The sequence below is a fragment of the Cyprinodon tularosa genome, unplaced genomic scaffold (genome assembly GCF_016077235.1).
Source record: "Cyprinodon tularosa strain WSP-4 unplaced genomic scaffold, ASM1607723v1 ctg474, whole genome shotgun sequence".
Taxonomy (NCBI): Eukaryota; Metazoa; Chordata; class Actinopteri; order Cyprinodontiformes; family Cyprinodontidae; genus Cyprinodon; species Cyprinodon tularosa.
In genome coordinates, this window is record NW_024039201.1 from 4,772 (window position 1) to 253,673 (window position 248,902).

At 42.3% G+C, this 248,902-nt stretch overlaps 13 protein-coding genes and 1 non-coding gene across 22 annotated transcripts; 6 read left to right on the plus strand and 8 right to left on the minus strand.

Annotated features, from left to right (window-relative positions):
- Positions 1-179: 179 nt before the first annotated feature.
- isy1 (ISY1 splicing factor homolog) lies at positions 180-2,565 on the minus strand. Its single transcript, XM_038301787.1, has 11 exons — positions 2,468-2,565; positions 2,183-2,205; positions 1,857-1,908; positions 1,708-1,773; positions 1,555-1,597; positions 1,358-1,470; positions 1,125-1,242; positions 929-1,051; positions 740-843; positions 462-551; positions 180-374 (listed from the first exon to the last, which is right to left on the minus strand). The coding sequence occupies exons 1-11, from the start codon at positions 2,468-2,470 to the stop codon at positions 267-269; spliced, it is 843 nt and encodes a 280-aa protein (XP_038157715.1). The 5' UTR covers positions 2,471-2,565; the 3' UTR covers positions 180-266.
- A 5,882-nt stretch (positions 2,566-8,447) lies between these two features.
- On the plus strand, positions 8,448-15,296 carry LOC119794290 (pyruvate dehydrogenase [acetyl-transferring]-phosphatase 1, mitochondrial-like). Of its 2 annotated transcripts, none has more exons than XM_038301773.1 (6): positions 8,448-8,678; positions 9,581-9,801; positions 9,867-10,283; positions 13,026-13,126; positions 13,504-14,072; positions 14,689-15,296. In XM_038301773.1, exons 2-6 carry the CDS (start codon positions 9,610-9,612, stop codon positions 14,955-14,957), a joined length of 1,548 nt encoding a protein of 515 aa, XP_038157701.1. In that variant the 5' UTR covers positions 8,448-8,678; positions 9,581-9,609; the 3' UTR covers positions 14,958-15,296. The 2 variants fall into 2 exon arrangements, with proteins under 2 accessions (XP_038157701.1, XP_038157699.1); XM_038301771.1 differs by having other exon boundaries at positions 8,467-8,678; positions 9,490-9,801.
- Positions 15,297-17,433: 2,137 nt separating this feature from the next.
- LOC119794304 (RNA-binding protein 39-like) lies at positions 17,434-26,854 on the minus strand. The gene is made up of 15 exons (XM_038301792.1): positions 26,715-26,854; positions 25,530-25,587; positions 25,352-25,401; positions 24,991-25,173; positions 24,758-24,811; positions 24,572-24,689; positions 23,843-23,995; positions 22,189-22,335; positions 22,045-22,110; positions 21,771-21,975; positions 21,614-21,700; positions 20,674-20,785; positions 20,006-20,111; positions 18,203-18,281; positions 17,434-18,125 (listed from the first exon to the last, which is right to left on the minus strand). The coding sequence occupies exons 2-15, from the start codon at positions 25,581-25,583 to the stop codon at positions 18,022-18,024; spliced, it is 1,518 nt and encodes a 505-aa protein (XP_038157720.1). The 5' UTR covers positions 25,584-25,587; positions 26,715-26,854; the 3' UTR covers positions 17,434-18,021.
- Positions 26,855-27,265: 411 nt separating this feature from the next.
- tsen2 (TSEN2 tRNA splicing endonuclease subunit) lies at positions 27,266-36,829 on the minus strand. Its single transcript, XM_038301770.1, has 12 exons — positions 36,317-36,829; positions 34,182-34,248; positions 34,053-34,092; positions 31,672-31,926; positions 31,456-31,591; positions 31,300-31,374; positions 31,163-31,213; positions 30,934-31,078; positions 30,769-30,805; positions 29,345-29,456; positions 29,182-29,271; positions 27,266-27,750 (listed from the first exon to the last, which is right to left on the minus strand). Exons 1-12 carry the CDS (start codon positions 36,485-36,487, stop codon positions 27,691-27,693), a joined length of 1,239 nt encoding a protein of 412 aa, XP_038157698.1. The 5' UTR covers positions 36,488-36,829; the 3' UTR covers positions 27,266-27,690.
- Positions 36,830-36,962: 133 nt separating this feature from the next.
- Positions 36,963-40,224, minus strand: LOC119794287 (MKRN2 opposite strand protein-like). 2 transcript variants are annotated; one of them, XM_038301769.1, is made up of 4 exons: positions 39,873-40,224; positions 39,488-39,557; positions 39,239-39,384; positions 36,963-37,431 (listed from the first exon to the last, which is right to left on the minus strand). In XM_038301769.1, the coding sequence occupies exons 1-4, from the start codon at positions 40,073-40,075 to the stop codon at positions 37,209-37,211; spliced, it is 642 nt and encodes a 213-aa protein (XP_038157697.1). In that variant the 5' UTR covers positions 40,076-40,224; the 3' UTR covers positions 36,963-37,208. The 2 variants fall into 2 exon arrangements, with proteins under 2 accessions (XP_038157697.1, XP_038157696.1); XM_038301768.1 differs by having other exon boundaries at positions 39,239-39,407; positions 39,508-39,557; positions 39,873-40,199.
- Positions 40,225-42,282: 2,058 nt separating this feature from the next.
- mkrn2 (makorin, ring finger protein, 2) lies at positions 42,283-48,804 on the plus strand. Its single transcript, XM_038301798.1, has 10 exons — positions 42,283-42,531; positions 44,545-44,673; positions 44,770-44,885; positions 46,280-46,411; positions 46,491-46,654; positions 46,729-46,794; positions 46,860-47,008; positions 48,059-48,169; positions 48,244-48,388; positions 48,470-48,804. Exons 1-10 carry the CDS (start codon positions 42,506-42,508, stop codon positions 48,635-48,637), a joined length of 1,206 nt encoding a protein of 401 aa, XP_038157726.1. The 5' UTR covers positions 42,283-42,505; the 3' UTR covers positions 48,638-48,804.
- Positions 48,805-49,798: 994 nt separating this feature from the next.
- On the minus strand, positions 49,799-49,871 carry trnak-uuu. The gene has a single exon. It is a non-coding gene; the product is annotated as a tRNA-Lys (tRNA).
- A 1,572-nt stretch (positions 49,872-51,443) lies between these two features.
- si:ch211-236d3.4 (protein FAM107B) lies at positions 51,444-74,994 on the plus strand. 2 transcript variants are annotated; one of them, XM_038301788.1, is made up of 5 exons: positions 51,444-51,668; positions 60,341-60,407; positions 68,190-68,394; positions 73,366-73,525; positions 73,918-74,994. In XM_038301788.1, the coding sequence occupies exons 1-5, from the start codon at positions 51,645-51,647 to the stop codon at positions 74,029-74,031; spliced, it is 570 nt and encodes a 189-aa protein (XP_038157716.1). In that variant the 5' UTR covers positions 51,444-51,644; the 3' UTR covers positions 74,032-74,994. The 2 variants fall into 2 exon arrangements, with proteins under 2 accessions (XP_038157716.1, XP_038157717.1); XM_038301789.1 differs by lacking the exons at positions 51,444-51,668; positions 60,341-60,407 and adding an exon at positions 65,758-65,920.
- A 4,648-nt stretch (positions 74,995-79,642) lies between these two features.
- Positions 79,643-123,347, plus strand: pik3c2b (phosphatidylinositol-4-phosphate 3-kinase, catalytic subunit type 2 beta). Its single transcript, XM_038301775.1, has 33 exons — positions 79,643-79,949; positions 94,507-95,405; positions 97,399-97,499; positions 98,474-98,634; positions 101,469-101,589; positions 103,038-103,149; positions 104,425-104,504; positions 104,585-104,648; positions 104,720-104,866; positions 104,936-104,969; positions 105,057-105,252; positions 106,192-106,314; positions 107,535-107,702; positions 109,819-109,933; positions 111,793-111,935; positions 112,362-112,550; positions 112,672-112,765; positions 112,929-113,023; positions 113,272-113,452; positions 114,894-115,001; positions 115,250-115,342; positions 115,417-115,546; positions 115,627-115,763; positions 115,842-116,011; positions 116,105-116,261; positions 116,531-116,640; positions 118,056-118,251; positions 119,484-119,605; positions 119,696-119,813; positions 121,167-121,242; positions 121,440-121,546; positions 121,683-121,811; positions 122,090-123,347. The coding sequence occupies exons 2-33, from the start codon at positions 94,551-94,553 to the stop codon at positions 122,279-122,281; spliced, it is 4,824 nt and encodes a 1,607-aa protein (XP_038157703.1). The 5' UTR covers positions 79,643-79,949; positions 94,507-94,550; the 3' UTR covers positions 122,282-123,347.
- An 8,813-nt stretch (positions 123,348-132,160) lies between these two features.
- LOC119794292 (protein phosphatase 1 regulatory subunit 15B) lies at positions 132,161-140,156 on the plus strand. Its single transcript, XM_038301774.1, has 2 exons — positions 132,161-134,382; positions 138,343-140,156. Exons 1-2 carry the CDS (start codon positions 132,730-132,732, stop codon positions 138,538-138,540), a joined length of 1,851 nt encoding a protein of 616 aa, XP_038157702.1. The 5' UTR covers positions 132,161-132,729; the 3' UTR covers positions 138,541-140,156.
- A 2,240-nt stretch (positions 140,157-142,396) lies between these two features.
- LOC119794305 (achaete-scute homolog 5-like) lies at positions 142,397-147,192 on the minus strand. The gene is made up of 2 exons (XM_038301793.1): positions 146,792-147,192; positions 142,397-144,119 (listed from the first exon to the last, which is right to left on the minus strand). Exon 2 carries the CDS (start codon positions 144,050-144,052, stop codon positions 143,525-143,527), a length of 528 nt encoding a protein of 175 aa, XP_038157721.1. The 5' UTR covers positions 144,053-144,119; positions 146,792-147,192; the 3' UTR covers positions 142,397-143,524.
- An 8,463-nt stretch (positions 147,193-155,655) lies between these two features.
- Positions 155,656-168,199, minus strand: aldh4a1 (aldehyde dehydrogenase 4 family, member A1). 2 transcript variants are annotated; one of them, XM_038301783.1, is made up of 15 exons: positions 168,008-168,199; positions 163,140-163,233; positions 162,969-163,061; positions 162,845-162,892; positions 162,425-162,580; positions 162,029-162,178; positions 161,808-161,882; positions 161,431-161,618; positions 161,285-161,358; positions 158,613-158,809; positions 158,464-158,511; positions 158,232-158,384; positions 158,020-158,141; positions 156,717-156,835; positions 155,656-156,452 (listed from the first exon to the last, which is right to left on the minus strand). In XM_038301783.1, the coding sequence occupies exons 1-15, from the start codon at positions 168,046-168,048 to the stop codon at positions 156,340-156,342; spliced, it is 1,671 nt and encodes a 556-aa protein (XP_038157711.1). In that variant the 5' UTR covers positions 168,049-168,199; the 3' UTR covers positions 155,656-156,339. The 2 variants fall into 2 exon arrangements, with proteins under 2 accessions (XP_038157711.1, XP_038157712.1); XM_038301784.1 differs by lacking the exon at positions 168,008-168,199 and adding an exon at positions 164,920-165,056.
- Positions 167,966-233,780, plus strand: LOC119794296 (E3 ubiquitin-protein ligase RNF123). 4 transcript variants are annotated; one of them, XM_038301781.1, is made up of 40 exons: positions 167,966-168,144; positions 173,092-173,208; positions 174,929-175,013; positions 178,224-178,303; positions 178,419-178,516; positions 178,593-178,647; positions 178,725-178,810; positions 178,881-178,967; positions 179,051-179,118; positions 179,257-179,382; positions 180,292-180,406; positions 180,535-180,639; positions 183,231-183,356; positions 184,777-184,869; positions 184,948-185,021; positions 185,130-185,247; positions 185,661-185,760; positions 185,864-185,925; positions 186,200-186,271; positions 186,449-186,569; positions 189,085-189,186; positions 190,596-190,696; positions 190,873-191,065; positions 191,153-191,298; positions 193,496-193,579; positions 194,186-194,293; positions 194,367-194,544; positions 195,426-195,500; positions 196,624-196,711; positions 196,938-197,025; positions 197,216-197,300; positions 199,617-199,756; positions 199,963-200,019; positions 200,128-200,259; positions 200,366-200,441; positions 201,751-201,835; positions 218,386-218,591; positions 222,871-222,965; positions 230,663-230,748; positions 233,341-233,780. In XM_038301781.1, the coding sequence occupies exons 2-40, from the start codon at positions 173,127-173,129 to the stop codon at positions 233,438-233,440; spliced, it is 3,978 nt and encodes a 1,325-aa protein (XP_038157709.1). In that variant the 5' UTR covers positions 167,966-168,144; positions 173,092-173,126; the 3' UTR covers positions 233,441-233,780. The 4 variants fall into 4 exon arrangements, with proteins under 4 accessions (XP_038157709.1, XP_038157706.1, XP_038157708.1 ...); XM_038301778.1 differs by lacking the exon at positions 167,966-168,144 and adding an exon at positions 171,718-172,055; XM_038301780.1 differs by lacking the exon at positions 167,966-168,144 and adding an exon at positions 171,718-172,055 and having other exon boundaries at positions 173,095-173,208.
- On the minus strand, positions 209,569-214,202 carry amigo3 (adhesion molecule with Ig-like domain 3). 2 transcript variants are annotated; one of them, XM_038301786.1, is made up of 3 exons: positions 213,729-214,202; positions 211,947-213,634; positions 209,569-210,542 (listed from the first exon to the last, which is right to left on the minus strand). In XM_038301786.1, the coding sequence occupies exons 2-3, from the start codon at positions 213,315-213,317 to the stop codon at positions 210,522-210,524; spliced, it is 1,392 nt and encodes a 463-aa protein (XP_038157714.1). In that variant the 5' UTR covers positions 213,318-213,634; positions 213,729-214,202; the 3' UTR covers positions 209,569-210,521. The 2 variants fall into 2 exon arrangements, with proteins under 2 accessions (XP_038157714.1, XP_038157713.1); XM_038301785.1 differs by lacking the exon at positions 209,569-210,542 and having other exon boundaries at positions 211,099-213,634; positions 213,729-214,201.
- Positions 233,781-248,902: the final 15,122 nt, after the last annotated feature.

Consider the following 248,902-nt stretch of genomic DNA (forward strand, 5'->3'; position numbering starts at 1 on the left):
CAAAACTAACAGGAAGGTTTAAGCTGAGGCTGAGAGACTCAGAGGAGTTTAATCATAAAAGATGAGGAACCATCGGAGGTGGTTAATTCCATCTAGACCAGATTATCAGGAGGTTTCACCCTGATAACGTTACTAAATTTCTTCAGTACAAATAACTTAAACACATGGAGACAGAGAGCTGAGCTGGAAAAGTTTTAATGAGAAAAACATACAAAAACCTGAAATCAACAACTGCTATTTACACTGCTGGGTCAGAACCAGCCACATCAGATTCCCAGCAGAGTTCTGGCTTCTTGACTCTGGGCCTGAAGAGTTTCACTTGCGTAACGCTGCAACAACTCCATCTTCTTCCTCCTGACCAGAGCCTCTTCCACCTGAGAGACAGACAAGGAGAATTAGAAAAGGTGTTTGGGTCAGAACCTGGGAACGCATGTTGGAACAGGAAGAGAACAGAGTCTCACCTCTTTCTGAGACGGAACCGGAACATGAGAGATGAAGCCGACTCCACCCTCCTCTGCCTCCATCCCCTCCTGGCTCTCATCATCTTCCGCCTGACCGGGGGAAGAAAACAAACACAATTTTTTATTCCAAGACCAAAAGAAAGGGAGCAGAACCTCCTGTTACTTTACAGCTGGTGCTGTAAACAGAGAGCCACACAGGTGTGTTCTGTTGGCTGAGGTCAGCTGACAACTGCCCTGCAGCTGATTGGCCGAGTAAAGCAGGAGGAGGCAGAGCTTACCTCCTCTGTGGGAACGCTGTAGATGCTCTCCTCTTCCTCCTCCTCTTGCTGCTGCAGGCGAGACTCCTTCTCTGCCTTCCATTTCTGCACGGCCTCCAACACAGCTGCACACGCAAAACCCATTAATCACATCCAAAACATTACAGCCCCCCCCCCCCCCTAAATCTCCTCCTTTGGATGTAGACTCACCTTCCTTCTCATACTGAGCTTCCAGAGGAAGCAAGACACCATCATCTTCGTCTCTGTAGCCGTAGTACTCTGCATCCACGTCCTTCATTAGCTCCCCTCTTGTCTTCCTCGGTGCTGGCGTAGCTGTGGATCACACTACCAGTCAGCAGCGATCATCTGAGTTAGCATGTGACCAGAAAGTGATGGCGGTACGTACGTTCCTTCTCGAACAGCTCTCTGACTCCAGGCAGATCTCTAGCTGCTCCAAAGTACTTATAGCCTCGGTTCCCCGGAACTTCTTTCCCTTCATGGTCCAGCATCCTCGGACCAAAACGCTAAAAAAAAAAACACACAACGCCAACCAATCACTAAACACCATCCATACATTATCCCTCTATAAGATTTATTGGACAGATCTCCATGGTAACTGGCAGATTAGTTATTTGTTACCAGGTAGTCAGGTCCTCCGAGCTCTCTGATCCGATACTCCCAGTGACCTTTCTCCCTGAGCAGCTTATTGATCTCATCGTTCAGATCCCGGATCCGGAACTCCCCGAGACCGGCTGGAAAAACAGGTCAGAGATATCAGGACGGGTCAGACATGGAGAGAGCAGCAGGTCATAAAAGTTAGCCAGGTCTAAACTCACCGTTCTGGATCTGTGCAACCTTCTTTGAGATCTCACTGATGATCTGAAACAGAAAGCATTATTTTCCAGCTACTCAGCACTACAGAGCACTTTATGGTACACCGCAGAAATGTAGAGTACTACAAGGTACTACAGAGTACTTCAGGATGCTACCTGTCGTCTCCACTTTTCAGCTTTAGGAAGCTCGCTGCATTCTGAGGCCAGAAATGGTCTCCTCTCCTGTAGACAGGCGGGTCAAAGACACAGTTAGGTTCACATCAAGACTAAAGGGTGAGAAAAAAATATGAAGAAACCAAGCAGACCTTGACTTTCCCCTCCTCCAGCTGAGCCTGCCGGAATCGGGCCAGAGCGGTCCTGAAAGACAAAGCAGAGGGAGACAGTAACACATGTGAAGCAGAGTGGTTAAAACAGAACATCAGAAAGGATTTTCAGAACAGATGTTTAAACACAGAGCTGGTCCTCCAGAAGCTTATTAAATGTTCTAAACTGTTCATTTGATTGTTTCTTTGAGTTCCTCATCTGATTTAATTTAATAAAAGTCTTTGCTGTCAGAATCAGCTGCTGTTAGATCTGACAAACAACTTAAGCAGGAAGACCTGAGGTGGATCAGACTAGAACAGATACTCACATGGCCTTTTCAGCGTTTCTCGCCTGCAGACAGAAGCAGAAAACTCTGATTAACACACATCATCAATACATCAGATCGGATTAGATCAGTTTGATCGGCTGAAGTGGCAAACTGTTCAAAATTAATTCGGAACACAAGTTTTTTCATAGAGTAGTGACTCCACAGCACCGACTATGATCAAATCTCTGCTAATTTTGTACAAACCAATTCTCCGGACCCGAACCGGATCATATCTAAACGATAAATGGGCCCGTCCGGAACCAAGATAATTTCTGAGAGTCTTACCATGTTTGCAGCTCTGGTCCAACGATGTGGGAGAAGAAAAAACACCACACACTGCAACGCGGAGGACTTTTTACATGGAACACAGTCGCTACTTCCGATTCCGGTACTACTCGAAATGCAATCCCCCTAAAATAAAAGGTTCCTCTTCACATTATCTGAGCGGATGACGAAAGGGAGAGAATGGAGTATTTAAGGAAGGAATTTTAGGGACAGATGAAGATAGGGAGGAAATTGTGGTTATAAATAAAGCATTGTTTTTATTTTTACATTACACAAAAATAAAAAATATAATATAGTACGTGGAACTATAGAAATACACACTCATGTTCAGTAGGTGGCGGTATGCAGTTATAAGCTGTTTGCAATCCTCCAATCTAACAAAGAAGAAGAAGAAGAACAGACAGACATCAGTCTAGAAATGTTTTTCATTTTGTTTTGATTGATGTTTGTTCAGTTCCTGAGAAAAACAAGTAAACAAATAAGCAGATAAGGCAATACACAAGATTGCAAACAACAACAAAATTATCACTGGGGTAAAAAAAAAAACACAATTAGTAAAAAAAATGTTCTTGAATTATTCCAGTTATTTGAAGGAATTATGTGATTAAGAGGCAACCACCACAAAAATCCTAAAGATGATAATTAATAGAGGGAGCGTGGATGCTTTAATAAAGATAAGAACTAAAAGTAAGGATAAGCAGATTAGTTCAAAGTCAATAACAAACAAAAAATAGGAAAATATATATATATTGTGTATTTGTGTACAGATGGGCTAAAGCCATGTACATAGTAATGTAATTAGTGTTCAATTTTCCAAAGAAAGTCTATATTTGTTTTGAAATAGAAGTACCTAGACCTTTCTCTATAGTAGTAGAAAGGTTACCAATGGGAATAGATTATTAAAAGGCATATTAAAGGTTTTTAGGTTTAGCTTTTAGTCTTCTGAAGTTAGGGTCGTTGTCAGCAGACTTGGAAAAAGAACCCACCAGTACTGTATGGTAAGGGGAAGCAGAGTTTACTTTGCCACCTAACGGAATTATTTCCTGTTTTTTATGCAGGTTATCATAAAATACAACAAAAAATTAAATCTTTTGCACATTTTTAGAACAAATTGTATTTAAAAACAGTAATCCACAATTAAATAGAGTAGAAATAATAATAATAACAATATGAATAATAATTTCACTTTGTGATCTCACATTATCTCTGCATTTAATTCAACTCATGGAAATACCATGCGGAAGAAGATGCAAGAGAGGATGGATGGATGGATGGATGGATGGATGGATGGATGGATGGATGGATGGATGGATGGATGGATGGATGGATGGATGGATGGATGGATGGATGGATGGATGGATGGATGGATGGATGGAATCACAATGTCACTGTTCCTTATAGGGAGGGTTTCCAAGAAGACCTATCACTTCAGAGGTGGAATGAAGGCCGTCTCTTTGATCGATTACACCTTTTTCACCTTCAGACACTCCTGATTCACCTGCTGAAGCTCTGAACAGAGGACCTGGATCAGCTCCTCTTCATGTAACCTGGAAGATGCAAAGGAAAGTGGACAAATAGAAAACTCCATCTGGGAAAAGATGGAGAAGAAAAAACCTCTCCTTGGGCTGCCACCTTATCGTGGTGGAGAGGTTTGAGTGTCCCAATGATCCTGGGAGCTATGCTGTCTGGGGCTTTATGCCCCTGGTAGGGTCACCCAAGGCAGACAGGTCCTAGGTGAGGAACCAGACAAAGCGCAGCCCAAAGACCCTTATGATGAGTACAATAATTGGATCCAGCGTTCCCTCGCCCGGACGCGGGTCACCGGGGCCCCACTCTGGAGCCAGGCCTGGAGGGGGGGCACGATGGCGAGCGCCTGGTGGCCGGGCTTTTACCCATGGGGCCCGGCCGGGCTCAGCCCGAAGAGGAAACATGGGTCCCCCCTTACATGGGCCCACCACCCGTGAGAGGGGCCATAGGGGTTGGGTGCAATGTGTGTTGGGTGGCGGCCGGGGGAGGGGACCCTGGCGGTCCGATCCTCGGCTGCAGAAGCTGGCTCTTGGGATGTGGAATGTCACCTCGCTGGTGGGGAAGGAACCGGAGCTAGTGTGTGAGGCTGAGAGGTTCCGGCTAGAAATAGTCGGTCTCACCTCAACGCATGGTTCTGGTTCTGGAACCAGTCTCCTTGAGAGGGGCTGGACATACTTCCACTCTGGAGTTGCCCACGGTGAGAGGCGCCGGGCAGGAGTGGGCATACTTGTTGCCCCCCATCTCGGCGCCTGTACGTTGGGGTTTACCCCGGTGAACGAGAGGGTAGCCTCCCTCCGCCTACGGGTGGGGGGACGGGTTCTGACTGTTGTCTGTGCTTACGGGCCGAACAACAGTTCAGATTACCCACCCTTCTTGGAGTCCTTAGAGGGGGTACTGGAGGGTGCCCCTCCTGGGGACTCCCTTGTTCTGCTGGGAGACTTCAACGCTCACGTGGGCAATGACAGTGAGACCTGGAGGGGCGTGGTTGGGAGGAATGGCCGCCCTGATCTGAACTCGAGTGGTGTTCTGTTGTTGGACTTCTGTGCTCGTCATGGATTGTCCATAACGAACACCATGTTCAAGCATAAGGGTGTCCATATGTGCACATGGCACCAGGACACCCTAGGCCGCAGTTCGATGATCGACTTTGTCATCGTTTCATCGGACTTGCGGCCGTATGTCTTGGACACTCGGGTGAAGGGAGGTGCTGAGCTTTCCACTGACCACTACCTGGTGGTGAGTTGGCTCCGGTGGTGGGGGAGGATGCCGGTCAGACCTGGCAGGCCCAAACGTGTTGTGAGGGTCTGCTGGGAACGTCTGGCAGAGTCCCCTGTTAGGCGGAGCTTTAACTCCCATCTCCGGCAGAACTTCGAACACATCCCGGGGGAGGTGGGGGACATTGAGTCCAAGTGGACCATGTTCCGTTCCTCCATTGTCGAGGTGGCTTATCTGAGCTGCGGCCACAAGGTTGTCGGTGCCTGTCGTGGCGGCAACCCTCGAACCCGTTGGTGGACACCTCCGGTGAGGGATGCTGTCAGGTTGAAGAAGGAGGCCTATCGGGCCTTTTTGGCCTGTGGGACTCCGGAATCAGCTGATGGGTACCGGCGGGCGAAGCGGCATGCGGCTCGGATGGTTGCTGAGGCAAAAACTCGGGTGTGGGAGGAGTTTGGAGAGGCCATGGAGAAAGACTTCCGCACGGCTCCGAAGCGATTCTGGTCCGCCATCCGGCGTCTCAGGAGGGGGAAGCGGTGCAGCACCAACACTGTTTATAGTGGGGATGGTGTGCTGCTGACCTCGACTCGGGACGTTGTGGGTCGGTGGGCGGAATACTTCGAAGACCTCCTCAATCCCACCAACATGTCTTCCATTGAGGAAGCTGGGCCTGGGGACTCTAGGCTCTCCAATCTCTGTGGGCGAGGTCGCAGAGGTGGTTAAAAAGCTCCTCGGTGGCAGGGCCCCGGGGGTGGATGAGGTCCGCCCGGAGTTCCTCAAGGTCCTGGATGTTGTAGGGTTGTGTTGGCTGACACGACTCTTCAACATTGCATGGACATCGGGGGCAGTCCCCCTGGATTGGCAGACTGGGGTGGTGGTCCCCCTATTCAAAAAGGGGGACCGGAGGGTGTGCTCCAATTACAGGGGAGTCACACTCTTAAGCCTCCCCGGCAAGGTCTATTCGGGGGTGCTGGAGAGGAGGGTCCGTCGGATAGTCGAACCTCGGATTCAGGAAGAGCAGTGTGGTTTCCGTCCTGGTCGTGGAACGCTGGACCAGCTCTACACCCTCAGCAGGGTCCTGGAGGGTGCATGGGAGTTCGCCCAACCAGTCTACATGTGCTTTGTGGACTTGGAGAAGGCGTTCGACCGTGTCCCTCGGGGGGCCCTGTGGGGGGTTCTCCGGGAGACTTTGATACGGGCTGTCAGGTCCCTGTATGACCGGTGTCAGAGTCTGGTCCGCATTGCCGGCAGTAAGTCGGGCTCGTTTCCAGTGAGAGTTAGACTCCGCCAGGGCTGCCCTTTGTCACCGATTCTGTTCATTACCTTCATGGACAGAATTTCTAGGCGCAGCCAAGGTGTTGAGGGGATCCGTTTTGGTGGCCTTAGGATTGCGTCTCTGCTTTTTGCAGATGATGTGGTCCTGTTGGCTTCATCAAGTCGTGATCTGCAGCTCTCGCTGGATCGGTTCGCAGCCGAGTGTGAAGCGGCCGGGATGGGGATCAGTGCCTCCAAATCCGAGGCCATGGTCTTGAGCCGGAAAAGGGTAGAGTGCCTTCTCCGGGTCAGGGGGGGTGTCCTGCCCCAAGTGGAGGAGTTTAAGTATCTTGGGATCTTGTTCACGAATGAGGGAAGAAGGGAGCGGGAGATCAACAGGCGGATTGGTGCAGCGTCTGCCGTGAAGCGGGCACTGTACCGGTCCGTCGTGGTGAAGAGAGAGCTGAGTCAAAAAGCGAAGCTCTCGATTTACCGGTCGATCTACGTTCCTACCCTCATCTATGGTCATGAACTCTGGGTCATGACCGAAAGAACGAGATCGCGGATACAAGCGGCCGAAATGGGTTTCCTCCGTAGGGTGGCTGGGCTCTCCCTTAGAGATAGGGTGAGAAGCTCGGTCATCCGGGAGGGACTCGGAGTAGAGCCGCTGCTCCTCCACGTCGAGAGGAGCCAGTTGAGGTGGCTTGGGCATCTGTTTTGGATGCCTCCTGGACGCCTCCCTGGTGAGGTGTTCCGGGCACGTCCCACCGGGGGGAGGCCCCGGGGAAGACCCAGGACACGCTGGAGAGACTATGTTTCTCGGCTGGCCTGGGAACGCCTTGGGGTTCCTCCTGAAGAGCTGGAAGAAGTGGCTGGGGAGAGGGAAGTCTGGGCCTCCCTTCTTAAGCTGCTGCCCCCGCGACCCGACCTCGGATAAGCGGAGGAAGATGGATGGATGGATGGATCTGGGAAAAGAACCAGTAGCTGAACCATCATTAGAATCACAGTCTGATTAGTTAGAGCTAACATTGCTTAAAACTATTTACTGGTCATACCAAGAACCTGTGTTTTGACACAGATTAGCTTTAATTGGACCACAATGACACCGTGAGCTCAATGAGGGGTCAGAGGGTAGGAGGGGAAATTCTATATTAGACTTCGAGACTTAGAGAAATTTATTGATACATTCTTCTATTGCTAATTGGATAATAAATCTTGTGGATCTTGAAGCTTCTTCTAGAAAAACAATGGACTAGACCAGTGGTTCCCAAAGATTTTCTTCTGGGCCCCCCTTTGGATTAAAATAAAATTTCCAAGCCCCCCCCCCCCCCCCCCCCCCCCCCCCCCCCCAAAAAAAAAAAAAAAATCAACTGGGCACACACATCGTTAGATCAGATATAATAAATCTCCAAACTCCACTGAAGTTTATTTCACACTTCAGGTTGCAAAAAAACAAACTACACACCATCTTTACAATGGAACACTTTTGTGTAACTGTATTTTTTTCATAGTTCTATACTGTAGATTAGAAGAGGATTCTTTGTTGTCTGTGTTATTTTAAACATATTTCTTTTTTTTATTTGTAACAATATTTAACTTTGCTGTAATCTATACATTAAAAAAGCCTCTGTGCAAAATGGAGTGAAAACATTTAAGAGTTTTTTCTTTGCACTTTAATCCTCCCATCTCTTCAGTGGTTGTAGTGAGCCTGCTTTTTGCTGTAGATCTTCTCAAATCTGGGTTGCAGCGTCACAACTGTCCATTATGCTCAGTCAAGCAAGCGCTGTTTTTTATTTATTTTTATTTTTTCTTCATTCATCCATACCGCTTCCCGCGCCCCCCCTACAATGCCATTGCGCCCCCCAAGGGGGCGCGCCCCACACTTTGGGAACCACTGGACTAGACTGACAGATTAAAGCCGTCAGGTTCCCACCAGAGGCGACAGTATTATTACCCAGATGATGATCAGAGAGAGGCATTCTGCTTTCAGAATAAACCTTCAGATGGTTTATGGCTGACCGATTACTGAGATAAAGGCAGCCAAAGGTTAACTGCTAGTCTGTAGGAAGCAGGAAGTTAGTCAGAGGGAGTTCCTGCTCAGATCAAAACGCTAACTGACATTTCAAGCATGAAAACCATAGATTCTGTAGGAAGAAGAGGCTGGTTTTAAAATACAGATTGACTGACCAGTTCCAGGTGTTGTGCACCAGAACAACAGGTACGTGAAGAACTGTAGATAAAGCGTTATTCAAAGGTGATGGAAAAACTCTGCAGGAATTTTTGCTACTTGATATCCAATGACTTTTTGCAGGAACACCAGAGTCAGGATAAGTGCCAGGTTTTGTCCAAAAAAAGTAAAATTGACTTTGGTAAATAAAGATAAAAACAAAACAAAAACAGAACAAGAGTGAGCAAGAGTTTTATTGTCAGAGGTGGATTTAGGAAATTTGGGGCCCCAGGCGAAGACAGGCTAAGCCGGCTTGTGGTCTCTCTAGATTATAAAATATTGCATCATTGCTGCGCTGTTGCGTAGCTGACCTTGCAGCCACAGCCAGATCATGACTGCCACTCCACTCACTTAAAAAAATAAATGATGGAAGAAGATGAGGCGAAGAAAAAAAGTTGTGCAGTCCAAACTTCAGCTTTTTGGCATCAGAAGAAAACTGAAAAACTTATAATTTTAGTTGCTGCTCAATTTCACAATACAACTTTTTTTCTTTGACAATATTTGCTTTTATTCTTATAAGCTTCTTGTTTGCTTAACATTCATAACGTAAATACAGTTTTGATTTTTATGATTAGGGTTTTAATTGTTAAAAAAAAAAGTATTTAGCTTAAAATTATTATTCTATTTTATCCGTTGTTCGATCAGATTAAAAGCTTCCCCAAACCAAAGTGAGTTTCTACCCCTGGCTACTACTGACTGAAGTTCTTCCAGCAGTAAAACATGTTTTGCCAGTTCACACAACAGATATTAACTGATCCCAAATGAATTAGAGAGTCTAACTGAATGAAACAACTGTCTGCAGGTAATAACAGCATGAAACTGTTCTGAAGCTCCAAGGCAGAACCTGTGCTCCATCAGCTGATGTTCCTCCTAATTCCTCACGGTTCTTCCAGTTCTACAACTGCCGGTTATCAAGGCAATTATGCTGGGAAGAACAGGAAACCCTATCAGACGATGCTGGTTGGAGATCCAGCAATTCCGCTTATTGTCATCCCCTCCTCCTCCATCTGAACTGTCGAGACTGGATTACCCAGCAGGCAGCAGGAGCAGAAGGTACCAGGCAGGACAGGAGGCGGGGCAGCTAAGCTTAGCTCAAGTTAACAGAATATTAAAGGTGAGAAAGCTGCAACATTCAGAGACTCTCCTGCAGACTCTTTCATCTTCGTCATCTCTTACCAGGCCAACGAACACAGCCACACCCTCCCCAGAGGCCACGCCTCCCATGGAGTCATTGGTTTCCATAGCAACACACTTCCATCCAACCACCCCAGTGAGGATCATAGGAGCAGCGCCACCTGTCTGCTGGGGAGGGGCGGGGTCCTGTTTGGTGTGTTTGATGGTCACGCAGGTCCGTCATGTGCTCAGGCCATCAGCCAAAGACTCTTCTACTACATCACTGTGGCCATGCTGCCGCTGAGGATGCTGCAGGAACTGGACCGGGCAGTGGAGGAGGAAAGAGCAGTACCACCCCTACTGGAGTGGCACAAACACCCCCAGGATCACAGTTTCTACGATGGGGGCTCCCTCTCCTTCCACAGCCTCCGGAACTACTGGCAGGAGAGGCTGGATGGGGAGGAAAAGGAGGACGACAAGGAGGTAGCTTGGTAACATCAACAGCAAAGAGTTGGACCGTTTTTTTTTCTGGTTCATCTTTATGTAGCAAGAACTGGTTGTTGGTCAGGGTGAGAGATGATCCTAGAAAAGTGAAAACTGAACAAAAACAAGCTGAAATTTGACTTAGGGGATAGATAATGAAGGAATCTTTTTTTAGCATGCATTACCAATATGTAAAGACATTATCTAGACTGGCTCCCTCTCACAGCCGTGATGTTTGACCTGCCCCTACTGTATGAATGGTGAAGATTACCTTATGCTCTCAACACAGGTCTTATACAACCTATTCAATTTGTGGTTGGCAAACAATGGTTAGTCCTGACATTAACTCTACATAACGGTACCTGATCAAATATATTTATTCTCTCTACAGCTCTATGCCCAGTTGCTCCGATCTCACCCATAATGTCCGTGCCAGTTGACTGACATTTCACCTGGAGTTTTGATAAATGTAATTTTCTCCAGTTTTAAGTCTTGCTAAGATATTTTAAGAAAGTACTTGCTCCATTCCAGTTTTATATGGAGGTTAATCCATCCCTAGCACAGGGATATGTCCTATAGGTATTTAAGGTATCTGTATGAATCCTTTACCCTACATTTTCTTGATTAAGATGATAAATAAATTACAGACCTAGACCTAATCTTCATTTTTTTAGCCATCATTCTTCAGAATATAGTTGCTAATCATGTGTTCAAGCATTTCTAGAATAATGACCCATTTGAAGACATACTTTGAGGTTTTAAAACTTCTTGTTTCACTGCAACAATCCCCATCAGTCACCGATTATATTCTCACGGCATCACATGATGGACTTGTTATGTTAGGTTTCATTGCGGCAATTGATACAGTATAGTCTTAGAAAGGCTTGTGCCTGTTATGGATCTAGAGAACAGGGCTAGGCTGGTTTAATTTACAAAATGTATTCTTTATAAAACAAAGAAAATTATGGAAAACTAAGTTATCAGATGAGTCTTCATCTCTAGTGTGGTATGCAGTATCTTAGCTATTCCTAGTACTGTGGTCTTTTTGACTGAGATGTCTGATGTTTCTCCAGGTATCGGTTGGAGGCTCACTCCTGTCTGGGGGTTACCTTCACCTTTAAGGCTCTCTCTAGTTCAGGCATTTCCCAAACTCGGTCCTCAAAGCCCCCTGTCCTGCAGGTTTTAGAGGTTTCCTTGCTCCAGCACAGCTGATTTTAATTGAAAGCTGATTAACAGGCTTTTGGTCTACTGCAATCATTATAACCAGCTGTGCTGAAGCAGAGAAACCTCTAAAACCTGCAGGACAGGGGGCCTTGAGGACTGAATTTGGGGATGCCTGCTCTAGTTCTTTCCAGAGCCCTTTGTTTCTCTTGTCCTTGTTTCTATAATTTGCAGCTATTCTTGGGCTGACTTCTCAGATCTTGCCCTACTTGTTGCATGTATTTAGCTGTTGCTGCTTTCCCTGTAGCCTCTTCAGGGTTGCCATTTGCCTGAGGTATTTCAAGGTACTTATAGCTCTCTTCTATATCTGCTATTCTCCCTTCTGGGAGTGCAATCCCTTCAGTGTGGATTCGCTTTCCTCTCTTTGTCAGCGTTCGGCCACATTTCTCCAGCCCAGTTGGTATGATGATGTCCTGCTGTAGATCCTGCTGGTGTGAAGAAGCGAGACAATGTATCACTCACTCTTAGCATTTAGCTTGCAGTCATCCATTTACAGGAAGTGGCTGATAGTGGCCATGTTTCTGAGCTGGGATCCATAGCAAGTGTAATTTGGTTGAGGGGGTTCAGTCCTATGCAGAACTACAGAGGGTCAATGTGTGTGGCAATGAGCAAGAAAAAAGGCTTTTTTGTGCACAGGTTTGTTTGTCTGGTTTTGAACGCTTGAGTGACTGTTTAGTCAACCAACAGTTGGTGTTTAGATCCTACTCCCTTAGTACCTCTAGAACCAAGCTTATAGTTAGAGTGGCTCATGCATCTATAGGCTTAGACCGCTGGAGGACATAAAGACCACTTTATGTTACTCTGTTACATTTTCTTATAATTTTTAGTTATGCATTATTTGCAGTTATTTTAAACTTAACTATATGCTTTGTCCTTTATTAGCTCCATTCTGCTCAGCTCTCGCGGTAAAAGAAGGGAATCAGCTGGGCAGCCAGTTACATTCTGTTCTCCTTTTAAGTGATTTACATGGTCCTGTCTTTCAGTGGATAACTCCCCTCAAACGTAGCTACTGGCCTACCTTTTACTTTGAATAACTGAATGTGCTCTTTCATCATTTATTCCATCTTATTTATTTCCATCGGTTTAGTTGTGTTTCTCTTGTTGAAATAACAACAGGAGCTACTACTGGGATTAACCTTCTTTCTCTAACATGGAAAGTATTCCCAAATCAGGGCTTCTAGGTTCCTTTTGTGTCTCTGCTGTGTCTGCTTGAAACCCCAGAAAGTCACAGGAGATGCCTGTTTACTCTAATCCTGGTTCTGCTGGAGGTTTTACTCTCCACCCTAATACTCTAGATTAGGGATTGCTGCAAAGGCAATGACCCAATGCATGCAACATTCATTATTGCCATGTACTGATGGAGGATAATTAAATTCTGCAAGTCAAGGATTTGATGCAATTTTAACTGCATGCAATCTACTAGGTTTCCTTAGATAAAAATAAAAAAAAAAACTTTTGAACTAATCATCTGGGTTTCATGTGTGATGACATACTTTCTTTGTCTCCTCTGACTGACTGCAGGATGATGGCAAAGTGACAACAGCCCTGATAGATGCGTTCCGACGTCTAGACTATGATGTGTCGTTGGAGGCCCAAGTACACCTGTCCCTGTCCTCACCCAGGTCTGTCTTTCAGAATCATCAGACCTCAATGAACAGCTCTAAGAGTTTAGTAACTATCAATAGGAAGAGGCAGAGGGTCTGCTGCCCATGAATCCAGACCGTTGTTCCAACTCCAAACAGCAGTTGGAGTCGGTCCTTTGTCCCTGATGGTGTTCTGAGGTCAAGCTAAAGTATGTGGATCAAGGTACTGATTGGTGCTCCTCTCTGTTGCTCTGGACTGACCTGATATTAGCAACATCAATTAGATCTAGGAATATTTTGTAGTATGCAATGATTTTAGTCAGAACTGTTAAGAAATCTACACAAGTGCTGGATTTGTGTTTTAAGAAGAAACTAAAATTAGCCAAACTCAGTTTCTTTTTTCTGTCCGTCCACAGGCGAGTCTCTATCCCTGGGGAAGGCTTATCCCTGTCCTCTCCCATCCGGGTGGCCCTGTCAGGATCCACTGCTTGTGTTGTGCACATCTCCAATGGTGTCCTGCATGTGGCCAACCTAGGTGACAGTCGGGCTGTCCTTGGTGTCCAGGAAGGGGACGAGCGTTGGTCGGCACTCAGCCTCACCAACGACCACAACGCTCAGAACCCTGAAGAGCTGCAAAGAATTTATGGGGAGCACCCAGCTTCAGAGAGGAGGACATTGGTCCGACATGACCGGCTGCTGGGTCTGCTGCTGCCCTTCAGGGCGTTTGGAGATGTTCGCTTCAAATGGAGCGCCGAGATGCTGAGTCGACTCTATGACACACGTCCGGACGTCCTTTCTGCGATCAGTGAGTCAGTGCGGACGCTGCCACCTCATTACCTGACCCCGCCCTATCTGAGTGCCCAGCCTGAGGTCACTCGACACCTAATCAGACCTGAGGACAAGTTCCTGGTTCTGGCAACGGATGGATTGTGGGAACTGATGCACAGACAGACGGTTGTCCAGCTGGTTGGAGAACATCAGGCAGGTCAGGAGACATCTGGACCGGTTTATTTTAATGTTTATCAGAAACATGAAATTAAAATCAGGAATTTAATCATTGTAGATACTTTTAGAACTTATATTCTGTGTGACTACAGAAGCTGAGGGAGGACAACCAAGCAGGAGGTAACCCACAGATCTCAGAGAAGACTGTAACTAATGCATCTAGGGTTACATTTGGTTGTTATTCAGGAAGAGGATTTGCTGTGTATCAACGATGTCCTAGACTAAAGTTCCGGTTTTGCAGGGTCATAAGAACTTCCTTTCCCAGCTATTGCAATAGCGCAGGTGTGGATGTACTGGAGCTTTGGTTCAGATCAGCTGATGGAGGCAGGGACCTCATCCTGACAGGAATACCCTACCTTGGATACCTTTGTCAAAGCACTGCAAGTATAGATCTATGTCAGAGAGAGCCGTCACATGGTTATTAAACAAAGCCGTAGAGTTGGTGGTTGAAATATAGCTGCTCTTTACATCTTTGGCCAACTGAGGTCACTAAAGATGGCTGTTAAAAAGCTTTTAGTAATTAAAAAGTTGAATTAATTCTTCCGAAAGGTTCTTTTGTCAATCAGCTGATGAGATCTGATTGTGGTGTTGTTCAGGTCTTCAGCAGCAGAGGCCCATCATTCCGAGTGCTGACATGACCCTGGGCAGCCTGCAGCGGCTGCTGCTAGAGAGGAGAGGCCGTGTCCAGTCAGTCCTGGAGGACCAGAACGCTGCAACCCATCTGCTCCGCCATGCGCTGGGGGATGATGGGTATGGATCCGTGGCACAAAACCGGCTGGCTAGGATGCTGAGTCTGCCGGTGGATCTGGCCCGCAGGTACCGCGATGACATCACTATCACCGTGATCCAACTGAATGAGCTCTGAGGTCCCCTGCTATCTCCTGCTATGGTGCCAATTCAGAACAGGCTTCTTTCTGATGAACTGGACTGGTGTGGCTCTGCTACGAACGTCTACAGGATCAGAACCTGTTACTTGATGTTAAAAGAGAGGAACCAGCCCTCGGATCATGTTTAGACACTGATGGAAACCCAAGTTTTTGTATTCAAATCTTATTCTAGGCCGGAGGTGTCAACAAGTTCAACCTTCTAAAGGATGCTGGTGTTTTAATTGGACCTGTCACCAAAGGACAAATGCAGTTAAGTAACAAAGGGGTTCTAAATTTAAAATTTGTTCCACGTTCTGGAGATGAAAGAAGGAAATTCAAGAAGCTCGTTTAATATGAGACTTAAATGATGTCCTGATCGATAATAACAAGGTTTTTACACTGTTATCTGAGGCTAATTTAACGCCAGCCAGGCTAAATGACAAGCTTACTTTTCAAATACAATAACTTCAGTTAATGGGTCAGTTTCTATAGAAGTTGTAGACAAATAAAGGGTCTCATCAGAATAACAGTGGAAATGAATCCCATGCTATCAGATATTGAGGATGTAGATCAGAATGTCCAGGTTCTGAGGAGAAGCTTAATGAATGGAGAGTGTTTGGTGACAGAAGGACACTGAAATGGGAGAAATGGTCAACATAAATAACTTGGTTGACATGTTTATTTTGAATTTAAGAGCAACATCTCTTCTTTTCCCTTAAACAGATGAGAGGGATTTTCTTCCATTTCAAGAAACTAACTTCTACTTGAAGTAAAAATCTTGATTTAGTAGTTTTTAACTCTTTAGTAACATTTGAAACTGATTATATTATATTTCACTAAAGTTGATCAAAGTTTGAGTACATATTTAGTTTCCATACCTGAATAGCATCAACTACTGCACAGGAATGACCTGGTGCAACATGTCAGCCATCTTGGGGGCAATCAGATGACAAAGGTGCTATGTTACAGTCGCGTGTTTGATGTAAAATACAGCAAAGAAAAACCACTACAGGGAGATCAGAGACTCAAACCTGCTTCAATAAAAGTTGTTGGGCAGCACCTGTTTAGACTCATGTTGTCTGCATCAGGTCAGTAGATGTTTCAGAGTGAAACTGCTCATGAACTTGACCTGCTGCTCAGACAGCTCAGTAGTTGCGTTTCCATTAACCAAATTGTGAAAATTTTAAGTCTGAAAATAAATTTCTTTTTTGACAGTGCAATAAAAAAAAAAAAGAAAAATGGGGGAGGTTTCGGGTCATATCAGAATTCTTATATTTCCCAAAAGTGCAATGGGAGCTCCTTTTTCACATCAAACAATTCATGGGATTGCTGGTAGCCCGTTGGTAGTACTGGGTGGAGTGAAGCCACAGGCCGCCATATTGGTACTCCCTTGTTAGATCGGTAGCAATGTAAACAATATGTGCGCTACAGTATTGAACGACGACGACTGTTCTCATTTTGAAATAAATTTAAAATAAAGATAAAGTCATACCTTTGACACACTTCCTGTTTCATAGGATCTGTAGATGACTAATTTATGGTAAAAAAAAAAAAATAGGCACATCATTTGCATAGTCAGTATGAAGGCAATGAAGTCTATAAATCATGCTATATAACGTATGCGAATGTGTTAATGAAGGGTAATAATACAGATGTGAAAAAAGTGCTAAACTGATGTAACTGTAATATACATGTATTGATTACATTGTTATGGTGATTTTATAGTACATATAATTTCAAAATTTAACATCAGCACTAATTTACAAGGATATGTCTGTTAATGCTATAGTATTTTCCTCTTTGCAAATTATGCATCAATGATGCCGTATAATTTTATGCTGCATCTGTGCGTTAGCCTTTAAAAAATGTTTGACTTGCTTTTTTTTCCGTCAATGTAGCATACGTTTTGGCACATGACTTTTTCAAATGTGAAATACAGCAAGCACTACAAAAAGGAGTGTGTCATCCACTTAAGAATTCTTACATTGACATTTCAAAGTGATTTACTTTATTTTTACTCAATTTTTTGGTTTTCTAACTTTAGACACAATCTCAATGGCTAACTTAGTCAATATCTTCGAGTCGGTCAGAAATAGCCTGACTAATGTTACGCTACATACTTTACTATGGGATACACTGGCGTGTGTGTGTGTGTGTGTATATATATATATAAATAAATATCACTGCTTGTCTTTGCACTCAAATGCTACAAATGTAGGCATTTTTACTGAGCATCTCCGTGGGAGTGAAGAGTACCTATATGGCGGCCGATGGCTTCACTTTTTCGGGTTATCAGCAATCCATTTAATAAATAGAGATCAGTGAACTGGACCTTAATGCTTTGTAAAAAGAACAAGACCAGAAGTATTCAGAGGATAATGGCGCCAACTAGAGCCGTGGCTGAAATATAGATACATCTTGTATTCGCCGCTCCCATGTTTTTTTCCCCCCAGAGTTATCGTGTAAACAAATGTATTCGTGTGCAATTTTAATTTTTTGCATTTTAATAGAAATACTGAAATGGCAAAACTTTTCAAAATTGTTTTGCACACAATTGTAATGAAAAAACAGCTAGTGTCTCAGAAAAAAAAAAAAAAAAAAAAACACATCCCAAGTACCTACCTTCCAGCCAATCAGGAGACAGAAATCATGCTGTTACATTTCAGAGTGACATGAAAATAATTTTTAATCAATCATTTTACAAAATCAAATTAACATTAGAAAAAACACTTAAATACTAAACTGTTTGAGAGGAACTGATCAGTCGACAGCTTGCTGTTGCCACGCCCTCGCCCAGCTCACAGAGCCAATACCTGGAGGACACACTGAGGGACGGGGCCACATCAATGAAACTAAGGGATCAGGAAGTAGATGCTTTGATCATGTGAAAAGTGTTTGGAAGCGGCCAATAGGAGGAGAGTCAGTTGTTTATGTCCAGAATAAAACAAATATATAATTAGTGCCCTCTACAGGCAGTCGAATGATGAAAATGGTCCAAAAGGAGCAAAGAATTAAAAAAAGAGCATCTATGGTCCAGGGCCCATTAGAAGGCAGTACTGTTGATCACCGTCTCGGAGGTGGAACCAGCAGCTGGGTGGCAGTGACCGACTCTGGGAACAGGTTGTGGTAAGTGGGCAGGGGTACATACGCCGCCGTGATTATTTTACCTGGAAACAGGCCAAATCGAATTAGTCAGATCTGCTCTCTGATTGGTCCACAGGAGTCATGTGACAGCAGATCTTACCTCCAAAGTACCTCCCATGCAGGGCGTTAACAGCAGCCATGGCAGACGGGATGGAGGGACACTTCACATAAACGTTTCCCTAAAAGACACAACAGCTCATACTCATTTGGAAATTCATACTGTTCATCCTGCTCTCACAGGACATAAAACTGAATAGGTCCTACTTCTGGATGGTTCTGCCTTTGAGTTTTCTGACTAATAAAGAGATGATGTGATTTATATAAATATGTGACGCAAAGAGCCGCTAAAGTGTCTGGGTCAGATAAAGCTTCAGCACAATGTTGGTTCTGGTCCAGAGGAGATATTCCTTTCCATAGTTTCCATAATTGCAGTTTTTTTTAAATGCAGTTAAGTAACAAGGGGTTCTAAATAATAATAATAATAATAATAATTGAACTTTATTGATCTCACATTGGAGAAATTTACATCTGTATTTAACCCATCCCCTTTGGGAGCAGTGGGTTACTATTGAGCGGTGCCCGGGGAGCAGTGTGGGGTAAAGGGTCTTGCTTGAACTCAGAACCTCAGGATTCCAAGCTCTATTCCCTAACCACCAGGCCACCACTCCCCAAGACCAAAGGGAACAAGACAATGCGTCCAGTTTCCATAGTTACCTTATTACTATTGAACTAGGGTGAGTCAATAGGACCAGTAATAATATTATAACTATTATCTCCTGTTATTAACAGATTCTTCAAAACTACCTGTGAATAAACTTCACTAGTAATTTATTAACAAACAAGTAGATTGTTGGTGGTTTCTGTGACAGTCCTGATATCAGCAATATGGTGTCTTTTTTCCCCTTTTCTTTTCATAAAGGGGGACAGAGATAAGCTCCACTTTCTGCCCCTCGCCGTTTTGTTTTTTTGTGACACTCAAAAAGGATCACTGTTTTACTATATCTGTTCCCTGTTCTCCTGAAGTTTGTCGAATTTATTTTTTTCCTCCCCCAGGGAAAGGGATAAGCTGCGCTCTCACTACTGTCCCTCGTCGTTTTTGCAAGGCTCAAAGAGGATCACCACTTAGTCCCTCTGTTTTTTGATTGTTTATGCACAGGTCTGCCTCCCCTGCAATATGTGTGCTGTGTAACTCTAAAAAGGACTTTTTTCCCCGTGCAAATGGAAGGTTTTACTTTGCATTTCCCCCCAAGCAGATGTGTTTTACTTTGTAACTGCGACTCCCTTCCTGTCAGACCCATGAAATTGCTGCTAAATTGCTCCATAGTCTGACTAAAATAGACCTGGGGTCCATCGCAGTCAGAGCTATGCAAGCCCCCTGCAGAAATCGTGTTGGATGTGTTCATCCCCATTAACTCCCAATGAGCAAACTCCAAGACCTCGTACGACTGTCGATTTTCAGATAGAACATTGGATTCGGTGTGTTCAGGGCTTTAGCCTAGCCTTTTAATTTCACTCAAAATTTTATTGATCGTAATTTACTTATTCAATTTTATTCCATTATATTTCATTTAAGGTCACATTCTCTGAATTCCTTTATTCCATTATCTATATTATCTTGGGGGTTCCTACAGTCCTGTGTCAGGGTCCTGGTGTGAAACATCCCAAACCTATTCTTTCCTCACAGCAGCATCAAGTTAAATTATTCCATTTTTTTTAGGGTTTTTAGTTAAGATAACAATTAGGTATCAGATGTTGTGTATGAGTGCATGTGTTATCTTGTTATGCATTTGCTTTTATTACTATGTAAAACACTTTGTATTGTCCGTGGCGTGAAAAGCGATTTACAACTAAAGTTTGATCTGATAACTAAATTAAAATGTAAACCCAAAGGTCATCGGCGTACCTCAGATGAGTTCTTGTCGACGTAGATGTGGACAACCCCTCCGTGTTTGTTGCACTCTTCGATGACGTCGTGCTGGATGTCGAGCTCCCAGCCTGGAGCGTTCTCACTGAAACAAAACGCACACTCTGTCACACACAGACACACACATGCACTCAGCTGGAACACAATGTTCACAGTCCACCTTCATCACTTCCTGTTGTCTCGCTTCCCATCAGCTGTGAGCTGAAACCTTTCACAGTAAGAGTATAGGGGGCAGGGCAAACCAGTGGGTCCGGGTCAGAATGGACCCGTTCTTTAACTAAAGGTTAAAGTCTGAATGAGAGGAAGCATCTCTGTTTTAGTTCAGTTCCTGGAGAATGTCACCTCAGCAGCCTGAAGACTCCTGCTCAGTGACACAAAGTAAGACGAAGAGGTAAACCTGGGGGTTAATTCCTCAAAGACCACAAAAACAAACTGGATTGTTTCAAGGTGTAAAACCGACCAGGTGAAAAACCTCCTTCCGACTCTGAAGAACACATCCAGGCCATAGTTGGCATCAGAGAAAAGCAGCCATCGTGCTCAACCCAAGATCTACTGCCACCAGCTTTCATTCTAATGAAGAACCAGACTGACATCCCAGGGATGATCAGCAGGGATGATAAGAGATGTGAATCATGAGTGGGTCTCACCTGTTGGGGTTGAACATGTTGGACAGCTGGAAGCAGTGAGTAGCGAGTGGTTGAGATGGAAGATTCAGGGCTGGAGTGTTCATGTTCATGTTGAGGGTTGGATTCATGGCAGCTGGAAGAGACACCAGGAGAAAACTATGAGAGACCTTTACCGGTTAAACAGCAGATCACCTGCTCCAACCTTCTGCTTACAGATCACCTGTAGCACCTGCAGGAGGAATAAAAGCACATGCAGACTGTCTGACCCCGGCTCCTGCATTTCCCAGAGATTAAACCTACTGATTGACCAAGTATTTTAAAGTTTATCAATGTTATTGATCAAAAAAAAAAAAATTTAACTTAATCATATTTTATGAATTTGTTGCTGAATAAACTTAAATACATGTCTAAACTTAGATATATTTATAAGATACAACAAAACAGGAACCTATTAAATGAATTTGAAATATGTGAATTTCCAGTGAAAATAGATGTAAAATTATTAACAAACAGGGTTTGTCACTCTGACTTACTGCCCTTTGTGTTCTTTGAGACTAATTTTAAGAATGAACAGCAGCACCATTTACTGGACAAAGGCAACCTGACAACACTGAAAGAATTTCCTTCCAGAGATTATCACATAATCAGATGGGAAATAATGTTATTTAATCTATCTATCCACAATAAATCATAAATAAGTTGAATACTGGTTTACATACAGCATGTGCAAATTATCTGATAGGTCAGATCATCTGACCTGGCACTGCCCGATAAATGAGCTATTGTAGCTATGCCTATATATAATGATATGATTGCAATTACTATTAATATTCACTTCAGAATATCTACACATCCCCTTCACTGATCTGACATGATGGACAGATTGTCACAGCTCAATGTTTCATGTTTTAATTTAATGATGTCCAGCTGAAGTGATGTCCTTCAGTGATGATAGTGTTACCTGACACAGCAGCCAGAGCTCCAATAGCAATCGCTCCGCTCATCTGTAGAGCTTGCTGAGCAGCAGGAGGGATCTGCATTCCTGTACCTGTGTAAACATCGGCAGATGTCAGATTCACGCCGGCTGTCACCGGGTGAGAGAAGGGGCGTGGCCTCACCTTCAGCCAGCCGCGCCATTAGCTGCAGTCTCCCTGTGGTTCCCAGCTCCACCCCTGATCGGTCTAGCTCATCGTTGTCCAGGAATGATGAAGCCGTGGATATGTCGGTCCGCTCGCTCACGTGACCCAACTTCATGGGCCGTCCTGCCAGCTCAAAGCCGTTCAGCTGCTCCAGAGCTTTCTTAGCACACTCTGCATCTGCAAACTAACATCACAATCCACCTGTTCATCACCTGGTTCTGATGTTCTATTAATTAGGAGGAAACAAACTTACTGTTATGAAGCCGTAGCCTTTAGATCGCCCCGTTTCACTGTCCATTATCAGCTGGATGTGTTCGATCTGACCAACAGAAACCAGCCATCAGAATGAACTGTGTTAACTCCTGGATGGAGGAGGTTATCACTCTGTGTGTCTCACCCGCCCAAATGGTTCAAAGATCCCTCGCAACATCTCCTCAGTGATGTTAAAGTGCAGAGAGCCGACGTAGAGCCTCATGGGTCCAAACGTCGCCTTCTGAAGGTTGTTGGCTGCAGCCGCAGCAGCAGCAGCTCGGTTTTTCTCTGCCTGTAAACACAAACAGTCATTTACCATCTTTGAATATGTCTTTTTAATGACTTAAGTTCATGTTTAATTCATTTCTAAGGCCTGACCTAGATCACTAACCTTAACATTACCAGTATATACCTCAGCTGACTGAAAAAACCTAAACTTTGTTTGCAAGTTAGTTCTAAACGTAAGAAATTGTTAGCAGTGGGTCCTCACAAGATATTTTGCAGAAAAAATTAATTACACTGCCCACACCAAGTAAAAACAACGGCCAGAATTCAGAGCACCTACTGTTCTGCGTTTGCCTCGTGTTAACGTAAAGTGAACAGATTTCTGAAATCAAATCTGGGGACATTTCCAGCTTGTAGATAAAAAAAAATAAAAATACATAGCTCCCTCCCAAACAAAACGCATAGCTCCCTCATAAATTTTCTCCACCTTTCAGGAGGAGAAAATTTGGGAGTGAGGCTTCAAAACAAGGTAATTCAATATAACAGTGGCAGTTTTTTTTTTGTGTGTTATGTTATAAACAGGGAATACAATCCTGCAACTAGTCTTTTCCTCCAGCAGCTACTTTGTTTGCCTATTGTTTATTTTAGCAGATTTGACAGGAGTGACAGAGGCTGATGTGTCCATACAGAAAGAAAAGAATGTCCCTCTGCAGCTTCCATAGTCACTCTCACACACTTGGGACTAAAAATGCATAATGTAAACATGTCAGTCATTTTATGTAAAGATATTTCATTGTGATCCTGCCGAATAAAATTATAATCATGAGGGGTTGTTTATGCCAAACGTCAATCTGATAGTAATCCATGTGAACTTTTGTAAGAATTAAGTTATTTTGAATGAGTTTGACCGAGGGTTATTTATGTCCATATAAAAAGGTGCGATGCAATTATTTTTATCCTCTCATCCAAACATATTTCATGTGATCACATATTTTTTTAGCTATGTAGAAGCAAGCAGATTCTGTTATGATCCTGAGAGTCTTGCTTAAGGTGTGTTCCTGTTTACACTGAAAGTCTGAACTTTGAGCTTAAAACAATGTAACCCGTATTGATTAGTATTTCTCCTCCAGGTCGCTCAGTCGTGCGAGGGGCCTTTTGAGCACGTAATCATGCTTAAGGCCTAGTCTGAAAGTGATCTATGCAAGCTGATGCTTTAGGTCTGTGTTTTGGACGGACCCAGCATAAACTACATACTGCTCCTCCTTTAACACACCAAATTGTGAAGCCCATAAGAAACAGAGATGGCCAAAACTAACCCAGATATAAATGTAATACGATCGAAATGCACACACAATGAGGTGCAGTGGTCTCGTTGAGGTGGTTCTTTTCTTGGTAATGCTTTACTGAAAAACGTAATGAGGAAAATGCATAAAAAGGTCTGTTTACACTGGGCATTTTACACCATATTCTGTGAACCATCATACATTGTGGCCCGTTTAGGTTATAATACACCATGTGTGTGTGAACCCGTGAGTGTGCGCAAGTAGGAATGGATGAAGCGCATGTTTGGGTACCTGGGAGGCCTGTACGATGATGGGAACACCCAGCAGCCTTTGCCCCGTCAGGCCAATGGCCAGAGGCACTGAACTGGCCTCCACAAACTCGATGTAGGCGATGCCCTTTGACCTGCGAGAGTTCCTGTCAGAGATCATCCTTACGTCCCGCACCTGTGGGGGAGGTATATGTTTAGAGCTGCAACTAATAATTATTTTACAAAACGATTAAATCTGTTGATTATTTTTTGGGATTAATAATGGGACATTCAGAGATTCTTTAAAGAAGATTTTTTGCTAAATTAAACCAGGTGAAACTCAAACTTTTCCACCTGGGGAGTTCTGGATTAAGCATATTGAAGAATTAAATTGTTCCTTTCTTTATCTTAAATGCAAAATGTTTATGTATTATCTGACAATCTTGGTATAATTGCTGCTCTGAGTGGGTCGCTCTGCCAGCTAAAGGCATGTTTTAGAGTCACTATACTTAACAATCAATGAATTACTCTATTAGTTGACGATTATTTCAATAATCAATTATTCGTGATTAATCCGACTAACTGTTTCAGCCCTATATGTTACTATGGTAACCCAACAACTGTAGCATTGGATCAACTAAACGCAGCATGATGTCTGGTGGTGATAATGACCCAGAGTGAATCCAGCTGACACTGAGCTCGCCTGCTGCAGATGTTAACGTAAAAAGAACAAACTACTCAACACAATCAGAGAGTCAGAGACATTGGATACCTTTCCAACAGCAGAGAAGAACTCTTCCAGGTCCCGTGGGCGTATCCTGGCTGCAAGCTGCATGCAGAAAACGGTGCGAGCATCCCGCTCCTCTGGGGTCAGATTGTCTAAAGGCAGCCTGCAGAACAGCAGCAGTTTAACAGGGTGTGGACAAGGAGAAACACTCCATCTTTCCATCATTCTCACCTGGGTGGTGTCTTCTCCTTCCTGATTGGACTCTTACTCCTCGATCGTCTGCGGCTGAAACAAACAGTTTGTTAGGTTTCTGATTCGCTCAGATGCTGCCCAGCAACCAGTTCTATGATGAACCTAAAGAAAAACTATTCTTCTTGGATGAAGCTATGGGTTCTCTGCCTCATTATTACCAACAGGAGCAGGTTTGTTGTACATCATGAGACAAACTAAACCAGGCGACTTACTGCTTGTGGTGGTCTTTGTAGCGCCCACCCCGCTCTCGGCTGCGACTGCGTCTGCGCTCCCGGCTGCGACTCCTGCGTCTGTCTCGGCTACGGCTGCGTTTGCGATCTCGACTCCGGCTCCTTTTCTTTTCCCGACTGCGGCTGCGCTTCCTGTCTCTGCTGCGACTCTGGCTACGTTTCTTCCTGTCAGACAGATTGCAACCAATCAAGTCAGAGTAAAAATCTGGTACCAGAACCTCAGAGAGTTCTATTAGAGCTGTGCTCTAATAGACATTTAAAGACCTGTTTCAAATCAGCTGACAAAACTTAGTGTTGTCATTAAAGCCAATAAATGGATCAGCAGACACACAGGTGGTCCCACCTCTTGCTGTGCTCCTCCGGTCCATCAGGGCTCTGGTTCTTGCTGTCCTCCTGATAAAAGACATAACCTGTTAATCTGTGGCGGCAGAACAAGAAACAGCCTCCTTGTTCAACATCTACTAATGTTTACACCTAAGGGGCTGAAGAATTTCCTGGAAGGTGTGTCTGAGGAGTCTCACCTTTCTGTATGGAGCCTCCAGCATCGCCTCGATGTCCAAGTCATCCGCCATCATGCTGCTACACAAAGACACACACAGAGAAGCTGATACATCTGATAGGTCAGTCCAATCAACAGAACCTCTCTCAGTCAGTTAGCTGATTCTGTAGACCCACAGGTGGGTGTGGGTGGTTGTAGACACTGATAGATCCATCGGTAGCAAAAAGGAAGTGCCTCAGTTTCCTGTTTTCAGCACTAAACATCAAACAACTCAATTAAGGGAATAATTTGATCCAGATGAGCTGACTTCTGGACTAGAAGCAGCAATAATATAACTAACTAACTGAATTCAAATGAAAGAAAAAAAAACTAAACAGAACTTCTAGGATCAGGAAAAGTGTTGAGATCTGCTGTGAGCTCTGGTTGTGTGTTGGATCAACAGATGGGGATTATTAATTGAACTATGAAGATCACATTTCGCTGCTGCAGGGGTTCCCAACCCTGTTTCCAGGGACCCCTTTCCTACATGTTTTAGTTGTTTCCATGATGCATCACACCAGAAAAGAATGCATGATTCAAAGGTTTTTGAATCAGGTGTGCTGAAACAAGAGACACACCTAATACAAGAGGACAAGGGCTCCCTGAGGATCAGGGTTGGGGACCACTGCGCTACTGGCTATGGGGGGGATTTGGTTTTAATTTGGTTTACCGTTTTAAAACTTACAAAATTTCAGACAAACGTTAATGAACTGTTTATGTCCCAGCATCCTGAGCTTCCCTCGTTTACCTTTAGCTACGCAATGCAGCTTCAGTCACAAACAGAACGGTTAAATTGTCACTTTTTTCTTGTTTCTTCTACAGCCCCCTATCGGGGTTTGGGATTTCCAGATCCCAACTTTTCAAGGTTCGGGACGGGCAGCCATAGAGAGGTTATTATTAAAGACCGGGAGCATATCGGGACTTTGAATCTGGAAGTCATTCTTTGATCTGCTTCGGCTAGCAGTTAGCCGCTAACAGACCCAACCTGGTGTGCTGGTGGCTGTGCGCATGCGCAGCTAGATCAGAAGCTGCAGATCTCCGCAGCTAGCAGCAGCTAGCGGCTAACAAAAACCAATGCCAGGCCTCCAGAACGGCGTCGCTCCCGCCGGCGCTTCCACTGCTGGACCATGAGACTGGGGCTTTTATCTCCAGCAGAGTGAAGGTTTACCTGGATACAGGGCAGCTCGGTGGGCTGTGTCCGGCTGACCGTCTCTCTTCTATCCGGATAACGGATCTTCTGCCCCGGAGTTCGCGCTTCGCTACTGCTGCTTTAAATGGCAACCCCACAAGATATCGCGAGACTTCTGTATTGCGAAAACATAACATTGCGCTTGAGATATAAAGCAACGGCACTTGAAATAAAGCTCTTCACATATTCCAGAAGGTTTAAAATTAAAACCAGTTAGCATCAGTAACCCAGCATTGGGTTTGTGAGACATTTTTTTTGATAATCTGTGCAGTTCTAAAAGGAGAATCACTAAAGTTTCTTGTTTTTACTTGTGGAGTTGTAGCCATTTAGGCCTTAAGAGAAAAGACAGAAGCTGAAATTTTATTTTTTTTCAGAGGTGATGCATCATATTTAATATCTGTAGCAAAAATACATGCAAGCGTTTCACACCAATATGATATGTTTACCACTGTGACAACAGCTTCACAGCTGAGTATCCAGTGGTTTATATAGAAAAAAACAAAACAAAAAGTTTTTTTTTGTTGTTTTTTTTTTAAATACCCTTTAGGGGATAAATAAACCAATCTGAATTCCTCTCAGGTGGATTCCTGAACACATGTTCTGTTATGACAGGCTGTATAATTTCACAGTGCTGGTTTGAGTTCTCAGTTTCTATTGATTAGACAGAAGCACCTGCAGCGTTTGCTCCGGATCAGCGTCCACGGGTGACCAACAGCAGGATTTCAGAACACGATTCCTTCCTTAAATGTAGAGTCAAACACCCCAACATGAAAATCAGGATGGGTGCTCCAATGTGAACATCTGCTGGATTGTCATCATTAAGCAGCTCCTCTGCAAACTCTTGTTCTGTCCCCAGAAACAGACCTTCACCCAATAATTTAATGATCTTCTTTCTGAGTGGCTTCCTCTTATCTCCATCTGGAATCATCACTGGGCTGCCTCTGCCATCAGCCAATCAGATGTCGTCCTGCTCTGCTCGCTCCTTGGAGGAAACCCACCTGCTGACGATCACTTCCTGAAGAGAAATAAGACATTAGAAATATGATGTCCATTTATCCTCCAGTCAAACCTTTATAGTGGTTAATAACAAATGAATAACCCTGAGGTACATGGTGCCATTCGTTGGTGCTACTTTAGATATTGATGGTATGAGATGACAAATTTTTTTTTATTAGTTTTTTCAGGAATTGGTATAAACCAGCATCCAAAATGCTTCCTATAGGTCCATTCGAAGCACCTTAGTGACTTATCAGTTTGCCAACTCTCAGGTACTTAAACAGCCCAATCATCCTGGTTATCAAACTTGGACACATCATTTTGCAGTGGTAAACAAACGTAGCAGCTCATCAGTCATATTTGTTTCAACCTAAACCTTCAATAAAATCATAGCACACAGTGAACTGCTGCTTATAACGAAAAAGGAATATTAACATAAAAAAGGCAAAATCACTGAGGTTAAAACAAAGGGACAGAAAAACAGTGGCTGCTTTAATGAAAGATGGAAGAAGTGCATCAAGCAGATTATAGCAAAAAGATTTCAGCAGGTAAAAAAAATTGCAAATGAGGGAAAATTATTTGTGACCAGATTAAAAATCTGTGTTAATAACAGCATGGTTGTAAACAACATTGAGCCCGTTGGGAGGAAGGATCTTAGGAAGCGCTTATTTGTGTATCTGGATGCAAAAGCTTGTCACTGAAGGAGCTATCCAGTTCTATAACCACTTCATGCTTGGGGTCCTGAGGTGCTGCCATCCATCAGACCAACCTTTGATAGACACGTCTATGTGCTCCCAAATTCTTTCGGCGGTAATCCTGGGGTGGTTCATTCCTGACTGCCCCAGCTTATCCCTCAGAGGCCCTGGTGGGATGGTGTTAACTATGGCATCATCCCCCCACTGCCAGGCTGGTGAGCAAGCTGAAGACCAATGAAGACCTCACCAAGATGCGATTGCTGAGAACTAATAGGTGTGCAGTTCTCGGAGGAAAATAGGGGGGGGACTGCGGCATGCTAAACTGGGTTTAGGGGAGGGGCAATTGGCTGGTCATAACCTGAAGAAGTTCTGGTTCAGTTTACTGCCTACATCCTGGAAGTTCAGTTTGTGACCTGAGACAGCTTCCAGGAAGTCCAATCAGAAAGTATTAAAACACTGAGACACAGGTCCAGTCAGGTTATTTAAAATGGAGGAATCTCAAACATTATGTTACAGTGATAACTTCTAAAAACCAAGTAATAAATATAGATCACATGTAAACTCATACAATAATGTAAAACACCTCTAAAATGATAGAAACATTCTCAGTCAGATGGAATCCAAATCAGTCTTTCCTATTTTTATAGCCCCAGCTAAACAGCGCCTCTAGGGCCTTTTAGCTCACAGTGTCAATGCACTTTGTTACCTGGTGATCTGCCCAAATGGCTCATGTTTTTTTTGATAGGTAGAGTTACCTGAACTTTCAATCTGCTCAGGCACTCAGTTGAGTCCAAGTCATCCGCTGACAGGTCAGCTGGGTAGATGATGTAACACAGCATCAGCTCCTGAGAACCAATCAGGATCCGTCATCAAGAGATTAGCAGCAGACTCAGAAAGCAGCAACAGGAGAAGCGTTACCTTGGAGACATTGGCTGTGATCCTGCTGAGAGCCGCCAGAGAGCGCCAGGAAAACGGACGCAGTGCCATGCCCCCGAAAGTTTCATCAGTCCTCTCTACAACCACAGAGTAACTATGGGAAGAGGACGGGGACAAAATAAGAAGCAACACACAGCGGATGTGGAGAGAGATGAAAGTTGGAGATCCTTGCTTTACGAGAGAGGAAGATTCTCTGAGCTGGACTAACGTTACATTCAGACCGAACACGTTCCGAGCACCATGGGTGTCTGGTTTATATCCAAAGTCTGCATCTAGCGGCGTTGCTAAGTCCACAATGTGTTTTATGCATCTTGTTTTCAGTTTTCAGGCATTTAGATGCATCAAATGTATCAAAAGCAGGAGATGCTACTATAGGAAAATTAATCAATCAAGCATAGAAGCTGATCAGTGAGATGGCTGGGAGACAGTAACTGCATCCAAGCCGTGATCTCTCCTTCTGCAGTACTGCAGCATAAAACCAGACATAAATATCAATAAAGGGGTTACAACTCATAAAAGACAGAGGTTTAAAGAAAGAGCTCACATTAAAAGACGTGGGAGAAATGGCAGTGCTCTGATCGTTTTAATTCCACGATAATTTTTTCTTAATCTAAACTGTGGTGGAACAATTGACGATGAAAGCCAAAACTTTCTGAGGAGTCCATTTTATATTGTGGTTCTTGCAGTTTTCAGTTGTCAGTTGAGATTCCCAGGTTTGGTGTTCAGGAAAACAGAACAGAATATTTGAAAGTAGTAGTAGTAGTTTGGGCTGCTCAGTTGGTAGCACAGCTGCCTTGCAGCAAGAAGGTTCCGTGTTCGATTCTGGGCTCAGAGTCTTTCTGCATGGAGTTTGCATGTTCTCCCTATGCATGCTCGGGTTCTTTCCAGGTACTCCCACTTCCTCCCACAGTCCAAAAACATGACTGTAGGTTAATTGGCCTCTTAGGTGTGAGTGTTTGTGTGAATGGTTGTTTCTCTCTGTGTTGCTCTGCAATGCACTGAGGCCCTGTCCAGGGTGGACCCCGCCTCTGGCCCGCAGAGAGCTGGAGATAATAATCTCGATAAGCTGACTGCATTGATGAAGTTAAAGAAAAACATCATAGAATATAACTTTTTTTACTCATTACAACAAATTAAGGTAAGCTACTCCTGATTGCATCTGCCGTCGTACACAAGAGAATGACAAAGGATACTAAATGCTCACAACAAGCATTTGACTTCAGTGTGTCCAAGTATTTGGTTAAGGCAGACACCTTTTCAACTCTCATGACCTCTTTGGTCTGAACGCAGCAATAGTTGAAGATCAGCAATGTTTTCCTACATACATCCAAAACCGACAACCAAGTTCTCCATACTGTATTAAAAACCTGAAGACAGAAACGTGACCTGGACTCTGTGTGCGTTACCTGGCGTGGTAGAACGGTGGTCCCTTCCTGTAGAGCACTGCCAAAAGAACAAGAGGGAAAAAAAACACACCTAATAAGCTCACAGACTCATCACTGGGAGATAATTATGGTTACCAAAGACTCTGATTATATTCAAAGTCTGTAGCTCCAACTTTTAAGTCTTACTTAGATCAACACCGTACTTGGCCCCGCCTCCTCCTTTAGGGACCCACCCCCTGCTTCGGAAGTGATGATATGCAGCATATGAGCTGATAAAGTCTGGATTCAGTGATCGCAACTTCCTCCACAGGTCAACCACCGACAGGGGCTCCTGACCAATCATGGGACACGATTATTTGTCACATCCTGATGAATTAAAACGCATCAATCAGACATCCAAATGAGCGACACCCACCTGCTGCAGGTAGACAGACAGGACGCCCAGGCCGTAGACCAGGAAGAAGGCCTGTAGGTCAGACAGGTGAGCCAACAGGTGAGAAGGACAGGCAGGTGAGCAGAAACCAGAGTAACTTTCCTAAAAAGGTGCGTTACCTCCTCCAGGCTGAGCTGCAGGTACTCTGTAAGAGCCAGAGGACTCCGCCTCACCTCCCTGACTCCACCCCCTTCCTGTAAACAAACACCACAACATAAACAACAGCTGAGAAGAAAAAAAACCAGCAGGAGCAGATGTTTCAGTAGAAGACTCACCTGAGTCTCTGATTCCACCAGGACATAGCCCGGTCCTGGAATATGAAGACCAGGACCAGCATCAGAGTCAGAGGCATGATCCGGGTCGGAGTCAGAGCTGGAACCGGAGTCCAGTTCTGAGTCTAGTTGGACGGACCTGAATGTTGACATGAAAAGGGTCCGCTTACGTTTTCCATCAGAACCAGTCTGAATAGCTTCTGAATCGATCAACTCCACCTGCAGTTTTTCTTAGTCTCTGGCTCTACTTCTGGCTCCGCCCTTAGCCCCCTTATTTGAGTACAGACTCCTCCCCCTGGTTCCTCTTCTTTCACTCCATTGGCCTGCTTTACCTCCCCTCCACCCTCCTCCTCCTTCCTTTCATCCTCCAACTCCACGGCCTCAGTCAGAGCAAGCAGCGCTTGACTGACAGCCTCTTCATCCAATCCCTGAGAGGAAAGATCGGCCTCTGCCCACCTGAGCAGCTCTTCATACCTGTAGGGGTCAGACATGCCATACTGGGTTTATTCATATAGCATTTTCGGATACATCCAAACAGCCTAGAGCTTGAAAATGAAACAAAAACAATAAATAATTATACATGCCTGATCAAATCAAGAAAAAAATAAGAAATATGTACCGTAAAACATCTCAACCTCTAACAGTCAAGCTAAGCACTGCTGATGGGAAAGACCTGATTTAGGAGGTTGATTTAGGAGGTTTCCTTTAAATAGGACAACAAACAAATAAAACTGACTGATGTGAAAGGCTTGTTTCTTATACATTTTCTTTAGCTAAATCATCACAACAAACTAGAGCTCGACTGATACAGTTTAGTTTAAGGTCGATGCCCATGATTTTGACATCAGTCAAACTGATGCCAGATACGTGCTGCCGAGTTTTTGGGGGCCAATTCTTTAGATTAATATTGCTTCCTCTTTCTCCACTTAAATGTTAAAAATGACAAGATCACAACAAGATGATAAAACTATGTTTTTATTGAAAAATCCTACAACACTTTAACAACAGATGGCAAATTAAGGGAGCAAACATGCACGTGTTTCACGTGATCTGAAAGCATGGCTGCTGAAAGTATTGATGAACCAGACACTGCATGCAAGAAAATAATAAAAACACACTAATACTGGACGAAGATATCGTCAATATATCAGTCTACGTCTACAATAGACCAACCACAGTGCTGCACAGATCCATTTTTCAAAGATTTAAAAACAACAGCTTAGTGGACCTGATGGTGCAGCAGGTTGCACAGATAAGTTGTTCAAAGCCGTTAAAAAGATAGAAAGAGTTTAAAATGAACAGGCTGCTGCATTTTGAACTAGCCCAGGGTCTGACAGAGAAACCTGGATGATTCTGGTTAAAAGAAAAGATGGAAGAATGATGATTTTTCCACAGACCTGATGCAGTTAGCGATCCTGACGTCTATTTTAACACCAAGACACTCCAAAATAAGCTAAATAGAGTGACTCCTTAGTGAGGAAACAGATTCGATGGACTTCACCCTATAAACAGGAGATCCCATATTTCTGTAGAATAAAGTAACAAAAACTTCAAGGACATTTAATTTAAAATTATGCACAAGCTTCATTACTGCAAGGTGAAGTTACATAAAATGTTCCCTAATACATCCCCACTGTGTGACTAATGCCATATTGAAGAAGCCACGCTTCTTCATTCTTACTGTTTGCGTACAAAATTAACCCCATTTTGGTCTGGCATATTCAAAACCTTGTCAGATATGCTTCCAATAGAGGTGAGGCTGGAACCATTTCTGATAGTGCTCGGAGTTTCTGTTCAGTTTTCTCAACTTAATAAATACCAACGACAACTATTATCTTATGCCTTTATCATTGGGAAAAGGCTAGTGTTGATGTTCTGGAAAAAATCAGAGGTTCCATTGGTTAAATTATGGCTGGAGAACTGGTAAGAATACGGTTCTCATTAGCAAATAACTTAAAGAGATTCAACAGAACTTGGCAACCCCTTCAGCAATATATTAATAACTCTATTTGAAGAGAATTTGTTTTGATTCTCTGTGTGATAAGATGTAAGTTTGGTTTTCATTTGGTTTTGATTATGTATTGTCTTTATGTTTTTTGTTCACATAAAAAAAGAGGACAAATGTGTATTGTTGATGTTTCGATTTTCATGTATGATTCCTCAATAAAAAACTGTTTAACACAAAAACTTCAAGGACAAAAAAGTGATCCAAAATCAGAGCCTTGTGGTACCTCCTGTGGTCGGTCAGCAAAGGATGAATTACAGTCACCAACACAAAGTGAAAAACTATCAGAGAGGGAGGACTTCCTCTGCTGGAGAACTGACCCTCTGATTATTACTCCTGCTGTGAAATCAAGGATCTACTGAGGTTTACAGGGATGTGTGGTGGTCTACTGCATCCAAGGCAGCAGTGATTTCTAGCAGTACAGGGTTCTCAAACAGCTGATTCTACGATGTGGAAGGATTTCAAACATTGCTAAAACATTTATGCTCATCCAGGAAGTTTTTCAGGTGGTGGAGGACTTTTTTTTTCCTAAAAAGTCAGCTTGGAGACAGGATGTTACCTCACTATGTAGTAAACGGGATGTGATGCCACTTACCTAGACTGAGAGATGACAGGTAGAAGTAATCCTTTGTGCTCTGTGTCACAGAAACAATGGTCAGGTGAAAACAGTCAGCAGCAGGAATCAGACTTGACTGAAGATGTCATTGAGCAGGTGGAAACTCACGTTCCCATTGGTCAGAGATGCTGTGATTTGGCCTGGCTCTGGATAGAATTCCTTTACCGAAATAACCCTGAAACAGTCAATCAATGTTTACTTAGCCAGCACAAAGTGCTTCACAGGACAACAGCTGGCATCCTGCAGCAGCCTGCAGGATTACAATCTTTATTTATTTATTTATTCAGTCATATACGTTTACAGGAAGAGTTACAGTCTCATTTACAAAAGACCTCCTACATACAGTAAGTAATACTAAAATAACACTCATAAAACCAACATAAAATCAATAATCATCCACTAAGTACTTCTGAAGATCAATACTATGTCAAACCAGCAGGGGTTTTACTTAAAACAGGGAGAAATGGCTCCAAAAGGATTTACTAATAGTGTCATTAGAGATGCACTGTTAATTTTTTTCCAATCCAATCTGATACTGATATGTGGTGTTGAGGATCAAATGTCAATGATGTAAGCAGGTGCGACTCCCACCTGACACCACATCCCTGAAAACTGAGTCTACTTAAGCAGCTGACTCCATTTGACTTCCTCTTGCCTCAGGTTCTCAAGGGGAAAATCAAGCCAGTTTTCAGCTGAGGCTACGCTGTAGCCACCAAAACCCCTCAGGAGAAGAGTCTGTGTTCGCTGGACGAAAACTGCACTCTGCCAACGATTCACAAGGTGCTGAATGTAGTGTTGAAAGTGTTTTATGAATCTTTCTGCTGAAGCAGATGAGAAACCACCCAGTTCTGTTCTACCCACAGAACAGCCGGCAGCACAGCTCTGGTTGTACTGCTGCCGCAGTCTGAGCCGCTGCTACAAAGCTATCCACAGCATTAAGGTGACTCCCTCTTTTAAGGTTACTCTGAGTGACAAAATGAAACCCTGCAAAGTTTGCTTCTGTTGTTTGAATCAGAATATTTCAAGTGTCTTCGTGAGTTGCCTGTTGGATGAGCAGATCGTGTTCCTGAACCAAATTGAGACCAATTTCATCCCCAGAACCGAACCAACCAAGTAGAATCGGGCCTAATGGAACCAAACCCCTACCCCCTCCAATCCACTGAGCCAACAAGTGAACATCTTTTCCCTAATTCCATCTGATTTTTAATTAATTTTCTGCTTGGACAAGAAATAGTTAGAATAAATATTTATACATGTATTGTTTGTGGTTTATCAGGAAGAAGCTTTTTGATTCAACTGCTGATGGTTTATAAGTAAAAGTGCTGAACTGAATCCTAACACTCTTTGAGCCTGACTGAACGATCCATGCTGTGTGTTACTGTCTGCTTAATCCTTTCTATTTGTTTGAAGATTTAGGCTGCTACGGTTGGACCATGGCACCCACGCGATCCATTCTGGAGAACGACCTCCATGTCAAATTAACCTGATACTGAAGATTACGCAAAGTGAGATGTTCTAGAGTCAAACACCTTGGTCCAAACAAGGTAAGAAGAACCAGTCCAGAGCTGCCTCTGGTCATCACCTTTCTGCCAAATGAAGGAGGTCTTTAAAAAGCTACCCAGCAGACTGAGTTACATACAGCAGGATAAACGGTCCATCTTGGCCCGGGTCAAAGGAGCCAGCTCTACAGAACCTAGAATGAAGCTAAATATTGTTTTATTGGATCAGACCCTAATCAGACCTCTTTTTATCAGATTCAGATCAAATCACTCCTGTTTTTATTGGATGGGAACCAAATAAGATCAGATTTTATTGGATCAGGACCAAATAATTCCTGTTTTTATTGGATTGACATCAAATAATTCCTGGTTTTTATCGGATCAGGACCAAATTATTCCTGGTTCTCTCCAAAAACAATCTACAAATAAGTAAACATTCTTAAATTAAGTGTATTTACCAATTAAGTGTATTTACCTTTAATTTGAGAAGGTAATTAAGATGACTGCCAATGGAATGAGTACATTTACTCTCAAAATTAGATAATGTACACTTGAAATCAGATAATTCAATTGTTTCTTATTTTTAATGTAAATTTTGTTGTTCCATTGGCAGAGTGTCTCTTATTTCCTCAATTCAAGAAAAAAAAATGCATTTACTCTAGGAAAAAAATATTTACTTAGTGTTTTATTGGATCTTGAGCAAATCAGTCGTGTTTTAAGTGGACCATCATCACCAGTACCAACCTGGTTGTGGATGTTCTGGATGTCATCTGGATGGCAGACCAGGACCTCCCGGTGGACCAGTTCTCCCCGGTAATGCTTCCTCTCCTGCAGGTTCCGGATCAGCGGCAGCGGAGCCTCGTAGTCCTCATAAACCCGGGTTCTCCTCTTGGGAGGTCGGAACTCCACCTGCATTCTCTATGTCTGTCCTTGCGATGTTTGGAGTCTGATCCAGAAAGAAGTTTAGCCGACTTTGTTGTGTCTAAGCGTGCAGACACGGTGTCACATAATCTATGTCCGACTGGAAACATAACTATATCAACAGTTCCTACCCACGTCTTTTCTTTCTTTGAGAAAAAAATATATATTTCACAGAAAAATTTCTAGAAATATCAACATTGTCTGTGCCTCCATTTCATTTCCAAATCTGTGTTCTATACATAATGAACAAGATAACTGTATATCCTGACCTAGATATCATAATTAGATAAACTAGATCTTGAAAGTTCATTAGTATGTCTGAGTCTGGTACATAAAGATTCAGAATCATTTGAAGTCTAAAAGACACATTTTTTAAAATGTATAACCCGTTACATTCTGTCAAACAATGAAAACTGTGTTTATGTTGTGAGGAACAATCCACTCTAAGCTGTTTTTTTTATCCCCAACATTTTCAAAAGAAACCAATTTTAATGAAAAACAAGCCCTGCATGGGAACATTACACAGAAGTACAAAACCCAAAATAAAACCCATGAAGTAAACACTGTTCAACACTATAATAAATATCCTGAAGTAACATGTGTATCCATGAGGCTCCCTTCACATGTCTGCACATCTAGAATCATCCCAGGTGTCTGTAATTGTTCATCTTTGTTTCAGGATAAAGAAGCTGGTTAAAGGAAAGGTGGCATTGGTTTAACTGTTGGGCGTTGACTCCTCCTGTCTGTCCACCATGTAGTATTGGTGTTTCTGGAGGTGCTGGATTAGTGTTGTGTACTTGGACACCCTCCTCATCCTCGGCAGGATGAAGCTTTGGGTGAACTCTTCTCGTGTCAGAATGCCCTGACCCTCCAGCTCCAGGACACTGTTCAGAAACTGAAGACAGAAGCTGAAGCAGTTGTGCTCATCCTCATGGAACCTGAAACACACAGACAGGTGGGTTAGAGAGGAATATAGATGGTTCAAACACATGGGCGGGGTTAGATGGGGACAATCATTAGACCTTAAACAATCATTGGCCCCAACCAGGTGATTTGTTGTTCCCATTTGGATATCGCCACGATAACTAACTGTTTCCTTCTCAAACAGAAGGTGGCAGCAGTTATACTCTCACTTTTCTGTCCAAACTAATTTGACATTTCAGAATTGACCACCTGTTCTTTTTCTAAGCAACCATTAAAAACTTTTTGAAAGATTTACTTGTTTAAATAAAAGATGTCTTCATCACCGGCTTCTTTTTGAACAGATGATTAAATCTCTGTACAAAATAACAACTTGGCTGTTCAGTGGAGCAGTGGGTAGCACTACTGCCTTACATCAAGAGGGTTTTGGGTTAATTTCCCAGCCCAGGGTCTTTCTGCATGGAGTTTTTCATGTTCTCCCTGTGCATGCGTGGGTTCTCTCCAGGTACTCCGGCTTCCTCTCACAGTCCAAAAACATGAATGTTAGGTTAATTGGCTTCTCTAAGTTCTCCTTAGTAGTGTGTGTGAGAATGGTTGTTTGTTTCTGTGTTGCCCTGCGATAGACTGGCAACCTGTCCAGGGTGTACCCCCCCTCTCGCCCATAGACAGCTGGAGATAGGCACCAGCACCCCTCGTGACCACAGCTGGGATAAAGAATGATGGGGAAAAAATGATTTAGAAACTCTGTATCCCTGTCATTTTATTTTTATAGGCAAACATTTTTAATCAGAAGGACAAAGTACAGAAATGTGAACTCTCAAATTATACACTAATTCCACACACTTACCTCCATTAACTTAATTTTTCGTGTTATTTTTTGCATTGTTTTTGTTTCCTTTGTTTTATTGCCACGTTGCTTGTTCTCAAATCTGTTACACTTAAAAGTTGTAATGAGTTAGTTTATTGCTACAGTGAAGTCTGATGTAAACATGTTTATTTGATTAAAAAAACTGATTAGACATTTTAATTTTTAGTATTATAACCATAAACTGTCATCAAAAGCACAGTAGTTATTTTTTACATAATCATACTAACCTCTAAGATAAAAATAAATACAGAATTCTAGCTCTTTTCAGAATAAGCGTTTGTGTTTTATGGTGAAGAAGGCAAATATATAGGACTATGCAAGTCACCTAGATAGTGGGGACAGTGGATTGGATAGCAGGAGCTTGTTCTGAATATGGACAGTCACTTGTTTGCACCTTGGTTCTGTCCTTTTCAGTTATTTTCAAAGTATACAGTGAGATACAGCAGTGGAGCTACAATGAGGGACTAAAACCAAAGCTAACATGATACATAAACACTAGAAGTATGCTTTGGAACAAGAGCCAATGGTGTTTGGTGAGCATGTAACAAAGACTAGCATGTGTGGAAACTAATGGAAAAGATGATCCTCTCAGACATTAAACCCAGAGAGATAAAACACTGTCAATCCAACTATATCTCTAATTTAGACTTTGTAGATTTGTAAATATGTGTGTATATATTTATTAGCAAGGGTTTTTAAGAAAATCTGATTTCACTGGAGTGATTTACTTGGAAAATATGGATGTTCTGCTCATTCATTTTTTCTGTTTGTACGGCGTGGATTCACCCTGATGTGGTTCCGGTTTTATCCGTTTTGAGCCACGTCTCAATGTGATCGCTCCCTGCCTGGCCACCTCCATGAACATTGTCTGACTCTACAGCTGCTCAAAGAGGACGATAGGTGGGTCAGAGGGAGCCACAGTGCAGATGTGTTGGGAGGGTTAGGTTTAAACGTACTTGTGCCATACAGGGTCCCATGTTGGTCCCTCAGAAAATCGCTCTAGATATTGATCCCACTGAGCCAGCAGGTGGAACATGTCGGGCCGTACCAGGGGGACGCTGACACAGAGGGCCCATCCGCTCTGATCTCGCCTCACACCATCCTGTGTGAAGTTATACACCACACCTGTATATAAGTACAGGTGGACGGAATCAGGTGAGACTCACATTGGCGGCGTCACCAGGATGACATGCAGGACTCCTCACCTGGACCCAGATTTTCATACCTTTAGTGTTGGAGATGCCAGTGTGCAGATCTGAGGTCCCACTGAAGTCTCTGAGGGACAGAGAAGAACATACTGGTTAGATTGCTGTCAGACCAGCTCATACTTGATCCAAACTGCTTTTTGGACTCATCCTCAGGCAAGCCAAGGTAAAAAAAAAAAAAAAATCTCTCTGCTGTTTCATGGCAGTTAATATGAAAAGAATCACTCTCCAACACCTTGACCACCACCCCAACCCCAACCTGTTTCTACTCAGACTCAGCGGTACCAACTAGGTTCTAGCAGTAGTTAACCATAGAGATGTCTGAATAAACCCTGTGACTGTAGACTGACTCGAGGGTACCTGTGCAGGGGGGCTCTGCTGTTACCTGTCCAGGTTGTTGTGTGCAGGAGCCACCAGCAGGCAGCAGGAGGTCTTATGTCCATCTGTAAAGGGGGAGGGCAGGCTCACCGGTGCTTCCTGCAGCCTGCGGCCCTTCAGCTCCTCCCCACAGCTCGGACATACCTCAGGAACAGAGAAGCAGAAGATCTCCTTCTGACAATGGGTCAGGTGGATGACGCTCCGCTCCATCTCCTCCTCAGCTCCTCCGTCAGTCTGTCTGACTACAGTTCCTCCTCTTCTTAAGTTTCTTCTCTCTTCCTCCTATTATTGTTGCCTGGACACAGCCTATTGGAACACATCACACACCCTAGCTCCAGCCTATCAGGTGTTCTGCTGTGGTCATGTGACCCTGTTTCACCTGGAGTCAAGTCAGTCTGAGCAGCTGACCTCTGGACTGTGTGTGCAGCGTTGTTAAGGAAACAAGGGGCAGGTAGGAACTATAAAAAAAAAAAAAAAATTCCAGCTTACTTAGCTTGTTTAACCTTCGAAACAGTCTGTGGTTGAAAATTGTTTTTTTTGTGTTTGCTGTTTCTGATCCAGACAATGAGAGGAACTCTGAAATGATCCTACACCTTAGAAAGCAAAGACATGCAAGCTTTCAGGAACTGCCTCCTGATTTGCTCATTGGTGATTTTTTTTCCATCTCACTTGTCAGAGATCTGATCAGTGAGATCAAATGAGCCAGACAGAGATAGACCCTGGAGTCACATGTCACTCTTTCCTCCTCAGTCTTTCATCATCTCAGATTTTAACATTGGAGCAACAGGTAAACCAGCACACCTGAACAGGCACCCTGAAGGAACCCAGAGCAAACAGCCAGAGATCCAATTCCTGGGTGGTTCAGATTAATCTGAAACAGAAACCAAAGCTTGAACATTGAAATTCCCGTAATACGGATCGGTAACCCCGGTTACCGATCCGTATTACTGGAGTTACTAACCCCAGAACTGAATAGGTGAAAGTCAGCCAAGTGAGAAAGGAGAAAACATCTGATCTCTAACTAACATGACGACAGGAATAGCAGCCCACAGACCCAAACATGGTTCAGGCCCAAACCACAGTCCTGCTGCTAAAAGGATAGTAATAATAAGTTATTATTATTATTATTATTATTATTATTATTATTGTTGTTGTTGTTGTTATTATCATTATTATATTAGTAGTATTAATATGGTCAATTTGGGGAGTGTTGGCCTAGTGGTTAAGAACAGGTTGTGCTCTGAGAAGGTTGCAAGAACTACAATGGCAGCCCACTGCTCCCCAAGGGGATGGATGCAGAGAGTGAATTTCCCAACTGTGGGAGAATAAAGGGAATTACATTACACAGTTTTTTTTATATAATCAGACCAGTCTTCTATTATCTCACACCAGTGAACAATATGAACCTACATGACTTTAACTGAATCAGGGTCCATATTCACAAGAGTCCTGGAACTAAATAACGTTCAGTGACATAGTTTTAGGAAAATGTTGGAATTGGAGAAATTTTGAGAAAGAATGTTTGTCAGAAAGCTTTTAAAATGAACTAATGTTAGGTTATGTTAGGTTAATGTAAGGTAGACTTAGTGAGCCTAAGAGAGAATGAAGTAGACAAAGATAGGAGAACAGAGAATTTATTAAATGCTATGTCACCTTAACAGTGCAGTAAATTAGCACATAAACTTCTATAACATTATTAAACTGCTCAAAAACAAAGGGAACACTAGAATATCCTAGATCTGAATAAATTAAGTATTCTTAATGAATATGCTGACTACAAAATCACACAAAATTTACCAAAGGATATATATATAAAAAGATAAATTCAAGACAAAATAAATTACAATAATATCCACTCTATATCTTTTCTCCTCCTCCAGCAGCACCTAGGACAGACCCTGTCCCTCTGTTAATTCTGGGTTTCTCTACCTTTTTTTCCCTTCACTTTCATGGTTGATTTGCGGCTTTATACAAAAAAACCAATCCCATTAAAATACTGACAGGTTAGTCTACATTATTATCAAATAAATGATGTTGAAAAATTGCCATCATGAATAATAAAGGTTGCAATATGCACATTTAAGATAATAAAGATGGAAATTATTGGTTCAAATAGCAATTGTTTTTGTGCTTTTTGACAATTTTTAAAACCATATTTCATTTCTTAATCCAGGGTAGATTATATAAATGCTTAATTTTCATTGATTCTAGGAGAACATTCCTTTTCTTTGTTGTTTGTTTCTATAAACCAATCACAGCTTTTTTTTTTTGTCGTTTTTTCTATTTTTATTTTTTATTTTGTCAGTTTCAGTAAGACATAGACATTGTAATTCACACTCCTTACCAGTTGGTGGCGGTAAATGCAAAATATGGTTGCTTGCCATCCGCCAATAAATCTTATTAAAAAAGAAGAACAACGCCTCCTTACTGGGGCAGGAGCTGCCCTCCATTAGTCTCAACAACTATCTATTAAGCGTTTAGGCTCAGTTAAAGCGAGGAGCCTTTTTAAAGTTTCACAGAGCGGCATTGTTCTCTGCTACTGCGGGAACCTTTCTGCTCTGTCCGCTGCTTTCACTCGGAGCTCTTGGAGAGGAACACCAGTAGGACACTTCCGGCAGCTGAGCGCACTCCGCGACGAAGATGAGCACCAAACAGGTGACCTGCAGGTGAGCCCGCACTGTGGCTGTGTTTCTGTCCCCCACTTTCCTTCGCCTCTTCCTCGGCTATCTGCCCTACTTTGCGTAGTCGTGTCGCTGCGCACGCGCCTATTTAACGCTAATGTTTTTAGCCGCTAGCTGCGCTGTGTGAGCTCTTCTGTGTGAGCACGCGCTGCTAATCTGATCGGTTCATCGATCAATTGTTTACAATAGAAATCACTGCGTGCTCCGTTCGCTGTTAGCACCAGGTTGGATCTTTGGTTCTAGATGTCATCCAGGTGCTGGAGATGTCCGGACCTATTGGATCATATTGACGTCATCACCATTGATAGAGGTTGAAATTTTAACACAGGTCAGAACCAGGCAGTTCTAAACCCATTTAGCTCAAGGGGTCCATGTTAATTTAAGGTTAAGTCTGGTTTGGTACCCTGGGTACTGCTGTGATCCTGTCCTGGTGCTTTAGAGTAGGTGGAGAGCTCTGGAGAACTGGACCTGATCTGATCCTGGTGGGATTAGTGGTAACCCTAACCCATTAAAAAAGGTCTAGTAAAGATTCAGTTTACCTCCGCTTTTATTTTTTATAGTGTCCCCAAATGAAAAACACTTGTTATCTTACGGTACTTTGCAGAAATTATTATTAACCAGGTCAACCCAGTGCAATAGCTATATATATATATATATATATATATATATATATATATATATATATATATATATATATATATATATTATACCCATGTAAACACATTGTGCAATAGCCCTGTAAAATAAATCTTGCCATTTATAAAAAAAAAAAAAAAAACTGCCATATGTGGATGCACTGTATATACTGTGTGTATCCTATGCACCTTTTTCTTCCTTTGGCACCTTCTTCTTCTCTTTTTGACAATTTGAGCTGATGTAATGAGTAGAGATGTCCCGATCCAGGTTTTTGCACTTCCGATCCGATACCGATATTGTTTTTGGACTTCCGATCCGATACCGATACTGGCCGATACCAGCCTATTCAAGCATGCATTTAAGTTTAAGTTAAAGTATTTAGCCTTAGTTGTAAGACTCATGTTGAAAAGGGTTTCAGTACTCTTGATAACATATAGCCAGCTAAATTAGGTGAGATTGAATAAAACACAATGCTTGGTAACAACAAACTTACCTGTTTATTAAGAGATAAACACAAACTGGACAAAATTATGAATAGCAATCTGAAATTGCACAGTGAGCAGTAAAACCGTAAACCGTTAAAGGTGCAAGTATTACTGTAAGTTTTAATAAAAATGCAAAACAGGGGAACACTGGCGCAAAATAGTGGAATGGATCGTTTCAATCGGGGAACTGGAAAATACGGACCGGATTTTTTTTAAAAAACTGGATCGGCAGTCTGGATCGGCATTTTACATGCTTTGCCAATACGCATTTTTTTGCCAATATCGGCGTCCCGATCCGATACGTGGATCGGATCGGGACAAGCCTAGTAATGAGTACATTTCTCCACTGTGAGATTTGTAAGGTCAATCAATCCGTGATATTATGTTTAAAAGTCATTGACTTTGCAGGGTTTGCTTCTATGGGATGAGATATTGTTGATAGTGGATATTCGCTTGTGCAACTAACGATTATGTTGCAAGTCGATTAATCTGTCTATATTTTTTATTAATTGGATGGCAAGTTTTTATGAAATCAAACCAGGTGAAACTAAAACGATTCAACTTGAGGAGTTCTGAATGGAGCATATTGACAGACGAAAAAGCTTTTATGTTAAATGCAAATGTATATAAAGATTCTTTTTACAATTTAAATAACTGCTCTGGGTTTCTATGTCACCTAAAGGCATATTTTACAATCTCTAAACTCCAGTTAAGGATTAATCCATTACTAAATTAGTTGACGATTATTTGAATAATCAATTAATCACGATCAATCCAGTTAATTGTTTCAGCCTAACTTGCGTTGCTTCTAAACTCAGTGGCTTAAAGCTCAGCTGAATGCCAGATGAGTCCTACCTCCAGATGTGCTGTGTTTCAGGTATTTCCTCCACGGTGTCTGCAGAGAGGGCAGCCAGTGTATGTTCTCTCATGATGTGAACAACAGCAAACCCTCAACCATCTGCAAATACTATCAGAGAGGAACTTGTGCCTACGGAGAGCGCTGCAGGTGAGGCCCGACTCTCACTCTGATACTGTAACGACTTAACTTTACAGCTTTAACATTTTAACCTGACGGCTAATGAAAACACCTTGCTGTTTGCAGGTATGATCATGTGAAACCTTCCAGAGGAGGAGGCGGCGGAGCTTCGGAGGGCCAGGCAGGTGTAGGCAGAGGGGTCAGAGGTGAAGGGCGGAAGCCGATGGTCCTAAGAGACAGAGGTAATAAACAAAGTATGAAGGTTGCGCTGTGTTCACTGCTGTGGGAGGGGCTTGGACCCACAGGTTACTACAGGAAGCTGCTGTAACACCTGACTGATGAAGCAGCCACACCTGAAGGCTCAGTGACCTGCTCCAGCTTTACAGTCAGGACGTGTAAAGGAACTGTTATCACAAAAGTGGGACATTTCATAACATCAGAATTCAGTTTCAAAATAATAATTTAGTGTAATTTCCTAATGGCTGCAGTTTATCCAAACACTGAAAATAAGGGGTGAGCGATATATTGCATATACTCCATGTATCTCTAGTTTCCCCACGGACAACAGTTAAAATGACTCTATCGCAACCATTGAGTACAAATTTTGCCTGACAACATAAAGCCATCTGCATCTATTTCACTGAGAGTTTTATTTTTCCCACACACTTTGAATGCATCATTAAGCCTCCCTCCAAACAGGATTATTTTGTCCTGCCAAAACATGGCGACAGCAGGTGTTTCAGCTAAGCATTCTATGACAGTGGTTTGGATTTTACACCGAGGGCGTCGAACAAAAGGCGCCAATTTGTAAGACGAGCCGCCAAAAAACATTTTTGCAAAAGGAAGCAGTACAAATTTATTCCACCACCTAAAAGTCATCGGCATGTCAGCGTCTCCTTGGACACCAATTAAAACGTTAAATAAATCAGCTGTGAAGCCGATCCCGTTGTTTGAAAAAGCGATCCTATATAAGAGAAGAAGGAAGAGATGGAGGGAAATCATAGACGCTTTTTATTACGTTTATTTAAATGATTTTTTTTTCTTGTCTTTTTTTCACATTTTATTTAGTATTGTGTGTTTTTGCACTGTATTCTATTTGGTTGCTTGGATCTTGTTAACGGTCTAATACTGACACCCAAAGACATAATGTGGCAGTATTATTTGTGAAAATGTGGTTAAAATAAAATGTCTTAAATTTGAAAGCAAAGGTTTAAATGAGTATATCTGTGCAATTTTATGCACCATTTTGTTTGTGATTTAAGCCTATTTTGATATATATCGTATATTGTGCGATTATAGCACAAATATATCGTGATATTATATTTTCTTCACATCGCCCAACCTTATCAGGAAAACATTTACTCTTTTCTTCCCTGTGGCTCATTAGAGCATCAACAAATTTGATTAAATGGTTTAAGACATTTCCTGGTTACAGTTCAGTCTGCTTCATATTCGCTGAAGGTAAAACCCCAAATATAAAAATATAAAATTTGTAGCAAACTGCTCCTAAGAACTAAATGTGTCACAGGACTGCATCATGATGCAGGTGTGGTGACAGTTTGTTACACCGCTGACCCTAGTTCCCGTCAGAACCTCACAGTCCAGTTCCACTAACAGAACCATCTCTGCTCTTCAGCTCTGGGCAGTGACCGAGCGTTCGGAGGCCCGTCGGAAAGGCTACAGTCATTGGCACCAGAGGCAGCCGCTGCGCCGCATTCTTACCGGGATGCTATAAGAACCGGGTTGGATAGCTCTGTTTCAGAACCAGGTCTGCCTTCAACACAGCCGTCTGATTGGCCAAGGTTCTTACTAAGATGTGCTAACTTCCTGGTTACCTGTCCTTGCAGTGTCTAACACAATGGGCGGGGTCTACCAACTCTGTCCCTATGCCGCTGCCGGACATTGTTACTATGAAGACAGCTGCCCCTATCTCCACGGCGACCTGTGTGAGGTGTGCAGACTGCAAGTGCTCCACCCCCATGATCCCGAGCAGAGGAAAGCTCACGAGAAGGTGTGTCTACAGAGCTAAGTTCTGTTGGAGGCCAGAGCGGAACAGAACCTAACACCGTGGGTTTCTGTGTTCAGATGTGCATGCTGGCGTTCGAGGCTGACATGGAGAAGGCGTTTGCAGCTCAGCTTAGCCAGGGCAAGGTGGGTGTGGTGAGGGTCTGAGCTGGTTACCATGATGACAGACGTGCTAACTGGCTCTGCTGCAGGTGTGCTCCATCTGCATGGAGGTGGTTGTCCAGAAGGCCATACCGTCGGAGCGAAGGTTCGGGATCCTGTCCTCCTGCTGCCACACCTTCTGCCTCAACTGCATCAGGAAGTGGCGTTTAACCAGGAACTTCTCCAACAAGATCATCAAGTGAGTTGGAACCCGACATGAGACGTAGATAGGACTATGTAGACAGCTCATTGAGTGGGTTGCCCCACTGCTGAGACGTCACCACATGACTGCCATAATTAACACTTAAAGAATTACGTTGATCTCAGTTGTCAAAAGCAAAATGCTCTTTGGAAACGAGCGCTTAAAAAACATTACTGCTTTTTGGATGACTACAATAACAAAATTGATCATTAGTATTTCACAGTTTAATAATGAATAAAGAAAAACAACTAATGAACATCTCACTTTTATGGGAATTTGGAGAAAACAAAAAAATCAACAGCCGTGGAAGAAAGGTAAGGCCGAAAGTTATTACCCCCCGCACACACAAGCACACACACACAAAAAGGAAAATAAAGCACATGGAAATATATTATTTTTTAATAAACCAAGTGGTTTATTTTATTTCTTTTTTGGGACATTTGGAGGCAACAACAGTCATTCTAAACGATGCACATATTCTCTGGGCATTTACACTTTGCACTATAGATAATTAAGGAAATGCACAAAATTCCTTTAAAAATAATTAACTGCATTCTCACTAACATTTTTTATTGCTTAAAGGTGGATTTGACTCAAATAATTCACCAATTAATTAATTTAGCTTCTGAATAACAGATGAAAGAAGCATTGTTGGATTGTTCTATCATTCTGGGAACTTCAGTTTCCTTCTGATCGAGATAGTTTAATAACAGAGTTGATAAAAAAAGAAAAAAAATGTATACATATATAAGATATAATGATGGTAAACACAAGTAGTCAAAGGAGTAAAAGCATCTCCCTCTGGGGGGAATCCCAAGGTGCTCCCAGACCAGCCGAGAAACATAGTCCCTCGAGCGTGTCCTGTTGATCTGATGTTAAAGCTGGAGAACTAAAGTCCAGTTCCTTGTTTGTGAACAAAAACTTTCATTAAAATTGATTCAGAAACAGATATTACAGCTGGAAGAGAAAGTTCTGTAGAGGCTCTCCTTCGTGGGTTCTGTAGAGGTTCTGTCAGGCGGTCTCAGGGTGTCTCTCTCTCTGTCTCAGATCATGTCCAGAATGTCGGATCATCTCTGAGTTCGTCATCCCGTCGGTTTACTGGGTGGAGGACCAAGAGGAGAAGGATCACCTGATCGAACTCTTTAAGTCAGGTGTCAGGTAGGTTCCTGATGACCCCGCCCCCCTGCTTTCAGCCAATCAGAATCAGCTCTGATCTACCCCTTTGTCTGCAGTAAGAAGGCCTGTAAGTACTTCGATCAGGGTCGCGGAACGTGTCCCTTTGAAGGAAACTGTCTGTACCTTCATGCTTTCCCCGATGGAAGACTGGCAGAACCAGACCGACCTCGGAAACAGCTAAGCTCTGAGGGAAACGTCCGGGTACGAACCTGCTAGAAGTTAATAGAAGTTCTCCATGAGCTGTGATGGTTTGTGATTTCTGACCCGGTTTTCTGTATTTAGTTCATGAACAACGTCCGTCTGTGGGACTTCATCGAGGAACGAGAACAGCGTACGGTCCCGCCCATGCCAACCCTAGATGATGACATCACAGAGTTGCGAGAGCTCTTCATGCAGATGTCTGGGCCGAGCGACCAGGAAGCTGAGGCCCCACCCGACCCTGTGCAGTAAAAAAAAAAAACCTGGTGCCATCCTGCTGTCTCCATGGTAACCTGGGGCAGAGCTAGGCAGCCATGTTTGCTCCTGATTAAAGATCATGACCTCTTTGTGGGTCTGAGAACGGACAAATGTGTAACTAATGACCTATGAAGTAAAAACGGAGACCATTTAAAGATGAAGCTGCTTCGAGTTTATTTACACACCTGAGCTTCACACACACACACACTCGTGCTCATGTCTTAGCATTGAACAATTAACTTCATCTTCCATAATGAATAAAGATTTGCTACAAACACTCTAATAATGAGAGAATACCTACTGCTAATGCCATCTTGAATTCTGAAGTCTTGTTTGTTGTGTTATTCCAACTTTTGACTTGGAATTGAAACTTCAGGAGCATCTCCAGTTAAAATGTCCTACTTGGAGGAAATTCTCACCTCTTGAGCACAAATTGAATGCAGAGAGGTTAGAAGTCCATGTTTATTGTCATATAGGAAGTCCAGAAACGTTTTTCTCTGGTTTCTACAATCCAACCGTTGTATTATGCTCTGAATGCCAAACAGAAGTTATAATATAAATAAAAAGAACTGACAGAATATCAGATGGCATGCCGGCAATGTGCAGAATAGGGTGTTCAAGATAACATTCTTCTCCACAGCGATCAATGGGGTGAGTTGTACCACAGATCAATATATTAATGTAACAAGGTGTGAGAAATCCATGTGGATTACTGTAAATATTTTATTACCACTGGTGTATAATGGTGCAAGTGGAGGATTTAACTATACTGGAGACTGGAAATAGGATAATTTGGAGGACATTTTTCCTAAACCAGGATGATGTCTAGTTTATCAGCTGATCAGACTCCATAGAGCATTGCTTTTGGATCTATGTGCTGAACGAGGTTCAGTATTGGTGAGACAGACTGAAGGACCCAGGCCATTCCAGCTCATTAGGATGGAATTCTACTTTGTCATAAGTACATAGGAAGGAAAGTAGCTCTCTCTCCCCGCATTTATCCCATCCCCCTTAGGCAGCAGTGGGCTGCCGTTGTGCGGCGCCTGTGAAGCAGTATGGGGCTAAGGGCCCTTGTTCAAGGAAACAGAGTAGCAGCTTGTGGAAATGGGGCTTGCACCTGGGTTTCAAAGCAATATCCTAACTAAAAGAAGCAATCGCCCGAACAGGGACTTGAACCCTGGACCCTCAGATTAAAAGTCTGATGCTCTACCGACTGAGCTATCCGGGCTCTAGAGATCTGTGCACAGATCAGAATCTCAATCCACATGACCTATGTTGAAAAAAGTTATAGATAAAATAATGTTTAATGTGGGGGACAATGGGTAAATACATATAAGATAATGTTGCATAAACCTGTCCTTTTTGCCACCATTAAATCTAGATAGGTGCTCTGCTTGCACAGAATTTTTATTAATTACTGTCATATTAATATTAACCAGTATGGGGTTCCAGTTTACTCTTACCAGCACAGCTGTTACATATAAACAATGATTAATAGACTCTTTCTATAGCCACTTTTAGGAAGAGATAATTCTGTGAATTTATCTATAAGTCTGAGATATTACAGCCAGCGCTAAGCTCATGCTTCCGGTGTTTGTTCAGATCAGCATACCTATAGTCAATACATGCGTATTGACCATGTGCAAAATAGACTTTAAAGTACCTAGATGGGTGTGTATCCCTTTGGTCATGGACAAAAAAAAAAAAAATATATATATATATATATATATATATATATATATATATATATATATAAGGTCAGATCACCATATTGCTAAATAAAACAACAAAAAACAAAGTAATTGAATAGTTTTTTGTACATGACTAAAGAGATACACGCCCGTTGAGGTAGTTTAGTCTATTTTTCGTACAAAACTAAAGGGATACACAGGTATTCACTATGGTTATGCTGGTCTGACCCGGTATGCTCGTAAATCTGATCGCTCCACATCAGACTCTGAAGGTGTCACAATACTTACTTTATTTACTCTGGCTAAAATAAACATATTTATCAGAAGCTCCACCTCACACACCAACACCTCTGTTAAACAGAACCCTTTTTTCTGCTCTCTTGGCTGCAGTTTCATTGGTAACTATTAAATTCCATTAATCAGCTGAATCATTTAAATACATAAATACATTCACGCAGGGCTTGCATGAACCATTTATGGTAAAATGTGGTTATAAAGAGGTCTTTCAGTATGGAATACCAACCTTTGGTTCCTGAAGGTCTGATCAGGTCACAGGAACCAAAGACCTTCTCTACAGTCATGTTCTACATTCTGAGGAAAGACCCGAATTCAATTCAGTAATACTTTATTAATCCCAAAGGGAAATTCAGTTTCAATACAGCCCACCCATGGGACGGGGTGTCCAAGGCTTTGCTGCCATGAAAGGTGCTGAACTAAATATTGAAGATTGTAGAATAATGTAGGATATCAGACCAGGAAGCAGTGATGGAGAAGAAATCCAGACTTAAATGGATTCATTCTTAATGAACCCCTTCTTAGGAGAGACCAGGACTGGTTTCTACTCCCATAACAGAGAGGGGATCAGTTTCTTCCATGTAAAGGTTCTGTCCAGCGTTAACTGGAACCATGGGAGAACCATCCTGGTTGGACCAGATCAGAGAAATTGTGTTCTACCTTCAGGAACGCATTTGTGAAGAAGGTCTTTGCTCTCTGGCTTCCTGTCCTCTGTGATTACTGTAATCCAGTCAGAGAACCTTAACTCCTCACCACTGAGAGTCAGACTGGAACAGGTGGCAGCGTCTCCTCCTCCCCTTATTCCTCCTCCTCCTCCTGTTTCTCCTCACAGTCACTCTCTCCCTAATCAGTCCGGCTGCTTTTTCCTCTCCTGCTTTTTGGGATGAAGTTCAGCAAACTACCTCACTCTATGGTGGGCTAAAAGACCCAAAGCTCTGTCTGCCAGGCTACAGAGAAGAGTGGGGCTACGAGGGAAGGACTGGAGGAGGGGGCCACAAGTAGCTGCAGTGGGAATAATGGGAGCTTCTTATGGAAAGAAGGTGAGTGCGAGCTGTTCTAGGTTCTCTGAGACAGTTTTTTGTGTTGGATGTAAAACCTGTTAAACATTTTAAAGCTGGTAAGTGATTTTGGTTAAAACAAATATTTACAGCCCGCAGAACTTGAATGAAACACTGAACTTTGGCTCCGCAGGTGGAGCTTGAAACAGAGCAGGAATCTGATTAATAATCCGCCAGTTTGGGCCGTTTACAGGATCAGGAATCTGTGAGGCAGCCTGCTTGAACGGAGCTTATAATCAGGTTATTTCAGCATGAAATCCCCTCCAACCACACTGAAGGGAACAGTCCTGTCCACTTCTAGTTGAATGATATTACATTTTTTATTAAAAGCTTGATGTTTGGAGGCCTGGAGGACCCAAGCATTAACCAAGAGGGTTATCGATGAGAAAAATGGCTACATTTTCCCATTATTCTCAGTAACATAAGCTGGAGTATGAGCCTGAGTGTCTTCAGACAAATATATTCAAAGGTCTGAACATTCTTCATCAATGTGACACGTTTAACATGTCAGCATAATTCTGCTCTAGAGTTTGCCTTCTGCTGCAGAACATGCCAACTCTTCTGCTTCAGAACTCCCGATGAATCTATGTGTATTATTCAGGTTGATTATGTTCTCAATATAGAATATTTACTTTACCAAGTAAAATCCTCCCTGCAGGAAACATGGGAGACTGAGCTGAATGCTTCCTGCTCTGACATTCTGTCAGAGAACCAGGTGGTTCTGAGGTTCCACAATCACAGCAGAGTGACTTGATGTGCTCTGACATCATGCTGTGTTCAGCATCAGAATCATTAGTATAGGAAGGTGGTCCAACCTCTAGCAGTCTGAACCTGCACCAGCAAAACCAGAGAGATCACCGCTTCATCCAGCAGCTCTCTGGTATCAGAAGGAGCTCAGAACCAGACACCAGGAAGATCTGATTTCCATTGTAATGTAAACACAGGAACATCTAGTAAAGCGTGTGTCTCAGATGATTCAATTCAAAGTGAAGGTCTGAGTCCTCCTGAAAGCAAATGGTTGCAGCCATGTGGTTCTTGTTGAAATGGTTAAAGTGATAAAAAATCTGATTAAAAACAAAACTCTAGGCTTTGCTGAACTGGGTCTGGTATCTGAAGCGGAGGAAAGACTAAGTGAAATTCCTGAACAGCCTTTAGAATTTCTGCTCCCATCAGAAACCTGAGCATGACCAAATATCTGAGGTATGAGGAGTCACACACCTGTCCAACAGGGCATAGTGGTTTCCATGGGGACAAACAGCTGACAGGAGTACAGACAGAGGTAGGGCAGCTGCAGTACAGGATCACATGGACTCATCTAGATATTTTTAGGTCACTGTTCCCATCAGCTGCTGGAATGTTCCCGAGATGGGATCAACAAGCAGGAATAACAGACTGAGTGCTCTATACAGCAGCTCTTCCCTCACAGTTAGTTACTGGTGGCTGCAGGTGTATATTGATGGTGCATTCAGGTAGCATATAGCATACTGGCGGTGTACACTGATAGGAAAAGGATGGTGCATACTGATAGGTAATGGTTGTGTGTAGGCTACATGTGTTGCATACTCATATCTACAGGGGATGTTTACTGATAGCTACATGTGGTGTAAACTGATAGCTACAGATGGTGAATAGGTCACAGGTGATGTATACTGATAGCTATAGGTGATATACGTGGGTAGATACAGGTGGTGTATACTGATAGGTACCAGATGTATGTAGGCTACAGGTGTTGTATAATGATAGCTAAAGATGGTGTATACTGATAGCTACAGATGGTGTATACTGATAGCTACATGTGGTGTTTACTGATATATTCATGTGGTGTATACATATAGCTACAGGTAGTGCATACTGATAGCTACAGGTAGTGCATACTGATAGCTGCATGTGGTGCATACTGATAGCTACATGTGGTGCATACTGATAGCTACATGTGGTGCGGGTGCATACTGATAGCTACATGTGGTGCATACTGATAGCTACATGTGGTGAATACTGATAGCTACATGTGGTGCATACTGATAGCTACATGTGGTGCATACTGATAGCTACAGGTAGTGCATACTGATAGCTACAGGTAGTGCATACTGATAGCTACATGTGGTGCATACTGATAGCTACAGGTGGTGTATACTGATAGCTACAGGTAGTGCATACTGATAGCTACAGGTGGTGTATACTGATAGCTACAGGTAGTGCATACTGATAGCTACATGTGGTGCATACTAATAGCTACAGGTAGTGCATACTGATAGCTACATGTGGTGCATACTGATAGCTACATGTGGTGCATACTGATAGCTACAGGTAGTGCATACTGATAGCTACATGTGGTGCATACTGATAGCTACAGGTGGTGTAAACTGATAGCTACAGGTAGTGCATACTGATAGCTACATGTGGTGTATACTGAGAGCTACAGGTAGTGCATACTGATAGCTACAGGTAGTGCATACTGATAGCTACATGTGGTGCATACTGATAGCTACAGGTGGTGCATACTGATAGCTACAGGTGGTGCATACTGATAGCTACATGTGGTGTATACTGATAGCTACAGGTAGTGCATACTGATAGCTACAGGTGGTGTATACCTGTATATTCATGTGGTGTATACCTGTATATTAATGTGGTGTATACTGGTATATTCATGTGGTGTATACTGATAGCTATATGTGAAGCATACTGATAGCTACATGTGGTGTATACTGATAGCTGCATGTGGTGCATACTGATAGCTACATGTGGTGTATACTGATAGCTACAGGTGGTGCATACTGATAGCTACATGTGATATATACTGATAGCTACAGGTGGTGCATACTGATAGCTGCATGTGATATATACTGATAGCTACATGTGGTGCATACTGATAGCTACAGGTAGTGCATACTGATAGCTACATGTGGTGCATACTGATAGCTACAGGTAGTGCATACTGATAGCTACATGTGGTGCATACTAATAGCTACAGGTAGTGCATACTGATAGCTACATGTGGTGCATACTGATAGCTACATGTGGTGCATACTGATAGCTACAGGTAGTGCATACTGATAGCTACATGTGGTGCATACTGATAGCTACAGGTGGTGTAAACTGATAGCTACAGGTAGTGCATACTGATAGCTACATGTGGTGTATACTGAGAGCTACAGGTAGTGCATACTGATAGCTACAGGTAGTGCATACTGATAGCTACATGTGCTGCATACTGATAGCTACAGGTGGTGCATACTGATAGCTACATGTGGTGTATACTGATAGCTACAGGTAGTGCATACTGATAGCTACAGGTGGTGTATACCTGTATATTCATGTGGTGTATACCTGTATATTCATGTGTTGTATACTGATATATTCATGTGGTGTATACTGGTATATTCATGTGGTGTATACTGATAGCTATATGTGAAGCATACTGATAGCTACATGTGGTGTATACTGATAGCTGCATGTGGTGCATACTGATAGCTACATGTGGTGTATACTGATAGCTACAGGTGGTGCATACTGATAGCTACATGTGATATATACTGATAGCTACAGGTGGTGCATACTGATAGCTGCATGTGATATATACTGATAGCTACAGGTGGTGCATACTGATAGCTGCATGTGGTGCATAGTGATAGCTACATGTGGTATATACTGATAGCTATAGGTGGTGCATACTGATAGCTACAGGTGGTGTATACTGAAAGCTGCATGTGGTGCATACTGATAGCTACATATGGTGTATACTGATAGCTACAGGTGGTGCATACTGATAGCTACATGTGATATATACTGATAGCTACAGGTGGTGCATACTGATAGCTGCATGTGATATATACTGATAGCTACAGGTGGTGCATACTGATAGCTACAGGTGGTGTATACTGATAGCTACAGGTGGTGTATACTGAAAGCTACAGGTGGTGCATACTGAGAGCTACAGTTGTTGCATACTGATAGCTGCATGTGGTGCATACTGATAGCGACAGATGGTGTACACTGATAGCTACAGGTGGTGTACACTGATAGCTACAGGTGGTGTATACTGATAGCTACAGGTGTTGTATACTGATAGCTACAGGTGGTGTATACTGATAGCTACAGGTGGTGTATACTGATAGCTACAGGTGGTGTATACTGATAGCTACATGTGATGTATACTGACAGCTACAGATGGTGTACACTCATAGCTACAGATGGTGTACACTGATAATTACAGGTGGTGTATAGGTCCAAGGGGATGTATACTAGCAATATGTAATCTATAAGCTACATGTGGTGTACACCAATAGTTACTGGCAGTGTATACGGTCAGCTACACAGGATGTATACTGATAGCTGCAGGTGGTGTATACAAACACTGTTGATGTAAAAGCTACAGGTGATGGGTGGTGATACCTACATGTAGTGTTTACTGATAGCTATAGGTCGTACAGTATATACTGATAGCTACAGCCGTTGTATACTACAGGTACATACAAGAAGCTACAGATTGTGTATACAGGTATCTACAGATGATGTACAAAGGAATGGTGGCTCATTGGTTAACCCCAGGAAATGTTTTCTGAACTGCGTTACTGTGATCTTCCTGGTTCCAGTTAAGCTGGCTGTCTAATAAATGTGTAAATCACTGGACACCTGAACCAACCAACACCAGTTCAGAACGAAGAGAGGTTCCGAGAGGGGCCTCTTTGTCCACCAATCAAAGCTCAGATCCTTCTCTCTGATAGCAGTTCATTAGTGGAGCACCGGGCCAGAATATCTTCAGCTGAGCTTACATAACTTGAAGAAGAAGGGATCTGATCCAGGATCAGCAAAACATAGGTCACTGGAACACGCCTGCCTGGAAACTTCCGGTCTGTGTGACGATCAGCAGCAGATTAGAACGAGCTGAGAAAATCCTACTGCTAAAAATACAGACTTCCTTGTTCACTCTGAGAGGAGAAGAAGTCAGGTTCGGGACTAACAGAAACTGGCTCGACCCAATGAGACTGTGATCTGAGACAGTTCTGTGACAGTCTAATGTTACATCTTTCATCAGTTTTGATTGAAAACTGTTTGTCAAAGATTCATTAGGGAGGATATTTTAATGTGTTTTTTGTGATTATGAAGGAATCATTTAAATAGGTGCCAAAATTCTGGTTCTGAAGAAATAAATGCAGAGTCCAGATTGTCCCATTTAGGGATGGTACTGTCTTTGCTGCTGTGAGATGTAAAGCAGCCAAATGTCCAGCAGGGGTCAGGCTTCCTGTTTCTACAGAGATAAACACGTTTAGAAACTCTGCAGCTTCAGTTTACATTGGGTCTGAAAAGAACCATCATGTTTATAATGGATCTGAATGGATCAGACACAGAACCATCCACTTTAAAGTAGTCTGATCTTGTGGCTTCAACTGCTGAGCAGATGAGATGTTCCTGAGTTAGAAGTGGTCACCTTCCTTCTGTGCTGGAGAACATTTGTTTAACGGTTCTCATGTAAGAAAACATCTAAAAACAAAGAAGCTACAAATCAATATGTCTTACTACATAAAGTTTTGGTTAGGATCGTGGGTCAGAAGGTGTCTGAGGGTTCTGCCCCCACCCCCCCGGTCCCCATCCGTATGAATGGACCTTTGTTTGTCGCTAGGAGCATTTTCTTCAGGCTGCAGCAGCCGTTCCCCCTCCCCCTCTGTTACACTGACTTTGGTACCAAAACTTCCTCTTTATGGACCTGTTTTTGTCACAAACATCAAACTGTCACTGTCAGGAATTTCTGGTGTCAGTTTAAGCAAAACTTTCAGTTACTTTCATTTTTACAAAACCATTTAGTCTCTCTGCAGTCAAAGCTCTGATCGGTCAGAAACCTGTAAGTCCTCAAGTGGATGGAGACAGACTCGAGTGACCGGTCCAACTGGACATGTGGAGATATTTACCCAAAGGACTCAGATATTTCATAGTCAGAACCATCATCAAATCCCAAGATTATGGTGGATATTCTGAAAAAAATATTTAATGTTAACTGTCACTGCAAAAATGATAAAATGGTCAGGCTAATATTTAGAGCAATAAAAACATAGAACAACATCAGGGTAGATATTTACAAGCAGTAAAGGATACCTTGCTTTTGCAATGTCAACTTCTATTCTTAGATCAATTGTTTTTTGCAAAACTCTAAGGATAATACAGTCATTAATTGAACTGTTGTGGCACCCTGCAGATCAGGAGTTGGCCGACTAGGGCCTGCTTCCTGCCTGAAGGATGATAATGTTTGCATTTTAAATCATAATGTCACTGAACAGTTGCCTATAAGATAACATTGTTTTGGTTTACACTACATCTGATGGGGTCTGGAGGTAAAGTCCAACTTTCTGAGACTCCTTTAAGCTTTCAACACATCCAAACAGGACCAGGTTTATCACTGCTGCAACTAGAATCCCATAATGTCCCCAGATGCGTCAACTATTCTGATCAAGGTTTACTCCAGGCTTCCTTAATCTGGCCCTTGGAGTTCAATGTCCTGCACCTTTTAAATGTGTTTCTGCTTCCACACCTAAATCAAAGTGTCGAATTACCTCCTTAGTATGCAGTGAAGTTCTTCAGAGTCTTGGGAATGACCTGATTAATTGACTCAAGTGTTTTTAGCAGGGACACATCTAAAAGGTGCAGGACAGGGATTGAAGAAGTCTGGTTCTTTTCAAAATGCAAAGAAAGAAAAAAAGGTAATTCATTATTTAAATAACCCATGGAGTAATAAAGGTTCTACAGTTTTTTTGACCTCGGAGGGTACCTCAGAACCTGGGTCTAATATCTGACATCTTTGGTACTGTGGCCGGTCTAATCCAGCCCCATCAGAGCACAGACCTGACATTATCATATTACTGGGTTCTGTTTCCATTCTCACATAACAATAAGACCATTCACAGCTGATCACAGCGTGCTTGTTTTCCACTCCTGCCTGTCCCTGCTGCAGCTCTGATAAGGTAACACAGAAAAGCCTCCTGGAGGTCCCAGTGGGGCTACGTAGATCAGCTAAGGTGTGATGGCTCTCACTGCCATCACAGGGGTCTCCAGGTGGGGTTTTTCTCCTTCCATCTGGATTAAAACTAAGGCATCAGAGGGGGTGATGATGTTGCAGTAAACAATCTGGATTTCAACAGTGTTGAACATCTTAAACATCCAATATGGAGATCAGATTCCATCAAACAGAACTCACAGAGCAGCTGACCCAGTCGGCTGATGTTAGGGGATGTTAAGTAGTTTTTATTTTATAGTGACTATTTTTTTTAAATTCAGTTGTGAAATAGTTCTGAACCATCCAGATTATCTGAAATGACCCGGTTAATCTGGGCCTCAGCACATGGTTCCTGGTCCAATCTTGATTACAACAGACTCTCTGATAGATCATATGGACTTCGAGGGACAACTGGATGGTTCGTGGTTCAGTCTGGATTTGAACAGACTCAGACTCTCCAATATTTCCCATTCGCTTGGACTTTTTTCTTTTTCTTTTTTTTTTATAACAGTGTCCTGTCTGGCAATGTGGCAATAAGAATAATTGTTTTGATGCCAAAAAGAGAGCACAACAGATTTTACTTTCACAAGTGGAGCAGTACGGCTATCGCCATAGTGTTCCGCTTCATTTATGCATATAAATAGCTTTATTATAATTATGCAGGGAGTTTTACAGATATATATTTTTTTTGTGACCAATTTTTTATTGTTTTTCACATTTTGTACATTAGATGAGGAACAAGTGCACCAGCCACAAGTAGTCAAAATTTTGTAAAGTGTATATAAATTTCTGTCATCAATAATAGAACACCCTACACTCCCCAGCCCCTGCCCTCATTTTTGTTTTTACAGTTTTACAGATTATATGGACACTGCAATGTAAGTGGAACAGGAAAGGAAAAAGAAATTAGAAAAGATTAAAGAAAGAGGAGATAAAAGGGAGATAATGATAAAACATCTTCAGTCTGCTTCATTGCCTGCAGAGATGTAAAAAGAACAGAACAACCAACGGACATGGTATAAGATATACAATAAAGTAGCACCTTGATACTACTTGATACTTGATACTTTATCAGATTTTCTGACTGCTCCTGGTTCATAAAGACCTTGATAGAATCTTTAAAAGTTCCTGGTCCATCTGGACTTAAACAGACTGTCTGACAGTGTCTGGTTGTCTGTATTTCAACAGACCCCAAAATGGTCCTTTGTTCATATGAACCCTAACAGCATTACACTGAAAACACCAAACCAAAACACTGTATAATTGCTCCATATATTTAATGCTCTAAACTTTCATATCAATGTGGGTTTTTTTGCACCATGTTTTTTCTCCTATGCTGTTTGCATTTGATCCCTGCTGCACTTTAATGTCATGAAAGCTGTACAAAACGCAGTTTTGTTTTGTATACATTCTGTGCATACAAAATGACAATAAAAGTTGTCTAAGTCAATATGGACTTCAATGGTCCTCTGTTCATATGAGCCTTTACAGACTCTTGTTCTTCACTGACTCTCTGATGGTCTCTAGTTGATCTTGACATTATTAGACTCTCCGATTTTCCTGATCCATCTGGACTTCAGCAGACTCTGTAATGTTTCTTGATTCAGTTTTATTCCAAGTTTTATCTAATGTCAAATATCACTTTTTTTTTTCTTCTCTCCTCCAGAAGTCGTACAGCATCGGCCATGAGCCTCTGCCCAGACAGCAATGTATGAAGCAGCCAAATGGTAGAGGTAGGTTGTCCCTCTTAGGCTACCATCCTGCAGCTGTTTTCAGCTCTAAGATAATTTCCAGGCCCATTTTGGAATTTGTAACTGAACTTTTCTAAGAGGTTCTACTGGGAAAATAATCAGAGCTGAGGAACAATAAACCAAAAAAAGGAATTTTCCAGGTCTAAACTCGGGTGATTTTTTTTTACCCATTCAGAACAAGAACCTTGACCTGTTAATGTATTACTGTGTTAGTTGAAAATGTAGTTGTAAAGCTAAACTATTGGACAGCAATGGTTCCTACGGTGTTTGGTTCCTTTTACGTTTACATGTTGTGGCTTATGCTCTTTTTTTGTTTTTTTTGTTTAAGACACCAGTTAAGAAATATAATGAATTGATGAAAATATAAAATGTTTAGGTTTTTGTGAATGTTTTTGTAAGACATTTACATTATTTAAAAATTGTGTACCTATGAAGTATTGCTAAAAAAAATCCTGCCATATTAAGGCTACAATGGAAGCCCATATAGCCTCGATTGCCTGGTTAGCATCATAGGTCCAGTCCCAATATTCGTACTTCCACCCATTTGTACTCCAATTACATGTTCCTGTTGATGAGTACAGGTAGGTAGTTGGTCTTTCGCCCCACCACATCTGCACCCTTGATCCACACATCTGCTGAGTCTCATCACTGCTGCATTTCAGGCATTGAGCAAAATTGAGCACTGTGCTTTTGAAAAACACAATAATTACCGGTACATCAAATTATTAAACTTCAATAAACAGATCATTCTGTTTATTGAAGTTGATTAATAATAAAATAAAATTAACAAAGTTAATTTTTAATAGGGATTGGTAAACTTTGACCAGGGCTGTTTTTAACGTACTTTAAAATAAATAAAGTTAGAATAACTGGTGCAGTTAGGCAATAGTTTTTGTTAAGATTTAATAGATGCTAGTAGTGATCTTTAGAACTTGAATTTACTGAATAACCACATAAAAAAAAAGCAAAACCAGATCTTTATCCACTTAATCAAGAATACTCTGCTACATGAAATTAATCACCTTCCAAAACTAAACAAAAATTGGATCGTATACTTGATAATGAATTTATAACTTATTAGATATTCTGTTACAAAAGCCTATTCTATTGAATGATTATCTGTAGATGGAGATTCGGTATGCAAAACAATATTTAGGAACAATAATCCTCAGTAGCAACTTAGCATTTATTGAAATTTCAGGTAAAACATTTTAGTTAAACTACAAAGGAAACAATTGACAACCAGTTTTACCTGTCTCTATCTTCTAAATAAAAAATAACGGACTACTACACAATATAGTCTAGAGCTATATTTTTTCAAACTCTTTAAATTTGGTATTTACAATGGTTAAATATCTCATTCATTGATACAAATGTTTAAAAAGTCACAATTTTTTTTAAACAGTTATAAACAGTTTTAACCCTATTAAAGCATTGAATACATACAAAACTGGAGAAAAAAATCTTTGACATCTCTAAAAACTTAAAATGTATTTATCTAGATTTTCTTTTCCCTCTTTTGCTCTATCTATGCCCCTCCACATTATGTTCTTGTATATACTGGTGTATATTTTTACATCCTCTCCTCTCTCAAGATGTGTCTTAAACACTGTTACATTTATTTTTTAAGTTGTACTTTTGTTCACGTCACCTGCTGTCTGGGTTAATTTAAGAAACTCCAAGGGTATGTTTGCAGTATGCCTCTCACCAATTAGTGAAGATTTCTAGCCTGACGTAGTCCGACTCAATTCTAGTCAGAATATGAGTCTGATACTGCTCCATAGAGCTGTGATTATGGGGCGTGTTTCGAACGAACCAGGAAAAAAAATGCCTCTGCACTCAATTGGATAGACCTACAACCAATAAGAGCAACGGAGTGCGTGACGTATGTTAAGCGAGGCATAGTTGTTGTCCACAAAAATCAAAGCGTGCAGTTTCGCGTTTCTCTGTTCCTCTTTTAAAATTAATTTGCTGTCGATATCTTCTAGAACAGACCTAATAGCAGAATCTACTCACCCAAACTCTCCAGCGGCAGCCATTATTGTTGTCACCCTAGCGCGCTTTGGTCACGTGGTTGATTACGTTACTGTTGATCATCTGTCCATCATCGTATAAAGTCCGCCCTGACAATTTGATTGGATCGCCTGACAGTGGGCTTTAATACTCGCGCTACTATGGAGCAGAGCCAGACCGAACTTCCCCGAACTCAAACCTTGTGGGCGGGACTAAGTTCTGACTGGCACCCAGGCTAGAAGATTTCAGTTATAATCTAATAATCTAGTCAGATAATATCTAAAAATATATATGTACTCCAGTGTTCACCCTTTGACTATTAAAACCTTGTAAACATTAAGCATTTGTTTAAAGCCAATGAGATGTTTGAAATTTTAATATTATTTTAATTTTTTATTAGTTCATTTTAATAATTTTTAGATGCATTAGGGTGTTTATTGACTTTTTTGCAGTTGAAAAAAAAAATACTTTCATTAAGTTTTATGGCATTTATGCCTTTCATTGTTAGTACAAAACAGGACAGGGGATGGAGGGGGAATACATTCACCAAAGGTCTCCTGTTTGGAATTCAAACACAAAACATATTTTGTTTGAAATAGTAAATGTGGTCGAAAATAAATGAGGTAATTTAATTTTTTCAATCCTATGTCATGGATTATTATTTATACATGTGTTAAATAAAGGAGAGTGGCAACAGGAGTCAACGAAATTAAAATGATTTTAGAAGATACTGGAGTCAGTTTATACACAAAATGGGATAGAGATAATAAAAAAGGAAATAGGATGAAAACAAATAGTTTTAAATATGGGTCGTTCCCAATGTGTGAGGTTGGATCCCACTCCTACTGTGATTCCTACTGTGATTGGTTTGGTCAGTGTGTTGTTTCCTGCTTTTCTAGCAGGTGTAGTATTACTGTGTGGTTCTGCAGTGCCTAGATCTCCTCTCAAGAGTGATAAACTTTTTAACAAAACACTGGGAGACAATGTTCATATGAGGAAGGAGAGGCTCTGTAAATAGGAGACCAAAGCATGTGTTTGTGACCTAAATGTGGAACAAAACTAAAGCTACACATCACCCTGAACACAGGATCTCCACTCTGAAGCATGGCAGTGGTAATATTATAACAGGAAGCTTTTAAAAATTTATGTGAAGTTTAATTTAGATTAATCCTATTAGAAGACCTGAGAGTAAAGTAGAGGTTCACCTTCTAGCAGAAATTAAATAAATGGGTTAATCTTAGACTTAGACAACTCTTATTGTTATTTTGTATACTCTGAGTTTACACAAAATGAAATCTCATTTTGTACAGCTCTGTACAAAGTGTGGGAGAAACAACGCATGGTGCAAAAAATGCATTGATATGGAAGTTCAGAGCATTAGAAATATCCATTTATTTTCGGTCACGCTTATTCCAAATGGGGTCATGAGGGGTGCCGGTGCCCATCTCCAGCTGTCTACGGGTCAGAGGCGGGGTACACCCTGGACAGGTCGCCAGACCATCGCAGGGCAACAAAGAGACACACAGAGACAAACAACCATTCACACCCAAGAACAATCCAGAGAAACCAATCAACCTAACAGTCACGTTTTTGGACTGTGGGAGGAAGCCGGAGTACCCGGAGAGAACCCAAGCATGCTCAGGGAGAACATACAAACTCCATGCAGAAAGACCCTGGGCTGGGAATCGAAACCAGAACCTCCTTGCAAGGCTGAGAAGCCTGGATTAATAATATATGGTGCAAATATGGAGTGTTTTTGGTTTGGTGTTGTCAGTGTGATGCAGAGTCTGTGGCATGATTTAGTTCTTTCACAGTTCAGCTGTCAAAGTCATACACATGAGCCCAACAGAGAGCTATCTCTGCTTTTTCTCATACTAGCTTTGTGTCATCATTTCCTGTTTGGGTGTTACTCCATCCTGGAGAGAAATATCAGCTGTGCTGCTGCCATCAACACCTTTGTTTATAGATGCTGGAGATCGGCCTGTTTTCCAGTTTAGTCCTGTTTCTCTGACCGTGACTGGCTGGATGTGCTCTCTTCATCCTCTGACATGGGAGCTGGCTTGGAGCTTGTCTGCCTGGCTGTGTGTTTCCTGGACGGGGCCGCCTTTTACAGCTGCTTTTTGTATCTCTGCTTCTGTCTCCTTGAACCCCAGTCGGCCCCAGATGTTTGAAAAGACGTGGCTCAGATTGGACTAATGCAGGGTATTTAGGATTTTTTAGTTGTAGAAGATTGTTGAAAACCATTAATCATGTCCTGTCACAGTGGAGCAGAACTGGTTTTGGTTTACAGCTTGAATGGAACACACATGGGGGGAAGTGTGCAGGGTTGGAATACTTTTTGTGAAGAAATGTTCTGCTGCTTTTCTGAAGCTGGATTTTACTAAACATTGAAAGTTAGGTGTTGTTAAGAAGCTCTGTGTCTCCATGAAAACCTGCAACTGTCAGGTTTGGTGGAAGTTAGTTGAGGACCCAAAGGCAGAGATGACGAGGTAGGGATGAGTTTTGCTGATTTAGTGAAGATTCAAAAAGGCAACAGAGGCAAAAACCAAGAACTAAATACAGAAACCCAAAAACAAAGAGACACCAAGGGAAAATACACAAGAGGAGCAACGAGGAACCAGCAAACAGTAACTGAAGAGGAGGAGTATAGATGGTAGACTGAACAAAGACAAGGCTAATGAGCTGATATGGAGCAGGTGTGAACAGAAGAATGTAGAAGGGAGCTAGGGAGAAGGAGACGGGCACAAGGGGGCAATAGGGAGTAACTCATAATGCACCACAGCTTAAATATAACAGAAAATGGAAACTAAACCAAAGATCAACAAAAGAGAAGGACATAGATAACTGAAATATCAGAACTCAAAGTCCAAAAGGGGAGAACTATAACAGCAACATGTTGTTAATCCTGCTGCTGGAACATGATCCCTCAGAAGGAGAATATCTAAAATCTGCTTCAAACAAAGATTGATTTAGTGTCTGAGAGGAGGAGAGGGAATGAACTCTGACCACTGCTGCCTCCTAAATTCACCCAGTTAGATTCATGATCAGAACCTTGATCTGTTTAAACTGCAGCTTTAGTCTCGCATGGTTCAATTAGCCACAATTTACAGTTAATGAAAAAGATCTTTTATAGATCCAGTCTAACAGAAATTTGGGCGCCTCTGTCAGCCCGCAGTGGGAACCTACCTTGTTCAGTTTTACGTTTCATTCTAATGAAAGCTGCTGGAAGAAGAGGAGCAGCGTGGGAAAAGGCTGCAGCATAAGGAGGGGGGGGTCATGTGACTGCTGCTTTACTCTCAGCCCAACTGAACGAGGAGGAGCCAAGGGTTGCTGCTGATGCAGGGAGGATGGAGATGACTAGAGTCAGAAACCCAGCAGGACTAGAGCCCTTCAGAAGCAGGACAGAACCAGGTTCATGGAGTCGATGACAGCCAGCAGCCCTCTACAACCCCCCACAGGCAGGGAGGCACTGGTGAATTCTGGTAAGGCCGACTGGTCCTCCTGATCTCATGTCTCCTGTAAGACTTTTAGTCAAGGCTGAGCTCATGGTGGTCTCTCTGTGTTCAGCTGAGACCGGTTCTGAAGCTGAACTAATATTGTTTAATGGTTTGGAAACAGGGGTTGAGATTGGTTCCTTTCACCTGCAAGAACAGAACTAAACCTTTCAGCTTTGGTCCTCATAGCAAACATACGCCCCTGGATTTTGGATCCTGGATGTGAGTCAGAACCTGAAGGTGTCAGAGAACCCACAGCAGCTCAGTGGGAAACTCCTCTACAGCACAGTGTTCCCAGTGGGAGTGGGAGGTCCACTCAGGGATTCTGTGCATTCTGATAGGATTGTTCCAGTTTGGTCATTCTCTTATACTGGTCTGGTTCCAGTTTGACCCCACGCTGGTGATTGTGTTTAGTTCCTGCAGAGTCGTTTTAGGTTTGTTTAATTCTGAGTTCACTGATGTCCTAATTTATTCACATTCTGCATTAGTCAGGTGATCTGATTCAGTATTCTGTGCTAATCTGCTTCTGATTTTGTTATTTTTTTCCGCCGTGTAGACTCTGAAGGTTGATTGGATTTCCTCCAATCAGAATTGATCAATAAGAACAATCTTTGACCCAAACCAGACCTGTTTATTTGTTCAGAACGGGCCGGTCACTGTTTGACTAGTTATCAGCTGTGACTCATTAACTCGTAAGAGTTCGGGCTCAAAAAGTCTGTTCTTAAATTAAAACTCTCTGACTCAGGCCTTCAAGTTAAAATGAGTTATTTTTTTATGTTCAGAACCAGCTGAAACTCTGGGTCGTAACTCTAGTCTTTCTTCTTTGTCTAAAATATTTCTGCAGTGGAACCTTATCTTAGCAGCATTCAGAACCCTGTGGTTCTGAAGCCATAGGTGTGCTGCAGTAACACAGAAACAATGTGTAACAGACACCAGCAGGTGGCGCAATAACAGTCAAATGTTAGCTTTGCATTGGTTGCATGGAGTCAGGTGATCTTTAGCTGGATTTAGGTTGATACAAGTTCTGATTTAGATGTACTGGCTATGAAGGTCTGTCTGACTGGTTCTGATTCACTTTCGCTTCACATTGTTGAAGTTAATCACTCAGAGGTTCCTTATTCCAATCAAACCAGCAGATCATCACCAACAAGCAGAACCTCCTCAGATGGGAGTTCCTGTTAGAGCTGTGATGTCCCCAATGAGGACATGAGGCTCCATGTCACCATGCACTAGGAGCTTTCAATGTTCTGTCAAAGATCTGCAAGTTCTGATGGTTGTGATGTGGCCATGTTTCTGGTTGGTGCTTTCAGGCTCTCAGCCGGAGAAGCTGGGGTCTCTGTTTTGATCATGTTCTGGGATGTCCAGCTGTGAGTCTGTGGGTCGGGTTTTGCCCTGAGCAATGTCTGCAGGTCTCAAAGACGTTTAAATCTGCAGTTCGTCTTGGTTTGAGACCACAATGTTTCCTTCTGTGCTGCAGTCCAAGCATCCCCTCAGCCTTATGCATAAGAAGAGACAACAGTGAACTAGGGGGATCCACTTCCTGCTCAGATCAATAAAGAGCCTCTGATTTTCTGGAACTTAAAACAGACCTGAATGCCTCACAGCAGCAGGAATTATGTCAGCAGAACTTGATCAATATGTTCCTGAAAACCAAAAGCTGACCACATAATGGTGAAGAATTTCAAGTTTTATTTAATAACTTATGTTGCTTACACAGTCTATCCGAAACAGGCCAAGCCTCTGATAAAACATCAGATCTTTTCTCTTTAACCCCTCGTCAATTTTTTTGTATGGAATTAAAAATGTTTTGATTATATAGAGATCTTTGAGCTTCCTTCTGAATCCCCAAAGCTGCAGAAACACCTGAGCTTCTGTCCATCCAGTAAACTGGATCCTGATCCTTATGAAGATCAGTGTTAGCCATCTGTTCCCATCTCTGAGAGGAACTGCAAAGCGCACACGTCTGATTTGATTTTTCTGAAATATGAAGCGGGCGTTGGTCTCTGGTTGCAGCTTTGTTTCAGGATAAGTGAAGACATTTGATCTCTGTCTCCCAGAATATCTGAGGCAAGGATCATGTACCTCAGGAGATTCTGCTCATCCTCTTAAAGAGAGGGAGACACATACAGTCAGAAGAAAATTAGTGAGGCCAGAGGAAAGGATCAGACAAAAAAAAAAAACATCAACTATCCGAATTTCTCCTTTCCAGCTGTTGTCTGTAGAGTGTCTTTCTCATGTGTTCTCCATGTGTCCATAGCCTCAACGTACTCTGGCCTGCAACAGCATCGCTCAGAAGATGTCCACAGGAGGCCGTCCCCTGTGTCCAGCTATGTCCCCCTGCCCGATTACATGGATGAAGACGAGGATGAGGACCTGATCAAGCCCAAGAAGCTGGTGAATCCCGTCAAAGCTTCCAGGAGCCACCAGGAGCTTCACAGGGAGCTGTTGAGCAGCTGCAAACGGTGAGATGTCTCCACCGGGAAACATTTTGGACAGGGAGCAGGAGAAATAACCTCTTCAGGTGGACATGATGCACTGATAACTGATCAGAAACAGGTAGAGTCAGGGTTCTCCAACCCCAGCAGGGTGGAGCTGAGTAGATCTAACATTAGGTCACATCCACTAAAACTGATGGACCCTGTAGCTCAGGTGAGACCTGCAGGTAAAGATCCACATAACCATAAGTTTTACATCAAGATCTGAGTGAAAAGCCATTTTCCTACTCCCTTAAATCAAATAAATTGACATTTTACTTATAACTGTGGTTATTTTCTGAGAACCAACTAAAGGTAGATTATTCTAAGGTAAATTTTTATAATGTAAACGTATAAATGTTCTGGAAAATGCCCCCAAAATCCAGAAAGGCTGCAAATTTTGAGATGCTGAACATGTAGGAAGCCTGAGAGTCTGAATGGGACCAGAACCAACTGGATCAGATTGTTGCTGATAGATCCCTGATTGGTTTGGATTATTCTCCAGTTTCCTGCTGCTGACCAATCAGAGAGCAGCTCTGATACATGTGACAGATTCTTTGTTTTCTTTCAGTTCAGGCTGCTTGTCAGTGTTGTTGCTGAGAAACAGACTTTTGAGGCCTGTGGGAAAGTTTTTACCTCCTCACAGAAACAAAGCAGAGTGCATGATAGCGTGCACAGGGCTCCCATTCAGAGTTCCCCTGACCCAAAATGTCACACATGAATGTCATTTGGAACAGGCTGCAGCTCCAACACACCTCCTCACTAACTGTCAATAATTAGTCTGATCATCAATAATTAGTTTGATCTTCAATAATTAATTTCATCATCAATTAATGAATCAATCCTAGATCCTCATAGATCTAGGCAAAACTTCCTTTTCCATTGCTGCACCTCGGGCCTGGAATAATATTGAACATTCTCTGAAGCCTGAGGATCATATTCCCCCAAGTCTCTTAAAACGTTTCTAAATACCTGTTTGGCTGTAGAGTGTACTTTTTATTCTGAAGCTCAACTGTGAATTATTTATCTCTGTTTACATGTTTATTTATTTTTTTTTTAAAGTTATGTCTGTGACTGTTGGCTTTGTCTTCCTAAAAAAAGATTCTCTCAACGGACTTCCCAATAAAACAAAGGCTTAAGAAATATACTGCATATATATTTATGTATAATTTATATAACACCAAGTTATAACTTGAGGCAATTTCCAGAGTCAGTTCAGTCAAATCATCATTTTGCAACAAGTCATTGACTTGCAGGATTCACCTCTCCTATATGAACATGTAGCAACAGTGGACAGTTGCTTGCATTGTGATGTTGACTTTGCAGCGATCCATCATTTAGCAAAAGTTGAGTGAAAAACTCCCCATTAACAGGAAGAAACCTACTTCAGAACCAGAAACAAGCGCAGTGTAAACATATTTCTGCTGCACACAGCTAGGGGTTTGAATAGACAGAGAAGAGTCACAAAAACAACACAGGAACTGTGATCTATGAGTACTTTCTATCTGAGAAAAGTGAAAGGGTAGTTGCAGTAGTAGCTCCTGTAATGGATTCAACTAGGAGAGAAAAACAACTAAACAGATGGAGTCTGAGACAGTAATTAAGTCTAAATGTTACACAGAAACAACTGGGATGCTAAATAAATAATAACCAAGTAAATAAATGATTATTAGTGTTTGGATGAGATTGCTGCGTTTAGGGCAATAGAGGCTCTTGGGGAGAGAATGTTTATTGGTCTGTTAGTTCTTGACTTAACTGCCTTGAAATGCTTCCCTGAGGGCAGGAGTTTGAAGAGGTAATGGCAAGGGTGGTAGGGGTACCTGGTAATGGTGGCAGTTGGTCCTGTAGATTGCCTCCTAAGGTAGAAGACAACATCCAATCAGACTCTAGGCATTGTCTTCTGGACTTCTGCCCCAGCACAGCCTGAGAACCATGGATGCCATGGCTTTCGTTGTTCTCCCATGGATGCCATACCACTGACTCGTCAGAGCACCTATAGGACACCAAGAGTTCAGGTTGCACTGCTTGAGGATTCTCAGGAAGTGCACACTTTGCTGTGTCTTCTTTGCCATTGAAGTGGAGCTGAAATTTGGCATTGTGGGCACCCTGTCCCCTTTTGCAAAGATGGGCTAAATGCTTGGTTTAAACATCAGTTCCTTTGACTTGGATGTGTTCAAAAAAAGGTGGCTGGTGGTGCCCCAGACAGTCATTCTACCTCCACTCTACAGGTGCTGGTCATAAAATTAGAATATCATGAAAAAGTAGATTGATTTCAGTAATTCCATTTAAAAAGTGAAACTTGTATATTATATTCATATATTACATACAAACTCATATATTTCAGATGTTTATTTTGTTTAATTTTGATGATTACAAATGACAACAAATGAAAATCTCAAATTCATCATATCAGAAAATTAGAATATTACTGAAGACCAATAAAAACAAAGGATTTATAGAAATGTTGGCCAACTGAAAAGTATGAACATGAAAAGTATGAGCATGTACAGCACTCAGTATTTAGTTGGGCCTCCTTTGGCCTGTATTACTGCAGCAATGCGGCGTGGCATGGAGTCGATCAGTCTGTGGCACTGCTCAGGTGTTATGATAGCCCAGGTTGCTCTAATAGTGGCTTTTAGCTCTTCTGAATTGTTGGGTCTGGTGTATTGCATCTTCTTCTTCACAATACCCCATAGATTTTCTATGGGGTTAAGGTCAGGAGAGTTTGCTGGCCAATTAAGAACAGGGATACCATGGTCCTTCAACCAGGTACTGGTAGCTTTGGCACTGTGTGCAGGTGCCAAGTCCTGTTGGAAAATGAAATCTGCATCTCCAAAAAGTTGGTCAGCTGCAGGAAGCATGAAGTGCTCTAAAACTTCCTGATATGTGGCTGCGTTGACCCTGGACCTCAGAAAACACAATGGACCAACACCAGCAGATGACATGGCACCCCAAACCATCACTGACTATGGAAACTTTACACTGGACTTCAAGCAACGTGGATGAAGTGCCTCTCTTCTTTTCCTCCAGACTCTGGGACCTTGATTTCCAAAGGAAATGCAAAATTTACTTTCATCAGAGAACATGACTTTGGACCACTCACCAGCAGTCCAGTCCTGTTTCTCTTTAGCCCAGGCAAGACGCTTCTGACGCTGTCTGTGGTTCAAGAGTGGCTTGACACAAGGAATGCGACAGCAGAAACCCATGTCTTTCATACGTCTGTGTGTGGTGGTTCTTGAAGCACTCACTCCAGCTGCAGTCCACTCTTTGTGAATCTCCCCCACATTTTTGAATGGGTTTTGTTTCACAATCCTCTCCAGGGTGCGGTTATCTCTCTTGCTTGTACACTTTTTTCGACCACATCTTTTCCTTCCCTTCGCCTCTCTATTAATGTGCTTGGACACTGAGCTCTGTGAACAGCCAGCCTCTTTAGCGATGACCTTTTGTGTCTTGCCCTCCTTGTGCAAGGTGTCGATGGTCGTCTTTTGGACAACTGTCAAGTCAGCAGTCTTCCCCATGATTGTGTAGCCTATAGAACTAGACTGAAAGACCATTTAAAGGCTTTTGCAGGTGGTTTGAGTTAATTAACTGATTAGAGTGTGGCACCAGGGGCCATCAATTTTGAACCTTTTCACAATATTCTAATTTTCTGATATGATGAATTTGAGATTTTCATTTGTTGTCATTTGTAATCATCAAAATTAAACAAAATAAACATCTGAAATATATGAGTTTGTATGTAATGTATGAATATAATATACAAGTTTCACTTTTTAAATGGAATTACTGAAATCAATCAACTTTTTCATGATATTCTAATTTTATGACCAGCACCTGTATATGGGGTCTCATGTCCCCTAAAGATGAGCCCCACCCACACACGGAAACTTTATGATGGTATTGTTTAGGTGGGTGGAGGGACAGCCAGGGATATAGAGGGTGTAGAGTAGGGTTCTTATAACACAGCCTTGTTGATCACCTGTACTGGTGGTCAGTACTGTCCTCGGTACTGAGCACCCCCTCTGGAAGCAGTCTGTCAGGAAGTTCATCTCCAGCAGCAGATGTTGAGGAGACCCAGATGCCCCAGTTTGCTCATTAATCTGCTCAGAAATATGAAGTTAAAATTCAAGCTAAAGTCCAGAAAGAGCGTACCCTTGTAGCTCCCACTTAGTTTCACATGTGTCAATGTGGTGTGCTGATCGGCAGTGGGGGTATCCTCTGTAGATCGGTTTCAATAGGCAAACTGGTGGGGGTCGAGACTGGGGTGCAGTTATGAACTGATGTGACTCCCAATCAGTTTCTCGAAGCACGTCCTGATCTGACAAGCACGGCCAATGGAAATGTCTATCAGGGAGTTGGATCTTCTATTAAAGGAGAACCTGAGGTCACCAGCAGAAGCAGCCCAGTCAATGGCATCTCTGGGATGGAGACACAGCTGAGCAGTACAAGGACAGAAGGAGCTACCATGAAGTAATATAACAAAGATAACATGTAGTTAAGAGTTGTAACAGCTGCAACTTATGGAGGATTGGAAAATATTAAAAGAACGTAGCAGAGTGAGGAAAAGTGGTCCCTTTGTCTTCCACTAGCTTAAGCCTATATCACCATAACTATAGGGATAGCTCAGGATAACCTGAGCCACTCTATTTGTAGCCTTTATCAAAGAAAAAAAAATTAAGCCTCTTCTTAGCATAACATGTCTGCCTAACAATCACCTTCAGATAACTGGAAGTTGGATTCACAGGAGAAGAGCCTGATAATTGAAATATCTGCCTCCAATTGTACAGTTATCTCAAAAACCAATCCTAATTATAAATCACTGAATTACTTTTTTACTAATTCATATGATTTTCTCACAGTGACTAAAAACATCTGTTTTTTGCTCAAACCTTAATTTCACAGCAGAAACCACAACACATAAAATTTCTCTAACATGTTTCATGTGTGTGTTCTCTACAGGGGAGGTAGCAGTGTGGAGACTAAATCAGAGCTACAGAGAGTTCTTGAGTCCAGGAAGAGGGATCAGATGATCCGACAAAGGAAACAGGAAGAAGAAGCTCACAGGAAGATTTCCCCTCTGGAGGCTGAGCTGCTAAAAAGACACATGAAGCTGGAGGAGGTGAGAGTTTCCAGGGTAGCCAAACAAGAGCATCTGGGCCACGTTTAAGGCGGAACCCAAGAATGCTTCCGCAGTTTAGGTCATAAATCACAGATCGAAATTAAGAAAATTGTAATGGAGTTAAAGATGTCCATGGTCTGCAGGGGACCAAAGCAGGATCTGGAACATTTTCTAGATGGTCTGGTTTAGACCCTCTAGATCAGTTTGGACATACTGCCAGAAAACCCAAAGGGTTCAGATGAATTAGTTGGACAGAGAGAGATCAGGTTTAAAACCTCTTAAAAAGATCAGAAATTCCTTCTCATGTGACTATGTCACCTGATAGACTGTTTTTGTTAACTCAACTCTAAATGTCTTTTCTGACTCCACCTGTCTTCTGATTCTGTCCCCAGCTGGAGCGTCAGGAGGAACAGCAGCGGGAGGAGAACCTCAAAGCTCCAGAGTTCGTTAAAGTCAGAGAAAATCTGAGAAGGACTTCCTTCCAGGCAGATGAGAAGAAGGCGTAAAGAAGGAGAAAAAACGAGTCCAAATGGATACAGGAGGACAGTTTGCTCTGAGGACTGAGCCAGAGTGTCCATATGAGGACTGTGAGGACAGGGACACTGGCAGCCATGATGTATTTCAGCAAATGTAAACTTTCTCAGATTGATGAGTGGTCAATCTGATAGAAACACTCACTGAAGCTGATGTTTCCTCATTATGATGACTCCTAAGAACAGTTAGGTTTGAGTAAGCTGCTGCCACCTAGTGTACAGCATGTAGACAGCAGCTGCTGAAGATGCAGGGACAACCACCTGAAGAGGAAGAGGAGGGCGCACCTGAACACTGGTCTTCATCTTCCTGATTTTTTACAGCTCCTTATGCTTCAATCAGGTGGACAAATGATCCGCTCTCTGATTGATCAAGACGATCCTCGGGTATTTCACCCGATAGTGAGATCGTGAGACAATGTCAGCAGGTTTTTCTACTCCTCTGACCACTACGCCTCCCCTATGTGCCTTATCAGATGGGAAACTGTCCTCTATGGGGAGCCTGCTGCTGCAGAAACTGTTAAGATCATATCAGTTAATCAGATGTTAGATAATCTAAATACCTTTTTAAATCATGATGGATCTCTGTTATAGAGTTAACAACTGTTATTGGTCGATGTTCCAAACGAACTTTATCAGCTGCTCACATCTGTTGCACATGACTGTCGGTCCAGTTAGGACCCGTGGGGGTTGAGGGTTAAAAACAACTGCAGTTTTACACCTAATGAGACTTGAGTAAATTCTGAGATCTGATAACTGTGAAGGCATGAACCCACTTCCTGGTAGAGTGAGAACAGCTGCAGGACCTCGACTGAGCTTTCTTTTCTCTGAGCACCATCAGTACAACAGGGTTAATCCAGCAGATATTGTCCTCAGATTATGTGAATTAGAGGTTTGTTGACTGATTGTTGTGCCTAAATAAATCATTATTAACGCAGATGTCTGAACGTTTTTGTTTTAATTTCTCCATCAGAATTATTTGGTTTTCTGAGACCAGTGATAGAAAGAAAAAATAAATCTTCAAGCACCGAGTAGAAACAGAGTAACTGCTGTACTGATTCCAGAACACTTTCTATACACGCTGTTACTAGCATGTTAGTCAAATCCAGGACTACAGTTTTACAAAAAAGATACGAAAAAGCAAGACACACAAATGTAGGGAATGCAGAGATCCACATAAATCGGCAACAAGACATTCAACATCTGAAAGTGCAGTGGTGCTACTAACGTGTATCATGCATAGTATTGTGGGATATGTGGGATTTTTCATAGCTTTTTAGGGAATGTGGCTCCATCTGAATACTGCTGGTTTTAGCTTTTAGCTCATAATCCTTCACCTTTTGTGGTTTCAACAGTAAGAACCCGATCATGGGTAGAAAAGACTGCTGGGCTGAATCCTTCTAGCATTTAGCCTATGTCAGGAACACGTGAAGGATGTTGGTCAAACAGACTACAGCCATCTGGTGTATTAGTGAACAAATAATTTTATTCTTTCTTAAACTCAATCAGGTGGGTTGTGCTTATATGTTCTGTCACGTAATGGGTTGTAGGAACATAGCAGAGTTCCTATGCTAAAGGAACTATGGTAGGAAGCATACAAGCTCCTTTTTCTGCCTCCTTCTTTACTTCCAGCACTATTCAGACTCCACCTATCAAAGCAAATTCTGACACATATCTGCTTTGGCTAAAGGCTTATTAGAAATTAGAACATGTTGGACACAGCCAAAGACTATACAGTATATAAACAAACCATGCAGGAAATACACAAAGGCCCAATCCCAAACCACTATGCACTACCCCTTAACTATGTAATGTCACACCCAATGAAGTCATACTCGCATGGTGCTTTTATTGAATGTGTTGGCGTTTGAACATCCTCCACGGGCGAAGGAGAGTAATCGTTGCTATGGTAACATAGTAAAGCCCTATGTGCATGGCCGTAGCTTTATGGCACAGCCTAACATGAAATTAAATATTTGCTACTTACTTAAAAAAAATAATAAAATGTCCCCAGAAAAGTTAAATAAAACTACTCCAAAGAGGACCTTCCTTTTTGGAATCAATTACGTCCTTTTTTTTTTTTCCCCCCTCACTTGTGATTTTCTGACAATGTGACGAAGATGAGCTAAATCAGTGGAACTTAAATTTAAATGCAGGTGTTTCCTCTGCCATCAGACCAGCATTACACCCGCTGCTACATTCCAGCTAGTCTGCACTAATGCAGACTCTCTGTTCAAAGGCTGAACGTCACTCCCCCTACCCTCTATATAGTTTGGGACGGCCCTTAATACGGAGAGTCTCCACAGGAATGTTCAACCAGAGGGTTAGTGATTATGAGCAGTGTTTAGGAGCTGGTTTGTGACTGAGCCAAAGACTGTCTATGATGTAGACAGAACCTAAAAGAAACAGAAACAGATTTCTTAAGACTATTGCGATTCTTTACTATCAGGAAGTTGACAAAATAGTTGAAAGTCAAGAAGTAGGGAAAAGGAGACTGACACAAGAGGGCAAACATGAAATATCTAAGAACTGAAATATAATCAAAAATAACTAGAACACAAAAATCTAAATAAGACCATTGGAAACTCAAAGATAAAACTTTAAAAGAACTAAAACACTGACACTATGAAGCTAGTTTACCATTACCTTCTCTAACAAAGGGACTATTTATGGATTAGTGCCTCTATGTCCTTTTTATATGTCTTAAATCTTAAACTGGGTCTGCAGAAGGGATTTTTTCCTTTCCACTGTTAATGCATGCAAGCTCAGTGAGAGGATTGGCTGCAAATTGAGTGACACAATACAAGCAAATGTTTACCATTGCTACATGTTCCTCCATGAGAAGCTTTTACCCTGTTATTTTAGACAGAGATTCATTTGAAGATCTGAGAAGTTCGCAACGTAGAAGCAATTTTTAGTGAGCTGAAATGCTGGAACAAGCCATGCTTAAGAGAAAGAGGATATGTGTTTACCTTCATCCTGCCCAACAGGAACTGAATGGTGCTGTTCAGGCAAATAAGAGAAACTTCTACTTGCAATAACCTGGAAGAACTGGTTTTTGTTCCACTGCAGGTTCAGACACAAACCTGAAGAACTAGTTATCTCAACCTATAAACATTAATACAAATAAAAGTAATTTATGTGTGTCTTTCTAACGAGGAGAAAAAACGGGTCAGGGAACAGATACCATAAACTAGATGTTTAGTCCAGACCGTGTGACCACAACCCTCATGGAGAACTGCTGCAGCAAATGAAACCGTTTCTGCATTTTTCTTGATTACAAAACATTTTTCCCTTACGGTTTTGATCCCAAACTCTAGCATGGTCTCAGAACCTGGCCTGTCCAGTTCTGATTCACTTTACAGGATCAGAACTTTAAGGAGGGATGCACCCCTTGGCACAGCTTTCTGCAGTGGCTACATATAACCACAGGTGTCGCTGTTTCGTTCTTTTTTTCTTAACAAACCGAATTTATCACATCAGAAAAACCTAGAGGCGACATTAAAAGCTTTTATTTTGACACAGTGGGGGCATTCAGGTGTAACATGGTTAAAAGGCCATTGGAAGAAAACAGGTTCACACATAAATTTAAAAAACTACAAAAAAAAAAAAAAGAAAAATACCTGTCTAAAAACCTATACAAATCTGAATTAGTGTCCAGCAGTGGGTGGAAGACATTGAAGATCGCTGTTCTGAGACCAGTGGACAAACAGAGCAGGTCCTTCTGATGAGCTTCTTTTGCTTATATATGTATTAAGATAGTTGTTCTTTGATTTTAAAATTATCAATAAACATTGAAAGAAACATTTTTTCAGATTGCATATACTGTCATCCGTATCAGTATAACCCATATATACACATGCAATGACATATTTATATATACACAAGCATACATCCATACCTTCCATATAACTATAAAAAGTATATTCATATTACTTTGTAAACAAATAAATCAATGTCTGGCGTGTACTTTGTGTCTTTATTCAATCTACTCCACAAAGTCACTACACAGCTTGATACAGACACACATTTTCTTGCTCATTTTTAAATCCATATCTTTCCTTAGACTTGATCCATTATTTCATTTTGTGAATATTTCTTTAATTTTTTGTGAACGTCACTTTTGACTTGCTTTATTAATCTTTTTCCATAAATAAGATATGCACGGTAAAAACACAGATGAGTGAGGACTGTATGGTGGATTACAATCCAGGAATTTATTTATTCTTGCAGAGATTGCTGTGCATTTGGACAGTTTTGCTTTTACTTATCCTACAAGAGGTCTCTAGGTGATTTTTTTTCCCATGTATTCTTTAAATTTGTGGGTTTTTTTTACTTAGAAGCGTGTCCCAGAACAAAAATATTTATGCAATTAACAAACAAGACAAATTTGTAGTAATTTAGATACTTTAGAAATGTCACTGATATACACCATAAATAACTCTGTGACCCGTTTTCGACATGAAATTTCTCTGTATGAGACAAACTGTTTTCTTTTTATTAAGTATCAACCAGGCTAAACCTAAACTCCAATATCATTTTTATAGGCCTACTTGGCTACTATTATTTATGTTCTATTTCTAAGAAAATTCCAGCTAATCTTTTGTTATTCATGTAATCGTCACGTTTTACTAATTCCATTTGAGTCCAAGATGTTGCTCTGTTGGATCTAATCCATACTCAATGTGAGTTAATTGGATTTAAATCAATTAGTCTAACCTGTCTGGAAATGGATATAAATAGTAATATCAGATAATTGCAAGGGAGCTCCCTTAAGCCGTTTGCATTCTAGGTTGTGTTACCCCAACCCAGAGGGAACAATCCACCTTTCTACATCTGAGAACCCTGGTCCTGGAGTTATAAGAGTCGACTCTGGTCCCTCCTGCTTCAGTCTCAGCAGCTGATGACCTGAAGAACCTATTAGAACAACATCATCTGCAAGTTGCAGAGATGATACCCTTAAGTTCCCAAACCAGACACCCCATTTTCCCTCAAATTATGAGCAGGCAGTAATGGCTTTATTGCTTCAAACAGTAAAAACTGTGAATATGATACAAACAAAAATAAAGGCAAAAATCACAGAAAACATGCAAAGAATGTATATGTAGTTAAGAGACGTAAAAGGTTGCCTAATTCCATTATTTTCCACCAATGTGTCACTGGTCTTCTCAAACAACTCACATAATTGTCAGTGAAGCTGAGTGCTACCACATCTATTCCTTTATGGTTCCCATCTACATTAAGATCCAAAATTCTGAGATTAAATTCAGAATTCTGAGGGAAAAAAAGTAAGAATTCTGAGATAAAAGTCAGAATTTTCAGATTTAAGTCAGAATTCGGAGGGAAAAAAATCAGAATTCCGACAAAAAAAGCCAGAGTTCTGAGATTAAGGTCAGAATTTTGAGATTTAAGTCAGAATTCTGACTTTTTTCCCATATTAAACTGAAATAATATTTAAAAATCAGCAAAACTTTTTTTTTTTTTCCAGGGGCCCTTTGGCCATAGCCTCTCGTGGGTATTGCAATTCCCCCGTATACAGCTTATCTGTTTTATTCTGAAAGGTAAACCGGAAGTGGTGTGGATGTTTTGATGAGCCTGAACAAACAGCTCCGCAGCTGTCCAGCAGCCGTCGCCCCGTGGAGCTCATCTCTTTCTCCGTTTATCAGAACCCGACAGATCCCCCCTCAGTGAGCCTTTGGGGTTACCCAGAACAGGAGCTGAACCCAGCAGAGCTGGAGCTCCGTTCCCCGGTCTGGAGGAGAACAGAAGCGGCTGCACATGCGACTCCAGAACGGCTTTCTGCCTGGATTCTGCGCCTGGATCGATGTGATTCCCGGAGGAAAGTAAAGATGGCAGCCGCTAGCCCCTCCCGGACCCCGTAGTTTGAGGGACAGGTAAGACCGTACACCTGTCGGTTAGTCTTTCGGATCCTGCGATCAAAACGCTCCAGTGTGATGTATCCATCAGCGGTCTGACCTATCGGACCGGTCCGTTATATGTCAGAGATTTGAACCAAACTTACTTTACCGATTTTACATTTTAAAAACATCCCAGCCTCGCTGAGCTCAGTCTGCGGTTCCCACAAAAGTGAGTTTTAGATTATAGTCGCAGGGGTCCAGTTATAAGTTCGGCTTATAAATTATTAGCATCCAGACCCGGTTCGTGGTAAGGGGGGTCTTTTCTTTCTATTGGGGTTCTTTACCGTGCAGCTCTCCAGCCGGGGGGAAATATGGAGAAAAAAAACAACAACAAAAACAGCAAAATATAGAATTTGTTTAGTCCATACTTTGACTGTAAACCCGAGTCATGCAGAGCAATCAGCGTGTTTTAAAAAATGCTAAAAAAGTTGGAAATTAATTTAACGCTTTAGGTTTTCTGCTGTTAAATGTAGCCCAGATAAAGTGTGTGATTCTTGAATGGAGTCTGGTTGAAAGGTGTCTGACAGGCAGATGATGTGTTTTATCTCACTTTGCGGACCTGTTTGTATCTGAGTCTGCGCAGATCAGCTGTTTACCTTCAGCCACCATCACCAAGTTCAACTTTAACCAGGTAAACAAAGAGCAGCTGGTCACAGATCAGAGCCTTGCATGAGGGGAAGGACATATTAGACACAGAGACACAGTGAAACATTCAATAATTAATCCATCCATCCATCCATCCATCCATCCATCCATCCATCCATCCATCCATCCATCCATCCATCCATCCATCCATCCATCCATCCATCCATCAATCAATCAAAACACCCACCCACCCACCTACTTGAATTTGGTCTGGATGCTCTGTTCTGCAGAACTGGGTTCTGCTTTCCATCTGACTGAAACTACTTTCAGGAACCTCTGGCTGCAGTGGCTCTTTTTCAGACAGCCTGTCAATCAAAGTGCTGATTTCAGCAACTGTAGTTTTCCAAACTGCCCTGTGGGTTCAACATGGCTGATTCTGGCCCATTTCTACCTTAAAGGAACCATTCATGTTCTGTGTACTTCCTATGTTCATTTACAGTGGTTCCTCATCTCTTTAAATCTGTTACTGGTCCTGATTAGTTCTCAGGAACATTTTCCCAGGTGCCATGGAGCCAAAACTCTGATTCGAAGCTCTAGGCTAAATTAAGATAACATGTTTATAGCATTTCTCCAAATTAACTCTTTTTTTCTTATTTCAAAAATTGCTTTTAATTTAGTTCCAAAATCCACAAGCTCCAGTTTCTACCATAAAGGTTATTGTGTTCTTCAGCTTTGGAGCATTTTGCAGCTGCTGTTCCTTTTTTTTCTGGAGGTTTTTATGGCACTAGCGGCTTGTTATTGCAAAGTAGGCAGACAGGAAATGTGGTACAAGAAAGGGAGAGACATGAGACAAAGGATCACAGGCTGGATTTGAACCCGGCTCGGTCACATCGAGGACTAGAGACTAAGGCCTGTTGCAGCCCTGCAGCTACTGCTCCTGCTCCTCAGCCAGGACTCTGCATGATGTCATCACAGCTGCCTTAGCTTCCTCTTCCTTCTTCCTTCCTTTCTGTTGAAGGGCAGCAATTCTTGTCCTCATAACTCAGCTGATGCATTGATCTCTTTCCTTTAGAACCTTTCCTGCAAAAACTGTAACAGAACATCCTCTGAGTCTGTCTGCAGAGTGAGAGCAGAATGTTCACACTGACTCCTAACACAAGAGATCATCATCCAGTATCAGCAAAGTCCTCATGGAGTCGCCTTTGCTTCTGCTTCTCCATAGAGGAACCCATCATGAGCGCGATGTTTACTTGTGGCTTCAGGTCTTGGAGAACAGGATTGTTTTGCTGTGAGAACATAATGGATATGAAACAAGCAGGCGCATTCAGGATGTTGGTTCTCAACCACTGACTGGAGGATGTTTCCATGAAGCTTTGGAGGATATTCATTCCTGAAACTGGTTTGTCCTTTAAATTGGTTAATCCAGGATTACACAAAGTTGGTCCTTGAGGGTCGCGGTTCTGCAGGTTTTCGAGGTTTGCCTGCTTCAGCACAGCTGATTCCATTGACAGCTGATTAACATGCTTTTATTGAACTACAGTGATCAGAATCAGCTGGGCTGAAGCAGGATTGATTGGGTCAAATATAGATTATGGGTGTTTGAAGTAGGGCTGCAACTAACGAGTATTTAGCTAATTGATTATTCTGTCGATTATTTTTTAGATGAATCGATTAATAATCAGATAGCAAAAGGTTCCTTAAAGAAGATGTTTTATTAAATTAAACCAGGTGAAACTAAAATTTTTCCACTTGAGGATTTCTGGATGGAGAAGATTGACTGACAAAAACATTTATTTTAATCTCTAACGCAAAATCTTAATGTATTTTTTTATATTTTGATATAATAACTGTGCTAAATATGATGCTCTGTCAGCTAAAGGCATGTTTTAGAGTCTCTGCACACCAGTTAATTATTAAGCGGCAAAAACCCATCTGGAAAAAATTAATACTGTTCAACATCAAGCATTATAACTTTGCAAAGGGGCCTTCAGGAAAACCCCTGGAAGTAGAAATTGGAGTAATGCATTTAGATTTAAGAACAACACAATTAACAGTACATTTTTGGTTAAATCAATAGAGCTATAACCTTGATCATCCAACATGAGAACTTTTAGAACCATGCTTGGAAAAAGGAAAACAAGATATGAAATATTTTAGATGGAAGGAAGTCAGAGGAATTTCATAAAAAAATAAGTCCATTAATACTTCTAGCTGTTATACCACAATGGATTTTATCAGAAGCAATAGATGCATGGATTTATTGGAAAAGAAAAAGAAAAGAAAATTGTCTTTAGAGACAAGATTAGTACAAGATTGTACTAATCTTGTAGATTGTAGATTAGTACAAGATTATATGAACAGTTGTTAATTCAGATCTATTCTGATGCAACAAAAACAAATAAAAAAGTAGGAGTGACAGTGATAGTCCCAGAATTTAACGTTAAGATCAGAAAATGAATCCCTGATGGTTTGTCTGTTAACGCAGGAGAATTTTTGGTAGTTTATTTGGCAGTTCAGTGGGTGGAGAACAATAAACCTTCCAAAACAATAATTTGCTCAGATTCAAGCTCCGTATTGATGTTTAAAACACGATCACTCAGACAAAAGACCAGATATGGTTCAGATTACAACAGATGGGTTAAACAGGGGTATTTCTATGGACACCATGCCTTATTGCATTGAAAGGAAACCATAATGGAGATAGGATGGCTGAGATGGCTCAAAACCATATAGATTTTATAAACTGTGTGTTTACAACTCAAACTTTTCTCTTCTCAATTCTTTCCTGAAACGAGATACTAGGGACAAACTCTTTAAAGCAGAGGTCTTCAACAGGGGTCCGTGACCCCTAGGGGTTCCATGGAGGTACTACATGGGGGTCGCAAAGGTTTTGGTTGATTACTTTTTTTATTTTTTTATTTTTTTATATTCCCCCCTGCAATTTTTACCTCTAATTGAAATGTCTTTAAATCCACATTAACATGAATTCAACGCACTGTAGTATACAGCGGGACACAGGAGCTCTTTCAAGCTGGGCACCGTTTCATTCACAACACCTGTCCCATCAACGAGAAATACTTTAATAATCCCAGGGTGAAATTACTTTCAATACATGACTTCATTTCTAATAGAGTGACTATAGGACCAGTTTGATATAACACAATTTCAAAGACCCCTGCTTTAAATAACACATAATATATGTATTAAATAACCATGACCTGGCAAGACTCATGTATGGAGGCCTTAGTCCTCGACGCAGCCGACCCGGGTTCGAATCTGACCTGTGGTCCTTTGCCGCATGTCTCTCCCCCTCTCTCATACCACCTTTCCTGTCAGCCTAGTGTTGAGAAAATAAACCACTAGTGCTGCAAAAACTCAAAAAATTTAATAAAACAAATAAATAACCATGAGACATGAGAAAAGTCGGACCCGAATCACAGTTTAGAAGCATTTTATACAACTCCAGTCTGCCACATCATCACATCGTTACATCATAAATGTTTGTAACTGAGCAGACATCCATGGCTCCAGCCTTATCAAAATATTACACTATGTTCTCAGATCAAGGGCAGCGCTCTCATTTCCATTCACAAATATTTGCCACATAAATAATGAAGATTAATTTTCATCCTGACAGAGGAACTGTCCTAATTAGACAAACTGCTTGGGAAAACATTAGTTATGGAACACAACAGACAAGTATTATTAGGCAGACTCACACATCATCCATTAAAATAATCCTAACCGTCAGAAGCAAAGAGTATTGTCAAACAAGAATTGAACAACAAATGGCAAAAATGATGGGATAGAGACACTAAAGGGAGACGGTTTTATAGTATCCAACAGTCAGCTGGGGAAATAAAAAATGGAAGAAGGAACAGCAAGAAGGAAATGATGAACACATGGTTAAGATTTGGACATACAGGACTAAATAGTTAAATTTTTAGGATGCAAAAACATAATACAGGAAAATGTGATCATTGTGAGAGAAAAAAGAAACAATAAAACCTGTTTTATTAGATTGCCAAAGTATCAAATGGAAAGAAATTACATGAGAAATGAAGTTGAGAAAACTAAGGATGTTATATCATAGATATATTGCAAAGACATTTCAGAAGCAGGCAGATACTAATAATTCTAAGATTTAAAAAAGGACCAAATTGTTTAATAGAATTTGATCATATATTAGGTGATTTACAGGTTAAGACGTCAACGCCACATGCGTTGACAGTAATGTAAAACTAATGTTTTTTTGCTGATCACTAGAGGTGTAAATAATCATTTTGTATCGATGCATCGATCCAACAGCCGACGATCCGATGCATCGATACGCTTGCAAAAGTATCAATTCATGTTTTTTTTTCCTCCGGTCTATTTTTATCCATTTGCTCCTGGGCGTTATTCTCCCTCCCGTGCTGCGGTGGCGCTAAACCTATTTTGCCCTCCTACCGCGCTTCCTGGTTATACTCTTACAGCAGTGTGTTGCAGTGAGCTTGATGCAGACATTTTTGATTTATGCTCGATATTAAAGCGTGGTCTGTGCTACACGCTGTGGGTCTAGATACGGCCGAGGCGGCGAGGAAGTGGGGGCAAGTTTAGTCCGACGACGGAGGGACATGAGGGCCAAAAAGAGCGGAGATCCAGGTGGAAAAAGGGTCCCAGCGTTCTCGCGCACCTCACTCTTCTAGCTGGTCAAACTTCACGAGTTGTTTTCCGCAATTTCGGTCATAAAAACAAAACAAGCCGGCCTCCTGTCTGCGGCACTGTTTGCGGTCAGCTACAATTTGGGAGAGGAGCAGCGGAGCGTCTGTGGAGGGGGCGGGGACGTCTGGAGCCGAGGTATTGCATTGCATTAATTGCACTGATTTTGTGCATTATTTTTTTAAGTAAGGCCTTTCAGAATCTGTAGCACAGGGGTATTATTATTTTTCAGTGAATGAGGTTTTAATAGGAATAGGTGGAATGCAACTTTTCTACTTCTGTTATTTGCTGTTGTTTCTAAAAAAACAATGCATGACGATATTACAGCTTTCATTGATTTATTTCAAATTGGAAACATTGTCTAGCCTGTAAGGTGTAAAAAAAAAAAAAAAAACAATTAATTGAATCGTATCGTGGTGTATTGAAGTATTGAAAATAATCGAATCGTTGGGTCAGGAAATCGATACTGAATCGAATCGCCATGATGGGTGCGATTTACATCCCTACCGATCACCAAAGAAACACAAGAAGAAGAAGAAGCTGTGATGAAGCAGATAAACCTCTAAAACCCGCAGGACATCGGCCTGCAAGGGTCGACTTTAGGCAGCCCTGGGTTAAGTGTGGGAACTGGTTAATTCCAGGAACTGGTTTATCCTTTAACTAGTTTATCATTTAAATTGATTCATCCCTGGAATTACTGCATTGCTAAAGCTGATTTCTTTCTAGAAGCTGTTCATTCCTAGAAACTGGTTCATTCCCAGAACAGTTTTAGTCTAAAACTGGTTTATCCTTTAAATTTGAATCAAACCTGAAACCTGTCCATCCATACGGGTGAGTATTGGCATGGGTGTGGCGATACGATGCATGTCACGATACTTGAATCATGATACGATATTACCACTATATTGCAATATCACCATATATTACGATATTTTCGTGCTATCAAAATGAAGTGTATATATAAAAAGCAACATCTGTATATGTTCATCAGATGATACTGATCTTTTCGTTATTTTGGTATCCATGTTGTTTGGGTTTGAGTTAGTCCACATCTTCCATTCTGACTGCCTCAACCACAGATATAGCACCGCACGGCTAAAGGGCTCCACAGCGCCATCTACCGCACTGGTGGTGCAGAGGAAGCCCATTTTCCCTCAGTTTTAGGTAAAAATGTTTGCTTAAAAAAAATCGATACTGGGAACTAAAAGATCGATATGAAATCAGGCAGCCAAAAATCACGATATATTGCCAAAACAATTATTTTTCCACACCCTTATTTATCCCTTGAACTTTTTCCTTCCTGGAACCTCTTTATTATTTCGATTGATTCCATCTTGGAATTGATTCATCCCTGGAACTTTTTCCTTCCTGTAATATCTTTATTATTTCAATTGATTCATCCCTGGAACTGGTTTATTCCTGGAAATGATTTATTAAACAAAGAAATGACTGATCTCTATCTACTGGGTGCAGCACTGCTGCTTGAGGGTTTGATGCTGTAATCTTCATTAATATGATCCAGAACAGAAGAGTTATTTACTAGGACTCCAGCCCTGTTTCCTCCAGTGAAGTTTAGGTGGAAGATGTTCCTCTGAAGGTCTCTCTGATGTAGATGGATGTTGAGGTTTAGTTCTCAGGTTCCCGCAGCAGTGACCAAAGCTGCAAGCAGCCAGTTTGCTGCGGTCCAGATGGTTTGGATCAGCAGCTGAGTCCTATCATCACTGAACAGCTGTTGTGTGAAAAAGGTGTTCAGCTATACAGTCCAGTTAAGTTAATGGAGATAAATGGATTTCACTCAGTTGGCATTCTTTATTTTACTTTGCAAAGTAAAAAGAGAAGAAGACAATCATAACAGCTCTTACAGTATGGGGTTCTGCCCTGTTCTGATGTAGACAGAGTTTGTCTCACTTACTTACAATAGAAGAAAAGCTGTCAAACTTGTCAGAGTAGAAACAAATTATAGACACTTTGGTTAAACAGTAACACGTTATAAATAAACCTTGGGAAAGAACCTGGCTGGTTATGGTGTGAGGGATTGCCTTCAAGTCAATGAGTCAATGCAATCAGCTGGGAATTCCTTAGACAGAAAGATTTTAACCGATCTGACTGAATGATCTCTGTAAAGTGCCTTGAGATCACGTGTTGTGAATTGGCACTATATTATTGATTATTATAAACTGATTGAAATGAAATGAAAACTGAATTGAATTATGGGAATAGTATTTCTTGTCCCGAACAACTCCTCTTACTCAGACACTTTGTGGCCTTGCAGGTAAAACACACTGAGTAAAAGCCTTTTCAAGTAAGTAAGTAGAAAATCATTATTCATAAATCAATATATAAATGGGCATGAAAAGGAATCTAAATTATCGGACCGGCTCTTAAAGCTCTACTTGGCTTTGATCGGTTTATCCATATTTGTTCTGTTCCCCCAGATCTCTATCGGTTTGATTGAACCTTTTCAGGTTTGAATCAGTCGGCCTTCGGTGAGCCTTCCATTTAGGTTTAGGTCAGGACTTTGACTAGACCATCCCAGCAGTATGATTCAGTGGTAGATCTGCTACTGTGTTCATGGTCATTGTGTCAGGAAACGCGGACAGATGGACCCAGTATTCAAGGAGAGACAGTCAGTAGGAAAGTTCAGAAAGGTTTATTAAATTAACAAAAACTAAAGTGGAGCTGTGGCTCACGGACACTGCAGGATGGGGAGCGGGGCACCGCCCAATCACAGACACTCTGGTTTAACAGTCCAGTCCAAGAATGTCCCCAAGTGCTGCAGTCCCAGAGGACATGCTGGAAGCCGATCCTGGTCAGGGATCCAGAATAGACAGGAACAGGATCCAGATCAGGCAGGAACAGAAACAGGTGGCAGGATCCAGACTTTCAGGCATCCACATGCTCCCAGGAGGGTTCAGAGTCTGACTGGGACCAGAAGCATGACCAGGTGGTCACGCACAGGAGCAGACAGGATCAGGTGCAGATGAGCAGGCTCAGTGGAAGAGGGTAGCCGAGACAGGACGTGGAACCAGAACTTGATGCAGGACTTTAAACTGGTCTCCTCCCAGGAGCCAGGCTTACTGAGATAAAAGCTGAACCTCCCCACATATAGAGCCAAAAACCCAGAGGACTCCGTGGGGGAGGAACAGTGGACGATCAGGAGATGAGACAAACACAAAAACCCTCTTTCCACTGGCTGCCAGGATCCAGGACACGAACCAAGGAATAAAACTAACAGACAGACAGATTATAATTGAGGCAGGGAGGGAAAACGACAGGTGAAAAGAATGACTAATTAAGGGAGAGCAAACAGGCCAGATCATGACACATTGTTCTTTAGATGACATCTGAGTCTAAAATACATCTCAGACAGCTGCCAGCTGTCTGAGATGTATTCCTCCAGGGAATAATCTTTCTCTTTGCACAGTGTTGTGCTTCAGATGGTTTGGAGATTATCTTATGACTCTCCCCAGGTTGATGGGCACTGGCAGCTGCTGCTGTCTTTCACACACCTGTATGCAGCAAACTGGTCAAACTGCTGCTTTCATAGAGCTGCTTTATCTGATAAACTGCGAAAGTATTTTCTCTAAACACAACGTAGCAGTGAATTGGAAACCCAACAACACTCTGAGATAAAAACAAGTTCGCCCTATAGGCAGAATGCCCAAACCAAAGCTGAAGGGTTATTTATGTGGTCTATCCTATACTGGAAAAAACACAAGTAAACCAGCAGCTACGGCTATGCTGTACCCTTCAACCTCAAGAAAAAAGGACAACTCTGAGGACCAAAAGGTTCAGATGTTTGACAGAGAGGACAACATGTTAACAAGAGGGGTAAAGGAAGCCATCTTTGTTAACCCCTTGAACCCTACGGACCCACCGGTGGGTCCAGCTGCTACATGACCTCGTAATTTTACCAAACCCCCAGTATTGATGTAAAAAACACATTTGGCACAGTTTGGTGACATTTATGGATAAATGTGCCAAAATGGCCTCTCCACCTAAGAAATTTCTCACTAATACCATTCTAAAATAAATATGATTCATCTGATTGAGTCCAAATTTGGTATATTTTTACACAACATTTAGATTTGAAAGTCTGTACTACTTTTTTGTGCTATAAATAATATTTTGGTAGTGTTTTGCAATGTTTATTTCAAAGAAAATTTTGGCGAGGTTCAAAAAATGCAAAATATTTTGTATTTTGTCCCTAATATTTCAGGCAGGGTCAAAGCTACAATGGTGCTGACACCAGAAAACCATTCTATGACATCTTACCTTTACAGACGTACCAAAAGTTTCTTCTTAAATCTAATAGCTTTGAGGCAATAAGTTATTTACTTTTGTGTGTTTTTGTCAGGCAGAAATTTATTTATACCCCCTTAGGGTGTAAGAGGTTAAAAGAGAACAACCATCACTGTACAGAGGGGATAGATTCCAACCATTTATAACTCTGTCTTGAAACTCATTCCAAAGAAAGTACACAAGCAGTCTCACCATTATACAAATGGCCAAACACAAAACTGATGCAAAACAACAGACTCTAACAACCCTGGAGAATGATGGCACGGTCACTGATTTGCATTTTACTTGGAATGTGCTTAGAAGGAGGGATCTGCTGGTGCTCAAATATCAGCACTCCAATTACAGGTTGCTTTGGTGACAGCTGATAGAATGGAAAAAGATTGGTTATTAGGGTGACAAAGAAAGTGAGCAAAAAATCAGGCTGCTTTCTATTTAAGCCCGTTTTGTAGTTCCCAGTAACAGAAACCGTTTTTATTCTGAGTTTTAGGCTGTTTGTGTGTATCTTAGGCAGCAGGGCTTAGCTGTGACTGTAGCTCCGCCCATTACGATGGCATTGCTCTGTGACCTCTGCCATCTGTGGGAAAGAAGGGTGCACTCTTCTGATTTGTTGCTTTTATGTCTCCACCAAACATTACATCTGAGTGAAAGAATGTGATTTGACGGGCTGTAGAAGGATTAGCTGATAAACTCGGCTCTGGTTATGAAGCCTTGAAAAATGGAGAGTCTGACAGTGAAAATATCTCAATGTTTTTCTTTTAATCTTTAACCAATAGAAATTAAATGACAATTGGTTAAAAACAAAAAGAATTAAAAAAATAAAGGAAACATTGCAGAATCGTGTCTTCTTCTTCTTCTACACTGAATTCAATAGGAAGACGCCTGCAGCAGAAATCAGAATCATGTCTTGGAGTGAATGACCACTTGGGGGTGGGGGGTTCAAGGGAAATAAAAAAAGAAACCCAGAAGCACTGATTAAGCAGTACTCTATGTGCCACAGAAAGGTCAAAGGTTAGTATCAGTAGTATTAAGGAGAAAAACACGGCTAAACAGATAAGCTTTGAGCCAGTATTCAAGAAATGTCTCAGAGTCAAAGTTAAAATCCTCAAGAATAATGGATTTATGACCTCAAAAGGTAATATTTCTCCTGTATTTGAATCTCCTTGTCTTCATATTTTATTCCTTCCATGAATCTCTCACATTTTTTCTATTATTTTCCAACTCCCTTTTTAAGAAAGCTGACAAAACTTGTGAAAACTGTCTTAGCTAAAAAAGCACTTGAATATTAGTTTCAGGTTAAGTTGGTTTATTCTTAAAAGTTTATGAGTTTAAGAAAATAAAAACGTGCCCAGGAAAGCTAAAAAAAAAAAAATCCTTGAAAGCACTTGAATTGTTAAATTTTGTTTGCGATGGATGAGTTATGGTTTTCGTGTTTCCTGTATAGTTGAATCTACCCACAATGCCATGGCCTGAAAGCCATCCTCCCAGAAATTTGTATTTTCCCAAAAAACAAACAATCTGGTTTGTGTTAGTGGTTGGTGACTTTTGATTTCTTTTTTTTTTCTGTGGATTGCGACTTGTGTACATCCTAACATTGGAGGTCAACAAGCTGAATGCTGTTGAAGAGTCTCAGTCATCCAGGTCATAGTCATTTGAAAAAAGTAAAAACAAATCCACTGGACTTTGAAGACGTTTCAATAACTAAATGACGGCCTACTCCCAAGGGCCGGACCCATTATTCCAGTTCAATTTACATGTTTTCTAAGCCAAAACAAGACTTTGTTTTGGTCTACTCTATTAAGCCTCGAACTCAACCCTAATTCTGATATTTTGAATTGAAAAAGCTTCCTGGATGGGAAGCGCAACGTCTTCAGATTTGGAAACAAAGTCCAATGGATAATTTTTGAACTTTTTTGGAATTAACAAGCTGAGGTTTATGGCTATCAATAGGCTAACAATATTACAGATATCAACATTGCTAATTCACCATTTTTCATTCAATTCGGATCCAGGTGCTTCTATGCCATCCATTTTTTTAAATAAAATTTGCACTGTATCAAATTTATTTATTGCTGAATGATAAGCTGCTGCATCTGATCTTTGAATTTGAAGACATTTGTCTTGGAAAACCCTTGACAGCTCCCTAAATTTGAAGCTTAATGAAGTATGACAACCCTACAAAGGGGACTCCAGCTTAAGCCTCCCTCCAGGATGGAGTCACATCAAAACAGAACAAGGCCTGATGGAGCTAGTATGAAGAGAGAAAAACAAAGAGAACATAAAGTTAAAGTAAAAATGACTGAAATATTCAAATGTAAGTAGAAGGAGAATGGATGAGGGAAAATAGTCTTTGTGTCTTCCGACAGCCTAAGCCTATAGCAGCATAACTCAGGATTACCTGTGCCACTCCTGCTGCATCAAAAAAGAGTTTTATGGTTTGTTTAGACCGAATGAACATGTGAACTACACGAGTTTGATTACAAGGTAGAGACCTGCCAGCAAAAAATATAATTTAATTGCAGTTTCAACCTTAAAAAACTTTATTTTCACTTCAAGTTGTAATGAACTGTAACAGGCCAGCTTCAGAGAGCTTCCCCAGCGGTTGGGAATCCCAGAGCTGCCTCCCGCCAGTATGCTGGAGGTCTGCCGCTCTGAATAAGGAAACAATATTTTTGTATGATCATAATCCTTAAGAACTGACTGCACAGATTATGTTTTGAGATGGAATTTCGAACTTAAAAAGGTCAAATTAGACATTGAATCTGCCTCCCATCTAGTTGTAGGATAATCGGTAAACATGCTGGGAGTAAAGTGCTCTATTATAAACTTACGGATCAATCAGATGTCAAATGATTAGGGCTTTATGTGATAGCCACATGTAAATATACTAGTAACTCAGTTGTAAAAGTTATTTTGGTAGAGATTCATCTCGGATTCTGGATCAGTGATCAGGCTGCAGCATTAAATAACCTTTATTCCTTTAGGCAGACTTTATTCTCTCAGCTGTGACTTCTTATTCAGAAATAACCTGCATAAAACCATAAGCTGCAGCTTTAATAGACTCTACTAAATCTGACTGAAAAAGCCCCAAATGACACTAAGCTCAATAATATTTAAATTGCATGAAACGTTTATTTGAAATCTGTCAGCATCTGCAGGTTGTGGGAGATAGATTCCCCTTTATGCCCCACATCTCTAAAGAAAAAATTCCCAGCTCAATTAAATGCTTAATATTTCCCTAATATGATTATAATTTGAGAAGGCCTTCTTTAAAAAAATAAATAAAAATCTAATTTCCTGAGAGCCACAACAATCTTGCACTCTAACATCTTTTAATATCCCTGCTGTTCGTCTCGAGAGCAATATAGTCTGATCTCACCAGGAAGAACTTTACCTGTTAATGTGTGAACTCGCCCACGTCCAATTTATTTTTACACACATTTAAAAATGTACATGTTTGCCTAACGTTCTGTACAAAGGTTAGAAAAAATTATAGCTGCAAACTGATATAAACACTGTTAAAGTAGAGCAGAGACATTAAAAAGAGCTGAAACTTGGCTTACCAGTAGAATTACTTTAAGAGACGTAAAAGGCAGCAATACCACAGATTTAACAAAAGATTACAAAATATGAAGATCTTTAAGCTCTCATTTTGAATATTTTTATTCATCTTTTTGATTTTTCAAAAGTTAATGCCAAAAAATTCTGTGTGTAGATAGATAATTAAATTGATTGAAATACTCTTCAAATGGTAGTGGAGCTTTTCTATCTGCACTACTCTGCTGTAAAATGTAATTGAACAAAACCTGAGGTACTCTACCATCATGGAGAAAGGAGAATTTCTGATCACCTGACCAAGGTGTCCTGCACTGCAGGTGAGGACTCTCTCCGCTCCAGCATTGGAGAAAACTTACATCACTGGTAAATAGTGATTGATCTGATGATCAAGCTGATCTGATGGGAATCTGTGATGTACACTAACAGTTTAAATCTACCTCCCTGACATTTCCTCTTCAGCATGAAAACGAAGCACAGCACAAAAAGCTTGTCCTTGTGTCATATAACGATGGATCTGTAGCTAAATTTTTATTTGGATAAATTATTGAAACTGGCAAAACCTGTATTGCTTAAAAATACATGAATCCTTAGTTAAAAGTACATCTAATGACATGGAGAGTAATGAGTATTTGCTATCCATCATCTACAGCCTCCTCTAGTAAAGGACACCATTTCTGACCCTTTCACCATGTCAGGGTAATTTAAAGACATTCTGCCGCCCACTAGTTGGTTCACAGACTAACTTTTAGTGATAACTTGACTCAGGAAAACCTTTATCTGGCTTTCTGAAACCAAACTCCATACTGTGCATCTGAATCACATGCTGTTTATGTGGTACACCTATGTTCTTTTAGTTTATCTGTGGTGCTCAGATGTCCTGAAGTATCACCATCCAAATGTTTAGAATTTCACTTCTGTGTCCATCATATGTTGTTTGAAGGATAATTTTGGTATATTTGCTTAAAGGTATAGGAGGATTTTCTATTTTTATTTAATAGACCCGCCCTCTCCACTTAAAAAAATGCACATGCACGACCCTGAGTTTGCCCCCCGAGAGAGAACGTTTACTAAACACGTGCGAGAGCGTGCAGGAGCCCGTTTCTCCTCATGCACGCTCCGTTTAAAAGTTGCTGTTTGCATCGCAAATACAAGAATACTTTCTAAGAAGATTTGCAATTTTCCCAGTATATCAGACTCACTACTGGTAAGTGAAAATGGGCGTGAGGACGGACTTAGGTAAACATATCACCAGATTGACTGACAATTAGGTGATCCACTTATTTTTATGGTCCACCCGCAAAAAGAACATCCTCCATTATACCTTTATTTAATTGATAGTTTTATTTTTGAAACATGACTGATTCTTTCCCCCTTCACCTTTCCCCCACAGATCTTCTAGGAGTCTATCCTGCATCTCCTCTCCCTGAGGAAGCCATGTCTGCAGCTCAGACCCAGAAGGAGAGCAGCGAGGCCGGCTGGGGATGCCTGGAGTCTCTGGGTCTCAGTCAGAGGGAGCTGGTTCTGGCTGAGGCCCTCCAGATGGAGTACGATGCTCTCTCTAGACACAAGCAGGACAAGAGTGGGACCGGAACCAGCCACACAGACCCTGGAGCTCCCAGCCAGACCAGCTCAAAGACTCCACATCCGTCTGTTGATCAAACCCGACCCATACCCGCCCAGAACCTCCCTGACCCCTCAGAAGGGAACCTGCTGCTGGATCTCTCCGGATCAGATTCCTCACTGAACCAGCCGGGAGGGTCCCAGTTTCCGCTGCCCCTCCCACCCAGGCCCCTTCCTTCTCAAGGGGTGTTCATAAAAGAATCCCCCTACATCCTGGACCGTCCTGAAGTCAGTAAGTTCCGGGACTTATCTGGTTCCAACCCGGGGGACTCTTTTGGACCCGGCTTAGGGTTTCTCTCTAAAGGCTCTATGCTCCCTGACGACGTCCCCCCCGCCATCCCACCCAGACACCCCCTGCCTCCTCCGTCAGGGTCAGAGATCCCCCTCTTGCCCCCCAGACCATCCACAACCCCTCGAGATGTGAACCTGTTCCAGCCTGATGTGGACCAGTTAAAAATGACCCCCGCAGAGCTAAACTATGACATCATCAACGACTCACTATCCAGACTCAATGAGGGCAGACCAGCACCTCCGGCTCGGCGTCCCAACGGGGACCAAGCGGGGAAGCCTGTGGCCCGCAGTAAGACCCTCCCCCCACAGGTGCCTCCTAGAACCTACATACCTGCACCTAAGAGCTGCAAGAACCATCGGAGGGTTTCTGCAGACCCGGTAAGACCCCGACAGCCACTCGCCTGCGCCCAGTCCAGTTTTTAAAATGGTTCTCCTTGTTTAAAGCTGCAGAAGCAGAAGCTGTTCTGCCTGCAGCTGATCTGAAGGTAATGATTACTAAATAATGGAATAAACTCTACTTTCTGTTTATATGGACTAAAAAGGGAAAACAAAATCTGGGTTAATTCTTCCTTTGATCTCTGGTTTAAGGCTGCAGCTGGTTCTTGTATTAACTGGACTCAGGTTTGTTCTTGTTCCTTCGTATTTCTGAGAAAACCTGATGCTTTCTGCCAGGTCGTTGTTGGAGACTTCCACCTTCAGTTAAAGACCTGTTGTACCAGTTTATCCAGCAGAATCACAGCAGCGTTCTTGCAGAATGAATTTTCGTTAAACTTCCATCTGAGGTTTGGGTTCTGATAAAGCCCTGAACACATAGATTTTCTATCAGTCGTACGATATTGTGGTGTTTAGCACTCATTGAGAATCGCTAAAACTCAAAATGAGTAGGGGCATACAGAGCAGGTAAGGGGAGTGCATCACTCTTCTGTCTTAATGAAAAAGGAAAACAAAAACTTCAATAAACTTCCCAGATCTCTCTGAGAATTACCTTTTACTGCCTCAGTCAGTATATAAACCATCACTCAGCGTTTATTGCTGTGTTTTCTTTTCTTTAGACGTAGATGTTGTGTTTTTAATTTGAACATTCTCTATCTGCTCTGGTTTGAGATGTTGCAGTGGGGTTTTGCTTTATATCTGCTCTGTACAGCTTTTTTCTTCTCTTCCTCTTGTCCATGTTAAGCAGGCATCCCCAAACTCGGTCCTCAAGGGCTTCTGTCCTGCAGGTTTTAGAGGTTTCCCTGCTTTAGCACAGCTGATTATGATAATTTGCAGTTGAGCAAAAGCCTGTTAATCAGCTTTCAATTAAAACCAGCTGTGCTGGAGCAGAGAAACCTCTAAAACCTGCAGGGCAGCGGCCCTCGAGGACCGACTTTGGGGATGCCTGATGTTGAGTGTGGTATACACCATGTCACCAAACAGCACAATGACTACCTCCTGCCCTATATATAGGCCTACTGACTGATTTTAAAACTGTAAACACCTCTGAAGCCAATTAGCGGACACACTTTGATTTAACATGCCTCTTTTGTCACATTATTTTCAGTATTGTCTAAGAGTGACTATAATTTTTTGTTTCATGAGTTAGGTTTTTTTTTATCATTCTGTTGAATGATGCTTGAAAAGCAATATCTGACTTTCATTTGATTAGTTTGATAGAATTTTTATTCATTATAGCGGCTGGCTAGCTCAAGTGGTAAGTCACCCCTGCTGCAAACAGGAAGCCAGGGTTCTTCTCCAAGCTGGGGGAGTTAGCTGCCAGTGTATGTACTTAAGCAAGACCCTTGCCTAAGTACATACACTGCCTGCTTTGGGGAGTGGTGGCCTAGTGGTTAGGGCATAGAGCTTGGAATCCAAAGGTTCTGAGTTCAAGCCCCACTCCCACAGACTGCCACTCTGGGTCCCTGAGCAAGACCCTTAAGCCCAAACTGCTCCCAAGGTGCCGCACAATGGCAGCCAACTGCTCCCCAAGGGGATGGGTTAAATGCAGAGAGTTCATTCCGTTGCTCTGTACTAGTGACAGTGTAATGACAATAAAACGCTGAAGAAAACAAAGAAAGAAAAAAGGATATTGGAGGCAGTTTGTCTTTGACATTTTGCACTCTCTGCCTTATTAGTGTCCATACTGACATCAGAGATTTGGTGAATGTATCATTTTCTTGCACAGTGGTCAAGAGTGTGTTCTTTTTTGTGTACCTGGAAGCGATGATGTTTGCCTAGTTCTGCGACTGCCTACCAACATGGTTTGTAGAACCAATCTATTTCAGATTTGTAGGAACTACAGCCGGTGTTGTTCTCTCTGCTCCGATTGCTTGGTTTTCTCTAATGTGCTTCAGTTTATCTCCACTCTGATTGGCTGTCTGTCTGTCACTGTTAGGTCACTTTGGGCTCCAGAACCAACGGGTTTGGATATGAGCTGTTCCAGGTGTCGGAGGAGCGAGACGAGGAGGTGGCAGCGTTCTGTCACATGCTGGATGTGTGAGTAACTCAGTGGATAGACTTAGCAGACACCATCATTACGATCGTGTCTCGATTTATTTAACCAGGAAGTAACACATGGGTTCTGTTTACCAAAAGAAGCGGAGGAGGTCTAGAGCTCCTGATCTAACCTGCATGTTTACACATAAAGATGATGTAATAATGCTACTCAGACCTTGCTGTGATCAGAGTCTAAGCTGGACTTCATCTAGGCTCAGTTCTACAACTGTAAGATATGCAGGGTCAAGGTCATAGAAACGGAAAACACTTGTATTGCATACCTATATGAGGTAGAATGGTCTTGCTGGATTAGAATGCCAAGTAATAAAATGGAATAATGAAAATGGGGACTGGTTTGGGCAGATATGAGAAAATAATGGTGCAGAAAGCTCACCTGGATCTCATTGATGCAGTTTCTCCTCCATTTTCTTTCCAATAACCTAATCCAATGTCCCACTGGACTGCTAGCCCAGCCAGGGTTTTCCATGGAGTTCCGTTTTTGCTTATATAGGTCGTTCTTAGTCATTTTCTTCCATAATACTTAGAAAGAATGTTACCATCTCTGTGGTCCCTTCCATTCAGTCCATGTTTACCATGTCATACCCAAAGGTGAAACTCCTCATATAAATTAAAATGTTGCACTCCTTTCACTTGCGTTGCATTAGCTGCTGCATTACTACATTTGAACAGCAGATAGAGGACAGCTGAACGAAATTTTTCTCTGCCAAATCCAGTCCGAAATGTTGGGATTACTCTGAACTCTGAGGACTAATGGCTTGTCCTGATGGGGTGAACCCCATTTTTAATGTTAGTGTGTCTTTTTGGAGTTATGGTTTGAATAAATTTTAGGTAAGGTTTGGAGAAATCAGGAATATGCATAAATGTAACTAAATATTATGTCACTCAATTTAAATTCCTAATACGGGTGGAATTACAGACTTTTTGTTTGGGTTTCCCTTGTTGGGTGTATCCAGCCTCCGGTCAGCTTATCCCTGCAGCGACCCCTCGAAGAACTCTGGCTTCGTCTGGTCTCCCTCTGTCGGGCATGGTGAGCTGCACCAGGCTCTAGGAGTGGGAGTGAAGGTGACAGTGGTCAGCGAAGACTTCAGGGAACCTCTGACCTTCACCTGTGATGGTAAGACGATGCTCAGTTCCCTTTTACTAATTGCACCGGAACTGGAAGGTTATTAAGCAACAGGGAGGATGTGTTTTTTTTTTTTTTTTTTGGGGGGGGGGGGGTTATTCTAATGGTGTGTTTCATCTCCTGATTCTCCTGGCTGTTACAGTAAAATGTGCCAGTGAAAAAGGGATTTTTTAAATAACATTTTAATTGCAATCCCTGTTCAGTAGAAACTTGAACACAGTGTAATTTCCATGCCAGGCCTCTAGAGACGCTATGGTAACCTATGTACCAATAACATTTATCTTGACATCAGTCTAACCAATCCTTGATATATGTGCTGATTGTTTTAGGATGATTCTCTTGGTCAATAATTTTCTCTTTCTTCATTTATATGTTAAAAATGATAAGATGAAATGAATCATAGTTGGTCCTCAGATGTAAATAGCTTCTTCATTGGTCATTTTGTTAACGAAGTGTGGCGGTCTACCCAGTGAGAGAGTTTAGCTGCATTCCAGTGTGCTCAGAGACCAGAGGGTCACAGAAAAAGTAAATGAAGTGAAAAAAGCAATTTCAAAAAGGATTTGGAAATTCCATATTCCCAATCAATATTCTCATTGAATGATCACACATCTGTCTCCTTCAATTAATTTATAACAGAAATAAGTCCTGGTAAATGCTTTATTCACTGCTTTTCAGAAATTAACGGGGAAAAAATATGTTGGACCCCTAATTATGTAGATCTTGGTTTAGGCTACAACAGTGAGAGAGTAAGGAAGAAAACTCTTAATAGTTAGTGATTGCCTATGGTTCTCATAGTGGATACGTTATTATATAATCTTGTACATTGTTGTATTTAAATTACAAAAAGATCATATCCAATCCACTTTATTTATATAGCACGATTTCAATAAACACAAGGTTTCCAAAGTGCTGCACAAAAACCATAAAATAACTAAAATAAATAAAAGTAAATAAAATCAAATAAAAGCACTGCCCGCAGAGGATAAAAATATGCATGTGTATGCATAAAATCAACATGTGTATACCGGTACTTAAAATCAACACTCTACATGGTGTCAAAAGCCAAAGAAAAGAGGTGGGTTTTAAGAAAAGTTTTAAAATGAGACAGAGAGGTGGCCAGTCTAATGTGCAGCGGCAATCCATTCCAAGGTTTTGGAGCTGCAACAGAAAACGCTCGATCCCCTCTGAGCTTAAGCCTTGCTTTAGGCACTGTCAGGAGCAGCTGATCAGCTGATCTGAGAGAATATGACATTTTTCTTTCATGTTTATAAGAAAACACCGTCAATGTCACAACAGATCTATCTGCAATTTGCATCTACACTGTTTTAAGTTATTATTCTTTAATTGATACATGATATACTTCTAAGGAAAACCAGTTGATTGCATCGATTCATTGACTCAAATGCAATCCTTTACACTAAGCATGCTTGTAGTGACAGTGGAGAGGAAAAACTGCCTTTTAACAGGAAGAAACCTCCAGCAGAACCACTATTCAGATGGAAGCTTATGTGGTCCATCGCTAGAGGAAGCTGCATTTTCATTGGCTCATCAATAGACATACTGTAAGTCATAGCAGCTAAAGTCAAAGTGAGAGTCATTTTAAACGTCTGAAACCATCAGATAATCATCTCTCATTCTGTTTGGTCGATGACAATAACCACATCCTTAAACCTGCTTCATTGCGTGAGCTTATTTGCTCAGTAAGGCGCCTGCTGCTTCATTTTTGACGCTTGTCCACATTAAGGTCAAACGCACCTCAAGAGCATCTCTGATGTTCCTGAAGCGCGTCCTGTAAAGTGTGTCCAGATGCGTCTGATGCTTCTGCTGCTCCTGTGTTCAATGGCAGAGGGCGGCTTTGCTATATTTGCTGTGATCAGTGAGTGAAAAGTAGTTTAATATATTTTTTTGTGAGGAAGTCCACCTCAAAACTTTGTTTGTGCAGTCAGCCTATCAAGATTACGATCCCGCCTTGATATATTATTTTGCTGTCATAGCTGTACAGACCCCCTCATACCAGTGGTGCTCTGTCACTGGGAATCCCCAGCAGCAGCTGCCTCTGGCCAGGTCATCTTTTGGGGGTTCTCCCCTACTTGCGGATGGAAGTAGATATTAGCGTTTTTCTGGTACGTGTTACAAACTGCACGCACCAGAATAATAAAAGTAAACATATTTTCCCAGCAGGTTTCAACATTTTTTGTTAATTTATGCGTTAATAAAGGGGAATGATCATCTGCAGCGCTGTGTCTCTCCCTGCTGGTGGAAGATCAGCTTCTCTGATTGGTTGATGTGGCGCTTCGATTAGCAAAAGTTATATTTTCCAACTCCAGCAGCTGCATGACCTTTTGGTGCCTCTTGATATGTGTCAACGATTGTCTTTGCATGTAAAACGGCTGCTTCTGCTGCCCAAAGCACGTCCGATGTTAACGTAGCATAAGCCTCAACCAAAGATTTCTCCATAATACTGCTGCAGTCATCTTCCTTTGACCAGATATGAAAAAGATTAGATGTTCATATTCAAAAGACAATAGAAACCATGACATTTTTGAACCGTTAAACTCTGGAACCTTTTTTCTAACTGTGCTGTTGTCACAGAAACTCCTCCAGACTCATCAGGTAAAGGAACAGGTCACCATGGTAACGAGCTGAGTTGCAGATGTGTTTCTTTAGTTTGAAAAATAAGGTTTACACCTTCTCTTTGTTTTCTTGGTTATGTAGTATGTTTGAATAATGTCACGTTTTGATTCTGATCATCTGTATTATGGTTATGTTCCTGTCTGGGTTCTGTGGAACAGTCTGAGCCTAACTGGATCCCCTTTGTGTCTCAGGTTCGTCCACAGTGGACCTGCTGATCTATCAGACACTCTGCTTCACCCAGGACCACCTGGACCACCTGGATGTGGACGACTACCTGCTGAAAGTTTGTGGACAGGAGGAGTTCCTCAGCAAGTAAGTACCCAACGTCTACTGCTAGTTCTGTTGGTCCAGCGGTTCCTTGTGTTCAAGTTCAACACCAGCTGCTGCGAGATTGAGCTTTCAAGGTTCTGGTTCTGTGGATCATCTTAAAGCTGTATGGATCTTTTGCAGACTGACTGTCAGTCTTCACAGCCGGAGAGGAAACCATCTCTGTTGTTCAGACTAGTGGAACATCTGGCCCCAGATTATCAGAACAGCAACTTGTAGAGGTTGAAGAAGGTGGAACCATCTGGATGGAGACAGACCGGATGGTTCTAATCATACTGGGTTAATAGAGTATATTGTAGGCGGAGTTTTCCTCCAGCAGAACAGCTGCTTCCAGACCATGTTCCAGCTGTGGGTCTCTGGTCCTGGTCCACTCAGAGCTGCTTCATGAAATATCTGCAGATGTCCTTACACACTGCTGTATGTTTGCGTGTGTGGGTGGAAGTGTGTGTATGAGAGATATGAGCAGCTGCGTCAGTGGCTGAACTTCCTGTGCTGAAACAATAACCAATGCATTGTTATTGTTCTACTTTACTGAATCTAGGTCAATTTCCCTTCAAACCTGCATCAAATTTTCTGAAGATGTGCATTAGGTCCCTGTTCATCTGGATTAGGATGCCTAAATATCTATGAATCAGATTCCCTGTTTACCTGGATGAAGTTTTCGTTAGATCTGTATCAGTGCTTCTGTGGAACTGAAAACTTGACCATGTGCTTTGTTTTGGAAACCTCAGGCCAAACATTTAAGTGTATCTTGATCCAAACAGTTGTTCTGAAACTCTGAAAACTGTTCCTTGCAAGTATTTCCTAATGGCTGTGGAATTCCTGCCACCAAGTGAAGTCTGTTAACAACCTCTAATGTCCACAGGGCTTTACCAGGTTTTTTATAACTCTTAACTGGTCCTCAGGGCTCGCTGTCCTTCATGTTTTTGATGCCTCTAATCAAGCACTCCTGATTGAAACGATTACTTTGATTTACCTCCTCGGCAGCCATCAAATGCTGCAAAAGCCTTTATCACCTTTTCATTCAGCTCAGGTGTGTGGAAGCAGGAAAATACCTAAAACATTTAGTTTTAGGGCCCTAATAACCAGGGTTAAGAAGTTCTGGCCTATAACTCCAGACTTCATGGACCTGTTAGAACACTTTGAGCTGCAGACTATCAGAAGAGCGGAAGGAACTGGAAGAACGAGATCAGAGTAAATTTCAGAACAAACTGTTTACTGTAAACCATGTTTTTTTTCTCCCACACTGTTTACATTTGATCACTCCTGCATTTTATGAAATGGAAATATTCATTTCACCGCTAAGCTGATGCTCATTTACTGTCTGAAAGCAAAATGTGACTTTGTCTGGTTTACACTCTGTGTGTATAAAATGAGAATAAAAGTTGTCTAAGTCTAACAAACCACCTGTCCTTTGTCCCTCTGTCCATCAGCTCGCAGACTCTGGCCGGGCTGGAGTTTGTACAACAGTGTCTAAAGTTCGACTGGGACATCCGGCTATTTCTCACCAAGAGATCGATGGTCAACACAGAGCTGGCCCGCACGGTACGCACACACGCCCACACACACATCCATTTCATTTTCCATTCTTTTTTTATTAATTTCTAAACTTGAACTAAATTGACTTTCAATCTTAGCCATAAAGCTCTACCCCAGGAACAGCATAGTGGAAAAATTAGTGAGGAGGACCAGAAAAATGGCCTACGTTTTCAAAAATGACCTCCATGTTGGTAAAAAAAAAAAAAGAAAATCCACACAGTGCCGGCAGCATCTACAAGAACCCACACACACAAACAAATGGTTCATTTCAGTCCCAGAGGAAACAAACACACCCAGTAATGTCACAGGAACCTCAGTGGTGTTTAATAAACACTTTCCAGTGGAACGGACCAATCCTCACATCAAGGTTGCTTAATTTGAAATAAATACATTTTAGATAAGAACACTGCCCCCTGCAGGCGATCTTCAGGAACTGAGAAAACATGCAGGATTATGTCAGCTGCAAACCTAGGCTGAATTCCAAACTGGCCCCTAAACACTAACCCTAAGCAATAACCCTCTGTTTGCACGTTCCGACGGATTGTCTGCCACATAAAGGGCCATCCCTAACCAGGTAGTGGGTAGGGCGAGTGGACTGTTCAGCCCTTAAATGGAGAGTCTGCATCAGTTGCACACTTGCTGGAATTTGGCAGCAGGTGTAACAGTGAACTAATGGAAGAGGAAACATGTGCATTCAGATTTATTTCCCCTGATTTGCTGCATCTTCATTACATAGAAAATTACAAGTTAGAGATTAATTCTGTCTTTTTTTATTTTCCTAAATGGAAAGTCCTCTTGGAAATATTTTTTTGAATGGATAGATTTATTTTGCTGTAAATGGCAAATGTTTGATGAGCCCAAGGCCATGCATATGCAGCATCACTGTGTTCTCATAGGAATAAATCCAGGCACCTTGAACAGCTGTGAGGTTGACTTTATTGCAAATGACACTTGATAGTGAAGGGTTAGTGGTTAGGGGGCAGTTTGGGATTCAGCCTTAAAGATCTAAAATCCATTGGAACCAGGAAGTGAATTCCCAGCCATTTGATACTGAGACAATCAGAGGCAAAGGTTTATTTTTTGGTTGTGGATGGAGCAGAATGCTGTTCCGATCACAACCGACTGCTGCTTTAGTTCCCTGAGCGAGACTCTGAGTTCCAGATTGGTTCCCCGGCTCTGTAAGCAGCTTGCTGCTCTCTGAGCCCAGTGGGTTAGACACAAAAGACTAATGAAGTTGGAATGTATAATTACAATAAAGTTTATTTTGATTATTCTCTGCAGAAGGAAGATGATGACTCCCCGTCCTCCATGAATCACTGCATCCTGCTCCAGGAGCGTCCAATTAAACAGACCGTCACCAGGTGAGGAGCTGGGATTCCACAGAGCTCTGATTGGTCGATTTTAGAGCGGGGCTAACAAGTGTCTCCATGTGTTTGATCAGGGAGGCTCTGACTCTGCTGCTGGACACGTTTCACAATGAGGCCGAGTCCTTTCTGCTGTCAGAGGTAACCTGCACGCTCTCTCTTTCTCACACTCACACACACACTCGCCGCCTTCATCGTGTCCCTTTCTGCAGGCGGAGTTGCTGCTGCACGTGGAGCGCCTCGTCCAATCACTGAAGGCCCTTTGCAGCTCATTAGCTGCCGTGGAAACTCCGGATGTGACGGCAGCCTTGAACCAGCTCCCTGCGTGTCCCTGTCGTCTGCAGCCAAAGGTTCTGAAGGTGAGAGATTCAGAGGTTCTGAAAGAGCTGCAGAAGATGCTCCAAATCTAACCTATTTATGTTTCCCAGGATGCATCAGTGCTGTCACTCAGAGAGAACAGAGGTATGAGCAGAAACTACTGCCGAGCTCCTGCAGCAGAACTTATCACTGGATACTTAGATGTACTTAATTCGTCCTCTCCTTATGCAGAATCGGTGGTGGAGAAGATCACAGCAGCCATCTTGGACCTGGTGGAGCTGTACTGCAGCACATTTAACGCCAACTTCCACACCACACAGCAGAGTCAGAGCTGCACGGCACCGGTGCAGGAGGCTGGGCTGGTCACCAACGTGCTCTCCTTCAATGTGTACGCCGCCCACCGGGTCCCCATCACCTGGGCCACCAGGTACAGGGTGATTCTGACCCAGCAGGAACGATTCTGTGTCTCTGGTCACTGACGTTTGACCCAGCTGCTAACATCTGGCTACTTTAAAGGACCAAAGTTCAGTTTCAGTTCTGATGTGGGTCCAGATTTTTTTCATCTCTGGCTCTGATGCAGGATCACATGCTCACTGCATGACCAGCATTAACCAGTGTGTTTTGGGTTGGACCCCCAGATGGGTCAGAACCAGAGATGAAATCTGCAGGTCCATGGAGACAGGGTTTTACTGGGTTTAAACATCCAGGAAAAAAAAAAAAATTATTACAGTTTTTTTCCCTGAAGAGACCAGCTGTCCCTTTAGTTCTTGCAATGTAGGACATTCAAATCTTTATTTAGATTTTTTGTTTTTTAAATTTTGCTTTTTTGTAACGGTAACTTTGGTTATGTTGTTGCAGCACTGACCACACCTATCATCAAATGTCTATCCAGTGAGGTCACATTTACCAAACTGTGTGTGACATCATGTGATCATGCAACAGTATCACCTTTGACTTGAAGCAGATTTTATTTTGAAATTTTTTCAATTGTTGTTGTTTTTTCCATGATAAGGGATTTTAATTTTAGGTAAAGTGAAATCAACAGTTTCAAACCAGAAATAATTTTCATTTGGAACAAGTGAAAATTTGAATGTAACTACATTACATGGATATTTTACTTCTTTCAGTTCAGAGCCTCAGATGGCTCTCAGGTTGTGCAGCTCATTTAGTATATCAAGTGACAAACTTGACCTCTTTTCTGGGCCCCCATTCAAAAATACTGTCCCAACCCTGGCCCCCTTGGTTGAATTGTTCTGAAACCGCCACTGAGCGGCTCTTTGGAGAGCCCTGACATAAAGTGATAGATAAAGTGAACTTATGACCTCACAACAACATTATATGTGTTTTCTGCTCTCTCATTGGTCAGTTATGAAGGTTTCTTCCTGTCCTGCTCTCTGACTCATGGAGGGATGGAGCTCTGTGCGCCGCAGCACACCAGCAAACAGGGTGTCAGTAAATATCTGTTCCACCTGGTGGTGTGGGATCAGAGGTATGTACCTGAGATGTTACGTCACAGCCTCACCTGTCTGACGGGGTTAAAGGCTGAACTAGTCCAGATTCTATTGATTTATTAGATGTTATTTGTTTCACAAGTTTCTTTATGTTAATAATAGATATTCTTATTTACCATATATATTCCTAAAACTTCCAGGTTACCTGTGGACAGAGATGGGAAGTAATGAAGTACAAATACTTCGTTACTGTACTCAAGTAGATTTTTCTGATATTTTTACTTTACTTTACTACTTATTTTTATGGCGACTTTTTACTTCTACTCCTTACATTTTTTACACAAATATCTGTACTTTCTACTCCTTACATTTTAAAAAATTGGCTCGTTACTTTAGTTTAGAATCATTTCAATCGAGTTACCGTTGTTATTATTCACGTCATCAATACCAAATTCAGTCTAATTGGATGGGAATCTAAGTTGCATTTGAAGCACCACTACAAGATGAATCGACAGATTCAGCGGTATTCATTCGCGGCAAATCATTGCAGCTTGGTGGCGTTAGCATAGTAGTATGGATGACGAGATGATTGAAAATGAACACAACGGAGATCTAGTCCTATTGGCAGACATCCATTTAAAATGTAGGCAACGGCATGAAAACTTTTATACTTTAAGTAAATCTACAAGCCTGTACTTTGTTACTTTTACTTGAGTAAAGAAGTTTAATCAGTACTTCCACTTTTACCAGAGTATTTTTTTAACACAAGTATCTGCACTTTTACTCAACTACGGAAAGTGAGTACTTTTGCCATCTCTGCCTGTGGAGTACCACAGGGTTCACTACTCGGGACAATGCTCTCTTTACTATATATATATATATATATATATATATATATATATATATATATATATATATATATAAATTGGTAAATCTAACAGACAAAATTTTGTCTGTTAAATTTTCTCTGCTATGGAGATGATACTTAGCTATATTTTCTCATAGATCTGATGAATCTAACCCGTTAAATTGACTACAGACGTCAACAAATGAAAACCTTAATTACTTTGAATTTTCTGCTTTTAAATATAAACAAGACGAATGTTAACATCTTTGGACAATAATCTTTTCACTTCAGCTGTGCAGCATTAAATTAGTCTTTGAGAGAATTAAAAAATTGGTGTTACTTTTGAAGAGGTTTCTAGGACCTTTTTCTCCTACCTAATCAAGTGTTTAACCCCTCAAACTTTCCCTCTAGGGTGTGTTTCCCAGTTCAGATCAACCAGCTGCCCCGGGAGTCACAGCTAACCGTGACACTGTACGCCAGCCCACTGCCGCCCCCTGGAGGAGCCGAGGATAAGGGCAAACAGAGACGCAGTGTTGAGGCTCTGGGCTGGGTCACCATGCCGCTCTTTAACTTCAGACAGTGAGTCACATGATGCAGTCCCCCAAGAAAAGATCAGGAATCACATTTATTGAACTTGTGAATGTCATTTCCCAAGTAAAGATTGTGATCTTTGGAAAAAGAAACTTGACAGGAGAATATTTGTTCCTCACAACACCTCTGACCTATATGTGTGTGGACTCTGAAAATGGGACAGATAATAGGGAGTGCATTTTCAGGGAGCATCAAGATTTCCTGGCCCATGATGATGACTGGCTTATGAGCGCATTGTCTCACCGTACCATCTCTGTTTTTTTACAGCTGTTAATCACTCTGGGGCAGGGGTTGACGTTAAGGATTTTTACCACTTGCCCTTTGGGCAAGTGACTTTCACATTTAATTTGCCCAGAAACAATTTTTACTTGCCCAGTATAATGTTTCATAAATATAGTTCCTAATATTCATTTTTGTATCTGTATCAATGAAACATATTTGATTTTTAAATGTTTTTTGTAATTCAGTATTTTTTAATTTTACAGGTTCCTGGTGTGTATATGCATGCGTCAGATAATGAACTCAAGCCTACATTACCGTGTTAACCTGCTTTTCAATCCTTCCTGCACATTCTTTTCAAACTAAACTTTGCTTTAAACTGTTGTGTGCTTGGGAAAATATAAATTGTGATGTTAAAAATCTAAAAAAATTAGAGTCACAGTATGTTTATACAAGATAATACTATTAATATAATTTGACTTTCCTAGAGAATCATTATACATAGTTATTTTATACAGGGTTTCCACAGTCTTACATATTTTCAGAATTCCCTGACTTTTAACTGACTCAGGATTAGTTTTTCCTGACAAAAATAAATGCAGCAACAAGACAATAATACTAACATAACAGGTCACCAATTTAACATGTTTAGCTCTATAACATTTAAATGCACCTCTCAAATGTCTAAGAGAAAAAATGTTAGAACATTTTTTAATGTATGACCACTGTACAGAAGACTGCCATATGATAGCGCTTTCTAGCTTGTTTGTCGTTTTGGTAACTATATCAAAATTACCACTAGGTTGACAAAACTCACGCCATCTGGCGGAAAGTCTCGCGGCTTTTTCAAATCATGCGTCTTCTTCAAATCACGCGAGAATGTGTACAAAACAACAAAAATGGCACCGGCTGGGTAGCTTTCAGCTAAAGTCAGCGATTTTAAAGTAATTTTGAGTGATAAATAATTTGCGATCACTGCACTTGCCCAGCGGGCAAATGCAATAAAATTTGTACTCTCCCTACAATAAAAAGTACTTGCCCTGGGCGATCGGGCAGTGGTTAACATCGAGCCCTGCTTCTGGAGTACCTGGCATTCAGCACAAATTAGCCCACAGTTAAACAAGTAAATAACTCTCTGCCTGATGCCAGTAAAGTTCTCGGTGTCTGAGATATCACAGCCAGCGCTAAGCACAAACGCTACAACGTTTGATGCCATGTTCAACGTCCTTGCTTAAAATGAGTCCATACACCAAACTCTTGATACTCCCTTTAATGTGTATCAACACTACAGTGGGTCCTATGCATATTTATCCAAGTCTTCACCTCACTCACCAGGACATATATGTAAGCCTAGGTTAAACTGTGTTTTTTTTCTGCTCTCTTCTCTGTGTTCTCCAAAAACAAATCTCATACATAAGGTCATTAGCATTGATCATTTATGGTTAAATATGGTTGAGTGGGTAGAGGTTACAACATGACGCATATCTGCACTTTTAGGGTGGTTTCCACACAATGTTTTATAGATGAGGCCTCACACCTGTATGGTTCTCTCTGGTTAGCAGTCTGTCTATAATCTGGTTTAGTCTAATCAGTTAGTGATGTGACCCAGTTTATCTACATGATGTTAGTCTCCTGTGGGATACAGATGAACAGAAACAAACAAAGCCTCTTGCTTTGTTGTGTTTAGCTCCTGAACCGAGGTCCAACAGGTCTTTGTGATCCAGTTTTTGTGGTGTTCATCAGGACACAAACCCCCTGAGACTAAAGCAGAGTTACAATACAACAGAAGCACACAGTTGGGCTAAATAAAGTTGGTTTAGCTCTCTTAGGGTTTTATCCAAATACTGTGGCGTGATAAAAGTGTATTTCTTATGTGTGCGTGCAGCGTCCTGACATGCGGCAGGAAGTTATTGGGTCTGTGGCCTTCAATGCCAGGGAGGAGCGGAAACGCCAGAACCAGTTGTCCCAACTTCAGCCAGCCAGACAGTGTCATCCTGCAGGTAAGAGCTGCACATGGACAGGTGAGCAGTTATCTGGTTACCTGCGTAACACCTGTAACACACATCGAAGCAGGAAGTACACTGGGGACGGGCAATCTTAAGAGGGTCCTGCTGACTGCTAGTCACGTGACCTGTGCTAACCTGAGCTATAGGTAGCTCCTCTGCTGGTCAGATGACCAGAGTAGGAGGAAGCAGTTTGATCTGATTGTTAGGATTAAAGCAGGATTCAGACGGCAGCCTTAGATGGTCAGTGGAGACCTTCATCATATTGTTAGTCAGAAACAGTGGGGAGTGATTAAATCGCTTCAGATTGAATGCTTAGCTGCTCAGTGCTGGAGTTTCATAACAACGAGCAGCTGTTCCTTGCTGCTGAGGTGACGCAGCTTTAGGAGCCACTGCTGTTAAAAATATATAACAGAAGCATAATCATCCCAGTCTGAGTGAACTTCTAAATGAAGATGTTAATCTACCTGATCTGATCGTTCTGAGCGCAACCTTCTTCCCATCTTAATTTGTTTTTATTTATTTATTTGAATTGGGACAATGCACATTGTTTCTGTTCTCCCAAAAAAAAACAAAAAAAAACTTTCACATCAGGTTCTTACCCTGTCTGAGGTGCAACAACAAGCTGGGGAACAATGCTTGATTCCAAAGATCTCCAGCATTTTATTGTCATTACACTGTCAAAAGTACAGAGCAATGAAATTCACTCGCTAGGGATGGGAATCGAAAACCGGTTCCTGTTCAGAACCGGTTCCGTATTTTCCGATTCCATGGCATCGTTTGGCAGCTCGCTGAACGATTCTTTTTTCGATTCCCGCAGCACCAGAGCCTAGAGCGCCGGCTCTGGGGAGCATGACTTACGTCACGTTTTTTACGTACGTTACGTAAGTTACGCAAGTTACGCAAGTTACGCAATTTGGAAATAACTATTCGAGGAGGAAGACAGCGAGCTGCGGTCACTTTTTGAATCAAAGCCCCGTCTTTCCTTAGCCCAGAGGGTAGATCAGGAAATCCAGCTCTATAAAAGCTTGCCCTCCATCCCCTGCAGGGATAGCGCCACACTGTGGTGGTGGAACAAGCAAGATACGCTGCCCTTGCTATCTGGACTGGCTGAAAACTACCTCTGTGTGCAGGCTTCCTGCACCCCATCTGAGAGGGTGTTCTCCACGGCTGGAGACACCATAAGCCCTGAAAGATCCTGTATCCTTCCAGAAAAAGCAGATATGCTCATCTTTCTGCAAAAGAACTGTTAATTTTCCCTACTAATTTTTTATAATTAGTATTTTTTGTTATTTAAAATAGGTTATTATCCCATCATTTGTTATTAGACATTGTTGGTTATTAAGTTTGTTCTTGTATTCATTTTTCATTTAAACACAGATGTTACTCCAGTTTCACATTTCCTGTGGACATCTTGATCTTGTTGAGTTTGTAAGATTGTGCAATAGTTAAGTAAACAAAGTTGATTCTGATAATCAAACTGTTTGTTCTCCTTTTTCCCCCAAATTGGAATCGAAAAAAGAATCGATAAAGAATCGAATCGTTTAATAGAATCGAAAAGGGAATCGGAATCGTGAAAATCTTTTCAATTCCCAACCCTACTCGCTGCATTCAACCCTCCTCTTGGGGAGCAGTGGGCTGCCATTGTGCGGCACCCAGGGAGCAGTGTGGGGGCTAAGGGTCTTTGCTCAGAGCCCCAGAGTGGCAGTCTGTGGGAGCTGGGCTTGAACTCAGAACCTCTGGAATCCAAGCACAATGCCCTAACCACTAGGCCACAACTCCCCTTTCTGATTGAAGATCCTCTTAGCTGTGGAGCAGGGTCCGACTGAGTGATGGTGGCTGTGTCTGTTCCTCAGGTGGACTTCCCCACGTCCTCTTTCGAGGTTTTCTTCAGTACTCCTGCTCCAGCAGACTTCTGTCCTCAGTATGAATTCAGCAGACTGGACACCGTCGGTCAAATCCAGCTGCAGGACGTCCTGCAGAAGAAGGCCTTCTTCTGGTCAGACACTCATGAACCCATACTTATCACACACATACACACCAATACACAAGCTTATTACCATGTCAGTACCATGTTTTTACCATTCCAGGGACACATTAAACATGTTAGTACCATGTTCTATACGTGTAAGTTCTATGTTATTAACGTGTAAGTACCGTTATTATGGGTTCCCCAGTAGCATGTACATGTTATTATGCCAGCTTGGTTATAAAAACGTCAGTATCAAGTTATTAGCAAATTAGTACCATGTTATAAATCTATTATTACAATCACATTCATGATATACACATTCAACAGTATTTTATTTCCGTGTTGTTAACAAGCTCTTTAGATTATCTTAATATCATCTCACCGTTATTAATGTGTCATCTACATGTTATTCCCCTGCCATTCCCTCTTAATCTGAGCGCTGTGTGTCTGCAGGTTGACTCCGGAAGACAAGCGGCTCCTGTGGGAGAAGAAAGCCTTCTGTCAGTCAGAAAGTTCAGCCCTGCCTCTGGTTCTGGCAAGCGCCCCCTGCTGGCAGTGGACATGTCTGCCTGAGATCTACGCTCTTCTGCGTCAGTGGGCGTGTCTGGGTCACCTGGACGCTCTGGGCTTGCTGCATGCATCGTATGTTCTCATCTAAAGGGAAAAGACACCTGGCCAATCACATCACTCATATAGCCTAACTCTTTGTTTATAATCAGAAACATCTGATCACCTGACTTCAACAACTTCCTGTGTGTTCCAGATTTCCAGATCAGGAACTAAGGAGGACGGCGGTCCAATGGATGGACTCCATATCAGACCCGGAGCTTCTGGACTTCTTGCCTCAGTTGGTTCAGGTATAAATACCACAGAGGTTTCTTGTAGGGATTAACTGAGCATTCTCAGTAAGAGTTTAATCTGAAGAATCTAGATTTCTTTATTCATAAAAAGGCAGGATTATCACACTATTATCACACTTCATTATCGGTTGGGAACTAAAAGGTTCTGTCTCTGTCACAGGCTGTGAAGCACGAGTGTTACCTGGACAGCTCTCTGGTCCGGTTCCTCCTACGGAGAGCCATCGGGGACATTCGGATCGCTCACTACTTATTCTGGTGAGCAGCAGCTTCTCTTCAACATCAGCTCTAATCTGTTCAACTCTGATTCTTTAAGGAGGTCAGAAGGTTTATGGTCAACACTGAAGCGTTACTGTCAAGAAGTTTTACTCCAGAAACCCAGTCAGAGTGATGCCTCTTTACCTCGTAGGAGGTCTTTGTCAGGATCAGTTGGTCAGTCTTAGTTATTGATCATTTCCTTTCCAGCAGCTAAACAATGGGAATCTTCCTGTTTGTCTCCACATCAGGCTGCTGAAGGACAACCTACAGGACAGTCAGTTTAGCGCTCGCTATCAGCACCTACTGGCCGCTCTTCTTTGCTGCGTGGGCCGAGCTCTGAGGGACGAATTTGACCGGCAGTGCTGGATGGTCTCCATCCTGACCAAGGTTGCCCAGAAGGTTAGAGACGCCACACCTTCTAGCAGACAGGTGAGGAAGAACGGACTGAGTTTAACATCAAAGCTATTATTTAATCTGCGTTTATCCAGGCACGTCTAATAATCACAGAAAAATGTTCCCATTTGTAAAATATTATTTGTGGTTTAAGATCTTTTTATTGAAATGGTAACTAGAAGTCGCTAATGAACTGACCACACCTTTAAATTTGTCGTTTTTCATAAATGAATAAATGTTTTTTATTTTAAACATATAATATTGAAAATATTCCGGTGAAGCTTCTCAGTCATCTAGGTCATAGTCATTCCAAAAAAAAAAGTCAAAAAGCAAACCAGTAGACTTTGTTTGAAGACGTTTCACTTCCCATCCAGGAAGTGTTTTCAATGCAAAATGTCAGAATTAACATTGAGTTCCAAGCTTTATAGAGTAGCCCAAACAAAGCCTTGTTGTGGCTTAGAAAACATACAAATTAAACCGAAAGAACAGGTAAACCCCATAGGAACGGGGAGTCATTGAGGTCTTTGTTAGCCTGCAATACCCAATACCTGTTTATGCCTCTGAAACGGGGAAGTCAATAGGGGCATTGTTGGCCTGGCTGACCGTGTGAGTTGTCATGGTCCCCTGTTCAACGTTTTTATTTTCTTTTTTTTTTGTTTCTGCATTTTTATTTTCATTTTTTTTCCTACTTGCTTTGAATCTGTTTTATTTTCCTATATTTTAATCATGTAAAGCACTTTGCATTGTCTTTGTATTGAATTGTGCTATATAAAATAAAATTGCCTTGCCTTGCCTTGCCTTGCGGATTATGATAGCGGGAAGGAATCAACTCACAATGCACTGTAGCATTGTGAGAGCTGAAACCTGAGTCAACCCCCTTTGTTTAATGTTGTTTTTTTCTTTCTTAACATAAATGGCTTCCTTCATACCTCTTGTCTTCTTTGTCCAAAATGTGAACATTCTGGTCCTCAAAAGAATGTTTTATGTCCTTAAGGTGTAGCTGTACAGCCGAGTCTTGTCCAGAGGAGGTAGCTCTCCTGTGTTGAGCCATGTATCCGTGGAGAGGATTTTTTGGTTCCTCCAATATAAAGATCAGAGCATTCCTCACTGCATTGAACTGCATACACCACTCCGCTCACCATAGGTCTGGGGGTTTAGTCTTAAGGAAGCACTGGTCTCTGTTTAAGGGTCTTGTTTGGTTTGAAATGTACCGGGATTTTGTGTTTAGAGAAAATCCTCGAGTTTTTCAGAGACCCCAGCAACATACTGGATGGTGATTTTGCGTTTAATCTATATTGTGGACTTTTTTTTTTTACATATTTTCGAATCAGTTGAAAATGCCCCTCCCACAACAAAAAGACACGTTGTTGTCTGTCCAGTGATGCGGGAACAAATCCAGGACCCGTATATAGCAGGGCATTGCAGCTGCTTTCAATGATACCTAAACATTTTGCTCTCTGTGTGTTTGTTTGTTCAGGCGGTTCTGAGAGAAAGTCTGGCGGAGATGAAGCAGTTCTTCTCAGTGAACAGCACCTGCAGACTTCCTCTGAACCCAGCACTGCTGGTCTCAGGAATCAACATCCAGGTAACTCTCACCTGCAGACTGCAAACTAACCCCACTGGAAAACTTCTATCACGTCCTCTAATACTTTAAAGAACTTTTCTCTAGTTTTTGATAAGTTTCCTCATTTTAAAGTTTTTCTTTTGATGCGACGTCTATCTTTATGGATGTTTTACGGAGCTGAGGCTTAGAAAATAAAAACAGAAAGGATCCTGGAACAGCGTCATCTGTCTGCAGCCTGAGGTTTTCACAGGCTGTTCTCTTTGTTTCAGGCCTGCTCCTTCTTCAACTCCAACGCAGTCCCTCTAAAGCTGTCCTTCCAGAACCTGGACCCCCGAGGAGACAACATTAATGTCATCTTTAAGGTAACGCCTGTCTGTTTGCACAGCTAGGTCCACATCTGGACAGCTGTGAGAACTTAATATCCATCTGTTTGCAGTCAGGAGATGACCTGCGGCAAGACATGCTGACCCTACAGATGATCCGAATCATGAACAAGATCTGGATCCAGGAAGGGCTGGACATGAGGATGGTGATCTTCAAGTGCTTCTCTACAGGCAGAGGACGAGGTGAGGATGGGGTCCACACACCTTTACTCCATTTAATCCAGATGTTTTCAGGTCTGACTGGCTGTGTCAACTGTTCCCAGGAATGGTGGAGATGATTCCTCACGCCGACACACTGAGGAAGATCCAGGTGGAGCATGGAGTCACAGGATCCTTCAAAGATCGGACGCTGGCCGACTGGCTTCAGAAACACAACCCCACCGATGAGCAGTACGACAAGGTAGCGCTGCATAGCTGGAGGCTTTTGTTCTGAAGGGTTTCATTTGTAACAGGAAGCCGGGTTTCCCCCTTCTGTCAGGCGGTGGAGAACTTCATCTACTCTTGCGCCGGCTGCTGCGTGGCCACCTACATCCTGGGAATCTGCGACCGGCACAACGACAACATCATGCTGAAGACCAGCGGCCACATGTTCCACATCGACTTCGGGAAGTTCCTGGGACACGCCCAGATGTTCGGAAACATCAAACGGTGAGAAACTCACTCAGAACACGCCTTCCAAACTTGTTTAGATCAGACTGACTGGCATGAACTGAGCTGTACCTGTAACGGCTGCCCCTGTAGGGACCGCGCCCCCTTCGTCTTCACCTCCGACATGGCGTACGTTATCAACGGAGGGGACAAACCGTCCAGCCGCTTCCATGAATTTGTGGATTTGTGCTGCGAGGCTTACAACCTGATCCGGAAGCACGCACACTTGTTTCTCAACTTGCTGGGCCTGGTGAGCACACACACCCCTACATGCAGAAGGTATTATGAGGACAAAGATCCATAGTCTTCATTCTAAACTGGACACACAACTCTACCTTAAAGTTCTTTGTTGAATAATTTTCTCATCATTAACATGAGGAGGCTGGGGTTTTAAGATGTCTTCTTTTTACTCATGGTCTTCAGTGGTTCTCCTGAAGAACATCAAAGCTATTTATCTAGGGAACATTATCTGAAACAGCAGCTATACTGTGAAGTGAGCTTTGGTTTCTGTGGTTTCAGATGCTGTCCTGTGGGATTCCTGAACTGTCTGACCTGGATGACCTGAAGTACGTCTATGATGCTCTGAGACCTCATGAGTCTGAGGCTGATGCCACCATGTATTTCACCAGGTACACCTTCGCCTGTTGCCTGCTTCCTTACCCACAGGGCGCTTCTGACCTACAGTGGCTAGCGGGTCTCGTACATGGTGCTTGTTTTCTATTGAGGCCCCATGGGTCCTGAAGGGCCCTTGTAGAAAAGGGCCTCAAATGATTCTTCTTCTCTCCTGAACCCAGAGGACCATCCTAATATTCCACTGTGGGTCATATCGGGTCAACAGTAGGGTTTTCTCTCTCACTGCGGATGTTCTGCTCTCTTGTTTTTTTAGAGACATTTGTTGGATGGTTCTCAGTCCATTAAATGTCTGGGGTCGTCTCAGGTTGTCTGAGTCCTACTGATCCTGCATGTCTGTGGTCATGTAAGCCCAGTTTATTAATCAGGGCTGCCTGTATGGAGCTAAATTGGGGCCTTAAAGTTTGTTCAAATCATTTAAGGTTTGTTAAAAAAAACAACTTCTCAGAAATAAGTTTTTTTTTTTTTTTTTTTACTTAAAGATCTTTGGCTTCAAAATGATGGCCCTGTTTTGATTAACAATTTAATACTGTGGCTGAACAATCTATTCCCAGCTGTTGCATTCAGGGACAGTGGGTCCAGAATGTGCACCTGAAAGTGTTAAGAGAAATCTCTAAACACAGACTTAAAAAAAAAAACGTGTAAATTTGTCACGATCATATTTTATCCTCCAAGATTTGTGTCATGTCACCTTCTTCTATCAGTGAAATATGTTATTTTTCCAAAACCAATCCTATACACATAGAATATTGATGATGTTTTAAAGACTTTTCCGGTTCCCACGGTTCTTAAATGCAACACGTGGGAATAGGTTGTTCTGCCTCTGTGTCAAAGCTTTTAGTCATGATTCTAAAACTCATTTTGACGATGATAATAACAATAAATTGACTTATTGATCTCACATTGGAGAAATTTACCTCTGCATTTAACCCATCCCCTTGGGGAGAAGTGGGCTGCCATTGTGTGGCGCCCGGGGGGCAGTGTGGAGTTAAGGGTCTTGCTCAGAGACCCAGAGTGGCAGTCTGTGGAAGTGGGGCTCCAGCTTAGAACCTCAGGACCTCTATGCCCTAACCACTAGGCCACCAATCCCCAAACTAGGCTGCCACTCCCCAACCTTAAGCCCCACCCCCAACTCAAAACATGGCTTAATAGTTTTTTTTTCTTTTGAACAAACTTTTACTTTTCCGGTTTCCTTTCATTTTTGTGAACCAGACTTTTTTTCTTTCAGGATTAATATTTTTTGTTCCACAAACTTTATGGCCCCGGTTTGGCTCCATATGCCTGCCCCAGCCTGAGGGAATAAGCTGAGATGCTAAAGGATTCTAACACACTGCATAGCTTTGCCTGCTGTGCATGTTCATTTTGGACTACCGCAGCTCCATGTTCTCTAACCATCAGCCGTGTCCACCTTTAGGCTGATCGAGTCTAGTCTGGGCAGCGTCGCCACCAAACTGAACTTCTTCATCCACAACCTGGCTCAGATGAAGTTTGCATCATCAGAGGACCGGCCCTCGCTATCCTTCGCTCCCAGAGTGCACACGGCGAGGAGCGACGGCATCATCAAAAACCTCTACATCTACAAACACATGCGTATTGCTAATAAGGGATACGTGAGTAATACATTTTCTATCGTGGCAACCATCACTCCTCTGTCCTAGTAGGAGCTGAACATGAATGTTAAACTGCAGCTGATTCTCTCAGAGCAGATCAGGAAAGCTGATATCAGATTATATCAGGAGCCTGGTCAGCTGCAGGTTTGACAACCAATCAGTCATTGTTTACTCATTCCATACTGGGGTTAAAGTTCCTGCGATCCTATAATAGTGCGTTCAGACCAGAGGCGGCGACCACGGCGAGTAATTCACATATAACTCCTATGCAAACCGTGCGGGGAAGCGGCCAGTGGTGAACCCCACTCGGTGAGAGCTTTCACTGATCTGCTCTCACCCTGTGCTACTAGATAGAAGTGAGGTGTTGTCAAACAGCAGCACTGCAAGGAGAGAGAGGAGCTTGATAACTAAAAGATCTGCCTCCCATTCTACTTCTAGAGATTCTAGGAACTGCAAGTAAATCTGCAGATTGAGAGTGAAGTGCTCTGATAGGGACATTAGGAACAATCACATCTCTGATATAAGATGGAGTTTATACCAGAGCCAATAAAAAGAAGCTAAGATAGGAGAAATATCTCAACTTTCTGGATCAGCTGAAGGCTTTTAACTTCAGTTTGTGGACTTCCTCATAGTAAAGAATTACAATAGTCCAGATTTGAAGTAACAGATGCATGGACTAGTTCCTCAGCATTATCCCTGGACAGGATATTTCGAATTTTTACAATATTCCACAGATAAAAGAAGGAAATTATAGAAACCTTTTTGATATGGGATTTAAATGACAGGTCCTGATTAAGAACAACAAGCAAGATTTTTTACTTTATTATTGGAGATCAGTTTAGTCCCATCCAGATGAGGTGACTGACCAATCAGCTGCTCTAAATAGAGAGGCTTTCAAGATGGTCCTGCCAGAAACAGATGGGGGCCGAGGATTGAGCCAGGAGGACCACCAGCAATGAAATCTGCTGCACTAACACATATTTTAAGCAGACTGATAGACTATAGAACATGTCCCTAAATGCTGAGCCTCAGGTGAAGCCTTGATTAAATGATCTGCTGGATCAAACAGGAAGTTGTTAGAACCAGCTTTCCCAGGTCTGACTCTTCATTCACAAACTCAAAATAATTATTTTTTTAAATAGCAAAGTTCAGACAGCTGTAGATTAACTAGATGTTTCCCCTTTTATCTCCTCATCCTTCATGTCTTCCTCTGTCCTTTGCTTGCCCTCTAGGTGTTTGTGGTGAAAGTGGAGCGTGAGGGTCAGGAGGTGCAGCTGGTTCAGAGGACATTTGAGGAGTTCCAGGAACTTCACAGCAGGCTGAGGCTCATCTTCCCATCGTCAAAACTACCCAGGTACCCACAGACCCACTCCCACCTCCTGTCCTCAGCAATCTAACTGAGACCAAGGTCCACACCTAACTGCCTTTTTTTTGCTGCACCCAGTTTCCCGAGCCGGTTTGTAATTGGCCGTTCCCGCAGCGAGGCGACAGCGGACAGGAGGAAGGACGAGCTGAATGGCTACGTGTGGCACCTGATCCATGCGGCGCCGGAGGTGGCTCAGGTGGGTCAGGAAGAGCCTCGTCATGTAACAGAGGAGGAGAAGTCAGTGGGAGCTCCTCGATAGGTTCTGATTGGCTGCAGAATTTTTCATCACAGCTCCTTATCAGTGCCCACACTTGCTAAGTGGGTGTGGGTTTCTATCAGGCAGCTGCAGCTGTTCAGTCTGTCTGTGATGGCTTTAATTCTTAAAGTCGTAGGGAAGTCGTATTTAAATGTCAAATCATTCTGGCTCAAACATGTATATATATATTTAAAAAATTCTGTTCTGTAAAAAAAATCCCGTCTTAAAATCTGTTGGGGTTTTTTTCTCGTTATTTTATGCGGGCCAGTTAGTTATACATCAGCTTGTACACCTAAATTCGGCCAATCATATATCAACGATCATCTGTCAATCAAATTTCTTCGGTCATAGCATCTTGATTCATACGTTGCAGCTAATATACACAACAGTTGAAATAAGAAATAAGAATAATTTATTTTCCCGTTGAGTTCCGTCCCAGTGTTCACGGGGATGGACGTCTGTGTCTTCAGCAGGCGTAGAGCTAACAGAACTGGCAGCGTTGCGAGGCAAGGGCTCAAACATGTATGGCTGTAAGCCTTCGACACCAAACCAAGCTTCTGCCGCCCTGGCGTCCTCTTCCACAACATCTTCATCCCGCTTTCCTCCTCTGTATGACGGAGGATGACCACGACCTCCGACACTAAACTCTCCTCCTCTTGCATGTTTCCGCTGTCCATAGCGTTCCTTTACAGTGTCGTTTCTAAGTGCTATTTGGTCCCAATGTAATTTCCCACACTGGAAAAAAAATCTAAATCTAGATAAGTCATTATTTATGCATTTGTTCTTGAATTTAGAAGGTAAAAGACAATGAAACAAGACAATTTACATTTAAAATAAGAAAACACAATTGCATTGTCTTATTTCAAGTGCATTTTATCTAAATACCTTATTTTAAGAGTAAAAATACTCATTCAATTGGCAAATCATGTCATTTACCTACTCAAATTAAGGGTAAATTCACTTAATTTGAGAAATCTTTACTTATTTCTAGATCGTTTTTTCAGTGCATTGGGAACCTACAAGCCCTAAGTTGCTAACTGGTTAGCAAGATGCTTCCGAGACACCGGCCACAACCAAACTTGTTTGCGAATCTTCGGCCACATCAATCCTGCCCCCATGATAATCAACCAATCACATTCACTTTATTCACTCGTCGAGGACCACTCGGGAAAATTCGGAAATGCAACGGTTGGAACAGCCGCTTCCTTACGACTTTAAAGGTTCTGGTTGTTGTTTAAGCCTGAACTCTGCCTTCACATTAATACCCTGTGGGCTGTGTCTGTGTGTTCTCAGTGTGACCTGGTCTACACCTTCTTCCACCCTCTGTCCAGAGATGAGAGAACCACAGGAAGTAGCATTAAACCAGCAGGTAGGGGACCTCAGTGGCAATCGAGTGGATTCATCTGGTCACCATGGTAACCAGGAGGACATTCCCATGTTACTCAGTGCAGTTCAAGAGCTGGACTGAATAAGATAGGAGAGTCTAAAGAAACATGAAAGACCTTCAGGGAGCCTGAAGAGCCGTCGGCGTTGATGTGGTTCATGATGGTTTCCTGTGTGTTTCAGAGGTAGCCTGGTCTCCAGCTGCAGGAACGGAGCTCGGCGAAGTCAAACTGTCCATTTCCTACAAGAGCGATAAGCTGTTCATCATGGTGATCCACATCAGAGGCCTGGTCAGTTAGACCCCCTGTTTAATTAGCTGCAGGTTCTGATCCAGACCATCAGATAGACATGTTAGAGATGTTTATCTTTCCTGATTGGCTGTGTATATTTGTTTTTTTGTTTTTGTTTTTTTTTTTTTCTTTGCAGCAGCCCCTCCAGGATGGTACAGACCCAGACCCGTATGTGAAGCTCTACCTGCTGCCAGACCCACAGAAGATGAGTAAGAGGAAGACCAAGGCGGCGAGACGCACCTGTAACCCCACCTACAACGAGATGGTGAGACATTCTGCTGCACCGTGTCTGAGGGAGATGACCATGATGGCAGGTAGACAGGTCAAGGCAGCTTTTTAGACCAGAGATGCCCTCAGGGTGGTAAACATTGCCTGGGTCTGGCTGCAGTAGAACTCAGGCTGTGGTTCATGCGGTGCTGGTTATGGACCACATAATTTGGCCCAGAACTTTAGAGGAACCAGAAGTAAACGGAAACACTCACATTGTCCCAAGCTGGAAACAGGAACTGGTAACAAAAAACTGTGTGTCTCTGTGTCCCACAGCTGGTCTATGACCGGATCCCCCAGGGGGACCTGGACCAGAGGGTGATCCACCTGAGGGTTCTGAGCGACGGTTCCTTCTGGGAGAACACGCTGCTGGGGGAGACCTTCATCCCCTTGACCAGGCTAGTACCGGGTCAGCACTGGGTGGACTGGCACCAACTGGGTCGAGGGGGCTCAGACTCCACCCACTGAGAGACGGGAAACAGAGGGATGTCCTCTCAAAGTAAAAGCTGCTGATTTTAGGACTGAAACATGATAAATGTGACGTTTTTTCATCCCATCTGGTCAATCAAGAACATTTCAGATAATTTAATGTCAGGTTTGACTGAAGATGGACTAACTGGTTTAACGTGAATCTGTCCTGCAACATGATGGAACTGCCGGTAAGCGGTTCTGGTTTAGGTTGCAGAAACATCTTTATCACACTGCTCTCTGGCTGACTAACACCAGTCAGAACAATTAAATAACCAGCTGGATTTTCAGAAGAAGAAAAAGGGACACAGATTTAGGGAGACCCTTTCCCAGTTTTCTGCCAGCAACAAGCTGGTGGTTCATTGAACGAATTAATTTTTATCTACTTAGAATAAAGCAGAAATCAGCTAGAGTCCAAGAGTTTGGATCCTCTGGGGTCAGCTAGTGCTCTGCTGATCCGCCTCTCCCTTGATCCGGTTTTATGGCCTTTCTGGGATATTTGATCTCTTTTTGTGCGCTGTGGACCAGATGAATGTGGCAGCTGCAGGACTCAGGCTGGCCTGGCTGTAGGACTCGGTCTGCCCTGGCTGCAGGACTCAGGCTGCCCTGGCTGTAGGACTCGTCTGCCCTGGCTGCAGGACTCAGGCTGCCCTGGCTGCAGGACTCTGACTCCCCTCTGACTGCCCTGGCTGCAGGACTCGGACTGCCCTGGCTGCAGGACTCAGGCTGCCCTGGCTGCAGGACTCTGACTGCCCTGGCTGCAGGACTCAGGCTGCCCTGGCTGCAGGACTCTGACTGCCCTCTGACTGCCCTGGCTGCAGGACTCGGACTGCCCTGGCTGCAGGACTCGGACTGCCCTCTGACTGCCCTGGCTGCAGGACTCTGACTGCCCTGGCTGCAGGACTCTGACTGCCCTGGTTGTAGGACTCTGACTGCCCTGGCTGCAGGACTCTGACTGCCCTGGCTGCAGGACTCAGGCTGCCCTGGATGTAGGACTCGTCTGCCCTGGCTGCAGGACTCTGACTGCCCTCTGACTGCCCTGGCTGCAGGACTCGGACTGCCCTCTGACTGCCCTGACTGCAGGACTCTGACTGCCCTGGCTGTAGGACTCTGACTGCCCTGGCTGCAGGACTCGGACTGCCCTCTGACTGCCCTGACTGCAGGACTCTGACTGCCCTGGCTGCAGGACTCTGGCTGCCCTGGCTGCAGGACTCTGGCTGCCCTGGCTGCAGGACTCTGGCTGCCCTGTCTGCAGGACTCTGGCTGCCCTGGATGTAGGACTCGTCTGCCCTGGCTGCAGGACTCAGGCTGCCCTGGCTGCAGGACTCTGACTGCCCTGGCTGCAGGACTCTGACTGCCCTGGCTGCAGGACTCTGACTGCCCTGGCTGCAGGACTCTGACTGCCCTGGATGTAGGACTCGTCTGCAGGACTCTGACTGCCCTGGCTCCAGGACTCTGACTGCCCTGGCTGCAGGACTCAGGCTGCCCTGGCTGCAGGACTCAGGCTGCCCTGGCTGCAGGACTCGGACTGCCCTGGCTGCAGGACTCTGACTGCCCTCTGACTGCCCTGGCTCCAGGACTCTGACTGCCCTGGCTGCAGGACTCAGGCTGCCCTGGCTGCAGGACTCGGACTGCCCCGGCTGCAGGACTCAGGCTGCCCTGGCTGCAGGACTCGGACTGCCCCGGCTGCAGGACTCGGACTGCCCTGGCTGCAGGACTCTGACTGCCCTCTGACTGCCCTGGCTCCAGGACTCTGACTGCCCTGGCTCCAGGACTCTGACTGCCCTGGCTGCAGGACTCAGGCTGCCCTGGCTGCAGGACTCAGGCTGCCCTGGCTGCAGGACTCAGGCTGCCCTGGCTGCAGGACTCAGGCTGCCCTGGCTCCAGGACTCTGACTGCCCTGGCTGCAGGACTCAGGCTGCCCTGGCTCCAGGACTCTGACTGCCCTGGCTGAAGGACTCAGGCTGCCCTGGCTGCAGAACTCAGGCTGCCCTGGCTGCAGGACTCAGGCTGCCCCGGCTGCAGGACTCAGGCTGCCCCGGCTGCAGGACTCAGGCTGCCCCGGCTGCAGGACTCAGGCTGCCCCGGCTGCAGGACTTGGATTATTAGAGTCCTGTAGACTAATTGGTCTGAACCAATAACTTAACAGACCCTCCATTCTCTCAGTATCTTCAGCAGCTTGACTATCTGTGCTGTACTCTGGCTTACAGACTATTGGTTCTCTCTCAGCTGTGGGCTCTGATTGGCTAAACCTCCATTTGTCCCCACCTTTGTTGACAAATAGTGCAGAGGGTCAGGGTTCTGTTTGCAGCTGTTGTTTTCCCAGCTTAAAGCAAACAAACTGGTCAAACAGACAGACCTACCACTGTTTTGGTGGACCGTGCAGTGAATAATCAGTCAGCCACAGCAGTGGCGCCCCTTTGAACATGGGACTTACATAAACATAAATTAAATAAAAAAAAAACAACAACTTTTAAATAAGGAAACAGGTGAATTTGGTTGTTTATATTTTACTGTTACACATTTACAAACTCAGTGGTTGATGATGTCACAATTGAGGATAACTATGACTGGTCCAAATCCAGGAAACTCCCCCCACTACATCACTTCTCCCCCTGGAGATCCACTGGCTGACTGTTAATGAACACGCCCAGATCCATGGCTGTGATTGGTTCTCTGGTCCAAACTCCATCTGACTGATCTAGGGTCAGAACACCTGCTCTGGTGTTAGAAGAGTTCTGTTTGCACAAGAACCAGGAGAAAAGCTGGACCCCAGAAACCTGCAGGTTGGATAAAGGTGCAGGAGACCCCAAGCACCAAGACGAGCTTATAGAAGCAGCAACACTGAGCCAAACGCTGTGTTCAAAGTTAGACCAGCGTGGCCCCGCACACCACCCTGCTAAAATAAATTAGGCCCACCCGAGGTCCCAGCTCAGTAAGCAGTTTTGAGCCTGCAGCTGCTGCCCGATCAGAATAAACCTTGAAGAGAAAATGTGACGAGTTTCTTTAACTGGAATTTTTTTTATTATTTGCACTAAAAACAATAAACTTGAAGTGAAAAAGGTCTTTGTTTTTCCTTTTTTGTTTTCACTTTATATATATCACAATTCACTTTGAAGTTTCTAGAAATAAATTAACTTTGGTAAAATTTCCTTTAAAGGTATAGTAGAGGATTAAAAAAAAAAAAATGCACATCTCTGTACCCGCTCCTAAGAGGGAAGGCCTATTAAACGTGTGCAACGTGTAAAAGTTGCTGTTTGCATCGCTCATATAAGCTAACTTTCCAAAAGAAGATTGGCAATTGTTCCACTATGTCAGACTCACCGCCGGTTAGTGAGAATGGGGACGGGCACGTAGGACGGCCTTACATAAACATATCACAAGAATGATTGACAATTAGGAGGACCGCTTATTTTGATGATCCACCTGGAAAAGAACATCCTCCACTATAGCTTTATAAAGAAAAAATACATCAGAATAGAATAAAAATAAAACTTTTAGTGTCTCACTGGGGAAGTCTGTGTGCGACAGCAGAACTATAAATTATAAATATTAACAATATTAACTGGTTATTTACTTTAGACACAGTCCAGTGATAGATCTCCAGCATCCTCACTTTGGTGAACACAAGCAATGTTTTAGAACCACCAGATTTTTACTGCCAGAAGTCTGACAAAGCACAGGATTTCATATAATTGTCTGTCATTTAATATTCCAGCAGCAGCTAAGCTCTTTGAGGAAGCAGGGTCTTTACATTAATTGATTAGATGATCAGAACTTAGTTTTTCAGACTTCTAAATCCATCTTGTGTGCCCTGAGCAGGCAGCCCTTCAAGGACCAGTATCATGGTTCTGGTTGGTTCTGGCAGAAATGCTGCAGGAACTGGGTTTTCCCACATCTGGAAGAGGATGTTTCAGAGATTATGGAAGAACTGATCCATGGAGACTCCACCTCATCCTCAAGAACATTTAAGATCTGCTGTGAACCAGAAGCTCCATCAGACCTTCAGAAACCTAGATTGGGAGCCTGCCTGGAATTTATTTTAGACAATTCAACCATATACACACAAAAGAGACTAGTTAACATCAACCAAACACCAATTTCCAAACTAACAAAATTCACCGGAACGTAAATAGAAAGAAAACCCTCCACCAAATAAACCTGTTGGTATAGAAAGCCAGAGAAATGACATTTGATTAATGGAAATAGTCTAAAAACTGCTTTGCAGAAGTAAAGTTTTTTTCTCATACCTTCTCTTCCTCTAATTGCACTTATATCTTCTTAAAGTAGAGTAACTTTCCTGTTAAACTTCTGTTTTTGATCCAACATTTACACACAAATATACATACCCAGTTATATATATATATATATATATATATATATATATATATATATATATATATATATATATATATATATATATATATATATATATATATATATATACATACTCACCGGTCACTTTATTAGGTACAGCTGTCCAACTGCTCGTTAACACTTAATTTCTAAGCAGCCAATCACCTGGCGGCAACTCAGTGCATTTAGGCATGTAGACATGGTCAAGACAATCTCCTGCAGTTCAAACCGAGCATCAATATGGGGAAGAAAGGTGATTTGAGTGACTTTGAACGTGGCATGATTGTTGGTGCCAGAAGGGCTGGTCTGAGTATTTCAGAAACTGCTGATCTACTGGGATTTTCACGCACAACCATTTCTAGGGTTTACAGAGAATGGTCCGAAAAAGAAAAAACATCCAGTGAGCGGCAGTTCTGTGGGCGGAAATGCCTTGTTGATGCAAGAGGTCAGAGGAGCATCTCTGAACGCACAGTACGTCGAACTTTGAGGCAGATGGGCTACAGCACCAGAAGACCACACTGGGTGCCACTCCTTTCAGCTAAGAACAGGAAACTGAGGCTACAATTTGCACAAGCTCATCGAAATTGGACAATAGAAGATTGGAAAAACGTTGCCTGGTCTGATGAGTCTCGATTTCTGCTGCAACATTCGGATGGTAGGGTCAGAATTTGGCGTCTACAACATGAAAGCATGGATCCATCCTGCCTTGTATCAACGGTTCAGGCTGGTGGTGGTGGTGTCATGGTGTGGGGAATATTTTCATGGCACTCTTTGGGTCCCTTGGTACCAATTGAGCATCGTTGCAACGCCACAGCCTACCTGAGTATTGTTGCTGACCATGTCCATCCCTTTATGACCACAATGTACCCAACTTCTGATGGCTACTTTCAGCAGGATAATGCGCCATGTCATAAAGCTGGAATCATCTCAGACTGGTTTCTTGAACATGACAATGAGTTCACTGTACTCAAATGGCCTCCACAGTCACCAGATCTCAATCCAATAGAGCATCTTTGGGATGTGGTGGAACGGGAGATTCGCATCATGGATGTGCAGCCGACAAATCTGCGGCAACTGTGTGATGCCATCATGTCAATATGGACCAAACTCCCTGAGGAATGCTTCCAGCACCTTGTTGAATCTATGCCACGATGAATTGAGGCAGTTCTGAAGGCAAAAGGGGGTCCAACCCGTTACTAGCATGGGGTACCTAATAAAGTGGCCGGTGAGTGTATATGTATGTGTATATATATATATATATGTATATGTATACATATACATACATACATGTAAATGAACATATACATACCTACACTAACGCATCAGGCCAAAATCCACATTTACACCCTCGTACATCGGCACTTAGAGTACTGCAACACCCCCCCACCCAAAAAAAATCATCAGTTAAGTTAAACTTAAAAGTAAAAACAACTTAAGTTTTAAATTATCAATTAAAAATTTGTAAAATACAAAAAATATATTGTCCAAGGGATTCCGTTCAATTCCATTGCATATTATAATATCTTCCTCATAAATTTGTTTATTACCGTATGTTTATGGTACAGAGGCCATAACAGTAGTGGGATCAGTTCTACAGGGACCCTGGCACCTGCTAGACCTGCCCATAATGTCAGATGACCTGAGCTGGATTAGTATGGTGTTAAATTGCTGCCAACAATTAGGAGAGCGAATTAAGGAATCACAATAGTGCAATTATTCTACTTTCTTAATTCTAATTTTTGGCAGCAATTTAACACCATAATTTGGTAGAACTGGTGGTGAACTGGGACCTGTATGTTTGGTTCCAATAGGGGCGTCAGCAGACCCTTTTCACAGGGGCACGTGCCCTGTTGTGGATCTGCAGTGCCTGGGTATACCTGGGGCACTGATTTTTTAATTCATTAATTTTCCTCTCTCAAAACGAAGCACACACCAGTCCGCCCTCACAGTGGAATTGAGAGAGGAGAACTCTCCAAATTAGGCCGGTCACAATTGATCGACAGCTCCGCAAAAATGAAGCCGAGACGCTACCATTTACTGTTAAAAAAAAAATTAACATCCAGCTCTCCCATCTATCTGGCCATGATATACACACCTCATAGGATCATCACCATCATGGATGGGCCGAAATAGAAATGATAAACACAGACATGTATATAGAGGTGTTTTTATTTTTTTGTTTTTCTTTTCACAGTTGCACATTTCAAGTTTTCCGTTTTCAAGTTCATGTTTGCTGACAGATATTTAATGAAGATAAGTTGTGCCTTCATCAGTAGTGGATTAGAGATATACAGTTAACCCTTTATAGCACACTCAGTGAAATACAATAGTGTTATGAGAATCCAGTAGAAGACCTTATTAGTTTTGTACATTTAAAAAATATGGATATTTTGACTGCAAAAATCAATGTCAATGTAATAACAAATGTCAACTTGAACTAGCTATATATATATATATATATATATATATATATATATTTTATCTCTTTTTATTCTTATTTTTTATCTTTATTATATTGTATAGTTGGATGTGTGTATATGTCATGTAAAACTGTAACTAGAGCGTGTAACAAAAGTAATTTCCATCTGGGATTATTAAAGTATTTCTGATTCTGAACTTGCCCGAATGTATTAAGAAAAATCACAAAAGTGCTTCTATATCAAATTCATGAAAAACACTCAGAGTAAAAGAAACACATTTTTTGGTCCAACATAACCTTAGAATCATTCATGCTGATACTGCCACTTGTTAATTAGGCTTATAAACTTTTTAACTTTATTTTTCAACTTTAAGCTTTTTAAATTTTTTCTTGACTTAGTAACCTTTTTCCCCAACTTAATTTACAGTAGGTAATGTACGGAAGGATATAAGGGCCTCTGAAAAAAATGAAAAAGTTCACTTACAGGTGCTGGTCATAAAATTAGAATATCATGAAAAAGTAGATTGATTTCAGTAATTCCATTTAAAAAGTGAAACTTGTATATTATATTCATACATTACATACAAACTCATATATTTCAGATGTTTATTTTGTTTAATTTTGATGATTACAAATGACAACAAATGAAAATCTCAAATTCATCATATCAGAAAATTAGAATATTGTGAAAAGGTTCAAAATTGATGGCCCCTGGTGCCACACTCTAATCAGCTAATTAACTCAAACCACCTGCAAAAGCCTTTAAATGGTCTTTCAGTCTAGTTCTATAGGCTACACAATCATGGGGAAGACTGCTGACTTGACAGTTGTCCAAAAGACGACCATCGACACCTTGCACAAGGAGGGCAAGACACAAAAGGTCATCGCTAAAGAGGCTGGCTGTTCACAGAGCTCAGTGTCCAAGCACATTAATAGAGAGGCGAAGGGAAGGAAAAGATGTGGTCGAAAAAAGTGTACAAGCAAGAGAGATAACCGCACCCTGGAGAGGATTGTGAAACAAAACCCATTCAAAAATGTGGGGGAGATTCACAAAGAGTGGACTGCAGCTGGAGTGAGTGCTTCAAGAACCACCACACACAGACGTATGAAAGACATGGGTTTCTGCTGTCGCATTCCTTGTGTCAAGCCACTCTTGAACCACAGACAGCGTCAGAAGCGTCTTGCCTGGGCTAAAGAGAAACAGGACTGGACTGCTGGTGAGTGGTCCAAAGTCATGTTCTCTGATGAAAGTAAATTTTGCATTTCCTTTGGAAATCAAGGTCCCAGAGTCTGGAGGAAAAGAAGAGAGGCACTTCATCCACGTTGCTTGAAGTCCAGTGTAAAGTTTCCACAGTAAGTGATGGTTTGGGGTGCCATGTCATCTGCTGGTGTTGGTCCATTGTGTTTTCTGAGGTCCAGGGTCAACGCAGCCACATACCAGGAAGTTTTAGAGCACTTCATGCTTCCTGCAGCTGACCAACTTTTTGGAGATGCAGATTTCATTTTCCAACAGGACTTGGCACCTGCACACAGTGCCAAAGCTACCAGTACCTGGTTGAAGGACCATGGTATCCCTGTTCTTAATTGGCCAGCAAACTCTCCTGACCTTAACCCCATAGAAAATCTATGGGGTATTGTGAAGAAGAAGATGCAATACACCAGACCCAACAATTCAGAAGAGCTAAAAGCCACTATTAGAGCAACCTGGGCTATCATAACACCTGAGCAGTGCCACAGACTGATCGACTCCATGCCACGCCGCATTGCTGCAGTAATACAGGCCAAAGGAGGCCCAACTAAATACTGAGTGCTGTACATGCTCATACTTTTCATGTTCATACTTTTCAGTTGGCCAACATTTCTATAAATCCTTTGTTTTTATTGGTCTTCAGTAATATTCTAATTTTCTGATATGATGAATTTGAGATTTTCATTTGTTGTCATTTGTAATCATCAAAATTAAACAAAATAAACATCTGAAATATATGAGTTTGTATGTAATGTATGAATATAATATACAAGTTTCACTTTTTAAATGGAATTACTGAAATCAATCTACTTTTTCATGATATTCTAATTTTATGACCAGCACCTGTATTTCTACATTTTATTTCAGTATGAGAAAAAAGTCTTTTTTTCCTCACAATTCTGACTTTAATCTCAGGATTCTGACTTTAATCTTAGAATTCTGACTTTTTTTCTCCAAATTCTAAATGAATTCTTTCAGCTAAAAAACACATTAGCATCAAGGCGAAGCCATGTCTGTTTTAGAGACTAAACTAGCGCTCTTGTTTTAATCGACTTCTGTTTCCAGTAATGAAATAGCATCACCTGGGACCCATCGGCCACCTAAAAAGTCACCTAATTACATCATTTTCCACCAATCAGGAAGGCTGAGTCCATTTTGGAAAATTATACCCATCCCCTACATAACGAATTTCAGTTTCTACCCTCTGGTTCATGTTTTAAATACCCACCAGGTGAAAGGTGTACTACTGCACAAAAATTGCCCATACTGGGACAAATAAAAGCTACTGAACTGAACTGAACAATGTGTCACTGGTCCTCTCAAACTACTCACATCTTTGTCAGTGAAGCTGAGTGTTCCACATCTCTTCCTTCATGGTGCCCATCTACATTAAAATCCAGAATTCTTAAATATAAAATCAGAATTTTGAGAAAAAAGTCCGATTTCTGAGAAAAAAAAAGTCAGAATTCTGACTTTTTTTCCCATATTAAGCTGAAATAATATTTAAAAATCAGTTAACTTTTTCCCCCAGTGGCCCTAATCCTCTTCCGTAGTAATTTATCATTCAAGGGCTCATCTAATTGGTCAAATGGTTAAATAAGATGTACTTTGCTGAATGGCTGGATATAGATCTTTATAGATTTATGACGCTTTATAATCATTATTAAGTGCTATAAAATATTTTCTCTGTGTCCATGCTTTTTTAAAATAAATAATTGTCCCAAAAAATTTTATTTTGTATTTTTATTTCTTTTTTGTTACATCTCTGTAACCTGTCTAACTCATCCACACGTGGCACTCACATCTTCCAGCTGTTTATGTAAGAGAGCGGCGCGGCTGTCTCTTGAGCGCGTGCCTCGCTCACCGGAAGAGGAAGGACGGTGAGTAAAAATTTCTGATGAAATCTCCATCTGGAGCGGCAGACGGACACAGGGAGAACCTCGGCGGCTCAACCTCAACAGCAGGCGGACACCGAGAAGTATTACCGACCCCAGCGAGGAGTCTAAAAACACAACCGGTGAAGGAGTTTATCAGAGCGGGTGTTGAGGCTGTTTTTGAAATCTTAAACCGTTGGGAACCAACCCGCCAGTACGCTGCCGGGGGCTAAGCTAACGTGCTAACTAGCAGAATAGCCGCCGATCCTCGCAGTCCGAATTCCGACAGAATGGATTCTTCCCGCTTTTCAGACCGGTACCAGTCCTCATGTCACGGATCCAACTCGTCAGGCCTCATTGTCTACCTCAGCTCTGGCTCTACACGGAGGAAGTCCGACCACCGCTCTAAGCCTGACGCCGGTTTTATGGAGGATATTTCCTGGTTTCCGCGCCGCTCCGGTGCTCTGTAAGCCCAAGTGTTTGACAGCTGTCAGACCAGCAGCAGGCGTCGCTGCTGGAGATTTTAAACTCTGCACTTTAACACAGCAACATGTTCAGAAACGCTAACGGTGAAGCACGTTTTCCTAGCGGCCCAGGCTCTCCTTCCTCCTCGCAGCTCGCTTCGGTCACCTTTGACGGCCAGGAAAGCTCGTGGATCGGCCTGCTGTCCAGGCCCGCGCTGTCTCTGCTGCGGAGACTCCGCCTGTGGGGTGCAGCGCCCGCAGAGATCAGCAACAGCTTCATCGGTGAGGAGAACGACATTTTACGACAGTTAAATGGAATAATGCCGTTTACGCCTCCTGTGGGACATCAATTTACGCGATGTAAACACGACGGAGTACCCGGTGTTGGCCTCCTGGATCCAGGGATAGGCGGCCCTGTGTCCTGGATGTCTGCTGGGATGGATCACAACCTGCAGCCTCAGATAAGCTATTTCTCCTCCATCAGGACTCATATAAACAAGAATCTGAAGACTCCTCAGGAAGTACAAGGCGCTGGAGGGAGGCCCTTGGTTCCGGTGAGCCCCCCAATGAGGAGCAGCTCTGCAGGTAAAATTGGGCCTTGGTGGGGCAGCTTTATACAAATAGAGGAAAGCTCAGAGACATGTCTTCTGTCTGAGGTGACGGAAACGGGCCGGCTTTGTTCTCCCTCTGTAGCCCAGATAAAAGCCCCCCCTACTGACACCATCCCTATGTTAGAGTCGGTGCTGCCAGAAAACGCTGGACCTCCCTGCCTGGATGACAGCAAAGCCCCTCACAGAGTCCAGAACAAAGCTGGCTTCACGGAAGGTGAGCGGGGCTGCAGAGGGGCAGGACTTCCTTTACCTGAGCATGATAACGGGTATTCCAGCCTAGAGGAGGAGCATTCCCAGATGGGCCTCCTTTCCCAGATGAGGGCCCCCAGTGAAGAGGGGAACCAGCTGGAGCCCAGCGTCCCTCAGATGGAGGAGATCCCAGAACAGCCTGAACCTGAAGAGGCGGTCTCCGTTCCCCAGTGTCAAAACAAAAGCATCGCCTTCATCATGGGCTGCCCCTGCAGCGACGACGAGAGCAGCCAATCAGAATCCGACTCTGAGTCTGATGATGATGACGATGATGACGGCTTTGACAGCGAGGGCTCCTCTGATCTGTCCGACTCCTCAAACGAAGACGAGGATGATGAGGCTTCAGACTCTGACAGTGAACCCGACTCAGAATCGGAGCGTCTCTGGACCTCCCTGTGCCAAAGTCAGGACCCCTACAACCCCCGAAATTTTACCGCCCGCCTGCACACAGGCCCGCCCGCCAGGACCGCCCCCACCCTGCCCGTCAGTGTTACAGCTCCCTCACCTGCCTCCACCCCTCATTCCCCCCTGGCGTCTTCTCCTACCCCCATCTCCGCCTCCCCTCCATCCAGCCAAGACACTTGGGACGATTCAACGTCGGCCAGTGAGGTGGATGAAGCGGAGAGTCTCCGCCTGCTGAGCTCTTTCAGTTGTTCTGCAGACCCATACAGCCCTTTAAACTTTAAGGCTCCACTCAGGACTCAAGGCCCCACTGAGCCGCCTCCTAAAACCAAGAACAGAACCAGTGCAATCCCTCAGGCTCTCCATCATAATACTGCATCTCCACCTGAGTACAGGAAGGAGGGTGCTGAGGAGAGGCTGGACAGCGGCTTCTCAGAGGCCTCCACCACGCAGCAAAGCTGCAAGATCCCCAAAAAGGTCAGTCCAGCTCATCACCTCACTTCCTGTCCTCTAACACTTCAATCTGTGATCAGGTACAGAGCCGCTTGCTTACGGAGTCTAACAGAGTGCAAAAAAGTATTTGATTAGCTGTCCCACCAACAAAACATGTCATTTTCATTTTAGGAACATTTTAGAAGCACTTTAATTGTTAGACGTGATCTAAAATAAGGTCCATAAACAACACATTATATGATTAAATAATCAGCATTTTATTACCGGTACTTAAACTATTTTTGACAACAATAAATATAACCAAATATTTATTACAGAAAGTTTCAGTGACTGAGCTCAGCTGCTCCTGTTTGCATACTGCAGAAATACGCCTAAAGATCTCCATATCTTTCAAAATTCAGGTTTGTCATTTGGGCCACAGCCACTTCCTGGTTGCACTGTCTGTTTTGGGGGTCACCGTCATCCTCGAAGATCGAACCATTTTCATTTTACTGAGGGATGTTACTGAAAACCACGTGGTACTCTGGATCATCTAGATGGGCTGTCATGGGGGGAGGCATGTATGCGCTGCAGGATTTGATTCTATGATGCTGTAGCGTGTTGGCAACAGCTTTCTCATGGTCAGACATTACCTGGAGCTCCAATCTGAGGAAGATCAGGCGTCATCTTAAGTTTCTCAGATTTCCAAGGATAACACCAGTAGTTGTTACTTTCTCTGCAAACTGCTGACCTGTAGTCCATCCCAGCCTTGTGCAGGTCTACAGTTAAATCTCCTGGTAGACAGACTGGTGTCTGATTGTGTAGATTGCTGTTTCTCCAGGTAATTAAGGCAGGACAGGGTAGCTTTTTAGTCTATGGCAGCCTGAATTCCATAATTTTATTCAATGCATGGGTCTTTTTAAGTTTGGGCCATTTTCAAATTGGTTGCGCAGTGAAGGAGATGGCTGCGTACACTGATCCTGATCCTGGTTCTGCTGTTTAAAGGGAGTCATTCCTCTCCACTGTCCCCGTAATCTTCCTCAGAAGGAGACATGAATGGATAGTGGTACCAGGAGAGATCTGAGACCGGTGTCAGAGCTGTCTGACCTTAAATGATGCTCATTGTGTCGGTCCACCCGGATCTCCTCCTGTTGCTTCAGTCAGCAGGAGCTGAGATTTCATCATTTTAGAACCAGAACCAACTCAGCTATCTTTATATCTGTTGGCCAGAGAGGAAATGTTTAAAGGAATTCATTGTTGGAATCTTTTATTGATTGTGGAGGAAAAAAACAACCCCCTCTAACAACATCAACACATGTTCAACAGACAGAAACCTTACATGGTAGGTTCTGTTGAGGTTGTTTACTGTGAGCATGAAGTCACAGGGTGTTCAGGCCTCTGCAGGATTCAGTTTCATGTGTCAGGATCTCATGTTTCTGCAGCATGAAGCCTCGCTCCAGCTGACCCAGAGTCTGTGTGAGAAAAAAGCAGCCTGCAGCTGAACGATCCTTGGATCAGTTACCAGAACTCTTACTGCTGATATTCTGCTCAATCCCAGTGAAGCTTATGGTTGTTTGGACCTACAGAAACCTCAACCTGGTGCTGATGAAAGAACCCAGAACCCGATCCACTCAAGGTCTAGCTTCTCAAAATCCACTGGGTTGCTGGTGACTGGGTTTTAAAGCAACTAAAAACTCAGAACAAATGAAAATTACACCGGTAAAATGTTTACCAATATAAACGTGTTGGATATTGTTGGAAAGCTTAGACTGTTCACAATTTAAACGCCAAGTTGATTTTTATCGACATAGCGAGGAACAAATTAACACATAGCAGCATGTCAGAATTTAAACATGACAAAGCAGCCACAACAGCATACCTTTGAAAGCATCCAAAAGCCGTCTTAAAAATCCAATCTTCAATTTTTTATACTCCATTCGTCCATAAGGGTCCACAGATTAAAAGTAATCCAGAATATTCATAATAAAAATATTCCACCATGAGAAATTTGCCATGTGCAGCTTGGGCTGTTTTTTACTCCCCCCAATTTTCATTTACATTTTGAAACACTTAACACATAATTTTGGCTTACAGTTCATCAGTTATTTGCTTTTCTAATTGGGTATGCAAAATAGGCAAGGATTACTTCAAAATGAGGTGGATGTTAAGAGGCTAGCAGAGCTAACGGAAGATGGGTGTTATGCAATCATGATATATTCATTGTCCACCCCAGAAGAGATGGCAAATATTATATTCAATCAAATAATATTCAGATGGTCATATCTTCTTCTGTCCACACACCCACCTGGCTTTGTGTTAGAACTACAAACAGATAAACCCGCACATAATTGGAATGAATTCACCAGTATGTCCTTTCAAAATGTAAGAGTTTATGGACAAAAATTGTTCATCTCCAAGTTAAACATATTTCACATGTACTTCACTTTGTACACAAAGAAGGAGGAATGCAGAAGGTTTGAAAACCATAATCAATAAAATGATTCAATGTTATCACAGTTTTCCATGTTTTTTCTTGGACAACCAAAGTTTATCTAGAAGAATTTGGAATCAAGTCAAGTTGGCTTTTTACTATTTAGAGCAAGTGGAGTGCAAACCCATGATATTAATAAAACATGCAAATATATGGTTCATTGAACAATTTGCTTAATAAAAATCCCCATAACCTTTACATAATAAGCAGACATAAGGGAATTCATTTTAATATCCTCTTTGATAATATTATGCTAATCAAATGTGATGAAACGCATGATATGCTATTTATCTTTATGAACAGCTCGAAACATGTTCTTTGCTGGTCTTACACAACATTAAATGCATGAAGAAAAAAAAACTGTTAGCTGGAAACTTAAAATTTTGTGCCAGATCTGCAGCATCTGCTGATCTGCGTTTTGGAGAGGGTAGAGTTTTCTCCAGCATTTAGCAGCTTAGCATAGCACACCCACATCAGGGGTGTTCTTTGTTCTCCGGAGCTCCACTCCACAGTTCCTGAAACTCAGAATTTTTGCTGCAAAATTGTTTCGCAGCCATTTGGTGCTAGAATTAACCACCAGGTCTACTTAGGCTTTGATCAGTCTGCAGATCCTGGTCTTTAGCATGTGACCTTCCATGTTGGCATCTCTACCGATGTGATCCTCAGAGCCTCGCAGCAAAAAGAAGCATGAAGTTGTTGCTTTTTCCTCAAAGCACCATGAGAGGCAGGATTGCCTATCCTGTGGGAGAGGAAGGGGTTGAAAATGGAGAGGAGAGCCACAGCCGATCAATGATCAGAGTTAATATCAGCATGGACGTTTGTCCCAAAAGCCGGGCATACACTGTACGATATTTCCAACCGTTGCACCCATTGCAGCTCAAACTGTACGACGAGACCACAGGGTTTAAAGGTTCACAGCTCACTATGTTTGTTTTTACACTGTACAGCCCGACGCTCTGATGTATCTTACTGCTCACACTGCCCGTCCAAAAACCACATGTTGGACTGGTCGCCGAGCGATGGCACTGGTCAGACTCTTCGATCTGGAATAAGAAGAACTCCCTTGTTTGCACATGCACAATGCTCGACGTTCTGTTAAATCAGCTCGTAGCTCTGCTTCAACAGCAGGATTTGCTTACGACGGTCGACTGAATTTCAAACGTTTGATTTTCTCCCGACCTTGAAATTCCTGATCGGGAGGTGGTCGCGAGAGGCTAATCGTCCCTCGTATGCTTCATGATGCAGGACGCACCATGAGGCTAAAACTCGGCACGATCGAAAGAATTCTCACACAACCGGAGAATCGGCCTGAAAAGGGCCAAAAAATAGTACAGTGTATGTCCAGCTTAATGCCTCAAATTAATACCATGGTTTATAAGGCCCAAAACGGGTCATAAATGCGGTATAGAGATCAGAACATTTCCTGCAGTGGTCGTGTTGCTGCTGCTCAGCTATTTCTGGTTCTGTTCTGTGATTTTCATCTGTGTTCTGACCACCGATCTCTCCTCTGTCAGGTCCGTTTCAGTGACACTGTGGAGGAGCACTTGATTAACTCTGAGGAGGACCGGCGAGGTCAGTGGGAGGAGCTGGCCCGGGATCGCTGCCGGTTCCTGCGGCGGTGTCAGGAGGTTGAGCAAAGCATCGGGTTCTGTTTGCAGCCACAGCACCGGCAGCAGATGTTCCAGAGACTCAACGCTCTTTCCGACACCTGACAGGAACCACAGGTGGACGAACCCAGTGCCGGTTCTGTCTCGGTAACTGACTTTCTGCGTGAAGAGGTCGCAGTTTGAATAAATTTTAATCAAGCTGCTGCTTTCATCATTTTCACAACAGAGCCAAACGGAGGCTTTGTCTAACATGTTCAGGTTCACACAGCGCCTGCTCTAACCAGCGGGTCAAACCAGGATGCAGGAAATCTGCTTCAGAGACATGAAGGAGTGTTTGTGCTTTGTGTTAATTAAAATCTAGATTATTGCCAATTAAAGTTTTATTTTAAGGATTCAAATTTCAAACTTTCAGTGTTTCTCTAATTATAACCTGCAGCAGGTGTGTTAGCGAGCTGCCTAACGGGCCGGAGCCAGTGTTTGTCCCGGGCTTAGCTGTGGCCCATTAAAGCCAAAGACAACGGGAGGAAAACTTGGACGCTGAGTGTCAGAATCCCTGTGGTATTAAACTGCTCCGCTGTTGATCTGAACGTCCAGCAGGAGGCGCTGTTCAGAGCATTCAGCAGAACATCTCCTGAAAGTTTTAAGCTGAAGAACAAAATCATGCAGAATCCAACCAGATGGTCTTTGCTCAGACTGATCCCCTTTGGGCCTCAGATCCTCATGGATCGATGGATGAAGTTCTGGTCAAATAAATCACAGAAATAAATGTTTTTATGAAGAATATGGAAACAAAATGATAAAGGTGCACCCACTGATTAAAAAAAACTGATAACCTGGAGAAACTCAGAGTTCCCACACTATCAGAGACCCTAAAGGCAGCACTGAACACAACCCAGAACCAGTCTGATGAATTTTAGTTTCCATAACAACCTTGAATGAACTCTTCTACATCTTCAGTCTCACATTCAGGAAACAGGCCTAATATTGATGGTGTTTTTGTCCGGTCAGCTCTTTGCTGCCTTCAGGGATTAATAAAGTGTGGGAATTACGACTTTCTCCTTCGATTTCTTGTCTAATAGCAGAGCTGATCTTAATAAGAACTATTTAAACTGCAGAACGAAGAATATTTTCTTCCTGTTGAATTTCTTAATTTCACAATGTTTTTCAATCTTAAATACAGAGTTAAACTTCAGGCTGACCTGAATCATAAAATAACTGCTGCCATGGGGCCTGGGGGCTTGTCTGATTATTCCTGTGATTAAACTCCACAGATTAACTCAGGATATTTGTTGAATCATCTTTATTGAAGCAGTAAATGGATCAGATGTTATCTGCTGGAATTAAGAACTGCAGGAAATGTTTGACAGGATGGATGCAGAGAATAATGGACGTCAGTGGGGGGAACCCAGACAGGTAGATTCCTCTGCAGAGGGCTTTGTTGGGCCTTCGTGGATCGTTTGGGTAAAATGGGACGTTCAGTTCAACAGTTCAGAGAACAGGAAGCTGAAGCGATGCTGGATCGTGTGATGTTTGCAGGAAGACGAGTGTTTGACTGAGTTTAGGACTTAAAATTATCAGAGTGACAGTGCCAGTTTGATCCGAATCTTTGGTGTTTACCTTTAATCAGAGGATGGTTTTTATTTTTCTAACTCATGGTTCAATCCGTGCCTCTTGGTCTCCTCGCAGACCAATGATGAGCTAATAAACCTGTGTTGATCAAAGCTGACTCCTGTCTGTCATTTCCTCTGGGACATTGTCTGGATGCTGCCCTGCATCAAGGTCAGCTGGTCACCCAGACCCCCTGATAGACTGGGATGATTGTAAAGACGTTTTCTGACTGGTTTTAGTTGTAAAAATAATCAAATATCACTTTCATCAAATAATATAATAAAAAAGCTTATTCAGTTTAAAACATTTTAAGTTGGACGTTAAAGTTCTGAGAACTTTTGTCCTTAAATTACAGTTTTATTGATTTATTTGTGTTGGAAACGGATGTTAAAACTACAGATACCTGTGTTAGGAAGGATTAGGAAAAGTACCAAATGATCTCCTTTACTTAAGTAAAAGTACTAACGTACAGGTTCTACGTTATACTTAACACAAGAAGCACTATTTTGTAGATTAATTTCCCTGTTTTTTCTCATGTGTTGGTAGAACAAAGGATAACTTGGTCTAGTTCTGTTCTTCATTACAATGCAGCATAATATTGATTGAACCTGCATTAGCAGCTGAAAAGTATTAGAGTTCTGGTATCCATTACAGCATTAAAGCTACCAATAGCATTTATAATGAAATTATCTTGAAACATAACAATAAAATGTGTAATTTAATTGAGGGGGATGGATGGGAATGTCTTCCATTTCTAAATCTGATCCAAAATCTGTTGTTTTCCATCCTCATGTCTTCATCTATCAGTGTTTTTCTATAACTAAATTCCAACCAGACATATTCTTTTCATGCTTTTGCATCGTAATTCATTTCTATAAAAATACCATTTGTGTTCAAAAGTAATAAGTAAAAGAAATAAATCCTCAAAACAAAATCACAAGTACAAATGTAAAAACAATACAATTTATTTAATGGACACTTATGAGTAGAAATAAAAATTGTCCCACAGAAAGGAAATACAGGTGTGAGAGGTGCTTGAACAGAAAGTAGGTTTGAGTTTGAGCCTGAAGAGGATTCTGGCTCATTTCCTTCAGTTAAACCAGGTTAAAGGTTCAGTTTCCCAATCTGAAGTTACTACGGGTTCATTACCTGCAGTAGCATCAATGGCCGCTAGATGGCACCAAACATTAAAATAAAATGGAAGAACGTAAAATAGTCTGGAGAAAAATCTATACTAGATAGAAAATCATAGTTTAAATAAATGCAGCATTAATAGATTATTCAGATATTAAATTAAAACAAATTACACTCCAATAAATGGAATGAATCACCACAAGATGATTGTAGCAAAGCAGGACTGCCTGGATGCTGGCTACCTCTGCAAAGGAGATTGTGTGTGGTTCTGTCAGTCTGTCTGTCTACAGGATAACTTGAAAAGATGAGAATGGATTATAAGAGTATAAAGTATTCTTTAACATTAGTTGGCAGAACATGCAGTTCCCCCCGAAACCAGAGAGTGGCAGCAGTGACTATTGACAGCTTCAGCATGGGTTGTCTGGAAGTATACTGAAGACCAAAAAAACTGGAAAGGTGAGCCATGCCTCGCAGAGTGAATGAAGAAGGTGAGAGCAGAACAAACACTAGAGGCTGCAGACACACGCTGTGCCTTATTCATAAACGTATGAAAGGATTTTAAGGATCTTGGCACCCTCGTGCGAAGGAACAATTTGTTTAAATTTGTTAATGATCCACATCGTGCAAGTTTCAGCTATTGGTGTAAATCACAATGTGTGGCAAAGTGCTGCTTGGCAGAGATCTGCGCTCTTAGAGTGCTTTTTAGTTTACTTTGGATTTCCTTTTCATTTTTTTTTTTTTTTTTTTTTAATGTCTCAGTCCAGTAATATCTAGGACCAGTTAGATTGGGTTGGATATTATTATTATTTTTAGCAAGGTTCCATTGTGGGGTCCCTGATCATATCTATGGAGACTGTGAAACCCTGCTTTCTGTAATTCAATACGTCCATTAGGCTCACTGGATTGGATCCATATCTTTAAAAGCCCTGGGATAGGTCCGGATTTGGTTCTAGTTCCTGACGTGGAACCACGCCTTGGCTGTGTTCTTTGGCCATGTGGGTTATTGTTAATGGACAAGATTAAAATGCCAAGTATTCATAATATTGTGATTTCCATATACAGCAATGATACGACAACTACATACTGTATTTCCTGATTGTATGCACGTCTTCATAACTGTAAATACTGTATTTTTCAGTTTCTACTTTGATTCGAGAATCCAAATTTACATTTTATAACATTCGTAAGTAACTAATTTCTTTGCTTTTTGTTTTGACATCTAGAGGCCTAATAGCAAATTTAAAACTACATGAACTGCAGATTTCTAAACTATAGGGGCTGAAAGGTCCCCAAGAAGTCTATGGGTTGTCCCTCTAGAATTTCTATGCTATGTTGGTTTGATGGGGCCCAGATTAAAGGTGGTTCTGTTATAGTTTTCACACAATTGTTCTAGTAGGATCTGTTTTTTTTTTAAATGCAGAACTTCTACAGACATTTGGCTCAATCTGAATACCTCAAATCAGTTAGGACACATAAACCACTGCATAAGCTGCCCCAATAAGTGCTATCTGAATAGTGCTGTCAGTTAGGAAGGAGTTACAACCAGGGAGTAGAACTGCTTGATTAAATGTAAGGACCTCATGATGTCCCTAGCTGCTGCTAAGAACTATGCAGTTGATCACCCTTTGTGTCACAAACCTTATAGGCAAGCCCACCTCACTGAGTTGAACAAAAACATTAAATGTCCTCACTTTCAAATGTGTTGGGTATTATAATGGAGGGCCTTAGCCATTCGCTACATTTATGTCACCTGTTTTTTCTGTAGCTATTTTCCTTAAGACTATTATCCCAATTAAACCAGCGTCATTTATATGCATGTCCGCCGCGTAATGAGATCCGTATGGCTGAAGGTTTTCCAGATGATGCATAGAAGTGTGAAGCTCCTTTGCTGCCCTGGATAGTCTTCTTACAGTTGACATGGTGAAGGGATAGGAGCAGCAAGTAGGAGCTACAGTTTGACGTATTCAGATTGCGCCACCATCGCCTACAGCTCAGGCAGTCTATAGACTCCTCCTCCGAATACCACAAATCAGTAAGGACAGTTAACCACCGTGGAGGTTGCCACCATAAGTGCAATGTGAATAGTGCTGACAAGAAGGAGCTAGGAGCAGCAAGCATAACTGCTTAAGCTCCTTTGCTGCCCTGGATAGTGTTCTTACAGTTGGCACTGCGAAAGGTGAAGGGATAGGAGCGGAAAGTTTGAGCTACAGTTTGATTGTATTCAGAGTGAGCCAGCGTCCTCTGGAGCTCAGGCAGTCTATAGACTCCGCCATCATAGGTGTGTTTTGGCTCCTCCCTCTTGATGGTGGGATCTGATTGGTCCTCCATGGGAAGCAGACAGCTTTGTTTAGAGCTCAACAGCCTGCGTCCCTCCTCCGTTGTCCGGTACAGACGGGCTGCCCCTGGATGACTCCGCCTCGTCTTGATCTTCTTCCTCCATCTTTACCAGCCTCTGCAAGTACTTGATATACCTGATGGCGGCTCGCAGCGTCTCCACCTTGCTAAGCCTTTTTTCGGCGCTCTGCCCCGGCAGGTGGTCCCTTAGCTTGGCGTAGCCCTGGTTCACACACTTAACGCGCTGACGTTCGCGTTCGTTTCGTTTCTGGATAAACGCTGGCTCAAACGGACACTCATAGACACTGAAGTGTCCATGATGGTGGAATGGGGACAGGTATGGCAGGATCCCTCCGGGGCCTCTCAGAGGGCCCTTATACAGGCTAAGGGTAGATGGGTCCATATTGGGGGGATAGAAGAGGATGGGGACAGAGGTGGAGAGAGACTCTGGGTGCTGGGACCTGCTCCGCTCCTCCAGTCCAACAGGGGGAGACATACCGAAGCAATCAAAGAGTGACTGAGAGAAGGCAGAGCTCATCATGTCATCGGGAGCGACCAATGAGGGGAGAAGACAGCTGGCTGGATCAGAGAAGGATCATCCCGGTCTCCTGTGAAGAGACGGAGATATGCTTCAGTTTATCGACTAACAAACATTTCCATCAGGGGGCAGAACTGAGCTTCAGAGAGAGCAAATAAAGGAAAACTTACCAACTAATGTTAGGATTATGACAACATTAAGACTTCTATAGACTCCTAAAAAGCAGGAATGTTGAATATTGGATATAATCTGGCTAACCGACTGGTCAACCACATGCTGCGGTCATTTCTGAAGACCACAAAAAGCAAAAACAGTGACGTTCCAAGACAAAATATATAAAAAGGGGGCCAGTGGGTGTTTTTTCAGGGGAGAACAGAAAAAAATAACAAATGCAAACAACAAAAAATGAAATAATTATGTAAAAACAGAAACAGGGCATGAGCACATTGTTTAGTATTTTAGGTGAGCCACAAAGTCAAGGTTGCAGACCTTTGACCTAAATCTGATACTGACAGGGCTGGAGCTCAAAGCTGACTAATTTCTAATTTATTGTTTAAGCGAATAATTGAGTTAGTCCAAGTGATTAATCAGTTATAGTCTCCTCTGTTAGCTTATGTCATCATAAGAAATGTATTTAGTATTACACTGCAAAAGCTGATCTAAATAAGTAAAACTGTTTTTGAAATAAGTGTATTTACCCTTAATTAAAACAGCTAAGTAAAATAATCTGCCAAAGAGATGGGTATTTTTCCTCTTACAATAAGATATAGTATGATGCGCTTAAAATAATTTAATGGATTTTTTTTTATTTTCTTTTTTAATAAAATAGAAAAAAGCCAAATTGCTTTATTTTTCTTCTCAAACAAAGGAAAAATATATTTAATTCAAGAAACATTTACGAACTAAGATTACATTTTTTGTAGTGTATGTTCTTAGTACATAGACGGCCCTTGTAATTGCCCCTGTATCCTGCCCATGAGCCCATGAGCAGGATACAAAGGAAAATCATCAGACACTTTGAGGACAGGAAATTGATTTGACAAAGAAAGCTGAATGCAAACCTGCTGAGGAACCATGTCTGATCTGATCGATCCTTCCTACAGCAAGCAGACTGACCCACTGTCCTGTCTAGAGAGACAGTATATTTTCCATATGTCTTTAATGAAGACAGTGGAACGTCCATCTGTTCTTTCTAGAGAAGACAGACCTTCGATCTGTCAGAAACAGAGACATCAAACTTTTCTAACTGAGTGGTTTTCAACATGAGGAGAGCAAAGGGACCATAGGAAATTAAGAAAAATATAAAAAGAAATTGATTTAAAAGTTAATTATTTTTTACATTAACATAATGAATAGAAATATTTATATTTACAACAGTTTATAATTTATTGGAACAACAACAAATTAGAAAGATGCTAGTTAATAATCCCTCTGCTAAAAAAGCATAATAATTGTACAGCAATATAATTCATAAAAACCCTCTAAAAGTTTTTCTTTACATATTTTGTAGCATCCTGGGGTCAGAAGCTAAATCCGGCAAAGGGTCACTGCATGGAAAGCCGTTTTTTAAAATCTGTCCTTAAAGACACATCTCATTGTCTACCATTTAGAGACATCTGAATATTTTATTAGAAATTATACTTCTAATTTGCCCTGATAGGAGACATCAGATTGTCCCTCTGTCTGTAACAGAGACATCAGTCTGTTTGTCATCTAAAGAATGGCCAGACTGTCCTCATGTATTTTCTACAGAGACATCAAGTTGTCTATCTGTCCCTTCTGGAGGGGCCCATCTTTGGCACACCTCTGGCCCAGGCTGATCCGATCTCCAGTCTGAGCAAGAATGAAAGAGCTTAAGGCAGCTGGACGGGTGAGGAGCAACGTTGGACTTAAGTCTGTCCACGAGAAATGTGGGACATCTCCACAGCTCAAGGTTAGAGAACGACATCAAAGGTTGGAATTTTGTTGCTCAGGCAGCTCCTAGCTGCATGCTGTCTTACCATGACCAGGATCTACTGGGACCTTATCTGGGCCTGGGAGCCATTGGTCAGAGGAGCCCCAGACTGAAATTTAAAAGAACCAGTAAAGGCTGGATGTGTAGATAAGGATTACCACTATCCAGCACAGTAGAGGATGCATAATGCCGAGGCTTTCCTTGGTAACCTTTCCTGGAGTGCACAGACTCATGAGGAACATTTAAGATACGTATCTGATTCAGGAGGCTGGAAATGGGTCCTGATTATGATCTAAATCCCTCCATGACAGAAACGGTTCATCAGGAGCATCTCAGTCCCCTGACCTCCTGTTGGACCACAAAAAGGGTCTCTATTTGGACGCTTGGAAAAGCCAACTCAGAGCCGTCCAGTTGATGAAAGTCAGCGTAGGGAGTCGCTGTAAACATTTATTACTGGACGTGGTTCTGAGGAATGTTGTATTATTATTTTAAGACATTTTTTTTTACATTCCTTAACTGAGCAGCCTCTCCACGCTGGATGAATTTAACAAGCAGGAAGAAAATAACCAGCAGGCTTCAACAGGACGCAGAATCAGAACCGTGACACAAAAGCTGCAGAGATCTCAATTCTTTCATCTTCACAGGGTCCCTGGTCACAGGCAAGATTGAATCTTCTGAGATTCATGGAGTGTTGAGTTTTGGAAGCGTTTCCTCAGAAATGAAAAGTTAGACAGTTTTTTATGGAGGAAGGTGGACCTGCAAAGAACGACCCAAAGAGGACATCTCACCTTCAGATGCAGCTGCAGCAGATCGTCCTTCAGCTTCTCTGGATCTCTGACTGCAGGATGAAAAGCTCAGACCTTAGCTGCTGAAGCTCCGCCCTCATAGGTGTGTGTGCGCGTGTGTGTGTGTGTGGTGGGGTGGAGAGGGAACAAGAGAGTCAGGTTAAAGACAGAACATCAAATTCTGCAAGTATTTTACTGAGGAACATGAACATTTCCTCTGATTTCATGTTTCTGTGTGAGACCTTCCTCTGACCGGTACCCTTCGGGTCTCTGGGGTCTCACAGTCACCCAACGGCCTCCTAGTCATTCCAGGGTCACACAGTCTTTCCAGGGTCCCCCAGTCCTTGAAGGAACTCTCTGGAGTGGCGTTCACATCAAAGCGGCCTGAAGCCTAGAATGAATGTTTGCAGTTTCCTCTCCCTAAATCCTTCTCCTCCAGATGAAAGGCATCAGCGGCATACACCCTTCCTGTCATCACACGTCTGCTGGCACCGCACACCCTGATGACTGTTTACACACACACCTGCAACCCGACACTCACCTGCGATGATCCCAGTCTGCAGGTGAGGACAGAAGCTCTCATTAAGGTGTTCAGAGATCCTTCTGATCCGAGGGCTGTTCTGATGGCAGGAAACCATCTCTGTGGACCTCTCCTGGATCCACAGCTCCTCCACACTTACACATAGATTTTTCTAAATGGGCTGGATCACTAGGTCTGTCAGAGTTCTCATATGCGGTACAGGACCACTGTTAACACCGACCTATCAGTAGAACCCCAGTGTTGCTGATGTTTGTTCTGTTCCACAGGATCTGAAGTGGCAAACGGATCACTGGTTAAAGGTGAAGATATGTTGGAGAAGCTCAACCAGCTGCAGATTGAGCTTCTCCAACCAGCTGCTTTCTTTACAAAAAACTTCATGAAACCTTATCCATTGATTCTGTTTGCTTTGATTGGGTCGTTGGGCTCAGGGTTGTAGCCCAACGTTGCATAGATCTCCAGAACTTAAAGTATTCTGATTTTCCTGCAGATTAACAAGATGCTTGTCTGCACAGCTCCTGTCACCACGCTGAAAAAACAATCTAGAAATAAGTAACAGTTTTTTAAATTAAGTGTAGTTACCCTTAATTTGAGCAGGTAAATGAGATAATTTGTCAATGGAATTAGTATTTTTACTTATAGAATAAGATTATTAGATAATTTGCACTTAAAATAAGACAATGCAATTGTGTTTTCTTATTTTAAGTATAAATTGTCTTTTTCCATTGGCAAAATGTCTCTTTTACCTCCTCAATCCAAGAACAAATACACAAATTTTAAGAAAAAATGACTTACCGGTATCTAGATTTTGATTTTTTTTCCAGTGCAGGGAGAAACGCACTGAGAGTTTTCGGATAGCAGAACCCATACAGCTAGAAGTCATGATGCCTGGCAGATTTATAATGACCATAACTTCTCTGCATATCAGAGTTCTGCAGCAGGTCGTCCATCAACACAGCTGATCATCATGCCTGTATCCTGACCAGTAAAACTAGTTATTTTTTATTTTTTCCAGCATTAGAAATATGTTGAAGAAACATGCCTCTGGCTGAATTTACCCTTAGTCCTCATTTGGACCTTAAACCAAGCCCAGGCCTGCTTCAGGAAGTATGTTTTCTCAAAGCAGATTTCAAAACTTTTCGCTGTGTTTGCAGAACTTTTGCGTTCCGCTCACTTTACTAGTGCAGAACCGAGTCAAAAATGAGTAAATAAATAAGAACTCTATGCATTAACACTGCAACAAAAAAGAAAGGTTGAAATTAAAGAGAGTTTGTGAACTCCCACTGAGCTGCTGTGTGTGAACATGAAAGCTGCAGCAGCTACACATGTAATGACATGACTTTGATCGGAGCATCTTGTCAACAACAGATCTTCTAAAATCATCCAGAACTTCTAGAATCTCTCTCAGTCACAGATTCTTTACTTCATGTTCTCCAACGTTTCTGTTGGAGATGTTGCTCCCACCCTGCGTGGCGGTACAGGAACAGAAATAGGAGGTTGAAGCAGGGCCGGATCTAGTAGAAATGTGAATGGGGTAGATGCTCAAGCTAGAAACAGTAAACCAAATTCCAGAAGCACCTTTGCATAGGGATAAAATTTGATCGCACACTCTACTCGTCGCACTTCTCTCCAGTATGAACGCACTATAACAGACAGCTAAGTAATATTTTCCTCTTTATTCATTATTTTTGTACACTGCTCCATATCATAGATCTTTATTATTTGCCCTCTACACATATTAGTTAATAATCAGTAAAAAATGTTCCTCAGCTGTTGAGTTCTCATAATAACATAAAAAAAATAGAAAATAATAAAAAATAAAAAGGCATTTTTTTAACCAGGTTTTTATTACAGGGATCAGACTGTACCAGATGTGACAACATATGGCTAAAAAGCAAATAACGTCAACACATAATCACATAAAGAATAGTCACATAATATATTTATTAGAAAATAAAATAAAGCAATTTAAATTTAAGCACCCTTTTTATGTAACTTGGATATGATGGGATCTTTGATGGTCTTTACATTAAGTTAAGATAAACTGTGGCTCTTAGCAAAAAGTAGTTTATTCAAGTATACTAAAAGTGCACTTTTTGTCATACATCAGTCAGTGCACTTAGAGTTTACTTATTTTCAACTATATTTCATATACTAAACAATAGTATAGTCAAGTACACTTGACTATACTATTGTTTACTTTATTGTTTACTAAAGTATACTTTAAGTATACTTTAGTAAACTTAAAAATGTCCCAATTTAGTTCGAAGAAGTATTACTTTAGTAATACTTCAAGTACACTAAAATAACATTGTTTGGTATACTTTCTAAAATTATACTTAAGTATTCTTAATAGAATTTACTTCGAGTATGCTACTTTTTGCTAAGGGGAGCTCTTAGCCTGATTGCAAACTGGTCCTTGGATTTAGAAAAAGAAAAGCTTTCTTCCCGTTTTCATGCTGACCAGAGGAAGACAAATAAAGTCCTAAAACCATAGGGCCTATTATAAAAAAAAAAATGATGTATTGTATGTTTTTCTTTTAAGAAAAGCTTTGTACATCAACACACCAACAGCTCATTTTTTATTTTTTATTTATTTAACCTTTATTTAACCAGGAAAGTCCCATTGAGTTAAAGTAACTCTTCTTCCAGGGAGTCCTGGCCAAGAAGGCGGCTTAAAAAGTTACATTAACATAAAACCACAGGAGACAAGACAACCACAGCTACATATCATCTAGGCAAAATTAAAAACAACACAACAAGATTGGGCATACACATACAACCAAAAAGCAAACAGCAAATAAGGCATCCAATCAAAAACAGTTGCATCTGTCAGTTAATGATGATTTTAACAGGTCTTTAAAAGAATTTATGGATGGAAGTACTTCAAGATTTAAAGTGGCTTGAAGTTCATTCCATACTTTAGGTGCAAATGATGAAAATGCTGTTTTTCCTAGTTCAGTTCTTGTAAATGGAGTATGTAAAAGTATTTTTTCTGATGACCTAGTCCTGTAAGTACTATCTTGAATGGAAAGTAAATTAAAAATGTATAAAGGTAGTTTACCCATAAGGGCTTTAGCAATAAAAGTCAGTACATGAATTTTTCTCCTCATGTAAAGAGAAGACCACTGTACAGTTTCATAGAGAGTGCAGTGGTGAGTCCTAGCTGATGCACCTGTGATAAAACGTAAGGCAGAGTGGTACAGTACATCCAGTTTTTTAAGTAAGAATAAACTGGAGTGAATATACAGTGTATCCCCATAGTCAAGCACTGACAGGAATGTGCTCTGAACTAGCCTTTTCCTCGCAAGATAGGGAAAGCACTTCCTCATTCTAAAGAAAAAACCCAACTTTGGTCTAAGTTTCTTACAGAGGCTCTCAATATGGACACCAAAGGACATCTTATCATCCAACCAGATGCCTAAATACTTGTAAGATGATACTCCTTCTATTTTAGTGCCATCTTGTGTTGAAACACTAATGTTAGGTGAGGATCGTGAATGTGTGAATGTCATTGTTTTAGTTTTTTTAGCATTCAGTACCAACTTTAATTCAATAAGAAATGTTTGTACATGATTAAAAGCAGACTGCAATTGTGCAAATGCAGCATTCACTGATGAAGCTGTGGTGTACAAAATAGTGTCATCTGCATAAAGATGCACTTTTGCTGTCATCAGGTCCTTACCCAAGTCATTTATATAAAGAGAAAATAAAATTGGACCCAAAACTGACCCTTGTGGGACCCCCATTGTAACTTCTAATGATGTTGAGGTATAGTTATCAATTACAATACACTGCGTTCTATTATTAAGGTAATTTGAAAACCACCGTAATACAGTATCACTAAAGCCTATTCTTTGTAATTGCTTCAAAAGAAGATCATGGTCCACTGTATCAAACGCTTTAGAAAGATCAATGAATATTGCAGCACAAGACTTCTTATTATCTAAAGCATTCAAAATGTCATTTGTGACTGTGGTAACAGCAGTGACTGTACTATGACCTTGTCGAAAGCCAGACTGCAATGGGTTTAAAATTGAGTTCTCGGTTAAAAAAAGTTTGAGTTGCTCATTTATAAGAGATTCAAACAGTTTGGCCAGCACAGACAATCTAGAGATTGGGCGATAATTGTCCAATAAGGAAGGGTCTCCACTTTTCAAAAGTGGGAGGACAAAAGCAGACTTCCAAGATGTAGGTATGGTACCACTACATAAACTAAGATTAAAAATTGAGGCAATAGGCTCAGCAATCAAGTTAGCAGCAGTTCTAAGAAAATACGGTTCAATCTGGTCAGGCCCAGCAGACTTTTCACAGTCTAGTCCTTGCAAAGCCTTCTGAACTTCATAAGCAGAAATACAGATTAAATTAAAACTATTTTGACTCATATTTGGATCTGGAACAGTAATTGTAGGCCTACCTCTGCTAATATTTGCTGGAAGAGTTGACTGAGTAGCAATTCCAGCATTGATGAAGTGCATGTTAAAAGTGTCTACCATATGTTGTTTATCCTTAATTTCTCCCTGACTAGTTACAATATATTCAGGGATAGTGGGAGGTGGCACATCGCCTGATGATGATTTTATTGCTTTCCAAAATTTCTTAGGGTCATTGAGATTTTCTTTTATTAAATTAAGGTAATGCTCATTTTTTGTACTTTTTATTAGTCTTGTGCATTTATTTCTTAATACCCTGTAGTTCAACCAGCTTGCATCACTATTATATTTTTTTGCTTTTACCCATGCCTCATTACGTTCTCTTATTGCAGTAGCAATACAATAATTAAACCAGGGGTTATCCCTGCCCCTCACTCTAAATCTTCTAAAAGGGGCGTGTTTATCAATGATGGCTAAAAAAGTTTTCTTAAAATAATCCCAGGCCATTTCAACATCATCCATAAAACAAACTGCATTTAAGTCACTGTGGAAAATATCATGAAGAAATGCCTGCTCATTAAAACGCTTAAGATGTCGTTTAAAAACAAACCGTGACTTGGTCTTAACCATTTTACAGTCCCTGACGCACGCAACCATGCAGTGATCACTGACGTCATTACCAGTGATGGGACTAACGGCGTTGAAACTAACGGCGTTACTAACGCCGTTACCTTGTTTTAGTAACGAGTAATCTAACTAATTACTTTGACTGTAACTATAACGCAGTTACCATTGCAGGCACCCCGTTACTGCGCGTTACTCAGGTCGCACAATGAACCTTTTTTCATGATAGGACTCGTGCGCAGCTGCGTGAAGCTGACACCCCACCCACGTCAAAAAACTCTGCAAATAGACTGAATGGTTAGTGCAACGTTAGTGCAGATTTGTGCAGAAAAAAATATTGTTTGTGCTACTTTTGTTTAAGAGATATTAAAGATTATTTTTTAGGTCATCAAGAGGTGCGCGCCTTGTCATGAGAGAGGGGAGGATGAGATTTCGTCTGTCAGTTGAAAAGGTGGGTGTTTCTGCTGGTGGGTGTTAACGTACAGCACACACAGAGAGATGGAGAGTGAGGATGACTCCAGCAGCAAAACAGCGTTTTCCACATGGAAATACTGGTGTTACGTAGAGCTGCGTTTCCCCATCACATAACGGTTTCCTCTGCATCTCCACACAGCGCAGGCGGCAAGAGTCACCGCGCAAGCGGCAGGAAACGCGCATGCTCGCTAAAGGCGCGCAACAGTCGCTCTGTGCTCGCGCCACAGGAGAACTATGGAGAGCGTGAACGATCAAATGAACCTGACAACAGCCAGAAATGATAGCCTATATGGAGAAAGGGAGAAATCTGGATGGATGGATGGATGGATGGATGGATGGATACTCTGCCTTCTCAACCTACTGTATTTTTTATTTTAAACATTATTTGATGGCCTTTGTGGCAGGGATGGAGATCCATATTTTATGTCACACGCAGAGTATAGATAGATAGATAGATAGATAGATAGATAGATAGATAGATAGATAGATAGATAGATAGATAGATAGATAGATAGATAGATAGATGGATAGATAGATGTTGCAGTATCTATAACAACCCAAACACACAGGATTTCAGAATTAGACATCCCCAGTTATTAATTTCATATACTCACCAGATCTGAATGTCCTGTTATAAAACTTCACATCGCGTTGAGTTGCAATAAATGCTAAACTGTCTGCAGGTTCTTGTCTTTGTCGTCCGCTCTATTCAGCTGGCTTTGGAAACACACGGCGAGAAGGTGGGGGCCGGGTGGTGAGGTTTACGGGGGCGAGGAACGGAAAAGTAACGCAATAGTTACTTTTACTAGTAACTAGTTACTTTTATTGTGGAGTAACTCAGTTAGTAACTCAGTTACTTTTTGGGAGAAGTAACTAGTAACTATAACTAATTACTTTTTCAAAGTAACGTGCCCAACACTGGTCATTACAAAAAACACCAGCCGCAGAAAATTTGTGTGGAGCATTGGTCAGGATAACGTCAAGCAGCGTAGATTTGTCCATACATTTAATATTAAGGCGTGTAGGTGACTTGATCAGCAGAGTCAACTGCAGTGCATCACACAAGTCTCTTAATGCAGAGGACGACGAGAGATAGTCCCAGTTTAAATCCCCCAAGACGATGTACTCGCTTGACAGCTTTCCCAGGAAGTCAGACAGCAGCGCAGATGCTCCAGCCACTGCCGATGGTGGCCTGTAGCAACCTACTACTGTCAAGGAAGCGCCATTGGGGAGATTGAGTTTAATGGCACAGAGTTCGAAAAACTTTGGTTTACTAATTGCCTCGACGACGCAGCAGTCCAAGGAGGCCTTTACATATATGGCCACCCCTCCTCCTTTTTTCCCACGGTCCGTCCTATAGATATTGTACCCTTCGATGTAAACCACATTGTTCGCAATCGCAGGCTTGAGCCAGGTCTCAGATAATACGAGTATATCACTGTCCGTCATTTTAACCCATATGCGAATAGCGTCGATTTTATTTATAAGGCTGCGCACATTGACATGGATGAAACGCAAGCCACTGCTGTTTTTCAAAACATCGGGACTCGACAGTTCAGTCACTAGTGGTCCTGGGTTTGGATGTATGTTACCTGACAAACACAGAAGAATGGTAATCCAAAGCGCTGATCTTGTTGCGCTGCTGGCGGCTCCCCTGCCGCGCCTGCTACAGATGAACCGAGAATGTCCAATTTCGGGCCAGCTGACAGGTTCGGTTGGGCAAAGGGGCTCAGCAACACATCCAGTTAGGGGTGCAAATCCGCTCGTGTCAGTACACAACCCAGTTCCAGCATTCGATAGTACAATCCGCCAAGAGGAATTATAAAATCCATCATCATTTGCAGCTCCCACGACGCCCATGAACGGTGAGTACAGCGCAAACACAAATGATAGATAAACTGGGAGTCTGAAGGTGCAGCCAGACCTACGTGACTGAGTAGGCCTAGGCCTGGGTTTGCGTAGTTGTTTATGGCTACTCATCGCCATAGTGTTACGATTTTTGTGATGCCACTTAAAGAAGTGCTCTGAGGAAAACGTGATCCAAAAAAATCTAAGAAATATAGCCCAATTAATCCATTAAAAACACAGAAACAGGTAACGCAGACAGACATGAAAACACCTATGCCGCCATCTTGGATTCATCTTGGATTATTGTAAAAAGAAGAAAGACTGATGAGAAAGTGGTCAGTGGTCATTTCAGCAGAAACAAAGATGGGCTTTTAGTTTTAAGCACAGAAATTCACAGGATGTTAAGGAATCACCATAATCTGAAGAAAAAGTCTAATTCTTGTTTAAATTGTTTCATTAAAGGTATAGTGGTCTTCCTAATTGTTAATCATTCTAATGTTACATTTACGGAGGCCATCCTACGAGCTGGTTCCCATTTTCATTTAAAATTGCAAATCTTCTTTTGGAAAGTAAGCTTGTATGAGGGATGCATACAGCAACTTTTAAAGTTGCTGTATGCATCTTTAGTAAGTGTGGAGGAGCTGTGGATCTTGTGCATATGGGCGTTCCCTCTCGGTAGGGGTACAGGGTTGTGCACGTGCATTTTCTTTTTAAGTGGAAGGAAGTGGTTGGAAGGCCTCCGAGCCTCATGATCTTCATTTGGTCGTCACCAGTGTGAATATCTTCAAAGTCATGGGGCTTGATAAAGGAAGTATTTTTTTTCCTCCAACCAATCTTTGCTAAAAATGACTTGTTGGAGCCCGTCTGCTTTAAACTGACAGTTACTGGAGCGCCCAACAGTCCCACTGGAAGAAGGTCAGAAAGATGGACAATAGGACAGTACTCTGTTGGGTACAGGAACATATATTAGTGGAGATCAGGGATATTAACTAATGATCAGAGACACAAGATGTTGAGAAAGTATTTATTATCCAATGTGATTGACCTAAATGTACAGAGTTACTGAGGCACACAGGTTCAGGTGCTCACATCAAGATCTGTGAGGAAACGCCTCCATAAATGGGAAGAAACACGGAGCAGAGAGATCTTCTGCTTACTAACTGATGAACGCCTCATCCAGACACACACGCACACCTCATTCACTATCTGCTCAAAGATTTACAGCCTCATAACATTTAGTTCCTTATCACTTATTGATGCAGAACGTTCTCCAGCAGGATCCGGTTCTGCTCGGACGGGTCTCTGCTTCCGTTATTGCTGACTGATCAAAGTCTTGTTAGTTTCCACTAAGCATCAGGTTGAATAATTGAAATAAAAAAAGTCCATCAGTGGTTCTGATCTGATCCAGGTATCAGCCACTCGCTTAGTTCAGAAACTAACACTTTTCTCCGGACGGATCAAATGCTTTAGAAAATCTGAGTGGGACAAAGAGAAGTTTCTCAGAGGACATCTTCCTGCTCCGTCTGATGGACAAACTCGACCAGCTTCAGTGCGACAGAAGGAAACAAAGGACAACGGAGGTCTGTTTCAGGTGACGGAAGGAGTCACCGGGAGACAGACAGATATGATGGACATGTAGACAGAAGGATGGATGAAGAGGACAGATGTAGACCAGTGGACGGACAAGTGGGACCTCAGCCCATGTATGGATACTTCCACTCTGTGAGGGGGACATGAGTCTGCTTCACCACCCGAGGAGATGTCCATCTCAGGACGTAGTGAGGACCTCCAGGTTTGTCATTGGTACCTTCAAAGGAAGAAGGACAGGTCAGTGATCTTCAAGGTGACTAACCCTTCATCCAACCATCCATCTATTTATTCAATCGTTCATCCGTCGGACTAACACACTGACTGCTGAACCTCTTCAAATATGTGTCTGACAGAATAAACAAAGTTTTGATGATCTAAACTCTCTTGCCCTCAGTTCCTGCATATCTTCATGCTGTCCTGAACGTCCTACAGAGACCTGGACAATGTCTGAACCAGAGAAGACTGAAGCTTCATGCCTCACCTGAAGCTCTGGCTCCTCCAAACGGCTGCTGAGCCACAACGGATCCCGTAGATTTATCGTTCACGTAATAATTCCCTGCAGCGTTCCTCAGGACTCTGGCGGCCTCATCGATCACCTTCCTGCAGAACAAAGAGGTCAGAATCAGTCTGGATCAGAAAAAGGTTCATCATACGGTCTTTTAAAACTGCAACTTTTCCTGAAAACCCAGTATTCTGAAGCTGACTGGTTGAAAGGCTTTGGAGGAACAGCAGGCTGTTCTTTCAGGTTCTGCTAAAGCTCTGTCCCCTCTCAGACAGCACAAGCAAGAAAAAAAGGAACACGACACAGAACCAAGACTCAGAATAATACATTTATAAACTTGGACTCAGATCTGCTCCAGATCTTTACAGGTCAATTAGAGCTTTTATGTTTCAGGTTAAAAAGCAGAAACAGGACCGAGCTTTAACAAACAGTCGTAGCTGTAGGAAGATTTTATCTGTACCAGAACCAGACAGAACCGGGAGCTGAGGAGAGCTGTGACGAAGAGTCCTTCAATCAGCCCAGGAGAACCTGAGGAGATCCATGTAGTTCTGACTCTCAACCATCTGAACTTGAGAAACTGTTGGGCTGATCCAGGGTTCTGGACGAGCGAGTGCGTCTCAGTGGACAATAGAAAGCAACACGTATGAATAAAAGGCTGGTTCTCCTCCCGCAGCAGTGTGTCACAGTGGTGCTCATACAAACAAAACAAGTTGGTAAGGTAGAAACAGAAAATAGTGTAGAGAGAATGTAGATTTGACCAATCAGAGGCCTCCTGTCTGCTGCATTTGCTGCAGTCACCTACAATTTAGAGAGGTGCAGCAGTAGGGGTGTAAATAATAATCGTTTTGTATCGATGCTTCGATCCAACAGCCGACGATCCGATGGATCAACACATCCACAAGAGTATCGATTCATGTTATTTTCCCCCCTCCGGTCTATTTTTATCCATCTCGTCCTGGACGTAATTCTGACTCCTATCCTGCAGTGGCGCTAAACCTATTTTCTCCTCTTACCTCACTTCCTTTAGCCACTACCCTCTTTCTGCTTGCACACACACACTCTTGTAAACAGTATGTAAGACAGACAAGGCAGATTCCTGAGTATCAAAAATAATCGAATCGTTGGGTAAGGAAATTGATACTGAATCGAATCGCCATGATGGGTGTGATTTACACCCTTATGCAGCAGAGTGTCTGAGGTAGGGGCAGAGGCACATTTGGATTTACTGCGATAGAAACGCAGACAACCTGGTTTCTGAGAATAAATCAGTTTTAAATCTTACTGATCCTTGGCGAACACGGATCCGGTAAGGGCGTAGGGTGATGTGCTGTCAACCAGCCTCAGAACCTCCTGGTAGTTCTTCTCTGGATAGACGTAGACAGTGAGGACAGGCCCAAAGATCTCCTGAAAACATCACAAACATGAAGCCGTGTGAGCTACAGGAGGATCAGAGCTGTAGACGCTCACAGGAAACTTTCTGACTCGGCGTCTTACCTCATTCATGATGGGGTCCTGAGGGTCTTTGGTCACGATGATGGTCGGCTCCACAAAGTAACCTTTGCTGTCATCACAGTTTCCTCCTGCGATGATGCTGAGGTTCGGAGAGGACTTGGCGTGGTCCAACCATCTCTTGATGCGAGCGAAGGACTGCAGGGAGAGGAGCCACAGTTCCTGGTTAGGCTCAGAGCTTAATGAGAAGACAGTTAAAGATGGGGGGGCACTCTACCTTATCATCTATGACAGCAGAGAAATAGGTGCTGAAGTCCTCCACCGGCTGAGGGGTACAGCAGATGCAGTTAGTCACCAGAACAGAACCTGGGTGGGATTTGCTTTGATTTAAAGTTTTCACAGAAGGACCAGTAGGGTTTCACTCACATCTCCCACTCGGATCTTCTTTTGCACATCCAGCAGCTGGTCTCTGATCTGCGGCCACGTGCTGTCAGGAACGTACAGCCTGGAGCACGCAGAGCACTTCTGGCCTCCGTACTCAAAGGCCGAGCGGATGGTCCCCATCACCACGCTTTGGATGTCTGCAGACGAGTGCACGAAGTGGAAGTTCTTCCCCCCGCACTCTGCCAACACAAGGGTTTCAGTTTTATTAACATATAAAAAGCCATAGGTCAAACAAAATAAAGAAAAGATGAAACATTAGACGACATAAAGCTTGTTTAAAAACAGCGAACAAATGAATCTCCTGTCCCAGCATGCACTGCGGCAGCAGCAGCTTCCAGGTTAGCGTTCACAGAACTCAGAGTGTTAAGTTAAAAGTTCTCTTATCTGTTGTCATGTTCTATAAAAGTACGTTTTAAGATCATTTGAGGAGAGAATATTATACTTTTAAGCTTCAATATATGGTCCAAAAAAGTTCCTATGTTGAAAGGACCGCTGCAACCAGTGGACCTCCGAGGCTAACGGCAGCCAGGGCTAACGTTAACCCGTCTGCAGCAGCCCTTTCTCGGCATAGCCGTGTGTGAAGAACCACTGGTTCTGATGGTGATCTTTTTTTTGTTTTATTTGGCAAAATGTTAATTTGATTTGTGTTTATCTCACCGTAAATTATTCTATTTAATTTAATCTATCTAATTATTATATTATCAGAAATATAATATCAGAATTTATTATTATCATCTAGAGACTATTAATAACAGGAGGTGAAATGCAGCTCAGACGAGCTGAGCATGTGGTGACGTCACGAGTACACTTCTGTACCAATTGATCCTTATTTATACTGTGTCCATAGTTTCCTGTGTTCTTCTCAAGAACATACTTGGCCAGGACATGAATCCGTACTTGTGTTTTTGTGAATTGAGAAACGGCCAGACAGTTTGATTCTACTGTAAGTTTAACAAAGGCGACAACTTCAAATACTGGCTTTACAGAACAGAGATTAATATTATTAACATAGAAAAGAAAAATCACTCAATTAGCTGTATATTAGCTGCTCTAGGGGGAATATTACAAATGAAAGAGAAGACAGAGATCTGTGGTTTCCCAGCATGATCTGGTCTGCATAGACGCATTTAACTACAATATACCCCATTTACACTACCCTTGAAAAACCGATCCATGCCGAGAACGGCCGGAGCTCGGTTCTGACGGCCGTTATGGCCATTACTAACACATCACGTCATCTCGGTTCCTCGACTCCTTGCCTCCTAGTGACGATCTGCGGTATTACTTCCAGTATTGAAGGAGGAAATCAAGCAGTTGGTGGCTGTAATGCACCAAAAGTTGTTTGCCAACCGCCATAAAACACAAGAAGAAGACGACAAAGCAGGAGGGAATCAAGCAAATCAAAATGGCGGCGCCTGTCACATTCAGAAAGTTATGCTTGATGATTATTGCTGTACTTCGGTGTTATTATTTAAAATGTTGCGTGGAGAAGATTTCGATTGTTTTTTATAGTTGTTCTTCCTCTTCTGTTTTGTGTTGGTTGGCAAGCAACTTCTGGAGGGGCATTACCGCCATCTACTGGAATGGAGTGTGAATCAGGATGTGCAGCCAGACGGAGATGAAGCGTTCTGCTCATGCGCTCTTGTTATCAGAGAACCGAGCCAGGGAAAAACCGAGCCGAGCCCACCTCTGGAACTGGTCTGCAGTTAGCTCGGTTCGGTGTGTCTAGCTCGGTTCAGTTCAGTTTGCTTTCCATTTACACACGATACGTTATCTCAGTTACTGAGCTCAGACTGTTCTCGGCGTGGTTCTTCAAGGGTAGTGTAAATGGGGTAATGAAGTACTGCCACATTTCAACAAAGAAACAGTAATAGGCGAATTTCAACGTCAGGCATGAACACAGGATGGCGCGCACAACTTCAGAACTCCCGATAGAATAAACAAAGAAAGCACCCGAGGGTATGGCTCCACTTGTCAAAGTTTGTAGCTTACACTTGCTGTTATATTTGCGAGGTGAAAAGCAAGGCCGGAAGCTTGAACACTTTTAATCTGAGGAAGCTTCTGGTTAAGCACAAGAATTTCTTATGGCTAGAGTGCAAAATGTTCGACAGCCTCAGATTTATGCCAATGAATAAATTACATGCCGTGAGCAACTCATCGTCTAGTGTTTAAGATGATGTTAGCATGGTAGCTAAAATAGGTACCGTTAATTAACGATACAGATTCCCAGGTATGGCATCACATTTATAAATAATGTGATGTTATTTTGTTTTATGGTGGTATATAAACCATGCGCAGAAGTAGTTTAACATACATGCGAGGATGTTTATTTTGCTCGCGGCCATTTTGAAATACATGTGACACAATACCCAAGTGTCACTACTGCATCAGTTTAAATGTGAGTGGTACGCATCCCTACACCTTATAGACCCACTACATCTCAAAGCCTCGTACTCGTTGTCTCGTACGCCGAGTTCTGTTATTAAAATACTATCATAAACAAACAGAAGAAGTTTGACAAAAAGCTGATGTTATTCCATCAATTAAATAAGTTACTAATTCAATAGATGCTATTATGGTTTAAGAAGCTTTGACAGAAGCTGGGAGATGGGTCTCTGACGTTAAGATCCATTTGGTCCTCAGAAATCGCTCACCTCCAGCCAGGCGGGGAAACGTCCTGTAGACGTCCAGGTTCTGGGCCACTTGTTTCCACAGACGCTTGAAGGTCCTGCAATGAAAACAGATGGTTGCCACGGTAACACCAAAAGAGCAAGCATCAGCTGTAGGAGGGGGTCCTTACGGCACGCTGCCGGTGAAGTTGATCCCCGCCAGGTGCTCGGAGGAGGTGACTGTGTCTCCAAACACGGGGCCGTCGGCGGGCAGGAACTGGATGATGTTGGGGGGCAGACCGCACTCCCGCAGGACTCTGTAGACCGCGTAGCTCGCAGACACGGCCGTGTCACTGGGCTTCCACAACACCACGTTACCCTGAGGAAGAAATGCTGCAAGTCAGGTTTTTTTTAACCATTTTATTCTATTCTCAGTTTTTAGGGGACAAGTCTAAGCAGAGTGTGAAGTTTCGACTTGTTTCTCTTTCTCTGTCCTGAGGAAACAGCTCAGGTTTAGACCAGAAACCAGCAGCTGCTTCATGAAGCGTGAAAGACCTCCATGACTCACCATGATAGCAGGAGTCCCCGCCAGGTTCCCGCCGATGGCCGTGAAGTTAAACGGGGCCACGGCTGCTATGAAGCCCTGAAAGGGAAAAGCAGAAAGATCCAGACCGGATCAGCAAACACAGAACCACACCTGGAACACATCTGGACCTCGTTAGAAGGAAAACTAGGTGCTCCAGGTGCTGACACACCAGAACCCACCAAACACCCGGCTGGTGTTCATACCTCCAGCCCTCGGTAGAGAGCCGTGTTCGTGCTCTCCTTCGTGCTGATTGGCTGCTGGGACTCCAACTCGATGGCGTGTTTGGCGTTGAACCTGAAGAAGTCGATGAGCTCAGCGGCGGCGTCGATCTCTGCCTGAACCACCGTTTTACCCTGAACACCACACAGAGGGAGAAGGAGGCAGCGTCAGCGGGAGGTCGGCAGCTCTCTACGTTCCTCTGGTGGCGCTTTGTCTGAGTTAGCGTCTATGTCTGAATCTTCTATGTGAAGCTGCTCTAGTCAGCATTTCTACAGCCTCTGCGGATCTTTTCTATGCTGACTGATTCCCGTTCTCTCTACCATGTTTGGATCTACGAGGTAAACTCTAGAGGTCCCCTGACCTCCAGGTGAGATGTGTACCTGTCCAATCATGGTCTTGGCCACAATCTCTGCCCTCTTGGGTCCACTGATGACATCGGCGGCCTTGAACAGAATCTGCGCCCGGTCCTGGACGGGCTTCAGGTCCCACTCCTTCCGCGCTGCCACTGAGGCCTGGATGGCCTTGTTGATCAGATCCTGGAGAGGATTCAGACATGGAGAACATCACCAGGAGGAGCTGGACCAGCCCGGGCCTCAGATAAGTACCTGGTTCTGAAACTGTTAACCAAGTTTATAACCAGAATCACGATGAGGGTTTGGTGGATCTAGATTGTGTGATCAGTCCACAGAACCTGACTCGGTTCGGATCAGTTTCTTTGGCTGTGACTAGCAGAACTAGAAGGACTGGGTTTTACTGAACTTCCAGATGTGCTGTTCTGGATCTGGGTCAGAGGAGCTCACCTTGTCGGCATAACAGAACTTTGCCACCTTTTGTGAGTGGTTGAAGGGCTTGAAAAGAGAAACACACAGGTGTCAGTGAGGAGCACCACCTCCAGCTCTATCAGAAACTCAGAGTTCTACTCACAGACAGCTGGTATCTGATGTCTCTGGTCCAAACGTGTTCATCTCCGACCACACAGGGGATCTCCTCCGTCTTCCCCTTCAGGCTGTCCAGAGCCTGCAGACACAGAGCAGGGTTAAAACACCCAACTGACAGCAGATGTGGAGCATATGTGGACCTTCAGAACCTTCAGACCTTCTGCAGCTCGGCCCGTTCTGGACTCCCCTTCTGAAAGCCAAGAATGGGTTCATTCTTCACCTCCACCGCCGCCCGAGGAAACGTTTTAAACCTGGAAACACACAGAACTTCAGCTATTCTGACCCACCGGGCCTGAACGGGTCAGCTGCTGTTGGACCGAACCGGATCAAACTGGACAAAGCTACTGGAGGTTTAATGAGTAAACAGAAGCTCTGCTGGCAGCTAATCAGTAACAGGAGGCGGATATGGACTTCAGAACCGGCTCTGACCCACATAGATGCAAACTTTATTCATTCCTAAGGGGAATTTAAAGTCTCAGCAGCTTATAGACATCAAACACACACAAGCACTTTCAGCAGAAAGTTGGATAAACAGACAGACTTTGCAGAGGAGTCTATCGCTACTCTACCCTTTGCACTGGAAATATGACCTAGAAATAAGTAAAAATTTCTTAAATTAGGTGTATTTACGTTTCATTTGAGAAGGTAAATGAGATAGTTTGCCTATGGAATGAGATCTTTTACTCTTAAAATAAGATAATTTGATATGTCCTTGAAATAAGACAATGCAATTGTGTTTTCTTATTGTAAATCTAAATTGTCTTGTTCCATTGGCAAAATGTCTCTTACCTCCTCAATTCAAGAACAAATGCACTTATTTGAAGAAATGGTGACTTATCTAGATGTAGATTTCTTCCAGTGAAGCAGTGATCAGTTCAGTAGCCCTGGGGACAAATGACTTCCTGTCAGTCAGATGAGCCTGAGTGTCTGATCAAACTTCTGCTTTATGATGATGCTGTGAGGTGGATGGCGCTCATTGACCAAGATGCTGATCAGTTCAGGGCATTTTTGTTTAATAGGGAAGAGATGTGATCCAGTTCAGTAGCCACTACAGAACCAGCTTTCTTTACCAGCCTGTCCGGTCGCCCAGAATCCTTCTTAGTGCTTCTTCTCCAGCACAGATCTGAACCATGAGGCAGAATCTCTGCAGGTCCAAACCCAAACATCCGGTTCCAGAACTGCAGCTCTCCATCGCCTCAATCTGGTCCACTTCCATGTCAACTCCCTCCAGGTCAGGTTTCCACCGTGAAATGGACTTGGATCAAAGGTTCTGTAGTTTGGTTCTGATCCAGGGGGATTCTTGAATAACAGTCCAGAACCAGAACATAATGGAGTTTTATTAAACATCTGCCGTAGGTCTGGATTATTAGCCCACCTCATTTTATATGTGACACTTTCAGAACCAGAACCAGACTATTAAAGCTTCTCCATGGTCTAAATGAATCTCTACACTATCTTGTTGGTCCGATATGAGAGAACCGAGCGGCATCTTAACCGGTACCGGTGGAGTCCAGTTAGTGCATGAGAATAATCTGCACCGGGTCAGTTCTGCTGTTGGTTCTGTACTTGGATCAGTCCTGGATTGTTGTTTTTTTTTTTTAGTTCTTGTCTTGACAACAGAGCTTTTCCTAATCAGACCCTGGGCCTGTTTATTTGTTTCAGACGTTCCAGAACCAGAACTTTATGTTTTCAGACACTAAATCTGAATTGGGAGGCTGCCTCTGTGTTTGGGTCAGAACCCCCACATTGTAGCATCTATCATCTATCTGCTGGTTCTGTTTAAGATCTGATGCCCTTTGCAAATGGCTGTTAGAAACTTTGCAGTATGAGGGCTTTATAGCGGAATCCGGTTTCTTATTTAATCGTCCGGAATAAGATGTGGAATCGGTTCTGATCGGCAGGTTTTAATCAGATTAAGGTTGCTCAGTCAGACTCACCCCTTTGCTTCAGTCATTTTCCTGATCAGAACACCTGCCGACCCGGATCAGAGCAGCGCAGCAGGACCGTTTCCCACGCAGGTCTATAACTGAACAAGAACCTGAACTCTGGTCTGAGGGAGGAGGAGGAAAAGGAGGAGGACCAGAGCCAGCTGGGGTTTTCCTGCACCAACCAGTCAGTCTCCACTATGAGCTGCTGCTACAGCTGCTCCAAGTAAAGCAAACACACTCTGTAGGACTTTAACCCCAAAGCCACTGGGGCCCCCACAGGTTCTGACCCTCAAAGAAACATCCTTCTAAAATTTTTCTGATGGAAATGGAAGTTTAGGTACGTTTGTTTTGTTGGATCACACGACAAAAGCAACGTTTCTGCTTGGTTCCAGAGTCTCACACTTCTGGATTTGACAACATTCCGTTGATGGTTCTGTTGTTCAGACCCAGATGTTCCCTGATCCAATTCCCCCCAGTGGTACTGGATAGTTGGAAGGGGCTCAGCTAAGATCCTGAACATCATCAGCCTCTGAGCTCATAAACATTCATTTTATTGCATTTAATCTGGAGCGCTCTGAATAATCCAAACTCGTTTCAAAAATCAGACCTTGAATACAACCCAAGGTTCACCACAAGGGGGCAGCAGAGGGGAGCCCAGCAGTGAATATGGCAGCAATATGGCCTGGTGGTGACATACAGCCAGGTTACCAAGCAGATGGGAGCCATTAAGAGGGTAAAAGCTGCTGTCTGGAAACATGAGCAGCTATATGAGGCACAAAACATGGAAGCTTGGCGCTGACTGAGCAGCTGTCCTCTGCAGACCAGCTGGTGTTCTGTTATTTGCTGTAACTTTGGTTATTATGCAAGACGCAGAGAGGATTTGATTGTTCTATTAAGTACCAACTCATTTTCTATAGTATTTTATGCTTACAGATGTCCATATTCATTAAAGTGATCGTATCAGTGTTGAATGCATATGTAAGGAAATCATATGTAGACCTGAACAGCAGAGGCTTTTATTGTCTGTTTTTAAATTCTTTAGGTGTAACCGGAATGATTGATTATTGCTCTTTTTAAATCGCCTTTATCCATTTCTACTAAACGCTATTGTTATTTGTAAATTTGTTGGGAGAAGAAATTTAATAAGGTTTTTAGTTCCACTGTGGCCACTAGATGGCAGTATTGAATACAAACTGCTCCTTTAATTCCTGCAAATAGAAAAACACAGCATAGAGCTATAGCTAAAAATCCTGCATGATCTAGATCGTTATCAAATTTAAATGGATGTTTTTTGGCATGAGGGACACCTCTGATAAGAATTGTATTAAAATCCATCCATTATATTTCAAGTTATCCTGAACAGACAGACACAAACTCTCTCAAAATAATTACCTTCTTGGCAAAAGTAAGCAATAAATTTAAAAAAAGTATTAAAGTACATGAAGCGAGCCACAGAGCCATAGCTGCAGACTTCTGATCTAACAGATGAAAACTGTGGTTGCATCTTATAATGATGAAGCTTAAAGAAATTTGCAAAATAATTGTTAAAAAATAAATGGTAAAGATTATTAAGTTAACTGGTCCAAGATATGAATCAATTACCAGTGCAAATATTCTGCATCTAACAACATCTAACCACAAAAATATTTTTATCCTGTTTTGTGAATTACATACTTAACAAAAGCAGATTTTTATAAATTATTAATTTTTTTTGAGAGGATTCTCCTCAAAATAAATGCAATAATCAGCAGAACCTTTGTAAGGGTCTTTGCACCATATATATTAATGCTCTGAACTTCCATTCCAAATCTGTTTTTTTTAACATGTTGTTTTTTCCCTCCTTCACTGTTTACATTTGATCATTGCTGCACTTTATGGAACGGGAATGTTCATTTACTGGAAAGCTGTTTTTGTATACATTCTGTGTATAAAAAATGACAATAAAAGTTGTATAAAGTCTAATATTCTCAAAATAATATTAAAAAGAGCGGGCCATTCTGTCAGCGTATATCATGAAAACAACTGATGTTATTATTAAAGAGCAAAAACCCATCTTAAGTAAAGATTTCTTAAAATAAGCATATTTGCTCTTAAATTGAAAGGGTAACCAAGATTATCTGTATGTTTGCCCTTTAGAATAAGCAAATTACATATCATCCACATTAGATAAGATAATGGGAATGCTTCTTTTTCTTATTTTTAATGCACATAATTACGGAGGAGGATTAGGGCCACTGAAAAAAATAAAAAAAATTGTTAACTGATTTTCACATTTTATTTCAGTTTAATATGGGAAAAAAGTAAGAATTCTGACTTTTATCTCAGAATTTCTGACTTTATTCTCGGAATTTCTGACTTTATTCTCGGAATTTCTGACTTTATTCTCGGAATTCTGACTTTTATCCAAGAATTTATGACTTTAATATCCTCATTTCTGACTTCAATCTCGGAATTCTGACTTTTCTCCCATATTAAACTGAGATACAATTTAAAAATCAGTTAAGTTTTTTTCAGTGGCCCTAATCCTCTTCCGTACATAATCTTATTTAATTAATAAATAATCTTACCTACTTACTTCTTACTCAAATCAGGGTAAAATATAACTTTTCTAAAAAAAAATGACACTTATTTCAGGGGCCATAACAGGGTCCAGGTCCCCTGTTGGCCCCTGTCTAGAACCACCTGTGCTGTGGGAAGGTGATAAAACAGCTTTTTTTTTTTTTTTTTTACATGTGTTTTGCATTTCAGGTTATTTTCATGCACACGTGTTTGGTACAGAGAGCAGCAGATCTGCTGCAGAGCAGAATCAATAGTCTGTATAATATATTATGAGGCCAAGATGAAATGTTGAGGTATTTTCACACCCTGAAGTTCAGTGATTCTGCAGGACCAGACCCAGCCTGAAGGTGCAGGTGATCAGGTGTTGTTACATAACCCGCTGCCACACCTGAAGCTCACCACCACCGGATCAACAGTTCGCTGCCCCGACAAATTTAAGCAGCTGACAAGTTATTGATCAGGCAATGATCTGAACACCTTCTGGAAGTTTCTGCGGAGTCCCGTGTCCGCTCATGTGAAGTTCAGCGGCGGGACTTACCCCCTCCAGGACGGACCCAGGAGCACCCGGGCACGGAGCATCTTCCTGCCTGGAACCGAAGAGACACTGAGAGAAGGAAGGGAATGGTTCGACGATCCTATGGGAGCCCCAATAACTGATCAATCACCGATCCGAAGGTAACAGCGAGCTGACAGGAGGCTAGCCGGACTCCGTCACCTGCTGCAGGGGGGAGACGCTACTGACAGTTCGCTAAATTCACCTCATTATCAGCGCACCCACACAGACATATGAAAATGTAGGAAATATGATAAAATTATTGATCACTTTAACCCAACAGTGAGAATAATAACTCCCCAGAACTATAAAATATTTATCCACTTAATCTCTAAAGCCCCCTCCAGAAAGATAGGGGCTTCCAGAGGCGGGTAGCGCACTGACCAATCACAGGACAGCATAATTTTATCAGCCAATCAAAGCTCGTTACCTGAACAGCAGGGTGTGTATGGCGTAACCGATAGGCCTGGCCGTTCTATCTGAGTGGCTCTGCACCATTTACACGACGGCAGAACTACTGGGGCGCCGGGGGAGGAGTTTGGAAACAATGTGGCTAAAACAAGCACAAGAAATTTTATTTCGAAAAAACTAATGATAATATCATAGTGGCTCTGTTAAATTCGACATATTTTACTCTGTGTGCTAACAACCAGATGCAAAACTTTCCTATTTAAAGCTAATTAATTGTATTTTAGGGAGCAACATTAAACAATAAAGTAGAATAAACATTAGTTGTTTATCAACGAGCAGTTTATCTCAGGTAGACATATTTTATTGTTCATCATTTCTTGTGCTCTCCTCCAACGATGAAATGCACACTCCTCCCTCCGGCGGACTGGTAAGAAGTAGATCCGTGTTTCCGTGCCCTTGAACATGGTGTGTTTTATTTTGAAAGGTAATTCACAGTAGGAGTTCAGAGCAAAATAACAGTTTAACTTTCAGCTACTACAGTGAATTAATTTGAACAAAAGCGACGTTATACGTGAATCAGAGCAAGTTATGCAAGATATACTGTATATACATCATGCATCCACATATGACAGCTTTTTTTTTTTTTTTTTTTTTTTTTTTTTTTTTTTTTTTTTTTTTTTTTAGGCCTTCCATATTTTGCTTCAAACATAAATATACCAGGAAATAAAACCGAATCCCAGGTTTTGAGGTGGTATATTTGAGGTCATTTTGAGTTGAACTGTGAGGTCAATTTACAGACAGGCTGCAGTAAGTGCACAACCTGCAAGTGACACTTAATAATTAGCAGACAAAACTTCAACAGAATTTAATATCTCGAACAGTCAGACTATCCACTATAACATTCCTGGAAGTATGGATGAAATTTTAATTTCAGAAATGGCAGGGACACAACTATTTTTAATATAACTAACTTCAGCGTATTTGGCCTTGTTTGTAAAGTGAGCTCATGAATGACAGCAGTGACAACTAATCCCACAAGAGAAGACAGAGGGCCAGTCGGGAGCTGCGGTTTCCCACTTGTTCTTAGTGCTCAACAATTATCAGCATAACATTGTTTTTGGATAGTAAAACGTGCAGGGGACAATAATAGACGTTAAAAAAGTTCAGGGGACATGTCCCCCCGTCTCCCCCAGAAATTACGTCCATGCCTGGAAGGAGCTAGGCTTCAGGTTGTCTTTATAAACAATGCCTATGCTTTATGGACCATCCGTCTATGTTAGATTCATCTTGTGTATCCATAACTTCCTAGTATGTTCTTCAGTAAAACTGAGTTGTTGATGTTGATGCGTGAAAGTCCCCAGGGAAAACCAGTGAATGTACAAGGAGAACATGCCCTTTTGAGGGTGTGGTCTTTAGAGAGTTTCAGCCGGTAATGACAATAAATGACCAGAAGAGGGAGACAGACACCCGTGTGACTATTTTTCTAAAACAACATGATGGTCTGCAAACTGCGGCAATATGGAGGACCAGCTCTACCATATTTAAAAATAAATATAGAACTAAATAAATGCTCAATAAATAAGCATACAATTAATTGCGACCAAAAATACAATAAACAAATAAATGTATGTAGACATTTAATTATGCAGTGAGACATAAATGTATATATCTTTTGAAATAGCTTCTTTATTTATCGCCATTGTAATAATTACCTTATTTATTTTTTGTCTGTTATAATCTTTACATTTATTTATTAATTACTTATTTTTTTAAGTATTTATTTATATGCATGTTATTATATTTTTTGTCTGTTTTATTCTTCCTTTGTATTTTGTTTACCCTATTTATTTCTGCCTGTCGTTTTTACATTTCTGCAGAGATGGCAAAAGTACTCAATTTCCGTACTTGAGTAAAAGTACAGATACTTGTGTTAAAAAATACTCTGGTAAAAGTGGAAGTACTGATTAAACTTCTTTACTCAAGTAAAAGTAACAAAGTACAGGCTTGTAAATTTACTTAAAGTATAAAAGTAAAAGTAGAAACCACTTTTTTCATGCCGTTGCCTACATTTTAAATGAATGTCTGCCTATAGGACTAGATCTCCGTTGTGTTCATTTTCAATCATCTCGTCGTCCATGCTACTATGCTAACGCCACCGCCACCAAGCTGCAATGATTTGCCGCCAATGAATACCGCCGAATCTGTCGATTCATCTTGTAGTGGTGCTTCAAATGCAACGTAGATTCCCATCCAATTAGATTGAATTTGGTATTGATGACGTGAAAAATAATAACGGTAACTCCATTGAAATGATTCAAAAATAAAGTAACGAGCCAATTTTTTAAAATGTAAGGAGTAGAAAGTACAGATATTTGTGTAAAAATGTAAGGAGTAGAAGTAAAAAGTCGCCATAAAAATAAGTAGTAAAGTAAAGTAAAAATATCAGAAAAATCTACTTGAGTACAGTAACGAAGTATTTGTACTTTGTTACTTCCCATCTCTGCATTTCTGTATGCATTTCTGCATCATTATGTAAATGAGGAAGGGCTGTGTCTTAGTGGGTTAACTTCTACCTACATGTATTTGTTTATTGCATTATTAGGTGCAATAATTATATGCTTATTTATTTATTGAGCATTTATTTATTTTTAAATATGGTAGAGCTGGTCCTCCTACTTAGACGGATATTTGGTCGGTTATTTGGGTTTGTCATTATGTTCGTGGATCATTGAAGTTTTTTTTCATATCTTCAATTCACAGCAAATGCCATCTTAAGCATTTTACAAAGACAATTAATCAAATCCTTAAGAGAGATTGGTTAAAGTTTTTCTATCAAAGGAAAAGCATCAGATTACATCCAGTCAGACTGCAGAATTCCCTCCCTCTGGATGAGCATACAGTGACAGTGAAGTCACTTGCACTTTGTCTATTAATACATTCAGAGGTCCAGAAAGCTGGAGAGTGCAATGCTTGGTCTTCATGTGGACCTCGTAGCTACATTTTGATCCCTCTGACATTTTTTTATTCATTAAATCTCTACAGACTTAGACTTTCCCAACTTGTATTGTCATTTTGTATACACAGACTGTATGATATTTCGTTTAATAGAGCGTTTCAGACAGTAAATGAACATAAACTACAGCTTTAGCTTGAAACTTCTAATTTAGTTCTTCCTCTGAAAGGAGATGGTTACCCAATTGGAGTCACTGGTTAAGAAAACAAAACAAAACAACCTGTGATCTGTGACTCAAGAGCGCTCTCGTGTTGTTTCCTGGAACGGGATTTGAGTACTCTATTTTGAACCTAGCAGCGCTCCGTAGTCTGACGTTTGCTGTGAAAATTAGGCTCCAGCTGCAAATAGCGGCTTACAGATCTTCAGCTGGCCGGGGTTTAGGTTACAGCAACCGGTCACAACAGGAGGAGAGTACTGGGACGGCGAGAAGCGGCGGGTTAGTGTTTGCTATAGCTAGGCTGTTAGCTTTAGCTTTTAGCCTGCCGTTAGCTTCAAAGACTGCTAGGAAACCAAACCGACCCGAGAGACGGAGGCACAAACCCGCGTTCATCTCACTGACACCCAGAACCAGAACCGAACCGGTTAGCTGGTGTTAAACCGACTACTGCGGTGAGCTAAGGAAGCAAGTTAGCATCATTTCAGCAGTTTAGAACTGCAGCTACAGCTAACAACAACAACCAACATTTGACATTATTCAGAATTTTACATTCAGTAGATTAAAACAGAAGAGATTACATTTCACTAATATTGTGTCGCTTAGCTCATGTCAGTTTATTTATACAGGTCATCTTTCTAAGCCTGGCACATTAACTGAAATGACTGCAAGTACTGTTCCTGTAATAACCTATAATAACAACAATGGTAAAAATAATAATGTTCACATAATCAAATTCAGCATCATGAATAATTTTGCTGAGTCAATGATGAATACAGAAACCTATCTATTTATATGCTATGTTTGCCCATAATTGGTTTTCTTCCAGTTAAGATAAATAAATAAAGAAGAAGCAAGTTTGCCATAAAATCAGGTAAAAACTTGTCAATTTTGGCTGAATCACTAATAAGAATGATGGAAAACAAACAATAAATGATAATCTGGGTTATTCTGTTTATCAGCAAAGCTTCTCCAGACAAATATAGATGTCTTGGGTTAAGGGTCATGAAAAAGCCTGCGGTGTGTGAACCACTTTAGGTCAAAATGACCTCCAGGTTTACAGTGTCTGCTCTGTTTGTGTCTGTGACTCCTGGTGCTGATCATAAAGGGATCAGTTCTTGGAAAGGGAGCAATTGATCCCTTTTCCCTTCACTTCATTCAGCTTTCTGTAGAGCTGAGTGATATCTGTTAAAGCAAAGGTTAGGGTTCATCCAGGTCTGGTCAGAACCAGATTAAAAGCAGGGATACCTGACTCAGATTCACAGCTGGAGCCTCCTGTGCTCTTTCACTAGAATGGGTCAGACCTGCTTTTTTTGCCAATGGGAAGAGAGCCAAATACCGAAAAACTTGCGTTAACCTGCTAATTTCAGTGGGAAAGAGGCTTTAGATCGCTGAATTTGATATCAGTTTTGGGTCCACCTTAACTGCTATTGATGTTCTGCTCTTGGAGAAACTGAGTGAAGGCTTATTATGGAGGTTCTCTTCTATCAGCAGTGTATGGATCGGTGAATCCAGTTCCCGTCAGGATGAGCACAAAGGGAGGTGTTACGGCTCTGACCCGCAGGAACTACAGACTGGCCTCGGACACGGACAAACCCAGATCCACAGGTAAGAACGACGAGGGTCCGGGAACAGGAAGCAGGGCTGCATGATACATAGGGAATACTTCATTATAGCAATATCACTATGTAAAATAGAGTATAGGAATGTCTGGACTGTAGGAAACATGAGCTGGTGATTTATGGATCTTTAAGTCTCTCATTTCCTGTAAATCTATTTTGACATTATTCCTAGTAGCTTAATAAAAGCTTATTTTCTGTGCGTCCAGATAATGAGCAGAAAGACAGTATTGTTCATCAGCATAAAGTCATGTAGTTATAACCCGAAGCAGCATGTTCTCCTTTCATGGTGCTTCTACAAAATGACGTCCTCATGGTTTAACCATCTGTCCAATTTTTAGATGTCCCTTTTCTTACAGCTTTAAATCACTGCCACTAAGTCCATCAAAGCTTAGGTCGTGGTTTTCTGCTCCTCTGGAAAGATTCTCAAAGGCATTATTAAACTTGGGCTCAAACCCTTTTTTTGCTATTCCTCTGTAACCATTAGACATGCACCTGTCAGGAATTTGGGAGCCGATCACAGCATCAAATCCATTAATTCTTTAATACTGCCGTCTCATGCACATATACATTGTATTATTAGGTATCAAAATTATAGGAGATGAGAAACTATCATGAACTGATCACTGTCTTGGTGAAGGAGGCTGCGGAGATGAGCTTTTTTTAATCAAAATGAAAGCTGGAGAAAATAATGTTCACAAAGGATGAAGCTGGAATGCTCTTAAGGGGGTGTAGGTGGCTTTTAAAAATGACTTTTTATTTTAGCCCTAGGGACTGTTTCATTATCCTACCTCCAGCAGAGACACTGACCAGCAGTCGCCTTCTCTCCCCGCTCTGCTGCGCTGTCTGCCCACAGGCTCCTCTGATTCCCCCACTGTCATTCCTCCGCCTCTAGTAGTTAGCTTTTATGGGCTAGCCTCGGCCAGCCGTAGCCTCTCCCTGCTCATTCTCCCTGGTGGGCTTCTCAAAAATACTGCTCTCCTGCTCCCGGTCAGCAGTAACCTCTCCACCGACCTCAGCGTTTTGTTTCCTTGTGCACTAGTTACAGGTTCTTCACCGTGCTCCTTAGATCCTACGCAATTAGCCTAGCTAACCGTTTCCTTAGCGCGCTTATAGAAACTTGCGCTGTGATCCTCCACCCTCCTCTAGAGCTGCCTCATCTTCCTGCTCCGGTTTGCTGTCCTCCCATCTATTGCTGTGGTTTCTTACCTTCAAAGGGGGAGACGGCTGGTCGCTGTTTATGATGGTCTCTTCTATTGTTCTCGCACTGATTCCCCGCCGCTACTGTCTGAGGTCAGAATTCTGCCTCCTCTTCCTCCTGTTGTCTGGGTCATTTATCCCCTTGTTTTAGGTACTCTGACAAAAACAAACATGGGAGAAACAAGCGTGGGAGAAAGATGCTCATCCGCTCAGAGAAAATTTCACCAACAGCTTAAAATAGCTGGTCGCTGATCGTACCCGATCATGTGAAAATCATCCGTTTTCAAAGCACAAAAGTTTGACCGGTTTAAGTCTGGTATCCATGGTGACATCTCATTTCCTGGTCATGGAGCTCTTTATCTTAGAATGGCCACTTCCTGCAGGGAGTGGAAGTAGGCACCTTAGGTGGGATCATTTGAAGTTTTTAGGGAGTTCTTCCAGGTGCTTGGTATTGATGTTTCACTTGGTGTTGAAGGTCTCAAGAAGCTTCTCTCCTCTTTGTCTCTCAGGTATCGTGAATGAGAAGCTGCTGAGCGACTACCTGCATCATGTGTTTCCTTCCACCAAACAGGGACAGACTGTCGCCTCTCTCAGGTACTGAACAGAACCTGCCGATCTAAAATTCTGTCGTTTTTTCAGTCCAGCAGAGCCAGAACTCCAAATTAGAAAACAGCAAACCTCAGAATATTGGTCTGTTTAAACCTGTGTGCCGTTAAAACCTCATTTATCTGCTTCAGCGGATAATAACATGAAGTTTAGTCTGACATCTTGCCAGTGTTGGGAGTAACTATTTTGGATTGTAATGGGTTTAAAATAATAATTTAGATAGTAATGCTTTCACATAGTAACGGCATCAGTACAAGCTTAGGTAGTCATGGTGTTGGATAGTAACAACGTACGTAACCGTATTATTTAAAAACTAGAGGCTCCTCTGTAGTCTTTGTGGCTTTGTGTCTCTCGTTGTGTTTCTCAGAGAGTGTGTCTCAGAATGTCGTCATCTCTGAGGCCCAGCTTCATGTTTCAGACCCAGTTCTAATGATAGACCCATTCTGTCAGCTGTTCTGATATCCAGCAGGAACATCTGAGAGCTTAGAGAAAGGAAGGGAAAACTTTGTTTTTCTTATGTCTGAATTTGCCCACTGGCTTTAACCACCAGTCTCTTCTTTTATTCATTATTAGTATTAATAAATGTATCGCTGTCTTATTTAAGCCTTGGAGTTTAAATCTTTAACATATTATCAGGTTATTTTTAGTCGTCAGTGGTTTGGAGCCACGTCATCTCTGTCATCCAAGTTATGTCCAACATTGAAATGAGTCCACTTTGTGTCACTGAGTGACTTTAAGCCCAAACTGCTAAAATTCCAAAAGACTCCTGACCTGTCCTGAACCAACATTAGGTTTTATGAAGTAATTTTACTGTTGAATTAAATACACTTTTAAAAAACCTAAAGGAATCCATTACCAGTTAAACATATTTGCCTGAAAATGTTGAAACTTAAAAAAAGTGTCTGATAGAGAAAATCTCATCAAACCTCATAATTACTAAAAAGGTTTTAACTTCTTAGTTATATTTTTTAACCTTTGTAGGTTGCCATTTTTTTCGAATGTAAAATTCATCCTGCGTTGATGATGAAGTCGGCCCGCAGGCTTTTAGCTAGCAATCTGTATGTCATATGGCCTTTACTTAAAAAATTGTACGGCCTGTTTTTTCCCTTGAAACTTTGCCCAAATGTTCAAAATTTCATAAGTTGGAAAAATTAAAGTTTTGCTCCTCAAAGCACCACATCAACCAATCAGAGAAGCTGATCTGCAAGCTGGCAGGGAGACAGAGCGCTGCTGATACAGAGCGCTCTGATCATCCCCCGAAACTGTGTATTAATGCATAAATCAGAAGGTATGGAGGAGGATGTTATTTTTACCGGGTGGATCATCAAAATAAGTGGTCCTCCTAATTGTCGATCATTCTGGTGATATGTTTACCGCCGTTCTATGTGGTCATCCCCATTTTCACTTACCAGGTGAGTCTAGCAGAAAGATTGCAAATCTTCTTGTTGAAACTAAGCTTGTAGGAGCGATGCAAACAGAAACTTTTAAACAGCGCGTGCATGAGGTCTTTAAACCTGCCGGCAAAATATGTTAGCTTTAATTATTCTGATGCATGCAGTTTGTATTAGGAGTGGAATGATGATTTATAAAAACCGTCCGAACCGTTCAGTTCGACTGTCTTGGTTCGATTCGCGTGTGTTGCGTTCTGTTCATGCGCTGCTCCTTTTTCTCATAGGCGAAGTGTTTACACTCCAGAGCAGAAGGTGGCGGTACTGCAACCAAAGCCAACCACCAGTAGTAAACAAGAAGAAGAAGCGAAGCAGCTTAGCCGGGTGTAGCAGAAAAAAATCAGTTGTTTTGGAGAATTGTGTCGGAATGGCGAGTGGGAAAGAACAGGAGTTGGAAGACGCGCCAGCAGCACTTTATAGGTCTGCTGTATGGGACCACTTTGCATTTAGAGTGACCTACGATGACGACGGAAAGAAAGTTGTGGATAAAAACAGTGTGCAAGCATTGTGCAACATGTGTTGTACTATACAAGACATAGTAGATTTTCCTAACAATCAACATATACCGAACCAAACCGAAAACCGTGACCACGAAACCGTGAACCGAACTGTGGATTTTGTGAACCGTTCCACCCCTAGTTTGTACATACATGAACAGCCGCCATTAACAGTAGGGGGAAAAAAAAAATTGACGATCTGGCCTGAGAAAGCTGCTGCTGGGAATTCCCAGTGACAGCACACAGTTGGTATACGGGGATCTGTGCACCTCCTAACGTGAAATATTTTAAAGCAGGATCGTAGTCTTGATAAACAGACTGAACAATGTTTTGAGGTGGATTATCTCGCATAAAAGTATATTAAAAATACTGCAGTGGCAGTAACATCTCTGAAGAGAACTGTGTGGTTGCAGCATCCTAGTCAACTCTTTTTGGTGTTTGTATCCACCCACTTATTACCTCCATTATTTCGTTGTCCCTCCACTGTATACCCCAATCTTCGCTTTCCTCCATATTTATTGTAATTGTTTTTTTTTTTTGCGATGTCAGTACAGAGTGATATCTGATACGGGTCAATAGGCTGTTCAGACAGATTCCAAAAGATCCAACCTGTGTCGAATTAAAACCACATACAAATGTGGCCCAGTTCGGATTAGAAAAAGTCAGATTCCATTTGACTTGGCCTGTTCACACCGTCGGGAAAGAATCTCAGAGTCACTTCACTTGTCTGCAGTGAACGCAAATGGGCCCCTGCCGCAGACACTCTGCTGCACCTCTCCAAAATTGTAGGTGGCCGCAGACAGGAGGCATCTGATTGGTCATATCTACATCCGCTCTACACTATAATTTCCTGTTTGGTACCTTAATGGCTTGTTTTGTTTGTATGACCGCCATTGTGGAAATCAACTCGTGAAGATGGACCAGCTAGAAGAGTGAGGTGCGCGAGAACGCTGCGACCCTTTTTCCACCTGGATCCCCGCTCTTTTTCACCCTCATGTCCCTCCGCTGTCGCACAAACTTGCCCCCACTTCCTCACCGCCTCGGCCGTATCTAGACCCACAGCTAGTTCCTTATTGTCCCTCTTGCATTGTGGCGTGGAATAACATAGCACAGACTGTGCTTCAATATTGAGCATAAATCAAAAATATCTGCGACAAGCTCACTGCGACACACTGCCAGCCCTTTAGCTGGAGGTTCTGGTTCTGACATGGGTTTCCTTAATGTCTGATTATCTGTTCTCTGTTTGTGCGCAGAAAGCCTCTTGGTTTCCAGGACCTGGGATCTCACTTGGAGAAACTTCTGTCTGAGGAAGAACCTTCTGAGGAAAGCAGAGGTAAAGGTCAAGTCCTTCCTTTCACGTCTGTAGTTAGAATCTGAAGAAATCATGGGCCGTGTGAGTTTGTGTGAAAAGCTGAAGAGGAACATTCTGATGACGTCTCTGTGTTCAGATCAGTCTGCAGAAGGCCGCCTGGGTCCTCAGCCCGTGGTACTGGATCACACCAGCGGCTTCGAAGGTCTGCTGTTTGTGGATGATGACCTGCTGGGGGTGAGCCGGGTTCCAATGGATATAAGGAAGCTCCAGGCGGTACTAGAATGTCTCACATCATGTTTACTTCCTGCAGGTGATCGGCCACAGTAACTTCAGCTCCATCAGAGCCACCAGCTGTGTGTTTAAAGGTAAACCATCTCTCTGTCTGGGCGCTCTGAACCAGGCTCTACAGAACATCTGGACTGAATTAGTTCTGTTTCTGCAGGGAAATGGGCCTACGAGGTTCTGATCTCCTCCCAGGGGCTGATGCAGATCGGCTGGTGCACACTGAGCTGTCGCTTCAACCAAGAGGTGATGATGGTGATGATGACGATGATGACATGGGTTTCAGCGTTCACCAGGGTCTCTATTTTCTCCTCAGGAAGGCGTAGGGGACACTCCAGACTCCTACGCCTATGATGGGAACCGGGTGAGGAAGTGGAACGTGACGACCACCAACTACGGAAAGGTGAGGCGTGGAACCCGTGGGAGTGTCTGGGGGGGGTCAGGAGTGGGTTAGATGTTCATGTTGGGTGTTTTTTTTCTGAGCAGTCTTGGGCAGCTGGAGACATTGTGAGTTGTCTGATCGACCTGGATGAGGGCACCATCACCTTCTGCCTGTGAGTCTACGCGCATGCTAACAGTTTCCATTTGTTTCCAGTCTTTATGCTAAGCTAATCAGAGTTTAGACATGAATCTGAGGTAATCAGCTGCTGATCAGAGTCTGTATCAGAACCGTTTCCTCTCTGTGTCCTCAGGAACGGTCAGTCTCTGGGTACGGCCTTCAACAACATTAAGACGGGCCCCGGCGTCGCGTACTTCCCGGCCATCAGCCTGTCCTTCAAAGAATCGGTGGCTTTTAACTTCGGCAGCAGACCGCTCAGATATCCTTTCAGCATCAGAAAGGGCTTCTTCTTCATCATCTTTTCTGGGATAATGATTAGAAAAAGACTGATAATTTTTTTTTTTTTTTTTAAATGTGATACCTATAAGTTGGACATCAGTCTAACCAGGCGGTCTGCATCCTGCTCCTCCGGAGCCACATGTTGCTCTTTGGACCCTCTACAATAGCTCCTTAATGGCTAAAAATGATATAAAGAACTAACTAATATACTGTAGCAATAAAAAACTATCTTAGAAACTATATTCATTTATATAAAGAATATTTAAATACAATTTTCACAACAGAAAGACATTAAAAGAAGCAGAAATACATTTTTAGAGCTTTTTTTTCATCAGCTTACAAATAATGTTTTATTTTCATGTTTTTATATGTCAAAGGATTCCCTATAAAAGAGAATCCATGCTTCATGTTTATGAATTGTTTAGTTTTTCCTAATTTTAAAAGCCTAAAATACAAACTGGTTGGTTTGAGATGCTAGCAGATCTTTAGTGGCAGGCAATTATGACGCTTTTGTCTGTGAGCATCTTTCTGTCCTCAGTACCAACCTCTAATGTCAACTCCTTCCCTCTTAAGACGCCTCTGGAGGTCTCTCTAAATATTTGGAGTGATTTTTAGACTTGAGAAAGTTCATAGTTTTTATTCTTAAGTAGGAGTAACTTCCTGAAATTCTCAGCACTCGGTAGTTAAACGGGTTAAAAGGGTGAATGCAGGTAGCAAAACCAAGCGGGTGAAATTTCTGAGCTCCAGTGAATGCATCCTGATGCATGATGCACAGGACTCTGCTGAGAAAGAACTCTGTAGAATCTAAACTCACTTGAACCTCTGGACATGCAGGGATGTGGTTCTTCTCATTGAATCGGGTGTAAGTCTTTAACCCATGCAGCCCTACATACCCAGTGGAAGGCTACCTGCCCCTTCAGGACCCCCCCACCGCAGACCTGCTGAAGGCCCACAGACTGCTGGGTTACATCAAGAATGTTCTGTCTGTCACCATCGATGCCCAGGTAACTAAACCTCTGATTGGCTTATCTCCATGGTGATCTGATGAAGGGTGACCTGCTTCAGGTCATGGATGTATAGTTTAGGAACTTGTCTCGGTCTCTGATGCCTTTAAAATCCTCTGTGTTTGCAGGAGGAGAAGCTGTTGGAGAAGGACTCTGCAGCCTGGAGGCTTCATGGAGAACCAACCATTCTCATCACTCTGGCTCACATCTTCAACTATTTTGCTCCTCTCATGGTGAGACAAACAGCTGCGTGATCATTTCTATATTCTATATTCATCCCCATCTAACGTTACCTGAAACCTTTCCTCAGTTTCCTTCCTCTTCTTCTGAAAATGTCCTAATACACTCATCTAAAAATGTAGCCAGAAATGAGTCTCAACTAAAAATGTATTGGAAATATTACGCACGAGGGCCAAACTATGTTGATTAACTACATATTGTTGTTCAAAAGCAGCATGCGGCAACATTACACACCGGAGCTAAAAATGCATTCAGCTTAACCTTTCTTAGGTACCTCTTCTTTCTCTACGTCAGACCTCTCTGATACCAACTCTTTAGCAAGGAAAGCTGCTATTGGCTGTTTTAGATGACATCGTTGACTCGTTTGCATGTTTGGTAATACCTTGCTCCTAGAAGAGAGAAATGTCAACATTGGCTTGACAGAAAGTAATAAAAAAAAACTCCCAATAAGTTGAAACTTTAGATTGACTAATTAATTAGTTTCAAGTTTTTATTAATACTTTACCTGATCCTAAACTACATACATCAAATCATGTTGTCAAATGTAAGCAAAAGACGGTAGAGGCACAGGCATTAACAAGTAACTGAATCGTAAGCAGGAAGAGATTTATTCAAGTGTAACAGTTTCCAAAAAAAGAACAACAAACCATTACGTTGAAAATTTTATTTCTATTACCGTATTTTCATGACCATAAGGCGCACCGTACTAAAAGGCGCAGTCTCAGTTATGTGTCCCATTTCTGTATTTAACACACACATAAGGCGCACCGGACTATAGGGCGCCTTTTTATATACAGGTACATGTCCTCTACTACCTTTAAATACCTCTACTGCGTATTTTAAAAATACAGCGGGCCCAAAACTGAGTATGACTGTGCTTTATTCATGTATTTATTAAAAAGTATTAATCAAACCTGGCAGCTGGCCGTGAGACAGACACATCGCAGATGACACAGCGCTGTGATCACTCCTAAATTAACTTAAAATCCTGAAACCTGCCGACGGAATATGTTCGCTTTTATGGGTGCCTGCAGTTTAAATTATTTAGATGAAAAACATCTGCCAGCCGTGTGAGGCTGCTGTTGAAGGGATTTACTGTCGGTGCACCGCTGGTATGTGGGGGTCTGAGCGCCTCCGACAGAAATAGATAATCTGGATGAACTGACTGCAATTAAGTTTTCAGGTGGCCTTTCTCACTTAAAAACATATTAAAACTATTTTATTCCCACTGATCACAGCAAATATAGCTGCAAGATTTAGATTATTTAGATGAAAAAACACCTGCCAGCCGCCGCGGTGAAGAGGAGGAGACCCGCCCAGAGGCTGCTGTTGAATTAAGTTTTCAGGGAGAAAAATAGAGCGGGAGCAAAACTGAGTATGATTGTGCTTTATTCATGTATTTATTACAAAGTATTAATCAAACCCATCAAAGTCATCATCCTCTGTTTCTGAATTAAACAGCTGCGCTAAATCAGACATGCCAGTTTCCCATTCTTCGCTGTCAGAGTCACTTTCCGTGCAGCGCGGCTCCTCAGAAATAATGCCGGCTTTTGCAAAAGCTTGAACAACAGAGCCAGCAGACACGTTAGTCCAAGCATCAACAATCCATCCGCAAACGGTGGCGTAACTTGCCCGGCGCTGCCTTCCACTTATCCTGAAACTGTGGTCTCCGTCTGTCATCCATCGCTCCCACGCCGCTCGCAGCCTTACTTTGAACGGCCGCTTCACACCGATGTCGAGCGGTTGAAGCTCCTTTGTCAGACCCCCGGGATAACGGCGAGCACAGCGTTCATTTGATTCACCATGTTTTTCACATCAGCTGTGAGATGGGCACGCATGGAGTCACATATTAACAGCGATGGTGATGAGTGGAAAAAAAACACACCTGGTCTCCTTACATTCAGCCACTCTTTCATCATCTCCTCAATGGGGTGGTCTCAAAAGTCGCAGTTACAACACACATAGGGCGCACCGCACCATTGGGCGCACCGCACATTTTGAGGGGAAAAAAAGACGTTTAAGTGCGCCTTATAGTCGTGAAAATACGGTATATTTACATCTGACTTTGTAACCCAGGGAGAGGTCAGTGGAAGCTTTGATCATGTGGGAAGGCAAGGACTTTAGAAGTCTTTTTTTGATGGGGAAACAGACCAGAGTTTGTCTCCTCTAGTCTGACGGCTGCTGAGAGGACCCAACATACTCTTGAAATGGAGCGCATTTTAGCGCACATTTAATTCAGTTTAATGACCACATTTTTTAAGTCAAACAATACTTATTTGACCAATTATTTTCTAAAATTTACAGTGGACGTTTAGCCTACCTAGTATTCAGTGAGAATGTCTGTCTGTCCTGAAAAATATACAAACAATTGTGTTTCAAAGATGTGGTAGCTTTTATTTTTTTATGCTAAAATATAGAAATTCCTCCTCAGAGGAAGCAGCAGCAGGAACCCCTGCCAAAGTCACATTTCTAATTGTCAGCAGTGGAAGATGCAGATGCTGCTGAGATTGTGGAGAACAGCACCAACCTGCAGGCGGCGCTGCAGAGGTTTCCCTCTGATGTAAACAGTGTGTTTTCTCCACAGTGTAAGGTCTACCTGGTGGAGGATGTTCTGATGAACTTCCTGCTGGGGATCCTGGAAGGAGGAGGATCTGTGGATGAACATCCGCTCATCCAGCAGCTGCTGGACCTCTTTTGGCTGCTAATGGAGGCGAGTATGAAGCTGTCTGAATGGAGCACCATTCTAAACCTTTACCAGACCTGATGGGTTGTTCTGTCAATGAAATAATAAGCACCTCTACCAAACCGTTTGAAATGTGATCAGACCATCACTGAGATCATAATACAGTTAAAGCTGGTTTATCACTATAGATGTGTTTTATCTGTGTGGCCTTGGTTTACATCAAACTAAGATTAAATCCAGTTTCAATGAAGCAGAATCTTAGAAATTCCAGAGACAGGAGCATGTGTGAAGCTCCTACTGGAGGTTAGTGTTTTTATTATGGAAATATTGCAGAAAGAACAAACTTCTAGATGAGGGTTGTCCAAAGTTGATCCTGTCCTCCATTATTCCATTGATGGCTCATCGACAACTGAACTGAGCTGTAGTCGCATCTAAGGCTACGTTCACACTGCAGCCTGAAGTGACCCAATTCCGATTTTTTTGCCCATATGTGACCTGTATCTGATCTTTTTATGACAGTCTGAACGACACAGATTGGATTTTTTCAAATGCGACCCAGGCCACTTGGATATGTGGTCCTGAATCCGATACGTATCTGATCTTTTCAAATGCGACCTGTGTCTGTACGGCCAGGTCGCATTCATCCGCCCTACACGTCATTGATACTTGACAAATGTTACTAAAAACGTTACTAATCTGCGTCCTACTAAGCGGAGGCGGGAAAAACTAACAACCATGGCGGAAGATAACACAGAGAGCAGTCAATGGAGAGAAAGTGAGGTTGCTGACTTACGGACGTTGCTATTACTGCTCCACAAAACGCCATTGCAAGAAATCTGGCTCTCTTTCTTTTTGATCTTCTTAAAAAGATTTCGTTCGTAATGTGCCTGCTCCTGTTGGAGAAGAACTTAAAGAACGCAATATACGCTGCGGTATTACGAGTCATGTTTACTTCCGCAAACACTGAGGACGCTTGCTACATGTGACGTCATCGCGTCCTCGAGTGCGCATGCGGGACACTTCGGTTGAACGCTTTCAGTTCACACAGTAGATCACATACAAGTCGCATATACTTGGAAGTGTGAACGGACACGCAAAAAAATCCGATTTCACAAAAAAATCGGAATTGAGCATTAAGGCCTGCAGTGTGAACGTAGCCTAAGATGTGCAGGACACCCTCCCCCAGAAAACCCAGGTTAAACGTCCCATGTTACAGTAGGAGCTTCCTAGTACAGGCTGTGAATGCTTAAATTAATGTTTTTTCTGTCTGTAATAAATCTGAAATGCTCTAAAAAAAAATGTCAACTTTTAGATGACGGAGTACATTTAGAATAAGGCTAAACGTTTAGAGCTGTGAAAACTTCCTGGATGGACTTTAGGTCCGTCCTCTGATTGTTCCTTGAGGTTGTGAGGAACTGAAAACTTGACTGTTCCTCTTTGTCTGCAGGACCACGAGGTAAACGAGTGTCTAAAGCAGCTCATGATGTCTCTTCTGAGGGCGTACCGTTTCTCTCCCATCATCCCAGACCTGGGCTTCCAGGTATGCCTCCCTTCCTGCTAACCCGTCACCAGGATGAACTCCCCTCCACAGATCAGATCCTGTCTGTCTCTGTTCCAGATCCACTATCTGCGCCTGACCACGGCCATCTTGCGTCATGAGAAGTCCAGGAAGTACCTGCTCAACAATGTCCTATATCCTTTCGCTGTAATCGCTGTCTGATCTTAGGTTGTTTTCAGGACCAGCAGCTGATTGGTCCACAGAGTTTGGGTCACACTCCTGGTTTCCTTAACAAAGCTTACGTTTGATGTTCTACGTTCTGTGGTCTTCTTCTACATTAAGACTCCTCTGAGGGTTAAGGAGGCGGGGCTGGAGGAGCTCATCCCGACCACCTGGTGGCCCACACACTTCGATAAAGAGGTAAACAGAACCCCTGAAGATCTGCAGAACCAGTCTGATGACCAGTGGGAGAGTCTGCTTAAAGCTTAAGAACTTCTACAGGTTTTTATGTTATGAGTTCAGGGTTCAATTGAGTGAAAATGGGTGAAATATGAGACTAAAACCATTTTTTTTAACACACAAGCAGAGATTGAAAACACTTGAAGATATAAGACAGACCTGGACATAGAAACGTAGTATTTAGAGTGTACATAAGGTTCAGCTGTGCCGGTCCAGTCTAGAAATGGGCTGATGGTGTGTTTGATTGTGGGGATACTCAGATGCCAATCTGAACTGAATAAGAACTAATCTTTCTCAGATAGTGTCGGTTTCCTTTAACAAAATTCAAGGAAATGTTCTGCAAACACAGACTGAGCTGAATTTCCCTCCTGCAGGGTAAAGATGAACGAGAGCCCACAGACGAGAGTTCAGACGAGCGTCTGAGGCGCCGAGCATACGAGAGAGGCTGCCAGAGGCTGAAGAAGAGGATCGAAGGTCTGCTTGTTTTCTGGTGATTTACCTTTTGGAAGATGCTGTCTGCTCCTGCAGATTCTCCCTCATATTCCTTTGGATGAACTTCTCCTATGCTATTCTTCAGTGGTGGAGGACCTGCAGGTCCAGATCCTCAAGCTGCTGCTCAACAATAAAGATAAAACGACGGTAATGATAAAAAAAGAGTGATAATGGTTTAATTTGTCAAAGCTTTCGCTGTTGAGGTTTATCATCTGCTAGTTCTTTATCATGGAGCAATGCTACTGAAACGATAGCTGTGTTGGACCCACCTTTGGTGGTATTTGAATGGAAACCATTTAAGTTTAAATTGATGATCTTTGATGCAGAGGCTTTGTAGGACGCCCAGGAATGATCAGAGCAGGTTGATGTTCTGCTCCACCCTCTCAGCTCTAACTGAAACATCTTTCTCCATCTCCTCCAGGGTGAAGCTTCTCGTTACATTTTCCTTAACAAGTTCAGGAAGTTCCTGCAGGAAAACGCCAGCAACCGAGGGGTAAGAACCATCAGAGAAGCATCAGCATAACATCAATCATACTGTTTATTTAACTGAGTCCTATCTGATGAAGTTGGTCAGTGTGGATTGAGGATGTGTTTCAGCTTTAAAGGTGTTTACTGATGGGCTTTTGGCAGAACAGTAACCATCATGATGATCCAATTTGTGTCTGAGCAGCATCCCACAGCTCTGTGCCCTCCGGAGTACATGGTGTGTTTCCTGCACCGCCTCATCACCGCCGTGAGGAGCTGCTGGGATGAAGGCAACAGGAAGAGCCCCAGCAGCCTCAGCAGTGAAGGTGGGATCTTATCATCATCATCATCATCATCTGCTGCATCCTTAGTGATGAAGGAGGTTTCAAACATAATCACTCTGTCTGCTAGATATGAAACACCTGGAACAGCTGATAATAGAAGTTTCTCTGCTGAGGTTTAAAGGCTGCAGCGATGGATGGAGGCTGTTCCTCTGAGTTTAATTGTTCCTGGGGCGTACTGACCTTGAAATTCATGTTTTCTAAAGATTGAGCAGCTGGATCGTCTAATTGTCAGGAGTTTCTTTGGTTGCATCGAGTGTATTGATGCCTGCAGTAGGGCTTCAACTACCAATTATTTTGCAAAAGGATTAACTTGTTGATTATTTTTAGATTAATCAATAAATAGTCGAATAGCGAAAGAAGAGTTTTTTTAATTTGAGGAGATCTGTTGAGAGTTTTTTTTATCTTAAAAGGAAAATGTTTAAATATTTTGGTATAATGGCTGTGCTAAATGGGTCACTCTGTCACCTACAGGCATGTTTTATAATCTCTATATTCCAGGTAACGGTTAATCGATTACTAAAGTATTTGACGTTTATTTCAATAATCGATTAATCATGATTAATCCAATTAATTATTTTTCAGCCCTAGCCGGCAGCACCCTGAACAGCATAATCATAAAAGTAACAATGAGCTAAAATTTGATTTACTTCGACTCCTCTTGGACCACATGGTGGTGCTGTGTCCTCATGAGCTTTAGCATCTCTACAGTTTGAGAAAATCTGAGGATCTTGAAGAGCTGCTGCCTGTGATCCGTCCTTTAAACACTAATAACTTTGAGTGATTTGCAGATGAAGTTCATTAGAGCCATGTTAACAGTTAATTTGACCATCACTTGGTTGTTAATTATTTCTGTACGCTGGCTGTCGATGATTAGTCTGTGCCGGAGTGGTCGGTAATTAGACCCTTACCTGTGTTTCTCTTTAATTTACCCGTACCTGGAATTCTAATTGATTATCTCCTTACTTGAGTCGTGATTAATTTCTCTGTACCTTGATCTTTCATTATTTAGGTCCTTACCCAGGTTTTCATTATATGTGCAGTGCCTCGCTCTTTATTAATTAGGGCTCTACCTGGGTTGTCTTTCTTTAGGTCTTTATCTACCTGTTTTGTAATTTGGTTTTGAATATTTTTTAGCAATTATAATGGAAAATCATAATGACCAAAATCCCCCACAATTTGTAGATATTTAGGGTTTGAAAAAGGCATTTTTAATTATTGCACCAGCAGCAAAACTTTCAACAGTTAAGTTCTGTTGTGGTCTTGTTTGTTTACCACTAGCAAATGTTGATAATCACAGTTTATATCTGCAATTGGCAGCTAATAAATATTAATAAAGATAGCAATAACTATCACTGTATTACCAAACCATAGACTTAAAAGGCGTGTGTGAGTGCTTACTTTTAGAGACAGTAGATCAGTCTCGACGGACCGTTATGCTCTAAAAAAAGTCACCGTTACGCTGAAAATCAGGACGATGCACTCATCTTTATAAGCATAATGGATCTTTGTCATCTGGGCTTCCTCCTCAGCTCATCAGCACAGATGCTAAATAAGTCGCTGAGACTTTTAGAATCAAAATTGACCTTTAAATGAGCGTAACATCCGTGGTAAATGTGTTTTTAAACACATTTATTTGCATATATACATAAGGAAAGAGCTGTCGGAACATGAACTCCAACCGACACACCGCTCACCGAGGAGGTTGAACATGCTGCAGCCCCAACAGCAGAGAGGAAGCTTTAAAAAAAACAAGAAAAAAAGAAAAAACTGCAGTATTGTCATCTAATATATACAAAAATGCTGTAGAAACATCCCTACTGGCCACAGCAGGGAAGCAAAGAAGAACAAAGGAGTTGGTCTGACTTGGCTAGCCTGGGGTCTGCTGAAAGTTTTCTGATTAACACACTTTAAACAATCAAAGCAACATTTAGCAGAAAGTTCAAAGCAAGAGCTTTAAACTTTAAACATGCACAAGGCTACAGCTAAAATAGCTTCCTGCCAGACATTGGAGAAATGCTAAATTAGACCATTTTATTTTGTTTCTGGGTCAGGAACCAACTGGATTTCAGCCTTACTGGTCTGAGCGGTTCCAGTAATAGAGCAGTGATGGGTAGAAAAACAGGAAGGAATGCAACGTCTCCTTTGGAGATTCTCTTTCTTCGGATGTCAGGCTGTTGCACTGATCCAAAGACCTTTGTGCTAAATGTTCATGCATACGGATTATAAAGCTAAGCTGATCCAGAAAAAGCTTCATCCACTGGATCAGTAGAGATCAAACACTGTGATTAAGGCTGGATGAGGCCTTCTTATTAGCAACGTTAATGCAATAGTGTCCGGTGGCGTTGTGAGTCTTTTATTACTGTTTTGAAGTCAGAGCTACAACGATTAGATGTGTAGTTGCAGTTTCTTCCAGTCAGTGTTTATCATTAGCTTTCTGTTCCATCTCTGATGTCTCTATTTCCTATCTTATCAGTCTGTCTCTCTTCTATCTCTACAGATGCCTACGTCCCCCCGCAGCTCTTCTACAATGGGAAGGTCGACTACTTTGACCTGCAAAGACTGGGGGGGCTCCTTTCTCACCTGAAGAAAACCCTTAAAGGTGAGACAATCGTTCATAGAATAAATTAGAGTAAAACTTTATTGATTTCACAATGGAGAAATTCCCTTATGACATTGGCTCTTATAAAAAAACAAAAGGTTCACAAAGGAGGAAAAGGTGCTTGAAGCACATAGAGTGCATCCAGATATATACAGTGAATGGTAAAAAATAAAAGATATTTAAGATGACTAATATATACAGAATCTTATGTACAGTAAAGTGGTGGCAGGTAAAGTACGGTTTCTGGTTTGTTAAATAGGGAATAGTATAAGTTATTGCAGTGTTATTACACCAGGTTATAGCGTAGTGGCATTGTTGAGTCTGATGGCAGCAGCGATGAATGACCTGTGGTAGCGCATCTTTTTACACACGCGGGTTTATAATTCTGTTACTATATGAGCTGAACAGCTCCTCTACAGTCTGGTGCAGGGGGTGAAAGGTGTTGTCCATGATGGATGTACGAGGGGCTTTCAATAAGTAATGCCCCTGACCCACTTCCAGATGTTTGATCGACCTGAAATTTTCCATGTGAAATTATCTCTATAGATTAAATAGCAAATCACATCTCTGAACTGTTGTGGTTTCTGACTTACAGGTGTTCAAACTGAGTCAGGTCTGTTTTTTTTGCATTCAAAAGACGCACACAACGGGAGACTTTTCATCAAATGAAAGTAACTTATAGTGATAATGTCCCATAATATAACCTTGTAAAACATTTTGCAAGGTCATATAACGGGCATCATCACCATGAGTTACTTTAATTTAATCAAAAGTCTCCCTTGGTGTGAGTCCTTTTAAATAGAATAAGCGGATCACTGCTCAACACTCAACAGGCTGCATTTCAGACTTTACTCAATTCAGACACCTGTTAGTCAGAAACCACAAATAGTTCAGAGCTGTAATTTGCTACTTAATCTATAGAGATTTAAATAACCTCACATTCAAAATTTCAGCTGGATCAAACATCTGGAAGTGGGTCAGGGGCATTACTTATTGAACGCCCCTCGTAAGCTTGGACAACACCCTCCTCATATAAGGAGCGATTGTGCTCTCATTCGTCCTTATCATTGCAGTTAGATTAAAAACTGGGACTTTTTAAACTGGTTAAACTGGTTTCTTTTCAGCAGAACAACCCCTGTTAGAAGTTTCTGCTGAGCTCAGTTATAATTCACCATACAGAGGGTCTCCACCATGAAAATGTGTAGAAGAGGATGATAGTATTTTTTGAACCATCGGCTTTTGATGTTGTCAACCTTCATAGATGCTATGATGGTCTTCATCAGGAGGCCTGGACCTCTTTCCTTCGCTGCTCACACTGATGATCAGATTTAGATGGAGATCTGACCCCATTCAGGGTGCTGCCGCCTCCTCTTCCACTTTCCCTGATGAATGCGTTTTATGTTTTCCAGATGACCTTTCCAGTAAGGCCAACATCGTCATCGATCCTGCAGAGATCCAAGCCGCTTCCATGGACGACCTGGATGAAGACGAGGAGAGCGGGGCTGCTCAGGTCTGGAGGATTAGCTCTGATTCAGGGGCGTGGCTTGAAACCAATTGACCCAACAGAACAATAGAGGCTGGTTTAGAACTATTAGATATACCAGCAAGCATCAGATAGGGAGGAGAAGGACCCAACCTGTCCTGTTCTGTCCTCTCCTGACCACTTCTCCTCTGTTCTCCTTTCAGAGGCCATTCGGAGCAGCAGCAATGGGCGGAGCTTTAGCCAGGCCCAGCTGGTTGAGTTCTCCCACTCTGGGCCGGGCCAACCGGTTCCTGAGCACGGCCGCGGTCAGCCTGATGACCCCCAGACGGCCGCTGTCTCAACCAGATAAGGTCAAGGTCCGGACCTTGGCTGTGGAGCAGCGTACCGAGGAGGACAGTGAGTGATGCCTGGTCTCTGGACCCCTTGGGTTCTGCTGTTGTCTAGGTTCAACTTCCTTCTTCCTGTCTCCTCTCTGCCATGCAGTCGAAGGGAGCCACGGAAACGACGGCCTGTTGCTGGGGCGACCGCAGGAGGAGCCAGATCAGCCAATCACAGACAAGTCTCTGCTTGAGATCATCGACGGTATTGTGATGATGTACAACCTGAGCGTTCATCAACAGCTGGGGAAGGTCAGTCATGTGACTGCTGCTGTTACTGAAGCCGTGCCACCATGCAGCAGCAGCCATCTTGGTGCATTACTGATCTATTATAGAGGGTATAGAGAGTTTTACACAGAAATAAAGATTTGAGATGAAATGGATCTAATGAGGCTGTTAAAAGGAAATACCCTCCATATTTCTCTTCAATGATGTAGTATTCATTTAATCATCCTGAGTTGTATTACAGCGTTATCTGCAGAGCCTATTCAATAAATAGATTATCCCCCTATGTCTGCTTCTTATCTTGTGCATTTGCACAGGATAACTGCAGCCTGATTGAATCACAAACGGAAGAAAATGATCCTTAACTCGCAGTGCAGTGATGTCATCCACCTGTGACAGGTCCTAATAATTGTGGGACTTTGCCACATTTTTTACCTTCTGTCCACACATTAATGCAACATCCTGCCTCAAATATTGAAAAGTAAGATAAAAGTAAGATAAAAATTAATCAATGGGTTGTTTTCTCAAATGTAAAGAACAGAGCTCTACTTACTACCACAGAGTTATGTCGGCTCTCAATCAAGAAACCCAGTGCACTCCATATTATGATCGTCCCCTAATTTCTGACCAGATTTAAAAGATTCCTATTCGCAGTGATTAATTATCACAGAGCCTTAGAGTTCAGATAAATGTAGAAAGTAAAGACATTTACTTTTCTAATTGCTGACATGGCTGATTGGGACAGGATTAACAACACAGACAATCTCTGCAATTTTTACTGATTCAATGTGATCCCTAGTTAAAATGAATCCAGTGTGAGGAGAGCTTATTCTACATCAGCATCAGTTAAATCAACAAATGTATGTAAACATGTTTTATTTATAAATGAGAAAACAGCTTTTTATTGAATCTGAAAGATTTAGATTGTTTATTTATTTAGAAAATGTTAAAGGTACACTATGCAACCGGTGTTGATTTTCCAGTGAGGCTCCCTCCAGAGGGCGAAAGTAAAAGTGCACTGTCGTAAATATGCACAGCTGTTCTCCTGGTTTCTCCGTCAAGCCAGGCGCGGTTGTTTTGAGCTTAGCAGCGAATGACTAACGCTGCGTTCACACTGGACGTAGCTGGCGCGACAGAAGCAGCGAGTTTACATGCAAAGTCAATGGTTGACGCGCGTCAAGGCGCAGCAAAAGGTCCCGCGGCGCGTTTTGAGCAGCAGGCGCAGCACGTCTGAGCAGCTGAAGCAGCGCGTCGGGTGCGTTTAACGCAGGGAGAGAGACACAGCGCTGATGATCTCTCCTCTTAAACAGTTTATTGACGCCTAAATTAACTTAAAATGCAGAAATCTGCCGGCAGAATATGCAGTTTGGATTATTTAGATGAAAAACACCTACCAGCTGCCGCGGTGAACCGCTGCTGATGAAGGGATCCATACCGTTGGCGCCCCGCTGGTATGTGGGGGTCTGAGCGGCTCCGACAGAAAAAATATTGAAGGCAGGATAATAATCTGAATGAACTGACTGCACTGATTACGTTTTCAGGTGTATTTTCTAACTTAAACACATATTAAAACTACTTTATTCCCACTGATCACAGCAAATATAGCTGCAAGGCAGAGAAAGGATAGTGAAGCTCCGCCCAACGCGCCTCAGACACACTTTTACAGCCAGAGCAGCAAAGCTGCTTCAGCCGCGCGTCAGAACTAACTGGTACAAGCAGCAAAAATGAAGCAGCAGACGCGATTTTGCTGCTTTTGCTGCGTGAACGTAGCATAACTGCACAAAGATTGCCACTGTGCTAGCAACGAGAATGCTTTTAACTGGGGGCGTGTAGCAGTTCTCGCCGTAAAGCAAGACTGACTCTCACGAGACTTCTGATCCTGTGGGTGCGGGTCGGTGCTCCTGCAGTTGCAAGTGCAGTATTTCCCCTACAGACCACCAGGGCGGCCGAGAAAACCTTTGTTCAACCTGAAATGACTCATTTAGTCATCCATAACGTTATGGAACACATTAATTAACTGAAAAATGTTGCATAGTGTCCCTTTAAGAAATTATCTAAAATAAGTCTATGATTGGTTTACATTTACAAGCACTGATCAGCTGCAGCTCCATTAGAGGCTCCTGGTGCGGGATGTTGGGTCAGCCAGAAGGAATGTGCTCTCAAACAGCATCAGAACCTGCTGCTCCAGATCTGTCATGATTAAACGTGTTCCTGTTCCTGGCAGATGGTGGTGGTGGCAGACGAGGTCCATGAATACGCCGTGGCTCTGAAGGACACGGAGGAGAAGATCGCTCGCTGTCCTGCTCGGGTGAGGACAGAATCGGAGCTTTTCTGCCTGCTGATGCTGTAGGTTTTTGTAGTTTTGCCTGCTGTCCGGCTCCTACAGGGGGCAGCAGAGAGCAACAGACGCAGAGCGGAACATTAGATCTTCCAGTGTTGATGGGGAGGAACTCTGAGCTGGGTCAGAACCACAGTGACAGCCCACCAGAACACTTCTCTGACTGGATAGAGCCAATAATTAAAACTTTAGACATCTGAACCAACAAATCTAAGTTAAATTAAATTATAAAATAATGTTTTTTCTTTTAGTGCAGAATTTTCCCCCCCTCTTCAGCTTAATCACAGCAAAATTGTAGAAACTCGTTAAATAATCTGACATCATCACCTTCTTCTGCCTAACGAGGTGCAGTTCAGGTTCTGATGTGAAAGTTCCTCCTTTTAAATTAAATATGTTTTCTTTGGAGATAATTTTTTGTTTCAGGCGCTGAAAGATCCAAACAAATGTTTTTTTTAACAGAACCCTCCCTTAATTCAGTAGAACATTAACATTGGTTTTGTTTGAAGTATTCTGTAGGTTCAGTTCTGATGGTTGTGTTTGAATCCAGCCAGTGACTCTGGGTTGTGTTTATTTCAGCGTGCTGACATCCTGGACGAGCTCCAGAAGAGTCAAAATGTTTTTGCAGAGAAGCTGAACCACCTGAGCCGCAGATTGGCCTGGATCAACGCCACCATCTACTCCAAGGTGCTTCACCGTCTGCAGAACGTGCTGGTATGTATCTGACCCATTTGAAATTCTAACTCCTGCCTGTGTTCAGGAGAAAATGCTGGACGTCTATTGGCTGCTTTGTGTTTGCATCCGGACCATCGAGCACGCCGACGCCACCGGTACGTTGTTCGCCTTCACTCCAGAGTTCTACCTCAACGTGGCCATGAACACATACAGCGCCCTCAAGAACTACTTCAGCCCTGCTAACGGCATGGAGGAGCTGCCAGGTAACTGATGGACTACAAAAAGATCTAGAAACAAGTAAAAATATCCTAAATTAGGTGTTTTTACCCTTAACTTGAGAAGGTAAGTAGGATTTTTTGCCAATGAAATGAGTATTTTTACTCTTGAAATAAGATAATTAGATAGTATGCAATTGAAATAGACAATGCAGTTGTTCTTATTTTAAATGTTAATTATATTTAAATGGTTCTATTGGCAAAGGGTCTCACATCCCTCCTCAATTAAAGAAAAACAATGCATTTATATTAACAAAAATTACTCTTTTAGGTTTTTTTTCATGGGAATGCATCTTTCACTTTTGTTCAGCGTTCCAAAAAAAAATAAATAAAGATCAGAAATAAATTGATACGGTGACGTCATGAAAGGTGTTTGCTCCTATTTGATAACAAATGAATTCCCTGTACTGTCAAAGGCAATATTTAATCATATATCTCACCTTAGTTGACTTTAGGCTTATAAGGCGTAGAAAAAGAGGAAATAGCCCAGAGGACATCTGGGCTCAGAGGGTCAAACATTCATGCTCAGCTGCGTGAGATCCTGTCGACTGAAGGTTCTCAGAAGCTGAGTGAAACCATCACTTTAATCACAGTTGGGGCTGCAACAAACCATTATTTAATTTAGATTAGCCGGTTGATTATTTTTTGATTAATTGTTGATTAAGATATAAAATTGCTTCCTCTCTTTTCCAAATTTGAGCTACTGGATGGATGAGCAAATGCTTTGAAAGTTAAATATTGACTTTCATCCGATGTTTGGAGGGAGATATAGTTACAAAGTGCTCAAAAACATTGTAGAGTTTACTTCATTTCCCAGACAACTGTACCATCTCTCTCTCTGTCACACAACGTTTAATTTTCTCCATCAGGCTATGAAGAAACGCTGACTCAGCTCGCCGCCATCCTCGCCAAGCACTTTGCGGACCCGCGCATCGTTGGAACAGGTAACAGTACACACCCAACAGGGTTGCCCAGCTTAGAGAGAGAGATTGATGACGACCAGGTATAGTTAAAGGATAAAGTTCCCTGAAATTAAATCAACAAATGGATTTGCTGCTTTTAACCCCGTAACCTCAGGAGGTTTTTTATGATTTGCAATCATCACCAAAGTCCTCAGGTTTTCAACCCATTGATTCTGATCCAAGAACCCCTGAATGGGTAAAGGTCAAAGTTATTCATACACTGAATAAAGTTGGAGGTGGATTCATCTAAACACCCCTGCTCCCTGCAGACTTTATAGCAACATGAAGCCCTCACAATAATTGATTTCAAAACAAAGGTGCTATTGAATAAATAACCACAAGCATGCTTAGTGTGAGGGTTTGCCTTCGAATCATTGAGTCGATGCATTCAACTGGTTTTCCTTAGATAGAAAACTTTGAATCAATTTGACTGGATGATCTGGTGAACTGGAAAGTGCCTTGAGATGACATGTGTTGTGAATTGGGGCTGTATAAATGAACTCAACTGAATTGAATTACGATCACTTAGATCTAAGTTAGCGCTTTCATAAAAAAAAAATAATGATAGCAACATTAGACCAGTTAGGGTCAGTTTTCTTGAGGTTTTGTTCAGATCAGTTGGGAGGCTACAGGTTCTGTTGTGACTCGGTTTGTTCGGTTCTTCAGAGGATTCTCTGTGACCAAAACTAGATGTTTATCAGCTGTAGCAACACGCTGATTGTTGTTTCTCAGGAAATCCATCGATCTGCCTGCAGCCGTCCAGCAGCTTCTTATTGGGACAATTAAAACGGGGGATGCGTTTAGGCTCCTCTGTAAAATCCTGGAAACACGTAGTTCTTAGCCTGTTTTAATCATCAGACTAAAATAAAAATATTCTCCTTTTACCTGACTTATTTATGAGGAAAAAAATTAATATTTTATTCTTAAAAGGAAGAAGAAGGTTCCATTCTTGCTGTAGCTGCCACTCAGATGTTCACTAAAGCTAAGCTGTTATCCACACAGCAGGGGGCGCTGCAGGGATAGATTGTTACTGTGGGGGGATTGCGATGTTTATCCGACTACTTGATGGTGGATCTCCTTCACTAAAGTGTCCCTGTTTCCTCAGATATCAAAGATTCCCTGATGCAGGCGTTGGCCAGCTACGTCTGTTACCCACAATCCCTCAGGGCGGTGGAGCGGATCCCAGAGGAGCAGTGAGTCTTGAGATTTATCTTAGTTAATCTGGAACCAGGATCAGAACCTGATGCGCTGATGTTGATCCAAAAGGCAAAATCCTTAATAGTTTAGCTGAGGAGGACCAAGATGGCATTTAATGAGGGAATCCTCCTCCCCTCATGTAAAACCATAACATTATGAAAACACTTCTAATGAAAATATAAAGGTACAGGTGTGCAGAAGGTTTTTTCTTTCTGGTTTCAGGCGAGTGGCCATGATGAGGAACCTTCTGGCTCCATATGAGCAGAGGCCCTGGGCTCAGACCAATTGGATCTTGGTCAGACTTTGGAGGGTGAGTACCAAAACACAAGCAAATTCTTATCTAACTAGGTAGATAGGAGCATCTGTCTGCTTTTGTATTACCAAGCCCAGATCTGAACTGGTGTTTTTATGGAAGAACTAGAACTCAGTGTCAGGTTCTCCTCAGGTGTTCCTCCTCTGCTGATGTCTCTTAACAGCTGCTCTTCCTCCTCTCCTGTCAGGGTTGTGGGTTTGGCTACAGGTACACCCGTCTGCCTCACCTGCTGAAGACCAAACCTGAGGACGCCAACCTGCCCAGCCTGCAGAGTAGGTTCTGGTGTGACTGTGTCTGCGCTATTTATGGTTAACTAATCCAGAAGCAATGTCTGTGAGTAGGAACCAGAACTAGACGAAAATAAAGAGATAAACATGGTCAATTTTTCCTCCCGTTTGCCCTAAATCTGTCTCCCCTGGAACTTCATTCGGAGCCTGAGATTGCAGGAGCAGAGTTTAACCAATGAAATAATAATCAGCTGAAGATGCGATAAAACAGGAGGCCTCATCAGTCTGTCCGAGGAGATAAACATCAAAGGAAAGGCAGAAATCACTCATTCTCCACAGCATTAACTTCTTCTCTCGGCATGTTGGGGCATTTTTATGGTTTTTGATCCAGTTTCTGCTCCTTTGATGGATTTCCATAAATAAAACTGTCCATCCGTCTCCGGCAGGTTTATTTTTACTGCAGCTCCGATTTACAGCTTCACTCATTCCCTGTGTGTGTGTGTGTGTGTGTGTGTGTGTGTGTGTGTGTGTGTGTGTGTGTGTCTGTGTGTGTGTGTGTGTGTGTTCCAGAGTCTCTGTGTTGTAGAGATGAAATAGTTTATTTCCGGAGGCAGAACATCACCAGAGAAACATCAGGTTCTTCCAGTAAAAACTTTTTTCTGGATTTCTCACATCTTAGATTTTATTTTTTGGCAGAATCATAGGTTCAGGTTCTGTTTCTGCTCCCCTACCCAGAATCCTTGGACCTCCCCCTTCTGTTCATTTTATGTTCTGTTTGAAGGAATCTGTCTCTTGTTTTCATGCATGCTCTCTGACCTCCATCCATGTCTTCTCTGCATGCCTGTCAGGAGATCTGTCCATTGCTAGCTTCCAGAGTAAGTTCTGTTGTTTTCTGCGTGCTGTTGGTGCTGTCCATCATGCTTAGTGCTGGCTCAGCAGTTAGTGCCTCTGCTGCATTTTCTGCAGCAGGAAGCATTTGCTTCCAACTGATCAATAATCGCTGCTGCTCAGCTCCATGTTCTGTCATCCAAGGTGAGCTGACCCAGAGAAGGTCTTGTAATCGCACCAATCTTTCAATCATTCTGAGTCCCAGAAGAATTAATCTACACCGTGAATGTTAGCGGTGCAGAAACGGGTGAGACAAACTGTCCAGACCTGGTGAAAAAATCACCTGCAGGTTTATTACAGTCCGATCAGATGCATCTCTGCTTTTAATCTGCAGTGTGGATTAACATATCTGATCCAGTTAGATCAGGGGTTGGGAATCTAAACTGTTCAAAGAGTCATATTTGACCAAAAAAAGAAATCTTTCTGGAGATGCAAAAATGTAAGACTTATATAATCCCCATATGGCAACACTGGCTCTATTAGCCCACTATTTAAAAAAAAGATTATGTAAGCTTAAATAAATAATAAGCATTCATGATTAAATGTTTATCCTGGAGCATATGTCACATCATGGGAGTACTGTGCTGTATGATATCTAGTGATTTTTGTTTAAATTCCATTGCAATATTTATATATTAGTTTTCTTTTTGCATTCATGATATCATAGAAACACAATAAGGAGATCAGATTTTTGGTGTTATTTTTATTTTGAAGATTTGGGGGAAAAAATGGAAGAAAGTTCACACACCTGCATAAGAGCCCTACCTGTTTGATTATGCTTGCAACAAAACTAGCAGCTGTAGTGAAGTTTTCAGATGCAATCCACTTCTTAAATGTATCTTTGGTGCTCCTGTAATTTATCCAGAAGTTCTGCAATTGCAATTTTTCTCTCAATCCCAGCTTGGTGGTTGGTTGCAAATTTAATATGAATGCCTTTCTAAATTACTCTTTTTATTACTTGACAACTTCTTGTTACAAAGCAAACATGCAGGCAATCCCTCCTCACTGGTAAAGAAAGCAAAAAAGATTGTTCTCATCAGCCATCTTCCTTTTTTGCCAGTTTGTTTACAACAGCCACCTGCCTGACACTGTGTTGCAGGCTATGGCGTAAATCTTCACTGAGAGAAAGTTTTAGATTTATTATACAAATTTTTACAGCATTGGAAAATATAATGAATGTTTGTTTGACCTCCTGCTCACCATATTAAAACAAACAAACAAAAATCTGTCTTTTTTTGACGATTCTGTGGTGGTGATGATGATGATGATGGATCTTCATAGCTGGAGTTCTTCCTCTGGTTTCTGTCTTTCTGATCAATCATGAGCTTTAATGAGCGTGATGCCACCAGGTTGTTTGACCTCAGTAGACCCAAAACCCAGTGGAACCCATTAGAACATCTTTAGGAGGCTGTTCTTTGTCTGTCCCTCTGAGACCCCTCTCTGATTGTGCTTCCTTTCCTGGTTCCGGTCCAGAACCGTGCCCGTCGTTGCTGCTGCAGAGACACATGGCGGAGCTACTGAGCATGGACAAAGACATGGCCGCCTCTTTTCTCAACAGCGTCCTGAACCAGCTCAACTGGGCCTTCTCTGAGTTCATCGGTATGATCCAGGAGGTAAGCTTGGAGCAGAACCAGAACCAGCAGTCGGATCACAATAAGAGCCAACGACATCCCTTAGTGTTGAGCTGAGAACAATGACAGAACAATAACACCACAGGCTGAGGAAGGGTTCTGTAAATTCAGTCCAGTTGGTCCGGTTCTGATGTGAAAGTAAAATACCAGATCTGATGATTTCTTCCTTCTGTTTGGTTCTGGTCCAGATCCAGCAGGCTGCAGAGCGTCCAGAGAGAAACTATGTGGACACTCGTCAGCTGAAGGTAATCACACCAACTGCTGCTTCAGAGAGCTTCGGTTTGGGTTCTGGTTCTGTGTGTAGACGTAACCGTGTGCCAAAGTTCTGACCCGGGATGTGAATCTGGGCTCAGGTGTGTGCAACCTGCTTCGACCTGTCTGTCAGCCTGCTGAGGGTTCTGGAGATGACGGTCACCTTGGTCCCAGAGATCTTTCTGGACTGGTCCCGCCCGTCAGCAGAGCTGCTTTTGAGACGGCTTGCTCAGGTGAGACCCGGTCCGTCCAGACTTGCACGGACGTTCTGGAGAAATATCCATCAGAACCAGGTTGTTTAAGCTGTGCTGTGTTGTTCCGGTTCTGTTCTGTCTGCAGCTGCTGAACCAGGTTCTGAATAGAGTGACGGCTGAGAAGAACCTGTTTGATCGGGTCGTTAACCTCAGGCTGCCAGGTAAACCCGCCTCCCCCTGCTGCACACTGCTGCTCAGCTTTAAGGGCATCGCTGAACCGAACAGAACGTTTTGTTCTGTTTCAGTCTCTCCGTCAGTTGGTTTAAATCTCTTTCTCTAATCATTTGACTCTTTGCCAGTTTCTGAGTAAACGCCAAACAGGATGGCTGTTTCACCTTTTTATTTTAGTGCTCTGGCCTCCTTCCAGTGGGAGTTCCCTGTTCATCTAAATGCTTGTTTGTTTATGTACATTTACTTCTGTCTGACCGTATCCAGGCGGTATTTGAACCATGGCAGGGTTCCCACCAGTTAATGTTCCGCACACCGTTGTCAAAAGTTAATCTGTATTTACAGGGGGACAGTTTTTTTTTTACATTAGCTCCTTGATTTTACGTTATTACATCATGCTCTAGTCACCCATTTTAGTTCTGTAATTTGGAGCAGTTCTGAAGATATTCTGTTATATCCAAGTAACGTCTTCCTATGGGCAACGAGTGTAAGACACAGACTAAACAGTTCATAATTTATTCTTTATGGTACGCCAGCATTCATAACATGTAGGCGAATCACTGTCCCCCAGACATCCGCGGTTATATTTTTTATATTTAGATATTTTTTTAAACAAAGCGGAGCGTGTATGACGTCATCCACGTGCTGGACTGGAGTCCGGGCCACAGGCGGCTACGCTCTACCTCTTCTATTCATTCGGTGAGCTAATCTGAATCGTTCCATTTCCAGAGCGAGATCATCTGTGGTAGTAGCACTAGACATCTTCCAGGCATGTGAGTAAAACTAGCAGCAGTTCAGCGGACAGGATGAATGAATGGTAGCTGTCGCGCACGGATACATATCGTATCATATATGATAACATATCAGGACATTTTTTGTATTGCAACACTGATTCCATTACTCACCTCATTATTTGAACCTCCGGTAAGCGCTATAAAAATGTATTTCATTGACAGTTAGTCATACTTTTTTAGGTCTGGGGATTTAGGTGTGCTTCATAGTTTCTAACTGACTCAAACTTGAGTTGAGTCACTTGTATGCATGGAACCGTATACTCCCACCAGCACACAGAGTGTGCAACCTTTGAAGTCAGAGGTAGAGTGGCTGTAGGGTCAGAAACATCCAAACTGGCCAATGGTCAGAGTTGGCTCCACTTGCAGAGTTAAGGTGTGCTTTGGCAGAGCTTGGAGCAGCAGACGGGAGCCTCATCTGCTGCTGCCTCCACCCTGACCTGGACTCGGTTGGTCTAGATGCTCCTCAGTTATGCTGTTACTGTGCTTACATCCTCTCTATTTGTTGCAGGTCTGGAGAGTGTGGACCACTACCCGATCCTAGTGGCAGTGACAGGAATCCTGGTCCGGATCCTGGTGGATGGAGACAAACAGGGGTAGGTCTGGGCCTCCATTATCAGTAACTGTTAGAACCAGATTCAAAGAGCTGGAATGGTGATAGAGTGGAGGAAAGCAACTAATCAGCTGGTTTGCTGCTTGTGATGATCTGTCTGTCAGTGAATACATGGACCCGAGCTCTAGTTAGGGGAGTGGCAGCCTAGTGGTTAGGGCATAGAGCTTGGAATCCTGAGGTTCTGAGTTTGAGCCCCACTCCCACAGACTGCCACTCTGGGTCCCTGAGCAAAGACCCTTAACCCAACACTGCTCCCCGGGCACCGCACAATGGCAGCCCACTGCTCCCCAAGAGGATGGGTTAAATGCAGAGAGTTTATTTCATTGCTCTGTACTTGTTACGGTGTTATGACAATAAAAAAAGGTAGTTCTTTAGTTCTGTTCGGTTTCATGTTTGTGAGTTTCAAGATCATGGTTTTTGTCTGAGGGCTGCTCAGTGCTGCAGTGGGTAGCATTGCTGCCCTGCAGCAAGAAAGTTCTGGGTTCGATCCCCTGCCTGGGAGTTTGCATGTTCTCTGTGGTTTGACTCCAGGTACTCCAGCTTCCTCCCACAGTCCAAAAACATGACTGTTAGGTTAATTGGCTTCTCTAAATCCTCCTTAGGTGTGAGTGTGTGTGAATGGTTGTTTGTCCTTTTGTCTCTTTATTGCCCTGCGATAGACTGGCGACCTGTCCAGGGTTTACCCCGCCTCTTGCACATAGACTGCTTGAGTTAGGCTCCAACACCCCTCGTGACCCCAGCTGGGATAAAGCGTGACAGAAAAATGGATGGAATGAATGGGTTTTTAACTGACAGAACCTCCGCAGAATGTGGTGCCACCTCTTGTTGGACTTTGGACCGAACCGTTCCTCATGTCATGGAGACTTAGAAATGTTTTTAGACTGAGCTCCATCTCTGCTGTTTAATGTTCACCACAAGCTGAAAACCTGAGTCACTGGTTGCTTTGGAAATTCTCTCTTTTTGTTCAGTCGTTGAGGGGCAGAAGCAGAGAAAACGGTGTTAAAGCAGGTCTGGATCTGTCAGCCTCATGTACGTGCTTCTGTGTCTGCAGTGATTTCTTTGAGTCCTGACAGTTTAAACAGAATCTTCAGGTCCATTTTCTCCAGAATCAATCAGAGGTCTGGGAAATCTGGGAGTCTTCTATTAAAGGCTGTTTCTGACTATTTTACCAGGTCGAAACCATTATTATCACAAAACTCTATAGTTTTTTGGGGAAAAATCTGTAAAACAAAACAGCCAATCTAAACTGTGATTGATGAAAATCTGGAAAATGGATCAAAAGAATAACAGGGTCAGGTACAGTCCTACTTTCTTTGACCTTCATTGACTTGAAATTATGTTTCTGATGTAAATGATGTCTGTGATGTAGAGTTTTTAGATCTCTTCTATAAATCCGGTGTTATAAGGACTGATGTTTCTTTTGATCCGACCCGAATAACAATAAGTGAAATGTCCTTCAGGAATAAAAACAAATATAAAGTTGAATTTGTTCAGCATAGAGCTCAGTAGGATGTTTCTTAAAACCAAGCCAACAGCAGTGGGACTGCTACCGATCTGTGCTCAGTCAGCAGAGCTCATCAGTATCAACAGAGTCTTTCAGCAACACTTCATTTAGCTGTAATTATCACGTCTCTTCCTGCAGCCACTGAGGCCCAACGCTTCAACAGCCCATTACACCATGAAGGTCTGCTGAAGGTTCAGGAGCAGAGGGATAATCTGGTTAGAATAAGTCATTGTTGCTCTGGTTCTGCAGAAACCGCCCGTAAAGGATGCTCTCATACTTCCTCTCTATCTCTATTTAGTTTAGACTTTCAACCAGCACTGTGGATTATACATATCTTGTCATTTAACATTTAGCTTTAGATTCTCGCTGAAAATCAGCATGACGACCTTAAAGATCCCAAAATACACTGCCCCTTGTCTTTACACATCCCCAGTCTGTCTGCAGTGCCCCGGTCACTTAACTGGACAGTTGGAGTCCTTCCAGCTGTCCCAGCATTTTGTGCACAATCAGAACCTGAACACCTCACACATGAATTATTGTTATAGCCTACCAAACATTTTGTCCTTGCTGTCTTTGCCATTGCATGATTGCACATGCTGACACAGCGACGATGACAATGAGAGGAGAAGTTGTTGCAGCTGTTTCATATTTACAGAGGTGCCCTTAAACACACCTCAGTGACTCACTGGGGCTCCATCAGAGGGCTCCTCTACACCGACCTACTCAGGCTGAGGCTCTAAAGTATTACTGTCGGGTCTCTGCTTAAAAATAGTTTGTCTTTTTCTGGCTCTGAGCAGAACCGACCTAAACTCCATTTGACAGATGGAGAAATAACTTCATCAATCATCAGAACCAAAATGAGACTCTGGGCTGTTAGCTGTGGATGGATCACCTATCTGTGATGACTGCAGGAGCCAAACTCATATGATGTCTGTGTGGAAAAAGGTGAATTAGACCAGGAAACATTGGTAAAGTGCTCTCTGGATGTGGGTTTCTCAATCTGTGTGAATTGTAGCAGACTCCACCCTGCAAACCGTGAGAAAAAGTGGCTGACTAGCTCAGGTGGTAAGTCACCCGTCCTGCAAACAGGAAGCCTGGATTTGTACCCCAGCTGGGGGCAATGAACTGCCAGTGTAGGTCCTTAGGCAAGACCCTTCATGCTAATGCCTGCTTTGGGGAGTGGCCTTCTAGTGGTTAGAGCATAGAGCTTGGGATCCTGAGGTTCTGAGTTCAAGCCCCACTCCCACAGACTGCCACTCTGGGTCCCTGACCAAGACCCTTAAACCCACACTGCTCCCCGGGCACCACACAATGGCAGCCCACTGCTCCCCAAGGGGATGGGTTAAATGCAGAGAGTTAATTTCGTTGGTCTCTACTTGTGACAGTGCAACGACAATAAAAGCTAGGAAAAAAATGTGAAGGTTTCAGGTCGGCTCTGCATTTAATATCAAGACAGCCGTCCTGTCCTCCATCCAGGAGTAGTGCAGTGATAGGGACTGGAAATGCATCTAACATCTCTGTAGACCCCACACATCCTGGCCAGAGGCTGGTAAGACCTTTGCCCGCATGGTGGTTCTAGAGAGCGCCAGACAAAGCGACTCGGACAGTTTCTGACCCGAGGCCGACCCAGATCCAAACTGTACCTTACTGTCTTCCTCTTTGGTAAAAACATATTTATATATGTTTAACCAAATATTAATTAATATAAATGAAAAGCTTGAACTTGTAAAATGACAGAGAACGAATTTGCACTTTAGGGTCTAAAGAAAGTTCTTGGTAGAGCCTATTTTCAGAGGTTATATGTATTTTTCTTAGACGTGTGTTTATCCCATGCAGACGTGTAGGCAGTAGAAGACTGATGGCTGTCAGCTCTGACTCACTGTTGATTCTATCAGCTTCATGTCTGCAGCTCTGACAGCCAGCAGCTCCAGTCTGAGTGTTTCTCTAAATGTCAGACTGCTCCTTTAAGGTGCTGATGTGTTTAGGGAGGAGATCTGATCCCATTATGAAGCCAGCTTTCAGTGCGTTGGAGAGCTGGAGGTCAGCCGGGGTTAAAGTCTTCAGCTGTCAGTAAAACATCGCCTCTGTTGAACTCTGAGGAGCTACAATCTGATGTCCATCTTCTTCACTGCTCTTTGCCATCAGTCTGTCTGCTCATGTTTAAAATGTTTCACCAGACCTGGTGGAAACGGTTCCTTCTTATCAGGTGCTGAACTTCAACCCATCCCAGCAGTTCTGTTTGATTCTAATGCTACACATGTGTTTGCAATGATCCGTTTCAGAACCTCTTGTCTTGGAGAATGAGCTCTTCTTAGCCCAGCTGGTATTTTGTAGGTTAGATCTGGTGTGAGTGTGCCTAGCAATGAAGCATTAGGATTGGTCACGAAGAGCTTCCCCTGAACGCGGACACAAGGCATCTGTGATCGCTTGTCAGTCAGACTGGTTTCCCCAGTTGCTTCCCTGAAGCGTTGGTCACTGGAGGTTTCTCTAAATTCCCAAGCTAGTTTATTTTTCACGCTTGATGCTTCAACTCCACGTCAATTTGGAGTGGATCGAATGTTCCAGGCAGGAAGTCAGTTGATGAAAAGCAAAGTGGATCCATTGGACTTTCAAAGTTAAACACTACATGCATTTTACTCTGAAACCCAAATTGAGTTGAGCTGCGGGTCGAGGGCAGAGCCACCAGAGAATCTCCCTTCATACGACACCATAAACCACAAAATTTTTATTCTGGAGGTGGAAAATTTTACAAAGGAAAAGGCAAAGGCCTTTTTATTGTCAAAGCCTGAATCGGAGGTCTTCAACAGGGGGTCTGCGACCCCTAGGGGGTCCACATAGGTACTGTATGGGGGTCACAAGGGTTTTGGATGATTATCCTTTTTTTTAATATTCCCCCCTGGAATTTTTTCAATTAATGAAATGTCTTTAAATTCCCATTAACATGAATTCAACGCACTGAAGTAAACAGATAAGTGGAGGCAGAAGATGTCTTTTAGTCATCAATGCTCACATTCAGCGACACAGGGGAGCTCTTTCAATCTGGGCACCATTTCATTCACAACACCTGTGCCATCAACCAGGAATCAGAATCAGAAATACTTTAATAATCTCAGGGCGAAATTACTTTAATTACATGAAACAATCTGTAAAGGAGTGACTATAGGACCAGTTTGATAGAACACATTTTCTTACAATATATATAATCAGGGGGTCCCCGCTTCATCTCTCCATCAGTTTGAGGGTCCTTGGCCTGGAAAACGTTGAAGACCCCTGGCCTAAATGTATACTACTACCACCTCCTTGAGTAATCAGAGTCAAGCCGCTCCGAGGCCCTTGAATAGATTGCTCTGCAGAAACGGCGGCCCGTTCAGTGGAACGTCGGGGTTGGATGTACAGCTGCTTCAACCAGGATGTCACCAGAAAAGAACGCTGCTCCAGTCCATCCTCACTCTACAGAATCCAGAACCTGGACAGATCTGCTTATGGAGGTCACGTTTAGAGAGAAGGAGCACCAAGTGGTTCAGTCAAACAGAACTTCGGTTGGAGAGAAGCAGAGAGGATCATTAAAGTTTCATTAAAGCTGCAGAAGTCAGTTTTTAAATGAAAGAGTTTCTCCTTCCATCAGATGTCTTCCTTTGCTGTCTGATCCGACAGGCTTCTTTCCAGATTGACTTGATATTCAGAGTGGATTCATCTGTCTGACTCTGTCCTCATCAGGACTGATAACAGAGCCCCCCACCCCCTGCTGTGAGACAAATCAATGGAGCTAATTATGATCCATCAGCTGCGGCTCGGAGAGCTGAGAGCTGCTCACCACCTCCCACAGATCAGATTCGGCTCCGGGATAATTAGTTTAGCAGCTTCACAGAATCAGAAGCCACTTTCACAGCAGGTTGGCTTTTTCCATCACAGCCGCGTTGTTTTCAGGACGTAGACCCATCCCGCTGTGGAGGACCTCTGGATCCTGCTGACGGGATCTGAGTCAGAACTGCAGGAGGATCACCACCTGGTCCTGATACTAAAGTAAAGTTATACTTTAAGATGGCTGGATGCTGGCTGAGGTTCTTTTAGAACTCCTCTTCTGGTTCTGCTGAACTGTAGTCCCTGACATGAATGACTAGAGCTGTTACTGTGTCCTGAGGTGTAAAAAAGGTTCAGGTTCTGGACCTCTAAAACGGTTCTAGTGCTGTAGAACAGCTGAGGGAACAGCGTTGCACACTGCCTGTCAGCTGGATTTAAGCCCGGCACAAACGGTGCGATTTTTGTTGGTATTTGAGGCCATTTTTCCAGTCGTGCGACAAGTTTGGGGCGACTCTTGGTCAAATCGTTTCTGACCTGATCAGAAATTTGCGGCCGCAAGAAAACATAACCTGTTTGTTTTTTTTGGTCATCTTGTGATTGAATAAAACATCAACACACATCACACATCCCTCTAAAGGCCAACAAGGAACAGAACAAATACTTCAACAACTAACTTACAAATATAATACAAATTTGGAGATAGGAGGCTTGTGATTGGCTGAAACGGAAACGTGTGTTGGTTTTACCTAGTGACAAATCAAATCTTTAAACTCCTCTCTGCTTCTACCGGATCCTGCGGCTCTACACTGCAGGTTCCAGAACCTTCAGAATCCTGTTTATGCTCCAGTTTAGAACACAGATCACTGTTAAATCACCCTGACATGTCCCTCTGCAACATGTCTCTATAATAGCTTGCCTGTTGTCATGACAATGTAGTCATGTGACTTTTTAAGCATTGGTAAATGTCTCTATGGCTGTTCTCGGCAGGTCCGACCCGGAAAGAACCCGACACATTTCCCCATTTTTTTTTTTTTTGTCTCATCTCAACTTGTTTATTAGGAGAGATCATCATGCTCGTATTTCAGCGGAACCTTTTATAACCTGGACCACTTTAAACCAGCTGGTGACTCATCAAATCTGAACCTATTCTCCCAGCATGCACTGCTCTCACCATTATACTCCCCAGAACCCCCTAGTGCCTGCTCTGACTCTGTGATGGTGCTGCCATCATGCAAACTGTGATGAAGACTCCGAGGTCCGTCTGTCCTGTTGCTCCTCCTTCATCAGACCATCAGGATCATCTTCTGCTCCTCTCCGTGGGTCGGTCAGGCATTGTGGGGAACGTGTCTGTGATTTTTCCCACATGCATGACGGTCAGCCGTCCTCTTCAGGGATCAGTTTCAGGAAACCATGCAGAGCAAAGGTCCGAAGATCAGGCTGGAGGAGGAGGAGGAGATGGGAAGAGGAAGGCTCAGGGGAGGAGAGGCTCAGATGGCTGGGACGAGTAGGGAGGAATGGAGGAATAGGGGTGAGATGGATAGACCTGAGGAGGAGGTCAGGATGAAAGTAGGAAAGGTAGAGAGGAACAAACAGGAAAGAGAGGATGTTTAACTTCGGACCCAAACTCATCTCAGCTCGTCTGGTTTCTGGAGTTCTCTTTAGAAGTTCTTTACTTAGCTAACATAAATCTAACGTTCCTCTGAATTTTTCATGTACTTGGAGCCTTTTTCTGCTGTGAATGTTTCAGTTCAGTACCAGAATCTTCTCTGTGTTCTTAGAACATCCCAGTCTATTGCTCTTCCTAGGATGCAGGGTTCCTTGTTCCACATTATCTCTGTGGTTCTGCAGAACCATAAACCCTGGAAGCCAGAGGTTTGCAGCCAGTGGTCCGATGCTTTCTCCTGTCAGATGGAGCTTCAGCGCTTTAAGGATGTGTTGTTCTGGAAGCGGTTCTGTGTGGGTGGAACCTTCCCTATTCTCTGTCTGAAGCTGATGAATGATTTAGAGGATCTATCCTCAGCTCCTCACGCAGAAGCTGCCATCAATGTTTGATGGTGCTTGTTTCAGTGGAGCTTTTGGGAGATTCTCCCTGATGGAGCAGCTTCTTCTAACCTTCTGATGTCAGCAGTGAAACGCTGGCTGACCTGCAGGAGCCGCTGCTCCTCAATGGCTCCTGCTCCAGATGTTGAATCTGACCTGTCTGTCTGAGCTGAAGTCCCTCTGCTCACTACCTTACAGATATTCTCTTCTAAAATGTTAAAACTTTCAGTCTCAGTTTGTCTCCAAACCTTCACAATTAAAGCCTCTAATTGGTCTCTGATCACCCTACAGCTTCTGATGGGACCAGTTTGGCTTCAGAAGTGAAGCTTTAACTTCCTAAGATGTTTTAGTTTCTATCTGCAGCTCTAAAGAAAAGCGAGCAGAGATTATATTCCTACTGTTTGTTCTGGGCTGTCGCTCTCACATTAATTACGACACTCTTCATGTCCTGTTATTGTTCTCCTGAACTCTCTCCCAGCTCATATGCCTCAGACATTAAGCAGCCTCTCTTTAAATCTTTAAAGCATCTCCTAAGCTGCTGCTGGAGGATGATCAGGAGGGAAATGTTCTGGGATTGAATCACAGATCAGCCTGAACTTTTTTACCTGCCATTTCTGCTCTGATTGGAGGTTTTCTGTGACCAATCCCTGAAGAGCATTAGCTCTGATTGAACTCAAGGATGTCTACATGCAGGTTGCCGTGACAACGCAGCAGCTCTGTCAGGTCTATACAGAGTGAGATAGAATGAGGTGGAGCTTATTATCTGTGGACTTCCTGTTTCCTGTCTGCAGGTCAGAGAAATGATGATTGAGTTGATCCAACCTGCTGAACCAGATGGTGAAACCATAGGTGTGCGCTTTAGGTTCCCTGGGTTAAAGCCATGTTCTCCTCATCCGTCTTAATGTCCTCGGTTTGCTCCGAGCAGAAGAAAAGTCTCATCAATATTTCATTACTGCTTCTGTCTTTCCTCTTCTTGCCTCAGCTGCTCAGCTGGGATGTTAACATGGTGTAGAAAGGTTGTAGATAACTCTAACCTGGTATCTGCTGAGGTGTTCCCTCGTCACAAAGCATCAGGCGGGTTCAGAGCATGCAGACATTAAACATACTATAAATGTTTGTCAGTAGCGGAGAAGTTTCTATCCTGCTGGAGGTTCCATGTCTGTTGCAGAGACTGCAGGATCTCAAGATGATGAACAGGGAATGAAAGTTTCTTGTCTCATCCTCTCCATCATGTTGCAGGTTCTTACGTTGGCGCTCTGTCCTCTGCTCTGCCGCTGGACAACTAGCCTGCTGTCCTTCCTCCTTCCAGGATCTTCTGGTCTCTTTAATTTCTGAGACTCACAGCCTGTTTAAAAGGGCATTTCAAAATAAAAATAATAAACTGCAACTCTAGAAAATTATTCTGAACAGAAATATATCATAAAAAAATAAAAGCCCCCCCCAAAAAAGAACAATTACATATAAATAACTTAAAATGTATTCAGTCTACTGATCTATTTCTGTTTTTATATTCAAATGGAAGCAACCATTAGCTTTAACGTAGAAATATTTATACTGAAGTGGAGCTGTAGCTCGGTCAGAACAAGCATTGATTCTACAGGAAACGGTTTTAATTAACACACATCATCATCTACTTAATTCTCTCATCAACGCGGATTGAAGGTTTGCATTTTAAACTTGCTCATTTTGATCCTCCTGCCTCCGTTTCCCTGCAGCCTCTTGCAGAATCGGGCCGTTGTGAGCAGCCTGACAGAGTGGAAGTGTAAACATGGGTGTGAATCCTGTTCAAGGCTGAAATGTGTGGGAGCAGCAGGAGACAGGATGGTTGTTTTCCACCTGCTCCTCCAGGTTGAACATGCAGGATGTGACTGTGCAGACACACACCGGCACACAGTAACCAGGCAGGTTGCATATGGAGGTTTATTAACACAGGTAGAGACAAGACAAGGTGCTCTGGATGCAGTGAGACCATAAAGACAAAGAAACGCCTCGCTTTAATGTGAGCGGAGTGGAGAAGAGAACGTTTGGATATTCCAAATGGTTTCAGCTGGTTTCTAAATGGAATCTGTTTCCTACAGGCAGATAAACAGCCAATCGTTTTTAACACTTATTTACTAACGTCTCTGACTTGAAGACAGTTTAGTGTCAGAGGAGCAGAAACATTTAACCACACGATGGCTCAATAAACACTAATAGGAAGCTACAGAACTCTAAAAAAAATATTTCTAACGGAGATTCGAAGGCATCGGTTCTGTTAAAGGGACAAGCCGTGCTTAAAGGGACGTGTTTAGCAGCGCTTCATGCAGCCCCCTGCCCTGGAGTCTGGTTTAAAGGGGGCCTCTGTGTCTTTGGTCTGAACTCTGGCGGTTCTGTGGGTCTGAGCCCGACCCGTCACAGTGCAGCGGTTCTGGGGCTCAGTGGGCAGACCTGAGCTAACAGTAATCTGGATCAGAATTGCACTTGAGCGAGTTGAGGGGGGGCAGTGCTCAGGTCTGCAGTGCGTGGGGGTGAGGGGTGAGGTGGGGGAGGTGTTGGTGGGGAGGGGCTTAGGGCACTACCAGTTCCGAGGTGAGTGTTGTCGCTATGGCAACATTATGGGTGTGTCTGGGAAGACTGACACGTAAGAGTTTGTCTCCGCGGCTCGCTGCTGTGGCTCCGCCCCAAGCAGGAAGCCCGCCCCGCCCCTCAGCCTGCCGTTCTGCTGCTCCCTGATCGGCTCCAGGAACCCCACACGCTTGTTGGTACTGACCTTGCGACCCGGGCCCTCCGTGGTGGTCGGCGGGGTCGGGGTGAGGATGGAGGACTGGGCGCTGCCCGCCCCGCCCTCTTTGCTCTGACTCAGGGTGGCGGTGACCGGGGGGCGGGGCCTGAGGCAGGGGGGGCAGCGGCAGGGTGTGAGGTACAGGTAGATGAGGACCAGCAGCAGGCTGACTACGCAGCCCAGCAGGGTGGTGAAGCCCGTGTTGAACGGCTCTGCGGCCTCGTCGTCGTGGCGCGGCAGCACCGTCACGTTAACCTCCCTGGACTCATTCCGCTGGCCGTTTTGAGCCACGCACACGTAGATCCCTGCATCCTCCACTTGGGCTGCCACGACCTCCAGGCTGCCGTTGGTGAACATCTTGATTGATTTATTGTTCCCAGGTGGAACCACATACTCCAGGTTTGGAACGAGCCAGAAAAATGTGACGCTGCGCCCAGACAGAGATGTGATGCAGTGTAGCAGCAGCGGCGCCCCCGACCTCACCTCCACATCGGCCTCCTGCTCTATCGCAGCTGTCAGGTTGCATTTATCAAAGTAGCGTCTGTGCAGGAAGAACCGTATCCCACTTCGTTGGATGCCGTGGACCAGACAGACATGTTCTTGTTTGAAGAACCGGACAGAGGCAAAGTCTTTCTCTTCCCACAACCTGAACAGGGAGTACATGGAGCAGTCGCACACCAGCGAGTTGTTGTGCAGATAGAGTCCCTTCTGCAGAGATGTGGGCAGGTTGTAGATGTCCACCAGAGGCAGCTTGGGCAGCCGGTTGGAGGACAGGTCCAGCAGGGACAGCTGGGGATGGCTGCTCTCCTGGATGCTGAAGAAAGGGAAGTCGGTGAGGCGGTTGTGACTTAAATAGGCCTTTTGGAGGTTTTCGAGTCCGGACAAGGCTGTGCTCTCCACAAGCATGATCCGGTTATTAAACAGCAGCAGTTCCTCCAGTCCAGGCAGATCCTGGAAGTAGTCCTGCTTTAGGGCGTGCAGCCGATTGCTTGACAGGTCTAGGTGTCTGAGTAGACCTCCAGAGGAGTTCCTGAATGCTCCGGGATGGATTGTGGTCAGCCGGTTGTGTGCTAAACGTAACACCTCCAGCTGAAGAAGACCCTGGAAGCTGTCCTCCTCCAGCTGCAGGATCTGGTTGTGGTTCAGGTCCAGAGTGACCGTAGAAATGGGAATGGCTCCCGGGACCGTATCCAGACCCTGGTCCGAGCAGCTCAGGATGTCTGAGGTGCAGAGGCAGCGGGACGGGCAGGCGCCGGGTCGGACAGGATTAAACTGCAGATAGACCATCAGTACGGCCACAGACCATGGAGACGACATCGCCCCCTGCAGGGAACCGATGTAACTAGCAGCAGCAAGCATGATACCACCAGCGGGATGGTGTGAACCTCCAGCAAATGTCTGTCAAACTTCAGAAAGAATCAGAGCTGTTCACATCCTTCGCGTCCTGTGGTTCATCTCATCTTGATTCAATGTTTTAAGAACCTCAGATGGAGACGTCAGACTGCAGCTGGTCTCTCATTCTTACTCTTAAGACAATTTGACTCGATGAAGAGCTTTCAGGAGCTGTAACTCTGCTCACCAACCGTGTTGATGTTGGATGAGGTGTTGCGTCCACCTGCTGTCCATCAGCGAAGGAGACGGATCAGCTTAGAACCCAGCGGCCCGCTCAGTGTGCCCTGAATAAAGCAGATTTAGGGAGAGGACATGAGTTCCTCTTGATTCTCAGCTCAGCTTTAAACAGCCAACACATCCTGGTTTGATGAACTTTACCTGCTGATGGTCCAGTTTGACTCTCCTTTAGTAGATATTTAGCTTCAGCCCGTCCCGTCTTGTTGTGGACCCAGCCTGAGTGAAAGCCCGGCTGCTGCTCTCAGAGGAATCGGCAGCATCCACTCCGCCTGGCTTCACGCTGCAGCTGATTTAATGTGTCGATGCTGCTCTCTCTGCTGCTGCTCAGAGCTGATTCAGAACCCTGGAGGAGAGAAGCGCCTCCGCTGCTCAGTACCACCTCAGACAGGCAGAGAGTAAAGTTCCTGGAGCTCCGGTTCTGTTCTGGTCCTGATGTCAGCAGCAGATTGTCTGATATCTGAGACCCTGCTCTGAGTGTTTGCTGCCGCTGCTTCCTCCGTCTATTTCTGCTCATTTGTGCGCTCCGTCTGCCTCTTCTGGTGCTTTCCCAGCTCCTCCTCTCCTCTCCTCTGCTCCTACTTCACCCCCACCTCCTCCTCCTCCTCCTCCCTGCGTTCACTGCTCTGCTCACTGTCTGTTTGCCTCCTGCTCTCACTTTGTTTTCACCCCTCGGATGGCTTATGCTGCCACAGAAGGAGCCATGCGAGGCGGATTTCACAGCCCATCTGATTGGCTACAAAGACGTGCACATCTGAGCAGCAGCTCAAAGCCAAGTGGAAAACCTTCAGGAAACATTTGGGAAACAGTGCATAGTCCAGGCTGCATCTCCTTTAGTAAGGTCACAATACATCCTAGAGAAATGGGACACTCATTTGACGAGCTTCTCCCTGCTTCCTGCTAAACACCATCTGCCTCCATGCTGTAGAATCGTTTTAACAAAGTGTCATTGAATATAAAAGCTCCTAATGCATTTAAATGAATGAAGATCTATGAGATTATACTAACTGTAAACAACAACTGCTGGTTTGATTACAATAGTGGAATAGAGCGACTATATGACGTCAAATTCGAGAGGAACTGATGCAGTTTCCTGCTGTTTTGGTGGAGTTGATCATAAATGATAAACAGAAAACATAAACAGTCTACATTAACAATTCTCAAATGTTTAACTTTAAAATGTGTATTTTGTTTAGTTTTTTCCACACCAAATGTTCTAAATTTTCCCCCTTATTTGGTTTCATAAACTGAATGTGATCCTCTTCAAAAAAAAGAAATTGCAATGATCCGTTCTGGAAGTGAACTGATATCAAAGCGTGGTTGAAAATAAAACATGAAACATGCTTGTAAAACAGTTGGCAGGCCTTTTCCCTGTATAAAGTGAAAGTATTTCCCACAAAAAGGCTCAAAGGATACCCAATGAGCGTGTTTATAGCTTTTTAGTTTAAGAACAGAGAGCACAGATCACCTCACTCTGGACATCATCAAACTTGCTGATTAATACAATAATACATCCAAAGAACATTACCATTTACTGAAAAAAAGTATAATTTTTGATGGGTACAAAAATGTATGGATATTTGTTTCTGGTTTCGATCACAAAATTTACTCAAAATGATTCCGCCCCAATAAGATAAAGTGGGACAGAGATGATCCTAGTAGCTCTGTTACCTTTTTTTTTTTTTTAAATTAAGCCAAAAGTAAACAAAAGAGAAGGAAATGTTGGAATTTTGGTGAAGCTTTTGAGCTTTGATGTCAACATAAGGAAGTAAATAGTTTAAAAGCCACCTAAAGGCTGCATGTTCCTGCTAAGGAGGTTCAATTTTTGCTAATGGTAAGCATTAGCATACAATACAAAACAAGATGGCGGAGGCGTGAGTGTGCCTCTTACTGGATGGAGAGGAGAGGTTAAACTTTTTTCTATCATCAGCTTTAAATCTTCTTAGATGTCAAATAATCAATAAGATTTATTTATGTCCCGATTATAGTTGCTATTATTGCATATTGGACCAATTCAACGGAATGGTTTATTATAGAGTTGGTTAATTTAACTGCCACTTATAGGTAAATATCTGAAGAACAATTGGGTGATTTTTCTGTTATTTATTCAATTGAACAAATCATAATTTCTTTCCTTTGGTCTTACAACATATTTTAGCTTTTTTTTTTAGCTCTTGTGTTTTAAGTGGAGCTCAGACTGCAGTAAAGAAGCACTGTGGGTCACATGATCCATACAAGGATGGATCCGTCCCTCTCAAGTTACATAGCCGAGGTTTTGAGTAGGGCAGGCTGATGATGCACGCCCAGTGCTGAATACTGACCTTAAATATCGTCTGATATATCTCAAACTAAGTGTAATACTTGGGGCTAAAGTCAGTCAGTGGTGCTTCAATATACATGGTCTGGGAACGGATTGGTTTCTCTCAGAGGAGTTTAGATCTTTGCCGGTGTGCTGGTTTGTCAGGACAGGGTGTGAGTCGTTCAATGAACAATATTCAGAATAATGCTGTGTCTACCATAGTGCTCATTTTACCAGCCATTTTTAAATTTAGTTTTAGTTTTAGTCCAGTTTCAGCATCGCTTGTTAGTTTTTTATCACATTTAGTCGACATCATCCCATTTTTATTTAGTCTAGTTTTAGTCGACTATAAGTCGAGCATTTTAGTCTTTATTTTAGTCCAAGAAAACATAATTTTATTCGTTTAGTTTTAGTCAACAAAAACTGTCAACATTTTAATCAAGTTTTAGTCAGGACATCATTTTAACTTTTTACTTTTTTGTCAGCAGATAATATTTAACATTTCCTAAAATTATTTCACATTTCAACATTTTCTCTCATCTTTTTGATAAAAAAAAAACAATTTTAAGGAACACATGCAGACATGGAAGATGTTCTGACAATATTTGCATATTTATTTTGAAAATTGTTAAGGTTCAAAGACACAAACATAAATGCTTGCATTAAAACAAATAAATAAAATAAAGTGTGTTATCAACTTAATACAAGTGCTGGCTGTTTAAAGCTAGTTCACATAGAATAATAAAATAAATAGATTTGAGGTCAATGTTGTACCATGGAGAACGCACCGTGTCTGGAGAACCGTGATTCAGTGACAGAGCAAACAAATCAAGTCTGCTTCTGTGCAGCGACATAGCAGCACTTCCAGGGGAACAACTAGTTAGTTAATTTCAATGAACAAACAGAGAATTGCCTCTGAGGAGTAGTTCAGTTATTGGCACTCTGCTGGAAGTGCAAGATGGTACTGCTTTACCTAAATGATTCAATGAGTGGATCTTTGGAAAGAACCAGATTGATGAACTGATTCTTGTGATTAGGATCAAAAGAACCAAAACTCCCAGATATCTTCAGCCCTCAACACTGGAGAAACTCATCTGTAGGTACACAGACCCGAAGGAAAGATGCAGAGCAGCCAGCTCACTGAGCGCTTACTAGACAAAATGTGGAGGTTTTAGATGGACGGACCAAAAGAAGAAAAAAGAACCTAACAAATGATAAACAGAGGGGTTGTCTTAAGTTACGGCTTTCTGGCATCTGCTCTGCAGCTCAGACTCTCCTCTCCAGATGTTGTTCAGCAAGTCACACCTGGAGACGTGAACGGACCGTCTCCATGGTGTCGTTAGGGGCAACGGCTCAAACACTGAGCTGAACTGGTGTAATCAGTAATCTGACGGCTGATCCTTTTCTGCAGCCACACCGATGATGATGATGATTATTTTGGGGTCCTCTGGGTTCTGCAGGAATCTTTGTTTTTTACATCTAATCAAACAGGAGCTTCATGCTGACATTTTCAGCCTCTCTGCTCCCTCATCTCTTCTCCATCTGCTCTTACAGCAGAGATGTTGAGACGGGGAAGCTTTAATCTGAGCTCAGAGCAGATCTTACAGGAACCCAGCAGCAGGTCAATTCTGTGAAGCCTCTAAAAAGCTCTGAAGGATGGCGCCTGCTGGCGTTAGGAAAGCTTTTTTCACCTTTCAGTTGCTGTAAAGCTATTTAGATTATATTTATAGTCGGTCAAAGGAAGCAAATTTTAACATGTAAACAGTTAACAAAAACTCTGGATGCTCATTAGATCAGATTGGAACATCGTTAATAGTTCCATCACATTTATGATTCCCACTTTCCACATTTAAAGCCTGATGCATTCTTCCTCCTGTCCTTCTAGCTTTTATTGTGAAGCAGCTGAAGCTGGAGGAGGTTTCCAGAGAAACTCAGAGCCCAGGAGTTCCCCGGAGTCCCAGCTGCAGATAAATATTAATATGATGTGCAGCTCCTTATTAACAAAGCACGGCTGAATAATGAGCCTTAATGAGAGGGAAACTGAAAATTGAGCTGAGCTGGAGATGAACCGCAGAACAGATCGGTTTCGGAAGTGGAGAGCTTTCAGCCAGAACGCAGCACAGAGATGAATGAAGCTCCTCAGAAATCTCATTCAGCTCCTGCTAAATCTAAGACAACCTGAGCACCTCCTTACTCTGGGTCAGAAGGCCAGGAGGGGATAATTTTGGACTGAAAATCCACCTGAGAGATCTTCAGATGAGCTGCAGCTAGATTTAAAAGGCAGCCATCTTAGATTGTGAGCTCGGGGTAGAATGGGGGTTAAGGGGCCAAACATGAGCTTCTGTTCTGACTAAATCAGCTGGTGTTGTGGCGAATTCTTACTTGGAAACTAAGAATGAACTGAAATGCTCCTCTGCATGGTCAGGTGTGTGCAGGTCCAGCCCTCTGAGCTGCTGATGTCAAACATCTGATCACATCTTTCTTCACTTCGTGTCTCTGCAGAACATCTCGAGCTGCCGCCGTCCTCCTCTCTGACCCCTGCTTCCAGCTCCACTCCATCCAGCACCTCCTAGGAGAGCCAGGAGACCCCCCCAATGCGTCATCTGTCAGCCGTCCTGTGGCCGCCTCTTTGGGTTCCTCTGTGGCTCCTCTGGCTCCTTCTGCAGCTGTAAACTCCTCAGAGAGGAAACATTTCTCCCTGCATGCATGTGAGTTCCTCCAGGCGTTCCTAGATGTTTCTACAGGCTCTGCCTGAGCTGCAGAAACCTTTAATTTACTTTAAATTTGTGTTGACTGCTTTAGGTTTTTATGTGTTCTGATAAAGGACCTTCATCCACTAAGAACAGACTGATGTCAGAAACACAAAAACATGGAAGGCATTTTAACCCAAGCATTCCGAACCCATGAACATCAGAACCCTTGGATGGTTCTGGGGTCAGCAGGGTTTAAGTTAAGTAGAACTTCAGGTCCATGTTCTACTGAACCATTCATAGAAATCCCTGATTGGTCACAAGGTGAATATTTCACCACATCAGAACCATCGTAACACTTCAAACTGAATATTGTGTGGCAAAATTTGAAGAAAGAGACCTGGACCTGAATCTTCATAGACCAGGAGCCATAGAGACCCGGAGCCTCTGTCCCACCATCTGCTCTTCAAAGTGTTGTGCTGTGGTTGTGTGTCTGTGTTTCCTGTTGCCAGGTGAGGCTGGTCTTGTCACAACAGCATCTAACTCTGTTGCCATGGGAACACCAGCAGTTTCCATGACCACCCTGTGTAGCATCATGTAGGGTTAGTGGAAGCCAGACGTGCCGTCTGTCAGCCCCTGGCACCAACCTGTTTGAGATTAGACTGCTGAGGACTGATCTGGGTTCTGGGGAGTCCACATCCGGTTCAGACCCATCTGCTGGGCTGAAACCGCCCTGGGTCAGTCAGACGGGCGAGGAGTTTGGCGTGAAATAAACAAAGGAATGAGCTGCAGAAGAGATGTCAGTTTCTGATCTAGAACCATTTCTGAGATCAGTCCTTCTTATTAGGATCTCCATTAAGCTTTCTGTTCAGTCTGCGATCATGAACCAGAAGTGGAGTCTGTGACTCCTCTCGTGGAGGAAGTGACTCTTCTCGTCTCCTCTTTCTGAAGCAGCAGGTGGGTGATCAAACCTAGCAGCTGAGATTCTGTTGGATCGGATCAGGAGGACTTTTGTCTCTATCTGAGGGTCCAACATGTGAGATTTGAGTCTTTCCTTCGCCTGTGTGAACAGAATTAAGGACCAAATGTTCCTGCAGTAGGAGCACAGCTCCTGAGAGGTTCAGGCGGTCCGTTTCTAGCAGTTAAAACTAACCTGGATCGCCCGGCGGACCTTTAATGGACTCTGGTTTGTGGGCAAATATTTTAGACTTTCTGATTGTTGGGTTCTGCCAGCAGAAGCTGTCAGTTCCTCTGCTAACAGCCGGCCTTCACCTCCACCCATCCTGCTGGAGCAGGGATCATCCACCTGGCAGCGGGCCAACACACCAATATCGCAGCTCAGATGAGGCGCTGTCGGTTCACCACAGAAACACGATCCGTCTGATGGAGCAGGAGGAAATGGAGACATGGATCGAACCCCATCAAATAGGAGGAGAGGAGGATTTAACTGATGGAGGGTCTCTCCTGGATTGTTTAAATCCCAGCTTAGAAAAGATTTCAGCCCAAAACAGTAAAACGTTTTCACATATTTAAGATTACTATTATTAATATTGTATATTTAATTATGTAACTGAATTTCAAAGTTTTATATAAATTATGTTGTTTTAGACTAAGATAAACAAGAAAACAATAAAGGTGATTGGAAAATAAAAACAAATCAGGCAGAAGAAGCTCTACCAACACCAAGCTAATGAAACCAGTCCTTCCGGCAGGTGATATATTCAAGTTAGAATCAAGTATCTTCTGTTATAAGACATATTAGCCCCACCTCTGCATGACTCAGCAGAAAACTACATCAAAGCGCCAGTTTTTTTAGAAATAGGAAGAATCTTTTTAATGTGATTTATTATAATTTTTTTTAATAAAACAGGTTTACTCTTCGTTCAGGGAGGTAATCCAAAGTGGAAAGAGTAGACAGACCGTTTACTCAGATACTTCAGAGGATTACTCAAGTAAAAGTAAAAAGTACGGTGCAGGAAAACTACTTTTTTCAAAAATGACTCAGTGTATTAGCTGGTTCCTACAGTCTATCTACCAGCTGTCTGTGAGCTCCATGGATCTGGATCATCTTTACTTCAACCTTTTGACCCAGCTGTTGAAGTTGTCTGTACGGAACCTCTCATCTGATCACACTGCGGTCGGGAAGTGGCACTTTAACATCCTTTAGTCTCCACTGAGCTTCTGTTCATGTCCACTCGGTGACCAGAACCACTGTGAGGTCTGCAGAGGTATGTGTCTGCAGCCTCAGCATTTCCTGATGTTAGAAAGTTTTCAAGAGTTTTCCTATAAATATCAAGAAGCCTGCAGATCTTCCCTTTCTCTGAACCCTACAGCTCAGATGTTCTAATGAAGGTAGAGGTACTAAGGAAACACTAAAGGATCTTCACTGAGGGTCAGAGCAGCCCTGGAGTTGGAAGAAAATCAAGAACTTCAGGATGACAAGTTCTGCTGCAGTGAAGAAGTTCAATGAGATCCAACAAGACCAGCAACTGAACTTCATCAGCAGTTCGATGTTGCTTATCTACGCCCACAGTGAGAAGCTTCCTCTGTCCAAGAAGACCACCCAGAACTATCTGATGTTCTGTAGAAAGACCCAAGACTTCCACAACTCCTCCCAGGTTCTCTAATGTTACAGGACTCCTCAGTATGAGCCTGGACTCTCAGAAGCTGCTCAGATAACCAAAAGTTCTGTCCCAGAGGAAGTGACATCATCTAAACTTTGAGATTGATACGGCTATGAACAGGTCAGAAGGTCCAAGGAGACTTTAGGGACCTCATGTTGGAACCGTGGCAACAGCAGGGTTCCACACACATCTGTGTGTGAAGGAAGGCTGGGTGAAAAGTTTGAGCTCTTTAGAGTTTGTTATTGGTGACTGAAGAAGAGTGTGGATTATTAGATTATCATTTTAACATAGAATTGATTGTCATAACAATGGATTAACAGACTATTTGAATTCACAAAATATTTTATTGTAGAACAATAGACTTTAGTAATCAGATTAAAATAAAACCTTGGATTATTAGATTAAAATAAATCATTGGACTATTTGAACAAAATAAAACAATGGATTATTAGATCCAAATAAAACATTGAATTATTAAATTAAAATAAAACATTGGATTATTAGATTAAAATAAAACCTTGGATTATTAGATTAAAATAAAACATTGGATTATTAAATTAAAATAAAACCTTGGATTATTAGATTAAAATAAAACCTTGGATTATTAGATTAAAATAAATCATTGGATTATTAGAACAAAATAAAGCAATGGATTATTAGATCCAAATAAAACCTTGGATTATTAGATTAAAATAAAACCTTGGATTATTAGATTAAAATAAATCATTGGATTATTAGAACAAAATAAAACAATGGATTATTAGATCCCAATAAAACCTTGGATTATTAGATTAAAATAAAACATTGGATTATTAGATTAAAATAAAACATTGGATTATTAGATTAAAATAAAACCTTGGATTATTAAATTAAAATAAAACCTTGGATTATTAGATTAAAATAAGACCTTGGATTATTAGATTAAAACAAAAAATTGGATTATTAGATTAAAATAAAACATTGGATTAGCATACATGAACATAACATTGGCTTATGGCACATTGAGACATCAGAGTATTAGATTATAGAACAATGGATTTTAGAATGTTGAGATAACTGAATATTGGATTATAGAACATTGGTTTTCAGAACAGAGTTGTGGTAAATTTTGGTGAATTTCACATATTTTATACTTGAGGCTGAAAACCCAGAGGAATGGAAAAGATGTTCCAGGACTTAATCCCGCAACAGAACCAGACTGAAACCTGATGTGATCCTGAAGGTTTGTGGAAGAGTCCGACATTAAATGGATGCTGAGCTTTAGACACGTTGGATCAGCTAAGATCCAGATGGATGTTCTGAGGTTTTTAGCTCCATCAGATTTTGGCACCAGATAAATTCTGACTGACTGCTGATTGCTTTTGATTGTGTAGCTGAACATCTGTCTTAGTATCAGAGGCAAACCTGTTCTGTTCTCTGGGTTTTACTTGGACCTGCAGATGAAGCACTGTTTTTAACGAGTCATCTGTCAGAGGCTGAGATCAGATCCAATCATGTTTTTAAGCAGCTTTAGATTCCACACACACACCGTTGAATCTGTTTCTGCTCTGTGTCTGTAGAACCAAGGGGTTAAAAGTACAGAAGACGTCATGTTCTGAAGCTGTAACCTGTCAGAACCCTTTTAGGCCGATGTGTGAGTCATTAAATCCCGTTCTGTGTTTTCCTGCCCACAGACACCGACTACATCAGCCAGGAGGAGAAGCAGAAGGTTGAGATGATGCTGGAGTTTCTCACTGAAGAGTCTAAACAGGCCGCCGCCTCCACAGCAGTAAGTTCTGCCTCTAAAGCTTTGAGCGCCGCACCTCACATCCTCTCCTATGGTGATGCATTTTCTAAGTTGTCCTAAGATGCTGGTTCTGAGGTCGGAGCAGCAGTAGAGCCTCTGCTTCTTCCCGGCAGCTGAGACATCCCACCATTGTCTGCACCTGCTCTATTTCTGGGATCAATCTGGGCCCAAACATTCAATCAGATCCTCAGCAGCTCCTTCCTACTCATAGCCTCCAGCAGTTTGGTTTTCCTCAGAAGTTGTTGGCCAGCCGACAGCCTTCCCAGCAGCTGAATGTGACGGAACAAGATTCCAGGCGTCCTCCTTCTCCTCTCAGTCTGGAAACCTGAGCCGGGCTGGGCCGGGCCTCTGCATAGCAGGATTTATCACCGATGGATACACAGAGAGGATAAATCTCTGATCTGCAACGTCAGGTTCACACAGACTGTAAATCTAATAAAGTGCAACTTTCTCAGCAGAGGTTCGTAATGGACAGTATCGCAGGTCATCACTCTGAAGTTCAGCTGCTCAGAGTTAAAGTGCTGCGAGTTCAGAAGAACCACAGCCTCCCTAATGGATCTCTGATGGGTCTCTGAAACACTGAGAGGGTGGGAATGACGTCAGGCTGGGCTGCAGGCAGGAGGCGGTGGACCTGAGGTCCCATTAGAGGAGATCAGAGACGAGAACTGCTGAACGAAGCTCGTGAACATAAAAAGAAAACTGCAACGCATTGTCGACACGTCTGAAAATTAACATGCTAAAAATGTGTTAATTCACAAAGATTTATGACCTGCCTTAAAAATGTTGATGACATTTTATATGGAGGAAAAAAAAAGACACCAAAAATCAACTAATTGCTCCTATTTTTTTCTTTAGCTTTTATTAATTAAATCTAAAAACCATAACAGAAATTGCAGTTAGATGTAAGCTTAATATTCGTTGAAACAAAAATAAAAAAAGAATAAAAAAATAAAGTGGTGGCATATTAACAATAGTAATATGGAGGCCATATTAATATACTTGAATAAGGTTTTGGTTTGCATTACAATCAGTGAGCTCAATGTTCAAACAGACAGAATGTAAACATTACACGCACATGCACAGCAGAAGCCGTTCCCAACAGGAATTAAATGAAATCATATTAAACCCACTTATCCTGGGTTTAGGTTTCTCAGCCACCAACATTAGGATTAGTGGCAGCCATCTGTGAACGGAATCAACCCAGGATATTAAATTATGTTTAGATATTAACTCCACAGGAGGTTCCCCACAAAACCTGTGATGTGAAAGTTTTTTGTTTCAGCTGGTAAAACAAGTGTGTGTGTAAACAACAGGGATATTTGGCAAAAAAAAACAGAAATGCTGAATTGTTTTAAAATATGAGAATTTAACAATTTTTTTCCCCAAAATTTGTTTTATTTCCAATGTTTACTCAGAATGGATTGTAAACCTGGAGGAGCCCTGCCCCTGCAGTAGTATTTGAAAAAACATGCAAGACTATGGGTTGTATTAAGGTAAACAGTGTGGTGACGTGCGCCCGCAGCTTCAGGCTACGAAATTATTTTTGTGCACCTCAGATTTAGAAATGTCTCCCTACTGGAAACATTCAGAATGGGAGTTGTGCATGCTTTTGTAGATCAGGGCCCTGGTTCATGTCTGGGAACTCCTGATATCCAGCCTAAATCTTCTGGTTTGGATTCCTTGAATTCTAGCAAATCAATCCTGAACCCTCTGGAACTCCAAACCGCTCAGGTCCTGGTCCGGGAGCTTCTCCAACCTCAAGCTGTTGTGGCGTGGTCTCCTGTGTTTGTCTTCTCTGCAGCTGGTCTGGTTCTTATCCATTATCAATTCCTCACACAGACACAGGGCTCTGCTCACGGGCTGCCTTTCTGGTTCTGATCCAAACCCGTTGAATCTCAGAAGTTAATCACCTGCCACAGTTTTCTTAGATGGACCCGATCACCAGGTGTTCATCTGGTTCTGCTCGGATCTGAATGTATAAAGGAGGACATGTTTTCTGTAGAAGCTAACCAATCAGAACCTGTCATCCTCCAGAATCAACAGAAACCCAGCAGCTGATCCTGGAGCAGTTTTCTCCTTCAGCCCTAACTGATTAAATCATAAGTGTTTGAAAAGCTGCCATCTCCAGTTCTCCCAGTGTTTCCATTAACACACACACAGCGACCCAGAACCCTCTGTTTGCTTGGAATCACCAGGACAGCAACTTGAAGCACCAGAACCAGGTGCTCCACAGCGCTGCTGAGTGTCCGGTTGACCTTTAACGGAGATCATCTTCCTTCTGCTGTAAATTTGTTCAGGTTCAGTGAGAACGTCTGCTCTGCAGGAAGTTTGGAATAAACCGTGTTCTTCTCCGGCCCATTTGTTTCAGTCCTAAATGGAAACATTCATATTATTAACAGCAGGAACTGACTGATGAAAAATGAGAACAATTCAAAGAAACAGCAACAAAAAAAACTAGAAATTTAAACAGAATGATTCAGAAAAAAAACATGTAAATAAAGCAGTTTCTATAAAATAGAATCCACAACTAGTATTGGTTCAGCGCCTGGCATCAAGAAGAGGTGGGTTTTCAGAGCAGATCTAAAAATGGCGTACGAAGCAGGAGCATTCCCGCTGTTTGGGATTTGATCACTGAGTTTCCGTCATGTCCTCGGAACCGCAGAGGCTCTGATCTGATCCGAACCGCTGCGAATCATAGGAGCAAAGTAGATCAGACAATGAAAACCATGTTGATCTTTTGAATAACTGTTGATCAGATGCTCTCAAACTCTTTTCTCTGAATACCACCTTAAACTAATGTGAGATCTTCAAGTACCACCACAATGTCAGCCTATAAAACACAACAATATACAACAAAATGGAGATAAAACAGTTTATGGGTAGTTTGAATGTGGTTTATGTTTTTACTTCCACAGCTACAAAAATTTTATGTTTGAAATGCATAAATGTAATATACTGTAGTGCAGGACTTGGCAACCAAAAAGGATAACTGTTGTTCAGAGAAACGGATAAGGCCATTTACAGACGCACTGCAAATAATCTGAACCTCTTTGAGGAAAATGACTTTAGTCAGCAGAATATTAGTAATTGTGGTAATGTGAACTGCTCTGCAATAAAAAATGGACCAAGTCATTAACAGCTGTAAGAACATTAGTGTCAGTCTCAATGTAACCATCTTATTTTTAATGATTGTGACAGGAATATTTTCATTTCTTAGAAGCCAAAGGTTTGGTTGTCTGACTTTTAATTTCTAGCTCAACAGAGGACGGCTCAACTCTGAGATGTTTTTCTGCATCCAGCCTGTTTCTGGGCTCTCATATAGTCAAGGCGAGGGATGAGCAGTCTTTGTCGCACACATGTTGTTGTAAGAGGCAACGGAAAGCACACAGCTTTAGTAGAAAGGGTAGAATACTTTGTCTCTCTGTCCAGAAGTCTGTGTTTCTGTCCACTGTATAGTGACCAGCGTTGCTCACTAAAGATAGAATCGTTACACTGAAAAAAAATCCAAATCTAGATAAGTCTTTTTTTCTTAAAATAAGTGCATTTGTTCTTGAATTGAGGAAGTAAAAGAGACATTTTGCCGATGGAACAAGATAATTTCCATTTAAAATAAGAAAATACAATTGCATTGTCTTATTTCCATTGCATTTTATCTAATTATCTTACTTTAATAGTTAAAATACTCATTCCATTGGCAAACTATCTCATTTACCTACTCAAATTAAGGATAAATACATTTCATTAAGGATAAATACACTTAAGTAATACACTTCTTAAATTATTTTCAGATCGTTTTTCCAGTCTATAGAGAGATGGGTGCTTTCACATGTCGCCAAAGTTTCCAGCAACGCCAAAAAATACTGTTAGATTTGTCGCTAGTCGCCTACATTTGTCGGGATAGTGACAAATGTTGGGATAGTGCTGAACCTGATTGAACCTGGGGTGGTACTGTCCAGTGCTGAAATGGCTGGCACCTTGTCTGCCCCTGCTGTGCAGTCACCACAGGCCCTGTCCAGTGCTGAACCTGGGGAGCCTCGTATGGGTGCTGTTGAAGGATTTAGGGTCCTGTCTGAAGTGCAGGCTAATGGCAAAGGGTTAAATTCTGAAATATTGGAAAGAATTTGATGGACGGGTTTCAAAGGATGAGTGATGTGCAGTCCCCCAGAACCCCTTAGCCAAAACAATTAACTTGTTTGCCCCTGCTGTGCAGTCACCACAGGCTCTGTCCAGTGCTGAACCTGATTTAAAGGAATAGTACACCCAAAACATGATTAGCCTTCATTTTCTACTCACCCCCATGCTGAACAACACTCTGGAGTACTTTTTTGATATCTCAAATGCATCTGGAGATCTGGGAGGCTTCTTGCTGTCTGCTGACATTCAAATAATGGAGGTCTATGGTGCCCGAGACAGAAAGGTCCATAAAAGTCCACAAAAAACATGTCAATATTCCTCCATACTGCTCGTCCAATGTATTCCAAGTGTCCTGAGTGGGTAGCGTCCATAATTTACTCGAAACGAAGTCATTTAGAATGTTTTTAGATCATAAACAGTAGTGTATAGGATTTCCTAAAAGCGCGTTCACGAGTCTACGGAAGCCGGCAGACCAAACCAGACGAAAGTGCACATTCAGCGTCTGCTCTGCAGATAATGCAAGCATAGAAGAAGAAATGTGCTGTTTACCTGTCCAAAGAAAGAAACGACGAAAGAAAAATGTCTGAGGACTTCAGTGTTGAGGAAGAGCATGAGTTCTTTGCCGAGCTGAATGCGCACTTTCGTCTGGTTTGGTCTGCCGCGGTTTCCGTAGCGTCGTGAACGCGCTTTCAGGAAATCCTATACACTACTGTTTATGCCCTAAAAACATTCTTAATGACTTCGTTTCGAGTAAATTCTGGATGCTACCCACTCAGGACACTTGCAATACATTGGACGAGCAGTATGGAGGAATATTGACACATTTTTTGTGGACTTTTATGGACCTTTCTGCCTCGGGCGCCATAGACCTCCATTATTTGAATGTCAGCAGACAGCAAGAAGCCTCTCAGATCTCCAGATGCATTTGAGATATCAAAAAAGTACTCCAGGGTGTTGTTCAGCATGGGGGTGAGTAGAAAATGAAGGCTAATCATGTTTTGGGTGTACTATTACTTTAACCTGGGGTGGTACTGTCCAGTGCTGAAATGGCTGGCGCCTTGTCTGCCTAGTTAGAATCGGCCAATGCATTGACTGGCTAATAAGGGACTGATAAGAGGTTATGAATTAGACCAGCACACACTAAAAATCGTTTTTCAAAATAAAAAACGATTCCAGAGATCCAGATTTCACTTTTATTAAAGTCGTGCTCCGTAACACCACCAGTAAACGTACCGCTGTTTGACAATGACTGCCGTAGAGATATGAAAATGCTGTGATATTTATTAATGGAGAGAAGGTAGTTCATCTTTAGTGAATAATTAAACAATTGGGAATTCTGTGCCCTTTCAGTTTTCTGATGTGTGTTGATTGACTCTGGATCAGCAGTGTAAACACTCTTTTACTGTAATCAGGTCTGCTATGGTGCCTTCAGTGACCAGAAAAAGATCAGAGTTTTGACTTTCTGTCCAGAATATCGCAATGAAAGGTTCTGCTTCTGCACGTCTGTCCTGTAAAGGGAGAGGAACAGATATGCCAGCTTAGTTTTCATAAAGGGTAACGTTTATCTCGTTCAGAAAGTTCTCGCCTCGTTATGATGTACATTTTTAAATGTGAGCAGAAAACTCGACTGTTCTCAGTGTGATGGCGTCATGTTTTTGATGTATAAACTCAACCCGCTCAGACCGCTCCTTTCCTCCACCTTCAGACAGTCCTCCATGTCCTCTCTGTGCCCCCCTAGTCCTCCGTCAGAGGAGGCTCTGCTGCCTCCCTCTGCTGACCTACATGCACCCCCCTCCTCTTCATGCTAACAACAGGATTAACATCACAGGATCTGGGTTCCCTGCAGGAATTCTGCTCAGTGGCCCAGATTTCTGCTTAAACAACATGAGACCAAAGTTTGGAGATCAGAACCTCCCTACAGGGTCCAAACTCATGGAAAGGTCACATCTCGGGTTCTGACGGGTCCTGCAGGACATGCAGGGAGGCAGTGACCTTACAGAGACGACCTTTAGACTCTCAGCAGCATCTTGCAGTAAAATAACCATCCTGCTGCTCCGGATTGGACAGAATAGAGCTGCAGTCTGAACACAGAGAACCTGCTGGAACCTCCACATAAAGCACATTAGCAGCAGACAGGCTCCTCTATCTGGTTCTGCTCCTAAAAACATCTTCCAGGCGGAGGAACCTCTGTCTGTTAGTTAGCATCTTCCAGGAAATAGTCCTTACAGCCTCTTTCAGACCCACAGGACCAGCAGTCTGTCCAGTGTGAGCTGTCTAAACCAGGACTTCAACACTGCAGTCCTGAAACCAGGTTCAGAGACGTGGATTCTTTCCCAATTTGAAGACTCTGACAGTATTGTGGAGTTTTTTTTCCATGGTTAGAGATTGAGATCAACAGTGTAAAACCGATAGCTGTCCACCATCATCATACTGGAACAATCAGCGGCCCACTGCAGGTTAGGGTTCTCCTACTGCTGATGGAGAACAGAACCATCCACAGTCTGTGTGTGTGCAGCTCAGTCTCGGCAGATATTGCTGGAACAGCTTCAGTTACTCATTTTGATGGAAAGCTTCTTCCTTCTCCTCCTACTGTGTCGTTTACTGGTTCCTCATGAAGTTCTGAGGATGTACTGTTTCTCTTTAAGTTATTCTTAAAGTCATCTCGGAGGTGTTTGAGCTTCCTGTGAATCATCCGGTCGCAAATGGGCCGTATTTCTAATAAGGAGTAATTTTAATGATATTCATTCTGATCAGCTTTTTATTAGAATTTTCTCATCTTGATGTTTCTACAGCTCACTTCACCTGAGAGCTGCTTCTGTTTTCCTACTAAACCAGTAAAATAATCTTAACCCTTTAACATCCAATTTATCAATTTTGGTAGCTTGGATATAAGCGCCACAACTCATCAGACGTGTTCTCTAATGTAAATGACACCCTTTTTTTTTTAAATTAAGCTATTTTAAAACTTAAAGTAAAAAGTCATGAAGCTAATTTAAACAGTTAAAAAAATCATGTCCTGTACCAGCGTTAATGTTCTAAAGAGAGATCTTGTTTCTTTCTATAAGTTTGTTTTCATGAATCTCTTATTGAAGCACTCTTTGGATTATTTTTAATTTTTTTTACCATATTTGGGTAAATTACTATTTTTGGTAATTGCAATTGACCTCGATTTGCCATTAAAATACTTTTTTAATCTTACAAAAGTAATATTTCAAAAAATAGATATATATTAATTATTCCGTCCTCCAGTAACACTCTTTAATTGAAACTTTGAAATTTAAAGTATTTCACTGTGAGCCGTATAATATTCCATCTCCTCTCAGGGATCTGATCTAGTCACTCATTTCTAAAACTATGGATGGATGAATGAGTGGAGCCACCTGTGCAACTGTGAAACCTCATATTAACTCCCAGCTCCCATAATGCACTGCACCAACTGGGGCACTTGTTGTCATGTGACCTCAGCAGCAGCATTAAAGGGGTTGATCTGGTTTGTTGCAAACTGGTTCTGTTGTTATAAAAAGATCTCGTTCTGCTTTTTTCAGCCAACCAGTGAGGAAGATCTCTGTCCCATTTGCTACGCCCACTCCATCTCTGCTGTGTTCAGGCCCTGCTCGCACAAGTCCTGCAAGTGAGTCCAAAGAGCCACACGTGGCATAACAGCATCCCTTTAACCTTGCAAAAGAATAACCGTGAACATGTGCAACTGTCTAGAACACATTTTAATGTTAACAAGGATGCAGAATAGACTTTATGGGTTGTAATTATTACCTAAATGGCTCCTGTTGAGCTGTGCTGCATTACTGAGTACCGGAGGGTATTAAGCAAAGCATTTGTAAAGTCATAGAAAGACAAGCATGGTTGATTGAAACTTTGGTGGGTTAATGCACTTCATGGAGCCAAGTTTTAACATCCCTATGAGAGTAACCTCAACCACTTGTTTAAAACACAGCTGAGAGCACAAATTGTTGCTCATTCTACTGATAGATCATGCTGAAAACAGATCTGTCACAGTTACCGCCCACTTCATCAAAATGAAGCGGCAAGAAGTCTGACAGCATATACGAGTGACATACGCTGATAGTTTTACATCTCTTAGGGATTATATCTATAATTATTTCTCTGTATTCACTCATTCCCGCTTTGCTATATTTTATAAATCAGTCTAAGCTGAATAAAATGTAATAAGACTAATTTTGTTTGTTAAGTAAGTATTTATTACAACTAACATAAGTAGTTGAATGTAAAGACGCACTACGTTTTATTTATTAAATTCAGCGTATAGCAGTGGCGTCTTTTTGGCATGAGGGCAAATAATGTCAAGTTAGATTTGTCCAAGCACGCCAAAAGTTATGATTTACATTATTTTCTAGATTAAAAGTTACTTAATCAAACAGTATTTTAAAAGATGATTTGATTTGCAAATCACTGAAGTTTTAGTAGAAAAAGATTTGCTTAGTTAAAAAGAAAAATGCAGCAAATGATGCAATATTTTTCTAGATATATTTTGTCTTTTATGGGGAAATGAAATGGGTCACTCCGGCTTTATTTTGCTAACTTTTGTTTATTGGCTCATTCTGCTCATACATAAAAGTCATCAGTTGACTATTTACAATTAAATAAAAGTTAATCCCAAAATATTATTGACAAAAGGGGAAAATTATATTTTCAACCTTACATTTACAATATGTAGAAGGTTGCACTAATTTTTTTCTTGTGCATCTGCATCAAAAGCTGGGTCTGGCAAACTTAAAGCCTTTCTTGAATTGTGATCAAGGGACACCTAAAATTTACTGTTCCCAGTAGATCCAGTTCAGGCTGTTCACAGTGGATCCAGTTTAGGCTGTTCCTAGTGGATCCAGTTTAGGCTGTTCCTAGTGGATCCAGTTTAGGCTGTTCCCACTGGATCCAGTTTAGACTGTTCCCAGTGGATCCAGTGTAGACTGTTCCCAGTGGATCCAGTCTAGACTGTTCCCAGTGGATCCAGTTTAGGCTCTTCCCAGTGGACCCAGTTTAGGCTGTTCCCACTGGATCCAGTTTAGACTGTTCCCAGTGGATCCAGTGTAGACTGTTCCCAGTGGATCCAGTGTAGACTGTTCCCAGTGGATCCAATTTAGGCTGTTCCCAGTGGATCCAGTTTAGGCTGTTCCCAGTGGATCCAGTTCAGACTGTTCCCAGTGGATCCAGTTTAGGCTGTTTCCAGTGGATCCAGTTCAGCCTGTTCCCAGTGGATCCAGTGTAGACTGTTCCCAGTGGATCCAGTCTAGACTGTTCCCAGTGGATCCAGTTTAGGCTCTTCCCAGTGGATCCAGTTTAGGCTGTTCCCACTGGATCCAGTTTAGACTGTTCCCAGTGGATCCAGTGTAGACTGTTCCCAGTGGATCCAGTGTAGACTGTTCCCAGTGGATCCAATTTAGGGTGTTCCCAGTGGATCCAGTTTAGGCTGTTCCCAGTGAATCCAGTTCAGACTGTTCCCAGTGGATCCAGTTTAGGCTGTTTCCAGTGGATCCAGTTCAGCCTGTTTCCAGTGGATCCGGTTCAGACTGTTTCCAGTGGATCCGGTTCAGACTGTTTCCAGTGGATCCGGTTCAGACTGTTTCCAGTGGATCCGGTTCAGACTGTTTCCAGTGGATCCGGTTTAGGCTGTTTCCAGTGGATCCGGTTTAGGCTGTTTCCAGTGGATCCGGTTTAGGCTGTTTCCAGTGGATCCGGTTTAGGCTCTTCCCAGTGGATCCGGTTTAGGTTGTTTCCAGTGGATCCGGTTTAGGCTGTTTCCAGTGGATCCGGTTTAGGCTGTTTCCAGTGGATCCGGTTTAGGCTGTTTCCAGTGGATCCGGTTTAGGCTGTTTCCAGTGGATCCGGTTTAGGCTGTTCCCAGTGGATCCGGTTTAGGCTGTTTCCAGTGGATCCGGTTTAGGCTGTTTCCAGTGGATCCGGTTTAGGCTGTTTCCAGTGGATCCGGTTTAGGCTGTTCCCAGTGGATCCGGTTCAGGCTGTTCCCAGTGGATCCGGTTTAGGCTGTTCCCGGTGGATCCGGTTTAGGCTGTTCCCAGTGGATCCGGTTAGACTGTTCCCAGTAGATCCAGTTTAGACTGTTCCCAGTAGTGTAGACCTATACCAGTGAAAAACTGTTTTTTTTATTTTTATTTTTTGTCTTAAATTTTATCCTAGTCAGAACGTTCTTAGTTCTGCAGGTTCTGATTCTAATGTGTTCTTTGTGCAGAGCCTGCATCAACCAACATCTGATGAACAACAAGGACTGTTTCTTCTGTAAAGCCACCATCACCGGGGTAGAAGATTACAGCAAGCCCTCCTCCTCCTAACACACACACACACCTGAAAATACACATCTGACCCAAACCTAGCAGAACACCCCCGCCACCCCGCATGAAGGCATCTGCAGAGTCACAAGCGCTCAATGAGCTTCAAGCTCGATCAAACCGGTGGGAAGAACCTTTATTTTGAAAGTGCCCAAGTGTATGTGTGACACTGAAACCCCCTTTGACTCCGGACTGTTCTTCACGCTCAGGATCAGAACACTGTTTGTTTTACTGGACCTTCTTGTTCTTTTTCAGTTTTTCTTCTATAAATGGTTCAGAACCAACTTTAGTCCCATTTTAGTTTAGTGCATCTCTGCAGGTCTGATGATTTCAGCTGCAGTCAAATAAAATAAAACAATTCCAGAGATCCAGATTTCACTTTTATTAAAGTCGTGCTCCGTAACACCACCAGTAAACGTACCGCTGTTTGACAATGACTGCCGTAGAGATATGAAAATGCTGTGATATTTATTAATGGAGAGAAGGTAGTTCATCTTTAGTGAATAATTAAACAATTGGGAATTATGTGCCCTTTCAGTTTTCTGATGTGTGTTGATTGACTCTGGATCAGCAGTGTAAACACTCTTTTACTGTAATCAGGTCTGCTATGGTGCCTTCAGTGACCAGAAAAAGATCAGAGTTTTGACTTTCTGTCCAGAATATCGCAATGAAAGGTTCTGCTTCTGCACGTCTGTCCTGTAAAGGGAGAGGAACAGATATGCCAGCTTAGTTAGTTCAAATAAAATCTGATGAAACTGTTAGAAAATGAACTGAGGGAACATTGAGAAATGATCACTGCAGGAATTCTTGACTTCTGACATCAGAAGGCTGGTGCAGATCCAGTCTCTTGAGTTTCATCAGGTTGCATCTGGTGGTTGGGTTTAGGGATTTGTATCTGCCTCAGCTCCGGCCCTCCGTACCAACAGATGTTCCTGGGTTCTGCTCTGATCCTTGTAATGTTCCGATAATCCGGGTTCTATCAGGTACTCCTTTCCTTTGACTCAGACAGCTGAAGATGGTCCTTCTCACTTGGTGGTTCTGAGGTTCTGAAGGTTGAACATAAACATCTCCTCTGAGTGTTTAAGGGGAAATAATACAGCCACAGATCTGTTGGTTCTGATCAGGATGTGTTCTGTTGGTGTGAAAGTTTGAACATATCAAATCTGTAAACTCATTAAATTATTCTCCTGAACCAAACAATCGGAATCTGTGTTCTCTCTGTTGGTGTGGAGAGTTCTGTCAGAACTGCTGCTTGCAGTGAAGGTCCCACACACTGGAACCACCTGAGGTTCTGCTCTGGTGCCGGTCTGAGGCTGCTGATTACAAACAGTGGTACGTCTGAAGGGCATCAGTGGACCATCACAGGCTGTGTCCAAAGTGGGTGCAGAAGGTTCTGTACGTGGTTCTTGTTAATCTCTGCTTGTCCAGAGGCTGACACCACTTTACAGTTTATAGACCGAGACAGAAATAACTGCTAACTGATGAAGAGGAGGAGGACTGTTCAAGGACACGGACGGCTCTGGGAGTATTTATAGCAGAACCGGAGCGATCCGTTTCCCCTGATCGATGGAGGAGCAGGGGAAACATGGAAACCCGCCATGTGTGCGGGAGATAAAGCAACTGGGTCAATGATACCAACGGGACACTTCATCCTCTCAAAGCTGCTGGACCTGCTTCGGTTAAGAACACTGGACCAGTTCTGTTTGGACTGGAGCCTGGCTGGTACCTGAGGATTAAACCTGCAGTCCCTACAGAAGCGACTTGAATTTTACAGGTAAAATAAACATATAGAATTTTATTGATCTCACAATGGAGAAATTCATTCTCTGCATCTAACCCATGCCCTTTGGGGAGGGGTGGGGGGGGCAATATGCAGCACCCAGGGAGCGATCAGGGGTTAGTGGTGTTGCTCAGAGAGCCAGAGTGGCAGTGGGTTTCAAACTCACAACCTCAGGATTCCAAACCCTATGCCCTAACCATTAGGCCGCCACTCACAAAAAGATGAACAGAATTGAAAACAAATTAGGTGGTTCTGATTAAATTATGTGTCAGTTTGTCCATAAAGGTACCACAGCAATGTTCTGAGTCAAGGACACTTTAGGTTGTTAAAGAAACTTTTTTAATTCTTAAATTTAAACTAATTATTTTAAATCGTTTCTAGTAAAACGCTGCCACCTAGTGGTCAAAGCTGGAAGTGTAGTTTGTGGATCCCCAGCACAAAAAACTGAAAACCTTCGATTCAGGGGTTTCCTCTTCAGCTCCTACTTTATTGGTAAAGACCAGCAGAGGGAAACGGGGAACTTTTAATCTAATATTTAATCTGAGCTTATTCAGAACCTCCTGAAGGTCATCATCATCTCTCTCCATATTACCTCTATGTACTATTGCTCTCAAGGGTCAGCCTCTGCTGTTCTGTTCTATTATTTTACCTTCCACTTTTCTATTTTTTTCTTCCTAACTTTTCTTTTTATAGCTTCTTGTTGAATACAGTGACCCTATGTGCTTTAAAATTCACCTTTTAAATACAATGTTATCATAATTTTGTCTGCACAGAGATCACTCAGGATAAAAACTAATTAAAAAAACAGACTCATACAGCTTACAGTTCAGTTTTCTATGAAGTAGACCAAAATATTTAGCATGAAGAAATCCAACTTGATTTGGGGTTTTTATTGTCATTGCACTGTCACAAGTACAGAGCAATGAAATTAACTGCATTTAACCCATCCCCTTGGGGAGCAGTAGGCTGCCATTGTACGGCACCCTGGGAGCAGTGTGGGGTTAAGAGTCTTGCTTAGGGATCTAGAGTCTGTGGGAGTGGGGCTTAAACTCGGCACCTCTGGATTCCAAGCACAATGCCCTAACCACTACACATCACTCTCCTAATAAAGAGCTGTATATGGATGTGCATTAAATATTTGATCCCTTTCAGAATTTCCCTCTGCCTTTCATTATAAGGAAGTACTGCTATTCTGAATTAGAGATGTATATCATCAGACATATTTAGCTTTGATGCAATTAAAATCTAGAGGATCAGAAAGCATCCTTTAATTGTGCTGTGATAAAGGTGCTAATGATAAATAAAATAACCTGGATGTTTCAACAACAAACTCTTCTCTGAATGATTAAAGCTAAAAGATCAGATGATAATCTTCTCCCCCCCCCCCCCAGATCCTGCTTCTCTGTCTGGCTTCACCAATTACTGCATGCTTCAAAGAGGCTAAAGGTCAAAGATAAGCTGACCGGCGGCTTCATTTTATTTCTCTAATGAAATACAAAAATAACATAATACATGATTTTTACTAGGTGTTAGAGGCAGGGATATGGGGGGAAAAATGTAATTAAAGAAGAATTTTGACCAAAAGGGCATCTGTGTACTGGGAGCAAAAAGGGCAGAGGCTCCATAATTCTGTTAAAAGGAATGAGTGAAACCATGTCTGATGTCTGTCATCTAAGGTTCTGGTCTGAGGCTGATGATCCAATGCTTCTGTGAACTTCAACAGCTGCAAAAGGTCTTCACTCTAAGGATTCCTGTGGTTGTTGGGTGTTTAGTCTAAATTCTGGATCACAGAGCAGAGGAACTCGGAGCTGAAAAAAAAAATGCTTTCAGATCAGAAAGAAGTTTCAAGGAAGCATAATTTCCTGAGTCCCAGCTGGGATTTACCATAGATCAGCTTCCATCCTGGGAGATACCATGGATCAGCTTCCATCCTGGGAGATACCATGGATCAGCTTCCATCCTGGGAGATACCATGGATCAGCTTCCATCCTGGGAGATACCATGGATCAGCTTCCATCCTGTCCTGGGAGATACCATGGATCAGCTTCCATCCTGGGAGATACCATGGATCAGCTTCCATCCTGGGAGATACCATGGATCAGCTTCCTTCCTGGGAGATACCATGGATCAGCTTCCATCCTGGGAGATACCATGGATCAGCTTCCATCCTGGGAGGTACCATGGATCAGCTTCCATCCTGGGAGATACCATGGATCAGCTTCCTTCCTGGGAGATACCATGGATCAGCTTCCATCCTGGGAGATACCATGGATCAGCTTCCATCCTGGGAGATACCATGGATCAGCTTCCATCCTGGGAGATACCATGGATCAGCTTCCATCCTGGGAGATACCATGGATCAGCTTCCATGCTGGGAGATACCATGGATCAGCTTCCATGCTGGGAGATACCATGGATCAGCTTCCATCCTGGGAGATACCAAGTGACAGATTCCATCCTGGGAGATACCAAGTGACAGCTTTATGTTCATATAGGTAAATTACAGTCCAGCAGTAAATTTTTATGGTTAGTTTATTTTCTCTTGAACTTAACATTTACTCAGTGCGTATTAAGCATCAAGAGCTTGAATTTGATTGGCTAAGAGAACCTGACTGCATTCAATAAAAAAATCTAGTAAATATGAATTAACAGTGGTCAGAAAAACTATTTTATTTCTTTCCAGATATTTTACAAGTTTTTTTTTATCTTAACAGAAAAACAAAACAAAAAAATAATTAAAACAAAAAATTTTAAATGAAAAAAAAAAAGATTTTACGTACAGATCAATGCGTGATCACTTAGCCTGTCTCACACATTTGTAATTTTCTTGATCTACCTTCATTTTCTGCATCTACATCCTTAAAATGCAGCCAGTTAAATGGACCCATTTTCAGAACCAGAGCAGACTTGCCAAAGTGCTGAACAATAAAATATAATTTAGAAGAGAACCCTACTTGGAATAAAACCAGGAAGGAAACTCTGACTGGGTGAAAGGATTTTAAAAACAGGTGGTGGAGCCTGGCTGATGGAGAGAAGAAGCAAAAAACTAAACAATCAGATCGCTGTCAGAGAGCGACGGAGAGATATCCAGGATAAAATAAATACTTAAAATAAATCCCCTTAAAAAGGAGGAGAAACAGTAGAGGAATTCAAATGGGCAAGAAAGGTTCAAATGAATTTAGTGTTACATCCTAACATTGAGTGTTTTAAGGGTAACCACAAGGTGGCACTGTCCCCAAAGAAATGGGTTTCAGATTTTTGCCTTTTGCAGGGAGGTGATGCTCTGGTTCCCCCCCAGGGCCGGACTGGCTCCAGAAATGGCCCACCATGATTAGCTATAATTTACAGGGAGACAGGCAGCATAACAGGACAAAAACACACACTGAGTGGTTGCAAAAGAAAAGGTATAGCTTAAAAAACAAAAACAACTATCTGGTAAAAAGGTTACTTAACTAGGATTAAGCCTTCAAATGAAATTAAAAATACATACCGGGTATGTAAATCCTTTAATTGAATTTTCATTTGGTAAATCATTGACATTTAATATATATTAATATATTATTAAATATATTAAATACATTTATGATTATACTATTGCTGTGTCCAATTGCCCACCCTAACCACTATATTTGAAGTCTTCCACAGGAGGTCCGCGACCCCTAGGGGGTCCACGGAGTTACTGCATGGGGGGGTTGCGAAAGATTTGGTTGATTAAACTTTTTTTTTTTATATATTCCCCCCTGCAACTTTTTTCACTTATTGAAATGTCTTTAAATACACATTAACATGAATTCAACACGCAACATAGATCTGAACAGATAAATGGAGGCGGAAGATGTCTTTCAGTCATCAATGCACACATTCAGAGACACACAGGGGCTCTTTCAAGCTGGGCAACCATTTCATTCACAACACCTGTCCCATCAACCAGGAATCAGAATCAGAAATACTTTAATAATCCCAGGGAGAAATTACTTGGAAAACGTTGAAGACCCTTGCACTATATAGGGCCCTATATTTGAGAAGCTGGAAAAGCTCAAGTGTAACAATATTATATCAGTATTTTCTCATACTGATAATAAGTCTGAAGACTGACTCGGTCAAAGGCCACAAAGAAAAGATGATCAGAAAATGCCGGTCATTGTCAGAATTTTAAAGTAATGGACTGATTTGGTTTTTCATTCTTCCTGTTTCTGTTCAGGTTGGTAATTGGAATGAAAAAAGCATTTCATGCAGAAAGTTTCCAGCCATCTTCACGTCCTCCAAACTGCCTGAAGAGGGTCAAAGATCTGCTGGGAAACAACATTATTAGCAGACCAGCGTTGGTCACTAGTTCACCATGTTGCTCTGCTAATGAAGTTATTTTCTGGTGCAGAGAGAAGCTCAGCTTGTCTGGAGGTCAGACATCCATCCTTTGCTTAACCTTAATCCTTTACTCTAAACACCTTTAAGCAGAGATGGAAACATGTCATCACGAAACAGGGGAATAGATTCTTCTTGTCATATCTACCCTCTGGCATCTTCAATGCTTCTCCAGCTTTTATCTGGTTTTCATGATGGTTCCAACTCTTAGCTAATAGTCAGCACAGACCCAGAAGAGAGCAGCTTTGAGTGATCTATTGGGTCTAAAAGGACTGTTCTTGCTGATCCAGGTTGTGCCTGAAGATGTGATGTTCCAGATCCAGATGTTGAGCGTTTTTCCCAGGTTCGGATATATGCAGCATTTTCTGCAGTTTTTAGGGGAATACATATCAGAACAGAGGATGAATGGACCCTCTGATGTTAAACCTGAGTCTCTGATATGAATCAGTTAATGTTTCTGATCAGTTTGGGCCATTTTTTTTGTCCTCACTGACTCTGTTCATTGATGTCTATAAATGAGAAGCTGGAGATGGCCGATAGATAACACAGCAGACATGCATTCTGTAGGATCAGGTTGGTTCTGATGTCAGGTCGGTTCTAATGAGGTTTTCCTTTCTATTGACCTGCAGGATGGGCAGCCGCTGGATCTCAGCTCCTCATATATCATAGATATTTTTGACTTTTCTGCATGTGATGGTTGATTACGTCCTGCTTTGATTGGTTCAACGAATCGATTGACGCAGTAGAAAAGCGCCCGGCAACCGTGAATGGTGACGAGGGACATTAGGATGCCAGAACAAGTTTCATCAGAGCAAGGCATGGATATTTACATCTTTATTACATCTGAAAGAACGGTATCTAATGGTGTCTTCCAGGAAGGAAGGTGACCCATGGTATCTCCTGGCTCCTCACAGCAGAGCTCTGAGTTCAACATTAGAGCAGCTCCAGCCTTTAAATTCAGAAATGAGATATTTGCTGTGCAGAGGTGTTTGCAGACTGTAATCAGTGCAGCTGAAATGTTTTAGCTCCTCCTCTGTTCAGAATCAGAGAGGCTGTTTTTTCGTTTTACAGAGAAGCTGAGGCAGACTGAGAGCTCTACTAAACACAGGCTGGGATTACTCCTACAGGCACCTCCTGCACCTTTTGCACTCAAAGATAATTTCAAACTTGTCTTTCTTTTCTTTTTCTGACAGGACCATCAACAACAATGGCTGTTTCATTTGAAATGTATGGATTTTAGAGGCAGGTCTGCTCCGCTCCGTTCAGAAAGTAGTGAGGGGAAGATTGGTGGCCAGCTGGGATCAAGGTGGCAATCATTTATTTCCTTTTCTTCCAGCACTTTCTCCTCCAGCGAAGGTGAAGTTGTTGTGACAAATGGCTTCCACCGCCGTTAGCAGCAACAAAGGAAATACAGCCGGCCGCCTGTTCTATAAGTCATGAAGACAAGATGGCGGAGCGGCTCAGGTGCAGGGAGGTGATGGATCACCGACACGCCGAGACTCATTTCTGCTCCTGATGAAAGACGAGATGTTCCTCACTTTGTTTGGTTTGATCTGCCTCCGGAAAACACATCTGCATCAGAGCTTCATGTTCAAACTTCATCAGAATCGGACTCTTTAGGCGTCTGATCTGCCTCCTCCTGATAGGAAAGTTTTAAGGTTCTTCTTAAGCCGACCCAGTTAAGCTCGGTTTTAAACTCTGATACCAACAGTTCCTCTAAGAGAATTAAATAAAGACTTAGATTAGTATTGGATCAGTCAGGCTGCATGGGCTCACACTGGAAAAATGATCTAGAAATAAGTAAGAATTCCTTAAATTGAGTTAATTAACCCTTAATTTGAGTAGGTAAATGAGATAGTTTGTCAATGGAATGAGTATTTTTACTCTTAAAATAAGATATATAGATAACATACACTTGAAATAATTCTTATTTTAAATGTAAATAGTTTTGTTACACTGGCAAAATGTCTCTTTTACCTCCTCAATCCAAAAACACATGCACTTATTTTAAGAAAGAATTACTTCTCCAGATTTCGATTTTTTCAGTGCAGATCCAGGTTTACTGAAGGTAACTTTAGCCCATCATCATGTCTGACTTGCTGTATTCTGTTATAGTTAATAATAATGTTCGGTTCAGTTTTGGTGCATTATAATTAAAACAAGTTTTTCTTCCTTTAATCTGGTAATTTAATCCTGGAATGTTTTGTTAGAAGGAGGTCGGAGCTCTTGTCAGCAGAACAAACCTCTCCAGAACGTTTCGCCTGATGATGCTTATTGAGTCAGAAATGCAGTCGGCTCAGTAGAGGTTCCCACATGTGTTGTTTTCCTGGTCTGCTCTGATGTTTGGGTCCTCGAAGTAATTCAACCTTTGGTCTGAGATGTTTTCTTGGTTCCTCTCTAATGAAGCGTTGACAAAACCAGTTTGCAGCATGATGGATCGACTCTCTGTCTCTGAGCAGAACAAATGGAGCTGAACACACAGCGGTGACAGCCACTCCGCTCTGCCTCTGATTGGTAAACCCGTCAGGCTTCACAGGATGCTAAACATCCTGCAGGAAATGTCACCGTTAGGATCTGACGGGTCATGTCGAGATCACAGAACTCAGATATTTTAAGGTCTTCATCTTTATGCTGCTGCAGAGGGAAAGATGCAGTTGGTGTTTAGTTCTCTTAGCATCTGTCTTAGCTCATTGATCAGGACTTTGACTGTAAAGAACCCGGATCTCCTGAACTAAGGAACTGGGACCATCTGGTGAAGCTACTAGTGATACTTCCAAGATGTATCTGGAGCTTCTTATAATAAGGAAATCTGAAGCCTTCTCTGGTCCACTATAGAAAACAAACACTGAGGGCCACAGAGCTTGGATCACCACTAACCTCTCCTGGTAGAACAGGAAGATCAAATCAGTACTTCTTATTACCAACTAACACAAACTTCTTAAGGACTTTAACTTCATCATATCTGATAATTCACCAAATTTTTCCATTGAAATGGTCTGAGGACCTTTTTTTCCATCAAATTTCCTTTTATTTTTGATGTGATGTTTCGTGTGTTCCTTGATACGTGGTTTAGTTCGGACCCATTAGCCACACCGTGCAGCTCGATCGGTCGCATTTATAATTGAAGTCATATCCGTGGTCCTCAGTTCCTGGAGCAACACTGAGATCTTACTCCTAAAACAGGAAATGAATGAGTTTTAATTATGCTGCATGTTCCTGGTGTTATCAGGCGCTGGCCTGCGTGTCCTCCACAAACTCTGCTTCGTCAGATTAAACTGACGCTCTCAGAGTTAATTACTGCTCTTAATTAAATTTTTTTTATGAATTAATGAGCTTTACAGGAGAACTTGGGTATGAATTAGAGAGCAGAGTCCATCACAAACACAGACAGGTCTGACAGCAGGTTCAGACATTCAGATAGACGGTGAGCAGACAGCTGAGCTCCTGTTAGGCGGATCAGGAAACATCTGAGATGAACGAGGAGAATGTAATAGGAGCAATCAGTGGAAATAACCTGTTTGTGGTTTTAAACACTAAAAATTGATAATAGAACAAACCTTGCTGAGAAACTTACTTCCTTCTCCTCTGACCGTGTACCATCAGACCCTTAATTTGAGGTTTTATTTCTCCATATCTGCCCAGCAGAACCTTTCTTCTGGTTTGTCCCACTTTGCTTTCACTCCTTTAACCTTCAGCTCCATCTCATCATAGAACCTGGCTGCAGAGATGCTTCCTGACATCAGGCTCCACCCTGGAAGGTCTGCTGGAGCAAGGTTCTCCAAAATAATTTGCTCTATGTGATTCTATTGGCTTATGATGGTACTGGATGGTTCAAGATGCTAAATTCTGCTTTTGTTCAGCTGGATAGGGACCTATCATTAAACCTTTTCAGGGCGGTCCTGAGGTGCAGCACAGAAAGTTTCAGCCGCAGTCAGACACTGGGCTGAGCCAGTCCTGACACAGTATTGTAGCCGAATCAGGTCTGGTTCTGTTCAGCTGTAGGAGCCAACAGCTGCTGCGGTTGACTTCCTGTTCTCCCTCTAGTATGATCCGCTTGGTTCTGTCTTAACCCAGTTTCTCTCCTCGATGTCCTCTCTTTCTCTTGTCTGGATCTGACTTAATCTGTTCAGTTTTCCCTCCCAGGTGACAGTGCCACTGCTGCAGCTAACCTTTCACTTTTCTCTGAGATAGTAAGTACCCCTGGATCAGTGCTTCTGTGTTCTTTACTTTATGTCTGCTCATTTTCCTAGTAGGTTGTGGCAGAATGCCGTTCACACTGAGCCTGGTTCTGATTCTGTTCCACTCCATGCAAGCCCAGTGTGAGCTATGCTGAGCAGAAGTGGAATAAAAGTAGCTGCCTTTAATCTGCCTGATTTTAACTTTCTGTGTATTTATTGGGTTTATTTTGTAGAAAAGTATTTTGCTCTGGGTTGGATTGGACGGCCTGCTCCTTGTTCCTGCCTTTGAAGCGAACAGAATGACCTCAGTCTGTGTGATGATGCGGGGGAAAGTGGAGGAGGTGTATAATTAGGAACATCCATCCAGCATGAAGCAGGCTGTCTTCTCTCCTGGTCAGTTTGAACTCGGCCTACTTTGCCTTCATCCAGAGAGAGGGTTTGCAGCTTTTTTATCATCTAAAATCTGACCCTGTAACTTTCAGATGGTTGTTTGGTCAATTCTGTCAGAACTAAATGAAACCTGAAAAAAAAAAAACACTAAGGGAAAATGAAACCACTGCTGCTGCTTCCATGGCTCTGCGTTCTGTCATCTTTGGCTGTTTTGGGTGTAGGTTGTTTTTGTCCTCCTTGTGTGCAGCTATGAAGGCTGCAGCAGTCGGTCGTAGGCTGATTTATCGGCACTGGCAGGCCTTAAACAACAGCAGCGAAAGATAAGTGAGGTCTGTGTGAAATATGATTAAAGCCCAGCCGTCCCCTCAAGGGCGTAGGTTTGATTTTAACTTTGGTAGGGACACGATTGGTCGGGTGTCATTGGTGCTATGCAATATGCACGCCCTTTTTTATGCTCGATGTGAGCATCCGTACTGATAAGAGGAATTCAATGTTAAAAGAGAAAAGCATAATTTTGCTACATTAATAAAAATTTAATAAAAAAAACACTACACTCATTAGATGCTGTTTATCAATGTTTGAAGCATTAATTGATTATTTCAATAATCGTCAACTAATTTAATAATTGATTCATCATTAACTGGAGTATAAAGACTCTAAAACATAATATAAATGTAAAATGTGTCTTTTTCCAACAGAGCAACCCACTTAGATCAGTAATTATACCAAAATTGTAAAACTACAATACATATATATAATTAAAATTCTCCATCCAGAACTCCTCATGTGGAAATATTTTAGTTTCACCTGGTTTATTTAGACGTCACCTGAAGCACTGAATGGCAGCTGCTTCACCTACAAGCTGCCCTGCACCATTATTACTGGATATCTGTGTTTCCTATAATCATATAATGTATAAGTGCATTTTTAATAGTAAAGGATTAAATGTAACACAACCTTTTATCATTGTCCTATATTGCTACTGTCTGACTGTATAAATAGCTCCTTATGTATATTTTCTTTTTAGTGGCATCATCTACAAACACAACACTGAGAATGAGCCTAAGTTTATTAAAATATAAAATCACTTTTAACAATTATAAAAGACAATATAACACTATCTTATCTGTAATTTAATAATATCCAAAATAAACAGTCAGATTCCAGCATTTTTACCAGACATTAATGTTTGTACTAATTTACTTATAGACTGTGTGGAAATCTATGTAAGATAAAATCAATGTTAATATTCTTCATCTGTTTGTTCTTCTCTTTATCCTATTTCTAGAAGTATAAATAGTCAATTAAATTATTATTATTATTTGGAACCCTAATTATGCTTTTTAAACGATAAACAGCAGATGTTTAGCCGCCATTTCTTGTTGTTTTCCTCTATAAGAGAAATAACACCTGCTAATAATTATACCTGAACTTCCTCAGAGTCATCAAAAAATGAAACCAGTAACAGCAACTAAATATTGGTAAAAAGGAAACCGTCACATTTTCTTTTTTAGGTGGCTGTGGCTAAGAATCAGAAATGTTGATGGCTTACAGCCTTTATTTGCCCATTTTGTGTCTTCAGAACTCCTGGCTGACTCAGAATATTTCGTTTTATAAAAGAAAAAAAAAGGTTTTTGTTTTTTAGTGTACATGATATTCATTTTTTTTATTGGGACTAGTTTCATAGTCTAATATTAATTGTAGTATCCGCTGCATTCTAGTGTGAATAAATTTTCAATGTTGTGCTCCAAGCACAGCGGACTAGAAAACAGCCAATCAGAAAGAGAGAAGGCGGGACCTAAGGCAGAACAGCCAATGAGAGTGGAGTTAAACAGCGCAGCACAGTTCAATGCGCTGCTAGGTGAAAGGGACAGGAGAGAGCAGGCAGAGGAGCTGCGAGAGGAAAAGAGCCACTGCTGTAAATTATAAACATGTTGCTCACATCCAATTATTGGTCGGGACAATTAGGACGGTTCAAAACTTTGGTAGGGACATGTCCCTATGGTCCCTATGCAAACCTACGCCCATGCGTCCCCTCGCCTTTGATTCAGAGGAGCATGGTGCAAACAGCTCATCTCTTCCACCCACACGAGAGCACAACAACACAGAGAGCCTCTTCACAAGGAGCTGCAGGAAAGGTTAGAAAGGAGGAGGAACAGGAAGCGTGGAGATCATCTTATTCAGAAGCAACTGTGGCAGAGCCAGACCGTCTCACCTCCTTAAAGCTAAAGGAGGAACCTTACGTAACGTTGCTCATCTCTTTCATAACATTCGAAGCTAAAATTGTGAACTGAGGCTGATCCATGAGAAAACATGTTAACATGACTCCAGCTGCTCAGAGGCGTCCTATTTAGAAGCCATATCTTATATCAGCTCCTTGTTGGGAGGCTGCACATCCCAGTTTACCCGTCCACCATGATCACCAGCGTAGGATGTGGATTAGTGTCCAGGTGGAATGTCCTGCTGAACATGATATGTTTGCTGCTCCCTCTAGCTGGACTGAACAACAGAAAAATGTGAATCTTTTTACTTGATGCTATTCATCCCTTCCCCAAGGACACTGAGGCAGATGCATCTGTTTGCAGATGTTTTTGGATATTTTGAATAAAGGAGGTTGTTTTCTACATTATTATTATTATTATTTAGAGTTTGGATATGATAATATGAGAATTTGCATCTGCTGTAACTGTGTAACTATGTCCTGTCTGCCAGGACACTCTTGGAAAACGATTTCCTCCTGGTTCAATAAAGGTTAAATAAAATGTAATGATAAAATAAAATTATAACCATTTAAAATAATTTCTGAGTGGGACTGAAACATCTGAACATTCACCTCATTTTTGGGAAACTCTTGCCTATTTTGCATACCCAAATGGAAAAAAAAAAACTTTATTTGAAAGGTAACACCTTCTAGTTTCTGAATATATACAGGAAAACTGGGTGAGTAAAACACAGCCCAAGCTGCATCAGTTCAAACATGACTCAGAGTTGTTTTTCTATAAAAAAATAATATAATAAAGTAATGATGTAATAAAGACATGCTTGTTGTGGCTGCTTTGTCATGTTGACATGCTGCTATATCTGTGTTAATTGTGCTTTGGTGCTTGCTGTGTCCATAAAATGAACTACGTGGTTGAATTGTGGAGAATCTAAGCTTTCCAAAGATGTCTAACATGTCTATTATGGTAAACATTTTACCAGTGGAATTTTCATGCATTCTAAGTTATTAGTTGTAAACGCTTTAAAACCGGAGACCTGGTGGGTTTTGAGAGGCCAAAGATTAATATGCTGAATATTCAAAGAGAAAATAAATACACAAATGTGTTAGAAAGAAATCTTTTGATTAGCTTCTTTGCAGGTTTTTCTAAATCTTTACTAAAGGTATCTTTCTAATAATGACCTGTGTTTAGTTCCTGTATCAAACTACGATACGGTACAGTATGTAACAAACCACCATGCATATGTGTAATAAACTGCACTCAAATTTTTATTCTGTGTTTTATTATAGCAAATTATAAATGAACACAAATGCGCACAAAACATGGAACACATGTAAATCTAGACCACTTTAAGAACAGAAACAGACACAACACAGGTTTTAATAATAAATAAAGCAGCCTGGATGTTCTACTTTGCTGTACTTAGATTCCATGCAGAATGGAACAGTTTAATCTAGATTAAACATTGAAACTAATAGTTGACATAAATCCCCATGAGGTAGCATAAAGCCAACAACCTCTGGTATATTTGTAGCATCATCCTTCCCCTCCTCCATGATCTCAACCTCCTCTGTGTCAACTGGAGCTGAGTGTCTCCTCTGACTCCATCTTCTCATTTTATTCACTTTTCCTACATCCTTTAGGAGATTAGCCTTTAATCTACATTTAACTAAATTACATTTTAACATATGAGACATATGCTAACATTACAACCTAAATATTTTGGGGGTTTTCTCGTTGTTTCTGTTTTACTTAGTTGGTTAATAAACTACAACATTTTCCTGCTTCAAGCATCTCTTTCCTTTTTAATTCAAACATCTTTATGAGACTGAAAATGAACATTATGAAGGATAATCTAAAAAGATTTAAATTAACTACCCATTTTTTCTTCTTTTATTTAAACACAGATGATAATTTAGTTAATTACAGCCTGATAGAGACTATGTGAGAAATAATTAGATGCTGAAAAGCCATCCCTCTGTGGGGTATGTCATGAGGTTTTTTTTTAGAGTTCTGGGGTCAGCATCTGCGACTTGATTGGTCAATACATGCATTATCCAAACAAAACTACAATATCTGGGGTAGAAGATGTTTCATTTGGAAATTCTCATTTTCAGCTATTTTAATTCCTTAGTTCAATAATTTAAAGTCATCCTCAGATCATTACCTGACATTGCCCTACTTCCTGGTTTTCTAATTATCTTTGACCATTTCTTGTTCTCCCAAAAAGCTGAAAACCAAAGAGTGATGACCGATTTGCACATGTGTGATATAAAAACCAGTTTATATCACTATAAGCTAAGCTGTTTCAGCTCCATAGTAGTTCAGAGGAGATACTGAGGTGACGATGGACCAGGAGCTCCAGCAGCGATGTGAGGATTTTACATTTTTGTTGGTTTCAGGCAAAGTTTCCTGATTGCTATGGCCGCATGATTGGGAAACTGACATTTATTGGTGTTAATTTTGAAGACTTTCGTCTTCCGGACATGATATTTAAAAAAAAAAAACTTTTTTACCTGGAACAATGAGGGGAAAC

Coding starts and splice junctions, on each gene's coding strand:
- mkrn2 (XM_038301798.1), top strand. CDS start 42,506: ATGAGCACCAAACAGGTGACCTGCAG. Junction 46,655..46,728: donor AGAGGAAAGCTCACGAGAAG/GTGTGTCTACAG, acceptor TTCTGTGTTCAG/ATGTGCATGCTGGCGTTCGA. Junction 48,170..48,243: donor CTCTTTAAGTCAGGTGTCAG/GTAGGTTCCTGA, acceptor CTTTGTCTGCAG/TAAGAAGGCCTGTAAGTACT.
- LOC119794304 (XM_038301792.1), bottom strand. CDS start 25,583: ATGATGGCGGATGACTTGGACATCGAGGCGATGCTGGAGGCTCCATAC. Junction 24,812..24,990: donor TACAAAGACCACCACAAGCA/GTAAGTCGCCTG, acceptor TGTTTGTTTCAG/CCGCAGACGATCGAGGAGTA. Junction 22,111..22,188: donor TCTTTGAACCATTTGGGCGG/GTGAGACACACA, acceptor TCTGTTGGTCAG/ATCGAACACATCCAGCTGAT.
- si:ch211-236d3.4 (XM_038301788.1), top strand. CDS start 51,645: ATGGGAGCTTCTTATGGAAAGAAG. Junction 51,669..60,340: donor GAGCTTCTTATGGAAAGAAG/GTGAGTGCGAGC, acceptor TCTCTCCTCCAG/AAGTCGTACAGCATCGGCCA. Junction 68,395..73,365: donor CTGTTGAGCAGCTGCAAACG/GTGAGATGTCTC, acceptor TGTTCTCTACAG/GGGAGGTAGCAGTGTGGAGA.
- aldh4a1 (XM_038301783.1), bottom strand. CDS start 168,048: ATGCTCCGTGCCCGGGTGCTCCTGGGTCCGTCCTGGAGGGG. Junction 163,062..163,139: donor AACGGGCCGAGCTGCAGAAG/GTCTGAAGGTTC, acceptor CTGTGTCTGCAG/GCTCTGGACAGCCTGAAGGG. Junction 156,453..156,716: donor TGGAGGAGCCAGAGCTTCAG/GTGAGGCATGAA, acceptor CTTCCTTTGAAG/GTACCAATGACAAACCTGGA.
- LOC119794292 (XM_038301774.1), top strand. CDS start 132,730: ATGTTCAGAAACGCTAACGGTGAAGCACGTTTTCCTAGCGGCCCAGGC. Junction 134,383..138,342: donor GCTGCAAGATCCCCAAAAAG/GTCAGTCCAGCT, acceptor CTCCTCTGTCAG/GTCCGTTTCAGTGACACTGT.
- pik3c2b (XM_038301775.1), top strand. CDS start 94,551: ATGTCTGCAGCTCAGACCCAGAAGGAGAGCAGCGAGGCCGGCTGGGGA. Junction 104,505..104,584: donor ATTAAACAGACCGTCACCAG/GTGAGGAGCTGG, acceptor GTGTTTGATCAG/GGAGGCTCTGACTCTGCTGC. Junction 109,934..111,792: donor CAGACAGTGTCATCCTGCAG/GTAAGAGCTGCA, acceptor TCTGTTCCTCAG/GTGGACTTCCCCACGTCCTC.
- tsen2 (XM_038301770.1), bottom strand. CDS start 36,487: ATGCAGGTGGAGTTCCGACCTCCCAAGAGGAGAACCCGGGTTTATGAG. Junction 30,806..30,933: donor CAAGTACGGTGTTGATCTAA/GTAAGACTTAAA, acceptor TTCTTTTGGCAG/TGCTCTACAGGAAGGGACCA. Junction 29,272..29,344: donor TCACAGCCAATGTCTCCAAG/GTAACGCTTCTC, acceptor ATTGGTTCTCAG/GAGCTGATGCTGTGTTACAT.
- amigo3 (XM_038301785.1), bottom strand. CDS start 213,317: ATGCTTGCTGCTGCTAGTTACATCGGTTCCCTGCAGGGGGCGATGTCG.
- isy1 (XM_038301787.1), bottom strand. Junction 1,774..1,856: donor TGGAGGAGGGGAAAGTCAAG/GTCTGCTTGGTT, acceptor GCCTGTCTACAG/GAGAGGAGACCATTTCTGGC. Junction 1,598..1,707: donor CTGAAAAGTGGAGACGACAG/GTAGCATCCTGA, acceptor TTTCTGTTTCAG/ATCATCAGTGAGATCTCAAA.
- LOC119794290 (XM_038301773.1), top strand. CDS start 9,610: ATGCTGGGAAGAACAGGAAACCCTATCAGACGATGCTGGTTGGAGATC. Junction 9,802..9,866: donor AAGTTAACAGAATATTAAAG/GTGAGAAAGCTG, acceptor ATCTCTTACCAG/GCCAACGAACACAGCCACAC. Junction 14,073..14,688: donor GGTTGGAGAACATCAGGCAG/GTCAGGAGACAT, acceptor GGTGTTGTTCAG/GTCTTCAGCAGCAGAGGCCC.
- LOC119794296 (XM_038301781.1), top strand. CDS start 173,127: ATGAGCACAAAGGGAGGTGTTACGGCTCTGACCCGCAGGAACTACAGA. Junction 194,294..194,366: donor ACGCCACCATCTACTCCAAG/GTGCTTCACCGT, acceptor GCCTGTGTTCAG/GAGAAAATGCTGGACGTCTA. Junction 200,260..200,365: donor TTTTGAGACGGCTTGCTCAG/GTGAGACCCGGT, acceptor TTCTGTCTGCAG/CTGCTGAACCAGGTTCTGAA.
- LOC119794287 (XM_038301768.1), bottom strand. CDS start 40,075: ATGGAGCGGAGCGTCATCCACCTGACCCATTGTCAGAAGGAGATCTTC. Junction 39,558..39,872: donor GCACACAACAACCTGGACAG/GTAACAGCAGAG, acceptor TCTGTCCCTCAG/AGACTTCAGTGGGACCTCAG. Junction 37,432..39,238: donor TGGGACCCTGTATGGCACAA/GTACGTTTAAAC, acceptor TGTGTGTTTCAG/GTTCCATGAGGATGAGCACA.
- LOC119794305 (XM_038301793.1), bottom strand. CDS start 144,052: ATGATGAGCTCTGCCTTCTCTCAGTCACTCTTTGATTGCTTCGGTATG.